We start from the raw sequence: 288,358 nt of genomic DNA on the forward strand, positions 1-288,358 counted from the left end.
CAAAATCTATCTATGATCCAAGGCTGAGCATAAATGCATTGATCTTCCCTAAATAACGTTTTAAAACACTTATTTACGTGAAGACCACCACGCCAGACGCCCCTTGAACTGCAAAGCATTATGAGACGTGATCCTGAATGCCAGACACAGAGTGGGGAGCGGAAGGTATACTCAAGAGGAGGAAGAATAAAAGGTTCCTTTGCTGAAGGTCAAGTTCCTGGGACAGCTGGCAAATCCTACGAGGGACTTCGGGCGCACAGAAAGCTCCACTTGATACGATGTTTCATGGTCTTTGAGTAGTCTCCCCCAGGCTGGAAATCACAAGCGGGTTCCAAAAGAGTTCGGTCAAACTGACGTTTTTCCGGGAAGGGCAGTTGGAGCGGGAACTGCCCAGCGGCAGCCCACGCTGCCGGGCAGCGTGGCAGGGCGGCTCAGTCCTTGGCCGGCACAAAGGCTTCGTTGGAAGGGGTAGGGAATAGCAACAGCAGTCTCCTTCCCTCCAGCCGAGGAATCGGATCACATCCAGGGCTAGTCCCTGAAAGGCTGGAAGAAGAGACCCCAGTAGCTGCGCAGCTTTAGCCACATCAACAGGTAAAGGGAACAGGCAAGGGAAAAGGAAAAAAACCGGACCAGCGGCCAGCTGCCCAGTCTGGCTTCCTCTGGCCGGAGGGAGTGGGCGGGGCCAGCAGGGTGGGGGCTGGGGGCGGGGCCAGCGGGGCCTGCGCCGCTTCCCCAGCCGCACCAGCCTTGGCCCAGAGACTACAGCCTTGTACCCATGCACCTGCCCGCTGCTGCTATAGAAAGCTGCATCTCTGCTGATCTCTTGGAGGGCAAAAGCAGCCCGGATCTAGGGGTGGGGGAAGGCCTGGCTCGCTCTCAGTCTCTCCTTCCTGCCCGGCATCTTCCCAAGTGCCCACTCCCCCAGAAGCCAGGGGGCTTTTTCTCTGTACCCACTTATCACTTGCTCTGAGGATTTTGACACTATCAGATTCCATCCGCACCCCATCCCACCTCACTTTCCATCCTCAACAGTGAACCACCCCCAGGACCTTGTACAAACTAGTCTCTCTACACCTGCAACATTGTTCCCACCCTTATTCACTTAACAAATTCCAACTTCCTTTTCAGGCTTAGTCAGGAAGCTTTCCTTCACCCCTCTGACCCTGCTGCGGGCTCCAGGGCCTGGTGCACCTCAGCCCTCATCATTCCACTTCCTAGTGGGCCGACTGCCTGTCTGGCCTTGTCTTTCTTTCCCTCCTTCCTCCCTCTCCCCCCTCCCCGCAGAAGAATGCTGTGCCGGCAGCGTCTCCAGTGTCTGGCCCCGGCAAGGTCCTCTATAACTCTTCCTGGGTGGAAGACTCCTGCAGCTGCTTCATGTCTGAGAGCAGCAGATCTCAAACTAGCGCGTGCATCTGAATCACCTGGTTGGGAGGGCGTATAAAATACAGATGGCTGGGCTCCACCCCTAGAGTTTCTGATTCAGTTTGACCTGGGTTTTCATTTCTAATGAATCCCCAGGTGCTGCTAGCCCAGAGACCAGCTTTAAGAATCAATTAGAGCGTCAGTTTCTTCACTGCTAAAACAACTGCTGTTCCTACCACACGGGGTTTTGTGAGAATCCAAAGAAACGATGCAAACGAAGAACTCAGCATTGTGCCTGCACCCAGTAGGTGCCCAATAAGTGTTTGCAGTTGCTGCTGGGAGTGGGCAGGAGACATGCCAGGCAGAGAAAACATGAGCAGGAGCAGAGAAGGGAAGGAGCCCAAGCAGCGCAGCTGGGTGGACTGAAGAGCCAAGACCGAAGTAGCAGCCAGGCAGTCCAAGCTGCGTTGTGGAAGCAGCTGGGAGCCACGTAGAGTTCTGGAGCAGGGCAGGGGCAGGTGGGAGCTGAATGTGGCAGCACTGGGCAGGAGGGCGTTGCTGGCAGTGAATGCCACATGCTGGGTTCTCCTTGGCTCTTTGGTCAGGCACTGGGTTGCCAGATTTAGCAAATAAAAATAAAATCTATCTAGTTAAATTTGAATTTCAGACACATAACAAATAATTTTAGTATAAGTGCCTTCCAAATATTGCATGGAATGGACACTAAAAAAAAAACCCTTATGTTTTTTATCAGACATTCCAATTTAACTGGGCATTCTTTATTTTTATTTGCCAAATCTGACAACTCTAGCCAGATACCAACAGCCTACCCCCCAACCCCCAAGTCTGCATGCTGGAGGAAGAAGGTCTCAGGTTCCTGGGCCTCCCTTCCCTCCTTCAATGAGGCCAGCAGGAGTGGTCGAAGCTGCAGGGCTGGGTGAGCGGGTCCCTCCCACTTCATGCCAGGTTCACCCAGCGAGAAAGCACTGGGACACAGTAGCTAATCATTGGGTCCGTGACTTAACAAAGCACAGAAGACTACCTAGGTCTGTAAGAAGGAAGTGCCGTCTGCACTCACAGGTTGATCAAGAAACCAAGAGTTGCCAGTGGCACAGGCCCATCTGGTGAGTGTACCCTGGCAGGGGAGAACATAGCCACTACCCTTAACCCCACAAAGGGGCAAACGCAAGCACCCAAGCTGCTTGCAGGCTAAAGGGCTGCATTGGAGATGGTGGTGTAAACCACAGGCTAGAACAGGGTGGGCCCTGCCTCGTGCAGCTCAGTGGGGCATTGGGGGGTTGTACTACCAGAGGCTGCCTCTCCCTGGCCCTGACCTCCATAATCCCCAAATCTCTCCTGATTCGTAGTTCCAGAAACAAGCCTGCCGGAAATTCAGTTTCTGCGACAAACTTTACATCAACATTTTTCCCTTCTAACAAAGAATAATGAAAACACCTTAAGGTGGAGTACCTTTTGTGCTCCACCTTAAAAAAATATTTGATAAATATTATGGAATGCCTAGTGTATGCCCTATGCTGTGTTTGGCATTTTATTCAGCTCAGTGTTCTCAGCCGGGGCCACACATTACAATCACCTGGAGAGGTTTTTGTCGGGTTTTTTTCAAAGATTTTATTTATTTATTTTTAGAGAGGGAAGGGAGGGAGGGAGAAAGAGAGAGAGAGAAACATCAATGTGCGGTTGCTGGGGGCTGCCGCCTGCAACCCAGGCATGTGCCCTGACTGGGAACCGAACCCGTGACGCTTTTGGTTCACAGCCCGCACCCAATCCACTGAGCTACGCCAGCCAGGGCGGTTTGTTTTGTTTTCATTCTAGTACCCCAGGTATGAGTATTTGCTACAGACACAATGATTCCAATGTGCAGCCGCAGTTAAGAGCCCCTGATTTCGTTCATTCTGTGTAATCCTCACAGTGCAATCCCTAAAGGGATGTTTTACCTCCATTTTGCAGAAGAGGAAATTGAGGCTCAAAGAGGAGTAACTGTGGCACAACCTCTGACGTCTCCTTCCTTCCTTCCCTCCCAGGCTCACTGGAGGGATTGCTGATGTTTCCAGGGTTTCACTGTTTTATGTGATAGTAATAGACAATGCTTCCACAGAAATGCTTGTGGTGTGGCACCGCCCTCTGGCCACCCTGAGAAAGCTCTGCTCCCAACGGGACTCTTCTGAGAGACCAATCGGACATGCCTTGGGTTCAGGACTGACACCAAATGACTTTTGCTAACACAAAGACAACTGAGGTTCCAGCCAGGTCCTGTCTTCCTGGGTCACAGAACAATGGCGGCCACTTCTCCCTCCCGGCTGCCCACTACTTTCTAAGTCTGGCTCTTTGCCATTGCGCCCCAACCGTCCAAGCCTTTCCCCAGTGCAGACCACTTTACAGCAAATTCCCTCACCTCCTGAGCCTTCTTGGAGCATCTTCTTTGCAGAGGCCACATCCCCACACGCTGTCAGGAGTCTTTGATACAGGAAAGGCCGCGAATCACAGATCCAAAGGGAAAACAGTGTTCCCTGGCCAGAGCCTCGCCTGTGGCTCGACGACTGATCTTTTCAGAAGTGCGCTCACCTGTATTACCAGTACCCTTCCCGTGGCGCTAGCGGGCCTGGAGAGGATACTCAGCTGGGCGAGAAGGCTAGTCACCTCCTGCCCTCTGCTGGCTCATGCCGGTATTGAGCCTGCTGACACTCCACCAGTGCGTCGAATAGGGAGCGAACATTTATTGAGCCCCGGCTGTATGTCAGGCAATGCATAGGGCGTTGGAGTGTTAAGAATAAACGCAACCTGCTCTCATGGAGTTCAAATTCAAATGAAGAGGCAATGATCATATAGTCATTCAAACAAATATGAAATTATAACTGTGGGCTATGTGAGCATATGATAGATACGAGGGTCCTGTCCAGTTTGGGGAGTGGGGTAGTACAGAGGGGTCGGGTAAAGCTGCTCCAAAAAGGGGACGTTTGAGCACCAGGTGCCTCACAAAGCCATTTCATGTAATGTCCAAAACCCTGCAAGGTGGCTATTCCCTTTGATAAAGCAGAAAACGGGCCCAGATTGGGGAAAATTTATCCAAAGTCACACGGCGAGCTGCAAGCAAAGTCAGGAGGACCTAGATCCACCGGATTCGAAGGGCCCCGCTTTCCCGGCGGCCCGGGCAGTGCAGCAGGTGCGGGATACCCGCACGCAGCTCCTAACCGCTGTGTGGTGCAGGGCGGGGCAGGGGTGGAATCGACGTGGGGCGGAGCCTGAAGTCTGACCCCGCCCAAACTCTATAGGTGAAAGGGCGGCCTTGGGCGTGGAGACTGGGCGGGGGCGGGGTCTTTTCGGGGTGGGGGTGGAGCCGTCCCTTGACTCGTGGAAAAGGCGGAGCCGGGATCTCACCCTGTCCAAAAGGAGCCGGAAGCGCTCAGTGAGTGTGCGGCCAACGGCGCTTGCTTGGCTGACCCTGTGCACTCAGGTAGAGGCGGCGGCTCCGGGTCCCGGAGGTCCAGTGGGCAGCTTCAAGGTAGGGCCCAACCCGGGCCTGCGAAGAGGTACCCCTCTCCCCGTCCCGCTTTGCCCCGCCCACCCGTCTTGCCTTTCGACCCTCATTCCTTCCTGTTCTTGGGCCTGTGTCCATCTCCAGCCATCAAAAGGGAACTCTCAGAGGTTGTGGAACTCACTTCGCCATTGTTCCCGGCCCAGCGGCTGCGGGGGGAGCCCTGGACACCCAGAATGTGGAATTAGGAGTTAAGGAGATGCAAAAACCTTTCAGGAGAAGCTGGCCAGCATTATCCCAGGCTGTCTGTCCTTGGGGAGGACACCCACCGTCTCTGATCCTGAGTGTTCCCAGTTGCAAAACAGGGTCTGACTCTTGCTGTGTCTGTCCTGAGACTGGCATGGTCGGATGGGGCAGCTGTGAAGGCCTCTGGGAAGCTGGGGTTGGTTTTCTCTCTTCCAGAGTTGTAGGAATTCTTATCCTCCTGCTCCCTCTGATCCTAGGTGGAGAGCCCTGCCCCCACTGCTCCCTAAATCTAGGAGCCCAGAAAAGCTGTAAGCTCCTACCCAGGGAAGCTTGCTCTGGCTTTCCTGAGTGGAGTCATGCGCTGGCTTGGGAGGCTGGTGGATGTTCCCAGAGTGGGCTCTGAAGTTTGGGCACCCTGTGAGGCCTGCCCGGAGCCCACCTGCTCACTTTGCAAACAGTGGGGCCGCCATCATGCAGGGCCTTGAGTGCTGAGTTAAGTTTAAACTCTTAACTGTGGGTGGGACAGTGCATTGGAGTCTGACCTGCAGCGTTGTCAGGACCAGCCTGGGTGAGTGGGGCTGTCACAATGCCAACAAAGATGCTGCTGTTGATAGGTGACATGTATGGGCATTTGCCGCATGCTGGTGTTTTATGTGAATTATGTCATTAATTACTCATGCATCCCTTATATTATCCCCATTTCAGAGGCTGAAAATGAGGCTCAGAGAGGTGAAGAGACTTGCCCAAAGTGACAGCTAGTACATGTCAGGGAGGGATCAGAATCCAGTCTGGTGCCTAACCCACATTTAGACCATCCAGGAACTAGGCATCCAGTAATAAAGCCTTGACCTAGGACCACAGGAGGAGAAAGGAGGCACCGGATGAACAGGAGATTGGGGAATAAGATTCAGGGGGTTTGGGTGGGGTGCCCATAGGGTCTGACTGAGGTGTTTTTTTTGGGGGGGGTGAAGTGTTTGATCTTAGAGGTGTTAGCAGGGGGTACAGGGTGGCATAGGGGAGCCATGCAGAGCTCCCCTCCATCTGGAGAAGACCAAGGAGGCAGAGCGGGGTCCTGGGGAGAGGAGATGCCTCCAGGGATGGGTGCCAGCAGAGGAGGGCAGTCCAGGGCCCGGCTCGCAGGAGTCCCTCCAAATGCTGAGCCGGCAGATGTGGGGGCCTCCACTCGTGGGGTGGGGGAACAGGGTGAGGAGTGGATTCGAGGCTGAGAAGGGTTTGAAAAACTGAAGCTTTGTTTCACAGAAGGGGAAACTGAGGCCAATGAGGTCCTTGCCGGAGGCCACCCCACGGGTAGGTCAGCGTAGGACCCAGGGCCTCCAGGGGTGACACCTCTGCCATAAGCTCTGTTACCTCCGTGGCTCTCAACCAAGGCCAATTTTGACAGTGTTTGGGGACAATTTGATTGTCACAATTGGAGGGAGGGTACCACTAGTACCCAGGAGGTCGAGCCCAGGGATGCTGCTGAACATCCTGCATTCCCCCCACAACAAAGAACTGTCTAGCCCCAAACGCCAATGATGCCCAAGCTGAGAAAGACTGTACTAGGTCGAGCTGAGCGTGACACGCCTCCCCCCCTCCCCGCCTCCCCCAGCTCTTGTGCCCTCAGCAGGGCTGATAGCTCAGGCTCGGGCCTCCAGCTGGGCAGACCTTTGCCCCCACCTCTGGCCTGCCCCTCCCAGGGTTGCTCCTTTATTCCTGGAAGCTTCTAGAGTCCTCTGCTTTTCCCGGGCACAATGGCCTAGAGTCCTACCTACCACATATCTGCCCTTATCAGTCCGTCTGTCTATCTCCCTGGACTTACATTCGCAGTTTGGTGTTAGGTAGGAAGAAACCAAAGTGGAAACTTTCACATAGCACAGAGTAGGTACCTTGCAGGTAAAATATCTATTAAAGTAGAGTGATGTGTTCAGGGTCCAAAGAGCTTCATCTTATTCCAGTGTTCACTTTAGCAGTTGAAACTGTCCCTTACCGTTGTTGAAGCTCCACACTGCTAACTAGCTCCCAGGTGCTGCTGGTGCTGCTGGGCGGGGACTGCGCATAGAGGGCAAGATGCTGCAGGGCTGTGTGAAGGGGGCCGTGGGCCAGGCTGCCCTCTCTGCAGCCAACTGTGTTGTCGCTGGGGACTGTGGCGTGGAAGGAACCGTGGTACCGAGTCAGGAAACCAGGGTATGAGTCATCACTCCCTCCCCCCATCGACGGCTTCTTAGCTTAATAGAGTTTGGAGAAGTCACTTAACTTCTTTGAGGGGTGGTCTTGCGCAGCAGGTGGTCTTCTAGGGATTCTGATTCAGGGGCCAAGAGGGGGAAGTGCCCTGGGGAAGTGGGTGGCCCGTGTCCTGGCACCCAGAGGGGCTGTGGGCCATGGGCCTGGCCAGCGGGGAGGACAATGAGCTGAAGCTGGCAGGCGGGCACCGTGCCAGCGTGGAGGTGGCTCCTCCCATTCGGGCTCTGGCTTTTCTCTGCGGCTGCTGCGGCCTCCTGCTTCTGGCTCACCCAGCTGTGCCTGGCGTAGGAAAGCTGGAGGGACCAGTCTGGCTGGGAGGAGGAGGAGCCGCTTAGGACACCTCAGGCCAGCCCAAGGCCTGAATGTGGGTCTGATGACGGGGGGTCGGGGCTGAGAACCATGGCCTAGAGACCCTGGGGTCAGCTGTGGGCCGTGGATGGACTTCCTACCCTCCAAGGGAAACTGGGAAGGACTTTGGAGTTTGGAGCCTTAAACTGGGAGCTCCCTCTACCCACAGCTGTAAGAGATGCCCTGCCTCGAGCCTCTGACTGCAGGAGGAAAGCTAAGCAAAGCCTTGGGTACCTGGGGTCCTCCCATCCCTAGTTCCTCACAAATCAGTGATAATGGACCAGCAAGGCCCCTTCCAACTCCTAAGGCCAAGAGGCAGCAAGACGGCTGAACCCATTTCTCAGATGGACAAATCGAGACTCCTGCCTCCCCATTTCCTCGGAAGATACCAGTCTTTAGGACTGTTGCCTGTTCCCCAGAAGGGGCCAGGGCCTGATATATCACGAGGCTGCCTGCCCCGACCCCAGGGAGGGGTGCCCACCTCCTCCTGCTCCCACAGCTGGGCCTTCCTAGTGGCTCACACCAGGGTTCTGGGCCCTGGACTCAAATCCCGGCTCCCTTCCTTCCTGATGGGAGATCCTGGGCCAGTCGCTCCGCCACTCCTGTTTGTCAACAGAAGTAATGACACCTGCTCGGCCAGCCTCGTAGGTTGTTGTGAAGAGAAAATACGCCGTCATTGAGTGCCGCGGCCCTTATTACTCACAGCATTTAGAGGCTCAGGGAACCTCAGCCTGCCTTACCCTGTGCCCTCATTTGACAGATGTGGGCACCTGGAGCAGGCAGGCAGCTGTCCAGGCGTCCCCCTGCCGGTCAGCGGGTGAGCCAGAGCTAGGACCCACGTCTGCAGGCGCCTCCCGTCCCGACTGCTGCCTGTCTTCGAAGGTGTTCCAAGGGCAACACATCGTAAGTCTGGGAGCCCCGGGGTCAGGCTGCAAAGCCTCTTTCCGGAGGGAGGAGTCCCGGGCCTTGGCTCCAGCACCGCCTGCCTCCCCTTGCCAGCCCCAGCCATGAACTACGTGGGTCAGCTCGCGGGGACCGTGTTTGGGACGGTGAAGGAGCTGTACCAGGGCCTGAACCCAGCCACGCTGAGTGGCTGCATCGACGTGCTGGTGGTGAAGCAGGTGGACGGCTCCTTCCGGTGTTCGCCCTTCCACGTGCGTTTCGGCAAGCTGGGTGTCCTGCGGTCACGGGAGAAGGTGGTGAGTGCTGGCGGCCGGCCGAGGGGCCACTGCTGGGTGGGCTTTGGAAGCCTGGGCGGCCACCACAGTCCCCGGAGAAAGCCCAGGTCTTCCGTAGGTGAGGATATGTCCTCTGGACAGGCCTCCCTTCTTTTGTATTTTCTTGAATGGCTTGGGGTTGGTTTGGGGTTTGGGACCGAGAGGGTCCCCATTTTCCCCCCGGAAGCAGTGTAGTGGAGTCACACCTGGCTGCAGCTTACCGAGAGCCTACCCGTGCGGCCTTGGTAAGATGCTTCACCTGTGCACCTGGACACGCTTTCATCTGCCTGGTGGTTGAATAGGAGCCGATGACACCATCCCCGGGCCAGGCCTGTGGGTGACACTCAGGGGTCAGTTCCACCCCCAGGAAAACTGCGCTGTGGTCCCTGAGCTCAGGTGAATAGGACAGTTTTCGGTTAGCACTGAGGTCTGGTGTGTGACGAGGTTTGACACACTGAGGTGGCCGTGAACTTCCAGAATCCAAACAGGGCAGCGTAACCGTGTGGGAGGCAGCACAGCTGAGCGATTAAGGCCTTGGGTTGTGAGCTGAGACTCCGGGTTTATAGCCTCATTTGGCTACTTCCCGGAGAGTTACTTAACTCCTCCAAGCCTCAGTGTCCTCGCCTGTACAGTGGGGCTAACAGCAGGAGCTCCTACAAGGGGAGGGTGTGAAGATTAAACAATTCAGTCCAGATGAAAGGCGATTCTAAGTGCCAAGGAGATGGTAACTCCTACCACTGTCAGTGCACTCACCAAGTGTTTCTGCCCTGTCCTGGGCTGGGGACTCAACAGTGACAAGAGGAATCACATCCTGGTTCTTACGGGGAAAGAGGGGAGCACAGAAACCAAGACACAAACAAGCCCACCGCGACCACGATCGTGCAGTGAAGCCCGGGGGATGGGGACATGCGGAAGGCGGTCCCAGCACATGCGGGGCTGGGGGGCAGCAGGGGGACCGTGTGCCCCAGTGGCCTGGAGTGTGGCAGTGAGAGTAGGTAGTGGGGGTCACGCACCCCTTGCACCATTGCGCCTCATTGCAGGTAGACATCGAGATCAATGGGGAGCCCGTGGACTTGCACATGAAGCTGGGGGATAGCGGGGAGGCCTTCTTTGTCCAGGAGCTGGAGAGTGATGAGGTAAGTGCCTGCCCCTGCCCCTTCACTAGTGCCCCCTCCGGGCAGGGCCTTGGGCTCTGTCACTGTCCCCACCCCTGGGAGCACCCGGTCAGCATCAGTGAGGGTCTGATGCGGGGGGATGGGTTGATGCTGGCATTCATGATATGCTATTGGAACCTGAATAGAATTTGGCGGGGTGGGGTAGGGGGCATTGGAAGGGGCAAGGGCTTTTTTCCCAGGGAGAAAGTTGGGGAAAGTGTCTCAGAAGAGGGCACTTGAGCTGGTCCCCTGAGGGGTGAGACGGAGGCCTTCCTCAGCAGCTTGGAGGGGAGGAGGTGCGCAGCGGCCTGGGGCTGGAAAACATAAGAAGGCTCGTTCTGGATCCGAGGCCAGCTCCGTGCAGCTGGAACGTGGAAGTGTGCGGGTGGGGGGTGAAGAGAGGGGTGTTTGCAGGAGGGAGGCAGGCCCCACACAAGCAGCAGAGGTATTTAAATAGCTGACTGAGCGCCTACTGTATACCAGACAGTGCGGTGGACTCGGGTGAGGGGTGACACCTGCCTTCAAAGACGGTTCCCAGTCTCGTCTGCGAGGCAGACACATAAACAGCAGTGGGTGATGAAACTCTTTGATCACTGCAGCGGAGGGGGTTGGATGGGTGCTGAGGATAGTCAGGGTAAACTTCCTGGAGGAGGTGACGCCTGAGTTTTAAAAGGGAAGTAGGTGTCGACTGAGGCGGGTGTGGGCAGAGATGAGAGGCTGATGGCCAGATTTCTGCCCGGTGTGGTTCATGCAGTTCCTGGGGCTGAGGCTCCTGAGGGAGCTCGGAGGCCAGCAGCAGGCGCCTCTGTCCGGCCCCCAGGCCTGGTTTCCCGACCCCAGTGGGCCCAGAGACTCCGGCAGGGCTCAGGCTGTCAGGCGAGGGGAGCGGCCCTCCTAAGCTGCAGCCCCTCCCCTGGTTTTCTCCACAGGAACAGGTGCCTCCCCGCCTGTGCACATCGCCCATACCCTGGGGGGGCCTGTCTGGCTTCCCCTCGGACTCCCAGCTGGGTACGGCCAGCGAGCCCGAGCCCATCGTCTTGCCCGTGGCCTCCACGGGGAGGAAGAAGAAGCTTCGGAGGAGGAAAGCGAGGCGGAAGGAGGACACGGTGGCAGACGATTCTAGTTCTGAGGACCTGGAGGCAGGCGCTGAGAGTGAGCCGTCCCTGCTGGAAAAGCCGAGGCTGGAGCCCCCAGGGTGTGTGGGGACCAGGTGGGGGCTAAGGGTGGGAGCATGAGGATGCCAACGGGGTTCAACCCCTGTTTGCTCTACTGGTGCTGTGTGACCCTGGGCAAGGGGCTTGACCTCTCTGGGCTTTTGTTGCTTCACGTCCCCAAGCCCCTGATGTCCAGGCCCCCACGCCCTGTCTAGGGGGCCCTGTGCTAGCAGTGAACATTTATTTCAATGTGGTCCCTCAGCAGTATCCAGTCAGAGGGGGAGTCCTCGTCACAGCCCACAGACATCCACCCCTACTCCGATGGCGAGTGGCCCTCCCAGGCCAGGTGAGAGTCCCAGTGGGCTGCCGGCGGGGCCGAGGTCTCAGAGTGGTTTCCATTTACAGTTTTCTACTAAATAATGACTTAGAACACATTTAATGTTTTTTACCAGCCACTTGTATATCTCCTTTGTAAGGTGTTGAAGTCGTTTGCCCATTAAAAAAACATGGAGGTAAAATGCACATGACATAAAATTTACCATTTTAACCGTAGTGAAAGTGCACCATTCAGTGTGTTGCACACATTCCCAGCGCTGTGCCACCATCCAGCACAGCCCCTGTCTAGTTCCAGAACTGCTCCGTCCCCCAGATGGACACCTCACACCCATTCGGCATCACCAACCTGCCCCTCCCCCCTTATAACTGGACTGCCTTCTTAGTGTGGATTTGTAGACATCCTTTGTATGTTTATGCATTCTGGACCCAACACAGGCATAAATACGTGTTGCGAACATTTTTTTTCCCGGGCTGGGGTGGGCAGCAGGCTGGCATGGGGGCGTCTGAGTTCTTGTTCCCTGCAGCCTTTCGTCGGGTGGGCTGACGTCCCCCAAGAGCGACTCGGAGCTGGAGGTGAAGACCCCCGAGCCCAGCTCCCTGAGAGCTGAGTCCCACATGCAGTGGTCCTGGGGGAGGCTGCCCAAGGTGAGTCCCTCCGCGTCAACCCCCGTCCCTGCCTTTCGGGGGCTCCATGGCCCCTCTGTGGGGAAGGACTGGAGTGACTGAGACTTGGGCCCCTTCCCCAGGTCCTTGTGGGGTGTGGGGGGCAGGCCCTGCATCGGCCTGGCCCCCAGCCTTCCACATTTGTCTGACTACAGGTGGCCAAAGCCGAGTGGCCCGTGTCCTCGATGGCCCCTGAAGGCAGCACCCGGGCCGCTTCACCTCCTCCGGGAGAGCCCAGCACCCCCGACCTTCGGCCTGACACAGAGGTGCCCGCTCTGGCAGGCCCCCCTCTCCTGGCCCCCGAGGGAGAAAAAACCAACACGCAGAGGTCCAGGGATGCAAGCCTCTCTCCTGCCTCAAAATCATGGAGCTGGGCCGGTCTGGAGGGCCTGGCTCCCACCGGCCAGCCAGAGGGGGTCTCGAGCAGAAAAGGTGAGTGATGGCTGGATGCCCCCCAGTGCCTCCCCGGGCTTGCGCCACCTCCTGGGTGGCCTCTGGGACATCAGGCATGTTTTGAGCACCTACTGTGTGCCAGGCACTGTTTTGGCAGCAGACCTCACAGGGCTCACAATCCAGTGGGGCAGACACATGGCGCACGCATAGCCAGGAAGCGGGCACAGGGGTGACAGGGGACAGAACACTGGGTGGGGTGGGAGCTGTTTGCACCGTGTGTAAGACAGGGAAGGTAAGGCCTCTGTGAGTGGGTGATATGCGAGCTGAGACATGAACAATGCCGACCTGCCAGGTGAGGCTCCGGGAAGGAGAATTCTAGACAGAGGGATGACCCGTGTCGGGGTCATGAGGAAGAAGAGAGACTTCTCGTCTGGGAACTGATGCAGCTGGTGTGTCTGGAGCGGGGCAGGCGAGAGGGCAGGAGAGGGAAGTGGGGACATCAGTTCCCGGTTCCCTGGCTGGGTTTTCTCCTGAGCACCTGGGAGGGCCCTGGGCCTGTGCCTCGCCGCCCGAATCGGTAGCCACTAGCGGCTCATGGCTGTTGGAAGTTAAAATTAAGTCGCCTCTAAAACCCCATTTCTCCATCACACCACATCTGAAGTGCGTCCACGCTGGATGTGCAGCCCGAGGGCGTGTCCATCGCTGCAGAGAGTCTACGGGACGGCAGTGTGTTAGGGCGCTCACAGGCAAGGGGTCACCTACTGCCCACGCTACTGAGCGCATGTCAGGTCTACAGGCGCGCCCCCCTCTGTCCTCAGGCTCCACGAAGAGAAGCCAGCACCTGGGCCCCAGTGACATCTACCTGGATGACTTATCCTCCCTGGACTCTGAGAACGCAGCCCTTTACTTCCCCCAGAGGTGCCTGCATTCTGGGTGCCAGCTGTCTCGGGGTGGGGCCCATCGGGCCAGGGGTTGGCTATCGGGGGCCTGGGGTGGGAGGCAGGCCCCTCCTGCCAGCCTCCTTGTATTCATGTCATTGTTGGTCCTTCCCCACTCCCCCCCCTGCCCTCCAGTGACAGTGGGCTGGGAGCCAGGAGGTGGAGTGAACCCGGTAGCCAGAAGATACTGGGGGACCCCAGCCCTGAACAGGAGCCAGAACCCACCCCGGACACGATGAACGCGATAGCACTGTCCCTCTGCGGTGGACTGGCCGACAGCCGGGACATTTCCCTCGGTATGTCTGACCGTGAACCCCTCCAAGGACTGGCACTGAGCCTGGGGCTGGGCAGCCAGCAGAGGCATGAGGCTGGCCAGGCGCCCCTGCCTGTGGAGCCCACGTGCAGCCAGCAAGGGTGGGCATTCCCAAGGCCCCGTGAATCCAAGGCTTGATGTTCAGCTGTGACTTATCCTGTGGATCCACGACGGCCAGTGCCCGGGGTGGGAGCAGCAGGTGCAAAACCACAGGAAGGGAGGGGCCCCGTGGGAGGCCTGAGTGGGAGGGGTGTGGAGGGACCAGGAGAGGCGGGGCAGCGTGCCACAAGTGGTAAGGTGTCAGCCTACCCCCTCACGCTCTGCCCTGTGCCCAGAGAAGTTCAACAAGCACATAGTCTCCTACCAGGACCTCGCCCACAACCCTGGCCTCCTGGAGGACCCTAACCTGGTGGTGAAAGTCAATGAGAAGTAAGTACCGGGGCCGGGCTGCTGGCCACCACAGTGGGTCGCCCTGCCCCCTCCGTGGCACTGCAGCTCCTGCGGCCCCAACGCCGCGTTCTGTCCCTCCAGGCACTACAACTGGGCTGTGGCTGCCCCCATGGTCCTCTCCCTGCAAGCCTTCCAGAAGAACTTGCCCAAGGTAATGGTTTGAGCCCACGGGGCCCCCAGCGGAAAGTGGCTACAGTCCGGGGGTAGGAGGCCCTTAGCCAGGAAGTGACAGGCCTGGGGCTGACTGGCTGCAAGACTCACTCTGGGGGAGGAGTCCGCCGTCCCCCTGAGCCTCCTCCTTGCTGTGTGGACAAAGCCACACCCTCCCCTGGTTTCCTGGCTTCGTCGAATCCCACTGGATCGGGACTTTACTCCAAAGGAGCTCAGGACAAACCAGAGGGGGATACACATTCACCAGGGACATGCCTTCAACAGCAGGCTGCAATCTGGGAGATGAGGCTTTGGGAGGTGGGGGTCCCACTCCACCTTACCCTGCGAACCTCTCCAGGCTGGGCTTCGGGCGCTGTCTTGCTTTGTCAGCACACATGTGTTGCATACCTACTGTGTGCCAGGGACAGTCGTGCCCTCAAAGAAAGCCAGTTCATCAAAGACTCAGCCAGGTGAATGTGAAATTCACCGCGAGCACTGGGAAGGAGAGGTCTGGGGTGCTTTGAGAGCCTGCGACAGGGAGGTTCACTGAGCAAGTGCCTGCTGGGCAGAGATCGGAAGGGTGAGGAAGCCTTAAACAATCGGGAGGCAGGAACAGCCTGTATAGGCGCTCAGAGGTGGGAAGGAACCCAGCCTCTTCGGTCCCTCCCAGAACCTCCACCCGGTGCTGACCTGCCCCTGCCCCTTCTGCCCTTCCGGAAGCCATCCAGGGCCCTGCCCTGGTCTGCTATTCTCCACTTGATTAGAGTTGCCCAAAGGACATCACTTAACCAGATGCAGGCCGCTGCTGCCTCCCTTCGGTGATGCCCAGCTCCATCCTCTGGCAGGCTCTGGGTCTGAGCTAGGACCACGGCCTGTGGGAAGGCAGGGGGTCACTCCCCTGCCTGACTGTCCTCACCTGGACAGACCCACTGCCAAGGCCCCTGGGAGACACTTCCAGCCTGTTCCCAGCTCATGCGGGTGCCCTGGCCGACCCACCCCAAGCCTATGTCCTCCTAACTTGGGGGCACCGTTCTGTGTTTGTAGGAAGCACAAATCTAGTCAGAATTTTTCACCAGGTCATGCAGCCCCCACCAGGCGGTAATGGTAACACACAGAGGGAGTCGTTCATGGGAATCCCGGACCTCAGGAATTGCCTGTGTTGGTCCTGGAGATTGAGGGGAGTACTGGCTGCCACTTGGTGGCATCATGCAGGGAGTACCAGATCTTGAGAAACTCCCAAAGCATAGACTTACCAGATTGGGAGGCCAGGCCAAGGTTGGGCTAGAGGTCGGAGTCAGGGCTGGGATGGAGCTGGGCTGGGCAGGAGTGAGCCTTGGCGTCCCGTGTGAGTTGTGGGAACCCCGGGAAGGAGGTGGGTGTGCTTCCTCAGCCTCCAGAGGTCGGCAGCACCTTGCTGGTGGTCAGCCCCAGACTCTGGGCTCACGGCAGCCCCGAGGGCAATCGGAGGTGAATGCCATGGCCTTTCTCTGCCCCCAGAGCACTGTGGACAAGCTGGAGAAGGAGAAGATGCCCAGGAAGGGTGGGCGGTGGTGGTTTTCCTGGCGACGCAGGGACTTCCCGGCCGAGGAGGTGGGTGGTTATGGTCACAGGGTGGGGCCGGCCCAGGCAGGGGCTGGCTGTTCACTAGATGAATGTTCGCCCCACAGCAAAGTGCCCAGAGGGAGAAGACCACGGCCAGGGAGCCGAGGGGGTGAGTTGATCTCTCGGCTGGGAGCCTCGGAGGCCTGCTCTAGGAGGGTAGGGCGGAGCCAGCACCCTGCTCCCCCAGTCACTTCTACACCCATTCTTTTTCCTGAAAAGTGCCCCCATTTCACAGAAGGGGAAACTGAGACTTGGAGATATACCAAAGGTCCCACAGCTGAGAAATGGCAGAGCTGGGAGGGGCGCCCAGACAAGGGGCCACCGCACGAAAGGCCACAGGGCCTCCCCTCTCCGCCTGGGGCCTGCTGACCCTGCTTCCCTTTTACTTATGAACTGACCCGGAATGCCCAAGGTTGGAGGCGAGAGGGCAGGGGTGATCAAGGATGAGTCAACTGAAGCCAAGGCAGGCGAGGTTGGGAATCATCCTCCAATACATTTCTAGGTTTTCTGGTAGACATCGCCAAGTCAGGCGCAGGCATCCTGGCCATGGGGAGGTGCCAAGGGCTGAGAGCCCGGGCCCTCGGCTCCGGCTCCGCCATCGCCTTTCTGGGTGCAGACCGCCAGCCCGCATCCTTCCCTGCTACTACCTGGGGGGTGGTCCCTGGAGGGAGGGGTTTCTGATCCCCCCGGGTGGTCTCTGGAGGGGCAGGGACCAGCCCAGGCTCCCTGTGGCCTGGGGCGAGGGGTGTCTGCCAAAGTGCGGGGCCTTGGGCTGGGGGAGGGCTCCTGAGAGCTGGGCTGCCCGCAGGGAGAAGACGGATGTCCTGAGCAGTGAGGATGACGCCCCAGACAGCCCCGTGATCCTCGAGGCTCCCTCCCTGCCACCCTTGCCTCCGGCCTACCCTCCCGCCTACAAGAAGTCCCTCCGCCTCTCCTCCGACCAGATCGTAAGTGCGTGTGCTGATGTGTTGGCGTGCAGACGAGGGTGGGGGGTGCGCGGTGATAACACCGTCCCAGAGCCCTACAGGGCCCGGCGGAGGAACGGCCCCACAGAGCCACGCATTCACCAAAGCCCAGGATCCATCCCCTCCGGCCACCTCCGTAACAGCTCCTGCTTGAATACCTCCGGGGCCAGGGGGCTCACTTCTTTACACGCCAGTCCATTTGTCTCTGTCCAGTGCTCTCACTGGAAAAGCCCTCTCTCTGCCTGAAATACTGACCTGCAGTGGGTCGGCCGGCCCGGGGCCTGCCCTGGGAAGCCACACGAAAGGAACCAGCATGGATGATGGGCCTTCAGACTGGCCCCAAGTCATGTCTTTGCCCTTAGTAACTGGTGGCCCTGTCAGAGGAATGCTCTCTCCCTGAGTGTGACCCCCTGAGTGTGGTCAGGGAGATGCCCGGGGGGACCCGGCCAGCCTGGTGCCGAGCAGCTGCCACCTGTGTGGTACGCTGGGGCTCACCCCCGCCGTGGCCGAGCGCTGCCCTGGCCCGTCTCTGTGGACCAAGGACGGGGCCAGGGTCTGCAGGACGTCACAGGTACCGCAGCCCCTGTGATGGCCCCCACAAGGCTCCTGCCATGTGGTGGGGTACCTCCCTGCCTAGGGTAATGCCATCCTCGGGGCTGATGTGAGAAACGTCAGCAGGAGCCCCAGGCCAGGCCTTGTCCTCCCCCCCCCTCCCCTCGGCATGGTGCGGGCCCCGCAGCACCCCTCCCTTCCTCCTCGTGGACACCCTCTGCCCACGTGGGCGTGTCTGTGTCTGGCTCTCTCTGATGGGCTCTGTCGGGTCCTCTGATTTGGGAGGGAGAGGAGGGCGAGAGGCCCAGCTGGGGGCTGAAGGCCACGGTGGGGGGTGGCAGGGCCAGACAGAGCCCGGCTGCGGCGGGTCACAGCTCCCCGTCTCTGCCCCGCCCCAGCGGCAGCTGAACCTGCAAGAAGGCGCCAACGAGGTGGTCTTCAGCGTGACAACCCAGTACCAGGGCACCTGCCGCTGCAGGGCCACCATCTACCTGTGGAGGTGGGATGACAAGGTGGTCATCTCGGACATCGACGGCACCATCACCAAGTGAGGCCTGGTTGGTGGGGGAGGGGAGACCTGGAAACTTGCCTCTCTCTGTGCTGGGGGACAGGGGACAGGGGAGACACCCTCCCAGTGCACCTTGCTGGGGCTGGGAGCGGGGCCCCATGTGTGGAATGTGAGGGCCACGTGTGGCCACCTTGGAGTGACCTCTCCCCTGGGATCCAGGTCCGATGCTCTGGGCCACATCCTGCCCCAGCTGGGGAAAGACTGGACACACCAAGGCATCACGAGCCTCTACCACAGAATCCACCTGTGAGTGCCAGGGCTGGGGCTGGGCAGGGCCCTGGGGCTGGGGGAGCGGGGGCGGTGCCAGGACACCTGAGGTCGACATAGCCTTGGCCCTGGGAAGCCAGGCTTGGGGACCAGTGGGGCCCACAAGGGAAGCAACCAGGCCATGTCCAGGAGAGGAGACCCACTTACTGGGGCTCTGCCTGTGGTCTGGGGTCAGAGTCTAACTGCTGACCTTCAGGCGACAGAGGAAGTCTGCAGACTTGCTCAGACCCTCATCTACCTCGGTCCATCTTGGCCTTGGCAGTCTGTCCATGCCCCTCCTACTGAGGCTGCCTCTCTCCAGCCCGGCCCAGAAGTTCTCCCTATGTCCCCTCCCTGCAAAGGCTTCTGGGTTTGGAGGCCAGAGCCCCAGGCTTGGGCCGAGCTGGCTGAAACCAAGGAGACAGAATGGCTCATGGCTGGTCCCTCATGGCTCTGTGCCACCTGTCCCCCACCCCCAGAAACGGATACAAGTTCCTGTACTGCTCAGCGAGGGCCATTGGCATGGCAGACCTCACCAAGGGGTACCTGCAGTGGGTGAGCGAGCGGGGCTGTGGCCTCCCCAAGGGCCCCATCCTGCTGTCTCCCAGCAGCCTCTTCTCCGCCCTGCACAGGTAACCCCCCTACACGCTACGAGCCCACACTCCTGGGGGGAGTGCGGGCCCAGTGCCCGCCCGGCACGAGGCCCGAGTCCCCTGGCCCTGCCATCCTGCTGGCCTCCCCCCCTCGGCGGCCCTCCCTGACCGTGGCCCCGGCTCCCCAGGGAGGTGATCGAGAAGAAGCCAGAGGTGTTCAAGATCGCCTGCCTGAGCGACATCCAGCAGCTGTTCCTGCCCCAGGGACAGCCCTTCTATGCCGCCTTCGGGAACAGGCCCAACGTGAGTGTCTCCCCCCTGAGGGCCGAGGCACCTCTCCCTGCCGTCCAGCCCACCAGCCTCCCTGTCTCCCACAGGACGTCACTGCCTACCGGCACGTGGGCCTCCCAGAATCTCGGATCTTCACAGTCAACCCCCGGGGAGAGCTCATCCGGGAGCCCATGAAGAACCACAAATCCACGTGAGGCCACACCCTGCCACGGCCCCCCCACGCCCCAGCCCCCCTTGGGCCCCCATTCCACGGCCCCACCGGGGACTGCTCCTCGCCCACGGCTACCAGCACCGTGCAGTCTCTGCCGATGTGACCGAGGCCGTGGCCCGGTGGCAGCTCAGGCTCTCAGTACTGGCCCTGCCCTGCCCACAGGTACGAGCGGCTCGGCGAGGTGGTCGAGCTCCTCTTCCCGCCCGTGGCCCGTGGCCCCAGCACAGATCTGGCCAACCCTGAGTACAGCAACTTCTGCTACTGGCGGGAGCCACTGACCGCTGTGGACCTTGACGCCCTGGCCTGAACCTGCCCTGGCTGCCCCCTCCTCCCTGGCCCGGCCCAGAACTAGGTGTCCCAGGGCACAGGGGGTCAGCAGCTGGGTGCTACGGGACCAGCCCAACAGGGAGGAGGGGGGCTGAGGGCCAGCTGGCAGCCTCTCTCCTCCTGCCCTGTCGCCTCTGCCAGACGAGCTGCAGGGACTGGGGCAGCTGCTCCAGGCCTTAGTGTGGCCCTGGCCTGTGGCCATTAAATGATTGTCACCTGGGCCCTCAGTGTTCTCCGTGCCTTGACGCCTTGACGTCTCTGTCCCTATCACTGTGGGACTCACCTCAACTCCTGACAAGGCAGAGAGAAGAGGGAGGCCCCGCTGGGGCTTGCGAGCCGCAGGCTTGGGAAAGGCTGGTGGCAGCAGTGAGGGGTGAGCAGATAGCATCTGGGAAGAACACGGTGCTCCCCCCGCCCCCTTTGGGGAGCCTGGACCGTCCATGCCCTCTGTGGCCAGACCCTTACGTAGCCCTGGCGCCTTCCCACAGCTCTTGAGCCAGACGCCTCAGCACATCCCCTGAGGATGCAGCCCCAAACCCTGCCAGACAGGTGGGGGTTGGCCTGCCGCCCTCCCCTAGCCTTTTCTGGTCCGTTCAGTGTCCACATAGCTGCTGAGCTGGCTCCTGCCCGAGGGGCTGCGGGAAGCAGGGCTGACACCCCATGGCAGCCTCTCCTCCCCGAACAGCACCACCGTAGAGAGCAGATACCCTTTGGGGAAGAAAGTACTTTTGGAGAGGCTAAAAGCTTTAATTCAGGCCTGCCCTCCTCCAACAGCACCACAGTGGAGGGCAGAATTCCAGATGTCGAGAATCAAGAAGGGAGGGCTACAGGGACCTGCAAGACAGCAGGGCAGGGCCCGTGCTGCTGTGGGGAAACTGAGGCTGGGAGGCTCAGCAGAGACGGGCATCAGGGTCTCTGGGACTGTGCAGGCCAGACGGACGCTTGCATCTGCAGACTGTCCCTTGGCAGTGTCCTACCTGCATTTCTCATGACTCCGCGGTCACCCGGTTTACAAGGATGTCTGAAACTGGGCCTGGAGCCCTCTCCTTCTAGCCATGGCCTCCGGCTCAGGGCCCGGCCTCATTCGGACCATGAGGCCTAAAGATCTCCCCGACACGGGGAGGAGAGGACTATGTGGGGACCTGAGTGCCCGGACAACATCTTTGGGGAAGAGAAGGAAAAGCATACATTGCCGGCGGGGCAGGGGTGGGGGGTTCTCCAAACAGATTGCCTGGACCCAGTGCCCTCCCCTGGGAACCTACAGCTGCCTAAGCCCTCACCTTGGGAGAGGACCGAAAGGAATAAAGAGAACTCTTGGCTGACCTGTGTTTCTGCGCCATCCTGAGGGCCTTTGGGGTGGTGGGAACCTCTGGTCCTTGGTTCAGAAACAGCATCGGTGCAGCTGCCATGTGTGAGGACAGTGCCAGTGGCGGCACCCTCCTGCAGACACTGAGCCCAGGAGGCTGGGGAGAAAAGCTGAGGGGACAAAGGACCAGAAGCCTCCATGGGGCCTGCCTATGGCCTGTGGGCAGAGGGAGCCGTGGACAGGCCACCGCCTGAGCACGGACCTGCAGTCTGCACAGGTGCCGACTCGTGTGTCCGCAGAAGAGCAATTGGTAAACTGGATTGTGAGGTCTCTTGGGTCCACCCTGGCCTTCAGGCACGTCATACCCGCCCTGACCGCTATCCTGAACTGTCCAGCTGGTGCAGCACTGAGCATATGGGTATTAATGTCAGACAGTCACGTGGAGCTGGACCGAGGCGGTGCCTTCAGTGGCCTCCAAAGTGGCATCTGTGCTGGCCAGAGGCTGGGAGGCGTGGTCTGGGCTCTGGGGTGATGTCCCCAGGATTGGTGGGATCTGGGGGTCGGGTCCTGTCCAGCCCACCTAGTTGGCCTGCCTGGGCCGCCGCGCCTGCTCGGCCAGCTGGGCCCGGCAGTCTAGCAGGTCATCCCGGAGACGGGCGATGTCCTGTGCGTGCTGGGCCAGCGTGCGGTTCAGCTGGTCCACGTGGCCCCATAGGCCTTCCCTGGGCCTGAGTGACTCCGTGGGCAAGCTGTCCAGGTCTGCAGCCATCAGGCCCAGCTTCCCACACACACCCTCCACTTGTGCCACCCTCTGGTCGAAGTGGCCCACCGCATGCTGGAGTTTCTGGGCCGTGTCCTGGCAGCGGCTCAGCCCACCAGCCACATCGGCCACCCCGGCCTTGAGTTGCTCCAGCTCCCCCCGCAGGCTCAGGACCTGCCGGTGGCCAGCACGAAGCCGTGAGCCTTGACTGCTGACCTGCTCCTGGATGGCGTGGACCTCAGCCTCCACCTTGCGTTCCCGCTCATCCAGGGACGTGTTGGTGGCCAAGAAGGCATCCGAGTACTGGCTGACAGAGTCGCTGAGGCCTGTGAGTGATTTGCTCACAGAGTTCAGGTTGACCTTGAGCAGGGTGATCTCGCCCTGGAGTGAGCTGCCTGTTGCTTCTGCCATCTGCCCCTGGACCTCTGCCACGGTGCCATTGAGCTGCTGGAGCAAGGCCGTGTGGCTGGCCACCTGGTGCAGAAGGGCCTCAGTCTGGCTCTGCCAGGCCCTCACCTCTGCCACGAGGTTCTTCAGGACGGCCGAGGTGGTGCTGGGGGTGCACGAGGTCTCCAGCGAGACCAGCCGTTGCTCCAGCACGGCCAGCTCCGTCTGCACCAGGGGCCGTGCTGACCTGCCTGGTGGGGCGCTGTCGTGGCTTAGCTCCCCAGCCAGCGTCAGCAGGCGCTCCTCCAGGCTCTGCACGCGCTCCTCCAGTGTGGTCCTGAAGCCGCCCGCACCCCATCCTCCCTCCTTCATACCCAGACAGCAGCCCCTCCCTCCATTCTCCGTCCCATTGAGGGTCTCCAGCCCCTCGAGAAATCCATCCACACCCCCCTGCAGCATGGCAGCAGAGAGCCGAGTGAGCTCATCCCTGGTGGTGGGTCCACGGCCCCTTTGGGCCTCAGTGACGGCCTGCAGGCTCCTCTCGAGGCCGTCTACGCGGGCACTGATCAACGCTAGCTGGCTGCAGCAGCTGCCCCTGCCAGCCACACTCAGGCCCTGCAGCTGGGTCCCCAGCTGTGAGAGCTCCCGGCGCAGGGCCAGCTCCCGGCCATCCAGGCTCTGGTGCAGCCTCCGGCTGGCCGCCTGGCCTTCCTCACACTGCTGCCGCACCTCCTGTACCCGCAGGTCGCATGCATCCTGGACGCCCTGCAGCTTCTGCTCGAAGCCATCCAGCAGGCTCCCCCACAGTCGGTGCAGCCTCTGGTCCACATAGTCATCCAGCAAGGCCAGAGAGGTCAGCGGAGATGGGGGAGCCTCCCGCAGCCGCTGCAGGTGGGCCTCGTGGCCGAGGGCCATGCCGTGCACCTCGTCCAGCAGTTGCACCTTGGTCCGTAGCGTGTTGCTCACCTCTGTCACCTTGCTTAAGATCTCGTCCAGGGGAGGTGCGAACGGCCCTCCAGTTCTGTCTCCAGGGTTCACAAACCCCTCAGGGATGACTCCAAAGCCCACAGGGGTGACAGGAGCTCTGGGGCCGCCAGCCATCCTGTTGGGGTCCTCGTGGCTGGCAACCAGGCCACTGAGAGTACCATATGCTTGTGCCAGGCGCTGGACCTCAGCCTCCAGGCGTTCCAGGCGCTCACCAAACAACCCTGGGCCTTTCCTTCCTAGGAAAGAGGAGGAGAGAGCCCCAGGGCTGTCACTGGCCCGGCTCGCTCACCATGTCCTGTTATCAAGCCACTCGATTTTCTGTTCCAAGCCAGCCTTGCTGGGCATAGTTCCATCAGCTCTGGGTGGGGCCTGGGGGCTCACCCATTTGCCCAGCATGGGATGCACCCTCCCTAGCCCTGCCCAAGCTCTGCTGGCCTGGGCAGTGGTCTTCCCACCTTCCCCCCAAACCCAACCACGTTGGTGGGGTCTCCATGGACAGACTCACCGTAAGGGCTGGGGACCGCTCTGCTGGAAGGAGGGGGCCTGGGGCCTGGGCCCAGCTGCCCGGAGGGAATCTGGGGCTCTGGCTCCGGCTGGGGTGGGGCGGCCCCGTGGTCTGTGAGGTGCTCAGGACAGCCTTTTCCACTGAGCCCAGGGCAGCAGCGCCAGGAGAGCTCCGTCACCATCTTGTAGCCGACCTTATATTTGGGTCTGAGCAGCGTGCGGTACCTGGGCCAGGGGTGGGGAGAGGGCAGAGCTCTGTATCCGAGGGCTGAGGCGCTGCCTGCTGGCAGGTGAGCGTGCCCCCTGGCTGGTGTTCAGGGCCACGCTCAGACATGTAGATATGGTCTAGGTGTCTTCCCACCTCTACAACACCCCCAAGAGTCTCCTTTTTCTGTGCTTAAGGTGACAGGGCCACGGGGTGGAAGCAGGCCTAGCCACGGCTCAGAGAAGGGTCAGGGCAGAAGGCAAACAGGAATTTAGCCCAAAGGCCCGCAGGACCACCTAGACCCCCTTGAGCTCATACTGCCACCAGAAACCTCACTCTGGCTTTGGTGGTACCTTGAAGAATTCTGACAAAGCCCTAGCCCCTTCCCTGTGGGTGGGTGAGGGGTACTGCCCCATAGCTGGGGCAAGCAGCCCCTCTCATTGCCTGGGAGGGGGCACTCTGGGCTCCCACCAGCTTCCCTTAGTCCTTCTCACTGCTCCCTAGACTACTCTGGAAACAGCTCTGATCACAGAGGCTGGTGAGAGGGCACCTTGGACTTTGAGCACCGAGGTGAAGGGCCAAGGGGGGAAGGCAGAGCAGGGGCCACTCCCTCACCTGTTCGGCATGTACCCGTGCACCTACTGAAGGCGGGCCTGGGCATGTGCCCAGGGGTCCCGTGCAAACAGGTTTGTTTTCAGACCTGCGTCGGAACCTCTCCAGGCACAGAGCTGTGCCTCCCGCCTGTGTGCAACACCACGCGTCCTCTCTCGGCCCCGTCTGTCCAGCTGGAGCCCACTGGCCGGCTCCCACCCCTCACCCTGACCTGCCTCCTCCATGGTCACCACAGCCCTGCTTGAGTCTGCTCAGGGTCCCTTTGGCATCAGCCACTGCCAGTGTGGCCCTCTGCTCTCCCCCGTCCCCCACACCCCTTGCCACGGCTTCTTCCTTGCCTGGTGCTGCCTCTCCCCTAGAAACCCTCCCCTGGTCCCCCTGCAGGCGGGGCTCTGACCCCAGCCTGCCCCCGACTCCTCCCTGGGTCCCTCCTTTCCCTCCCGAGTGGGGGCTGGAGTCCCCTCCCTTAGAGTCCAAGGAGTTACAGCCCTTGGAGAGCTGGCTGCTGCTCTCCGCTGAGGGCAGGCTTGGGGGGTGTGCCCAGGGATCCTGAGTGGGTGGGATGGGGGTGCACTCACGTGACTGTCCCGGGGCACTTGGGCCCCCATCCACACTGCCGGTACTCAGCCTTTATGTAGCTCTCTGCTCCCTCCTGTAGGACACAGGTCACATTCCTGTGCACCACGTAGGCGCAGAGGGCCCTGCAGGGAAGAATGGCATCCTTGGAGTATCTGGCCTGGGCTCCATAATGGGAGCCCACTGGAGCTCCCATATGCACGCCCCCACCCCCTCTCCATCTGCAGGCCTCAGCAGGAGAGGTGACGGCCCACCTTTCCTCTATACTTCTCCTCCGGCCTGGGAGCCAGCGCCTCTGCCTGGGGTCCAGCCCTGCCACTGGTCTCTCTGATCCTGGCCTCCTCCGGTTGTCACTGGGCTGAGCCCATACTGAACCAGGAGCCTGGTGCAGCTGCCCTTCCTTGGTTTGCCCTCTGCCCTCCCTGCGTGGAGGAGAAGCTCACCCTGGATTCCCCACCAACAGCCTTGCCGCATTCCTCATCATTTCTCGACTCCGTCGTCGGCTCTCAACTCATCTCAGCATTCTGAGGTCTCGATTTAGCGCCTCAGAGCCTTTGAGACCACACTTCTGTCTTCTCCCCTGAATGACTCCTGGGGAATTGAACCCTACCTTGTAGCTTTCTGACCCCTGCCTCTGTCCCTGCTTCCTCATTCTCAGATCACTTCTTCCACTGCCTCCTCCAGGAAGCCTGCTCAGCCATACCCAGGCCCACTAAGTGTCAGCTATGGGCTGGACACACTTCCTATAGAACCTCTCAAACGCAGCCAGGGTTCAAACTCAGCTAACACCCCAGGCAGAGCCGCTGTCTCACCTGGTGGAGGCCAGCTGGCAAGCCATTGCCTACTAAGGACCAGAAGCTGGGGCAGGCCACAGGGGTTGGGGTGGCGGTTGCCTGGCATAAACCAGGCACCAGTGGACTGCTGTTGGGCTCTGGAGCCACAACATGAACCCAGGACCCAGGACTCCCAGCAGCTCTGTGACTCAGCCGCGTTGGGGCTATCAAGGAGTTGCTCAGGGCAGGCTCACCAAGGAAGAGGGCGGGCCCCTGGGCGCAGGGCTCCATCTCCTATCTGGTGGGGCAGCGGAGCGATGGGAGGCCCGGGCACCGTGTGTGGGAGAGCCCCGCGTGCTCGTGTGCGGACCGCCCTCCCTCCTCCCTCCACCTGGTCTGCTGCGCCCGGGGTTTGCACACAGCGCAGCTGGAAAATGTTACTTCGCTGGAAAGGTTTCCGCGGGCACTGCCAGGATCCCCGCCGCCGCGCCAGGCCCCCTCAGCTTATTTTTCTTCGCCAGTCCCGCAGCCTCCCGAGGCGTGGGGCGCCCGGCCGGCAGACGCTTGGCCCCCGGGAGCCGCCCCTTCCGCGCCCAGGCCTCGGTGGCCAGCACCCTGCCTCCCCCGCGCGCAGTCGAGGCAGGTGGGAGCCGCGGCGCGGGGCCCATCCCTCTCACTTCCCGCCCACCGCGCGGCCCGCGCTTACTTGTGCGGCCCCGGGCGCAGTCGCGGGCGCCATCCCGTCGTGTACAGGCTGTAGCGGGATGCACCAGGCGGCGCGGGCCGCGCGAGGAGCGGGGTGCCCTTGGCCTGCGCCCCCGAGAGCAGCGCCGCGACGGCGCACAGCCAGACCGGCAGGCGGCGGCGGCCCATCGCCGCCCCCGGGTCCCCACCTGGCCCCGCGCGGGGCCCCCGCCGGTGTCCGCCCGCCGCAGCGCCCCGCCGCTCGCTGCCGGGGTCCCACCGCCGCTTGCGGCTCCCGGAGCTTGCTGGCCCCGCCGCCTGGCGCTTCGCAGAGGCTGTGTCCCGCGGAGTGGCCGGCGCTGCTCGCGGCTAGGGCCGCGGAGGGGAGGCGGGAGGCGGGCTTTGCGCGGATTAGCATAAACTTGGGGCCGCGTCGCTCTCCTCCGCCGGCCCCCTCTCTGCCGCCAGCCCCCCGCCCCGGCTCCGAGCTGACGCGCGAGGGGCCGCCCGAAAGCAAGAGGTTAAGAAGGGAGCAGCCCCTGGGTGGTGGGGGCGCTGGCCGTCGCGCCCTGGGAGACTCCCCAAACACACCCATCCACGGCCGGGCCAGCATCCAGCGTGCACCGCCGAGCCGCCCAGTCAAACCCCTGGGGCCAGCCTGCGCGCGGGGCTCTACAGGAACCGCCCACCCACCGTCTTGACACACTGGTCTTAAAAGGCGATGTGCGCCTGGGGACCGAGGTCCGGGGCTCCGAAGCTAAGAGGACGGTATTTTGAGGCGCGCCAGCAACACCTCGGCAGCCACCTACTTGTAATAGGGCTCAGACCGTCCCCGTTGGCTCACTTTGCCTCCATGTGCCTGACATTGTCCGAAGGTGCCCAGGAGATCTGGTAACTCAATTACCCCCTCCCTGGGCATCTTAATTCCTCCTCGCCAAGCCTCTGCAACCCGTCCCGTGGCTAGGCTGTCCCTCTGGTTTCCTGGGGCGGGGTGGGCGGGGTCCCGTGTTATCTCTGTCTCTTAGGGACGGGCTGCCCTGAACCCCAAACGCCTCTCACCTTGCCAGCGCAGCCAAGGACGCTCTGCTGCTTTCTGTGCAGCTAAGCTCTTAGCTAGCTGGACCACAGCACCGGCTCGTTATTGCGTCTGGCCAAAGAAACGCTTTTAGGTGTTACTCACAAAGAGCTGCTGTTAAGCCAGGCTTCCTCCGTATTTCCCTTGTGAAACTGCCTCTGGGAACCCAGGAGGCAGCCTTTGCAGTCGCCCTTACACAACATCATCTTGTTGTCCTTCTGACCTGCAAAGGGCGGTCTGAATCCTGATTCAGGGTCCAACAGAATGGCACTTCTTCCTGGCTTTGTCTCATCCTCCCAGGTGCCCACGGCCTTCTGTGTCTTCACCCAAGCAGCTGGTAGGTGTGCAGAAGGCAAGGGACTCTGAAGCACACCTAGGGAGACCTGGCACCACGCAGACTTCCAGATGCAAATCCGCACCCTCTGGGTAAAGCGATGCTATCAAAGGTGCCAGAATGGGGCAGTTCTGAAGCCCACATCCACGCCTCTGTCCTCTCCCGGCCTCAGTGGCTTGTGGGTCCACCTCCTGGGCTTGGGAATTGGGACACGGAGGCTGAGGGGATCCAGCTTCAAGGGGTGCTGCGTCAACTTCCTAGGGCCGCCACAACAAATGACCACAAACTCCGTGGCTTAAACTAACACAAGTCTATTCTCCCCCACTCCTGGAGACTAGAAACCTGACATCAAGGTGTGCACAGGGCCTGACTCCTTGCAGAGACTCTAGCGAAGCGTCCTGCTTTTCCTTGTCCAGTGTCTGGGGGCTCCTGGCCGTCACTGGCATTCTCTGGCCTGTAGCTGCAACACGCCAGTGTCCACATCTGTCTTCACATGTGCTCCTCCCCGCGTCTCCATGTGGCCTTCTCCACCTGGCCTTTTCTCTGTCTCCCCTCTCTCTCTCTCTCTCTTTTTTTGTAAAGATTTTATTTATTTATTTTTAGAGAGGGAAGGGAGGGAGAAAGAGAGAGAGAGGAACATCAATGTGCGGTTGCTGGGGGCCGTGGCCTGCAACCCAGGCATGTGCCTTGACTGGGAATCGAACCTGCGATGCTTTGGTTCGCAGCCCGCGCTCAGTCCACTGAGCTATGCCAGCCAGGGCTGTCTCCTCTCTTCTCATAAGGACACCAGTCATTGAATTTAGGGCCCAGGCTAATGCAGTATGACCTCGTCTGAAGTAACCACACTGTAAAGATGCTGTTTCCACGTCAGGTCACACTGTAAGGGTCCAGGTAGACGTACATTTTGGGGAACAGACACTATTAGACCCACTGCAGGGGGCCCAGAGGGGTGGTGAGAGGACACATCCCAGCACGCCGCAGCCACAGTGCTGGCGGGCGGGTCCGGGAGCCGAGGGAGAGAACTGCCCGGAGACTGGGGCGGAGTCAAGAGGCTCTGGCACCCAGGGGGGCGCAGGGAGTGGCCATCTCCTGACGCCCCTGCCCACTCCCAATAACCCGTTGCACTTGGACTGGCTCAAACGGGCTTCCGACCCCGGCAGCCGAGTGGTGCCCATCTAGGACAGCCTTCCATCCTCTGCCACACGTCCGCCGAGTGTGCTGGCATGATCTCCAGCCTTTAACGGGGCCTGTCACAAGTCATTTTGCTGAGGGCAGGGAAAAGAGTGTCCCAGACACGCTCTTGATCCGGTCACCGCTGGATTTCCACTTCTTGGAGAGGGAGAGGCCCCTGAGAGGGCGATGAGCAGAGCCCTGCCCCTCGGCCTGGGCTGGGTTCTGACTGCCCCGCCCGCTCTGGGAGAAGCCCCCTCCCCGTCCCAGAAACCAGGATCCTTTTCCGGGGGGTCCCGCCCCTTCCTCTCACTCCTTTCCCCAGCCGGATGCGGGGCCCACGACTCACAGGGAGGAGGCTAGACCCTGTCTGAACATGGAAAAGGCCACGTAGCAAGGGGCAGGGAGGACAGTCGGACCCACTTCCCCCTCTCCCAGGTGGCTGACATCAAACACCATGTTCCCTCTTTAATTAGGACGGTTTCAGGAGCCAGCACCAGGCCCCTTCCTGGTGGGGGTGGAGGACGTCGTGGGGGAGATGCTCAGGGTCTTGGCTGGATGGAGCCAGAGGCTGGGGTCTCCCCCGCAGACCATGAAAGCACTTTGCATCTGCCAGACAGAAAACCTATGCAGGCCAGAGGCAGGAGAGGACAGCAGCCAATCATGTCCCCCCTCCCTACACACACACACTCAGACCAGACTTTCCACACCTGGGTGGGGGCTGGCTGAGGGGCCACACACAGCCTGGTCCTGAGGACATGCACGGCCACATCCAGCACACTCGGTCCACCCCACTCCAACCCCTATGCACATACGCAGAGGCATGCTTTCCCAACCCCCATGGGCCCCTGGTGACAGATGTGCCACCTCTCTCTCCAAGAAGAACAGAGGATGCTGTCAGGATGACAAGATGACCCTGGACAGGGAGTGTAGCGGCTTGCATTCAGGGCCCTCAGTAAGTGGCATGGTGGGGGGCCTGAGTAGGAGCCTCTGCCAGACCCTGCACGGCCCCTCCCTCGCCCAGGGGCTGCTGGGGGCAGAGAGGCAGGCTGGCTTGCCGGTGCCCCGCTCGGCTGGCAGAGCCCCTGCAGGCCTCCTCGGATTTCTCAGACTCCCAGGCTCCTGTCCCCGCCCCAGGCTCCTTCCACCTCACCCAGGATGTTCCCTGCTTTTTGTGGAGGCCAGCCACATAAGACCAGTGAGAGCCTCACGGAGTTTTACGGAATGTCGTTCCCCTAAAAGAGACAGAAGTAGACAGCGCTGACCCTGCTGGCTTTCTGGCACAAGTCTCTCCCACCACAGATGAGCCCCCCGCCCTGGATGGGGGGGACTCCCCCAGAGCCAGCTGGCGGTGGCACCCGCCCCAGGATACGGGCCCCAGGCCCCACCAGCCCTTTGTCCCTGCCCACCACCCCCACCCTATTTCCTTTCTTCTGAGCCTGCGCAGTCCCCCTCCCTGCACACGGGGCCACCATGGAAAGTTCTGTGCAACGAGGCTCTTTGCCCGGCTCACTCTCTCCTCAACATAAACATCAGCGCGCTCAAAGCCCAGCCGGCATTTTGATTACACCCCCACTGTTCAAAAAACGTTGCTGTCAAATCCACATGAGCTTCTGGGAGCAGGGGTGGGGAGTGATCCCTTCCAACGGGGCAGAAGCATGGCTTCTCCAGGTGCCTGGGGTGTGTAGATGTGCAGCCCCAAGGTGAGCGCCTGGGAGACAGTCCAGGAATCACGGACCCCGGCCTCCATAAAACCAAGATGGACTGCCATTGAGAGTTGCTTAGAAGGCACTTAAAAGTTGTGCAGTGCTGATGGGCCCTCCATGTGGACACATGCAAACCAGATGCCACCATTATGCAAATGGTATGCAAAACATATGCATGGGCCTCCCAACTTTTGCAAATGCCAGATGTGGCCCTTGGGGACCCTGAGTTTAGCTGAGCTCTGTGTGGGGCACAGAGATGACCTTGAACTCTCCAGTCTCTTAGGATGGGCAAGAAGGGCTTTGCCCTGGGGCCACTCACACACTGGGGAAAGGAACAGGACAGGGAGTTCATTGGACGTGGGTTTGAATCCCCTTCTCTTCCACCTGCATGACCTTCATGCAGTCAGGTCCCTGCTCTGAGCCTCTGTCTTCCTGTCTGTAGAGTGGCTGCCGTGAGGACTGAATGAGAACTCAGGCTTATGCTCCCATCTGCCTGGCTGGGCGCAAAAGGGACTCTCAGTGAGCAGGCGGGGCTCGGAAGTGCTTCTCCGAGGGGTGGACGTCTGGACTTCTTTCTGCTCACTGAAGTGCTGACTGCCGTGTGCAGGACCTTCTGCAGGGGCAGCCGCCCAGCTGCGGGCTTGGGGAAGGCCGGTGCTGACGAACCGAGTATCCATGTGCACCTCATTCACTCAGAAATCTCAACAGGGGTGCGGCGGATGCTGGGGCCCTGCCAGACCCCTGAAACCAGACAGTACGCCCGCCACCCCCCACTGTGGGGTGACGGCCGCAGATGCTCAGGGCTGCCCTTCCTGCGAGCTGCCCTTGGATGGTGACAGCTACCTCCCCAGGAAGCTCTAAACCCTCCCACCTCACAGCCGGCGACTGGCTGATACGAGAGACCAAAGGCTGGCCTCCTCGCTTCGGGGGGTGTGTTTGAGGCTCCTCTGCATCAGGCCACGTCTAGACTCCAAGGGAAAGCAGAGAGGGACAATGCATGTGACACTCACTAAGGTTGAGGAGGTGTGGGTTCACAGAGGACGAGGTGTCCGGGGTTGGGCCGGAGATGTCCCCTGGAGCTCCCCTGTGGGAAGCAAACATCCCTGGGGGTGGGCACAGCACGTGCAAAGCCAGGAGGCAGGAGACAGCCCAGTGCACGTGGGGAACCCTGCAGAGTCCTGGGGGGTCGGGCCCCATGACTCGGGGCCTTGGATACCCCAGTGAGGAGTCCCACTGCACAGCAGAGGAACGATACATCCAGAACCATCTTGAAAAATGTCCCCTGGCTGTCGCTGCACAGAGTAGTGGGGGAAGGTGCCAGGGAGGCAGCAGCTGCTGACAGGGATAGTGTGGGGCGGGGGTGGAGGGGACCCAGGGGTAGATCCCAGAGGCTTTTAGGACAGAGAGCCGACAGGCCTTGCTGGCTGACTTGGGAACTATGAGTGCGGGCAGGATTCTGGGAGGTGCCTGGCGGAAGGGAGACAAAACATCAGGACAGGGCGACCATGTGTGGGGAGAGAGGAGGGTTCATTGAGCCACGTGGGGCAGGCCTGTGTTCCCCGTGCCAGCCGCAGGGCAGCCACAGCCAGGCTGGGGAGGCTGTCGCAAGCAAGTCGGGGGCCTCTGGGAAGGCGGCTGCTGACAGGAGTGGGTGGCACAGCTGGCCCGATTCCAGGGGGAAGGGGAGCTGCTCCACGCTGGAGGGGAGGGGCGTAAGGCCCTGGGAAGGGCTCACGCCTGCCCTCCTCTAACTCTTCTATTCATGGGCAGTGGAGTAAAAACCACACAGGATTACCACTGGTGACAGAGGAGGCAGGCATGCGGTGAGTGGGGGCAGAGAAGCCAAGCCAGGCAGGGGAAAGGGCTACCCTCCACTGGGGTGGGGGTGGGGCAGGTGGTTGCTATGGAAACCCATGCTTGGATAGGCAGGACCTGACCTCCGCCCAGACACTGCCCTCATCTCAGACCTGCTCTGCCTCAGTTCCTTAATTCCCCAGGACAGTTGCTGGGCACCTGCTCGGTGCTAGGAGCACAGACTAGGGACAGGCAGAGGTGGCTGCAAGCTGGGAGATGGCCCAGGAGGGGTCAGGAGACTCCCTGCGGGGGGCTGCTCCAGTGACAGTGAGGTGGCTGAGGAGAGGGTGTAGCCGGATCAGGGAGGGACAAGTGCAGGCCGAGGCCTCGGGAGGTGGTACACAGAGGCACTTGGTCTTCTGCCCTGAGAATCCACTCACTTGCCACTTCCTATGTCACTGTCACGGTCTTTCCACACGGAGCCCTCCTCCTGACTGACAGTCCTTGCTTGAAGCATGGCCCACCCATTGCCTGCATTTGCTGCGTGGGCAAACTGTGGGTTTGGACGGGTTACTCTGTGGCCAAGAGGACGGTGCACTGCGGAGGCTGGTGCTGGGATCTAGGCATGAGATGCTGAACATGAGACAGGGAAGGCGTTAGGGGGCAGGGCTGCCAGGCTTCCACGAGCTGGCTGGAGAGATGGGTCAGGGCCAAGGTCAGGGTCGTGGGTCCCACACCCTGGCAGAGCCCCAGGCCTCCGTCTCCCCCGCCCATCTCACGCCGAGGGCTAGATGATATATTTGGCATCTCTTCCAAGGGCTCCCTGCCAGGACCCAACCACTCTGACCCCCCAGAGCAGCCCACCCACTTGCTCTCACCACACACCATCTGCCCAAGGGGGCCTTCTCCAGGTTGAGTCTCTGCAGCCAGCAACTCCCCGATTCCCGGCTGTACTGGCATTGGCGGGGTGGGGGGTGGGGGGCCCAGCTCCTTTGGGAAAGGACAGGCAGGAGGCTCCCACGGTAGGATTGCATCCCTCCCCGCTCCCCCGCCCCGGGGCTTGCTGCGCAGGGATTGGGGCATCCTCCCCCCACCCCCAGGGTGTCTCATCCCTACCCCACCGCTGACTGCATCTGCAATCTCAGCTCCTCCTTCCCTCACACCCCTGCCCCGCCCCCTCGTGAGGGCCGACTGTCCCCTCAGCCACCCACAGCAGAGTTCCTGGGTGTGTGATGGGAGGGGGGCAGGGAAAGGGCAGCTGAGCTGGTTGTGAGGCCGTGCTGGTGCCCAAGGGTGCAGGCCAGACTGCTGCCATGCGGTGCGGGTGGGAGGAGGGTAGGAAGCATCTGACAGCTCAGGAGAACCGGGAAGCCTTGGTCACTTTTGAGGGGGTCCAGGATGACTCCAGGTCTCTGGCTTGGGGGTCATTTTCTCTGACAAGGAAAGAGGGCAGGCACGCATACACACGTGTGCCAGGAGGCCATGCTAAACTGGAGGTGCCCACAGGTACCCTGGAGGAGGCGGGTGGCCAGGACATGGAGGGAGTTGAGGGGTCCCGTTTATCCACTGCTCCTTCCCCAGCTCGGAGGGCTGGGGGTGTGCCCGGTGTGGCCCTCCAGTGTGAGGCCGGTAGGCCCACCCCGCACTCACCAGCCCACTGGTAGCCAGAGTTCCCGTCGAGGCCATAGGGAAGTGGCCAACCCGTGCTCCTGGGGACCCCGCTCCTCTGAGACAGCTGGCCAAGGCCACCTGTTCAGAGGGCAGGAGGGCTCTACCTGGGCGGCTGCCTGAGGCGCTGGGACCCCCGGCTGGCCTGAGGTGGTCCTTCCCTTGTTCTCCTGGCTGGGCACCTCCCAGGCAGCTGCTCCTTTCACCTTTGGGTCCCCAAGGTGTCCCATCCTGTCCCCTATCTCCCCAGGCTCTCCAGGCTTCCTGCCCAGGCACCCTCCTCTCTCTGCCCCCAAACCTCACCCTCCCCCTTTCCCCATCACCAGGAAGGAGCACGATCAACCATGGTGTCCGGAGCCCAAACCGTCAGCAGCAGCAACATTAGTGGTTTCCCCGCCTGGAGGGCTCTGAGGCTGGACACCCAAGGGCCGGCCACGTGGCATTCGCAGCAGGAGGAGGGATGTGTCCACTCCGCCCTGGAGAGGGTCACCCACCTCGGGATGCGCTGATGGCTCCTCGTGCAGAAGGAAATAAAGACCAGAAAAAGAGTTAGCGGAACAAAAATAAGTGGGTTTAAAACCTGCCGCATCTGGTGGATCTGCGATTGGAGAGAGGCTGACTCACTGGCAGAAGTTAGGACCGTGGGAATGAAGGGACCTCCCCAGGGGCCTGGGTGGTGTGAAAGGAAAGTGGGGGGGGGTGTTCCAAGTGGCAAGGAAGGAGAGCCAGTGGAGGAGGCGTGGTCAGAGGAGCAGAGGAGACCAGTGGGGGGTCGGGGCGGAGGGGGGGGGCGGTGATGAGAGGGGGAGGCAGAGAAGACTCTCGGAGAAGCGAAAGGTGAGGGGGAGGATGTGGGTTTCCCCACCCAGGGAGAAAGCCGTGGGGACCTCTGCCTGGACCCAGTTAGGCCAAAACAGGGTGAAGGATGGTGAAGGGGGTGAGGAGTGGAGACAGAGGCTGTGGCAGAGGGGAGCGGTGGGGGGCAGGGGGAACAAAGCCAGACGAGTGGATGATGCCCACAGGAAGCTGGGGTTCTGAGAGGGAGGAGCCAATCATGTTCCTGGGCAGAGGGGAAGGAGCAGAGAGGGACGGGTTGGAGGCATGGAGAGAGGGAGGCTGCGGACGTGTGACTTGCTCTGTCGCCACACGACCACCCTCCCCACCCGCCCCCCACCCAGGGGACTACACTCAGGCCCACGGGAGGAGGAAGGGAGGATGGGGAGAGCCAGGAGAGCCTGGGGAACAGAGCACCCGTGGGTGGAGGGCAGAGGGGGGGGCAGGAGGAAGGGAGGACTTCTGACTAATGGCCAGGGCTTCTCGGGCTACACGGCAGGAGAGGTTTCCCCCGAGCTCTGGGGCCAAGTGCAGGTCTGAGGAAAGCTGTAGGGAGCCGGCCTCCGAGAGACTAGGTCACAGGGCGTGTGGTGGCTGGGAGTGTGGTGGCTGCCAGGCCCCAGGGACTTCCCACTGACTGGAGCCCTCACTGGACAGCTCGAGGGTGGGGGCCCAGAGGCCTCTGGGGCTTCTCCAGGGCTGTACGTGAGGGTCTGGGGGGAGCAGGAGGACCCAACTCAGGTTCCCGGAGGAAGACAGATTCAGGGCCTGCAGAACCACAACAGTGCCTTAAAATGTCCCGAAACCAGGTATGTGAATGACTCCACAGGGCCCCCCGTTGGTCGTGTGGCGATAGAGCAAGTCACACGTCCGCAGTGAGAAAGGGAAGAAAACTCGAAGGAAACCACGAATGTTTGGGACCGGTCCGACTCAGTCCCAGCGCCCTTTCTCGCCGGCCGCTGTCACCAGCCTGCCCACCTGCGGACACTCCCTACGGGAGTTTCCCATGTCCTGAACAAAGCTGGCTGCGGTTTCTCAGTGATGGTTATTATTTAAGCACACTCTATTGCCATGTTTTTTTCCCACCGAGAATCTAGAGGCTTCCCAGGGAATTAAGTGATGGGGCAGAGTTTTCCACAATCGTTAACATCTGGCACCAAAATGGAGTGACTGATACGGTTCCAAGTCAGGTGAAGCGGAGAGAAGGTGGGCTGGTCAGCACGGCCCATCAGGAAGCACAGAGGTCTGCGCAGACTGTGGGGTTTTAAACGGTCTTGGTGATCGGTCCGCCCTGGCTGGTGTGGCTCAGTGGGCTGAGTGCCAGCCCGAGAAGCAAAGGGTCGCCGGTTGGATTCCCAGTCACGAGCACATGCCTGGGTTGTGGGGCGGGATCCCAGCTGGGGTTGTGAGAGAGGCACCTGATCCGTGGATCTCCTGCACACCAATGTTTCTCCCTCTCTCTCCCCCTCTCTCTAAAGGTGAATAAATAAAATCTAAAAGCAAAAGGTCTTGGTAATCAGAAAGAGTTAGCATTTTGTGACTTTTTCCCAGTCGCCTGCCATAAAAACGTCACCCACAGGGAAGCTGGCAGGCTCGCCAGGGAAACAGCCTAGCTTGGGAATCCACTTAGGAAAGCGTGGTTTCGGAGTTGCTGGGGAGCGGAGTGGGAACTCGAGGAGAAGGGCTCTTTCGGTCAGTGCGGACGAGGGCCGATGTCTACAAAAGTGCGTCAATTCTCAATCAATCGCCGGGCAAAAACAAAACATGGAAATGCTGCAGCATTTTGAAACGGTCAATGTTTTCTCCAGCCTTAAAAAAAAAAAAAAAAAAAAAAAACGAGGCAGGAATCCTGGCCTTGGCTCCACGGAGATTCCTTGCGCTGCTCCCTCTCTTGTAGTGCGGACTGAGAAGTTTCCACAATACAAGGTTTTTAAACTAGAAAAAGAGGGAAAGGATGGAACAACTGACGAGAGCCGCTGGTCACCCCTCCTTTTCCCTTCTCCTTCTGGAAGCTCCCCTCCCTGTGGCCTTCCACTCCTGCCGACCTGCCCCTTCCTGGGTTTCATCTCGGGAAAACTTCCTGTCGCTTGTCGGCAAGGTCCCCGTCAGTCAGTCCCTCCCGTGCAGGGGCTGCCTCCCCTCCTTCCTTCTCCCCCACCCAACAGGCATAGTTAAAATGCTTTTGCTGGCTCCCCTTCCCCTCCTCAACGCCTGTCTTCTGCCAAGATCATTTAGCACTTCTAGTTGTAGGCTAACGAGAGGTCTGACTGCAGACCCTCAGTTTTAAGACAATTATTTAGTGTGCATGTTACAAATTCCACCTCATCTATAATTAGGCATTTGGAACTAACTATCTATGAATGGTGGGCTCTCCGCTCTCCAGGGATGGCTTCCTCTTTTCTTCGTCTCCCTTGCCTCTACTCTGATTAATTTACTGCCTGGTTCGGTTCCGTTCTCAGGTGTTCCCTTGTGCAGGGGGATTCACCGGACCCTTGTATTTTTTCCTCTCCTGGGTAGGTGAGTAACACCTTGGCTGGCACGGATGCTTTGCTCTCGGCTGGCAAATGAGATGTGCAGTTCTCTCTCTCTCTGTCTCTCTCCATGTAACTTGCTCATTTGGGAAGCTTGTAAGAATTTTCCTTTTAATCATGGAATTCAGGAGTCTTCCCAGGCTTTGTCTGGATGTTTGTTTTTTTTCCATCATTCCTGCCTAGAAGTCAACGAACCCTTTCAAACCCGAGTCTCTCTTCAAACCACGGGGATTTTTATTTCTCGTTTTCTTGTTTTCAAGTTATTGCTTCTCCTGCATGTGTTGCTTTTTTTCCTTCTAGGTTTATTATTCACATATTATGTCTCCTGGGTCTCTCCCCTCCTAGGCTGTCCTTTTCTCCACACGGTTTCTGTATTCTGCTATTTTTGCTTAGGGTTCTGCATTATCTCTTCTACTTGATTTTCCAGTTTTCCACCCTCTCCTCCAAGTTATTTTAAATTTAAAATCACATTTCCTAGTTCAGGAAAGTATTTTCTGTTTGCATCGGATTTTTTAAAAGCGCTCTTTCACCCTGGCGGGGTGACTCAGTTGGTTGGAACATTGTCCCGTACACCAAAAGGCTGCAGTTTGATCCCGGTCAGGGCAGGTATCTAGGTTTGGGGTTCGATCCCCGGTCAGGGAACATATGGGAGGCAACCAGTGGATGTTTCTCTCTCACATCAGTGTTTCTCTCTCTCTCCCCCTTCCTCTCTCTCCAAAATCAATAAATACATCCTCGGGTGAGGGTAAAAGATAGAAGTGCTCTCTCTTGTTGTTCTGTTTTCTTTTCCCTGTGGTTGTGCGCGCTGTGGTTTGTCGCCCGCAGTTCAGAGTGAACTTCCATCTCTCTCTCCTGACTGCTGAGTTCCCTCAGGTGCTTACTGTTTTTGCTTTGTCTTTTTTTTTTTTTTTTTTTAGAATTCAATGCAAATCTTATTATTAGGTTCCAATTTTTCCAGCTTTATTGAGGTATAATTAACAGATAACATTATATCTATTTAAGATGTACATGCCCTGGCTGGTGTGGCTCAGTGGATTGAGTACCAGCCTGTGAACCAAAGGGTCGCTGGTTTGATTCCCAGTCAGGGCACATGCCTGGGTTGCTGGCCGAGTCCCCAGTAGGGGGTGCATGAGAGAGGCAACCACACATTGATGTTTCTCTCCCTCCCTTTCTCCCTCCCTTCCTTTCTCTCTAAAAACAAATAAAATAAAATCTCAAAAAGGAAAGGTGTACAACATGATGTTTACACTGATGGATTGTGAAGTGATTACCAAAATCACTAATTAACACATCCATCACCTCACAGTTAACTTTTTTGTGTGACAACAAGAAAAACTCACGTAACAAATTTCAAGTATATAACACGTATTGCTGACTGTAGCCACCTTGCTGTCCATGAGATCTCTAGGACTTACCCTCTGCTACCGAAACGCTGTGCCCTTAGATCAACAGCTGCCCCCATTCCCCCCTCCCCAGCCCTTGGCCACCACTGTTCTATTCTCTGCTTCTATGAGTTCAACTATTTTAGATCCCACATATGAGTGAGAGCATACAGTGTCTGCCTTTCTGTGTTCTGGCTTATTTCTCTTCACATACTGTTTTCTGGGTCCAGTCACATTGTTGCAAATAGCAAGATTTCCTTCTTTTTAAAGGCTGGGTGATATTCCATCGTGGGTACCTATATACCACATTTTCTTCGATCGCGCATCTGAAATCATTCCAAGTATCTTTCCTGGCCACAGTGAAGCGACGCTGGAAGTGAGTAACAGTTACGGAGGCAGGCAAACGCACAGAGACGGGGAGCATAAACAGCACAGGTCTTGAACAACTCCTGGGTCGGGCAGCACATCAAAAGGAAAATGCAACGCATCTCGCGACAGACAAAAATGAGAATGCAACCTGTCAGCACTGATGGGATGAAGCGAGAGCGGCGCTGAGAGGGAAGCTGATCCTTTCGTCTCCTCGTGGCTCTTATCCCCAAGGCTCAGGTCCAGCTGGCAGGCCGGCTTGTGCCTTGCGGTGCCCCAGGAGGGAGCGCTCTGGGTCTCCATCTTCCAGGGACAGGAGTGGGTTCTGGGGGTTCTCCCAGGAGCACCGCAGGCTGCTAGCCCAGCTCTCTGATAAATTCCCGCACCAAGCTCTCTCTGGAAACTGAGCATCTGATTGCCACCCAAAGCCCTCTCTGCTGCTGGTCCCCACCGTCTGGCCGGGAGGGAGCCAGTCCTCTCCGGTGAGAGGCCCTGCCCATGCGGCCAGGCCTGCTGCTGGCGGACCCTGGAGCTCTGCCGCAGTAGCTCGCCTAGTGCTGGGGAGCAGGGCAGCCCTGCCCCGGAGGTTCAGTTAAGGAGAGGCCCTTGGGTTTCACAGATGTTGAAGAGGTGAATGGGGTCACTCATCTCCTGTGGGGTTATAAAAACATACCAGCAAAACAAACAAAAACAAAACCCCCCAGCAAAGTGCAATTGAATACAACCGAGGGAAGTGTGAGGAGCCTGCATATCTTTTGGTCCTGATCATGAAGTTCCGTGAGGGAAGGCAAGACCTCCGAGGCTCCCAGGTCTGTTCTCAACACAATGCGACGCGCCCACTAAGAGGGAGTCCCAAGCCTTCGGAAGTGGGGCGCGGGTGACGTGTGTCGGAGGCAAGGTGACCTCCCGAGAACACCTGCAGCGGTGGGGAAGTGGTCGGGGGCAGCTGGGCCTCTGGCGACGGCAGGGAAGCATGCTTCTCATCCTGCTGGTGATCGGTGGTCCGCCTGATCGCCCTGTTTCCAAATGTGAACTTATCTTTTGTTTTAAATTTCTTTACCACATGGTAAGTGTCATGGGAATTTTTTCTAAAGAGCTTCAAAGTGAAACTATAGACATTTTCTTTGTCTTTAAAAGCCAACGAGGATCGTCATCTGAGAGAAATTATGAACATTGCAAAGCCACTTGGGACGGAGTGGGTGAATTATGCCAGAAAACAATTCCTCAGGACTTCAAAGTTGAAAAATATTTCTCTCCAAAGAAAAGAACTTCTGAAATAAAATAAATGATGGCAATTTGGATTAGGCATTTCTTCTGTGCCGTCAGAAGAAAAGTACTGAGTGACTGGTCTGGAGGGTGGGTTCCTAGGTGATCCGACTCAAATGGACACTTTCCTAGAAACAGTCACGACAAAGTGAAACAGATGTCTCCGTTGCCCGTGCAGATGGAATGAGATAATAAATGGATCTGGTCAGACCAGCAACCTTTGATCCCACAGTGCAGGGCGAGTGCTATGACACGCCAGCAGCCCTCTATGACAGTGTAAAGGGCCACGGCGGCCCGTTGACCTGGCGCGGTCCTCGCCACCCTGCTCCTCTGGCTCAGCTGTGACAGATGGCAGGGCAGAAGGCTCTTTTCCTACCCTTTGTGGTCTGCACATCCATTTTTGCTGCCCTCTCAGGCGGGAGGTTCTGACTCTGAGGGCTGCTGAGCAGGACAAATTGCAACAGTGGACCCTTCTCGCGCCCTTCCTTTTCCAGCCACGGGAGCGCCCTGACCTCATCAGTCCCTTCAGTCTTCAAGTAACCCTTGGGGAAGGGAGTATTGCCTCATTTCTCTGGTGAGAAGAATGAGGCTCAGAGAGGTTAAGTGACTTGCCGAAGGTCACACAGCAAGTAAGCCTCAAGCCCAGAGCCCCAGACACCAAAGCTGGTAAAATCACTGTGTTACTTGTGAGCAACAGACAAAGAGCTGGGGCCCCTGTGACACCGTGGAGTCTCCAGCCTCAGGGGAGATAAACCAGTGCTACCACTTACATCTCCTCTCTAAGAGCTTTTCCTTTCGGGGGGTATCATGTGTTTCATGTTCATTTCTGGATGATGAGACAGTCGTGTAGAGTTCTGATGTGTGGAACGTCTTCTCTGTTGCTGGGACGCCGCAGAAGACATACATTAGAGTGAAATATTATGTAAAAAATTCCTCCGCCACTAAAAAGTAAATTGCCCTGGCTAAACAAACGGTGGAATCTGTATCTAATAGAATAGCACTCAGCGCTGGAAAGGGGCACAGTGCTGATTCACACAGAAGCCATCGAGACGAACCCCGGAAACTTTGTGTAACAGAGTAACAAAACAGACACAAAACCAGCGCACAGTTTTGGGAAATGCACACCTAGTGTGTTAGTTTGCTCGCGCTGGCTGACACAGACTGGGGAGCGGGGGCAGGCGTGGGGTGTAAGCAACAGAAATTAGTTTTCCCACAGTTCTGGAGACGGGCAGATCGGTGGCCACGGCACGGGCAGGGCTGGTTTCTTCTGGGGCCTCTCTCTCGGCTTGTAGGCGGCTGTCTTCTCCGTGTTTTCACATGGTCTTTCCCCTGGGTGCCCACATGTCTGCGTCCTAATCCAGGGCTGTCAAACTCATTTTCCCCGGGGGCCACAACAGCCTCGAGGTTGCCTTCAAAGGCCCAAAATAATTTTAGGACTGTATGAATATAACTACTCCTTAGCTGTTAAGGAGTTGAAATTACATTCAGCCCTTGGAAGGTAACCTCAAAGCTGATGTGGCCCCCGGGGAAAATGAGTTTGACACCTGTGTCCTAATGCCTTTTTATAAGGACGCCAGCTCTGCTAGATTGGGGCCCATCCATAGGACCTTATTTCACCTTAATGACCTCTTTAAAGGTCCTGTCTCCAAACACAGTCACATTCTGAGGTCCTGGGGCTAGGACTTCACCATGGAGCTTTGGGAGCACACAGTTCAGCCCATAAGGCCCAGTCCACGGTGAGCACACCCCGAAGAGTGGGCGTCTCTGGGAGCACTGGGGAGCAGAGGCTGATGGGCAAGGACCACGGTGCATGCTCGGGATGATGGAAAATTGTCTATGGCGATGTCCTTTGGGTTACACTGGCATCTGTGCTGGTCAAACTTATGGCAGTAGCACACTTGAGACCTGTGCGTTTATTTCACTGGATGTCAGTTTGTCCTCCAAGAACACCAGAAATGAATAGTGAACTCCAGTTAATGTGTGGCGTGCACAGTGTTTAGGGGTCAAGTGCAGTGATGTCTGAAAATGGCCTTGGGACTGCTCGGGGCGGGGGTGGGGGGTGACCAGATGGACAGACACAGCAGCAGGCTGACAGCCACGGGATCTAGGGAGTGAGTTTATGTGGGTGTTCATTGTACAGGTCTTTCAACTTTTCGTTTGTTCGAAATTTTTCATCATAGAATGTTAGCGGGAAAAGACTTAAAAAACTGAAATTTCCACTTAAGAATGTCAGCCAGACATTTCTCACCGAGCCTCTTCACTGTCCGCTCCAGGCCCGGTCACGGAGGGAACGGCCACAGCTCACGCCAAGTCATCTGTGCGTCGGCGCCCCCCAGTGTGGAGCCCCAGGGCGCCTGTGTCCGGGGAGGAAGGCTAGGAGGGCGATTCAGGGAGAGGGCAGAGGGCTCCAGGGAGTTCTAGGGTCGAGCCAAGGTGTGCAGGCTCAGTCGGAATATGACTTGGTGCAGACCTGTTTACACGCTGCGGTTTAGAATCCCGGGCAGTCCGAAAGCCAGAATGACTCCATTTAAGCTCAGAGAGGGGCTGGGGGAGCACGTGAAAGACATAGTGCTGGCAGCGCGTAGTAGGCACACTAGTGCTGAATTTAGTGGGGTTGGAAGGGGCCTTCCCAGGACGGAATCCTCAGGGGACAGCGAAGCTGTCTGTCCAGCGGTGGGGGGGAGCCCGTCTCTGCCCCTGCCCGGGCTGCCTCTGGCCTGGCCCGAGCTACCTTGAGAAACGGGTCCAGGAGAGACTGCCTGGTCTCTGGGTTCCTGGAGAGCCAGGGTGAGGGTGCCTTGCCACATTTTTAGGAGAGAGCACATCCAAAACCATTTCTTTTTCTAAAAACTCCACGCTAACGGGTTCCAGATGTCCGTTTGTTATATAATGGGGTTTGTTTTAATAGCGTCAACTTCCAGATGTGCAGCCTGGAATCAAGAAGCCCATTGGCCCCCTGGGGACACCGCGAGCCAAGCTGAGAGCGGCCCGGGGGAGGGGGCAGACGCACGCGCAGACCCAGGCCTGGGAGAGGAGCCGGCGGGGTCTCCCTGCTGCCCCCGGGCTGCTCACCTGCCCAGTGGCCGTCCTCTGCCTGGGGGAGGGAGGGGGGCTGTCCTGGCTCCTGTCGGTCATTCCCGGCTCTGAGCAGGGCCTCCCATGGGACAATCACAGAAAGATAGCCTGAGGGGCGTGTGCTTGGGCATCCGGTTGCTTTGGTGCTGCTGGGGGACCTCGGTTAGGTCTCCCGGCCTTGCTGCCCCTCGCTGTCCTTGGACGTGGAGTGGATCAGCACCATTCTTCCCTAAGGGTCACTGTGAAGAGTGAAGTGAGGGTCACAGAGGAGGTATTGGGACACCTCGGGCCTTTCCCCTTGGTCAGCGGTAGGACTGGGCCCTTGTAACCCATCACACCCCCACTGTCCCCACCAGGCCAGGGAGTCCCTGAGTGGCAGAGGTGACATTTTGCCTGAAACACAGGAAAGGTGCCCGTGGTGGCGTGCTCAGCCCCTGGGTGACCCCCAGCCGGTCGGAGTCCCGCTCTCTGCCACCTTGCTCAGTGAGCCCGCTCCCTCTCCTACCTGCCGGCCCTCAGGGGCGGGGGACAGTGACCAGGGCTCCCCATCCTCTTCCTCAGCTGGCTACAGCTGCAACCTCCAATGGATTCAGATGATGGACCCCCAGGGAGGACGTTCAGGGTCCCGAATGCGAAAGACCACGGAGCCTAGATGTAATCCCAGGGGACAGACACACCCTTGTCCACAGCAGGAACGCTCACTAGGGTAAGGAAGATAACGTCCCCAAATGAATGCATAGAAACAATGCAGTTCCAACACACTCCCAGTCAAAGGGGGTGGGGGCACAATATAAAGGTGGCATGATAAGTAAGTAAGAGTAGTCAGTGTGAAGGACTGAATCCCTGCCCCCAAACTCCTATGCTAAAATTCTGCCGCCCAGCGTGATGGTATCAGGAGGCGAGGCCCTGGGGAGGCAATTAGAGCAGACTCAGGAATGGGACTGCCGCCCTCATGGCAGAGGCCCCGGAGAGCTCTCTGGCCCCCTTCTGCCACATGAGGACACAGCGAGAGGCTGGCTGGCAGCCACCTGGAAGAGAGCCCTCGACAGAGCCTGTGCCACCACCCTGATCTCGGATTTCCAGCCTCCAGAACTGCGGGGAACGAATTTCTGTTGTTTAGATCACCCGGTCTATGGTGCTTTGTTACAGCAATGCAAAGGGACCACGACGGTCATGATATCTCCGAGGATGAAGAACAATAAGGGAGGGCTTACCCTCCCGGCTGTTCAAACACATGGGAAAACTCTAATAGTTTAAACAGTATGGTACTAGCACTAGACTAGCAGAGAAATAAGAGACACATAAAAATCAAGGTCCAAAGCCCTGGCTGGCGTAGCTCAGTGGATTGAGCACGGGCTGGGAACCAAAGTGTCCCAGGTTTGATTCCCAGCCAGGGTACATTCCTGGGTTGCAGGCCATAAACTCCAGCAACCGCACATTGATGTTTCTCTCTCTCTCTATCTCCCTCCCTTCCCTCTAAAAATAAATAAATAAAATCTTAAAAAAAAAAAATAAAGGTCCAAAAATAGGCTCATCTACACATAAGAATTCGGAATGTGGTACAGAAATTCATTTCAAACTAAAGCAAATAGCAATGTCAGCTGGTTAGCTTTGGGGCAAAGGACTAGGTTGGGGAGGGTAGTGGGGGAGATGGTTCATTTTTCATTTTGTATCTTTCAGAATGTTTGACTTTTCCAACCTCATATAGTTTACCCTTTTTAGAATTTTTATTTTTTAAAAAATAGATTTTATTGATTTCTAGAGGGAGGGGAAGGGAGGGAGACAGACAGGGAGAAAGAGAGGGAGAGAAACATCAATGTGTGGGGTGCCTCTCACGCGCCCCCACCTGGGGACCTGGCCCACAACCCAGGCAAGTGCTCTGACTAGGAATTAGACCTGTGACCCTTTGGTTTGCAGGCCAGTACTCAATCCACTGAGCCACACCAGCCAGGTTTACTCTTTTTTTTTTTTTAACATTAACATAGTTTTATGGCAATATATTACCTAGAGATTTTGACTGCCTTTGGGTTTTCCCCTTTGTACTTCTCTGTACTTAAGAGAAACCTAATAGGTGTTATAACACTAATAATAAAGGCTGCATAGCAACCTGGTAACGGCTGTCATCTCGGGGAGGTGGGCTCCGGGGAGGGTTTTCACCTTCTACACGTGTATTTCCACGGCATTTGGACCACTTCTCATTCTCTCTGCCTCTGCCTCTCTCCCCTTCTGATTCCAAGTATGACTTTCAAAAGCAAAAAGAGGAGGAATGAATTTTGAACAAAATCAACAAACGAGTGCAGAAATGATGGATTACTCACCAAAATGGGCTGGACAACTGGCCAAAAATTTGGAGAAAATAAACTTAGATTTCTACCTTTCACCCAAATGACCTCTGACGGCTTAAAGATTGCAGTGTCAGAAGCAAAACCATGAAAGAATCCTGAAATGTATACAATTTCGGGACAGGCAGCAATCTTCTAAGAAGACCTCAGATGAACAGATCAATGGACTTGATAACAAAAGTACATAAGGCTCCCCCTTCCCACCAAAACAAAATAAAGGTCAGACTGAAAAAAAAAAAGGACAGATAAGAGACCTGTGTAAAAAAGAATCAAGAACTGCAATATACAAAGAGCTTTTCCAAAAATTCCTGCTCCTGATTTCTTCTCTAAGCTGAGGACAGAGGAGAACTGGAGCCCAGTGAGCCCTGTGTTTCCCAGTGCAGCAGCGGGGATTGGGGGCAGGGCCGGCCAGAGGGCTTGGAGTGGGAGCGGAGAGTCCAGTGGGGCAGCTCCAAGGGCCAGGCTGGGTGCCCTACACACGGCAGGGGTTCCCCAGTCTCCCTGGCATCCCCGGTCCTATGCGGTGCCAGCTTCTGCAGCCCAGCCCGACACAGGCCTGGCCGGGCACATCTGACATTTTCCCACTCCTTCACACACACCAGGCACTTCCCATTTCCCCGACTTCTGCAAACGCCGCTCTCTCTGCCTGGCTCACTCTCTCGTCTTCACCGGAAAAAGATCCAACTGCTCCTTGAAGGCTTTGCTCAAATGTCCCCTGTTCTGCAACACCCCGCTGTGACCCCCCCAGCCATCTCCCCAGGAAGCCCCCACAGCGCCTGCCCATCATTTGTACTATCACCCAGTTGTACTCTTTGCTTACCTGGTTCCCAGCTAGTCAGGGTCCTCTCTAGACAGGGTCTTGCGTGGGCTCCCCTCCCCCACTCAGGTCTGGCATGGGGCAAGAATTTGTTCAATTCTTCTTGAACAAATGAATTGTGCTGTGGGTGACAGAGCAGGGCACGTGAAATGACACGTGGCTGTTTAAGCTTCAGGGTCAATCAAGTTATTTCTGAAAGCTGTACAATTTCACTAACTATTGGACACAGGTTGTTTGGCTATTGCATCATTCTGAGCAATACATTAAAAGAGAGGTGCCAAGTTACAGCCAGAACAAAAGACAGGAACACGGCAAGGGGCTGTGGTGTGTGAATGCACTTGAACTGTGGATAGCTATGGCCAAGCCTGACACTCATGGGCCCCGTGCCAGCACATGCCTGCCCTTGAGAGACCCATCCTCTCCAGGGGCAGAAAGGGCTATGATAGTGATGTTCCCAAGTTTTGTGGTGACACGAAGAAAGAAGTGATGTGCCTGCAGGATGATGAGCTCTTGGGGCAGATGTGGGGGGATGTGTGACGTGCAAGACCCCCAGCCTCGGAGCCAGGACATGAGCCCACAGGGTGGGGGCTTTGTCTCGTCCTTCATCCCTCAGTGTGCAGCCTCTGGAAAAGCATCCAGTGCATAGTAGGCCTTCAGTACGTATGTGTTCCCTGAGCGACTGCAACCAGTCTGAGCGCAGTGTGTGGAGACGGAGCTGAAGTCGCCTCTGCAGGGTCTCTCTGCACTGAACACTCTTGCGGTAGAACACAGAGAGCACAGCTCAGGCCGGGCCTGGGGCAGGGCGCAGGGGGTGGGGTGCGGGGGCGGCGGGCAGGTGTCACCAGCCGGTGACGAGGAGGTTCAGAGGGCACCGGGCACCTGTGGGGCTGAGGCCAAGACCACGAGGTGCGGGGAAAGGGCAAATGGGAGGAGGGAGCTCCAGACGTGGCAGCCCCTAGACGTGGCCTGGGTGTGGCTCTCTTCCCCAGACAGCAGGATGGTGCCCTGTGGGCCAGGCCCGGTGACATGTGCACAGAGAGGTAGGTGGCCACGGTGTACTGTGCTCAGTAGGGAGGGTGTGTCTCTGGCCTTTGAGCTCTGTGTCCCGAGCTCGAAGGTAAGGCTCCGAAAGGTCAGGTCTGTTCTGAGTCACCCTGCTAGTGACTGACAGGCAGGACTCCATCTCTCATCTCTGACTCTGGAGCCTGATCTTTTGTCACTCTGCTAAAAAAAAAAAAAGCGAGGCCGCTGGCATGAGGCAGGCGTGGAGCCTGAGGCGAGAGCCGGGCCTCAGTCTGGGTCAGTGCAGCACCGGGGCCGGGGGTCAGTCTGAGGACAGGGCCAGACCTCGGCCAGGGGGCCGAGAGGCCGGGGCCCGGAGCAGCTGGCTTCCTGGGCTCTCTGCAGCCGGCCAGGAGACAGTGTCCCGGGGGTGGCGACAGGGTCTGCCAGAGCCCCCGGCTCCCTCACCCCCCATCCCTGGCCTCGCTTGACCCTCCTCCCCGGGGTGAGGAACTGGCCTGGCCCTTGTCCTGGAGGAGGCTGCAGCTGCCCCCGCAGCCCTGGTCCCAGCAGACAAAGGCACTTTCTTTCCCAGCACAAGGTCCCGATTGCATGTTGCCCTGGATCCAGAGGCTCCTATGAAGGAAGTGGTTCCCTCCCAGGCTGTGTGCGTGTGCGCCCATGTGTGTGCGTGTGCGCGCATGCACCCTGGGTCCCAAGGAGCTGGGCCCAAAGAGCTGGGTCATCAGGGCAGTCAAGCCCTCTACCTTCCTCCTGGTTCTGGCCCAGCATTTCCGAGTCTGCACCCTTTGTATGTGTATGTCTTTGGGTGTGTATGCATGCACACACGTGTCAGTGGACTTGTATGTATGAGCATGTTTGAGCATGTCCCTGCAGCTGTGTGTGTGACTGCCTAGGTATATGTATAAACCTGTGCCTATCTCTGTGTACACCAGCACATACCTACACATTTGCACGCCTGTGTATCTGTGTAGCTGCCTCTACCTAAGTGCTTTTGGGTGTGTGTGTATGTTTCCTGTGTGTTCACACGAGACACTAGGTACCGGCCCCCACCTCTGTGGCCTCTGGCCATTCCTTCTCCCACTTCACCACCCCCGGCTGCTGCTGGGCAGTGTGTGAGGCCTCCTGAGGTTGTCCCTTTCTTCTCGAACCCCACCCCCACCTCTGCATGAGTCTGGGAACAACCTGGCCCCTGTCAGCCCGGGCAGGAACACAGGTTTGCACAGCTTGGCTCAGCCCGTACACTTTTCAAAAGTTCCCTGGCTCTCAGCCGAGCTCTTTGCAAAAAGGCTTGTGGGGGATAGCCTAACGGGAAGGTGGGGACCCTGTTGAGGGGGTTCAGGACCCCCGTTCCAAGCCCCAAGATGAAGTGGGAGCATCAGTCAGCAGAGCCTCCCTGGGGAAGGGCTCTGCACCCTCAGGCTGAGCTCAGTCTGGGACCCCCCCACCTCCAAGGAGGGGACACAGCATCTCAGGGTCTCATGCCCAGGGTGGCAGCGCTGGGAGGGACTGAGCACAAAGGAAGTGAGGCCCAGAGGTGCTTCAGGTCATTCAGGGAGCCCCTCCAGGGCACCCTGCTGTTCCTGGCCCTAGCGACCTGTTGGTGGGTCGCCCTGGGTATGCCCGCTCACAGGGTGGTGGGTGCTGCCCTCATGCACAGCCTCACATGAGGCTCCTGGCCCGCTCAGAGCCCAGACTCCAGACCCCAGAGCAGAAAGTCAGCGCTGGAGCGGCACTAATGTCACGGGTGGGCCTTGTCCAGCACCCACCCGCCTTGGGATTGCAGGGCCCTCCGGCTGGTTTCTCCCAGTCCCCGCTCCCCAAAGCACAGGGGTGGGGGCTTTCCACACTGCTCTCTCCTCACTGATGTCCAGGGCTCCACCCCTAGCGGCACAGGGGTCGCGAAGGTGTCCTAGGGTGTTCCAAGGAGGGCTGTCCCACGGGGTAAGAAGATCTGACCCTGAGTGAAGCCCAGGGCCCAGGTGGCAGCCACTCACACTGGCCTGCCCACAGGACCAGGGAGCTGCTCTGGAGGAGGTGCCGCAGCCGCGTGAGGCGGGCGGCCCGTGGCCCTGGGGGTGCCGGAGCCGGGCAGGATGTGCTCCCGGGGGGGCTGGCCCCTTGCAACCCCACCAGTCCCCACCAGCGCCCCCTCTCCTCTCCCCTCCAGGAGCCCTTTTCTAGGTCGGGGAGGGATGGTACCGGAAGCTTTGCTCTCACCTGCCACGTGTGTCCAGGCCACAGGCTTCTTTTGAAACTCCAAAGCCAGGCAGAAAATCTTGTTTTTTTCCCCAGTGTTCGCTGTCCCTGAGAAATGAGCACAGCCTGGCTGACGGCACAGTGGGAAAGGGAGAGAGGCACCAAAGGGCACAAGGAACAACTGAAAACCACAACACACGGGCCCAGGGTTTCCCGCATGCTGCACCCATACAGTGGACTCCCCAGAGAGAACGCCCCTTTGAGGGGATGTTTAATCGCTTCGAGCTCCTGCCCCTTACAGAGGCTGGATGGCTGGGCTGGTGTGGTCTGGCTGTGGAACACGGCCCCTGCCCCTTGGGCCTGTTTTGGGTGCTGGGTTGTGTGCTGAGGGTGCAGGGGCCTCCACATCCGGCCCAGGGGGTGCCTCTCCATCCCCTCCCTGCACGGGATGCTCATTACCTCTAACTGATCTGGGGAGAGGGGGAAGTGGCTGCAGGAGCTTAGCCGGTGAGAGCACCCCCTCCTCTGGCCCATCATCCCGCCAGCGCCCTCTCTCAGATGCACCCTACGCTAGGGGTATCCAAATTGAGGGCCCGGTTCCTTATACTGCTTCCGGTTGGGGGAATGCCACAGGGGACTGGGGAGGACAGCAGGAGGGTCTTCCAACTGCAAGCCCCAGGGGCTGGGCTTGGGGGCTCTCCTCAGGCCCCAGTAGCTCGCCCGACAGGCCTGCACGCTCCCTAGGCCCCTCCAAAGGCATTTCCCCGGGCCTTGGCAGCCCCTCTGCCTCTTTGCTGGCCTGGAAAGTTTGGGATCTGTGGATGGAAAAGCCTGGATCAGAGCTGGAGTGGGGATGGGGGTGAAAGGCGGGTGGGTGGGAGCGGAGCCTTGTGTTTTCCTGGTCTGGCCTCCTCTTGCTCTGAGCCAGGAAAGAGGCTAAATATACCTCAGCGGCCCCGAGCCACTGACCGCCCTGCTCAGCCGGGACCCCTCTCAGACCCCGCTCTCCTCCCCCCACTCACTCCTGCAGAGGGGCTGACGGTGCGATCACTCGCACCTTGGAAGTCCCCAGGGATCCTCAGGGAACCCAGACGTGCTGGAGACAGAGAAGGGGAGGCCCAAGTGCCCTTCCGAGGGGTGCAACAAGGGGTTGCACCGCTTGGACCACTGGGTCAAGGGGTCTAATGATTAGGCCAAGGTGATTTTGCAAAGCGGCTTCAGTCCCACCTCCCGCCTGGTATTGGCAAGTGCCCAGCTTCGTGCCCCGAGTGGGACTGCAACCCGTCTCTGGACACCCCCTTCCCGGGGTGCAGGGCTCACCCCTGTGGGGGCCGCCGGCTGCCGGCGCTGCACTGACCTGAATGCCTGAACCTCCCCTAGTGTTCTGCTTCCTAGAGCCAGCTGGGCATCCCGGGGTGGGGGGTGGACAGGACTCTGTGTTCTCCTGCGTCACCGGCTGGTTGCGGCAAGAGCCTGCCACAGCTCAGGGCTCTGCAGTCACTCAGGTAGCAGCTGTGTGCTCTGTGCGCCAGCTCCCACCTGCAGACATGTGTCCGCTTGGAGGACTTCTGGAGAATTCGAACGGATTGCATACATTAAAAAATCAGGAGACTTTACACAAACACCTGAATTTCCGTCCTGTGTTGGAAAAAACATCAGGGCGTCAGGCAACACGAGGCCACGTTCCTGCACGGCCCTGGTTGGCTGTAGCTGGTGGCGCCCGACCCTTTCAGTGAGGGCAAGAGGTTTCCAGTTTCCATCGTCCCCACCTCTTCTTGTGCCTTAAATCCGGCCCGTGTCACTCTTCTATGCCACCTGCCTCACCTGGCAGGTGTGCGAGTTTACAAACATTGCTCTACCCAGAGAACAGGGGCCACGGGCCACTGAGGTGGGCCCAGGTGGGCGCAGACCCATTTCTTATTCCCTGGGGGGTACGGCCATGCAGGCAGGGACAAAGCCCCACAGCTCTCCACTTTGTCCGCCACCACAAAGAACACCTAGGGCCGCTCTCTCCGACATCCACAGTTGCTGCAAAGGGGGATGGAGGTAAGTCTGGCTTGACTTGTTCTTGGTAAACCCTTGGCACAATCTTTTAAAGGTCATTCCTACCACTGCATCCTCTAGGGCCGACGTCAAAGTTACTGGGCTGTAGTTACCTGAATCGCCCATCTTCCCTTCCTGAAAATGGCAGGACTTCCTCCCGCCTGTCTCCTGCCCCTTGGCCGGCACCCACGGCTGCTCGGAGAGCCACATCGGTTCCGTCACAGTAGCCGTCGCTCCCTTTGTGAAACCCGCACTGGCTGCAGGAGACTCGAATGTGGAATAGCAGCCCCGCAATGTCCGGTGTTGAGCAGAGTCAGGAGAGGGTTATGTCCAGCTGATTCTGTGGTCCTGTGGGTTGGTCATGCCCCCCTACTGGACTCTGAGGTCCCGATAGCAGGGGGGTGTCTGACCTCCTCCTACCTCCTCAAGCACAGCCCAGCTTGGAGCACAGCAGGACGGGGTGTCCAAGGGCTCAGTGCCTCAGGGAGGCCGTGGGTTGGGGCCTGATGGTGTTGGCTGCTGCCCATGGTTACGGGAGGGAGACGGGATGCGATGGGAACTCACTTCTCCCTGCACAGACTTGGTCCCAGCTGCTCTTTCCCGTCTTCCTTTGAACTCAGCCTCCAGGATGTGGCCGTTGGCCCGCCTGGGCCGGGCACCCGTCTGGGGCTCCAGTCGCTGCTCCCTTGCGCTCAGCTTCCCCACATCTGGCCTTCCTGCTGCTGGAGCTCCAGGTGGGACAGCAACCCACATGTGCTCACCTTCTGGGCCCGTGCCCTGCAAGGCCCCCCTCTGCTCGTCTGCTGGTAGCCAGCCCGCGGTCCCTGCCTGGTCGGGACTGTTTCTCCGGCCCCTTCCCAGGGCATGGGCGGTTTTGCCTGCCGGTCCCTAAACCCGTGTCCTGCCCCTCCCCTGTCTGGGTCCCCCAGACTCTCCTTCTGCCCCTTCTGGGTCTTCTTCCTAAAAACTGTCCCCTCGCATCAGCAGCTTCACATCTGCCCTCTGGCTCCCCTTCTCCACCCCAAACAGGATGCAGTGTGAGGAGGAGAGGGCAGGGCAGGACTCCAACTTTTCCTCTGAAGCGAAAGGACGCCCGTGGGCCTGGAGGCAGACCCTCGAGGGGACGCCTGAAACGCAGGGCATTTTGACGTTTGTTTCTTCTTAACAGTAGATGTCACTCTTATATCCCAGTATATGATTCCTATTTCTACAAAAGCATGTTTAACATAAAAAATATCTTAAATCCCTTAGTTTCTGCACTGCATCTGTGAATAAAACTGACGCTGGGAAGCAGGGTCGGCGGGTGTTTTCTGCGAAGGGCCGGACAGTGACGGACTGTTCCTGGCCCGGCAGGCAGGCCACGTGGCTGTGTGACAGTCACGCAGCCCTGCTGTCCTGGTGTGGAAGCGGCCACACGCAACACACGCAGGAATGTGGGTGGCTGGGCTCCAGCAAAGCTTTGTTCGTGAAAGCTCTGAGATCTGAATTTGGTGTGATACTCATGTGTCATGGAATCTTCTTCTTTTGACTTTCCCGTTATTTGAAGATGTGAAGTCCATTCCTGGCTTGCAGGCGGCGCCAAGGCAGGCGGCAGCGGCGGGCCGTGCTTGGCCCGCGCCACTCTGGGAAGACAGTGCTGGGCCTGAGCTTTGGGGATCAGACCCACCTGTACATTTTTGTTCTCCTGACAAACTGCCACTGAAGGCAGGTGACAACCTACTGGAGCCTCGCCTCACCGTGGGGACACGTTGTGGGATGCGCTCGTGCCTGTCGAGGCCGGGCACGGGGACCTGGGGCCCTGGGGCTGGGCCACGGGGTGTGGAGGAAGGTCTGGGTCAGGGCCTGCTGCTGCCTGCTTCCTGGCAGCCCCTGAAGCACCCAGCACAGTAGGTGGGTGATCCACGAACACTCTAGGGGCGAGAGGTGAGCCGTTTTCACACCAAAAGGCTGGACCAAAGCCCTTCCCACTGGGATTCCTGGCCCTGCTTCCGGGTCACGGCTCAAACTTCCAGTGGAAATGAGGCTCGGGCCTTTAGAGATGCCCCGTTGTCAGGGAGACTCACTTCACAGCATCTGCAATTTGCCTCTTTTCAGAAAGACCTGCAGGATTTCTCCCCCTCTCCCTTCCCCTGGGCCCTTCCAGCCGGGCAGTTTCCCCCACTCCCTAAACCTTCCTTTCTACCTTCTAAGACTGGATGCTGCTTCTCGCATGGACCCTTGGACCTGGGCTGTTGAGTCCAGACACACCATGTCCCGAGGCTTGTGTGGCAGGATGGGAAGGAACATCTCTCCTGGGCACCTGCTGCTCTGGCCGCAGGGCTGGCTGTCGTAGCCCAGGGGCAGCCAGCCCCAGGCCTGACTGGACGTCCCGTCCTGACCGCCCTGCTGGTCAGCTTACGGCTCTGAAAACAGTCTTTCCGGGCCCCCAAACCCCACTCCACCATTTAGCAGCTAGGAGATTGGGGAAGTTGTTCAGCCCCCTTGTGCCTTGGTCCTGTCACCTGTAAGGTGGCGATAACCTCATGCGGTTATGGTGGGGACCAAGGACATGGCCACGGGGCCCTCAGAACAAGTCCATCCAAGGAAGTGTCTAGTAAATGTGTCACTCCACAGAGTAAGGCCACCAGAGAAAACGTCTGAATACGTACATTTAAATTCCAGACAAGTAAGATTATGTACCAAATATTGCATGGGTATACTTACACCAAGGAAGTTTATGTGAAATTCAGACCTAACTAGGTGTCATTCCCTTGACCCCCCACATCTGGCACCTGCACACCAGGGAGGGCCTCCCCCCTCCCAGCCCCACTAGTCTCCTCACCCCTTAGTTCCCTCCAGGCCAGCGGGCTCATATGGGAAGGGCTGTGGGGAGAGCCAGGCCAGAAAGCCTGCGTCTTGCACTGTTTTGACGCCCCACACCCACTCTGTACTTACCTTGGGGCGGGAGCAAGAGCTTCCTTATCCTTTCTTGCTAGAACCTTGGCTCGATTACCTTATCTTTCCAGGAGACTGGTAATCCTCACCTCCCCAGCTACTCAGGAGTACAGACAAACCACCTGTCAAGCGCCACTTTAAGCACCTGACACTGATCGCTTCGATAGACCCCACAACGCCCTGTAGGTCCAGGTTAGAATGACCCCTGTCCTACAGATGTGGAAGGCAGTGCTCCCCCCACCCCCGACCCAGGGTTCCACCGCCCCTTCCCCTCCTCCTGGGTCTATCGCCCCCTCCTCTTCTGGGCCCGGGGTTAGGGCCGAGCCAGAGCGCAGACCCACTGTGGTCACCACCACCCTCGGGTCTTCAGCTCCAAACCGATCTCATGGAACACCCCCTTGTGGGAGCCTGTACCGACTCTACCCCTTTCCCTTCTCTCCTGTCTCGTCCCACAGGTGCTCTGGCGAGTCTGAAGACGAGGCCTGGGGGCAACACGAGCCACCTGTCCTGCGGACCTGCCCTCTTGCTCCTGGACCTCAGACACTGCATCCTGAGAAGCCAAGGTGCTGGCCGCAGGGCTGGGTGAAGTCCTCCCTGGCTGGCCAAAGAAAGAGATCCTTCTGGGATTTGCAGACCAAATGAACAGTCATTTTTGCAAGAAACCATTTTGAGAAATCTGGTGTGAATGAATGAAATATACACTTTTCCAAAGGGTGTGACCTGACCGTTTCCAGCGCCAATGTTTCCGAGTGTGATTCGGTCAGAGCTGGTTTCTGAGGTTGAGGGGACCCAGCTGGCTATCACAAAGGCTCAAGTGTTCCAACCTCGGGCGGGTGGGACAGAGGGGCCCACCCCAGCTCTGTTCTCCGTGATTGATGAGAGCGCTCTGCGGCCTTCTGTTGGCTTTCATTAGGCAGACTGCATGCCAGTGTCTCTACCCGGCAACCAAAACACCGAGAGGACAAAGGTCACTTAGGGAGCACACACACAAACACTGGAACACTGACCCAAGGTACTGGGCTACCTGGACGCCTCCGCCCTTGTCCAAGGAGGCAGCATTTATCGGAGCAGGCTTGGAGGTCACGAATGAAACCGAGACTCTCCTACCTATTCTGTATAAATCACTCCTCTACCCAGGACAGCTTTCCAAGTCTCGACTAAAGGTCTACAAAGCCTATACTACATCCTTACTTTGAAAATGGTGGCAGGACACTCAGGCTTATAAAACCATGTCCCACCCACCTCCTATGCTATTCATGTACCACCTGTTGGTACTTAGTAGGACCCAGCAAAGGGAGGGGGAGGGTCCTCTCTTGCTCTCAAGTCTCACGGAGACTTCAGCACTTTCTTGCCCGCCTTGTTGACAACTTCTGACATAGCCTTTCCGGGGCTGGAGAGCGATGCTTCCCAAAACTAAGGCTGTAAAGTTCTCAGCAAGCCTCAGCTACTGCTGCATCCCTGTGTTCCCTGGACCTGGTCCAGTCCGCAGAGGTCTACATGTGCCCTGAATCCCAGCTGTGTGGCCGGACTGGAGGTGGGACTTCTGGAACGGGCTGGGGGAAGTAGGGTCGCCCTGGCATTCGGGTGGAATCTGGGGAGCTGTGCCATGCCCCTTTGAACCATGTGCTCTGGGAGGCCAGGGACAGATCAAGTCAACCCTGCTGAATGAACACCGGCAAGCCCCCTACGGGGCGCACCTAGGAAAGACTGAGTTCTTGTGTGCAAGTGATTCATTCAGAAAGGGCCCAGGCAGCAAGAGACACCCCAGTGCCACTGAAGTCCTCACATACAAATTTGACTTTTCGACTTTTTTCTTTTAAATCCAGGATCAAGACCACAGACAATTTATTATGTAAGACACAGGGTGAAGAACGACCACGGGAAGTTATGGCTGTGTGTGACATGGGGTTTGATGAAAAGGCTCAAGTTGGCTGAAGAGAGTTTAAATTTGGCTTTTGCTCTTGAAAACGTCAAAATAATCATAAGAAGCACTTATGCCTTACAGAGAAAGTAATCCACAAAGTGTCATTTTCATTTTGCAAACAGGGACACAATAGCAGTCAAATATAAGCCTAAACACCCAGAGAGTTAACATACAGGTTCGGTAAGCTGTAACAAGGGGTAGAGCATGCTGGTGGGTTTGTGAGTCAAATCCATACTGAACCCTGTGACCTGCTGGAGGTTCTAAGTGGAACCTGGGGAGAGCAGCTTCTCCGTACAAAACGACGAGGACGACGACGACAGTGAACACCCAGGCTCCGCCGGGCGCCTATAATACTCATTCGCAGTAAGGCTTTCAAGATACAGGAATTTTTATAGCATTTGTATTTTAAGAATTTAGGGCAAATACATTTTTTTTCTACTTGATAAAAAGAAAATTAGTACTTAAAAGGTTCAAAAATATATCGATTGAGTGATTTTTTTACATAAATAAATTATATTGATTTTTAAGGATTTAACAGCTGAAAAAACCCTTTCTGCTTCCACTGGAGGCAAAACTGAACAAAATGTTAGTTAAATAGAGAGAGCAGCATTTCCAAGAAATCTGTTGTCAGCACTATAGACCATCTATGCTATAAAGATGTCATTAAATAGGATTTGTTCAATTACTGGATTCTTTCTTCTTATATGATCAGTTATAGACCTTCTGATTTATAGCTCTGATTCACAAAACTGGGACTCCACTTTTTGAAAATACACGATTGATTTTTCTGGTCACGATTTAACAGACTTCTTTGAGATGCTCATTTTAACATTTACATAATTTATAATCCCAAATGTATAAAAGACAATGACAAAACCATCATAAATAAATAATGCAAACTGAAATAGTTATGTCAAACTTTTGGACCTTCTGATAAATTAGCAAAAATGGTAACAGAAAAAAGTAAAAAATACAGTAAATTGTGACAACAAAAATGTGAAACTGGTACTAGCAACACTTCCGACATTCCCAGCGGTCCTGCACGGCCCGGCGCCCCCAGAGCACTGGACCACGAGCTCACGTCAAGTCTCAGAGTGCAGACGGCCGACAGGGAGTGAGGTGTCGGGGGTGGGGGGTGGGAACACGAGTGGAGTGGGGAGGCCAAAGGAAATGGGCCTACGTGCTGCTCAGGCAGGAAAAAGGAAAATGAAGTCAATTTGCAACAGTCTTGACTAACCTGATGATTTGGAATCTGGGTCCAACTGCAATACAGAAAACCGAATAGAGAGAAGATGGAGGAAAAAAACTTTTCACAGTCATGTAAAAGGTGGTACACCCGTGTTGTGACAACCTCAGATAACTTTGACAACAGGACCTAGGCAAGTGTCAAGTGCCGAGTGAGTGTTTCCTCGCAGGCTCCTGATCCCTGGTGAGCGAGCGCACGGAGGACAGGCCCGCCGGCCCGGCAGCGCCTGGAGCAGCTCTGCAGGGCGAGGGGGCGGCGTGTGGCTCCACGAGGGCGAGCCCCTCACCCACCCCCATCACCGGCGACCACTTGGGGTATGTAAAGCTTCCTCATACTGAGAATCATCCTTTAGCTCGGGAGAGAACGTACATCTATAAAGTAATGCCTTAGTCAGTGTTTCTTCTTGCTGCAGGTGTCTGGAAAACCCAAAGGGGGAAGTTAATTTACTACCAGTAAGGTTTCTGTTTCATAAGGAAATGAATATATGCATTTTCAGCCATTAGTTATATACTTCTGTCTATACTAGTCATTTAGTAATCATAAAATAGGGAAATATTTTAACTAAAAAATGTGCACCGGCACTTCCTTTTCCTGTGCTTTTTGGTTCCCCATGACATTCCTCTCACCCGGTCCGGCTCACAGGAGGAAAGAGCTGCTGCCCCGTCCCTCAGGCTCAGCCTCAGCCCTGCAACGGGAGCCCGGGGACAGCTTCCGCCGCCGAGTTCCTCCGCAGGCCGGCGGGAGACTGGGAGGAGGGGGCAGGGCGTGCCACCAGGTACTGCGTTCACTACGGCTGCTGGAATGGACAACGGGACCACAGAGTGCGGATTCTGCGCCTCCTAGACTAGGTCAACGATACTTAGCTAACGGAGTGGCAAGACCCTGCAACTACGAACATCTGTTACCGTAGTTCTCGGACAGGAAATCAGGTAGGTAAATATTACTTATGGAAACACAGGTTCTTATGAAGGTGGAGGGAGGGGAGTAACAAACCTTTATGGGATAAGAAACTTACGAGTCACATCGTCTCTGAAATGAAAGCACAGTTCTAATGGGTGTCACCGGTGGAGTCTTTGAGGCCCCCGTCCCCAGGCGGCGCCGCGTGCTCGCTCTCGGGGGGCACAGGCGCCCCGGGCTCGGGGAAGTTCTGATCGCTGCCCGGCCCCCTGTCCGACCCGGGAGCAGACTCGGGGTTGGGGTTCGGGTGGTCCCCTTTTGTTTTCTTCTTCTTCCTCTTCTGGCTCTCCAGCCCCGCCATTTCCGAGTGTCTGCCCTGCTGCATGGTGGGCAGAGCCATGCCCATGCCGGGGGAGAGGAACATGGACGGGTAAAGGAGTCCAGGGGACACTCCTGGGATGAGAAAGGGGTTAAAAGCCACAGGACTACTCGTAGTTATTGCGGGTTCGGACTGATCAGAATACGGACTAGGACCAGGCCTGTCTTCGGCTAAAGCGTCCGTTTTTACATCATGGCTACTCGGCTTGTCTTCTACAGTCTGTTCGGTCACTGGTGTGCCACTTTTCGTTGTGCTTGACAGAGGCGCTGGAGCAGAAGTGCAGGCAGTTGCCATGGGGGCGTTGAGGAGTCCCCCGACCCCAAACATCTGGGGCACGGCAGCCATTCCTGGCAGCATCATGGGCAGCATGCTCAAGGTGCTTTTGACCTCTTCGCCTGTGGGCATCGTGGCGAAGCCAGCCGGGAACCCCAGCAGCCCTGTGAGCGGGATGCCCGGCACATTCCTCATGTTCTGAAGCCCCACCAGGTCCATCCCAGCGATCAGTCCGTTCATGAACAGCGGCCCCATTCCGGAGGGAGAGTCCGCCACCATGGCGGGAGCTTTCAGGAGCTCGCTCCGAGGTCGCCTCCCCCTCCTGCGGGGGCCTGCATCCCGCAGGACAGGCTCAGCCAGGGTGTGATTGAACTTGTTTTCTGGGAGAAAGCCCTGGAAAAGGACAAGGAAACACAAGATGCTGAAGGTCACTGGATGATGGGAGGTCACCTGGGGCTCTGCCCAGGCGGTCCTGCCCAACTCCTCAAAGGGTCCCCCAGTGGCACCGCCTCCTGCGCACCTACTGCCGGGGCTTCCTCCCTCAGAGACCGACGGCCTGTCACCGTCAAGCGGCGCCTCCCACCTGCGCACTGTGCAAAAGCAGTGTCTACCCTGTGGCGAAGCCAGCAGAGTGCTGGGAGCTAGAGACCAGTACTAAAAAGATGCCCAGGTCTTAGTCAAGACTTTCATAAATTTATTGAGGTACAGCTGACATAACATTGCATTAGTTTGGTGGTACCACGTAAAAAACCACACGGAACACTTCAGGAATTTGTGTGTTGTTCTTGCGCAGGGGCCATGCTCATCTCCTCAGAATCATCCCAATTTTAGTGTATGTGCTGCTGAAGTGAACACGGTCAAGACTCTTGCGGTCGAGACCCCTTGTCCCGACTGCTACATCTGTCTTCCTCACGACACAGGAAGGTTTTCAGCCACAGCCACAGAGCAGGGTGGGTAAGAGGGTTTTGGAGCACACTGACCCGACGTCCCACCCTAGCGCTGCAGGCCCCTCGCCGTGGGACCCGGGCCGAGTCAGTTCCAGTCAGAATTCTGGTGAGACAGGACCAGGACGCCCGTCTTGCAGGGTTCCTGGGGGTGAAGTGCTTAATACCTTGCCCAACCCACGGGAGCAGCCCCGCTAAAGGGGCCCTACTGGCTGCGTGTGTGCCCCACGCCCCTCCGGATCAGCAGCTCCTGGAGGGCAGCCACTCTCATACGCCCACGCGTCTGTTGAGAAAATAAAAGCATTCTTGATGATCACTGATGAACTGTGTCAAAATGCAGCGATGCTCTGGTCTCGCTGAAGGGAGACGACCTACCTTCCTGGACAGAGGTTTGCTCTCCTGTTTCCTTACCGGTGGAGAGCGCCAGGCTTAAGCACTCTGCCCTCAAGGGCTGAGCTGTGACTGTGACTGTGCCTGGGACTCACAGCCATACCTGCACACAGGATACCTGGCACGCACGTCGGAACACCTCACCGTGACACACCTGGGTGATTTAGCCAAGGAGAGGCATGGAGGAGGACCCGCTGCCCTAACGCACCGGTGAACGGCAGGCAGATGGGGAAGAAAGCGCCTGCTTGAGAAGGGGTGCGGTCACGTGCCCCTGCCCGTGACTGCAGCTCAGGAGCTCTGCAGGAAAGAGGGTGCAAGGACCCGTCCTACTCTCCCAGTTCACGGTCTGCTTGCAGAGACCTAAACCAACCACTGCCACTGCAATGCAATTAACTCTGAATGTGTTTCAAACATAGCCAGATCAATCTCCAGCAAAGGGAGAGAAATGTTTTCCCCGCACAGAAAGAGAGACATTTCTTTCAGGACTCAGTATCTGAAATGCCCATACCCCCCTCGGGATACCCCCCACACTCCTCACTGCCATCTTTACATTCACCAAGGTGACGCACGCGCACTGTTTTAAAGGCCAACTGTGCTTCTGTGGTCAAACGGTCTCAGCCTTCTGTGTTCAGAGGAGTGTAAAGGAAACGCCCTTCCCCTGGGAGTCCATGGGGAGCCGACCTCTTTCTGAGCCGCCCTGGCTTTCCTCCCCGTGGTTCCTGTCACAAAGCTGGTGTCCTTCCACAGCCTCCTCTCTGATCTCAGCAAGGGTAAGGCTGAAACGTTCAGCGTGCCCTCCAGAGATCTGTGACCCCGGCTTCACCCCGAGGACAACAGGTCACAGTTAGGGCTGAAGTGTGGAGACGGGGCAGGACGTGGGAGGGCTCAACAGCGAGGCTTCTGGGCTTGGCCCCGGGGAGGCCGGAGGAGCCCATGCTTCTCTGCGGCCGCCTGTGCTGCCTTTACTGGATCCTCAGGTGTGTGGGTGTAAACACCTCCCCTTCCTCCAAGTCTGCAGTGAGTCTGCAGTGAGTGCGGAGCAGAGAGCTGGCGAGAAGCAGCTGGGCCCACCAGCCCACAGCTGGACTTCCTTATCTCTGAGGCTCAAAGGCAGAGACCCAGCCGCACTCCTCGGTGGAGCCTACCTGGAGCAAGAAAGGAGGCACAGGTCCCACCGAGAGACACCAGACAGGCCAAAAAAACCTGTTGTGGCCAGGAGTCCTGGGGAGTGTGGGGAAAGAAGTCAGGGAAGCTAAGGCCATCGAAGGGCTGAGACTGGTGACCGGGCCTGAGAGCAGTTGAGAAATCTCTACCTCCCTGAGGACATCTGCTCTGAACTTTGACCCAGCTGCTCTGGCATTTCCCTCTGGCTCACTGCCTCTCTTCTCCCTTAAGTGTTAAGACAAACTCTCAGAAAAGCCAACAGACTTTGTGTAAGGGGCAGTCGTAGAGACAGGGCCAGTGAGCGACACTGGTTCAGGCTCTCAGTGAGCTGTGGGTACACACGTGTGCGGCGGCAGTGAGCTGTGGGCACACACGTGTGCGGTGGCAGTGAGCTGTGGGTACACACGTGTGCGGCGGCAGTGAGCTGTGGGTACACACGTGTGCGGCGGCAGTGAGCTGTGGGTACACACGTGTGCGGCGGCAGTGAGCTGTGGGCACACACGTGTGCGGCGGCTCCAAACCGAGAAGCAGCGGAGACGCACCGACTCCCACGCAGTGAGGACTGTCAGCAGCAAGGGACACTGGCCATCAGGGTGCCCGTGCAGGGCGTGACGGTGCGACGGAGGAGCAGTAAGAGCGCCGACAGCCCCGTCCACGAGCACTCACTGGAGGCAGGTGCTATGCTAAGGGCTCCGCCTGCCCGAGTGCAGTCAGTCATCACACCGACCCTCGGGCGTCAGCGCTGCCATCACAGCCAGGCCACAGCGGGTCTGCAAACTCACGACACGTGAGAGACGTGCACGTGAAGGTTCCCCGTCCCCCGACACAATGTTGGTTTCGGAGCCCTACATCTGTTTCCCTACGGATACTGAAGAAGAACCAGGTCCCATAAGCCACAGGCAAAAAGCATTGTAACAGTCAATTCTGTCTGACTGAGGAGAAAACTCGCCTTACAGGCCTTGGTTTGGAACAGCAGGAGAGGGAGAAACCTCTCATCCTGTCACATTTGTCCCTCTTCTTCCCTACACACTGAGGGGGCAGGGATGTGGCCCAGGGGGCACGGCTGGCCAGCCCTGGGACCCAGCCCAGGGCTCTCTGCTCCAACCACACCACACCTGTATCTTGTCTCCAAAGGGGGCAGCCTGAGACCTGCCAGGCTGCTCTGTCCTGGGGCATACCGGGCAGCTGCTCACTCTGGTTCTGGGACGATCGCTCGGGGGACACCACCTGTCTGGCTCCCGCTTCTAAACAAAGCTCGTAGGACTCGCTGGATCGGGGTTAGGCTGCAAGCATGATTTCTTACCAGTCTATCTTGAGCCCATTAAGGAAAATCGCCTCATTCTGGGCAACACCGTAGTCTCAGGTCCTTTTTGAGGATAGCCCAGGGCCCTGGCTGGGGCAACCACGGCCCACCCACGGCAAGAGCCAGGGAAAGGTGCTGGGGTGTGTCTCTTTCCTTCATACCCACAAGTGTTCCCTCGTAACTCTCTGGAGGGAAGCCTTTCCGTGGGGAAGAAAACAAACCCAGCCCTCAATAAATAATGCCTCCATCTTATTTTCAAACAGCCTGCTATAAACCAGACGCACTTTAACACACTTGGCTTTGAGCTCATCTGGGCTTACGTGGGACCGGACAGTCCCCTCACGACAGCCTGCATCCTGGGGCCCTGTGGTCTCTCTGGCCCTGCCCACTAAGTTCATGCCCCACTCCTTAGGCATCGAGATGTCCAAAAATGTCCCTTCCCTGCTCTTGTAACAAACCATTGACGCCGAGAGAATGCTGGGCCCTTTCAGAACTGGGAACTTGCCAAGAAGACCCGGCCTGGCCTGGCCACCTTCTCCCCTTCAGACTGGAGAGCGGCAGCAGACAGGCCCCGGGCGTGAGGAGAGCAGTTCTTCACCTACAGCAAAGCAAGAGGCCTGCTGGCAGAGGAAGTCGGCTCTCACCACTTCCTGTGGGAGGGAGAGTCACCCCCGCCACCCAGCTGCTGCCCACCCTCGTCAGATGCCCCTCCCAGCAGCTCTGCGACCACACACAGCGGCCGAGCCGGGCTTTGGCAGCGTTCCCTCCTGGTAATTACACCCTGGGAGCAAACCTGCTTCCTCTTCCAGGGGAGGCCTGGGGAGAGGGCGAGAGGAGCAAGGAGCAAGGAGAAGGAGGCAGACGTGAAGCAGCACTGGAGGCGAAGCTGCTCTGCAGACCACCGCACGGGTGCCCCAACCCAGGAGGAACATCTTTCTTCGTTAGTAGCTGGTAGCATTTATTCCTAGGCCTGCGTGTGCCACCGCTAAACTGAACTGCTGGGTAGAGGAGGAGAAGGTGGAACCAAAACTTCCCTACTCCTCCCAGGAAGGTTAGTAGGTTCAGCTAACAAACATCCACCGGGGAAAAGAGACCTAACAAACAAATGCAGTACGTGGACCCCAATTTTAAAACTCCTGCAAACAGCACAACATAAAACGAAACAAAAAGGAGCTCTAAAAAACATTTTTGGGACAGCTGGAAAAATCTGAATCTGGACTAGATATCAGATATTGATGTTCACATGTGTGATAATGGACATAGTTACATAGGCAACTGTTCTTAGGGGGCGACATGTCATGTTAAATGGCTCGGCAAGGAACGAACAGAAAACCCACACACGCAGATGTGTGTGATGTGGAACAAATGTACCTTGCAAATAAAATACATGAAGCATGTGTGTGTGCACACGTACATCTAACGAGCGGCCACTGTGCACGGGGCCTTCCGAGGGCTGAGCCCCCAGCCTCACGGCAGCACATGCGACGCCAGTCTGCGGCGGAGCCACAGCACACGAAACAGAAGGGGCTGGAGGAGGAGGAAGTCCTTGTGGAATCTGAGCCTGTTTCTAGAAGGGCGGTGTCTCTATGGGAGAGCGAGTGCAGCAAACCCCAGAGGGCTCCTGTCCCGGAACCAGGCAGAGTGCTGCTGTCAGGGCCCGGCGGCTGTGGCCCGCGGGGAGGCCGCGCAGCCCCGAGGACCAGGCGGACGAAGGCTTCCTGCTCCTGCCTTACTGCAGGGAAAGGGCCTCCGGAGCAGGGACCGTGTTTATTTAACAAAGGAGCGAAAGTGCATCTCTGGTAAGAGGCTGGCTTACAGGAACAGCTTAGAAATGGGTTTTCTGGCAAGGGGTCCGTGTCTGCAGGGAGCTATGAACATTAATTTCCAGAGAACATGAGGGAAATTGTCAGACATGTAGAAAGACATGAGAGGGCCAAGGGGGAAACCACATGGTTTTTCTGACAAGTCTCTTAACCAAGAGCTCCGAGCTACAGCAAAGCAAGAACTGGAGGTCTCCACAGGACCACACTGTGCCGAGAGCAGAACAGGGTGGGGATGGAGGAGGGGGGCAGCGTGAGGGCTGGAGAAAGGCAGACAGGATAAGAATTGAAGCAGAATCAGCTCGCACAACACAAGCATGTCTAAGAAAAGGGGTGGGAGGGACATTTTCTGGGGAGAAAGCAAGAGAGCTGGAAAAAGGGCTGCTTGACCAACGTGACGAACTCTCTATCAAGCAGGCCCCGGGGACCGGGCCAGGCCTCCAGCGCAGAGGGGCTGCAGGGGGAGATGCGTGGGAGCGGTGATGTACGCAAGAGCTGCTAGAAAGGAAGCGTGCAGGTGACAAATCAGTAACAAGCTCCTCGAGAACATTAAGTCACAGCGTCTTTCTGCACAAGGAGGAGGAAATGACTAGGGTGGGTGGTCTTTTGGAGCTAAAAAAGGAAATCACATGCAGGCAATTTCACTCAGACAGGAATTTGGACCCCAGGAGGGCTGCATGCAGCTGGCAGAGCCCTGCAGAGGCGACGCTCGGGAAGGCCTGTGAGCGCAGGGGACACCAAGGAAGAGCAGAGTCCTGTGAGGGCCTTTAGGAGCTCCCCATTTGGGTGGAATGCACTTCACAAGGTTACAAACACATTTATGTATAATTTGCCCAAGTTCAATGCATTTTCAGGTTGAAATGATATTGCCGCCCTCTAGAGGTTATAAGTGTTCTACTCTAAATTTGCACTCATCTGTAAACTATAATTAACTTATATTTGTTATACTAGAAGTATTTTGCAGATGTCTTTGAAGTCTCTTCCAGGCTCATGATTCCATAACAGGAAAAGGGCCATGCTTACAGTCAGCTGTTTCTCATTGCCAGGGAGGACAGACCAGGAGGAACGAACTGTCTTAAATGGTAGCCAGAAAGGCTTAGATTAGCAAATGAAAATTTCCAATAATGAAGTTTGTTAAACACTGGAAAGAGGCTCCAGTGATGACTTAGGGTGTCCTTTCCCGGAACTCCACACATAACAACACCGAGCTTTGGTAATGGTTTAAGAACAAAAGCAAACCCAAAGTTCTGCGGTTGAAGACAAATGACCCCAGCACCACCTGTCACTACCTACAAACTTCCTGTGCTGACCCCACGTCCTCTGGGTCATGCCTGGGACACGTCTGCGACACCCACTTCCCGGGGGAGCTTTCTCTCTGCGTCCACGAGGCTGGGTTCTACAGGGACGTGTCCCTCTTCCTTACCCGCAGTCCTGGCTCCCTGGGGACAGCAGGAACCCTCTCTTCTCCGCTCAGAGAGCTGACATCTAATTTTCCAGGTTCCTTACAGCGTGGCCTCCTCTGCTTTGGTTTGTCTGAAAAATTCTAGGAGACAAATGGAAATCAACATTACAAAACGTTGTCACGGATTCTTTTGATGAGGGTGGTGCCTGTCACCTGGTTTTGCTATTTTCTCATGAATGGTCCTCTACCAAGAACCCAGCCGGGCTGTGCTGAAGGAAACAGCCACCTGGCTCTCACCTAGGCTCCTCCTGAAGCAGCAGCAAGCTGGCAAACAGGTGAGCTGCCTGGCCCCGCGGACTAGAACGCCTGGGCTGCCCAGGCAGCTTCTCAGGCGCTGCTTAATCCCTAACCCTTTCCTCCTCATCCCTTTCTCAGATTCTGTCCACTGCTACCCACCCGCAGGCTCTGTCTGTCCTTGGAAGGTGTGCCTCTGTGAATGCACTCCCTGCCTTTTCTTTGAGGCTCTACCTCTGTTTCTTATTAGCTGGATGCACCCAAAGCAAAGATGGTGGTGGTTAGATGAGCACACAAGGAAAGAAAAACCAAGAAAAGGCATCTGTCCTCAGTAACCCTCCCCTACAGAATTCTAATCCGGAGGACTGAGGGCAAAGGCAGTAAGAGGACTTAAAGTCAAGTCCCCAGGCAGTAACTGTATAACTAAGAATAGACACACCTCCCACAAAGTGGAAATGTATTAACTTGAAAGGAATAGACAGGAACATTTTCATGAACTGGCAATGTTTATGCAACTTAAAGACTCCTCTGTGAGCCTATGCTAATGTGCGGTCATTCCAGTGGGGAAGGGGGCTAAGCTCAGACTGACTGTCCTCATAAGACTGTGCATGCCTCTATCTTGGCACAGTATTCTGACATGGGTTACAATTTTTTTTTGACTTTAAAAGGATGTTCTCAGTTGACAGAGATTTCTCCCAAACTTCCTGGTCTCCCTTAGCAAACTCCTTATCAAAACAGCACCAAGACAGTAGGAAATAAACAGCACCTCAGGCAGTAGTAACACACACTCACCACTCCAAAGCCAGGGATGTCTAAGGAGTAGTCGGCCTGCTGCCTCAGCCAGTCGAGCAGGCTCTTGCTGGGAATGGCCTTCTCTGCCTGGCTGCCGGCTGGGGGAGCTGGCTCAGGGGGCGACGTGGCAGGCACTGGCCCCTCAGGGTGCGGGGTGCTCAGAGGGGCCTGCCCCGGCTCTTCACGGACTTCCTGGATGGAGGGAACACAAGTATGTGCAGTTAATCGTGGCAGAGTAAAAACTAGCATCTAACAGGAAAACGCGTAAGGTGTTCTTTGAATCTTTCAATCCATTTCCACCTGAATATTACTCTGCTGGGTGCTTGAGTAAGAACCCTAAACACTACTGACCCGCACAGAAGCTCTCGCGTACGTGGGGTGTTCTCTCCACTTGAATACGCCTCTCCCTGTCTTGCCTACCTGGTTAACTTTAATTCCATCCTATCTCCTCAGGATCAGTGTGACCTCCCCGGTCACGGTCATGGTCACTGGCAGTCCCAGACACCACGTCCTGTACCCCTTCAGCACTCTTCACAGGTTTTTCATGTAACAGAAAATGCCCACTGCAATTTACTTACCTATTTCTCCCTCTGTCATTCAAATGCCTGTCTTACTCATCTCTGTATTCCCAATGCCTATAACTGGGTCTGCTGATAACGTACAATGTCAATGCTAAATACATGTTTGCTTAATGAATTTTAAAAATATTCTGAAGTCAAGGAAAAAATATTATCAGTCATTCCATTGGAATTCTACTATCACTACAGAGAAACTATGACTTTGCACATCTTAAAAAAAAAGACAACCATCTTAAAAGTTTGTAGGATTGGTCAGGGAAAGAACCTGCCACTTCCCCTTACTAAACTATACAGAAAGTCTAAGAGAAAGACATACCCCAAACACTACAGCTAGGTAACAAATCTCTTGCACTCTCAAGAACGAGGTCTTTGTTTGGTTCCCTGACCTGCACGCAGTAGCTGAACAATCTCAGGCAGCTTCCTCCTCTATAAAAGGGGAGTGCCACCACCTCCACCGGGCTGCTGTGAGGATCGCATAGGATGGTAACTCAGGACAACCACGTGAAACTGTGAACACAGTGCCCGGCACTCCGTAAGCTCTCAACAAATACTGGTTATTATCGTTCCTCTTAAAATAAGAAAACATGAAATGTGATTCCTGTTTTGGAGCTCAAAAAGCAATAAATGGGAAAAACCAAACTAGCAAGAGAAGTCGGTGGTCTTCGTCACACTAAACAAAGTCTAAGGGGACTGCCCTTGGCTGTCATACTTTTCTGTCGTCTGCAACGGTCCCCTGTGAGTTTAGAATCTCTTGTGTCATCTTGGTGAACTCCCACAGCGACCCTCTGCTGCAGGTGCTGCGGCCCTCCCCTTACAGAAGAGCAACGTGGGCCTGGCCGACGAGCCCAGTGTCGCCCGGTGAGTCAAGGAGTAGAGCCAGGATCAGCACGCAGCAGGTCCTGACCCCCGATCCTTCCCCCAGTCCCAGCTCCCGCTGACCTAGAGCCACCCTGCCATGAACGCAACCTGGCTGTCTGGCTTTGCTCCACCGGTGGCTCTTCCGAACCACTGGACGATTTGGATGGTTTCTATTTGCAATGGCAAGACCTCCTGGCTCATTTCTACAGGTCGTCTGCAAGTTAAGGGCCCTATTTCTAGAAAAGACTGAGGGTAACTTAGAATGACGACATAATGGAAATAGGTAGGACAACTGAAACAAGGGAGAAGAGCTATAAGCCTAAAATTCTGTGTTTGGGGAAGAAGGGTTTATTGCTCAGTGTAGAAAGGTCCATGTTTTCATTTAATGGCCTCGTATACCCACCAAGATTCCTGCCTGAAGGGTCTGCTCCTTTAGAAAGATGAGGTCCATCCCGCCTTCAACATGTTTCCGTCTCCCTCTCCGTCTCCTCGTGGCAGCATCGTCTCTTCTGAGGCTTCCGTTGACGATCTGCCCAGTCACTGGATGGATCAGGCCGGCTTGCAGAATTCCAGACAAGTCCATGCCGAGGGCTCCTTGAAGTGAACTGAGAGCTCCCATCTTAGGCGTGCTGGCACTCACTGGAAAGGGGGATGTGGCTCCCGGGGACCCCTCGGTCGTGCAGGAGAGGTCTATTGCTGACTCCCCGTGCCAGCCGTTCAGGACGATGGAGGGGTGCCCATGGGGGGCAGAGAACTGGTCCAGGTTCCGAGCCTTCGCGTCCCTCTCTAGCTCAAACTCGTAAGGACGCCTGTGCTTTTGCTCGTCCTTTGTGAATGCTGGAGCCAGGAAGCTGTCCTGCGAACACACACATGTGGAAAGAGAGGTGTGAACGCCACTCCATGGTGAACGCCAGCTGCGTCTCCAGGCCCGATTTCCATGGGCCCAGTATTATATGTAATCATCTTCTTGGAAGTTCTTCTAACTCGAACTTCTCAAACTTAAGCACCAAATCACCCGGACAGATTGTTAAAATGCAGATTCCCCTTCAGTGGGCCTAAGATTCTGCATTTCTACAAGGTTTACAGATGCCGCTAAAGCTGCTTGTCCATGAGCGACAGTTGCGAGACTCTAATTTAGGGAATCTCAACTTTGGTTGTAAATCAAAATCAATTGGGAAGTTAAAAACCCAACAAATTCCAATATTCAGTCCACACCGCAGACCAATTAAATCAGAATCGGCAGCTTTTCAGAGTCCCCAGTGGATTCCACCACACAGTCAAGAGCGAGGGCCAGCACGATTGTTAGTACAGCTCAAACTCAACTTGACTTTTATGTTCGAGTTTATGAAACTCAAATAAAACTCATTCCGGCTTTGATTTCCCTAATTCCTATCAGGCGCCATCATTCGCTCAGTCCTCCAGGTGCTGAACACATGACTCCATCCACGCCGCCCTCTCCTTATATGCCTGCCAGTTCCCCCCGTCTGTGTCCACGCTGCCGCCGGCCTGGTCTAGAACTTCATCTCTTCTTCGGACACCCATGTGCCCCACATGCCCCCTGCCCGGGCTTCCGAGGCACTCCTCTTTCCTGACCCTCACTGCCCATGAACCTGTGCACCGCTGCTTTCATCACACATGCTCTAAGTCTTGTAATAGCTCTTTGCTGCCTATGGGACAAAATCCAAATTCCTCAACCTACACTAACGGCTCTACCAGAAAACAAAACAACAAACAATGCCCCCGCCCACCCATTCAGTAAATATTTGTTGAATGAATGACTCAGCCAAGAAGTGCAGCATCCCTGTTCTCTGCTTCACGGTCAAGACCAATCTCATGGCCTCACCTTCTGGATCTGGGCCACCAGTGCCGCGCTGCCGCTGAAGCCGTGCTCTGCTGCTTCTGGCTCAGAGAGGCTGCTTCGAGATCCAGCGCTGCCGGCTAACACGGGGGCAGGCAGTGTGCCCGAGGGCTCGTACTGCTGGCTGGAGGGCCACTTCCCGTTTAACACTACGTGGCAGATGTTATCTAGGCGGTTGATTATCACTCGATCCTATTTTTTAAAAAAAGGACAAAATCTCTGAGGCATAGGTACCAACTTACCCAATTTCACAAAGTCTGTTGAGATCGAGTTTTCTAACCAGAATGAGCTAATGAGAAAAAAGTATTCACTTTGTAAGCCTTAAAATAAATTTCACGGTCTGGACTATAAAAATTAAAGCCACAGTGCTGTAAATATAAAGACAACTTGACACTCTTGTCTCATGGTCTAATTCATCAAGTGCATATACTTTTAATGTTCAAACATTACAATACTAATGCCTTTTAAAGATATTAAACATTTCTCTGAATCTGCTACTCAGAAATACTCTGAGAGGTAAAAATAAAGGGTTTGAAGGTGAGAAGTTCTGGGTGAAAAAGGCAAGCGCTGGAACATACCTTTGGCCACTCAGAGAAGGAATAGAGGGTTTTCTCCTGCAGCAGCTGCGCGATGGTGGGAGCCCGAGCTTCCTGAAGGTCGTCCCCCGTGTCTCCTGTGAGGCCTGACGTCGAGCTCTTGCTCTCCTCTTCAGAGAATTTCCCTGGATAATCTGGGCAGAAAGGTTTTAAAAAAGTAATTAGCTACCTGGGAGATAAGAGTGATCTGAAAGATCAGGACATCTGATCTGTCTTTTTAAAATCCCCATTCTGGCCCTGGCTGGTGTGGCTCGGTGGATTGAGCGCAGGCCTGCAAACCAAAGGGTCGCTGGTGCAATCACCAGTCTGGGCACATGCCTGCCTGGGTTCGTGGGCCAGGTCCTCAGTGGGGACCACGCGAGAGGCAGCCACATATTGATGTTTCTCTCCCTTTCTTTTTTCTTCTCTTCCTCTCTCTCTCAATAAAAAAATAAAAGTCTTAAAAAAACCCCACAAAAACAAATTCCCATTCTATGCTAATTGATTTTATTTTTTGATTTAATCTTTATTGTATTTTTTCCATTACTATTTAGTCCCCTTATACCTCCTCCCTCCTACCAGCAATCACCACACTGTTGTCCATGTCTATGAGTCCTTTTCTTGTTTTTGCTTAATCCCTCCTTGAATATTAACTGCCATACCTTCTATCTCCAGAAAAAACAAGTAAATTAAGCCATAAAGGTAGATGCTGCCCTAGGACTACCTATACAGTCATCTGATAAGAGTTTGTATCCATACCTGAACAAAAACAAGAAAATAAAAGAGAAAGGATGTTTTTCTGTGTATCCAAGAGTGCGAGAAGATGAACCACAAAGAGGCTTTCACATTTGGTGAAGTGGATAAGGGGAAACTAAAGGTTATACTACTTTTGATGCATTTGAAAGGACGGACTATATAAGTGAAAAGGATAAAAGGTCATGGAACAACAAAGGTGAAACAGATGTGATTCATGTAAAAAATGATGCAAAGAAACCTAGAACGTCTATTTCACTGACAGGAAGAAGTGGAACTGCAACTCGTCCACTCAAGCTTCAGCGGACGTTCAGAGACCCACTGACCAGTGACAACAGGAGCGAGTGAGGGTAGCGAGATGCCCAGGGCAGGAAAAGCTGTGAAGCTCTTGGTGAAATGACAAGGAATGTCTATCTCCTCTTATAAGTGGAGATTTCACTTTTTAAAAAATGTTATTTTTCAATTATGGTTTACATTCAGTATTACTGTGTATTAGCTTCAGGTGGACAGCATAGTGGTGAGGCAGTCACTTGCTTTATGAGTGGTTCCCCAGATGTTCCAAGTACCCGCCTGGCACCACGCCGATTTCACTTTTGACTGGACCAGTGTCTTGGGGAGCTGCAGAGACCCCTAACCATGAACAGGCCCTTGCTAGGCCAGTGGATCGAAGGAACCACAAGAGAGATGTGGCCCTGGCCTGCAAGGATCTTACAGCTCCCCGGGGAAAGAAAGGAAAACGGCAAATACAAAAAAAGTAGCAATACTAAATGAGTAACAATTACGGACCGTGCTGACTGCTGTAAAGGGGAAAGAACAAGATGCCAGGACAGCAGCAAGAGGGAAAGCCCTGCTGGGGGAGGGAAGGCTGGGAGCCAGGGCTTCTCGAAGACAGAACCCCCAGGAGGATGAGGCGGCAATGGGAAGGGCACGCTGGACCTGCTGGGAACTAAAAGGCATCCAGGGAAAAGGTACAAAGATGAGGCCCAAGGGGCAGAACCCAATAGATCATGCTGAGTCCTGTATGCCATGAAAGAGAATGGGGCTTTTATTCTAGATTCCATGAGGAGCATCGCTGAATGGTTTTAAGCAAAGGAGCTGGATTTTTAAATTTTCAGAAAAAGAAAAATGAAGTGAGAGACAACCCTGGAAGAGAAGCCAAGAGATGCGGGGCCGGCTCCAGCAGCCATGCCAATCACTGCTCCTTCGGCTGTGACTCCCAGTCTCAGAAACAGGGCTGACCTTCCCTGCCTCACCTACTCCACTCCGTGGAGCACAGGTGTGGACAATCCCTGCCGAGGGCTGCGGAAGCACTTTCTAAAGCCCTGGTGCAAGGGACTCCCCCTCACGAATATGCTCAAGCTCACCAGAGTTTACCAAGTTCACTGCCACCTTCTACCTCAGCTTAGCAAGGCTGACGCTGCCACCAAAGAACATCAGTGCATGACAGCTCTCCTCTAAACCAGACTCTTCCAAACCCTGTCCTCGTTTGACTGTCTGGGTTTCCAAGCACTGATTACTTCTTGATCTTCTCCATTCCAGGATTCAAAAAGCGAAGTGGGTTATTTTTTTTAAAGATTTTATTTATTTTTAGAGAGGAGGCAGGGAAGGAGAAAGAGAGGGAGAGAAACATCAATGTGTGGTAGCCTTTCATGCACCCCTCACTGGGGACCCGGCCCAGAACCCAAGCATGTGCCCTCACTGGGAATTGAACTGGCGACCCCCTGGTTCGCAGTCCTCACTCATCCCACTGAACTACACCAGCCAGGGCTCAAATAGCAAAGTGAGTTTTATAATTCTTCACAGGGCAGCCATCCTTCGTGGCCTAGGGTGAGGAGGATGGGCAGGGTCACAGACTGGCTCCTCCTGAGTCAGCTGGGGCAAACGCTGTTTTCGGTTCAGCTCCTCTGGCCTCAACCTCACTGGTGCGTTGAATATAATTTGGGTTCAGCAGACTGCCCACAGTAATCACTCATCACAGTGATTAAAACCAAAGGTTGGGTAGATTCTTAAAGTTTTAAAATTTCTTCTAACTTGAACCCTTATGTCAGATTTCCCTATTTTAAAAAATCACATCGCCCTGGCTGGCGTAGCTCAGTGGATGGAGCGCGGGCTGGGAACCAAAGTGTCCCAGGTTCGATTCCCAGCCAGGGTACATGCCTGGGTTGCAGGCCATGACCCCCAGCAACCGCACATTGATGTTTCTCTATCTCTCTCACTTCCCTCTCTAAAAATAAATAAATAAAATCTTTAAAAAAAATCACATCTATTTGTATATTTGCTGAGGTACTTATAATTTCCTTTTAATTTCTGCTGACTTACTAAAGGACTCTAAATCAAATGCACCAACATTCAGTCGCAGGGTTTTGACAATGACATGAATAATGGTCCTATCTTTCCTCATCTCAGTAAAGATCACACTTATTTGTCTTTTCTGTGGAGTTCCCGAGGTTCCCCGGCTGTCCTGCTTACAGTCCGAAGCACCGCATGTGGAGGCGTTTCTAGCCTCTGTCGTGCAAAACGCACACGCCTGCCCCAGTCACACGGCTGGTGCGGCAATGGCGGTCTACAACCCCCTCACTTTCCTGGAACGACCAGAGTGAAGCTACTCGGTCTCATTTTCAGACCAAGGCCTGGGACCTTCCATTTTAAACACACGGTGAGTGTAAGGAGGTCTGTCTCAGAAGCCGTACAACTCTCAGCACTGCCCCTCGTCTCCCCTCCCTGCATGTGAGAGCTGGTTTATCCAAAACATACAACGCCCCCATACTGTACCTTGACCATGGCAGTTTCCATCTCTATCATAATCATCTTTACTCTCAAAATCCATGTCTTCTGACTTGAGCTCGCTTCCTTCAGGAGGCTGTGTAAGGAAACCCTTCTTCCCTTCTGCGCTTTCTCTCCAAGGGTCCTTTAAAAGTTCATGCTTCACTCGAAACGGCTCTGATGGAAGAGCAGTGAGCTCCCGCTCCACCGTGATGTTATTGGTTTTGTTTCTGTACAGATCTGGGTTATAACCCTTAGGCTTCTCCACTTCAAATTCATCGCTCTCAAGGCCACGGGTCCACCTCTCCAAGTGTTTACAGTGACACTGGCAGGCTGCCCGAGGAAAAGGCCCCTGCAGCCGGGCATCCTGGCTCGCGGCCTCCAGGCCGCCTCTCTTGGCTTCGTCTGCGTGGAAGCCTCGGCTCCTCTCACTTGGCATGTGAGCGGTGGGCTGGGCCAGAGGCAAAACCCCCGGCCTTCCCCTCACGCCTGCTGCCACGTCCAAGCTTTCCTCTTCGTTTTCCTCCTCTTCCTCCTCCTCATCGCTGTGGTTCCGACTCAGAATCAAATTACTTTCTAAACTTTTGTTTTCTAATAAGTCAATTAATTGCTGCTCTGATGACAGGTTTCTTTTGGAGTCATAGACACTAAGGTTGCACATATCAACAAACCCACTTTCATTCCCTTGATCCAAGGAAGGGGAGGCCAAGCACTTGGCTTCTAACTGCCCGATGCTTTCAGGCCTCTGCCCTGCCTCCCTGCAGCAGAGGTCCTCCTCTCCTGCAAGAGACATCAACAGGTGATTTCCATTCTTAATGTTCATCTGAGCTACTCCCGCTTCCAGACTATCCATGAGGGAGGAGCCTGAAGCTCCTTCTGCCTCATGGCCGCCAGGCGGGCAGTTCGCCTCTTTGCTGGCTGCGATGGCAATGGCATCCGTTCTGGATTCCGCGTTGGCACCTGGGCTCTCCTGCAGAGAGCCTGGCTCTCGGCCGAGCACCTTCTTACCGTACATTATGCTCTCCAAGGACTCAGGCAGCAGGCTTTCATCGTGGCCGATGGAGATGACATCCTGAACTTTGGAAATAAAGTTCTCACAAGTCATGTCAGGTAAGCTGCCCCCAGGTGGACCGAGGGGATCCTCTCTGCCTTCGATTTTTCCAAGATTCTCAGGTTCATTTTCAAGGGACTCTGAAGTCCTGCTCATTTGTGGATATGTAAGGGATTCATACAGTTTGGAGTTGGTCTGGTAAAGGCAACAGAGACTTTCCGGAGACTGGGCGCCAGGCCGTTTGTGCTGGGCATAGTTTCTGTAGGCGTCCAGGAAGGACAGCTGGGGGTCGGTCATGATGTAATAGTCGGTGCGGTTCAGCCCATGCCTGGCAGTGCCGATGAGCAGGTCCCGATCATGCTTCCCGCACTCCCACCACACTGGGAGGTAGAGGCTGGGCCTGCACAGCTGGAGGCGCTCGTGCAGCTGCGGGCACGTCAGCACCTGCTCTCGGACCTTCCGCAGCAGTTCGATGCGGTACAGGGTTTTTGCGGCCCGTTCCTCAGTGATGGGCTCAACATAGATGGCGGGATCTGGGGGACCTGGAAAGGCAAACAGAGAGCCCATCACCTCAGGCAGCCCTCGGGCACTGGCTGCTCCCAGGTCCTTGCTCTTTGGTCTAACAGCTTAGCCCCCCGACTCCGCAGCACGGCAGTGCCAGGCGTGCATGCCCCTGCTGAGATGAAAAGCTGAGAGAATGGAAAGTCGTTGTGAAACAAGGACAGACCCGGTGAGGGTCAAAGAACAGCACGAGAACCGCAGTTGCGGGAGTAAGATGAGCTCCCCGTCGGCAAGCACGCACTATGTGCCCTCCGCACTAGGTACTTGACACACGGTCTTTCGTTCTCACAAAAATTCTGTGATATAGCAACACTGTCCTGTTACGAGGATAAGGGAAGACGCCAGATAAGCTAGCCTGCTCAAGGTGGCAGAAGCAGGATTCAAATCCAGGTCTTGTCAGTGGGACTCCAAGGTCCAGACCTTCCCAATCTATCCAGAGCTCTGGCTTTAATGAAAACACACTGACCGTGCCACACGGGGGCAAAAGTTGGGGCATCTGTGTGTGCTGCCAACAGCCTGGCACCCAAGCTGGGTGGGCTCAATGTGTGGTTTAGCTTTCCTACAGCAGAGCCACATGGCCCAGGGCAAGTTCATCTGCAAGCAGGGGGCTGCGGCAGAGAGTTCCAACCAGGACGAAATCTCAGAGAAGGCCCCCATCGGACCAGGGGATGTCTCAATGACAGCCGCCCTGTTTCTCTGGTTACAAGTCAACACGTGAGCAAACAGTTATTTAGATTCAATCTACGGAAGGTGCAGAGTTCACAGACGCGTAAGTCTCCATGAGATTTAAAAAAATAAAACAACAAAATGATACTTTGGAAGAGGTAATTCATAGTAGTCCCAATATTTCTGTGAGGTTTTACTCTGAATTCCAATTTCTGTTGGAGTTACATCATTTTGGGAGAGGGCTTTTATTTTATGAAGGTGGACTCAATTTGGAGTTCATACATTTGTGAAAGCTCACTTGCCTTCACCTGAAATTTTCAGCTAGACTCCACTTTTATAATTATACCAAAAATAATTCTAAACCTTGAAAATGAGCGTGTTCTCTCCTGACCTCGTCTGGGATACCAGGACAGAGAGTTGCCTCACCGCCATCCTTCCACGCGGGCAGACGACAGACGTGCCGGCACATGGCCACGAAGCTGTAGAAGTAGTGCTCCAGGCTCTTGTCAGACTTCTTGTCCAGGCGGGAGAGGAGGCGGAACTGTGTCCAGTCAAACGTCTTCTTCTCTTGATCGAAAACGACGCCGAAGGAAGACACCGTTCTGTAGAAGTCTGCCTGCTCCCTCCTTGTCCACCTGAGAGTTAATCAGAAAGGGAAGGGGAGCTGTTTTTCCTTCTTTTTAAAAAACCAACAGTGACCTTATTCAATACCTCCTGCAGTGCCTGCGAAGAAAGCAGGTAGGACTAGCATGTCTGTTTTATCGTTTATTTTTATTTAAGTTAAATTGGGACGAGAGGCTTACACTGAAAACAGCCTGTCATCCGACCAGCATTTCGAACCTTTCGGCTCTCTTCTGGTGTTTACCTCGCAGTTTCTCAACCATGTCTGCACATCTGTGACCTCCTGATTCATCAACCTGAGAAAGTTTCTAATTTGTTTCCTCTTGTGGGAGATATTTTTATAATACCATTTATGGCTAAACATTTTACATTATTTTTCCTCCCCTGTATGACATCCTAGAATTACAGAATCCTGGAGGAACCTTCCAGACTACTAAATTCACCTCCTTCATTTTACAGACGAGGCAACTGGGCCAGAGAAGAGAAGCGCCTCCCTCAGCCACACGCCCCCATGGACCCCTCCTGCATATCGGCTTTCTTCTTGCTCCCGTGGGCAGGTTGTCCACATCCATTATTTTCTCTAGAACACAAAGGTTCTCTCATTTTTATGTCCTGTAGGACTGAGACAACGACTTAAGGGAGTTGAATGATCACACTCCACCAGTCTTCATGGGGGTTTGGGCAGCACACGCTTCACCCCGGAGGGAGTGAGCTAATAAGCAGTGTGACAAGGAGGTCGGAGGAAGAGTGAGAAGCAGGCAGGATGGGGCTCTGGCTCTTCTCTTTGGAGCTGTGAAAGAGGGAAGAAATATTTCCTGAGTCACCAAATTTCAGAAAGCTGGAAGGCATGCAAAGAAGTGAGTGATGTGCCATGTGATGCTGTTTTAATTCACTGGATGCTACGCCAGAGGAATGGAGAGATAGAGAGACTCGGAACTGCAGCATCGTTAATTTTCCTGGAGGCGTCAACCCTAGCCTGTGCTGGCCTTCTGGGCCATTTTTAGCTTAATTCTCACACTGGCAAGTGATTCCTGGCAATTTATATCTTCCTTCTAGGCTGGCATTTTATGGTATTGATTGTTCTCAGAGGCTTGACAAGGACTGGTGGCTGTAAGAAGACAGCTTCAACGCACACGCCTCACCCTGCTGCTGAAAGGGCAGGGCCTGATGACGCCTTCTGTCACTTTTCCCCAGCATGGGGCTCTTAAACTCCACCCTGAGAGATGTGGTCCAACTCAGGGAAGGGGGTCAGGCTGGAAAATCATAAAAGCCTGGGCACTGTGAACAGAGGGGCCCTAGATCTCATCGGACACCCCAGTAGTTAGAGGAAACCATAACATTCGGAGGCCAGCTCTAGTTAATCCTGGAGTACACGTGTCCTCCAGCTACCGGCTTTCCTGTTTGTCCCCTTCACCCAGTGGGCAGCTTAGCACGCCGTCTCGGCCACTGGCTTTACCTCTTTTGGGCTTCCTTGTTGATGAGGTCCATTTCTGAGGTTCTCCTGAACATCTCTTCCTGGACCCAGTATCCTTGGTTCCCGGGGCCCAGCATTTCAGGCCGGCAGAGCTCCTTGCGGTTGCAGCGCTGGTAAATAGTGACCAGCCGCCTGAGCCGAGCTGTGAGCGCGGACGACACGGGCCAGGGCGATTTGTCTGGGTCGGAGCCATCCTGGGCTTCAAACATCAGTGAGGACATTAGTATTTACAAACAGAGGCAAAATAGAGGTGACTCAAGGACTGGATCAGCTCAGGAGCTAGGCACAGCTAGTGAGGCTGCTGCTTCGCTTCAGAAACTACTTGGCTGCGGCTGGCTATGGCCTCAAACACAAACCGTCTGTCCGCAGAACTGCTGTGAGGACCCTGCTCTAGGCCGGGCACAAGCAGACCCTCTGTGGCCTTCTCCACGGAGAACCATGGGCTTTTGTGTAGCCAGGCCTTTCAATTGCCAAAGACTCAATTAAACGTGGAATCAGAAAACCAAACTGAAAAGCCAAACCAAACCAAATTCCCCTATCTTTTCTCCCTCACCAAAAATTAAATAATAATAATAAAAATCAATGAAACTATGATTCCTTTATTTCTCTCAGACTCCATCCTGACTTCGGATACTACCATGGATTTCACTTTTGAATTGCAACGCCAAGAGGAGAAGAGATGGCTTGCCAGAGCCACGTTACGGCTCCACGTGTGACTCCAGGAGAGCTCGAGGAAGGTCAGCTTGGCTTTTTTAAAGAGCCTCCTTAAAAAACAACATCTGATTATGTATGAATTCCACAGCTATGAACCAGGACCTTACTCTTCTTTGCCTTGAGAAGGACACAGTCTCACCTGCCTGGCTGTCATCCTTCTTTTCACCGAAAACGCCATCACCGCCGTCGCTGGAACTCTCCTAGGGATAAAGGAGGCCACGCCATCAGCAAAACTGCAGCTCAAGAAGAAACGACCTCAGACAGTCCTATATGGAAGGAGCTAACACACACAAAAGATATCTCCTGTCCGCGAACATCTCAAAGACCAAAATGGTCCCTGAGAAATAAAGGTCGCTTAGGCACAGTTTTAAAAGAGTCAGAAAGCAGTTTGTTTAAAATAAGCATGGTTTCCTGGACTGTGTGGAATGATCCTGCCTGTAGAGAACTACAGCTTAAGGAATAATGAACTTGGATGTTCTCCCTGGCAATTACACTTTACATGCGCTACTTTAGCTGTGAATTTATACATTTGCTTCACCATCATCACTCGCAGTTTAAAGTCATTTCACAAGGCCGTGCCTGCATCTTTGCTGGGGAAGAGTACCGCGCTCCCGTTCATTACGGTCAGCTTACTTCACAGCAACAGACGCCTCTTCCCTAAAACACAACTGCTCTGGGCACGGGACCCGGTGGTGCAAAATCCCGGGAATTTAAGATTAAAATTACAATCCAAGGCTCCACATGAATCCGAAGTAATACCACAGGCATGGCTTATCCAGCTTGGAGCATTTGTCAAACTGGCTCTACTCTAACGGGTTCCTTCATGACCCCCTTCTGGGTCTCAGGAATGGCACTTTAAAAGAAGAATGTGTGACAGGCTGCGTGTGGCCCCCAGCCCAGGACAGTCCCTCTGGTCCCTCACAGAAAAGTCTGCGGCCTCCTGGACGAGCACACAGCATAGGGACCGGTCCCCCAAGGATGGTAGGAATGGATGGACACCTACAACAGGCAATAGTTAAACTTCAAACCACTCTCTTGGGACCCTGATACCGTGGAAGGACCTGCAGGAGGAAACTCTGAAAAGGCAAAGAAGAGCGAGGCCCGTTTTCTGAATGTGTTTCTTTCTCACTAGAATAGCTGACATTACTGAGAACTACGTGTTACTTAAGCACCACGCAAAACCCTGTACGTGACATCTTACTTATTTCTCATGACTGCTTCACGAGGTGGACACTACCAGTACCCACATTTTACAGCCCACAAGCCGTAGAAAGGTTCTGTAGCTTGCCCAAGGTCAAACTGCTAGTAAGTGGCAGAGCTGGGTTGCAAACACAGCAGTCGGATGAGAGAGCCCACACTTTCAACCACCAGCTATGAAAAAAGGAGTGACAGGACAGCGTGGCTGAACGCCTGTTCTGGAGAGAGAAACATACTTAGAATCAGAGAATGCCAGTTTAACCTCTCTGCCTTGGCCCAGCTGTTTCCTACCATCTAACTTCTGCGAGGAGTGGGAGTCGCGGGATGGTCCGCTGCACCATTCGGAAGGCACACTTAAATATGCCATCTCACCCCTCCCACTGTTTACAGGCGGCTAAAAAATGAGCAAAACGTAACCGACCACCGCCATGCCTTATATCTTTTCCGGCCACAGAACATTTTTCAGTATCCCTATGATGTCTATAGAGATCCTCTGGATGCCGAAATTTGTAATTACAGACCCTTTCAGACTGAAGGTGTCCTACCGCCTGTAAAGTGTGGGAGTCAGGCACCAGAGCTGTCACGCCCCTTGTGATGATACCTGGGACGCTGCCGTGCGCATCACCATGCCCCTAGCCCGCAGGGCTGGCTCCCAGCTTGTCGAGAGGCACCCAGCTTTCTCTGTGGTCCATCCAACGGTTCCTATCGGTGCCCAGTGAGGAAACATCAGGTGCCCTTTTCCGAACCCTGCCCTCTCTGGGAGGCACTTCTTCTCTCTCGGAATGACAGAATGGAGAAGCACTAGCTGGTTTACCAGGAGCCCAAGTAGAAAAGATGTCAAACCTTAGTGAATGACCACTTCATGGGGGTGAGCAGGGGCAGGCCGGGGCCACAGCAGCACCCTGAAGGCCGGGGTGGGAGGATGCTTGAGCTGCATCAGCTCAACCCTCGGTGGTCTCTCAAGTTCTGTCTGCATGAAGCCGTCAGGAAGAAACGTCACCTTCGAAGAGGTGTGAACCAGCCATTTCAGAGGGAAGGGTCCCAGGGAGTGTGACGACAAGATCATCACAACACAGGAAACGGACCACAACAGGCACTTTCTTGAGCACATGCGTGCTTTGGAGTCCCCTGGCCTGGGACAAGATGTTTCAGTCTCTCTCAAGCTCCTTTCCTTATTTGTAAAGTGGAGATAATAATACTTCATTGGGTGACTGGGGGTGCAAATGAGTCAATCACGTCAAGTGTTTAATCTGCCGGCACAAAGCAAACATCCAACCAGTGGGAGCTGGGGCTGAGGGAATACTAACGAGCAGCCCCGACTCCTAGGCAATCATACAGTATTTCCATCTTTCAGCTGCGGGGTTGGCTAAAAGTTCATTTTTTTTCTTTTCTGTAAGATGGCTCTTAGTAACACTTAGTGGTCTTTAACTTCACTTGAAACAATCTTGTTAGATTGTGTTGTGACAGCTGCCATATTAGCAAACATTTAAAAAAACTTATCAAAATTGGTAAATTTCTGTTTAGTTATTATAATATTGAAGATGGAAGAAAATATGTAACATTTTCAGCATATTATGCTTTATTATTTCATGAAAGGTAAAAACGCAACTGAAATGCAAAATACGATTTGTGCAGTGTGTGGAGAAGGTGCTGTGAAAGATGGAACACGCCAAAAGTGGCTGTTTAAAGCTATTTAAACCCTGGCTGTGTGGCTCAGTTGGTTGGAGAATCATCCTGTACACCAAAAGGTTGCAGGTTTGACTCCCAGTCAGGGCACATACCTAGGTTGTAGGTTTGATCCCCAGTGGGGGTGCATACGGGAGGCAACCGACTGGCTGGCTGTCTGTCTCTCAAATCAATAAAAACATATCCTTGGGTGAGGATTAAAAACAAAACAAAACAAAAAAAAACTATTTGAGCTTCCTCTTTTCTGGTATAGGAATCAGAATAATGCCTAACTGATGGGGAAACATGCTTTGTAAGCTTGTAAGTACTCCACATTAAAAAACCACTGTTTGAGTTCACAGAACCCTCAAACTCTTGACTCTAAGAGTGATTTCTCAGGGCCTAACCGAAATTTCTTCACAATGGGATCAGACCATTTCAGGCCTATTTCTCCCGAAGAGTTTTTCCCAAGCTCACCGTGCAGATGACAACCCACCCCCTGCCCCACACAGACCTGGCCTCAGAGGCACCTGGAGGAGGAACAGCTACAGAGCAAGGACAAGACACACTATCACAACAAGACTCCAGGAGTGCAAGTTGTGCCAGTACGTGCTACTTCTGTTCACAGAGATGTTAATCTCACAAGGTTTGGTAGAGAAAGACTGCATTTATAATTCTAGGCTCCAAACCATTCCAAACACAAGTAAACTTTTAGACTGCTTTGGAAGTTTCTGTAGTTCATGGACTCCAGCTGCGCCTGAAATCTGTGTGCCGAAGCTCTTTTGGAATTGAAACAGAGAGGCTGGGGAAAGGGAGGAGACTAGATCTTCTCAAATGTCCTCTTTAGCTGTAACATTCTGTGATCCTCTGCCCGCCACGTTTTAAGAAGACAACTGTCACAGTGTGCTCTGGAAGGCGCCAGAGTAGTGAGAGGTCTGGAGACGATGTGATATGAAGAAAGGCAGAGAACTAGGGATACTTTACCTGCAAAGAGATTTAAAGAGATTAAGGTTGCTACCTGGCCCCAAGAATTTAAAATACTGTCGGAGAGAAAAGAAAGAAGAGCTTTGCTCCTTGCAATAACAAAGAAAACTAGACACAATCTATGGAATCAGTTGGCAGCCAGATATCTGGGTCAACATGAGGAAGTACCACCCGACAACGAAACGGAAACGGGCTTCCCGGGAAGGCAGCGCATCCCTCCTCTTTCCCGCAGACTCCTGGAAGTGCCTGACCCCCTGACGGCAGAGTTGTGGAGGGGCCAGAACACGCAGAGGCTACTCAGACGTGTGCCAGGGCTCCTTGCAATGCTGAGATTCTTCCACTGTCAGCTGTTAATCCTCCTATGCCCAGGTCCCTGTAATTCAGACAACTTACACTAGTCATGGATGACAGGCTCTTTGGGCTTCCTCAACCCGCTTGCCGATCTGCCTGAGGACAGAAACGGGAGCAGGAAACGCCCAGCCAGCGTCGTCAGCACAGGAGGTGTGGGGTGAGAGGGCACCAGGCCTGCTTCCGATGCCGGCTGTGCTTCTGTGTAAGTGGAGCTTAATCTGTTATATACTCTGTCCACCTCAAAATCTGGGGAAGCCATTCTGCATTTAATCTGCTTTTGGTTATATTCTCTTTATAGCCCAGGTTTTAGGGGTTTGAAGAGCAAAATAATAATAATTAATAATATAATACAGGCATTAATTTTATAAATGAACCAAAACATGGTTTCAGAGGAGTTTTCCCTTACTGTAAGAAAACAAGTTACTGTATCAGCTCTGTTACACAACCCGTGCCCGGAGCTCTCCAAGGTCAAAGACCAAGTGCTTAAGCAGGTAGGCTTTACTGGGACCAGCTCTCGCCAGGGCCTGGCCTGCAGCTGGCCCGGCAGCTGCCTTTTCATAGAAGCTGCTGCTTGGGGCAAGGCACATGTATGGGCAGCTGAAATGCTTTGTACTTCCGTGATTATGAAAAGGATACTCGATTGGGAAAAAGAATGCCCGGATATTGAGGCCACATCTAGTTTGAGTCCAACATCTAGTAGCTGTGAGTGAGTATTTGGCAGTCCTTTAACTTCCGGGGCCCACTGTGCTCAGCTCTCAAAGGCGGGCAGTGACGTCTGAAGTGTTTACCTCTCACGGCTGAGATGAAAATCAAAGGGCACGAGCAGAAAAAGTGCTTTGGAAAGAGTCAGGTTCTACATGAGTACAAGGTATTACTTTCATTTCTTTGGTGCTAAAGTTGTTTTCCACGGGAAAACATATCCCAAATTCCAGACAAAAAGAAGTAACAGTGTCAGCTGGGTCCAAATGGCAGGATTCGGGATGTTAACTGCCAAGACCAGAACCCAGTTTCCTTCAGGCCTGGGGTCTGACCCTTCATGCTCATTTGCCTCAACCCACCGCTTCTCAGACCTTGGGGAAGATATGGAAACACAGCTTTGGAAATTAATTATTTCCTATTTTGGGAAAAGTGATGTGATTATTACTATTACAGGAATCAGAGCTGATGGAAGCCAAAGTAAATATCCCACGATCGCTGAACTAGAACCAAAGGAAAACAGCTGATGAGTTTCAGGCGGTGATCAGGAGGGGAGCAAAGATTATTCTGATAATGGAGTAAGCTGGGGACAGTGCAATAGTAACCTCTGGGATCCAGAATCTGCGAAATTCTAATAGACTGATTTGCTCCACTCCTCAAAGTCAGAGAATATACAGTAAATAGTGCCTGAGGCCTGGTAAGGTTTTGTCCTCTCGTGCAAAGTCCCGCAAGCTCATTTGTAAAATGCAGTGCAGACTTATGCTGCTGGGAAGATGCCCATTTCTTCATTCCTCACTCTAGGCACAACTGTGCGTCTCTGAGCACTGTAACACTATTCATAAAACAAACATCACAAGAAAACTCTGAAAGGTAAAGAGAAGGCAGAGCACCTAGCGAGCTTGGGACACGAGGAATGACACAGTGGTGAGTTCTCTGGGTCTTCTTCATTGCATCGTATATCCGAGATTTGGAGGTAAAGAAGCTGGCCACCTGGAAATGACAAATGGTGCAGACAAAAACAAAAACAAACAAACACCTTCCCAAAAAGCCTGCTCTAGCAAAGGACCAGGGAAAGGGGAAGTTAAAAACACACAGAGTGTTAGGACAAGACCCACTATACTCCAGGCCAATGACAGAGAACAAGTTGTGGCTCAGGATGCCCACACCAGCCAGGGCTGAGCGAGGAATCTGGACTTCTGCCTCCCCAGGTTGTGATAAGGAAGCCCACTCCCCTGCTGGGGTGGCGTCAAAGAGCCAACAGGGAGTGGGACTTTCATCCCCGACAGTCGTGAGATGCCCACCCCCGCTCGTGACATCAGCAAAGACTACAATACACAGAGAGCTGAACTTCCGTTTCTGCCCAGCAGTAATGAGAAACCGCCCCCCGCCGCCCCCCAGTGCCAGCAGGGGCTGACTGGGAACGTGAACTTTTCTACTCCCACCTGGTGGTAACCAGGTGGAGCGGCACACACTCACTGTTCCCCTGAAAGAGACGTCAGAGGTAGTCAGCCAAAACAGAAGTTTTAAATAAGGTTCTGAGTCTCACAATATAATAACCAAAATGTCCAGGTTTCTCTCAAAAATCACCATACCAAGAACCAGGAGGATCTCAAAGTGAATTAAAGATAATCAACAGATGCTAACACTGAAATGACAGAGATTTATATATAGTTATCTGACAGAAGAATTGAAAGCAGTCATCAATGAGTAATACTGAGCACACTCACCACTAATGAGAACAAAAGGTTCCATCAAAGAAACAAAATCCAAAGAACCAAAGGGAAGTTTTTTGTAGGAAAAATACAATAACCAAAAATACATAAATAAAAATAAAGAAGCCTCAACGGATAGGCTCAACAGCAGAATGGAGAAAGAAAAGAATCAGTACACCAGAAGACAGAAGAACAGAAAGTACCCAATGCGAACAACAGCGACACAAAGACTGAAAATAATTAAATAGACCTCAGGGGCCCACGGGACAGTAACCCGGGATCTGACACTGGTATCATCAGAGACCTAGAAGGGGAGGGAAAAGGGCTTGAAGAAACAACGGCTGAAAACTCCCCAAATTTGACAAAAGACTCATACCTACAGATTCAAGAAGGCAAGAAAAGCCACAGTAACAACATAAGTTAACAACACAGTTAAACTTCTTGAAAACTAAAGACAAAAAAAAAACAAACCAACATCTCGCAAGCATCAAGAGAGAAGACACCTTACCAATGGGGGAAAAACAACTTGAATGATGGTGGATTTCTCACCAGAAACCACGGAAGCCAGAAGGAAGTGGCACAACGTTTTTCAAGAGTAGGAAAAACACAACTGCCAACCCAGAATCCAACCCAGAATTCTGGATAATCCCAGAATATCCAGTGAAAATCCGGGGTTGGCCAAAAAGTCTGCATGGGGTTTTCCATAAAACAAAAGACATATTTTTTCATTTTCGCCAATAACTTTATTGATTTGGATATTCTGAGTATGTCGGCTATCTCCCGTGTGGGATAACATTGGTTATTCTCAATTAATGGCTCAATGTGATTGCTACCAACTTCAACTGGTCGACCTGACGGTGGAACATCATCCAGCGAGAAATCTCCAGCACGAAACCTCGAGAACCACTGATGACACGTTCCATCAGTCACAGCACCTTCTCCACACACCACACAGTCCTTTTTGTGCATTTCAGTTGCGTTTTTACCTTTCTTGAAATAATAAAGCATAATATGCTGAAAATGTTGCATATTTTCTTCCACCTTCAATATTAAAATGGCTACAGAAAAATTTACCAATTTTGATTTTTTTAAAACGCACACTGATATGGCAGCTGTCACAACACAATCTAACAAAATTGTTTCAAATGAAGTTAAAGACAACAAGGTACTACAAGAGCCATCGCACAGAAAAAAACGTATGAACTTTTTGGCCAAGCCAATATCCTTCAGGAAGGAAGGGAATATTGAGACATCTCACATAAAGAAAGACTAAGAGAACCGTCACCAGCAGAAATACCCTGAAAGAACGGCTACAGGAATTTCTCTGAACAGAACAGTTGGAACACCAAGAAGAAGAAAGAACATACCACAAAAATATGGGTAAATACAGTAGCCTTTACTTCTCCTCTCGCATTTTCTAAATTATATTTGATAGTTGTAACAAAAATTAAAACAATGTCTGATACGATCCTAAATGTATACAGGAGAAATATATAACAGTTATATTATAAATTGGGAAGGGCAAAAGACAGAAACTGTAAGTGCTACACTTCACTTGAACTGGTAAAATGAAGATACTAGTGGACTGTGGTATATTATGTATATATAATAAAATACCTAGAATAATCACTAAAAAGCTATAAAGATATAGCTAAATCAAAAAGTAGCTGTAAGAAAATATTCCAGTAACCCAGAGGAAGGCAGGAAAAAGAAAACAGAGAATTCAAAAGTAGAGAAAACAATAAAATGTCAGACTTCAGCCTATACGTATCAATTTACATTAACTGTATATGGCTCAATATACTGACCAGAAGACAGAGACTGGCAGAATGCATTAAAAAATGTGACATATTTACATGCTGTTTATAGGAAACTCACTTCAAGTATTATGATAAAAGTAGGCTGAAAGTAAAAACATAGAAAAAGATATCATATAAACATTAATCAAGGAAACCAGAAGTAGCTATAATAATATAAGATAAAGTAACCTCAGAGCATAAAAAACTATCAGAGACATTATATGATAGCAGAGTCAATCCGCCAAGAAGACATAAATCCTAGATGTGTATACACCAAACAACAGAGCTGCAAAGTATGTAAATCAAAAATCTGATAGAATTGAAAGGAGAAACAGACAAGTCCATAATTCTACTTGGAGACTTCAATACTCCGCTCTCAAGGACTGATGAAACAACCAGACAGGAAATCAGCCAGGACACAGAACTCAACAACAGTACCAACCAACAGAATTTAAAGTGACATTTGTACAACACTCCACTGAACAACAGCATGATACACATTTTTTTCGAGTGCCCATAGAACATACTAGATAGACTATCTCCTGGGCTATAAAACAAACCTTAACAAATTTAAAACAATTGAAATAATACAGAGCGTGCTTTCTGAACACAATGTAATCAACCTAGAAATCAAAACCAGAAAAATAACGGGTAAGTCTCCACTGAAAACTAAATTATACATGTCCAATAAATAATCCATGGTTCAAAAAGGAAGTCTCGACAGAAATTTGTTTGAAGCACATACATTGGAAATGGAGCTACAACGCAGCAGAACCTGTGGGGCACAACTGAAGCAGTGCTGAGAGGGAAGCGCACAGCGCTGAACATACGCGTTAAACAAGCAAGAAAGTCTCAAATCAGTGATTTAAGTGCCCACCCCAAAAATCTAGGTAAGGAGGAAAATACAGCCAAAGCAAGTAGAAGGAAGGTAGTAATACAGAGCAGAAATCAGTGCCATTAAAAACAGAAAAACAGCCCTGGCTGGTATGGCTCAGCGGACTGAGTGCTGGCCTGTGAACCAAAGGGTGCTGATTCGATTCCTAGTCGGGGCATATGCCTGGGTTGCAGGCTGGGTCCCCAGTCAGGGGTGTGAAGAGGCAACCTATTGATGTACCTCTCATATGTCTAAGTTCCTCTTCCTTTCTTTCTTCCTCCCTTCCCCTCTCTCTAAAAATTAATAAATAAAATCTTTAACAATAACAAAAACTATAGAGCAAACTAATGCAATGAAGGATTCTTTCACAAGATAAAGTAGAGAAATCTTTAGCGAGGCAAACAAAGGAAAACCGCCAATATCAGGAATGAAATAGGGAATTTCACCACAAATTCTGCAGACATCAAAAGGAAAAGAGAATATTCTGAACTGAACACACATACATTTGACAACTCAGATGAAACAGATCAATGTCTTGAAAAACATAAATTATCAAAACTTATCCAATATAAAACAGACAACTGGATTTATAATTTAAAAACTCCCCAAAAGGGCTCTCCAGGTCCAGATGTTTTCGCTGGAGAATCTTACTTAACACTTAAATAATTAACACCAATTCTAGACAATCTCCATCAGAAAACAGGAGGAAAGGGCATATCCACTTCATTTCATGAGGCTACCATGACCTCGAGCAAAATCAAAGACAGAACCAAAAGTCAACCACAGACCAATGTCCCTCATGAACAGAGATGCAAAAATCCTTAAGAATATATAGCAAATAGAATTCAACAACAAAAACCATGCACCATGACCACGTGGAGTTTATCCTAGTTTATCCAGGGATGTAAAGCTGGTTCAATACTTGAAAATCAATCAAAGTAAACTACCATATTAATAGGCTAAATAAGAAAAATCACATGACCATATTAATTGGCACAAATAGTGTATCTGACAAAATTCAACATCCATTCATGATACCAGAAAATCAGGAATACAGGAGAATATCTTCATCTTCAGTAAGGGACATCTACAAAAACCCTACAACTATCATTCTATTTAATGATGAAGAACTGAATGCCTAACTCCTAACATCAGAAACAAGGCAAGGACGTCTGCTCTCATCCCTCCCGTTCAACACGATGCTGGATGTTCCAGTCAGTGCAACAGAGCAAACAAAGGAAATACATGGCATGCAGATCAGGAAGGAAAGCACGTAACTGCCTATTTGCAGATGACATGTTTATTGACAAAGAAATCTCAAGAGACCTACAAAAATCTCCTAGAACTCATATAAATGGAAAGATATATAGTAAGCTTCAATATAGTAAAAAAAACAAAACAAAATAAAACCCACAATATAGTAAAGGTGTAAATTTTCCCCAAAGTGATGTGGGTTGAATGCAATTCCTATCAAAATTGCATCAAGAATTTCTGTAGCTATAGGTAAGGTTATTCTAAAACTTATATGGAAAGGCAAAGGAACAAGAACACTAAAATAATTTTTAAAAAGAAATGAGATGAATCAGTCTATCCAATTTATAACTTATTACATAGCTACAGTAATCAATACACATGCTGTTGATCTATAATAAATAGATCAAAGGAACAGAACAGAGAACCCAGAACAGACCCGCACAACCGTGTTCGACTGACTTTCTGACAAAGGAGCAGGTGCAGTTCACTGGAGTAAAGACGGCTTTTAGAAACAAGCAGTTCCAGACAACTGGATGTCGAAGGGTGAAGAAAATGAACCTCCATCTAGCCCTCTGCTTTCGTATGAAAATTAACTTAAAATGGATCACAGACTCAAATGCAAAGCTAAAAAATTTTTAGAAAAAAATAGAAGAAAATCTTCGGCATCTAAATCTCGGCAGAGTTCTTAGATTTGACACCAAAAACATGATCTATAAAAGGAAAAACTGAAAGCTGGATTTCATCAGAATCAAAAACTTTTGTTCTATAAAAGACAATGAACAAGATAAAAAGACAAACTACTGGATGGGAGAAAATATTTGCCAATCATATACTTCACAAAAGACTAGTATTTAAAATACATGTAGAACAATCAACAGTGAAACAAAGAAAGAAACAATGCAATTAGAAAATGGGCAAAGGACACAAAGGAGCATTGCATGCAGAGAAGTTCAGTAGATAACAAGATTAAACACCATTAGCAGCTTGCGAGAAGAAAATGAGACCTTGAGATAGCACTACATACCTATCAGAATGGCTCCATTAAAACCCGTGACAATACAAAAGCTAGTGAGAGTGAGGACACACTGCTGGTGGGAATACAAAATGGAACCGACACTCTGGAAAATGGTTTGGTAGTTTCATAAAAAACCCGAAACATGTAACTGCCACATCACCCAGCAATCACACTCCTGACACTCATCCCAGAGAAACAGAAGTGCACGTTCACATGCCATCTGTGTGGAGATGTTGACAGCGGCAGTGGCAACAGTCGGAACCCAGACACAGCGCAGTGCCCCTCAGTGGACGAGCGCTGAAACAAGCTGTGATGCCTCCACAGCACAGAACACGACTCAGCGACAAAAAGGAATTAATTTTGGTTACAGACAACCACCTGTGGGGAACTATGCTTAACAATGAAAGCCAATACCCAAAGATTACATGTTGGACGATTCCATTTATATAGTATTCCTAAAATGTCAGAATTACAGAAATGGAGAACAGGTTAGTGGCTGCCAGGGGTTCGGAAGGAGGTGAAGGCAGGAGGGAGCAGAGGTGGCGCCAGAAGGGCACCACGAGGGACCTCCGTGGCGGTGGAAGTGTCATGGCTGTCATCAATGCCAGCACCCTGGCTGTGATGGTGGGCGCTAGTTTCAACGGAAGGTTCGCAGGTGGGGAAATGGATATAAAAGGTACAGGGATCACTCTGTACTGTCTCTTACAATCACGCCTAGAATCTACAGTTGCCTCAAAGTTAAGTTTCTTTAGGATGAAAGCACAGTGCAGTCTGTATGTTGACAACGTGTATAATAAAATGTTGTGGAAAATGCAATGCGGTCGAATTGCCGAGACCACGGCTGAGATGGGGACCTGCCCCTTCGCGTCACAGACAACAGGGACGGCCCAGACAGCGCATCTGACTCACCGTCTGCTTCTGGAGGCCGTCTGCTTTGTCTTCGGTGTTGTCTTCTTTATCCACGTTGCCTCTAAGTAGAAGCAGAAGTAAATAAATAAATAAAAAGGACTCCCACACCACCTAGGAGCTCTTTGGCAACCAGGGTGCTTGTAAGAAAACCCCCTAAATTACAGAGCATAAAAAGTATTAGATCACTTTCTGCGCTCACAGGCCTCAAAATCTTATTTTTTCCAATGCCCTAACTTCTATGGGCAAGGACCTGCACTCCACTGAGACTTCAGCATCGACTCAGTCGTTGAGAAGCCAGCTAATCAGCAATGATTCTGTCACAGAGAAGCAATCACCACCCGTCAAGGGTTATCTGGGCATGCGGCTTTGAAAAAGACTCCTCTACTGAAGGCTGTGCAACCTGAGCCAGCCCTGAGGCCGCGCCAGTCCTGGGGTGCCGACCCCCAAGGCGCAGTAGGATGGATCGTCTCACAGAATCACTTACTTTCGGCAGCGGTCACTTCTTCGAAAGGGAGCACTGCCGAAACTTCCAAGAAAGGACATTTTGCCCTCTGCACCATCTCGCATTTGCCTCTAGGTCTGAAGCCTAATGTCATCTCTCTTTGTGAGGTTCTTAACTTGCTGATGTCTACCTGCTTTTCACGACTCCTAAAATTGCCTTCGAAGTATTCCTGTCTCGAATACTCTTATCTTTGCTGCTCCGATCATGGAGGCAGGAGAACCTCCTACTGTCACTGCCTGACCACAGAAAGAACAGCCATTCCATAAAAAAATGAACCTTCTGCCGCAGTCAGGTACCTCACACTCAGACATGTTTTCCCTGACCCGCAGATCTAACAACAACAACGCCGGTCACTGGGCATTTGTTAACGTCTCTCGGCTGCACCTTCATTCTCTGCCCATAGGAGACACCTCTGGGATAGAGAACGTCATCGTAGCCAAAGTGTTAAGCAGGGGCGAAGAACAGGTGGAAAACCCATTTCACTCTTTTCTCAGCCTTAGCAGGTAGTCAAGGGCCCCTGGCAACGCCACACTCACATCCCGGCCTGGCCACAGCCCCAGGCAACGAAAAGCAATATATGCCACTTTGGGGGAGAAGATCAGGTCAACAGCTTACCAAACACAAAGCAAAAGAACCAGTTTTCGGCTGTTCATTTAGCTTTCCTATGAATTTACACATTTGGAGGTTGTGCCAACAATAAATAATATTCGGGCAAAGAGGAGGCATCCATACTTTCTCGCACACAATTCAGGGATAAGGCTTAACTGCCATGGCCGTCAGGCAGTGGCTCCCAACCCCGCCTTAGCCACAGACCACGCAACCCTCAAATAGTGCTGGGGTTTCATCTGAGGAATTCCAGAGTCGGGAAGCCTGTGCTTGTGACTCTTCTTAGCTTTCTGCCAGGTCTGAGAGGTCTGAGTTCTCCTTCGAGGATCCTCTGACCAGGCAAGAGACAAGGGTGGGGAGCAGCTTGGGGAACCCATGAAGGGCAGGGGCTGGTACTTGGTTCAAAGTGCCTTAGGTCAAAGAAAAGGCCTCAGGTGTAACAGGGTGTAACCAAAGCAGCCACTTTGGAAGGCCACCCCGAGATGGCAAGGTTTAAAAGAGAAGCAAGACTGTGAGAAAGAGACTGTCAGCGCGCTAGACACATGTGGAAGGGGTCACAGAGTCGTTGGCATAACATGTTACATACCAGTGGGCCTATGCAGCTTCTCACCTCTCGGGAATGTCTGAGGTTCCATCCGCAACACCCTGTTCTGCAGACAAGGACTTCTCATCTGGCATGCCGACCTTCTCCAGGAAGCAAAGCGCTGGGTCGGCTCGCATGGCATTGTACCGCTCATACCCTGCTCAGGAGCAATGCGAAATGTCAGAAGTCAAGTCAGAACTCACAAAATCGGCCCTGGGCCCTGGATAGTCATTTTGTTTCCCTTACTAAATAAAAACAAAACAAAAATACTTATTTAGATGAACTAGATGAAGATCCTTGAGTTAAAGTAGATACTTCTGAGTAGTGCTTGACCAAAAGTGAAAGCCTGTATTACTCCTGTGTGTCTGACACACAGGCACAGATACAATTCTCACTCAGGCAAGTTGGATTTACAATTTCTTCCTCTCACCCCCCAGCTCCGGACACCCTGTTACTTCCTGCACAGGCCTTGTTTGCTTTCCGTCTAACTGTATCCTCTGTGTGGAAAAGGGAAGCGGAACACAGTGATGGATGCAAGAGATGAGATATAAAGAGGACTGTGGTTGTTAATTAGATTAAGATGGGTCTGTTGCCTCTGTATTCACCTCAGTACAAAATCCTAAATCCACTGGCCAGGGCTTTGGAATTGCCCCTCATCACATCCTCAAAGTCAAAACAGATGGAAAGTTTTCAAGAGAGACCTCAAAAGGGAGGCAAAACAATGAAAAAAAAATAACACCTTTACTTTGATAAAGCCCATGCACGATGATTTATTATTTCAATGAATCTAATGTAATCTTACACCGAGCCAGGATTTGGTCATGTAAAAGATCCAAATCTACTTGACTGCACTAGCCTGGCTGGGAATTCCTTCACGAGTATCAAAGCCCTTCGCCTGTTGCTCCTAGCAAACAGAGTCAATCTCCAGCTCCGTCGTATGCACAGAGAGACCCGTCACACGTCGTGGAAGATGCTGAATCTCACAAGAGAACCAGCTTAGGTGGGTGGAAATAACAGACTTGATTTTACTTTGTTGGATGTCACTTTTATATATTTTTTTGTTCTGTCACTGTTGACACAGCTCTATCCTTCACCATGTAGGCAGCACCTGGTACTTTTTCTCTGCAGCGTTACGGTGCTCATCTTTTAATCCCAGTGACTGTTCCATCTCGATGACAGATGCTGCCTGCATGAGACATATGACAGGAGGCTCTGGGTTGCTTTGTTCTTCTTTAGTCACTTATTCCACAGGGCGATGACGGACATATGATCACAGGCTGCCCGAAAGGCAACAATCCAGCCAGGAGAGGGTCTGATTTAGACTCTGGAGGAGATTGGGCCCATGAAGCCAACCACAGCCATCTGTCTAACAAAGTCTAGGATGATTCAATGTTACCATCCAACGAAAGGGGTGCGGTCCTATCCACGAGGGAGCTAGTATGCATGTGCGGCTCAGGACCAGTCCCCCAGCACTGGGTTTCCCCCATCTTTGCAGGGTGTCCGCTTAACTCATTACATACTGCAATGTGCGCTGAGGGCACCACAAACAGCACCTTCCTGGCATCTGCCCGTCGGCCTTGACTTTGAATATCAAGTTCACCTCAACTAGCAGTCTGGGAGAATATGAATGGAATGAGTGACGTATCATCTTAAGGTCTCACAGATGTGCTCAGGAAATCCTAGGAATTAATTTATACTCCCTCCGAACTCCCCAAAACCCCTGCTTCGTAGAACATAAGAGTTTTAAATTTGAAGTGGCCTCAGACACCATCTAGTTGACCCTTCACCATTTTTGATGAGACTAAGAGGTAAGAGGGGTAAATGGGTTAATCTCACTACCCTACACCCTAATCAGGGATATGAAACTTGCAGGTGTGGTGCCAATATTAACCCGACCTTCCTAGGACAGAAAGGGTCCTGGGTCTCCTTGGAGTCCTGCCCTCTTTTACATGTTCCGAAGCGACACTGTAAGTCACAGTTTCCTGCTGAATTGTACCTGTCGTCATTGGGTACTGACTCTCTGTGTCCCAAGTTATGCTTTTTACCTTAAACACTTATCGTATGATAGTGGCTTTGCCGTACCAGGTTTTCACTTTGTTTTGGTTGTTGGTATTTGCCTGAACTACCTGGTCCCACCTCTCTGATGTCAATCTCATTTTACCTCCCACCACATCTTCTTCAGGTCCCCACTGCTTCATCTCGCAGAAGCACGCTCTTCCAGTCTGCTTCCCTGGGCCAGTCAGGAAGGCCTTCCTTGCCCTCCTTTCCTGTAGGGGCCTGTCTCCCGTTTCAGTGTAGGTCAAACACCCAGACCCTCTGCTCTGCTGTCCTATCAGCTCCTGAGCTTTCAGCTCTCACTTTAAGTGACCTCTCCATTTGGGGATTTCCTTTATCTGTTTCAGGCTCAGCTAGGTAGTGTAACACTGTCACAATTCACCTAGGATTTCTGTACCTCTGTGGTCAAGGTGTTGGGTTGGAGAAGGGAGAGGAGGCATCTGAATTCTATCTGCCATACTGCTGGGACTACAGGTGCATCCTTTGACACCACCCTGTCTCAATCAGGGATTTGGCAACGTGCTCCAAAGCCATCACTAAAATGAAACGCAGGGACAGCAGACTTTCCAAGTGCAGATGCTCTGGAACGTGGCTGCCTCCAGCAGCCTGTCTACTTCTAGGTTCTTTCCAAAGTTAGATTAAACCAGGTTTCAATTACACTGGGGTCCCTTGTGCTTAGAAGGGAGGTCACATGCTGCTTCTTCCCACTTCAGAGTTGAGTGAGCTCTAGCCCTGTACCACCCAACAGAGGAGCCACACATGGCTATTTTAATTAAAATTACATAAAATAAAAAATACAGTTGCTCATTTCTATTAGCTGCATTTCAAGTATTCAACAGCCACTGTCTCCTCTATAGCACACTCCCAGTGTGGAAAAAGGACATTTCCGTGATCACAGGCAGTCCGGTGGCAGCGCTGTCCTAGCCCAGCCCCAGGGGTCTGACAAAGCTCTCGGCAGCACTAGGCCGGGATCCCGCAGCCAGCACTTGAAACACCAGAATCCAGGTTTTGGGGGAATTCCTTATTAAAGTATCCCTCAGTATCCAGGGAAGTTTCGTTCTAGGATACCCCCAAGGATATCAAAATCCACGGACACTCAAGTCCCTTATTGAAACTGGCATAGTATTCGCATATGATCGATATTTGCATAGACACTACAGCAGTATTAAGCGTAGTACTTGGCATATGGCAAATTCAAGTTTTGCTTTTTGGAACTTTCTGGGTTTTTAAAAAAGTATTCTTTATCTCTGTTTGGTTGAATCCGTGAATGTGAAGCCCGCAGATACGGAGGAAATGCAACTGGTCAGCCTGTAAGAGCTGAAGAACTCCACTCACAGGGCATGTGTTAGAAAGTTTACATCCAAAGGTGAGTGACAAGCGGCAGTGGAACGGCATCAAGCGTCCACTATGCACCAAGCACTGTTCTAGGCAGTTTACCTGCAGTGTCTTATTTAATCTTCCAACGACTCTTCAGGTGGGTTGTTTTGAAGGTATTCCCCTGTGCAGGTAGGTAATTTGATCAGAGATGTTCATGAGCTGCCCAAGGCCAGAGAGTTAGTAAGTGGCAGAGCTGGCAGCAAAAGCCAGGTATAACGAACCCTTCCCACTTTAAACCCCGTTACCCAGTTAAAATTTCAGTTACCTCGCCAGGCAGAGAAGGTGCGTACCAAGCACACAACAGTGACTGTCACCTGGCACTTTCATTATTCATTTAACTGTCGGCTGAAAGCAAGGGCAGGTGCTCAGAGCAGTGCCGGAAGTGACAGACAGGGGCACTTATTTCAGCTTCAAAGCTGCTCAGAAACTTCTCGATTCCCCTAGTCTCCTGCTTACCACATTAAAAAAAAGAAGGAAAAGGATACCCACACCATCTTCAAGTCTCAAATTTTATATCCAACAGGGCAAACCAGAAATATGGAGGTTACCTGGAATGATCTTAGAATTTTGTGTACATATGAAATGCTAAAACCTTACCATTTCCCTCATTTACTCCTTTCTGTGAGAAAAACGAGGTGCAAGTGAGAAAAGGAAGGGACAACTGTAATAGCATAAACAAGAAAACACCATTTAAAAAATGAAGGAAGAAAATGACAGGTGCCACCACATGCGGGGCCCCTGGCCAGAAGCTGGGGCGCCGGGAGCAAAGGAACACAGGCCTGCCCCAGGCCCGAGGGCGCACAGACCTGTGCGAGGAAGACACCGGTCTCTACGGCCACAGTCACCCTCACAAAGCTCCCCACGGACCTTAGCATTCACTGTAATTTCTTGGCTCACATTCACCTGGCTGAAATTCCAAGAGGGCAGAGGTAAGGCTCTACTTTCTAAGGGACGTGCAACAGGACTGCGGAGTTTTCAGGAAAGGGGGGACGTTCACTGAAATACACACCATGCTTGAACACGCCAATCAGAAGAGACTTATCGGCCTCAGCATCCCACCAATCCACCGGGATCTCCACGTAGTCGATGTCGGGCAGAGGCACTTCCAGCTCCCTGTGGAAGGAAGGGTGTAAACTCAGGGTTCCTTGAACACAGACAGAAAACAACATAAGAGCTACTGGTTGGACCCCGGTATTAAGCCACATGCCTAGCTACATGCTCAGACACAAAGTAACAAGGATGCAGAAGGCTGTGGGCCAAGATTTCTTAGACAGGGCTTTCTGTCGGGTTCACCCAGCGAGCTATCCCCACATGTGTACTTGACTTCTAGGCTCCACCTTAGACTGCCTGACACACCTCTTGGAGAACTTAGTCAGTATGGGGTGGGACCTTTGGACCTGCATGTACAAGGTAGTTCTGATGTGCACCTTCAGCTGAGAACCACAGCAAAATCCACCTATATATTATTTATCTGAAGGGAGAACACCCCTCGAATGATTTAATTTATCCACGATCAAGTGCGGGAAAAACAAGTGTCCAAATCACCTTGGCACAACATGTAAGGGATGTCAGGCACGATCTGAGAGCGTCGGGACACTGGGCTTGGTACACGCAGGGGCGTGAGGAGAGCCCTTCAGAAAACAGGGGCCACGGGTCTGCAGGGTCAAGCGTGATCGCACACTGCACTGCGCCTGGCCAAGGCGAGGCTAAAACTCACTCTACGGAGCAGACATGAAGGGATCAGCAGGCCTGCACCATCTGCCCCTCTCTGAATTCTGTCCATGTTCTGAGAGCTCACACAGACCCTCGGCTCACTGTCTTCATTTGTCTGGACACAGGGGAGAACATCTACCTGCCGGGCTCCTCTCTCCCACCTTCCAGCTTCCAGGATGGTCCCGCTGTAGCATTTGGAGTTTCTTGTTCCATCAGGTTCTGCTTACTGTGACCCAGGACTGACTGTCCCTTGCCAGGCCCAGCGCCCCCTATGGGGATGGTATCCCCCGGCCCCACCTCTCCAGGCAGAGGTCCCTATCTGGCTCCACGGCAGACCCACTGCACTGCTGCATGGTGCCACGGGCCGAATGACTTCCTGAAGTGAACTATTATTCATTCCTACTGACGATGTCTCTGCAATAAGACTTTAAACTGGACGAGACCAGAGAGAGCTAGGATCGAGGAAGGCAGAAGAAAGGAGGGAAGAGTGTGTGTAATGAACTCACACTCTCCACGCTCTACCTAGCTTCCGCCTCTCTACATCTATCTACATGTCTGGGGACTTGTGCCAAGTAACACGTAATACAAATGATAGGACTGAATTCTGCTGCATTTATGACTCACAAATTGAACCTTTTTACCAAAACACTCAATCTCCCTACCTCTCCTAAAAGAGACTATAGTAGCTACAGAAAGCAGAGCAGGTCCTACCAGTCACCGTGATGATGGCTCTGGATTACAAGCTGCCCCGTGGACAGGACCATCAGTGTCCAGAAACCACAGCCCCACCCAGGGAATCTCAAAGCAGAGGTCAGTCACACCACTTCCGGTGTCTGTTGGGAATGATGAGCACTGCCCAGGGCTGGGGCACACCACACGTGGGGGGCAGGTGAAGGAGGCTGCCTGGCCATCCCACCTACGGACTGGGACTATCAGACAGCTGCACCAGGTGGAAGATGGGGGTTTGGCAGCCTTATTTCCCCCAATGCTGGGAGGTTCCCACAGGATTCTATGGCTCTGGAAACACTACTTTACAAGACCAAGGTGCAAGAGGTCAAAACAGGTCAGAGGCGAGAGGATCAGCAAATAAAGGTGAAGCATCACATGCAGAAAAGTACTAAGGCCAAGAATGGGATTCCAAGCAGAACTTCTGGTGTATACGTATCAGATCAAGCAAATCAAAGTAATTAATACTCATTCTACAATACTTAGTTAAGGTAGTGAAATGACTGTTTGGAAAAAATTTTACAACAACTGCTGGGACAAAAAAATTACCTTAAAACCTCCCCAAAAGCTGTGTTTCCAGGGAAGTGTTTCCTCCCTGGTTTCCCGCAGTTGACCTGTCCTCGCTCCGCCTCGGCCTGCTCCCCCGCCTGGGTCACTATGGGCGGGGTGGGGACACGGGCCTCCGGAAGCACCGGCGTATTTGCCCATTTCCAGGAACAGGCACTCTTCATGGCAACTCTTTACCACTGAGAGCTAGGACTGACTTGTCTTACCTGGCGGGAGTTCCTTCAAACGCTTTATCAGCTGCTTCTCCCAGTATTTCTGCTTTTAGGTAGTAGAGCATCCGGACTCGCAAAAGTACCCTATGAAAGGCAAACACATTACAACGCAAACACATTAGAACACAGGAGCTGCCTGTGAACCGTCCTCCATCCCCCAGCTGCAACAGGGAAGTTCTGGGCCTTCCCATGTCATTAGTGATACGATTTCCCCATTTTACACAAGAAAATGTATCTCATCAGTCATCTGTTATCAGTGGTCCCCCACCTCTTTGGCACTAGGACCAGTTTCGTGGAAGACAATTTCTCCACGGACCAGGTAGAGGGGATGGTTTCAGGATGAGTCAAATGCACTATGTTCAAGCTCACCTCCTGCTGTGTGGCCTGCTTCCTAACAGACCCAGACTGGTACTGGTCTGTGGCCCAGAGGTTGGGGAGCCTGGTGTTAAGTCACCCTGTGAGCCCCGTGAGGCGGAGGGACCGCAGAAACACCACTCCTCCTGCTGGTCCTTAAAGAGTACTCACAGCTTCTTCGTGGCTGCAATGGTCCCTGAGGCAGAGCTGCCTTCCAAGAGGAGGGTTACCAATTTACTAGCTTACGGAATTTGAGTCATGCTGAGTGATGATGCTTTTAAACAGTTTCACTTGCACGTGGTTAGAGGAACATTTTAAAGTCCTTCTCATGGCAACAGTGTCAGAGAGTAACGCCTCTTCTCCTGAGACGCTCAGCTCACTGATTCTGCATGGGCCACACTCAGGCACCAAACACATCTGCCGCAAGGCCATCGAGGAAGTACCTGCTGGGAACTACTGTGTGCCCTGCACCGTGCCGGGTATCGTGAGGCACGCAACGGAAGCAAACGGTTTAACCCCGTCCTTGAGGAGCCCACCGCAGCCTAACTGTGAGGCGACACCAAGCAAGCAAGAATCAGAGCACGGAGACGACAGTGGGGCCGGGGAGGGAAAGGCTCGCCGACGCAAAACCAGGGCGGAAGCTAAGGCGGGCACAGAGAAGCTGACCGCGCCCCCGGGCGTGCTTCGTGTCCCAGCTGAGCTGCAGAGGTTTGGAAGATTACCTGTAACTCGCTCAAAAGCAGTCACAAAATGAAGGCTAGCTACCAAATATAAAAAATAAGCCAATTTACACATACTGATAGAGGAACTGATCTCTACATAAGTTGTTCAAAATTAGAGAGAGAAAAAAAAGGAAGGAAGGAAGGAAGGAAGGAAGGGAGGGAAGAAGGAAATGTAAAGTGTGTTATTTTCAGGAATAAACAATATGAAAAGCGTATTAAGTATTTTGGGGAAGATAAAAGAAGACTACACTCGCCTGTGCTAACCCACGCACAGAGTGTCTCTGGAAGAGTCAGGTCAACAGTGGTTGCCTTTGGAGTAGGAAAGGGGGGCCTTGGAGGTAGGAGAAAACTAACATTTAAAAATTTTTTAACACATCTGTTTATTACCTATTCAACAGATGTTAATAATAAAGGGCTGAGGTCTCTATAAAAGTGTAATTTCTGCCTTGACTGGGGTGGCTCTCAGTTAGGTGTCACCCCACAAAGCGATGGGTCGCTGGTTCAATTCCCAGTCAGGGCACAAGCCTGGTTTGCAGGCCTAGTCCTCGGTTGAGGCGAGTGTGTGAGGCAGCTGACTGATGTTTCTCTCTTCTTTCTACCTACCTTCCCTTCTCTCTAAAAATAAATAAATAAAATCTTAAAAAAGTTAAAAAGCATTAAGTTCTTAGATGCAGGCAGAAAGTGCCACTACGGGCTCAAGTTGTAGGTAGCAACACACAAAATGTGAGCTTTTAGATGGGAAAAAAATCTAGCTTTTCTGGTACGCCACTCCTTACCCTCAACTGGCAATCAACTCGAATAATTTTGAATTTTCTTCTTTTTTAAAAAACTCAGAGAATATAGGAATTTACAAACATCACTGATCTTTCCACCTGGCTGGCAGCCTTAGGGGGCACCGGAACGAGGGTGTTAGGTGGAGAGCTCCTGTCCGCTGAGGTCTGGCTCCGTCCAAGTAAGGGTTTCCTGAAGACGTACGATACGCAGACCTGTCCCTATTCGAGTAAAGAGAGGCCAAGGTGCTAATATTGGGTAGTATCTACCACACGAGAGAAGAGAATTTAAAGCCAACAGTATTCACTTCTTATGAGAAGCAATCAATTCAGCGGACAGACGGACACCTCCTCTAGGAGAGCCACCTCCTCCCAGAGCGTGATGACGACCCCAGCTGGAGCCGGTCTGGAACACCCTTACTTCAGCCAAATGAGACCCGTTAGTATTTTGGGGACACTACTGCTTTTTCTCTCATCTCTTCTTTATTTAAAAAACCAAAACCAAAAACGTGTTGATATGAAATATACTCCCCAAAAGTGCACTCTGCGTAAGCCTAAGTAAGTCTTGATGGGACTCGGACAGACCGGACGCACACGTGCATGCAGCATCCAGGTCAGGAAGCAGGACGTTGCCCCGAAGGCCCCTGGGAAGCCCTCCAGTCGCTGCCCTCGGCCCTGGACGAATCATCGCTGTCCCGACTTAGCTCAGATTTGAAGTAGCTGCTTTTTACAGTTCTGTAGATGATAAGTTCATGTCCCTAAATACCATACTATTAATAACAAACAGCGCTTTGAGTACTTACTATGTGCCAACAGGTATTAGCTCACTTAATCCCCACAATAATTCGAAGAGGTAGGAATTATTATTAATCCCATTTTCTAGGTGAAGAAAAGGCACACAGAGGTTAAAGAATTCACCTGCTGGTCAGCAATGGGGTCAGGATTTACATCCAGGCAGCCCTGACCCCAGAGCCTGTCTTAACCCCCTTCCGCTGTCAGGGTGGCAGTAAACTTGCTAATTAAGACAAATCATAATCTAGAAACTCAAGGGCCAGTTATGCTGGAGAAATTCTGCCTGTTTTCCATGCATCTCAGGATAGAATCAAGAACCAAGATCAAGGGATGGAAGTTTCAAGGAAGCAGATTTTAGATTTAATACACAGAAGGACAATTAATTAGAATCATCTGGTAATTAAGCGCGCCTTGCCGAGAAACGGCAAACTCCCATCAGTGGGACGGCTCCTCAGAGGCCGGGAGACGTCCTGCCAGGACACTGCCAACGGAACTCCCACACCGAGTCCGAGTCTCTAGGTCGTGTTGGGCCAGAACTGAAGAGGACAGTGGCCTCCGTTAGGCTCACAGTAATGCACAGCAGTCAGCAGCTTCCAACTGGAACTGGGGGAAGTGCTTTACTGCTTTCTTCTTCATCCCCAGGTCAGGCATGCGCTCTGGAAAGGTTTTGCGGGCGGTGGGTAGAAATGTTCAGAAATTCCTCGAAGGCCAAAACTGGTTCTGGTTGTCACCTGTGACCACCTCTGCAGGCACAGAGGCCAGTCCTGTGGCAGCCTCTCCAGCTCAGCCTATTTTCAGCGCTCCAGACCCACAGCTACAGCTGTGGATGGAACAGCCAAGTGTTGCTGCTGTAACTGAACAAGGCAAAGCCGGAGTCCTTCGTTTTGCTCTTCATCTTTTAGTGAACAAAACGATTCTCATTCCACACACTACGGATTCTTCCTTAGTCATGTGTCTCATTTTGACCCTTTCTCCCCAATTCTACAGTAAGCGCCCTAATCTAGGTCCCTATGATCAACACTTAAGTAATGACAGAACTCTTCTAGTTGGCCATTCAGCTCTAGGTTTACCTACTCCATCTTGCAAATTACTGCCAGGTTAATTTTTCTCCCCAAATACCATATTTGTATCAGATGTCTCACCCGTTCAAGAAATAATGGTTGCTTCATGTTTATACCAGAGTCCTCGGGCAGCCCACCACTCCAGGCCTGCCGCCAGCAAGTCCTCCTGGTCAGCCAGCCTCCTGTCTCCCAGGTGGGGACTCTGACTCAGTCATACTGACGTGACGGGGGTCCTGCACCATTCAGGCTCTACTGTCAACAGCATGTGACCTTTACGTCCGAGATCCAGGCCGACTGTGCCCAAAGAGCTTGGACTTTTGGGTACAGTAGTTTTATTACAGTATTGGGCAGGAAACCTATCTTCAAATATTTGGAAGGAAAGGAAAGGATTGGATTTCATCTGTTGTAAGAAAAAAAAAACCCACAACCCAACAACACCTATAGAACCATTAGGTTGATGTTATGGTATAGAGAAGAAGGAAAAACCAAGCAAATCTTATAAGATATTAAATTCTTTTTTAAACAAGGTTTTATTTATTTATTTTTGGAGAGGGGAAGGGAGGGAGAAAGAGAGAGAGAGAGAGAAACATCAATTAGTTGCCTCTCGTACACGCCCTGATGGGGGACCGAACCCACCACCCAGGCATGTGCCCTGACGAGGAATTGAACCAGCCACCTTTCACTTTGTGGGATGATGTTGAACCAACTGAGCCACCCTGGTCAGGGCTAAGGTACTAAACTCTTTATAATCAGGGGTATGTAAGCAGAGGCCTTCTCACTGCCTTCAGAATGCCAGGGATATACTACTTGCATGATCTAGGAAGCTGGATAAGGTTTCCAAGGGTCCTTTTAATTCTAACAGATACATGTACAGTGATGCAAACATCCATGTGCAAACTTGTCACTGTTTTTGTGGCTAAGTGCCTTAACTCCTCCTTGGCAGTAGGGACAACTGCCAGAAAGGAGTGCAGGGGACACACTCACTTGTTGCAATGTTGTTTCAGGTGTTTCTTGTAGCCATCATCATGCAAGACAACCTCAGGGTTGCAGGTGGCCAGCCAGTCTGCATTCTTTAACTCTGGAAGCAGCAGCTGGTTCTTCGTCTTCTTCCCCTTCCTCCCTCTGGGGACTGGAGCAGACAACCCTGAAACAGAAAGGCAGGTCGATGAGACAAGGCAGCTTAATTTAAACATGGGTGTTAGAATGGAGCTGCGCTGGGCTTGCAAAGAGGCAGCTAGGCTGTGTGTGGCGGCACCAACAACAGTCCCTGTCCCTCAGTGCACCAAAGAGTGCTGGTACGCAGAGATGTGCCCGGTCCCCACTTAGTAAACCCCAGGACCATAACCTCCGCCCTTTGGGAACTTACAACCTATCCAGGGATCAGGAGCAGTCGGTCTGAAACCTGAATGTGAGCTATGGCCAAGCACAGGGAAGGAAAAGCACAGCACAAGAAAGGCACAGACAGAGGTGGAGTGGAGACAGCACCATGAAACGCAAAGACACACCATGGACACACAGCTGAGCCCCCAATTCAGAGGAGGAACCCCTGTGATATGCAAGTTAGGGGCAGGGCTGGCATGTGGGCAGTGTTTTAGTCCTGAAACGGAGCATCATGGTAGCTCTGGAAGACTCTGAGAGAGGACTAAAGAATCATCATCTTTTCCCACAGGTAACGTTCTGAAACATATCCGAGAAAGAGAGACCCCTCGCAGCACAGTAACATGGACCAACACAGGAAGAGGGAGGGGAGTGCAGGAGAGTCCGTGCTTCTCAGCCCACCTCTCACCTGAGTGGTTCTGGAGGGTCTGGGCCTGCCCATCTTTGGTAGGTGTGATCAGTTCCCAGATGAAACTCTTGATCTTCTCATCCCCCTTGTAATGCTTGACACAGTACACCAGCAGGGCACGGCAAATCATCTCCATGTCCTTTTCATTCAGATGCCACTTGAATCGCCCGTGGGTCAGGATGTCCTTCCATCGGCCCCAGCTGAGAGTGGAAACACAGAGGGTGATGGAGAGAGCAAGGGCCATGCATGCCCTCGACACTGCGGAGCAAACAGGAGCCAGGAGAGCTTCTCGTCCTCTGCCGGGTGTATTAGTTACCCAGACAGCTTTGTCCTGAAAGGCCTTGGAGGACTGCATGCTGTAGCATACCAAATGTCACTGAGGTGGCCTGGACACTGGACACTGAGAGCTTTATAGGGTCACTAGGTTGTTAGGAAGAGAGGAACAAAAGTATTTGGAGTGGGGAGTAAAAATATGGAATTAAAACAGAGTCCAGCTGCAGTATTCAAAAACAATGGTGAGCTCCTAGAAGCTCAATCTCCTATTTCTACCAGAGCCAGAGAGCCTCAGCAGTAACATCTGTTGCACTGACTCCTTATATATCCTTGGGGTAAAAAAGCAGGAAATTAGTACCAGGCAGCAAATAAGTAGCACAGACAGAAAATCCCGGCACGTCTACAATGCAGCAGCGGAGCACACAATGCCGGGCGGGGGGGGGGGGGGGGGGGTGGGGGGGGGGTGCGCGCGTGCCTTGGGGCAGGGCGGGGAGGGTCTTGGGCAGAAAGCACAGTTCACTCCTGCTCTAACAGAGCCTCCACCAGCCCACAACTCCAAACAACTCACGGGCAAGGCCGATACCCACCCAAAGATGAGCAGGTTCTTCTCTACCCGGAAGCATTCAGCTCGGAGGTAGCGTCTGGTTTTGTCATTGAGGCGCCTGGACCTTGTGGGCCTTTCGTCAGAGTCGCTGTCTAACTCTGAAAATTCCATGAGCTCATCCTCCTCAAAGGAATTGTAGTGTTTGGTCTGCTTTCTCACTCGAGGCCGGTCAATCACTAAGCTTTCCTAGAAACAGAGAGACACTGGGGAGAAAGCCCTGCTTGCTTCTCTCTACCCCCGCCGCAAGGCAAAAGCACAACCTGTCGACACTACTCAGGACACGCGTGGGAAAGAATCGCACCCTGGTCTCACCCTCCAGCAGGAAAGGCTCTCCCCAGCACACCTGCTGTGTCTACAACAAGCAGAGGGGACTCTCTGGGACTTGCTGAAGTTGACGTGTTCCCCAGCCCCTAGAGCTGTCCACCACCATCTGTTGTCCCTGCAGTCATTCTAATGGGCATGGGCAGGCAAGACCCCCCAGTGGCCAGAGCAGCAGTCCGCTGTTGACAGCGAAGGCTGGAGTGGTGCCCCCCAGGTGTTCTGCCCAGCAGGCAGAGGCAGTCTGCGCTCTGGAGACAGGGCGAATCGGAGAACTCCATCTGCTCAGCAACTTTCTGAAGGTAAACACACCTTCCTCCTGCTCCACTTTCTGCCTTCCACTGGCACTACATACTAATCTTTTGTCTTTCATCGAGAACATATTCAGGAGTCTCACTCACCCTGGTGGCTCCCCTGGCCACAACCATCGCTTCTTCTCCAGTCTCCATCACCTCATGCTTCTCACCCCTTCCCCTTATACCTCTCCTCAAAGGTAGGCTGAGCTCCTGAATACTAAACTATGCAGCCCAGATAAATTTCTCTGTCGTTCCTGCTTCAATCACCTTCCTTCCCACCTTAGAATACTCCAACTGTTTCTTCCTATCTATAGGGCACAAGCCTCTTCTTCCCCCCTTTGCCACCTGTCCTGCATACAGAGTGACTTCTTGACTGTGACCTTGTGAAACACAGGTGACACAGGACTGTTGGATCTTCCTATCTGGAGAAAGCCTGTGGTGACCCTATAGAAGCATTAACGCCGGGTGCTGGCTACTGAACCGGCTGGGCACCAGCAGGACCTGCCTCTGGGGTTTGTGGGTCCGTAAGAGTTCAGTGCTCACTTGAGAAGACAAGGAAAAAGGGATGCATGCTCATCTTCAAGCGAGGCAACAGGGTCAGAAGTGGAGGGAGGGAAAGTGACAGGTGAGGGGTGCCTCACAACGGGCTAGGCAATTACATTCGCCACTGTTCCCCCAGCCCCGCAAAGAGGGCATTACCAGCGCCCTCCCTCGCCTGCTTCAGCGAGGGCAGGCACCATGCCCACAGGCACACATCCAGTCAGGGGCAGGGCCAGTATTCCAACTCTGGTTTTATTCTCTCTTATGTATAGAAATAGAAAAAGTCCAGATACTACAAGAAAGGAAGTGAAGCCAACACTCTGTCTCATCGCGCTCTTTTCCTCTTCCCGGGCTCCATGAGAGGTGGTCCCCTTCCACAGGAACAGTGAAACACAGGTAAAATGGTTGCACGCCAGGGACGGGATGCTGGCTTACGTCCAAAGGCTAAATCTGACCTGTGCGGCCAGTTCCGATTCTGACTGCCTTGGTCTGGTTTTCCAGTGCCTACTATGTCCCATTAGGTCATTTTAAGTTCTAACAGTTAACATTTATGAAGCTCTGACTATGTGCTAGGCATGTTTTAAGTGCATCACATCTAACATCTCATCTAAGAATTAAGGCTCGGGGTAAATAATGACCTGAGCTGTGTGGGAATTTATGGTTTTATATAAGACACAAGTGAAATGTTTAATGGAATAAAACATTCTTAATGCTGTACCTTTTCATTCTTTGCTTCAGTGTCCAGTTCAGCTATTTTAGCCCATTTCTGCCAGAAATTCGGGTCATCTAAGGAAATATCTGTTCTGTTTCCTGAAGCCACAAAGCTAGCCTGTGAAGAAGAGTTAAAACGTTGTGCTTGAGCAAAGTACAAATTAAGAAGATACTATGTGATTTTAAATGCAGCAGAAACTCAAACACAGTCTCCAAAATGAATGTGAGTGAAAATCTCAAAGTTGATGTTCCTCTTTTTTAAAAGTTTGGGTTAGATAATTACAAATTCATTACAGGATCATTTTTTTAAACTTAAACTTGGGAGACAGAAGACAAGCCCTGCAAGACAATGGAAATGTGTTACTTGAGGCCTAGTTCCCTGTGAAAGAATTAATTCTTAAAACTTCCCTCAGTTTAGCCGTTACCACACGTTGGCTACAGAAAGGGCACTGGGTGGGCAATATGAGGTGGACAAAGGTAAGCAGAGGCTGCAAAGCACAAAATGTGCTGCTGACAACAGCCCACATTAGTGACCAAACAGCAGATTCAATCAGACAGGTCACAGAGCTCGAGGGGCCCCGCGGTCAGGGAAACCTGAGAGCGATCTGATAAGCAGTCTGATGAGCTGATTCTAAACCCAGAGCCCTGCAAGGCACAGGAAAGAGGAGCCTAGACTGGGGGCGGGGATTCCTTTGTGAAATCTTATTTTCTCGTCAAATGAACAAAACACGTGCTGGAGTTGGAGGACTGGAGAGTTCACTGGAATACGGATCAGGGAGTGCTCTGCAAAGGAGTCCAGGTCTGGGCTTCGGAGCAGCCTTTGTGCGCAGTGAACAGTGCACACGCAAGCTCAGGTGCCTAGCCTGCCCACTGGACACCAGCTCCCCAAGGTGAGAGGCTTTCTTTCTGTAGCTTCTGACTCATTACTGACACACTCTCTAAGAACTTGCATCTTCAGTGACACAGAATAAATGTGCAGCCAGACAATCTCAATGGTTTGTATTTAGAGAATCAGAAGCCTGGATCACGAGGTCAGAGCATAAACAATTTTCTTCTCACTCCCCCCAACACAAACTCTGGAGAGAAGGTCCCATACCTTGGCAAAAGTGGACCCCTTCCCTTCAGACTGGATGGTGATAGTGTGCGTTCGCCTCTGCAGAATCTGGTCTATGTCTTCTTCACAGAACTTGGAGCCTTCATCTTCCTCATCCATCAAGGCTCCATAAGCACCTTTCCGGAGCAAGTCCTCTACCTCCATTTTTGAAAGCTGTTGTACCTGGACAGGTCACCAAAGGCTACTCAAAAAGTGGAAAATGCAGAGGAAAAAAGCAGCCTCAAATCCGGCCACTGTGACTCAGTACACAGCTCCTTGACTAACTGCACACATCAGAAGAATAAAGACACGGACAATAGCTTTAGAGAATGAAGACCCAGAAAAAGACACTTGAGAGAACTACGGAGAGGGCAGGCAGACAATCCTGGATAGGGAGCTCCGGAATAAAACCCAGCACATGGTCCAACGGCCTAACATTCTTTGGGACATTGGTTATTATCAAATGTCACAAGCCATTATAACTATGCTCCATTGAAGAGGATGCACTTAATGTTTATTTTATATTTTTGTTTGAGTCTGTATCTTTAAAAACCTCCAGATGTACCAAACAAGCTAAAGAATAATGATTTCTTCATTATTAAATAAATACATGAGTATTGGAAATGATGTCATTTCTTAACTGAAGAAAGGATGCTGTGCCAAGTGTGATCTTCCCAATTGCTTGTTGAAAACAGGAAATGGGAGTTCAAAACACCCCTTCCTGGTTCTAATTAAGAATCTGGTTCTCTTTACATCAATCACAAGAGGGAATTCCATGACTCGCAGCACTGGTGATGTGAAGTATGACACTTAGCGGCACATGCACAGCTAAGAGGACACAGACCATCTGGACTAAAGACGACTCATTTAGAAAGTTTTAATTTCCAACCTTTGATGCCCCGAGCCCAGAGATTAAGGAGATGTTCCGCTTTGTTTGCCTATACTTTAATACAATTTAAGAATCTTAACTGCAATTTATCCCCCCAGAGGGGAAAAAAGATTTTAGGAACAGCCATATTTCAAGCTGCTAAGCTATTCATCTATTTATTCACTGACCATCACACATTGAATATCTTTAATATGCCAAGGGCCATTAGGGACCTTGGGGATATAGATAAAATTCGTTCCATCACACCCCTGGAGGAGTGCAAATTCTGGAGTACGAGATAAAGCGTGGGGACAATAGACTGAATTCAGAGTTAAGAGTATTAAGATCTCCTGACTTCTAATGGGCACTGGAAAAAGCTCTGTTTACTGAAATGTTACTGCATGTTGGGCAACCCTACCACATAACTGTCCCTGTAGATTTCCTTTATTGATTTATCAAATGCAGAGAGCCGATCCTGAATTACCCTCCACTGCAGAGAATTACCTAGCAAAGTGTTGCACCCTGACTCAGTTCAGTGAAAATTAATCTCAAAACAGCTGTAGGAAGGAAGAATCTAGAGAGGCCCCAGCTGTGTGACAACTGCTGAGGGCCCCAGAGCAGGCGCCGCCATACTCACCCCGTTGGTGCCGCCCTTTCGGTTGATGTCCTGAAGAACAGCCTTGTCCAGACCCAGCTTCAGGCTGGCCTTGTCAAACATCTCTCGCTCATAGGAGTTCCGAGTAATGAGGCGATACACCTTCACGGCCTTACTCTGGCCTATCCGGTGACAACGGGCCTGAGCCTGGGAAGGAAGGAGGGTCATGTACGTCATGTCACCAGACACAATGGCAGTGGCCCGAAGACTAGGGAAATGCTTAAATTCCACGTGCTATAAGTGGTCAGATCTCACAGTTATGAGCCATGGGACGGATTTAGGAACAGAATTCACCCAAATGTCAGCTGTCCTTTCAAGGTCACTTGTTGCATCACCCACTATTTACTGAGTGACTGCCACGTGCCAGGGTAACGTGCTGAGAAGAACATGGTTCACTCCTCTCCCTGGCCTGTGACCTTTGTGGAGGCACTCAATCCCAGGTGCTGTCCTGCTCTTTTGGGAAATGCCTCAGAGTTGGGAGCACCACTTTTTAATTTTTTGTCATTTTATTATAGAAAATGCCACACACAAACTCAGAGAAAAGTATAATGACCTCTTAGGGACAATCCTGTTTCATCTTTACTGTGCCTCCACCCTCCAAGATCATTACGAAGCAAATCTGAGGCAGCATACTGTTTCTTCCTTACGCAGCTCAGTGTGCATTTCTAAAGATAAGAACTTCTACAAGACACATTACCATTGCCATACTGTAAAAAATTAGGACCCAGTCTGTTCCAATTTCCCCACTTATCTCATACATATTTTTGAAAGCTTGCTTGTTGGGACCAGGATGCAAATACGCACCATACATTGTAAGTGGCTGATACTCCCTGCCTTCGATCTCTTTTTTTCAAATGCAATTAATTTTTTGAAGACATCAGATATCTGTCTTACAGTTTCTCAAAGTCTACATTTTGCCTTCTTCATTCTGGCTATGTCATGGATTAGGTCCCTCAGTTCCTTATATCTCCACTAAACTAGAAATTTTATCTTGAGACTTCATCAGGCTGAGATCTCATTTTTGGCAAGTGTACTTTATGGGTAGTGTTACATTTCCATCAAGGGTCACATGATGTCTGATTGCCTTTATTTTGAACGGATGGTCAGCACCTAGATTAATTCATTAGGGGTTACAATTCCCCTCATCAAATTTTTTATTTACCCTGACATACAGTTCATATAGGAGAGATAAGCTAAATGTTTAATTCTTTCTATTTATTTAATCAGTTTCCAAAATAATACCCTCCAAAAGTGATCAAGGAAGATTTTTATTATTACTTTTAAAAGGAACACAATAAAGTTGCATTTAAATATATACCCAATGTTTTACTGGCACTGCTCTCACTACTTTTATTACTGTTCAAAAAGGGCCCGGGAGAACCTCTTCAAGTTGCCTCCTGAGTTCTTTTGACACAATCCAGTCAACTATGGGAAGGAGGAAGACTGGAATAAGCTCTGGCGTTAGAACAGGATGAGCTCATGGTTAGCATGCATGTGTGTATACACATGCATAGAGACAAAGGAAGAGACACAGGCATGTCTGTGTTCAAGTCTGCATGTTCCATCAAGGGCCAGTGGTCTCTAATAGCTCCTTGCTTTCTGTATGATAACATGTGTCATGCTCCTCTTGGACACTTCCTACCCAGAACTGGACTCAGCCACGTTTTTCAAGGAGTCCTAGTTCCTTTCATTGGGAATGGCAGTTAGAGACAACAATCTGGGTGCTCTAGAGGTGCTCACTGCTACAAGGTTAGTCATTGTTTCCAGGCCTTTTCAATGGGCAAAAACAGAAGTGTTTGTGTGTATACAGTATATAGAGCCACATGCATGTATAAGACAAAATGCATCAGGAGACCACACTGATATTTTAAATTCAATTTTAGAACTATGAGATTTACATTTAATTTGCCATATATCTATATCGCCTTTTAACAATGTTTAGAAGTTCAGTTCTTTGATCACAACAATGTCATCACTCATTAGGTTTACCCCACAATATAGGCAACAGTGTCAGAGAAACAGCACCATTATAATCTTCCCAAAACACAATTACCAAAAGCTATGTAAAATATTTGTTTCCTCCCATTCAGGGTTATATCCCACTGAGCATGCACACTCAAATTACAGTGTTTTAAATACACACTTGCAGGTAGGTTTCTTTTTCACAGTCAGCAATTTCAAAACTACTTTGTGTGTACACTAAAACTGAGCAAATTAGTACACATATTAACATTAATAGGAATCAGTGTTTTCATTGTTGAAAAGGAAATGATGAATATGAAACCAAGAAAAACTAGAATAACTTTGTGGTGTTAAAATGGATTTGGAGGTATCAGTATTAACTCAAGGTCAGGTGTGTGCATGTGTGTATATAAACCTGCATACAGACAGACATAGAAATAGGTGTGGATATATGTATATATCCATGCTTAAGGTTCTGTACATACACATATGTATGAAAGCATGTTGTATATGTATGTACATTCATATTCTGTGTGTATGTGTTCCAGCCATGTTCACTGAGAGGATCAAGAAGCAATGGCATACCAGTGGCTGAGGACACAACTAACGCTCAGATCTTGGTTTCTAAATACCGTTGTTCATAAAACAGAACAAAGGCATGTTAGAGAAATGGTTAACTCTGGGGCTGGGGTAGACAAAGTATAAGATGAGCCTGAAACATATTACTGTGTCAGAATACAAGGAAGTACTCAAAGAATGATGGACACGTATCACAATAATACTGAAACTCGAGGAGGCTACCCCTGGCTAAATCTAGGACTATTTCAACATCAACATAAATACACACTGCAATGGAATATAGCCCACTGAATAAAAAAGAACCCATGAGAACATGCTGACATAAATAAATTCGAGAAAAGGGAAAACTCTCCTATTTATAGTGGAATGCAACCAACAAAATGTAGGGTGACAGAAAACACCTCTTTGTAACCATCATAGCGATGACTGATTCAGGCCAGAGTAATCAATGGAAACTAAAATAATGGACGAAACTGATGAAGAGCAGGACATTCACATAGTCTCAAAGTATCTGTCCAAAATTGCTTATTAGTTTCAAAGGGGAAAAAAAGCAACTTACGTGGAAAAATCTGGCAGACACCACTTAACTAAGAGACCAAAGTCTGTGTTACTGGACAACACCAAGTTTCTCTTGCTGTGCCATACCGAGAAGGGCACGCCACTCCCCTGGTATTACTACACCCGAATCCAGTCCTGAGGGACACAAACATAAACCGAGGGACAGCCTACGAAACACAGGCCTGTATACTCTTCAAAAGCATCGAGGTCATAAAAGGAAAAGAAAAATTGAGGAACCGATTCACAATAAAGGAAACTAAAGAGACAGGAGAATTTTATGCAAAGGGTGACCCTGGATTAGATCTCAGGGGGAATAGAAAGGACAGCGAGGGAAACGACAAAACCTGAATGTAGACTATGGACTGAGGACAGTATCCTCATTTCCTGATTCTGAGAACTGAACTATGTTTATGTAAGAGAATGCCCCAGCACTTGGGACATATACACCAAAGCACTTAAGGGGCAACTTACTCTCAATGGTTCACACAGAAAACGGTGTGTGCGCGTGTGCGTGTGCACGTCTGCGTGTGCACTCACAGAGACAGAGGAGAGGGCCCCAAAGGGCCAAAGCAGGGAAGTCAATGGGGCGAGTTGTAAGCAGCTGGTGCATATGGACAAAGGGTGTACAGAAGTTGCAAACTGAAATTATATAAAAATGACAATATAAAAATTATTAAATATAAACATTTGAATGAATTTGTCTTTTGGGGTTATGCTGTTTACTTGATATACAGACAGATCAACTGTTTCATTCTGCTTTAGAATTTCAGGAATTTATTTCTCTCTACATTAATTTAACTGCAATGAAGGGGGTGGGAAAGAAAAAAACCAGACCCAGTGACTTTGGAAAACAGTCTTTTGATTAGGTACTCTAAGACTAAAGACCACAAAAAACACTAAAGTCTGATATTATAGGTTGGTAAATTTACTTTCCACAGAATGCGGGTTAGCAATTCTGAAACTAGTATTCTATTCTTATGTGTTTACTAGGATTGAACATGAGTAAACAGTTTGTTATGATAATGAGATCCAGGCTTCCCACAGCCAGGGAAAGGAGTTACACGTAAAGAGGAGGGGAAGACTAGAAAGAGTTCTGTGGTGTTGGACTGGAATCGAAAACCTCACAGTGGATGGACAGAAAAGGATTAAATACAGATGTGTGATATGAGCATGTGTGCTAGTAGTACACATACATGTAGTTCCCAGCTCTGCCTGCTCTCAGAGTCTAGAAGCAATAATACTCCAGTAGCAATGGGCATGCCTAGTAGCCAAATCTTAGTTTCTAAATGCCTTCTGCGAATAAAAGGAACCAGGGACCCTGGGAGAAACGGTCAATTCCATGGCTATGGCAGGAAAAATGGGACATGAACCTGAACACTTTGTGGTGTTAGAAAGTAAGAGAAATGCTCAAAAACCAATGGGAGCCTCTAAAACGACACAGGAGCCAATCTGAAGGACTTCCAAGTGACCAAATATAAACAGTAAATTAAATAATGAGAGGAATGAATCATAACCCACAAAATAAAATGAATATCCTTGAGTCTATACTGCTATAAATAAAGAAATGGTGGGCAAAGGTCAACTGCTCTTTATAGTAGAATCCCAATTAATAAATATAGAAGGAGTGACTGAAACAGAAAATTACCATTAGCCAAACACCATAATCATAATTATGAGGCAAAACTATTGATGGATACTAATAAAATCAATAGGCAAAAGTATGAGAAACAGGTTCTTTTGAGTCTCAAATTATCTCCGCCCAAGATATTAATTTCACAGGTAAAAATAGATACTTTACAGTGGAGAAACCCAGCAGATCCCACTCAAGCAAGTAACCAAGGTTAACATCACAAATAAGACATACTGACATCATGTACCCTCAATATATACAGAAAAGGTCATAACATCACTTCTATGATAGTCTTGCCCAAAATGCATAACTTCAAAATCCGATCAGAAGAAAACATCAAGCAAACACAATTGGAGACATTCTAGAAAACAGCTAGTCAGTATCCTTCAAAAGTGTCAAGGTCATGAAAGACAAAGAAAGACAGAAGCTGTTACAGATGGGAGCAGGTCAAGGAGCCATGACTTCTAAAGGAAATGTTAAGATCCAAAATAGAATCCCAGACCAGAAAAAGAGAACTTGTAGGAAACTGAAGGAATATGAAGAAGGTCTGTAGATAATCAATGATAATTTCCTGGTTTCAATAATTATATTATGGTTATATAAAATATTCGTATTAAGGGAAGCTGGGTGAAGAGTCCTAGAACTCTGCACTTACTCTGCAACACTGTTAAAGTTTAAAATGATTGCAGGCTTAATTTTGTTGAATAATGCTATAAAATACTTAGGATGGTTCCAAAGGCAAACAGACAAGACATATTTGGAAAACTAGCTTCTATCCCTGTTACTTCCACCCCGTTTCCTCACTCCCTTTATAGGTAACCACTTAAAAGTGAAGTTCTGATTGTTTATTTTCCCATTGGCGGGGGCAGGGGCGGGGAGGAGAAGAGACAGTCTGTTTAGATAAACGCTAGCATGCTATGCACACTTTTTCCACCTCACTTTTTCCACCCAACACTACATTCAGAAGCCTGTAGCAATATTTCCCATTCCTTTATATTATGGTTTAATCAATCAGTCTTCTATTATTGGATCACTAAGTTGTTTAGTCTTTGGCTATGACAATTAGTTGCCAGGCTTTCTTTCTGTATCTTCAGTGGTAGTAAATCTTTAGTCTTAGGGGAAGATTTGATGGATAACTCTGGTAAGTAAATAAAGGAAGGAGTCAAGCTAAGTAATATATGGTAAGGAATCCTTAAAGCAGCAACAATATGTGGTCGTAAGTGCTGCCACTGATTTTCTTTTTCTGGCTCATCTACTACTGAGAGGAAATTACAAGAGGAAGTTTAAGAAATGTTCTGAGCAAAGGTCTAATAAGGGGAGCTCTGCAGACATCGTTAATGACCTCTTTGGTATCCACATTCCCTTTCTTCCTCACTACCAGAACCCTGATTCTTGCAGAGGGCAGCAATGTGTTCAACTGAAACCACTTCCGGCCTCCCAGGGACGGCAAGGTAATACAGCTCTAGGCCGTGCGATGCAGCAGAAGTCTACTGGGGATATCTGGGAAGCTTCTGCACTCCTGAAAAATGCACTGCACCTTCCTGCCTGGGACATAAAGGGTCCGCTTTGGAACCAAGAGGATGTAAACCACATTCACTGAGGATGGTGGAGCAGACAGAAGGAACCTGGGACTCGGATGACACTATGAAGTCACCTCAACAGTCTTGGACTACACACCTCTGGACTTCCTGTTAACTGAAGAAAACAAACCTTTGTTTTGGGGGCCACTGTCACAAGCAGCTAAATGATACCAGGAGATAAACATACACTCTACCAAGGTAACTTACCTGAAAAGCACCAACATGAGACCTGTCACATTTGGAAGACTTGTTATTTTGCAGTCAAGTTTTAAAGTTAATTGTATATTCCTAAATTTTCTAATCAGAACTCACAAAAAAACATGGTCAAGAGAGAAACATTCAGAACTAGGGCAGCCACTGAGATGAAGTCCAAATAAAATCCACCAGCGAGGTGTAAACACAGAACCCCAGAGCATAAACCAGCAGGGGCAGCGGAGCTGCCCGCACACAGGGAAAATTACAGAGCTCTAGTGCGCGCCAGCACGACCTGCAGGCCCAGTTTATTCTTCAGTTTTTAATATGTTTGAGGTGAACAAAGGCCTACGAGAAACAAGTAGTGGTGTTCAGATCCCCGTGACTGCAGTGGGAAGAAAGGGGGAGTACAGCACGTGATTGCCCAAACGGCGAGAGATTTCTAATTCAGGCCTTTAATTTACTACTGTCACTTTCAAGTCCGGAGCTTGGCAAAACATTACACCGTATCTTTACAATCGTGTGAAAATAAAATGGCTGGTACAAACAACCAAGCATAACGTTGATTCCTCTCTTGACCCTTATGGTGCTTTTTCACATCACTAGCTCTGTTACATTTAAAAAGTACATTTTCTTTAATGCTTTAAAGTACTAATTGTTTCTTGATGAAAAATCTGCATAATCAGAGTTTAAAAAAAATCACTACAGTGCCATGGGAACCCAACCACTTTCAGCATGCTGGTATAATGTCCGAACCCAGCTTCTATGCACAAGCATTTCATTTCAGGCCCAGCACTTTCACATTTCTCTGGCCGATCTACAAGTCTGCCTATGCAGGTTTAAGTTTTATGCAATTGCCGCTCTCCGCCACTTCCACCCACTCATGCAGAGGAGGAAGCGGGCCCTCTGCAGCATGAGTCAGGGAGCACTGAGGAGTGGCCTTGCATTTTGCAGACCTACATTGGGAATCTGAAATTTCTACCTCCAGATTCATTCCTTGAGGAAAGGTGTCATCCCCTCTGAAAACGTAAAATGTCTTTGGGAAATGGGATATGTGCCCACCGACGTAAAACCACTATTTGAACTTTGTGATTCAACTTACATCACCCAAACCAAAGTCCTGAGCACCGCTGCTCCCCCAGGGCCTGACCTGGTGTCTAGGGCTCAATAAACGTGTCAATACGTCACTGAACAGCTGGCTGAGAACAGGAAGGAGAGAGGAGATGACACGGAAAAGGATGCTTTGGGGCAGCATAAGAAAAGGAGCAGGGAGTGAAAGAGAAAGGACGCTGAAAAGAGGGGCAGCAGAGCACTCAAAAGGACCCTGACTCAGCGTATGTGGGGCTGACGCTGCCAGGGAGTGCCTGGCCCACCTGCAGCAGGGGTGCGCTTAGGCGCATGCCCACCTTAAGCGGTCACACCTTTTATTCCCTCTGTCTGAAACACTATTCCACTGACCTTATTATTTAAGGTCCTTCCCCATCCTTTAGGTCTCTGCTCAGATGTCATTATCTTTAAGAAGGCTTTCTAGCCCTGACTGGTATAGCTAAGTTGGTTGGGCATCAGCCCACAAAGCAAAAGATTGCCAGTTCAATTCCCGGTCAGGATGCTTAGGAGAGGCAACGGATCAATATTTCTCTCTCACATTGATGTTTCTCTTCCTGTCTTTCTCCCTCCCTTCCCTTCCAAAATTCTTGAACAACAACAAAAAAGGCTTCCCAGATGATTTTCTAAATCAGGGCACCCAGAGCCCATCATGACCCTCTTCTCTGTTTTATTTCTTTGCACTAAGTATTGCTATCTGTAACTCATACACTTTTCCTTGTTTACAGATACAATGCCACACAATTTGGTTTACAATGAATGACTTCCCCCTGCCACGTTTTAGTCAATTATCACCAATTTAATAATTTAAAGGACTGGTTTTTCAACTAGTAAAGTGCTTTCTTCAAATAAAATGTTATTTGGAAACTCATTAAATGAAAAAGACAAAGCAGAATGACTCCATAGAAGGTGGTGGCCAAGGAAGCGGCCCCGGCCCTCACTGACCGAGCTCCCTCTCCCCGCCTCCCTTCCCTAGGGTACCTGCTCAGTTTGTGAACCAGCAGCCTCCAAACTACCTTCTTCAGTCCATGTCATGAAAAATGTGGTGGGGCAGCTACGGCTCTCCCGACCCTCCACTCACACTCGAGTGTCAGCAGATGTCCCAAGGTGCACTTAGCATGAAGTTCATCGTTAGTGGTAACAGATGGAAATCTATATTCTAAATGATCTTCTTGACAAGTCAGAATCTCTTTGGCTGACTTATTATCCAATCTGGTCATTGTTTTTACTTTCAGAGTAGATGAAGAACTCTAAACCAGAAATGTTAGCTCTGCCATTTTCTTGAGTGTTTATGAATGCTTTTTAAATATATTAACTTCAAACTCTGTAATAACTTCAGTCTCTGCAATTATCTTTTAAAGCCAACATTATTTAATTTGGTTAAGACTAGATAACATAATCTGCAAATCCACTTACAAGGGCATACAGAAACTCTGCAGGAAGTGCAGAGCAAAGGAACTAGTGTGAATGCCTCAGCCACCAGGGAACCTTCCCACCCGAGTTATCTGCCCGACTGTGTAGGACACGTGACCATTTCATGAACAAGCCGAACGTTGAAAATTCCAGAATCCGGGATTAGTCAGGCTTACTAACTTTATGTCTGATGATGATGATAATAATAATAAAAAAGAAGTAGCTCTATTCTATATTTGGAGGCTACTACTGTGAAATACCATTTCATTTAAAGCAAAGGAAAGAACCAATCTCTGATTAATGGGAAGGGACGACATTTACGTTTCTTCCGGTTGCCCCCCGACCGAGGCCCTAAGCCTGCCACCTGGCTGACACCAAAGCACGGCATGGCAGACACCCTCTAGTCAAGCTAGGCCCGGTCATGATGTTCTGGGATTCAGGGGCGGCTAAGGCAAACAGCAATCATCCTAATGGTTACCTGCAAGTCATTTTGTGGGTTCCAGTCTGAATCAAATATGATGCAGGTATCAGCAGCTGTGAGATTGATCCCCAGGCCTCCCGCTCGGGTGCACAGAAGAAAGACAAAGCGGTCTGAGTCTGGCTTACAGAACCGGTCGATGGCTGCCTGGCGCAGGTTTCCCCGTACTCGCCCATCAATTCGCTCATAGGTGTATCTGAGGGGACCCAAACGAACGAAAGCCCAGGTGTTAATCATGACTTCAATGGAGAACAGCAAATAACGCAGGAAGCTGCTGACTGATGGCCTTAAATCCCTCACTTCTAAATTTGGACCAAATATCAGCAGTCTAGAAGGAGTACCCAGCCTCTACACAGGCAGCAGGGCAGACACCTAAAACCGCATTGTAAAATGCACCCCCCCCAAAAACAAACAAAAATCAAACCAAAACAAAAAACCAGCCACAAACTAAGGAGGGCTAGAAGAACTGTAAACATAAAAAATATCAATCCCCACTGCCCAAGCAACTTCTCAAAGTTACTTCCTACTTTTTACTTGCATTGAATCTAATCATAAGACCAGGAAAAGCAAATAAAACCCTCAACCACCTATTTTCAGTAGTGCTCATGACAAGGAATCGAGTTCAAATCAGTCTGTAGCTGCTGTCTGGCGTGGTGAAAATGGGAAGAAGACTCTCCTGACAGGCAGGCCCTGTACATCTGGGCTGGTCATTTCTGGCTTGACAGCTCCTCAAAGCCTTAGAGGTGCACAGCAAAACCTCCAAGTTTACAGCTGAAACCAAGGTCTTCTGGGAAGTTTACTGCCCAGCAAGTGGGGATAAACCACAGAAAACATTTTGTGTTGTGTCGGGGGTAGGGAGGACTAGAGAATTTAGAAAAGAAAGTGAGGAAGTAAAGCTGAATATCCTCCAGAAGGCATATACCTGCGTGGAAAGTTAAGAAATAATGATGGAAAGCTAGTGGAGAAGAGAGGGGAAAAGGAAAGAGAGTAAGAAATGAAACTGCTATGAGATCATATTACTGTCTATCCAGTTAGAAAACACAGCCGGTATGGTACCTTTATGATGGTGATCGTGTGATTAACAGAGAGTTAAAAGCTGTAGCACCCTAGACAGCTGCTGAGTCTTATTTTTTTCTTATTTACCCCCTGACAACTAAAATTAACAAGGGAATGCATCAATCTGGGCCCAATTTGACCTCTGAGCAAGAACTGGTTGGTAAAGTAGAAGTAACAATGTCGTGAGAAAAGGACCAAGTCGCACAGCCCAGAGTTGGAAATCTGATCTCTAAAACTTCAGATAAATAACTGACAAGAGAATAAGGATAGGCCGTCTAGGGGTAGATGACTCTGCGTGGGAACAACTCCGGAAGAACAAATTTGGCAACATGACCCTGACTTCCTTGAGGAAGAGGAAAATCCACGTGAAGAAACCACCAAAGGAAATCCACGTAAAGAAACCAGACCCACTCAGGCTCATATGGGACACATGAGATAGCAAACAACCAAGTCCAAAAATACGCCTACCTTTTGTGAAGCTACAGTGAACTCACAGAGAACTGAAATACTGTAGCAACCTAGAAAGCTGCTGTCCTGGAATTACAGATGCAGACTTTCCCTTTCTTCTTCTGCTGTAACGTGACCAACTTAAGGGTAACACATGAAACTACAACAGAAAAAAAACGAAAGACTGCTGAAGACAGGATTGCCATGAAGGCAGACTAAGAAGATCTTGTGTCATGAGATAAAAGCCGAGAGTTATATTCTGAATTCTACAAAACTATGAAGTAATTCGATATAATTATCATCATTATTAATAACAGCCACAGCAACAATATTAGCCACAGCTTAAGTGTCCAGCTCTGTGCCAGGCACTGTAATCATCACATTTAACTCTCACAAGAATCCTGTGAGGCAGTTTCGCTACTATCGTCCCCACTTCATACTTGGGGAGACAGCAACACCACCACCTAAGCCCGTACAAGTGAAATAACCTGCTCAGTCACCAGCTGGTAAACAAGCTGAACTCAGATCCGTTTAACTCAAATCCGCACTCTTAATCAGTTTGCTGTGTGGCCTTCATATTGTACCCTGCATTTCAATGCGGCAGGACAGAAAGATTTTCCCAAGAACTTAAAAGAGAAAGTTAAATAAGAGACAACAGTAAACTTAGAAAACCTATACCTCTGGTAGAAGATGAAAAAAAGAAACTACAGGTATCCAAGTGATTTTGATAAGTCAATGCACCAAGGTCTGGTTTGGATGGGTTCTCACAGCAGCTGGCCATGTAAGTGATGTGGTGGAACAGCACGGAATTTGGACTCGGGAGCAGGGCTGATACAATGAAACAATTGCCGCCACCACCCCCACCATCACACATGCCAACGATTAACACCACAGGCACAGAGGACTCAGTGTTCTTTGACAAGACACCCCCAGCCCTCAGAGAGGAGTCAGATGCCCTTGGATCTGAGTGAGGCAGGGAATTAGCATAGCCTTGGGAGGAAGAAAAAAAAAAAAATCAATAGCAATGTTATAGCTCGGCCATCAACCAGGGGGGAAAAATCCATAAATTAAGATAGTGTACTGCCAGCTATGACATAATAATGGTTTTATGAAATGAAATTATTAAAATGAAATTGTGCAGGATGACTGGAACATCAATTCTCATTTCCATCACTTGTTCAGTTTTGAGGGAGTGCTCTCGAAGAACACACAACTAAAACAAAAATCCAATTATTTGAGTTCTTTTAAAATTGTTTCTCACCCCTCTCACTCCTGAGCCAGACCCTTTGGCTAGGCCCTCACCCCTGGACGAGAGTATGGCACGGAAGTGAACGGGAGGAAAACCAAACCGACAGCTGGAGAGGCAACGGGGCTCAAGAACAAAGGGAGTCCTGAGGGCTAGTAAGTCTGAATGAAGAAATTGGACGTTATAAAATTTTCCATACCAAACACCAGTGTAGCAATTAACCCCTCTGTGCCAACTATATTTTGAACAAAAGCCCTAGGAGTTAATGAAGTTCACCAAACTGTAATTCTGAGTCACTGCCAAATATCAACAAGAAGCAGGTGGCACTCTGGAACACCTCTATGTGCTTTGTCTAGGGCAGTGGGAGGGGTGCAGTGGCATGTTCTGACTCAATAGGAAATGTTCTCACCAAGCCTAAAGGAAAATGGATGGCTTTCTCGTCTCTCAGCAATAACCAGCTGGCAAACATAAAGACCGAAAAACTCCCATTCACAATAGCCATAAACACATGAAATACTTAGGATTCAACTCAGTAAGAAGTACCAAGGACTTGGCAATATGACAACAGGGGGCCATGCTGGTTTGGTCACCATCTCCCTAATATCTACAGAGGTTCTAGTCCAAGGTAGGCGCTTTGTAAATACTCACTCAACAGTACATATAAAAGACCTGAATAAATGTTCTTCAGCTTTGCAAAGACATCAATCCTACTTTACTAAATGTATAAAAACCAATCAAAGTCCCAACGAATGGATATATGTATATATAGATAAAACACAGGTGGGCAAGTGTGTGTGTGTGTGTTTATGTGTATGTGTGTGTGTATACACACATGCATACATATACATAAACTTTTCATAGTGAGGGACCAAAGTAGTAAAAAAGAGCTTAAAAAAGAATAATTATGAAGTTCATCTGCAATAATATATGAGCAAAAGGACAGAAATATTGATCAAAAGAATAGAAAGGTTAGAAATACACCCAATATATATAATATCTCAGTATATTTTTATGGATAGTGTTTTAGATGAGTAGGGGAAAAGATGAACTATTTAATAAATAGAAAATTAGACATACTTGGAAATAAACTAAATTAGATACCCATTATATACTATTTATCAAAATTATAGGATTGTGGACCAAAATGTTACAACCCCCCCAAAACCCCAAAACAATCCAATTAAAGATTATGAATTAACATGCACATTTAATTCCTTTATCTTCCTGAATCTCTAGTAAAATGATAGTAAAAGGATTTTTTTTAGTGTGTAATAACGCCCTCCCCCAAATAAAACCACAAACAGAAGTCATAACAAAATTCTGGAGGCTGGAATATCAGCCAAATGGTGTTTAATTTAAAGAAAGCAGAGTCCCGAGTGGGCAACAACCTGATTTAATACTGCAGAATACTGCAGGATCCCCAAAGGGATCAGGTATTGGTGGCACCAGGTACTCCTGAAAACGGGGAAGCAAAGAGTCTAAAAACCAGGGGAACTGGTTGAGTATCAGCCTATAGATTACCCACCCCAGTCTCAGGGAGTTAAAACAAAAGACCTGTACCTCTCTCTACCCTAGGGGGTACCCATCGCAGTTAAAGATAGAAGTAGTAGCCTGAAAAGCGGGAAAAGACAGATACGGAGACCTTCCTACCTCTCTTCAACTTGCTTCCCCACAATCAGCTCCAGGGACAATCAAGTTCCCATCCTTTAGGCTGGAGAGAGGAAGAGAAACACCCACAAGTACTGAGACAGGAGATTCCCCAAGGACATGGCCCATCCAGAAGACTAGAGTTTACACATGAAGAGTGAGGCCCAGAGCCAGCAAGCCTAGGCCACACACGCAGAGCTTCCAATCAGCGGGATGGCGCCCACCACGAGATGGCTCAGGCCAGGCGCCCAAGGGAAGCCTCCCATCTGAAACAGAGGCTCTGCTTCCGGTATGGAGGGTCAAGGTGCTGACACACCAACCCTCGGCAAATAACACCACAAAGCCCAGACGAAATACAGAAAACAAAACAAATGAACAGAAAAATTTCTTGGAGGGCACTAGAGAGTTAAGGAAAACAGGCAGATTTTGGAGAGGAACAGAACCTTGTGATTTTGATCCAAGGAGAGGCCACAGTCATGGCGGCAGAGGTGCAGGGCAGCTGCCCATCTGATTAAAAGCTGCCGTCTTTCTAACCAGAGGCACAAGGGGAAGGGGTCTGCGGCAACCAGGACTGCCAGAGGGTGAGCAGACATCTCCACAAAAAAAAGACAGAAAGAGTGCACCCCAAACTCTGGCTGTAGACTCTACCTAAGTCTCTGGCCGACCTCTGACTCACACATGCTTAGGGCAGACTGGCCGCAGTCTGAGCTGAGACTGGAGCTGCTACCTACCAGAGATACTGACAGAATTTGCGCTTTGAGTCACGGCCCCTATAATGCCTCCCAAAAAACCCCATCGACGTTACCTACACAGCAATGTAACAGAATCCTGAGTCTCCACAACAAAATATTCACAATGTCCAGGGAAAAACCCACAATTACGTAACATGAAGAAACAGGGAAAATGTGACCCATTCTCAAGGGGGAAAAAATCAACAAATGTCAAATCCAAAATGTTTTAATTATCAGACATGAACTTCAAAACAGCTATTATAACTACGCTCAAGGAAGTAAAGGAATGAATGCAGTGAATGAAAACACAGGAAATCACAGCAGAGAAACATCAAACTAAGGAACAAATGAAAATCTCAGAGCTAAAATACAATCTCTATAAAGAGGAGTCAGAGAACTGAAAATAGAGAAATCAAGACAAGAGAAAAGAAAAAGGACTGGGGGAAAAAAAGAGGAAGATGGCCTAAGGACCTGTGGGACAGCATCACAAGGTCAAACATACAGGTAATTGGGGTCCTAAAAAGAAATAGGCTGGAGGAAAAGGAAAAAAGAAATAGAAGAAATAGTGACCCAAATCCTCCCAAATTTGATAATGTTTGTTTACATATTCAAACTCAGTGAACTCTACACAGGATGAATTCCACACATCATGGTCAAACTACTGAGAATCAAAAATCAAAACAGTATCTCACCAGAGTAAATCAACACATTATATATAAAGAAATAGCAACTTAGGACCATAGAATTTCCCATCAAAAACCATGGGGGCCAAAACATAGTAGAGTAACACTTTAAAGTGTTGACAAAAAGAAAAGAGAAAGCCAACTCATAATATAAAAGACAGAGATATGAACAAACAAAAAAGAAAATTTTGACTAGGAGAAAACTGCAAGAAGAAAAAAAACCCCACAAATCTACCATGATTAATTTCAGAAAGACAACAACAACAACAACAACAACAACAACAACACTGCATCTATGAAACACGAGTAACCATTTAAATGCCATAAGAATTGAAAATTTGAGAAGAAAATGGTCTAGGAAATTAAAAATATACAAAGAAAAACTAGGGTTAAAATTTGGGAGAATAAAAAAATCCCATCAGAAGACATAGCAAAATATAATGAGATGGAAAATAAAGAGAAAAGAGAAAATTGGGTTATCAATTCAGAAGTTCCACAAAGATAAAGCAAAACAAAAAATAATTAAAGATAAAATTCAAGAAAATTCCCCAGAGCTGAAGAAAATAGATTTCAGATGGGAAAAAACTACACAGTATCCAATTAGATCAATGCCATAAAAAACAAACAAACAAACAAACAAACAAACCCAGTTCACTTTAAACTTCACAGCACTGGGACAAAGAAGATGTATCAAAGCTTCTAAACAGGAAAAAGAAAGTCACATGTACGACTGGGAATCAGAAAAGCTTTGAACTTCTAGACAGCAAACCTGGAGACTCGACAACAATGGGCTAATCCTTCAAAATTCTGTGGGAAAATGATTTCTAACTTAGACTCTCAAACCCAGCCCATTAGTCAAGAAGGAGAGTAGGCTACAAATATCTCAAAGTCTCAAAATTCACTTATCATTCACCCCTTCTCGGAAGCTCCTAGAAGAGGTGCATGGGATCCACCAGAAAGGAGACTTGATTCAAGTGGAAAGAAAAGAAACTGGTCAGCAGTGTGATGAAGGGAGGGACATCACAGGTGACAACGGTGTGCTAGGCAGGAAGGGCAATGGGACAGAGAGGAGCACGGTAGAGGGTCCCAGCAGAGACGGCCTTGGGAGATGGAAATGATGCGCTTGAATGCAACAAGGGGAGACTTAGACAACCAGGGAAAACTCCGGACCTGAAGTATAACCACTATACAGAAAAATAAGCAACTAAATAAAAAGATAATTTTTAGTTTCAGGGAAAATAAAAGTCCTGCAATAAAGAAATAATGGGATACTACATGACTAAGCTGAAATTTAGCATTTACACAGGCCCTACTAAACACTACACATTAATCTAATCCTAAGTACTATGTGGCACAGTGGGAAGATGGAGGACCGGAGGTGGCACACGGGTGTTTACGAGGGGCACTGAAAGATAAATACTCATCTTCCACAGTGAAAATCGACACCTAAAACTGAAAAAAATAAATAAATAAATCGTAACTACCAACATTATTTAGATATAGCTGTAAGTACCAAACGAAATAGATACAGAGTTGAAACTGTTTCTGGGAGTGGGAAAACTCAGGGGCCGAGGGGAGGTAAATTAGGAAATGCAAGCTTTCATAAGTCTAATAGAATAATTTGGCTGCTTAAGTTATGCGCATGCATAACTTTAATGAAAATAAAAACCTGAAAAGTAATGATGATAATTAAGCCCAGAAGAACTATGTTATATGCTATTGGGGTGAAGAAACCATAAAAAAAACCCAACTTCACAATATTTATATGATTGCAATGTTTAGATGAGAGAAGCCTTTTTAAGCATATTAATTTAAGCACTTAAATTTATTTAAATGCTGTTTTACGACTGAGATATTTGACTACTATAAAATTTAGAACTTCTAAAAATAAAATAAACATACAAAAACCCACAACCATAAGCAAAAAGTCAAAAATAATACTGGGGAAGTATATGCACCATATTCTTAAGTAATGAAACAGTTCTTATAAATAAACAAAAAAGACAAAGAGTGACAGAAAGTGGAGAAAGAACATAGATACACAATTCACAAAAAAGGAAATATGAATAGATAATATATATGAAAAAATATTCACTCTCAATAATCTGAAATATAAACTAAAATAAGGGACCATAATTTAAATATCTTTCTACAGGGATTTTTAAAACACATACCAAATGCTTTTAAAAATGTACATTAAAATTTATCCTAAGGAAATAACTGGAAATATTCACAATGGATATAACAAGATATTTAGAGTTCCTTGAAATGCTGAAAAATTGAAAACAAATTTTAAGACGCAATGTCATGGAGTTCACCAAAACTGTGTTGTAGGAAAATAATTATAAAGAAAAATGTCATAATATATTAAATAAAAATGTGAGTTACAAAGTGGAATGTAGAATATTTAAACAAATGAACAAAACTAAATATATGTATGAACAAAGAAAAAAAGACTAAAAAGATAAACACCCAAGTCTACAGCTGGTGGTGTTGTATGTGCCCATATTTTCAAAAGAAACTGTTAACACTTAAGTAATTTGAAAACAAAATAAGCAATAAATAATAAATAAAAATATCATAAAGGGAGCTAAATAAAGACACCTGTACTTAGTCAAAGTGTGTTAATTATACTGTTAGTCATTTGGGGGGCTTCTTTAGAAAAAACAAACTGCCAATTAGGAGCTGTGTATAGTCTGAAGAGAAAGATGATGTATTTATGAGAAGCAACTGTTCCAGCCCTGGCTGGTGTAGCTCCATGGACTGGGCACCAGCTTGTGAACCAAATGGTGGCGGTTGAACTCGCAGTCAGGGCACATGCCTGGGGTGCAGGCCAGGTCCCCAGCAAGGGGCGCGCGAGAGGCAACCATACATGATGTTTTTCTCCCTCTCTTTCTCCTTCCCTTCCCCCCTCTCTAAAAATAAATAAATAAAATCTTTTTTTGAAAAAAGGCAAGTGTTCTGACAGTGGGTTCCTAATCCAAAGTGAATTATAAAATATAAAGCTACTAGTTTTGATTTATTCATTACAACCTCCTCAAAGGAAAAATAATTGTCTTAATTCTTTACCTAAAAAACCTATGGCTCAGAGAAAATTTTTTATTGTGTAATCTGATTTCAGAGAATTATTTATGTAACATTAAATGTCAGCATATCCCATAACTAAATTTGTTATTTAATACTTTCTATAGATTTACATGTTATAAGAGCAAACAGAATCTTCAAGGACTAAAATATTTAAGACAAATAAGATGGCTGTAACTTTATGAAAATAAAAATTTCCTTTAAACTTAGCAATAACTAGGCTAAAAGTTTCTACGATCTTGAAAAGTCTTTTATCATTAAGAGTTTTTAAAAATCCATTTATCATCTTCAGATCACTGCTGTATCCCAAGGGCTGGAAACGTAAGGTAGAGCACATAATGTATAATAAATGCAATACCCACACAGAACCCAAGTAACACTGTAGGCTTTTCACCTTCGTGAGTAATGGATTTAAGTTCAAGAAATTACGGAGTGTGAACAAGAAAATAAATAGCTGGTGTATCATAATACCTTGGAGGGTTTGCTGGAAAAGGACATAAAGTAATCCCAAATGATTTTTCTGTGAGTTGTCAGACCATGCTCTTTTAGTAACCTGATACATAGAGAAGCTTTCCAAGAAGTATTTGTCTCATCATCATTAAGCAAAACAAAAAAAGTAAACACATTATTTTCTTAACCTTGTCTAATGATGTTTGAATTGTTTCTTCCAACTAGGGAGAATATAAATAAGCATGTAGAATATTTATTTTAAGCAAAGCAAGGGCTCTACATTACAGGCTATGAGATTCATGCTAGAGAGTTAAACTTGGATATACTCAGTCATATATTTAATTCTGAATTTTAGTGAATCTTTAAGAAAAGATTCCTTTTCTCCCTTTTTAAGTACTTTGTTGTTGTGAAAGCATGATCTCTGAATGAGTCACGAAGGCACCAAGGAAAAGGAGGTGCCCGCAGCACCGGGTACACAGCTTTGGCATGCATGTCTCACCTTCTCTGGATGAGGTAATCTTCTAGGATATCAAGACAGCGCACCATCTGGGAGAAGATGAGTACTTTGTGGCCACCTGCAATCAGCTTAGGGAGCAGTTTATCAATCAGCACCAGCTTCCCTGCTGCCTGAATCATGGCCTGCAGCTGAAAGTCAGGGGCATCGGAGCTGTGGGTTTTCCGGAAATCTTCCAAAATTTTCTCCTCTGCCCCTGGGGGGAAAAAAGAACAAAACTATTCCTTGAACAAACTCTAAGGCTGAAAGCTGCTCTCTGCATTACAGAGAAATGAAGCGAATTCTTCGGTCCCAGACCCGCAGCGCCCCCAGCGAGGCAGCGCTGTGTGTGCGTCCCCAGTCCGTGCCCGCAGCCGACGGCTCTGCAGCGGCAACGGGCACTCTGCTCTCCTGGGAAGTCTCCCCAGGTAGAGAGCATCTGAGATACAGGGCTGACTCGTGCAAGTAAACAAACCTTCACAGAAAGTTAACAAAAAGACATATCTTTTAATGTCATAAAACTTAGCTACAAGCAAATAAAAGGCACGTATTGATTAAAATGTTACCAAAACATTTTATTGTAGGACAAAAAAGGTTTCAATATGTTATTAGCACAGGCAACTGCTCATTTATTTAGAGTTTTAATGTCATTGTGCCGTGACCATTTATCAATGAGGTGATGCACGTCCCTGTTCTGAAGTGGAACAGTGAGTCCCTGTTCTCATGGTTTGCGGGCTAAACCATGAGTGGGTCAGTGGTCAGCAGACTGATGGTAACATCCCTATCTTCTGACAGGCAGATGGGATAAAAACTCGGGGCTGTGCACATACATAGTAAGACTGCTTAGGAAGATCCATCCATCTCTTTGAACCTCAGTTTAACACCCTGTAAAAAGGTGAGAACACATACATCCTAGCATTTCATGGAAACTCGATACCTAAGACCTCTGGTTATCATGAGCGTGTGGCAGAGCCCCACCATAGGCCTGAGGGGCTCCCAGCTTCCCCTGCTCACCGTTGATCAGGTAGGGATGGTTGCAGCACTTTCTCAGCTCCATCATGGTGTTGATGAGATTGGGCATGTTGTGCTGATTTGCCCCCTTGGTCAGGAAGGAAAAGTTCTTCTCCAGGATGGCACGGTAGTACTTTTTCTGGATATTGGTGAGCTCTACTTCAATAATCGTCTCTTGTTTGGGGGCAAGGTTCTTTTCCACGTCATCTTTCAGCCGCCGAAGCATCATTGGTTTTAGGATAGACTGCAGTTTCTTCACCTGTCCAGGGAAATCCCGTTTTAATGATTACCGGGGTATTCCAACCTTCACTGCGATCTCTGGGGCACAGTACTGTGGTAACAGACTAAATAAAAGACCGTGACTGATCCCTGAACATGAGGCTGAAAGGAAAAAGGGATCTGGTTTCATTCACTTTTATTTACTCAGAAACTATGTGGCAACCTTATAAAGGAAAAATACAAAAGACAGTCCCTATTCTCTAGCACAGAGAAAACAAACCTCTCTCTCTCCCCAACATTCACAAATATGCAACAATTAACTGAGGAATATTTAAGCCATGTTAAGAGGCACAAGTGACATAAAGGGACGATTTAGATGCTACAAGAACAAAGTAAGAAGTAGAGGCCATCTGGGATGGGTGAAATGGATGAAGGTGGTCAAGAGCACAAATTTCCAGTTATAAACTAAGTGAGTCCTGAGCATGCCCAGCACGGTGACCGCAGTTAATAACACTGTACTGTGTATTTGAAAGTTGCCGAGAATAGATCTTAAAAGTTCTCATCACTAGGAAGGAATTTTGTAACTATGTGTGGTGATGGATGTTAACTAGACTTACTGTGGTGATCATTTCATAATATATACACACACTGAATCATTAAGATATACCTCTGAAACTACTAGGTCAATTATATCTCAAGGTGAAAAAGGTAGAGGTAATCTGGAAACAGTTCATTGTGCATCTTGTAAATAACGACAGCAGACACGTTTGGGGAGCAGTACACAGAAAGCTAGTGCTGTAGGAGGACTGTGACGTTCCATCATGCAGCTGTCACACCAGGGGCACTTGGAGCCTGACAGTATTCTTTGCTCTGACTTCTCTGTTCTCCCAACAGCCCAGGCCTGGACAGCAGCTCTCCACTCACGGGTCTGCGCTGGCCAGGACACTTGCTCCCTTTCCCAAGAAGACAATGACAGAGAAGGGATTCAGGGATTCACAGTCACAGCACCCAAGTTAACCCTGAGCTAAAACATTATAGCAGTAAGACTAATCCTGACGGGACAATAAAGTAAGGGCAAATGGAAGTGCAAAAGTTCAAGTTTCAAGTCATAAAGGTTTGCTCAAAAATTTTAAAAGGGGCAGATTCTGCACAATTAAGTTGTGAACTGTGCCAATGCTTCTGAAGACAGAGTGGTTTAGAAGAGTTACTTACTGGAGCAGATTTTAAACAATGATAAATGTGCTTTAATGTGGAAGCAGATGCTTTCTAGAACTTTTATTTACTGTGACTTAAAATATAGACATTTATGTCATTTTTGTGGTTTTTCTTCTAACTAACCCCAATCTTAAATCTAGCCCATTTATGAGACTTTCATTTTGCCAACCAAGGTACTTAGGAATCTCATCCCCCAAATGGATACGGAATTACTGTGTAAGAACCCAGAGAGGAAAGACACAGCAAGATCATTGTTAAGGACAGGCACAAATGCCAGTCTGCCACATGCTGGGTCCGACGTCTGCCCTTCACTCGGTTCATACCTGGGATCATTTAGGGTATACTATGTGCCAGACACTGTGCTGGTCAATACAACAAACACAACTTTGGAGAAGATGTGGCCTTTTCCTCAAGGAGGTCATAGTCTAGGAAGAAGAAAAAATGCATACCACAAAATAAGTGCAATGGGAGGAAAGGATGCGCTTCTAATGGTCCAAAAAATGGAGAGGGTTGGTGCTGGCTTTTGAAAGATCAATAGATACTGCACATGTTCAGATGTGGAATTCAGTTTGATTAGTCATTGCTCTCAAAGTCTGACTTGCCACAGAAGCAGAAACAAACAGATTGGAACCACAGAGTGTACCCTTGACATCTGTTAGTGAAATTCCCAAGCCTTCGCAGTCCCCAGATTCTCTGCCCCAACCCACTCTCACACCACTGCGAGATTAGTTAGCAGAACTAATTATATCGCTCCTGCAGTCAAAGCCTTGCACTGCTTCCCTACTACCTACTGAATTCTCCATCCTGTCTTTCCAGATCTTCCCACGCCAGAACCCTAAACTGCTCTGCCCTCATACTCCAATCTTCCATCCTGTTTCCAGCTGACTCAGATGATTCACTACTCCCAAAGAAATTCCACTTAGTAAATAATAAATTTCAGTTTTTCCTATGTAAAGTAGTTTCCTATCTCTCTTCTCTCCTACTGGAAACTTAGCTACTCTTCCAAGTTTACTTTCAAATTGTAATCTCTTCATGGAGTCTTTCCTGTTTCTCAGACAGAAGTGACCTACCTCTCCCACAAAGTCCCCAATTCTATTGTTTGTTCCTCTTGGGGCATTTAAACTTGTCTGGCTTATTTCTGTAATCCCTAGTAGAGATTTCTACCCACAGTAGATAGCTATTTGTTCATGTCAGTTGTTCTGACTCAGCTTTGAGTCCAATAAGCCAGGCTCAGGACCAGATCTTTGAAAATTGTGGAAATTTAGTTGATATGGACAAAGTTGGACTTACCAACTACTCTAGTATATGACTGCCTTCTTTTCCTCACTGCTTATGAGTATTCTGTTGTACTAAAACATAAGCCTGGGAGTTATGTTGCCAATTATGGAGGAGGAAGGATGACAAATGGGGGAAGCAGAAGAAAGCACCACAGTCCTAAAATCAGAGCTATGAGCAAAATCATCAAACTAACATATGAGATCACTGATGGCTAGAGACCTGATATGTTAACAAAAGATATTTGAGATGCTGGTTCATATCTTCTCTGGAGTAATACAAATTGCTAATAATCGGCTCACCCTCCTCAACATAAACGCACAAATACATCAACTAAAGGAAATCAGAACTTGCTAACTCCTGGACCCACAGTGGCTTGTTCTTTCCACGTGGTGACGGTAATCATCACAATGAACCCGCAATCCTTCAGGCCCCGGTTTACCTGTTCCTCTGTTTTCAGATCTCCAAACTCCTCCAAGAAAGCAGTCTCTGAAGGAAACTGTGATGGCTCCAGAAAATTGAGCAAACTGAAGAGCTCCTCCACCGAGTTCTGCAAGGGCGTCCCAGTGAGCAGCACTTTGTGTTCCTGCACAAAGGAACACCACATGATGAGCAGCGGGGGGCTCCCCACACAGTATGTGTTGGTAGGAAAATGCAGCCAGGGCATTCTATGCTCAGTGTGAGCAATTCTGTTTTGCTTTAATGAAAAGATGGAGTGTCAACATTTCATGGGAGTATAGTCAAAAGAGAGATCAACTTTCCTTTCACATTACTAATCCAGCAGCATTTTATGATAATTAAACAACCATTCATTCATTCATTCATTCAATAGTATTGAGTGCCTTTCCACCACATACTGGCCGCTGTGCCAAACAATGATGTTAAAAGGCCATCATCTCTGGTACCAGATCATTCAGGGACGTAGAAACAAACCAGAACATCTTACATTTCCAGGTCACAGATGACATGGTATTTAAGACTCCCCTAGGTCCCTTTGGAATCAATCTGTGGCGACCAGTTCATAACTGAAAAACATCTGGTTCCTACACTATCAGCTATGGAGGGCAAAAAGACAACCTAGAGTAAACAGACTATGTACAAGTAAGCTACCTGCAGAGTGGCTAAAGCAGGCTTCCTCCACAGTGAAGAGAAGCAACCTCTGTTCATATAAAGAGCTTGCAATTCTCACCAGGGCCATAAGCTTGAGACCTTCCAGAAGTTTGCAGTTCCTGTTCTTCAGTCTATGGGCTTCATCAATGATCACACAGCTCCAGTGAATCTTCTTCAGCTCCGGGCAGTCTGCCAGGATCATCTCAAATGTTGTGATGACGACATGGAACTTGAAGACTCCTGAAAGGGGGTTTCCCTGAGGATGATACAACAGCAGGCAAAGCTTTACACCACGGCTCTAGAATTCAGCTAATGGGCATCAGCTGGACCAGAGGAGACAGCACTATAAATGCTAGGACCTAGGTGAGAAGCCAATAAGCATTGCTCTTTCTCATTTGAGAAAAGAGACCATAAGAATGAACCAGCTATTTAGACGAGAGACAGATCTCATTACATCGATGAAACAGAAGCAAGAGAGCACGTGCCCTCACAAAGGTGAGACAGATGAGCAGTGCAGAAGGCACAGCAAGGGAGGTTTTCATTTATTAATTGCCAAGATAAGGAAAGCAGATGGGTGTTGATTCACACATTCCCCGTCATGAGTCTGTCTAAACCATGCACAGCTTGAAAGCCCAAGGAACCTTCTTTGCTACTTTTCAGATATAATTAGTTTCAACTTTTAAACTTGGGGTCCAGTACATGTTCAAAGTAATGATCTTGATTTGCCTGGGACCAGTGCTACCGGGCAGGGCACACGTTTGTCTTTCAGCCCGTCTCGGTGTTGCCATCACCGTTAAAGAGCAGAGCCGCATCACGTTAGACAGAGCACACTGCCAGTTCCTTCCAGGCATCTCCTGTCACAGAAGCTCCTGGCTGGCTTTCCTCTGATTAGATTCATTTAATTTTCACCTCGATTAATTATAAAACCAAATGCCCAAGACAAGCATGCAGGCAATACTCAACAAAGTTCTTATACTTAATAAAAGCTTTTTAAAAATTCTATTGTGCTTTTAACAACGGGAATCCTGTTTTCTCTTTATCCTTCCCTGTCAGATGTTACCCTCTCTCCAAATTCCCTGGCTGGATGCCCATTCTCCATACCTGACTTTTCTGCTCACTTTCTTCACTGAGCATATAACAATACAGACAAAATTTTTGTTATGTAAAAGCAACTTCATAAGCCAACCAAGAAGCCAAGTTTTCAGAGTCCTTAAAAAGAACCTCTGGAATATCTCCGAGAGTGGCAAGCATGTCCTATAAATTTGTGTTTTCTCATAGATTATACTACCAGGGAAGAACAAGAAGTCTGCCTCAGTAAAGACAGGGGTCAGTCAACAGCAACCTGAGGTACAGAGTGTCACAACTCCAGAAGACGTCGGGGTGTCGCTGGGCCTTTGTGCTTGCTTCGTGTCAGGCTCACCTGCGCGTCTCTGTACACCATTTCATACTGCTGGATCATCTGCCTGCTGATCTGGCTGCCGTGGTACACGATGGCGTTCATCTCTGTCCACGTCCGGAACTCCCGCTCCCAGTTAGTGATAGTGGAGAGAGGGGCGATGATGAGAAAAGGGCCGTGAACTCCTCTAAGGAATATTTCTGAAAGGAATGTGATGGACTGGATGGTCTTCCCTAGGCCCATCTCATCAGCCAAAATACAGTTTTTTCTGCAGAGTAAGAAGTAAATACAGGTGATTCATCATCAATGTAGAAAAGAGGCAGGGGTTGATTACAACTAAAAAGATACTTGGGAAGCACACCCTGACATGGAAGGTAGTCAGTAAAGGCATAATCAGTATTTTCCAGACATACAACTGAGGCAAATTTTTATTATTACCGTTCATGCCCTATTCTTCCAAAATGGGACTATGACAAAAGTTGTGAGAAAATACACTAAATGGGTCCATTTAAATATAATCTAAAAATACTAAACATTAAAATAATAGAGAACAAAAATATGCCTTAAACCAAAGCCAGTTTCTGTACCTAACAAACTTCATGGAAACCAAAGCAAAATAAAAAGATAAGTTACAGGATTCTCATTGTTTATCCTTTGTGTTATCAAAGGTCAAACTTAACCCACATAATAAATTCCCAATCAGAGTAAAAATATTGGTCTCTTCCAGTGATGCAGGGTCACAGACTGTCCAGAGCTGGGACATTTGAAAGGGTGTGGCCCCCACCCGGTCTCCCCCTCCACTGCACAGATGGCACCCTAAGACCTGGAAAGCCACGCTGAGTGCTGTGCTCCGAGTGGCACTGTGACAGAGTGGCAGAAACTACACTAGAACACACATCTCCAGAGTCCCCTCTTGGTGTGCCTTCCATTACAACATGCTGTCTTTAAAATCAGTACTAGGGACATTCTAGAATGTTAAGAAAATTTCAACCCATCTTTCTCGACTTTCATCTGTTTTATCAAATTCTGATAGGAACTAGAGCATAAAGAAAGAGTACAATCTGAGAATTACGGGGCAAGTCCAGAACATCTGTGACTCACACGCGAGCAGCGGAGTTGAGGCTAGAATCCAGACCTATTACCCTTTAAAGCCGGTTTTGCTAAAGACTTGGAGATAGAAAACACATTTAAAACACACTTTTGAGCATAACCTTAGGTAGAGCCTAACCTTTTGGATGCACCGACAAAGAAAAACAAAGAGCACAAAGTCGATGCTGTATAAAGACAGTTTCTTTTCGCCAGAGAAACACCCGGCATAAAAATAAAGTCCTGGTATGACCGATGCGCGAGACTCCGGCCGAAACCCCTGGCCGCGCTGCACTCTCCCCTGCTCTGCCGCTGCTACTCTGCGCTGGCCAAGGCTGCTGCCCACCTCCAGGTACAAGCGTTTGGTAAGAAATTCATCCGTGAAGAGAGGAATGGTTCTGGATCCTCACCTGTTATACCAGTTAAAAAGAAGCCAGTTCATTCCCTCCAGCTGGTACTCCCGGAGCTGATTACTGTTCTTATACTCGCGAGACTTCTCAAGTTTCTGCCAGGAGTCCGAAGCAGGCCGCTCCTAGTGGGAAAAAGCAGAGAGCACAATACGTAGAGAGTGACCTTCCATAAGTACAACAAGATTGGGGAAGGTGGTAAATCCCAAGACACTGCCCTAAAGCTGGCTTCAAACTGCAGTGACTCTTTTCTGACGAACGTGCAGCCCTCCGTTTTCTAGGCTTCACCGGATTAAACTAAGAACACCTCTCTAAAATTTGTAAGTAATTAATGAAGAAGAGAAACAGACCCTCCTAGACCTTGCATTATATTGTTTTACTGAAACTCTTAGCTGTCACTCCCACCTACATTTTAATTTCCCCTCAATCTAACATTAGTCAAGTTTCTGGTTTCTATAGACAGAATTTCTATTTATTTCTTTGTGCCTGTGGTGTCAGCTCAGGAAAGTGCAGTGGGTCAAATATTTTGATTAGTTTCTAGAGTCAGGAAATCAGACGAAAAGTCTATATAATCAAAATTGCAAATTCCTTAAATTCTCTGTAAATACAGTAACAGTCTTACTACTTTATCTTTCTGTATGAAACATCAGTTTCTACATATAACTGACAGATTACCACATGCTTAATTTCAGGGAGGACTTGAAGAGATTCGAATTCTTTAACTTTAGCAGGGTCCACGTCTTCCTCTAGCTCCCACGTGCTTTCTTCGTAAGGCAGTGAGCACCACTTCACCAGATAATGCGTCACTTCCTGGCGGGAAACAGGAGAGAAACTTATGTGCTTCCCCCTAGATTAAAGGAGTCGATCACTCTCTGGCCAACCCTTGGAAAACCACCCTACAGTACAACACACAGATGCCATTCAAACAGACACCACATGTTAACAAACAAGTAAAATACGAGGTAAGAAGGGGAGATACTTTCGGAGAGTCAACACAACGAGACACCCACCTCGCCTGTTTCTGCATCCTTGGTGTGGGCCACCTCCAAGATGCGATCAACTTCTACATAGTCTGGGTTGAACAAATCTTCATCAGGCTAATGCAAACAGAGGAGAAGAGTTTACAAGTGGCCTCGTGCCCTCAATCCCACTTCCAGTGTTTTATCTCTAAGGGACCCCCTATTCTGGGCCCAATCAGGAAACACATGAAGTGGTTCACCTGAGGACAGAAGTCACCTCACAGACATTCTTCACGGTCCCTAAACCCTGACCGCCATGGCTACATTGAAAGGAACCAGCCACACCGCAAGGGCTGCACCTCGGCCAGGGCGAGGCTTTCCTGTTGATCGCTGCAGTGCATGCAAAAGTCAGCACAAAGAGGGCGCTCTTTGCTCACTGCTCCCTGTTCCAAAAAGCACCTGTGAAAACTCAGAATTACAGTTTCTTTTTCTTCTTAATACCAACAGCAATAACAGCCAACACTGGGAGGAGGTGTGAGGGAGCTTCTGGGGCAGAGATAATGTTCTATCTCCTGGTCTGGGCAGTGGTTACACAGGTGTGTTTATTCTGCAAAAATTCACTGAGTTGTATGTGCCCTTGGATTTACCTTTATGTACTTTACACTTCAAAAAAGGGTACTTACAAAACAATAATAAACAGCACTTAGAAATACTTAATGTGTGTCTGGAGTTATGCTAAATACTTCCATTTAAGTCTCAAAACTATTTTATGCAGTAGGTGCTATAATTACAGATGAGAAAACCGACTCAGAGAGTCTAAGGAACGTAACCAAGGTCACAGAGCTGCGAGGACCAGAGTGTTTACCAGGCCTTTCTTAGCCAGAAGCCCGCCTCCTCGACTGCTGGAATGTTCTTATTGCCCTTTAAGCTGGAAGGCACGTTACCTGCTACCCAGTTTCATCTTCTACTCAATGCAGGAGTACTTTTTACAGCATTCCTGGCAAATCCATGCTCGGATTCATCTATTCCCATGTTCAAAAACAGACCTGACCCACTGCCAAGACAGTTTTACCTCTGCCTGTTCAGCAGTAGCAGCATGATCTTTATTGTTATTACTATTAAATTATAGTCTAATTTCTGTCCGGTAACTGTGACTCGCTGGTGTGAACTGCCTCCCCTACAGCAGCAGTAACCAAGTCGAGTCTCTCCTCCCTGGGTTGGCTCTTCGACAATCTCCTCCCTATCTGGGTTAGATAACCGCAGGTGTCCGACTGTTCCTCAGGTGCCACGCTTCCAGATCCCTTAAGGACACAGAGCTAACACATGTGGAACAGTGACTATGGGCCAGGCACCGTGCTAAGCACTTCTGTAAACACTGTGTCATTCAGTCCTCCGAGGTATTCTGTGAGGTTGATACTCTTAGAAATTCTGGTTTTAGTACAGATGAGGCTACTGAGTCCGCAGGAGGCTCTGCAAGGCCACCCAGCCGTGTGTGTGTGTGTGTGTGTGTGTGTAGGGGGTCTTGCTCCAGAGCCCGGGCTCCTAGCACCGAGCAGTCCTCCTTCCACCTTTGTTCTCAATCTCTCGGCTATGCCTCTCAGATTTGCAGCACCCCTCACTGAATCCTGGTGCCCAAAAATAAACATAACACTTAGGAATGAAAACAGCAAAGGCACACCACGACTGTGCCACTGGTGCAGCGTAGGATTAATGTTACTTTTTAAGCAGCTACACCCCACTCTTGACTCATAGTAAACTTGCAATTGCACTGGCAATAAATATCTTTTCTCCCCAGGACTGCTGTCCAGTTGTTCTCCCCACTCTAATTGTAGAAATCTTGAAATGCAAATGCATGACATTACATTTTATTGCCATTTTATTTCATTCATCCCGACCTGTCCAGGCAAACCTGAACTTTGATTTTGTTGTTTCTCCTGCCAGAGTTGGGTCTGCTTTCCGGAAAGAATTTGGGTTTCAGTTAGAAGGCCTCCACCCCTATGGAGCGTGGGAACTTGATGTCCCTTGAGCCGGAGTCTCCTTCGCATGGCTACCCTCTCCCCCGGCGACCTCATGAAGTGCCGGGGAATAGTGGATATGAAGATGCTCTACCCAAAACTAAGTTACTATGTATTTTATAGGAATATCAATTATCCAAATCATTAATAAAAACATTAAATAGGTCAAGACCAAAGACAGTGTTATAGGAACTACACTCCACTATCACTTCTTAATTTCGTGATGTCCCCAGTCTTCTCAAAGCCTTTCCTCCCCACAACAGTGCTATTGCATTATTTCTTTAAGTCCTAACACAATTTCTTCTCCCTATTCCCAACCAAAGAAAACTCATTCCCTTGGGAATAAATCAGAAAACAGACACACAGAGCTTGGTAGGCTATATTAAGGAACTTGGACTTTATTCCAGGGAAATGGGAAGAACTGGAGGTTCTGGAGCAGAGTAACAAACGGCATTTGGCAAACCCTCCTCACTTACCTGGGACAAGCAAAACAATTCCTGGGCACTGACCCTGTGCCCAGTGCTGGGGACAGAAACGGGAGGAAGGCAGGGGCCCTGTCCGTCTCATGGGGCACCAAGTGGAAGATACACACACGTTGTGAACAAGTCACTACACTGCAAATACGTGCTACAATAGGGGTGAGAAAAAAATGTTCCAAGAAGAGAGGGAAAGTATCCAATGGGGTTTCGAGATGGTTTTCTAATTCTCGCCGCCGCCTTCCTTTCCCCAACTGTCTGTCAGAGAAACAATGCCATGGGAAAAAATCTCTCGCAGGTTGTGGGGTAACTATGGAGAAGACGGGGCCAAACACTAAGGCTAAAGAGGAAGAACCCCACACGGGGATGAGAAGAATGCTCACTGCCGTTATCCTAACACTATTTTTGTCACTCGAGAAAAAGGAGTACGACATGAAGAATGAGCTGGTAAGTATGTGCAGCAATTTACTACTACTTGATGGCATGGGAGTGCACACCTGAAGTCTGGTACGTACGACTACATTTTAAGAATAACTTCTACTGCTTCTTTTTGTCAAAAGTGATCAAAATAATATTGAAAAATCACACGTTAAAAAATAAGAAAATAGAAAGTACCACAATCCCATCAGCCAGAGAAGAGACTTTCTGTCATTAGTAATTATTTTCCAATATCATTTTTACTAGCTGCACAGTACTCCATTCTGTGGGATAGACATAATTTAACAATTACCTATTATTTAACATTTTGTTTTCAATTTTTCATCAATATAAACAACTGTTTATCATTGTTTGATCTTTGCACAAAGACTTGATAGTTTCCTTAAAATAAATGACAGAACTGCTGGGATGGAGGATGTGCAGATTCTGGGGTGTCGGCTGGCACTCTGTTCTCCCCACAGGCCTCACGAAGCTCTGTCCCCACCCAGCGGTGTGTGAACAACCCTCCCCCACACCCTCGCCAGCACAGGGTGATGCTTACTTTATAAGAGAAAGCTGTAAGGTTCCCATTTTACTCTATGTTTCCTTGGCTACTAGAGAAACTGACTACATTTTTGTATGGTTAATTTGCCCGTTTTTTCTATTTGGGGATTTTATATTCTTCTTAATTAGAAGAGCATTTCGTATTAAACTACCAGTCATATGCATATGTATGTGCAGGTGTAAAAATATGAACAGGAAGGTTCTCATACTAGATAAAAAATTTATACTGTTACGTAGGTATATGTGCATGTATATAATTAGAAACTTTGTATGCATAATGAATATCCCTATTTTCTAATTACTATGTATGTATGTATACATACACATACACACACACAATTAGGAAATATGTACACATACATAATATTTAAGGTTTGTAGTAGTTTCTAATGTATAGATACTGTAGATTTGTTTAACATCCAAATCCACCATTCTTTCCTCTTGCTATAGGCACATTATTTATAAATTCCCATTTTATATAAATTTATTTATTTTCTGCATTTGGCTTTGCTTTTTTTATTTTTCACTTCAAACTTTAGGTCTTTTTGGAATTGCCTTTTGGGGGTGGGGGAGGATGAAAGAGTTGTGTGCGCATTCCCCCAGCCCTAGCTGTTTACTAGTATTCTGACCAAGTATTCTGCACGCTCTTATGGGCTGTCAGTCTTTGCAAGATTTGCTCCTTATACCTTAGTGGATAATTTGTTTTCTTTGGCTTAAGTCTGGACTAGTTTTTGCTACAAATCTAGTGCACACTTAGCAATTCGACTACAGCAACAGATCTGCTCAAAACTTCAATTTTAAGAAACTTACACCCACTATTTAATACTGCAAGAAAAGCGGTGCTCAAATTAGTCAGTAAACATTGCTTCACCTCAGTGAAAATGTGCTTCATCTGGGCTTGTTTATTCCTGAATCGCTTTATCTTCTGTGCAATGCGAGGGTCCTTTTCGAGCTCTTCCATTGTGGCCCATTTACAGTGTAAGTAGGAGCTGTCCAACGACACATAAATTGTGACATAAGAAGAGAACTGGCGTATCACTAAACTTTAAAGTGTTTCAATACATGATAACCATCTAACACAGAAGCAACTGAGTGATCTGCTGTGAAACTGCTGGAGATTGGGCCTTGAAGGGTTTTGCCCTTAAGGGTAGAAACAAAAGACACCACGCAACAATTCCAAGCAATGGAGCACTCTGTGGCTTCCACAGAAATTGGCTCGGAGTCCTGGCCCAGTCGCCCAGTTGGTTAGAGCATCGTCTTAATAAGCCAAGGCTGCAGATTTGACCCCCAGTCAAGGCACATACAATGATCAAGCAATGACTGTGTAATAATACACGTTAGTGAAAGTGGGCACATAGCAGAGAACTAGAGAAAAATGAGGGGAAAAAGGTATAGGCTATAAGAATAGTGGTTCTCTACCCTGGGTGCAAATGAGAATCACACAGGAAGTTTTTTAAAAAAACAATTTTGGGGACTATTCTTAGGGTCTCAGTCAACAGATCTTGAGGAGAACAAGGACTTCAGTTGTTTTAAAGTTCTTGGGTGGTTCTGTGTGAAGCCAAAGTTGAGCACCACCACCTAAGGTGGACTGAGTCAACTAAATCCATGAATCATGCCCTAGGGGCCATTCTGGGGAAATATGGATGATGCTGTGATAGGGAAACTAAGTTTTATGCATATAAAATTCAAATACAAATAATGTATTAAGTAGACGTACAAATTTCTATACTTAACGTAGAATAGCTCCAAGTCGAATGGGGGTTCTCCTGGGTGAACCTGTAACCAAGAGCAAGTTAATCAACCCACGTACAGGTGATCCCTGCAGATCATCTTTACGTGCCCAAAGAAAACAGGTAAATCAATACCTCAGCCTGGTTTTAATACAGATTTCTCAAGGATATGTTCATTTCGCCAGGTGTTTTTCTAATAGCTATTGAGCAGGTTTATCAAGGCTGAATACACAGCTAGCAATAAGGTAAGAAAAAAAGAGATCCTTCTGGTGTCCTTCCAAGGTCCAGGCTACAAAAGCATTCAGCTGATAAGCTCAAACTGCCCCAGGGCTCTGAGACCTATCAGGAGCAGAGCCTGGCACAGAAGTAAGAATATGTATTATCTCTGGAGCCCCTCGACTACCGCCCTAACACACTACGGCATTCACTCTCAAACAAAGAACGGGTACTTTCGTAAATACTGCAAGTGTGTAGTGCTCTGACTGGCGCCCACATACTCTTCCACTCAGGACCTTTCTCTAGAGGATCCCTACAACGGCCCTCATATATCTAAAGGAAAGGACCCCACAACGTTTACATCAGAAACTAAGGGATAAACATCTCCTGCTAGGATCACAGTGGAGGAAAAAAATCAGTTTGGGCCATTCTCAAACATCTGAAAATTTTATGTCCTAAAGCTCTTCTGGGGGGGGGGGGGGGTGTAAAGATAAGTATTGACTAGCCAGACAATGTTCATGCCTAGCTCTCACTCCAGCCAGGAATGACCATTCCAGGTCCTCTAACCAAATCTCTCTCCACAGAGGGTATCATCAGTGCTGGTGATGTAAAAGCCACCGACCTCCTGGACAGTCTTAGATGCCAGGATCTTCTCAATGATATTTGCGTCATCTTCTGGAGGCTCCTGGAGGTGGGAGTTAAAAAGAAAGAGAATCACTGGCACCACAGAATCCAAGAAATAATTCTGTTAAGAACCACTACAACAGATACTATCGCATCAGAAGTTCACCTTTGAATGCCAAGGCCTCCCTCCTGTCAGACCACAGAGTGATCAAAAAACAGAAAACCTTCTAACTTCTGGGCACAACCCTACTCCCCCTACTCTCCAACACACATGCACTGAGAAGGTATTCTCTTCAGATCTGCCTTTAGCAACACTAGAATTGGTCCTAGGACTTCCCTCCTCTGCCCACACACCCAGACATTGCCTCGATCTTCGGCAAGCTGTAACACAAGAGCGTCTGGGGGCTTTAGAATCCGAAGGTCCCAGTTTTAATGCCTACCGACTTTGGGCGAGTCCATTAACACCTCATGGTTTCAAAATCTATTAATATAGGAGTTAAAAATTCTTATCTCGCTGAGTTACTGAGAGGACAAAATGTCACATGAAAACATTTTTGGAGAGTAAGCACTATGCAAATGAGGGTGTAATTATTCCCTTCTAAATTGTACCATCTTTCCCCTCTGTACCTGGAAAAGACTGTTTCAACTGATGAACCTTTGACTACAAATTCCAATTGAAAACAATTAATTCCTTCCTCTCTTTCCCTATATACACATCACCATCGCTAGGCTTCTGATCTCCATGAAATATGTTTCTACAGAGTATGTGATTTTTAAAAATCTGCATTAAAGATGACAAACTTAAAGAAAGGATGCACTGAGCCGGAACACACTAGCATTTAAAATTCTTTCTAGTGTTTTAAGCAGTTTTATTCCAGTGGTTTTCTATGCACTATATGACCTTTCCAGATCTATTACTTACCATGATATGAGACTCAGAACTGTATATAAAAAGAATGCTCATCACAACAATCCTTACTCTCAAAATAACTATTTGTGTGCCTGATCAGAACTTCCCAAAAGGATGGTTTATTCTGCACATCACTGTCTTCAGTCTACCCATTCTGGGTTCAATTGTCACAAAGCCATACCACTAGAAAAAATATCATGTCTTCTACGATCTTAAATCAAGCTTTTCTCTGAAAAGTGTTAATTAAAAAAAAAAAGAGGAGGGCAGATGACAGATGGTAGAAAAGAAGTATGGAAATCAGCAGGTTCTGACAGATGCCCCCAAAGGTTACAAATATTTATTATATTCCCCTAGACACATGGCATTGTGCTAAGTACCATGCAGAAGTTAATCCAAAATAACAAGACTTTTCCCACAGCTCAACAAGATATGAGTGAACTGTGCCTACCATACATAAGGAGAAACCTTTTGTTTTTCTGTTTAAGTATTTGTTCTACTTGATTCTTTAGCACATGTTAGCAAGAGAGGAGGGAGTTGACTGTCCACTGCTTGTCTTCTTCCACTTGAGACAAACCTGCTGGATATAGCTAGATGCCTCAAAAAGGCCATGCAACAGTGGGTAACCAACAACTATTTGTTTAATGCTAAATAAAAGTGGAAGAGAGAAAGAGAAGGAAATACATATGGAAATAAAGCATCAATCTCACCAGGACCACAGACTGGAGACGATTATTATTCTTAAACCGCATCACTTAACTAAAAAGTCTCCCCTTCTCCATATACTTGGACCTATCCTATACTATCAGAATGGCTAACAGCAAAGGCCAAAGCTCAGCGCACTTTCTTGAGCAGTAAAGATCACTACCCCAAACTTGTAGCCAATCAACAGCGTTCTATGGCAAGTGGAAAGTGAGCAAAGGAACAGGCAGTGGGTTAAGAGAAACTAGACTAACCAATTTCCTTCCTTCCTACTTCCTTCCTAATTTTCTTCCATACTATTTATTGTCTTAAGTTTATGCACTAGTTTTACAGAAATAAATGAGCTATAGTCATCATCAAGGAATGGCCAGACATGCCAACATCATGCTTCACATCTAGCACAGAGAGGCCTCAAGTGTACAACTGATGGCCTCGAGTGTACAACAGATGGATTTCTACATAAACAAATACACATCTGTGTAAGTACCACCCAGATCAAGTTATAAAACACTTTTAACAGTTTGGAAGACCCTCGTGCCCTCATGAGAAGTAGCTACTATTCAGACTTCTACCACTATTGGTTAGTTTTGCCTATTATTAAACTTCATGTAAACTGAATCATATATTATGTGGTTCATTCCTTTGTGTAGTATTTTGTTGTATTAATACCCTATCACTTATTTATCCATTGTACTGTCGAGGAATATTTGGGTTGCTTCCAATGTTTATACATGTCTTTTGTTACACAAATGCACTCATTTAGCCTGGATACATACATAGAGTGAAACTGCTAGACTATGAGTTTGGTTGCATGTTTGGTGTTGATGGATCTTGTCAAAAGTTTTTCCCAAAGTGGCTGTCCCAATTATACCCACCAGCAATGCATGGGTGGTTCAGTTGACTTGATGCTGTCAGTCTTTAAAATTAATTCTAGTCACTGTGTAGTATTCTCTTCAGCTCCCATTTCCTGGATAACTGGGGATGCTGAAAACGTTTTCCTGTGCTTACAGGCCACGCAGCCATCGTCTCTGTCAAGCTCCTATTCAAGCCATTTGCCTGCTTTTAAAATCACCCTCCATTTCGATTAGCAAGAGATCTTTACATATTTCTATGTAAGAGTTCTCTGTCAGGTATATAGATTATAAACATTTTCTACCAATCTATGGGTCTTTTCAATCTGTAAATGTGTCTTTTGATGAACAAAAGCTCTACATAATCCACCTTATCAATCTTCTCTCATGTATTTTTATGTCCTGTTTAAGGAACACTTGCTGCCGCCTCGGTCCTTCGTTAAGCCACATATGTGATTCCAAACTTTCTTGTTGCCACATTGAAAAAGTAGAAATAAACTGATGAAATTGATCTTAATGTAGTTTATTTAAACCAATATACCCAAAATATTATCACTTCAATATGTAATCATATTGAATTATTAATAAAATGATTTACATTTACTTTTTTCTTATGAAGTCTTTAAAATCCAGTGTATACTCTGCACTTACAGCAAGCACACCTCAACGTGGACTGGCCGTATTTCCAGTGCATCCCAGCCACGAACGGCTGGGAGCAGCCGCACCGGGCAGCACGGATCAGTTTCATTCCGTCGGTCTATTTGTTCTATGACAACATGACCCTGACTTCATTGTTGTAGCTTTGTTACAAAGTCTGGATTATAGCAAGTCTTCCAACTCAGTTCTTTTTCAAGATTGCTTTGGATATTCTAAATCTTTTGCATTTCCATTATCAATTTCCACCCAAATACACCCTACTTAGGTTTTGACTGGGACTAAATTATAGACGTCTTAACAACTATGAATACATGTATGTCATATATTGCTCCATTTATTTATGTCCTCTCTAATTTTTCAGCAATGTTTTTCCTATAGAAAGCCTGTGTATATTTTGAGAGTTATTCCAGGATATCTAATATGCAGATGTTATTATAAATGACATTTTACAATTCTCGTTTCCTAATTTCATCTTGCTAGTTTATAAAAATAGATTTTTTGTCTTTCTAACCAACAAGTTAGCTAAATTCACATTTATTAATTCTAATGGTTTGTCCATTTTGTTGAATCTGCTACATATAATCATGTCATCTACAACTGACAGTCTTCTTCTTCCTTTCCATCTTTAAATTTTTTATTTCTTCTTTTTCCTTATTGCAGTAGCCAGAACCTCCAGAATATTTCTCAATATAGGTGATACTAGTGGAATCTTCTCCTTACTCCCGAATTCAAAGGGGAAGTATTAAATTACACCATTTAATATAACATTAGCTGTCAGTTTTTATGTAGAGGCTTTTAAGATGTTCTTTCAGTCTTTGGTTTCCTACAGTTTAAGATATACGCCTAGGTGTGGTTTTCCTTTTTTGTATTTTTCCCACTTGGGAGTGACCTGATGTCGCATCTACTGATTGGTATCTCCCATATCAAAATAAGGAGGAAACTGGGAAATTGACTTTTTCCCCCTAAACAAAAGAGAGATTGTGCATAAAAGCATGATCATATGTGTATAAACACTCAGTGTATACAGATACACACAGATATAAACTAAATCTGCTCACCAAACACACTTCCATAACAACCATCTGCTCTCAACTGCTTGGAATTTTCTCAAATTATCCTTCAAAGACGACCATTTTAATTCATTCACGTTCATGTCGGAGACTCATATAACTAAACATTTTTTCTTAGCGGGGAACAAAAGGGAGTGATATGCAGAGGCACTGACAAATCAGAATAGTTGCAGGCTCTGAACACGTAGGACATGGAGTTCCAGCTGACTCCTGACTTTGAAAATAACAAATATCGATACAACAGTCTTAACACTACAAAACAAAGGATGGAAAAGTGATAACTGAGTTTTTGTCTGAACAGTTCCTAGGACTGTTAATTTTATTTTATTAAAACTCTATCATGCCTGAGCGATAGAGAGAATAAGAAAAAAAAGATATAAGATCTACCCTCAAGTAGCTCATGGTTTAGAAGGAAACAAAAAACAAGGACAATGAGAAAGTTCATCACAGTAGAGGGCTGTGGAGCACAGGAGAGGGGCACTTATCCCCAGCTCGGGGGGAGCTTTTTGGGGGAGGTAATAACTGAGCTCAGCCTGCCGGGCACAGGAAAAGGCCACACAAAGCAGAGGGTCCTGTCTGCAAAGACATAGCGGCAAGTCACAAGAGAGCACCAGGGGCTGAACCTCATTCAAATTCAACTCCTTTTGTTCCAAAAGGTAAAATCATACACACCATGCAAATCATAGGAGGCAAAAACTGAGACAACCTTCTAAAAATCTATACACTATAAATGTACAACTGTGAAAGTTGCCTCTGTTCCAGGTACTAACACAGTGTGACAAAGAATAGCAAAGCAAGGAGTTAGCGTCAGAATAGAAACACTTCCAGTCCACGAGTCCCAGCTCCTAGTCAGGGGACTGTCCTCTGGACTCTAAAGCAGGCTGAGATAATCTGCCAGTCTTGAGCTATAATGAATCATGTGTAAAAATGTTTTTAGCAACTCACCACTAGGTAACCAATGCTGAGACTGCAATTCGGGGCTGGGACAGGGGCCAGCAGTCACAGAATTGGGCTGAGCATGCTGGTAAGACACTGCTCAGAAGTGCAAAGAGGTACCAGCGGGGCCTTCTCTTATGCCTATTTCAGACCCTTCTCTGCCCCAACCTAAAGGCAGCCAGCAAGCAGACACCCATCCTAAGGGCCTCGGGAGAAAGGTGGAAAAAAGCCTCACCTACTTCAACTGATTTTCTGTGCCACTGCACGCTTTGAGGATTGCCTGGAATCCAAGATGAGATCCAAGGCTTTCAAGCTTCACATCAGCCTGGGAAATCTTTGTTCCCACCTTGCCAGGAAGCCCAACAGATGAAAGTGAAGCTGTTTTGGTTCTGCAGCAGCTAGGGCTCCATGGAACACTGACTCCGAAACCCATTCAACCCTTACGAACTGTCTGGTCTGCCCTGCATGCTGGGCAGACCCGTGGCCCAGTTGCTTTCCTGAACATCAGCAGCACCAAAACCGCATTATCAGGCCTCTTTCCTGCTTAAATTTAGTAACAATATTTGAGGCATGATTAAAGGAAATTCAGATTCTATCTTGTATTTCACCACATATGTATATGCGCACGCGCGCGCGCACGCACACACACACACACACACGGCCTTGTCTTTGCTGTACCCTTAAGAGAATAACAAGAGCCTTAAGGTACATACAATGTCCTGAGTTGTTTCTATCAGATCAGCTAGTTCTGCCCTCCAGGTGCTAGGGGAGAAATCTTAACAACAATTGAAATATGGTTAATGACTCAGGCTAAATGGCTAGTAGAAGAAAATAAAATCCCTTATAGTTTTTAAAATACCAAGCCAACCATAAAATCTCAAAGGAAGGAAAACCCATTAGAAAGCAATATAATCCTATCAACTCACAGCAGTCTGAGAAGGCTACTCCTAACCATTTGCTGGAAAAGCACGGCAATGACAATCTATCTGTCACTTATTATTCCTATTAAGTCTTATGTGCATCATTTGGGTAACCCTTAGCACAGAGACATGAAATCAACTCCTAGTGCTAGTCACCAATCAACCGCTACTATATAACCATGACCTGGATCATTCAGTGCCTGTTTCTTTATTGCTACCAAAGGGACAACGACCCCTGCTCCTAGCTCCCTTCCATGCCAACAGAGTGAAAGGACATGTAATATTATGTAAAAATGCTTCAAGTCAGAGGCCAGGTGGTTCAAATAGATAAAGTATTATCGGCCTCAGTGAGCCGCACTGGCGCCCGGGAGAAAAGACAGGTATTTGTGCTGCTGCTGCGCATGCAGAGCCCTGGATTCTGCCAAGTCAGCGACGGTGACTCCGTAACAACAGGCGCCTGTGTCCCAGAATGTGCTGCTGGCAGCGATGCCCCTCCTACATACTCAGCCTGCCTCTCCTTTTGCTTCTCATTTCTCCTCGGGGAGCTCCTTGGCACAGACCTCCTCCTTTTCATCATTTATCGCTCTTCCTTTCCAGCATCTGGGCATGAGTTCCTAATGCTGTCCTCTCCCTCCTTGATCCTGCTGCCAGTGGAAAGTCCTGAAGTGTAAATATGGCCATCCTGCTTCTCTGCTTGAACTCATCAAGGCCTCCTACCCGTCTCTGAGCTACAGTGTAAAGGCCAAATACCTTAGCTGACATCCAAGAATCTGCATTATGTGACTTCCTACCACTCAGGGCTTATTTCCCACTGCTCCTTAAATTAGATCCCAACATCCCACCAAGTTCATCTACCTGGCATACCACAACCTGCGGGACCACTCAGGCTCTGGGGCTTTAGTTCATGTTGGAAATTACGCCTCCTAAAACCCTGACTGACCCTCCCTTTCCTGACCAGGCCGCCTCCGTGCGGCTACAGCACCTGGCACACACATCTAGCGCTGCACTCGTTGTAGCAGTAGTATAGCCATACGCGCCTTCTCCTACATACAGCTCCCGGGAGGCGGGGACCATCCCGTGATGCTCACCCTTGTGCCCAGGACCCACCCTTGCAGTGGACTCTCAGTACACATTTATAGACTCCAAGTTCCAAATGGAATCACTAGTTCATGTAATTTTATTCACTGAACGACTATTACCATGTATCAGGCTGTTCTATTCTAATGAGCACAACAAACATAGGAATAAGATGAAGTCATAAATCCAAATTACAAGTTGTTGTAAGTGCTATGAAGGAAACAAAGGAGTGAAATCGAGAATCATTAGGCTGAGGGGCAGGGTCCTCCTCTGGAAGACGGCGGACCAGTCACGGAAAATGTGAAGCACGCGGTGCAGTGCATTCCAGGAGGAAGGGACACCCCACGCAAAGGCTAGTGGATGGGAAAGAACTGCTCGTTCAGGCATTAAAAGACAGTAAGCCTTTTGGCTGAAGAGTCATGAGAGAGATGAGGAAAAATTGTTCATCTGAAAAATGTTTTTGGGGAAATAATGGTAGAGGATCCTGCTTGGCACAGTAAGAGTCTGGATTTTATTCTAAATGCAACAGGAAACCATCGGAAGGTTATAAGCAGTAGTTAAATGACCTAACTTAAGCTTTAGCAAACAGCCACAGAGTGACCCCATCACGCAGGCCTGCGCCCCACCCAGAGGCCGTACCTCCGCCTGCCAAGCCAGGGTAGAAGCAGAGAGGGCGGATGTTCGGCCAGCTCCGAGAACAGCGATGGTTTCCCCGTCGTCGTCCACCACTTTGAAATCCAGGTCCTCGTTGTATTTTCTGCGCTTCACCTGCCGTCCGGAGCGTCGTTTCTGCAGGACAAAGATGCCGTCAGAAAGAGAAGCTCTGTGAGTCAGGGGCAAAGGTCTGTACAGGAATACCCTCAACTACACTCACTAACACGGGAAGGAGACCTCTCTCACTTTACAAAAGGAATCTTCCTCAAACACAACTCTTGTAAGAACTAATTCACTCAGAATGGGACCTAGCTGAGGGAGGGGAGCCAAACTGCCAGGAACTGAGAAGGCACAGTCTGAGAACCCAGTGACAGTAACCGCTCACCTCCTTCCTAGCACTGGTTCCTATTCCAGTGAAACAGAGATGGGAGGAAAACTCCATCATCTTTGAGGTCTCTTCTAGTACAGCTGGCAGCTCTGATTTTATGACAATGGTACGAGAGTTGACTTGGGTTTTGCTTGAGTTCATGATACTTGCCACATAACTCCTAAAAAACCTAAGTAATACCAATTTAATTACAATCTCGTAATACCCCTTGAAATGCAGGGAGACATCTTAAGTGTGACAAAACAAGACTCATGAGTCACCATCTGAGGACTCATCTATAATTAAGAAGCTTATGACCTTTTACAGACAACATTCCGCAACAAAGCAGCCCAGTGGCTTTCCTCCAACAGAAAACACACGGCTCGTCTCCATGCACACATCACATCCAAGCAGCAGACACACACTGAGAGCCAGTCACCAGATGGCTCACTCTCAAACACTCACACCTTAAAAAACCAAAATCCAAAGCAAAACCCCACCTCCCTTATTTTTTAAAAGGCATCTCCTGGGCCTCTTTCAGTGTTCCTACCATTTCTTTATTATGTCACCTCTGTAACATTTAATTTCATGCGAGGGCTCAGTCCTATATAAAAACCTCCTCCCCAATGCCACATGAAGATCTTCATCCTAGAAACACTTAACCCTCCGCCAGCTGCCGTCAACCAGCAACCTGATGTGCTTCCACCTCTGCCAATCAGGACAGCTGACAGTCACAAGCCCAAATTTATGGGCAGTGAGGGGGTCTGGCTCTGACACCCCAGACACTACTACTTATTACCACTATGACATCAGGAGCTGACACCTTTCTACAATGACTGCCACCTAGACATCTCTGAGGGTCCAGGTGATACTTGAAGGTGCAGTGAATTGGTCTTATTCCAAGTGGTGCCCGTGCAGCCACACAACCCAGATAAACTGCTGCGGATATCACAGGAAAGAGTGCTTTCAAACACCAGAACTCATGTCCAAGAGAGGCTGCTTCAAGTCAGGGAGAACATTCCTACCAATGTCGTAGGCACGCTTTGGCACATTTTTAGGAATCCCATTTAGGTGGGCAACTCCTTTTGTTTGCATTTGGCCAAACTTTCCTTCCTATTTTGGCACAATAAAAACACTCCTGGCTCCTCCAGCATCTGCGATTATGAAAATGCCCTTATGCAAAGACTGGCCCAGCTCTGAGTCCTTCCCAAATACATTAACTACATGGCAAAACAGGGCCCTGAGCCTTACCTAGCTTGGCTCACAATTCCATTTCCCCCATTCATTCTCTCACTGCCCAATATGCTTCTTTCCAAGAAGGAAGCAAGCTCCACTAAAAAACTGGGACTGTTTTACACTAATAATCTTACACTAAAGTCCAAGGTGCTAGGGAAAAGGCCTGTGGTCTTTTGGTGCTCACCCACCAAAACAGTGCAAGCCCAGCCCAGATATACGCACAAGGGATGCAGGCTTGAGAGAGGGAGAGAGGACACCAGGATCAGCATCAGCAAGATCCCACCTGGCAGCCACAACCTCCACCAGGGCTCCCGGCCACAGCTGTACCTGGCTGTCTGTAGACTCAGTGGATTCCTCAGGACTCCGCAGGGATGGGTTCGGCAGGCCCTGGTCCAGCTCTAAACTCTCCACTGTGGTTTCACTTTTCCTTTTTCCTTTCTTCTTTTTCTCCACTGGGGTTGGTCCTTGCTCCTTGCTACAAGGAGAAATTCAGAATTAAGACTGTTGGGCAGTTTTTAAAACTAAGATTTCTCAAGTGATGAAAGTTATGATACCACACCCTGGAACTCCTAAACTAGGGAAGGCTTTAATGGAGAATCTACAGAAGTTTCTTCCCAGAAATATACAAAAATATAGGAAGAAATGGCTACATAAATTGATGCACAACTCATTTTTCACACCCCTACCATGACTACTATGGCTATGATTAATGTGGTAAGAAATAAAATAGTATGAACACCACCAAAATACTTTCAGTTGATGGAAATGCCTTCTCTAGGAGACATAATTCTTTGAAGATACTGAAAATCATCAAATTTGTCTCCTTTTAAGTTACATGGGAGGTGACAGCTCTCTAATCTGCCACCATCTTCTACTGAGAGCCATCTATGTATGAGAATTGAAGTGACTACTAAAAACTCAAAAATGAAGACAACACTGTCCCTGCCCTTGAGGAAGTTACAGTTATGAAAATTCCGAAGACCACGTGGAGCCCAGCCCAAAGAAGTAGGTGAAAGCTCCCCCCCCCCCCCCCCCCCCCCCCCGCCACCCTGCTGAGGCGGCCATTTTCGCATCCGGTGTTCTCAACATCTCCTCCGAAACCCTTTCCTGACCTCCCCCTCGCTGACGGAATCTCTTTCCTACACTCCCAATGCACTTCAGCTTCTCTTTAAGGTACTCAAACTCTGATTTGTCACTAAAGCTAATCGCTAAACTATTACACCAGGCTCAGAACAATATAGTGCCTGGTTCCTCTGCAGTTGCTCAATAAACATTTGCTGAATGAATGAATGACTGTTTTATATTGTACTTTTCCTACAGGACAATATATGCTTGATTAAGTTTGATATTTCTCACAGTGAACAATCTTATACCTTACACAGAGTAAGTACTCAATAAATATTTACTAAATATAGACTATAGATGGATACATTAATTGGTGGCTTAATTAACTTATCACCAGGGAGATACGGGACAACGCCTCTGAGTGCGGATATACACACAATTCTGACAGAAAGAAGACAGGAAGGGCCATCACCATCCTCAGAGCTAACACTTGCACGACAGCACAGGCAGGCACAGTTCTCTAAGTCCTTCCCATGGAGCACCTCCTTTGCTCCTCACAACAACCTTACAAGGCAGACAGTGTCAATAGGCATAGTGAGGTTCAGTTAGATTTCCAGGGTAACGTGGCTAGTGAACAGCAGAGAAAGGACTTGAACCTAGGCATGCTTTTAACCACCGTGACATTCCTGGGGAATGGAAGAGTGTTAAGGGCACATTCAGTAAAAGACAGTCTGTGGGGCTGTGTGGCAGGGAAGTGAACCGAAGCACTAAGTGACGAAGCTGGAAAGAAATCAGGCGTACGCCAGCCTAGAGTTCAGGCCCCGCTCTATGCGAGAAGGCCATGATGGCACGCCCACACAAGAAGGAAAGGAGACTAGACATAATTATGGAAACTCAAGGGTGAAAATGAATTTAAAGATCCAGCTGAAGCAGAACCAATAACTCTTGGCAAGTGACAGAATGTGGAGGATGAGGAAGGGCCAAAATTATTAATATTTTCCATCAGGTGAGTTACTGGAAGGTGTGGGGGGAAAGGAGAGAAGCCCTTGTTTAGAGAAGGGAAATCCAGCGTGATGAGCTTGTGGCAGGAATACCAGCCCGGGATGAACCGGCCTGCTTCTCTGCAACACTCTTCACCCATCACAAATCCCCAACCAGGTCAGCACAAACTCAGCCCACCCCCAAACCCCGGGCTGAAGGCTGGCTGGCCTGCCTATCAGGAAAGTTCTTTATGAAAATGATTCTGGTCCAACCGGAAGCAATGAATTCCAGGGTTCCTGCCACATTAGAGAACTTGCATTTTAATGAGAGGCTTGTACTCTCAAGCAGGGGTAAAAAGCAAAACTTCTTCCACTTACCAGTTCAGGACTGGAGACTCAAGTGAAACAGTTTTAAATGTTGCTCAATTTTCACAGGAATGTTTATCTCATGTTATATGACTCCTCATTAAGAAAACTGTATAGCAATTTATATTCTACAAGGCACTTTTGCATTCCGAGTCTCTTTTGACTGTTCAAACCACGACTCCGTGAGGGAGCCAGAGCAGATGAATCTCGTATTTCCAGAGGAAGAAACAGGTTCAAAGGCAGCAAAGGCCCCGAAGTCAGCCGCAGGGCAGAGGCCGCCCTCAGCTCTCCAGACCGATGCCCACAGCCTGCTGCTTTCCATGCCACGCCTCCTGATCCTCCTTTTTCAACCTGGCTTCCTTGTATAAATGTAAAAACTTCAAATTTCCTTTAATATTATTTGAATCTCAAAATAATGACGGAAAGAATCAGCCACAAAACATTCCAACGACCCCAAATGCACAAATTTATAGTTGTTGATGGATTTTATGGACCTCTTAACAAAAGCAGGTTTGTACTTGTGGACACAAATTTAAAGATAGCTGATTAATATGCCAAAAGTCACCATAATAATCACGCGCTCAGGGTTCCATTTAACTGTAAAATCTTAAATCCTTCCTCACAGCATTTGAAATCAATTCCATCTATCTAATAAATATAACTTCATCATATTAGAAAGCTTTGACCATGTATGTTTCATCTTCATATGCTAGACATATGTGCTTCACTGTGAAATATCATACCCAATAGTAAATAAGCTCAAGCCACCACTGAGGACTAGAACCTCCTGAAAATATGAAACTTTACTACCAGTCTTGTATATATTTACCTTCCATGTTTTCAGAAATCCATTAAATGATGGGTGTAAGAAGCAGCCATAAGAGAGGCACTGCCAAGGTCAAGTCTGAGGCATGACTAGATTCTTCTAGCCAGAGGCTGGGGGTAGGGTGGAGTAGAGGGAACACCTTCTCAAATATATGTCAGTAAAATAGAAAAATCACTGGTGAACTGCTTACTTATTTGGGAGTAAATAAGAAGATACCCCACCTGGGAAATCTCCAAAGTGATTTTCTGGAGGTTACTTTCAGCAACGAAATAAATTTTGAGTTCCAAAACTGCTTCCTGGAACTCTTCTGATAAAGACAAATGTCAGGAAGAAAAAATTCCATGTAAAGCTTATAAATGGGATTTTCAAATAAGACATCAATAAAATATCACCTGAATTCATACTCCAGGACTAGATAAAACATGTTTTTTCCCCTCTTTGAAATAAGTTTTTCAAAACTTATGCTTGAGAGTTTTATCAAATGAAGATATTTTAACCTCTAAACTGCTATACCCACAGATGGATTTGGTTCATGTTGTTCGATCCTTAAAGCTTCAGGTTTTTCAAAAACAGTGGCCAAATAATGTGTAACAAAATGATGTATGCATGTACATTTTCATCCAGCAATTCCATTTATAGAAATATACTCTAAAGACACTCCCCAAAATATTAATCCACATACACATGAGATTATTCCCTGTAGCACTATTTGGTTATTGCAAAATAATGAAAACTATCTAAATGTCCAAATGTATGTGATTGAATAAATCAGGATACATATCATGGAGTGCTAGGCAGCCATAAAAACAACGAAGAAACACTTCTATGAACCAATATAAACAGTTTCAGAGACAGTGTTAAGTAAAAAATGAAAGTGCAAAAAAGCACGTGACTCTTTGTGAAAGAATAGAGAGAAAAATAAAATATGCACATGTCTATTTGTATCATGAAAGGAAGCTCAGGAAAGATAACCAAAACACAGTGACTGCCCACAGGCACAGATGCAGAGAATGGGGTGGAAAGGACCCATACAGGGAGGGACACTTCTCTGAGGATATCTTCTTACATGAGTTTGACTTTCAGAATCACGGTAAAATTCTCCATATTAAAATTTGTTTAAAACTGAGATGAAAACTACCTGAAATAAATGAATCTAAGTGTGTTTCAAACAAATACCATAACAACATTGAATCGAGGGAAAAAATACCTAATTTATGAACACAATATTTGATCACATACTGTCAGCTTTCGGGAAAAGTGGGGAGAACAGCAAACAAACCCTGGCTTCTTTTTGGAAGACACACAGATAAAGCGATTCTGAAGTCACCTTCGATGACGTCCAGGGTTACGCAAACATGTAAATGTGCTGACACTGGGGGCTGGCTCCCCCCGAGGAAGAGGGAAGATGTACATACGAGATGGTGTAGGGCCTGGACAATGCTGTGAGGTGAGTCTAAGTTGGAGGCATCTGTGTGAACTCATGTTTTCTAATATAAGTGCATGTACTAACACGTGCATACAAATGTGCATGCGTATTATTATATTGTATGTGCACATATGTGTGCACATATGTATATGTGCATGACTGTGTATATCCCCCTTGCCGCTTTGACAACTGAAAGAACCAAAAAGCCAAGATGCCTCATTAGCACGGTGCACACCTGGCACACAGGTCTTGGTTTCTAGTATCCAAGATCCTCAGAGAAATGGCTGATTCTGAGGCGGAGGCAGGGAAGATATGAAGATGGGTCTGAAACATTTTGCTGTATCTGAAGAAAGTGCTCCAAAAAAATGAAGAAAGCATGTCAAAAAGACATAGGAGTGTGCTTGAAGTGCTCTCCTTGGTCAAAATGGGAACTATTTAAGCACTAAAATAATTGAAGACAGTAATGAATTATAAGTCGTTTTAAACAACAGGAATCCATACCAATAGCAGAGATAATGAATAAATGAGGGACAAGGGAGAGCTCTTGCTTACTGTAGAATCCAAACGGTAAGCGGAGAGGGAGTGGCGAAGCTAGGAAATCACTTCGTAACTACTGTGGAAGAGATGAACACAGTCCAGAATCACCAAGGAACACTAAAGTCAAGGAGAACAATTTGAAGAGGAGCAAGGTACTACATATCTTAAAGTTTCTCCCCACAGACTGCTTATTAGTTGCAAGTGAGCAAAAGCAGTAACTACACAATGGTTCTACAAGAAAATGACCTTACTCTTACAAAAGGCAAACTGCAGTATTTAGGGATAAAAGGGTTTGATATATGCAACCTATTATCAAATGGGTCAGGAAAAACACAATAAATATAATTTATTTTGATATATGCCTATTCCACAGCTGAAACAGATACTGTGTTTGTTCAGCACCTTTTTGCTGATAACGGGTACTAATTTCCTGGACTACAAGGGTGGGCAGGTCAGGCTGGGCCATGGTATCCTAGTCCTTTTACCACAGTGACTGGTCCACACATGGACAAATGACCCAGCCAGGCCAACTTGAGAGTCCTTTAAAAAAAAAAAAAGTTAAATTTTCAGCAGGAGTGGGTTGGAAAATAAATCTTACTCATCCTAGGTTATACAGCTGTTAAGCTGCGAGTCTATTGTTGTAGGCAGCCACAACTCAACAAGGTTGCAAAGGGCAGAACCAACACCCAGAGAGACACAGGGAAGGACGGCAGGTAAAGAACTCTGGGGGACTCCTCAACTACAACTCCTGGTTCTAATTCCAGAAGCCAGTAACCCCCCTCTTATCATTTTGTTTTAACTTAATTCAAGTTGGGTTTATGTCACTTGCAACTAAGTGAGTTCTGAATACAACAAAGGCCTAAACCCTTACCACTTAATGGCACTTGATGCTGAATCAAAGCAAAATTATTTTATAATCTTCTTTTGTAGCTTTCAGAGTTAGAACCAACTAACTTGCAGGACAGAAAAAGTGGCAGACAAGATTTTTTAGGCTCAAAGTATTTTCTTTTTGGTAACAAAATCAAATCTGACCTTGTAATAAAACAAATATACACTTTGAAGAAAAGAAAGCATGTGTTCATGACACGCAAGAAACTTCCGCCATGTGAGCTGCACCCTCCCAGCAGGACGACTATCAGGTACGAGCAACAACGATTTATTAGTCCCTCCTTCTGTCTTCCACGCTGCTTCATTAACCAAGATTCTGTGCACATTTCACTCTCTGCAGTTTTTATCGGGTAAATAAGTACTTTTTTTGACTTCCAAAGGAGAAATTACACAATGGCATTAAAGCACTAGATAGACGGACTTCCCCGAACTTTTCTCCCAGCCTACCTCCAGTTGCAGCCTCCAGGTTTCCTGGCTGGGACTGACAGACAGGAGCTGGGTGCTGGATCTGAGCACGAGCAGAACGGTCTGTGTGTGTCATAGCACTGCACCACAATAATGATTTTCTAATTACTTCCCCCCATGCAGTCCAGGTACTGAAAATATTTACTAAACAAACTGCATTATTTCAAAAAGACTCCTCTTCCCACTTTAAAATTAAATCTTATAACATGTCCATCAAAGCCTGAGCAGGGAAGAATCAGTCATTGCCACAGCGAGCTGCCATAATCCCCAAACTCAGAATGACTGAAAACAGCGCATGATGCCAACCACTGCCTGTGCAGACACGCACAGTTCTGGGGGGTCCAGCCCGAGAGGCCAGGAGCTTCCAGGCCTTGCCACAGGCTCTGATCCTCTACCCAGGAGAACAACACTGAAAACAGGGATATTGCTCCCAAGGAGTTCATTCTCACACTTAATTCAATTTTTATTTAATGTCCACATTAGTTCAGCCTATACCCTATATCCAGGAACTGAGTTGGACCACATAGATTTTAAAGATACTGGTTAAAATTAAAAAATTCAAGCCCTTCCCCCCCAAAAACAAATTATTTTGGTGCAGATATAGTCAGCTATAGATAAAATGAGAACCAAATCTCCCTGTCCTCAGTCCCTTTAAAACCATCAAAACACGCCCTGGCTGGTGTGGCTCAGTCAATTCAATGCCAGCCTGCAAACCAATTGGTTTCCAGTTCGATTCCCAGTCAGGACACATGCCTGGGTTGCAGGCCAAATCCCTCGTTAGGGGCATGCAAGAGGCAACCACACGTTGATGTTTCTTTCCCTTTCTTTCTCCCTCCCTTCTCCTCTCTCTAAAAATAAATAAAATCTTAAAAAAATAAAAATAAAAACAAGGATTATAAAGTTCATGATATTATCCTAGTAAAAAAGTTGAAGCAAAAACATTATGTACTTATAAAATGAAAAAGCAGAGTTTTAACAAATGTTATTATAAGTGATAAAAGCAAATGAGAGTAAAAATTAAAAAACAGAGGAAGGTTTCAAATGAAAACATACAGGTTATCCCTATTTGCACCAAGCCCCACTTTCCAGACAGAATCGCCTTTCACTGACTGACACCTCCCTAACTCCAAATATGTTCGTGCCTCTAGTTCTTTATTTACCCACATTAAGCAGTAGCTACTGGCATCCTCATATGAAAGTTAATGAATTTAGATCTCATTTATCTCCCCGCTCTTTCCTCTACTCAATATTTTTGTTGAATTTTTTTAGTCAAGGCAACTGTATTTTAAATTTTCATTAATTTTTCTTGTTTCTGGACTGTTCCTTTTTCATGACCCATTCCTGTTTTGCAGACAAAGTTTCATCTTGAAGCTGAGGATTCTAACTTGGTATCTTCTGTTAGAAAGTTCCACTCCTTGACTTGTTTCTTCTGAAGACAGCTGTTCTGCTCACTCCTCTTTTTCCTCTTCTCTGCTGCTTGTTCTCCTCCACAGTCTGTGATCTTTGGTGGGTGGTCCCTATTTACAGTGAATGAGGTTGGCAATGCAGGTGGCCGGTGAGGCTCTCTGCTGCCTAGTAAGTCGCTTTCTCCAACAAGCCTCACCCCTGAATGGGAGGCCTGGCCCGGGACTCTGCGCTGCTTACACAGCTGGCTGTCCCTCTGTCCTCCTTTCAGGCTAAGGGCAGGGCAAGGCAGAGATGCTAGTGTCCCCAGGCTCTCTTCCTGTGGATGTCAGCCTCCACCTGGAGCCCTCGAGAGCCTCCCCGAGAGCAAACCGCTCAGTATCCCTTGAGTAAACGCCCGGCTTCAGCCTGGGGCTGACAAGCCACACAGCCACTGTGGAGACAGGTAAAGCCGTCCCCACTTCTGGCCTGCCTCCAGCTCTCTTCCAAGGCTGCCAGGTCCACTGTGAGGAGGAGGCACTTCTGCCTCTGCCACAAACACAGCTCCTGCTCGTGCTCTGAGCTGGGGACCCCCACAGCATTCGCCCACCTGTATGATACCACTGGCCTTCCTTGTCCCAGAGGTTCACTAGTGCGGCCCCTCTTAGGAGAATGTATTCCCCTCTGTTCTTCCAGCATTTCAGTAAGACTTGGTAAAGGGAAATAAAAGTATGCTCAGTCTGTCATCTTAAAACTCAAAATGCCCCCCAGAGAACATTTATTTAAATGTATTTTGGTCTTCTGATTTGTCTTTTCTCATGTATTAATTAATTCCTTTAATACCTGGCTCAATACTCACCTCTTCCAAGGGACTCCCAGAACCTGAATCCTGTAAATCCTTTCAGCTATTCTGTATACAGTTACACTAGATTCTTTCGTTTGCTTGTATCTTTGCCTGCTTTTTTTATTTGAACACTTGCAAGGCTGTTTCTCTAACTCCTGACAGCCCCTCAAAGGCAGGGCCCACAGACCACACTTCTGTGACACCTTCCTTCCTCCACCACCCCACTTCCAATGCAAGTACCCGTAAACAAAGCAAGGCTCACAGGAGGCACTACAGATGTCCTGGATAAAGAAATCAAGCATTATTACTTAGTAACTATTCCCTTACAGCTTAGGTAAACCCCACTGTATACCAGACCCTGATTTAGAAAGCTCTGGGGGTCACAGAGCAAGCACTCCAGTGGCTCTTAGAAAACTGGAGTGGAGACTTAGTCGGAAGCCTCAGAGGTGGGCCTCGGCCATTATCATTTAGACTCCTTCCTTGTTTAACATAAAGCCCAGTGGGTTCAAAGCACAGGGTCTCCCCTCACTGTCTCTTGTCTTCTCACAAGCAAGTCTCCCAGCAGAAAGAACCTGGCCGGGGACGCTCTGGAGTCTGAGACCCCCTCAGCAGAGACCTGCGCTCTGAACGAGGAAAGCTGACTGACCTTCACACAGGGAGGCAGAGCTGAGCCGGCCGGCTTTTACTCCTCCTGCATCCCAGTTACCAGCTGACTCACAGCCCTCGGGTTCTATAATCAGAAGGTCTGGGGCTTAACTTTCTAGAAGCTACCATCAGAGAAGAAAATCAGAACAGGGAAAAACCTTTCTTTCAAGATGTTACTAAATTTACTAGGTTTGGGAGAAAAATCTGCTCTGAGTTGACAAATCAAAACACACGGGGGTAAAAGCTGAGACACAGAAATCTGTGCTTGTATTGGAAAGAACTCAGTTTTCCACCTTCTGTGCAGGAAAAGCCCAGTTCTTTCTGCTTCTCTCCTGAGTGTCTCCTGTACTACTCACACAAAACAAGAAGTGACTTCCAGCACTTCTGATCACCAAACGTATGGAGGTCCCCCCACACCAACAAGCAACTCTCGGACACCAGCACCAAACAGTTCTGACACTCTCTACCCAGAGATAGTGTCAGACTCCACAGGTTAAGGGATCAGTCCCTCAAGATGGCTTGCCCCCACCCCACTTCAAATGCCATTCACAAGGCAAGCTTGTCACCCATGCTTCTGACCAACCAGCTATAAATAAGAATTCCAATGATACCCTCCTTGGGTTCAATTACTTTGCGAGAGCAGCTCACAGAACTCAGAGAAACGTGTATCATTAAGCAGATGTGTATCAGTTTGCTGAAGGGTATGATCCAGGATACAGATGGACAGTCAGATGGAGCCTTACACAGGGGGAGGTCTAGGAGAGTCCCAAGCACAGGAGCTTCTGTCCCTGTGGAGCTGGGGTGCACCGCCCTCCTGGCATGTTAATGTGTTCACCGACCTGACAGCTCTCCCAACCCCCTACTACTGGGATGTTATGGAGGCTTCGTCACCTAGGCATGATCAATTACTAACTCTGTTTCTAGCCCTTCTCCCCTCTCTGAAGGATGGGGTCGGGGGTAGGGCTCAAACCAAGCTTCTAATCATGGCTTGGTCTTTGGTGACCAGCCCCCACCCTAGAAGCCACCCAGAGCCACCTCATTAGAACAAAAGATGCTCCTAATGCTCTTATGACTTAGGAAATTACAATGGCTTTAGGAACCTTGTATAAGGAATAGGGTCAGATCAGAGACAAGAACAAGACATGCTCCTAGTGTTCTTACCACTTAAGAATTCACAAGGATTTCAGGGGCTTTGTTGCATATATTTCTTATTGTTTCACAGGGCTAATTACACCACTCATTTCTTTTCTCTTTTTGGCTTTTCATTCCTAGCAGCTGTTAAATATGAAAACATAAATATGCTCCATCTTCCCAGTGATCTTTCATCTGTTTCTCAAAGGACAGACTGAGAACCAGCTACACTCTAAACATCTGGCAGTCTTCAAACTGCAGGTTCCTGGGCTCCACCTCAGACCTAATGGGCATGTGGTCAGGGCCTCTACTTTTTTAACAAGCTATCCAGGTGACTCCTTAGGCAGAGAAAAGTCTAAGAACCAGAGATTCTCAAGCCACTTGTCACTCAATCACAAGTCACTGCTCCATGCATCTGGTTAGACTACGTCTCCTTCAGTCTAGCAGAAGCCTCTGACTGACAGAGCGAAGTGAGGTTCCGAGTGCCGAGGAAGGCGACAAAGGACATGCAGGCACACCGGTCTAGGGGAGCTCTGGGAGGAACTGGGACTTGCACTGAGAGCTGAAGAATGGAGAGGACTTGGGGTGCTGGGAGAAGGACAAAGGGCACAATGTTGGGACAAAGACCAAGAGCAACCCGAAGGAGAAATGGCTCAAGTACCTAGCTGGCAAGGTCTGCAGTCAGAGGCAGGAAGGCAGGGAGAGGTCAGACCCCAAAAGGTTTAAACACCAGAAAGAGGGGTCCGGATTTTGTCCTGGAGGGAGCAGAAACAATCAGAAGTTTCCAGGCAGGTGTAAACTGTTAGAGGGAATCCCCATTTCCCTGTCCCCATGTTTCCATGAGAAAAACCACGTTTAGCTTCCAAGGAGGAAACAATATTGGAAACATTCGTCCTTCCCTTCCTCAAACTCCTCGCACTTCTCTGACTGGGGACTTAGCAACTGATGAGACGGAAAAAGGCATGGAACACACGCTGCCCCACCCTCTCCGCTCTGGTGGGTATACTCAGCTGAGGGAGCAGCTTACAAGAAGCCCGATTCTGGCCACAAGCCAACGGAAGTTCTTCGATACAGTGTACCAGTAACAGAGCTGATAGTCCCATCTCTGTCTTTACTGACTATTTCCCAGCTGGTGCGAATGAAGAGGGGGAAGAGGAGGGTTGAGTTATACCACCAACTACAAATGTAAGTAAGAAAACAGCAGGGCTTCAGAAAGGTTAGCCAGGTGGCAGCTGACGGGACGGACTGAAGGAGGAAAAGACTGGAAGCCCCTGAACCATGTGTGGGGCGACTACAACCACCCAAGCACACAGTAGCCATCTGTAGCCACCACTGAGCATTATCCAGGGGCTAATCCAGTCCATGCTCACGTCAAAACACATACTTGAGCCGATCTGCAAGAGAATAAATCAAAAAGCTCAAAAAACTGAGACTTAATTGCCAACATATATTTTTGTATCAATTAATGTCACCCTGTCATAACTAAAATTGTTTCTGTTGGTCAGTAGGATCATTAATTAAAGGAACCACAGCAATTTTATAAATATATGAAGGACAAGAAATAAAAGGCTTGCCAGTCCAGAACCCTATTTGGGCTACACAGGAGAATTCTATTATGTTACAAGTCACTCCTACGTAGTCCAGAAATCAAACCTCATGCAACTTGCCCACATTTCTAAAGGAATAACTGGCCCTATCTATCCATCAGCACCCTCTCAAAGGAGGTCTTCTGAATTTCCAAACCTCAACCTGTTTTCTTTCTTTTATTTGTTTATGTATTATACAGACAGGAGAAAGGAAGCAAAACATCGACGTGAGAGAGAAACATCGAGTGGTGGCCTCCTGTACACCCCCAACTGGGGACTGAACCCACAACCCAGGTGTGTGCCCTGATTGGAAAGTGAACCAGTGACCTTTCACGTTGTGTGACGATGCCCAACCAACTGAGCCACGCCAGGCAGGCCAAGAAGTTATATTTTCTAAGCGAGTAGGCCCTGAAAACACTACCAAGCACTACCAGCTCACTTCCATTTTATTCAGACTAATCAGACCAAAACCACGTTCCTGCAGTATCACTAAAACATACATTTAACACCCAACCTCGTTTTGGGAAATGCCTCCTCTTGCCCCAAAGTAGACTTTATGGCAATGTTTGCATACTCATCACCTTGTTTCACATTACACACAAAGTAAATGTGAATTCCTTTTAGAAAGAGAAGGAAATTGTAAGTACCAGTGGCTAAAGTCAGCTGAGCTATCTATGGTTTTCTACCGCCTTCTTACACACAGACCAAACCCCTTATTAGAGCTGTAAAACTCTCCTCCAATTATGCTAATCCTAAAGCATTATCCTCAAGGATTCCTCTTTGTTTTCTGTAATAAAAATAAGTCACTTTAGCCTGGCCGATGTGGCTCAGTTGACAGGAGCATCGTCCCATAAATCGAAAGGTCACAGGTTTGATTCCGGGTCATGGCACAGCCTAGGTTGTGGGTCTGGTCCTCTGGTCAGGGAGCATATAAAAGGCAACTGATAGATGTTTGTCTCCCTCTCTCTTTCCCTCCATTGCCCTCTCTCTAAAATCAATAAACCCTCACCCAAGGGTGAGGATAAAAAGAGTAAGTTGTGCCCTGGCTGGTATGGCTCAGTGGATTGAGTGCCAGCCTGAGAACCAAAAGGTCACCCGTTTGATTCCCAGTCAGGGCACATGCCTGGGTTGCAGGCTGGCTCCCCAGTTGGGGGCATGCAAGAGGCAACCAGTCGATGTATCTTTCACACACCAATGTTTCTCTTCCTCTTTTTCGCTCCCTTCCCTCTCTCTCTTGAAATAAGTAAAATCTGTACAAAATAATAATATATCACTCCACTAGCTCACACCTGATTCTCCTTCCTCACACATGACATTACCCTAAGAACCACTGCAGCTTCTCCAAAGTAATTTGAAGAGGGAAGTCACTGGCAGAGACAGAAGCTCATGCTGCCACCCTCTGCACACATCAGAGATCTGAGTATACTCACAGGGCTCACTGAGAAGCAGAGCCCACACTTTCCTCACTAGTCAGAATCCTGATTTTACCTCTTTCTCTTGATCTTCTGTAAGGTAATTGAGGTCCTACATTCCTAGGATCCCACCCAAGCGTCTGTGATAGACAAAAGATGAAATCTCTCACCAGGCAGAAGGGAGTGAATATGATAAGACAGTCTTAACTTACATTATGGAATTATCCATCTGGTCCCAAACAACTGTCCTTCTGAAGACGAACTGAACCACAGAGTAAATTCTGAGTGGCAGCAGACAGCACCTACAATGCTATCTCTACTGAAAACTTACCCCCTCCACGCCTCACCCCACTGATGGCCTCGTTACTGTATGTTCTGTTGGCGTTCACATCTCTGTACTTTGTATGGGTGCCCCTGCTCCATATTCTGCCTCTGCACTTAGATTTTAGAAACTTCAATTCCTCTTAAATATACATAAAAAGATATATATTTTTGTTTTGTATGTCCTCAAAATGTTCTGCACAAAAAATTGAGAAAGACACAGATCGTAAAACACTGCACTTATGCACAGACCACAGATGTTGAGTTCCCTGAGCAGAGTGCCTCTGGGTGCTGACAGGATCTACAGCCAGGGCCCTCAGCTATCATTCCCTCTGCACTGAATCTGCAGCCACGTCCTCTGAGCTCCCGCTGCAACCACTGTGGTCTCCTCTGGTCTCATTTACTCACCATTTCCTGAGCACCTACAGACACGTCGGGCACTGTGTTAATCACTGAACAAGAGAAAAGACTGGAGTGAACACTCATGTACTAGAGAGCTCGCAGCCTCGGGAAGCCTGGCAGTCCTTGCCTGTCTGGAATCTGCAGACACCCATGGCTCTCCCAGGCCACCTGCACCACTGAATCTAGGACTGTACACCCTCCTCTGCCACTGTACACTGCTGCTGTTCCAAAAACCACTGCCCTCCCTGAATCACACCTACGGTGTCCCTTCCCTTATACTCTGTGCGTGCCAACATACTTTAATTCTTAATTCAAAAGGAATGGCAAGAAATTGCAGGGTCAGCACTAGGTTATCTCTCTCTCATTAGGAGCTGCGAAAGTGGTTCACCTTGGCTTAAAGCAGTACAGTCGTGTCCAGGGGCTGGAGTAAGCCCAAAGGCAAACTGCTCTGTGGAGACAGAGCCAAGTGCTCGGAGCCGGGAGAAGGGGACGCACCTGGCCTTCTTGGACTTCGTCCTGGCTGTAGAGTCAGCACTGCTCCTCTTCTCTTTGGCCTCCTTGGCGCCCGAGGCCTCCCGGGGCTTCCGCACTTTCTTTGCTCCGTCCTTTTGCTTGGGCTCCTTGGGCTCCTTGGCCCTCCTGGGTTCCTTGGCCTTCCTGGGTTCCTTTGGCTCTCTAGGTTCTCGCTTCCTCTTTGGCTTGGGCTCCCTGTCCTTGCTTCCCTTGGCTGCCCGCTCTTGCTCTACTGGATCCTTTTTCTTCCGTTTCTTCTTCACTCCAGTGCCTCCTCCTCCACTGTCCTCCATCCCATTATAAGATGTCATTTTCCTAGGAAAAAGGGTCTCTGCTTCCTCTTCAGGAGCATACAGTTCCTTCTGGGGCAGACAGTGACTGGCAACATCTTCAATTCTCTCTTCCTGATCAGTGCTGTGCTCAAATGGAGAGGGGGACTTACAGTCACAGTTGACGGAGGCATCAGACATTGGGGAGTGATTCAGAACTTTTAAATGTGACAACTGTAAAAAAGAGAGAAACAATAGTATTACTCTTCTCCTGCATGCTTCATGAAAAGAGCATTATGAGGTTTGAACGCATGGATCTGTCCAACATTTTACTGAGTTCCTGCTATGTATTAGTTCCTCTTGGGCTAGACCTTGGGGATATGGTGGCAAATAGGACACCCATTTGTGGTTCCCCTTGCCCCGGTGGAGCTATACCAAGTTGTTGTTACGTTATGTAAGACATTTATATGTAAAAACCTCAAGGATTTCCCATGTTGTGTGCAGAAATCTGAAACACCTTTTAAGTTCCATGTCTAGAACAGGTAATGACAGTTTCCCACAAAATACCTTTAGATGTCACTAACAGACACAAAACCCTAGACACACTGTTCTCATCCAGAATGCACTCATCATACTAATGATCAGAAGTTCTGTTCAAATGTCTTCACAAACAAAGGTGATATTACTGGGGTGATAAGGATGGAGGGTCAAACCTGGTATGTTGCTTTATGTCCCCCAAATATTTGTTCTTACATATCATCAAGCAGCATCAAAATTCAGCTAGTTTGATTTTCAAGAAAATCTGGATCATTCAGAACTACACCTTTAATTTTTAACTAAAAATGGTGTTCTGCTATATGACCACCTAACTTACTCACCAGACTCAGCACCAAACAGCCTTCAGTCACTTAGAAAACCAGCTACTGGTATAGGAGAAAGCTTTATTGTGATGGATGCCATTAGAAAGAATGTGTCACAGGTGCTGAAGGCAACCCTAAAAGGGAAGTTTCAAAGCTGTTTTTTGAGTACCAACAGATAAAGGTGAAGTCTAACATGACACTTTTAAGGAAACATCCCCGTGGAAGTGTCAGTTACAACTCATACTCTCAGGCCTGGCATGACAGAGTACACTTGTCATTTCTTAACCAGGCTAAGGTTGGCAATGATCTGAAAATAACGGGGATGCTAGTTTCACAGAGGAGCACACTCTCCTGTAAGAACCAAAGTAAGTCACTTATTTTGGGTCAGGAACAAAGAAACTAACTTAAGGAGAGTCTGGGAGGGACAAGCAGGCTTTCCAGAGAGATGGTTACAATGATCTTTGGTGGCTCGGGAAGAGCACCCTGTGTGAGCAGCCTGCTCCCCTAGCAAGAGGCCTGGCTTGTGCAAAAGGGCGCAGGCACTTGCCCAGGCGGCGAGGTTCGCCTCCAGTGTTCTGGTTACTCAGTCTGTGCCCAGGCTTCCTGGCCCACCCCGGGAGTGATGGAGAGGACAAACTTCAGCTGCGTATTTCCCCTTCTGCTGTTTACAGTTCCCTCCCCTCATCTGATACTCCCAAACATAACACAGAGTCCCAGGAGAAAAAAGATGAAAGAAAAGAAGGATTTGGGGGGGATTCTTTAGTATAACTAAAGTCCAGCCTTATAAACAGGCCCTAAATCCAGAGGAAACTGGTCATTCTGGCAGGACTCACTACTTTACAAAAAGAGAAAAACAATTCAGTTTGGCTACTTCATTGCTGATTTCAGTTCTTGAGATGGCTTAGGAAAAGGAGGCGCTAAGTAAACTTAAAAAGAATTTAAACATCAAATACAAGAAAATGCTTAAAATGGTGAATTTTGTTGTTTTTTACGAGAAGAAAATACAAGGCAACAAGAAACCCAACAGTGCAGAAACAGGTGCCCAGCTAACGCTCGCATCCTGTGCGTGCATAACCATCCCTGATATATTACTGAATTCTGTGCCAGCGACACTTGGCCCTCAGGAAGGCAGTTTTTGCTTAGCATGCAAGAGATACAGATTTGTTTACTAAGGGAGCTTTCAAAAACAACATATTCTAAAAATGTAACTCCAGTGAGGCAGCTCTCTGTAGGTGCAAGCAGAACCCTCTCTTCAACCCACACCCCCTGTCCAGGTCTCCCTCCTGAAGCACAGGGCTCTCCTGCAGAGGCAACTGGATCTTCAATTCAAGGGAAATGGCAGTAACAATAGCAGCAGCTAACACTTCCTGGACACATCATTATGGATTATAATTCAAAGCATGTTTCATGATGTCTCTAATCTTTCAACAATCCTATAGGGTTAGTGTAAAGATGCCATTTTGTATACAGAGAAATAGAAGATTACTGATGTTAAGTGATGTGCCCAAGGCCATACACTACCAGTGAGTGAGCCTGGACCTGAATCCTCTGGCCAAAAGCTAATGCTCGTTTCAGTGAGCATTTACGTCATCCCAGGAAATCATGACGACGGCTGGACCACCAGACCAGCATGATCAGACCTGGTTAGAAACGTTATGTGCGATGGCATATACAGCTACTTTGGGGAAAGGTCAGAGAGTTCTCCGTAAAATTAAACATACAAAGCCTGCCCAGAAAGTAACCAGCCACGTGCTAAGAAAAATAGAGACATTTATTGAAGATACAAAATACAAGAAACCCTGTACACAGGACAATGATGCCTCAGTCTCCTTCAAAGTTATGACGTTCTTGGGGAAATCTGGTTCATTGGTAGTGGTTTGAATCAGGTCATTAGCAACTGCAGCGCGATGTTCCTTCTGCTCTGGTAGGAAAAGCCGTCAAATAAATTTTGCCCCAACACGTTTTATGCCAAGATCCTATATTAAAATCTCAGACACAGTAGTTTTTGGAATCGCCACATCAGCTTCTAGTTTCCATACTGTCAGTCTCCGATCTTTGCTGATTGCAGCCCATGCACGTTCAACATACTCAGGTGTCTGTTTGTCGCAGGCCTTCCAGAACGTGGATCACTTTCTACAGATTCTCAACCATCTTTGAAGCGTTTGTGCCACACTTTTATTTGCACTGCACTCATTGCATCGTCCCTGAAAGCCTTCTGCATCATCCTAGTAGTTTCTGCAGAAGAACGTTCATGCTTAATGCAAAATTTGATGCAGATTTGATGCTCTACTCACTCAGTCATTTTGCATGTGATGGCCACACAGTACACGTGCTCACTCAGTGGCATCTACAGCCCCCACTGACTAGTACAATGAAGTCATCACTGAACCAATCTCGTTTTATTAAAAATGGCGGGTCTTCTTCTGGACAGACCTCATATACCTAACTGCTGCCCCAGCAATTCCACTCCCAGGAATCAGCGACAGTGGCCTAGTCTACTCCCTCACTTTAGAGATAAGACCGTCGGTTCAGAGAGATAAAGAAGGCTGTCAAGGTTGCATTCCTAAGGAGTGCAGAGCTGGGACATCCTACAGAGAGAAGGGAAACCCAGGAAACGAAGCTCAATTAGTGATGAAAAGGGCAATTTTCCTCAAAAGGCAGGTATTAATAATAAAAAATACAAAATTATAATCTGTCAATAACCCACCAGAAATTTTTATTTTTTTATTTTTAAGGCATCTTGCTGGGAGCTTAAAAAAGCTATCTGTAGAGGATTAAAAATATAAGACAAAAAACATTTCTTCCATGTGTCTCGAAGTAAGTGGGGGAAAAGGCAAAGAGCCTAAATAAAGTCTTTGTTTCCACTTCTACCAAAAGGGACATTAAACCACCATGCTGGAAACGGTGCTTCTGATGTGGCACCTCACTGAGCTACCGTGGGTGAGAACCAGGAGGAGGAGAGCCCAGCTTCAGGTTTCTAAGGGTAATGAGTCTGCCTGTAGACCACAATCCCTATCATATACCTCATAAAAATTATCCCATTTTGTACTTCTCTCAGTAACAAGCAAGGAGTTGGGATAAATAAAAATCAGCATTTCCCTATCATAGGTGTGTTCCAATGTAACATCAGGATGGTATTTTTAGCTGTACTATATACCTGCAGTGCCACAGGTTTTCCAGGGACTATGGTTCATATTTTATTTCTCTAGCTAATTTTTTTCTGCCTAATACTAGGTCATCTTAGAGATTAAAATTTCATATGTGTGTGTATATATATCTTTGAAGCAGTTTATTTAATGTAGATAAAAGACTATAGCCAGCGATTCACTTTTAAATGTTTTAGTAAAGTCCATTTTTTCTCGAAATACTTCTTCAGGCAATACAAAGCCAATTTCTAAACTCTGTTCTTGGCACACTACTCTGTTATGCTCTTTCTGGTAAATAAGAAGTGTAGTTATTTATTACTGAGTTTTGATTAACTTATAAAATTTGTCATCTTAGTTTAATTTAGCTCGATAAAATTTTAGATAAGGAAATGATGACTTTTCAAGATAAGAATGTATTTAAATGTCATTCTCTCCAAAGAAGAAGAAAAAAGTATTAATATTTTGGGGTTACGAGGGTTTTTTAAAGAGTGGATGTTTGTTTGCTGCTATTTCTGACATCTTATAATTGTGGTACGGTAAGAGGACAAAGTTTGATGGTTAATTTTGTTATACTGAAAGATTTCCTGCCACTGACATATTGAATGCCAGGTATTTAATGAATTACCTTGCTTCATCTTTATCAATACCTTATGAGGCATGTATGACTACTCCCATTTAAGTGATAAAAAATGAAACTAAACTTGTCCAAAGTTAGAAAGCTAAGTGGTAGAGTTAGAGTTTCAATCCTGTTCTACTGGAATCAAAGCCCAAGTTCACTCCAGAGCATGGACCTCCACCCCGCCAGGCAATGAGCTCTCTACTCACACGCTCAGTCCTGCAGTTTATGGAATGCTTTAGTATGATTGTAGTTTTCTGTTTTCACGCTCTGCAACTTCTTATGGTTCAGTCATGAGTAAGTACAGCCTATCCTCAGTACTACAGAGGAGCAGGGTCAATTTCTCCTGAAAATATTGTCACTTAATTACCTTGCTCCTCTTTAGCTTTTAAATAAAAACCCTGCCCTGTTCATCAACATTATTCTGAAATCTAAAATGAAAACCCCTTTGCCCTGGCTGGTATGGCTCAGTGGATTGAGTGCCAGCCTGTGAACCAAAGGGTCTCAGGTTCAATTCCCAGTCAGGGTACATGCCTTGGTTGTGGGCTAGGTCCCCAGTAGGGGGTGCTCAAGAGGCAACCACACACTGATATTTCTCTCCCTTTCTTTCTCCCTCCCTTCCCCTCTCTAAACATAAAATCTTAAAAAGAGGGAAAGAAAACACCTTTAACTGAGGCTACTTAATAGCTGGCTGACATACCAAAGATCTTAATATGAACCGCTAAAATCTCAAAAGAAATTTGAACTTATTTTGGGATAATTTGGATAAAAAATGTTTCTATTAAAATAAAAGCTTACCTTAAAGAATGTCTTAAAAATTAAATATGCAGACTGTTTTGAGAATTTGGGGTTCTCTTCAGTAATGTGATCTTTTTAACAACAGCATAATACTCCACTAGGTGGGTATGCTGTGATTTAAATAGTCCCCTTTTTAATGGACTCTTTAATAGTCTCCTTTTATGTGATTCTTTCTCAGTCTTGCTATTCTAAACAAAGCAGCAATGAAAGCCATGTATATACAGTTCTGCATACCTGCGTAAGTACCTTATTTTGCCATGTGTAATGCACGCCCACATTTTTGGCCCAAACTCTCAGGGAAAAAAATCTTTCATTTTAACCTTTTAATTAATTAATTCATTCATTTATTTATATTTAGAAACAAAACCAATTGTCATATTCCAGGGTATTATTTTGCATACAGGTATCATTATTGCTTTCTAGAGTTATACTTTTAATACATAAGCATAAGTAAAAGAATGAAAAACATCTATAGAGATACAGAATTGGACTACCCATGTATAATGTGCATCCGTATTCTTCCCTCAAAAATGTGGGCAAAAAAGTGCATGTTATACATAGCAATATCCATAGGATGGATGGAGCTGCATTCTCTCTCGTGTTTGTTTACCAGCTGATGCCTCTTAGGGTCACAACAGGAAGAAATCGGTGTGTAGGAAGTATTTAATCACTGCTCTTCCTGTTAAGAATTGGCAGCCGATGAGTCCATTAATTTCCCAAAACAGGTTGCTCTGGATTCAAAGGACCTATCCACTGGGGACAAACCAGAATGTAGTCCTTGTAACCAAATCCCTAAGTCACCCTTTATCTAACTGGTCAGTGCTCCCTAGGAGCAGAGTGGAGAGGAAACTTGGCTGGTCCCACCCAACATATTTGCACAGGGGGCCAGTTAAGGGCAGGGATTCAGATCTCCCTGGTAACAGGGTGTCATTCCAGTCTATAAAAGGAAAACCAACCCATCAGAAATACCCTTTTTCCAAGAGACAGAGGCAGATCTCCCATCTTACGCCCTTGGCCACACTGGTTGGGGTCTCCGGGTTCCTCTGAACATGTAAGCACCTAGCGCACAGAAGAACCACCTAAGGAAAGAGATCCTGGAGGATGTGTCAACAAGCCCAATGTTTCTATCAACTCCCCTCCCTTTTGCAGAAACAGTTAATGTTCACATCCTGTCAATTAGTTCACTATTTTCTCTAAGAGGAAACTTCTACAGACCATCATAAATAAGAATTTTATAAGTGAGAATCCTTTTATTTTAACCAAACATCCAAAATGATGAAATATATAGACTACAAAGAATTGATCACTTTGCTCTTTATAAAAACATAGAAAGCTGTTCAGGGGTGGGTGGGGAGGATGTTTCTTTTCCACATAGTTAATTTCGAATAATATTCTGATCTATAGTTTTCAATACATTTATTCCTATAGGACTGACTTGAACATATGTAAAAGTCTGTATACTGAGTCATTCGGAACAGACCTCTCAGTACCACACAGAGAACGGACAGCAGAGGCAGCAGGGTAACACCAGAGGCCAAGTAAGAGAGGAGCCGAGACTGCCAGCTTTGCTCTCGTCAGGAAAGCGCCAGTGTACGCCGGATGCATTCACTTGGAAAATCTGGGAGATCACTTACCTGCTTCTCTTTCTTCTGTATTTTCATTATCATCTATTGAAGGAAGATATTTATTTCTGTAAAACATAAAAAAGGCAAAGATTCTGGTAAAATCCAAAATAAAACATTTTAAATTATCTCAGGATTAGCTGTGACACATGGAAAAAACCCCCCACAAAATAAAGGATTACTTTGACAGAACATCTGTCATCAGTAGTCTTCCAGCCCAACAACCCCAGAGCCCAAAGTATAGCCCTCATCCCACCTACCCCCATCCCCAGCCCTGATTTATTGCTGCAGATGGGGTACAGTCCAAAAGATACTGCCTCTCTAGCTGCGTTATAAAAGATGCTGGCATGTTAAATTACCAGGGAAACCAGAAGAGAAACCAAAGACAACGGCATGACTTAAGAGCAGTGGAAGAAAGGGTATAGAAATAAACTAAGCCCTCGTTTCCTTTGGAAGAAAATCAATAAATTGGTGTCAGCAATTGATAAATCAAGAAACACAAATATACACAATATAAAAGAGAGCTAAAAGTTCACATTAGTTCTTTTGAAAAAATGAGAGGAACTAGTGTGAGACAGAACAAGGCACTCGCGCATTTCATCATATGCTCACCTGTATTATTTGATGTTTAAAATCATGTGTATACATCACTTGACAAAATAAATTCCATTCCAATATTTCATGACTTTTTAAATGACTGCTTTTATGCTATCCAGGACTTAAGACCCCATGTCCGATGACAATGCCCTCGATGACAATGACCTTTTTCATCACAAATGACTTTTGGAGCACCACAGAAATGTGAGTCCAGCAAGGGCTCCACAGGTCTCAGAGGTGCGCTGAGCATCCCAGGGAACAGAAAGAACCCTCGTCTACGAAACCGGGGATCCGGGGCTGCATGAATCACTAACCGGTGGTACTGCCTCGGTCTGACGCTCTCCCCTTCTTCGTATACAAGCAAAGGAGGGATCGTAGCATCTCGGCTGCCCATTCGAGCCCAGACACAGGCACCGCCTCATACTGATGACTTACTTTGACTTGCTAGACATCCCACAGAGCTATGGATGGATCACCACACTCTCAGGACACCATCACAGAGACACACAATTATCCTCATGCTCATAATTATTTTTCGTATCCAAATGAATGTGCAATGTAGGCAACTGAGAAGAACTTTAAGATTAAAGTGAGATGGTCCTATTTTCTCCGTTCAGTGTTAAATGCAAACAAACAAACAAAAAAATGAAGGACCTGTGATTCCAATAACCCTTGGGGCCACACTCACAGTCTATCAGTTTCATGTCTGTCAATTTAGGTTTTTTTCCTCCAAGACTTAGAGGCATTTTCTGTAAAAAGGACCCTAAAATGCTGCCAGGATACTGCTACTCGCAAACAGCAAAGCAGCCAGAGAGGCACTAACGAGCTTCAAAGTGGGCATGGTCGCAGCCTAGACCAGGGAAGAGGAGGAGGGCAGAGAGGACCTGGAAAAGGAAAGTCAGGTCAGTAAGGGAGGCTTTTACGAATCCCAGTGAGGATTAGCGGTGGATGGAACAGTCATTCACCTCTAGAAAACTATAAATACCAGAGAAATGGTAAGTGCTATAACTAGGGCAGTTAAATGAATTTTACCCCCAATCTTCTCTATAGTACAGTAAGTTCTAGATAAAATATGTCAGTGTAAGTTTATTCTCCTTTATTTCTCAACTTTTAAATTGTCAGATGCCAGAAAACCACCAGTCTCAACAGTTATGAACTGTCACAAATTCTGAAATGAAAGAAGTTTGAAAAATAAATCCAGCTAATAAAAAGGGATATATATTACCAATAATCAGATATGTGTACTCAAAATTCTGCCCAACAAAATAAAATCAATCATTTAAAAAATAAAAATTCCATCAATACTAATAAAAACTTACTTTATAAAAGAAGAAATATAATGCTGTAAAGACATCAGAAACATTTTTTCAGCTTCCAATGAAGTACCACAAACCAGCACGTAAATAAGCAGGGTCACAACACTACCAGGAATATGGGGAAACCAGGTCCAATTTGTCGTTGCTAGTGGCACTTTCAATTCCTTCCAGATTTCTGAAGAGCACTTGGGCAGCATGCCCTGGACAGCAGACCGCTGCAGTCCTTTTCTCTGCCAGCTCCACAGGTCAGCAGGGAATGAACCTGGGCCTTAGAGGGAGCTCCGGGATGAGGCAGGGGGAGCGGGAAGATGCCTTACCAGCAGAGCGGGACACTGGAGATGGCCACAGAGATCACTAAGTCCACAGAGATCACAGAGGCACCGAGACCACACAGGCCCACCCCTCCTTGGACCTGTGTCATCAGAGGGCTCGAGAAGATCAGAGAAGGCAGACAGAAACAGACTGAAAAGACAGGGAAAGGGGAGGGGATAACTCAAGTATGGCTTGAATTCGATTACTCAGCAAAGAGAGAAGGCTTGCAGGGAAAGAGAGAGGTAAAAACAAATACCTTCCCCCAATTTGTTCACATGTAAGAGGCTGCCACCTGCACCTTCAGCGATATTCACGCTGCATAGATAACCCTACCCCATAATCTGAGAGAGAGAAAGAGAGAGCAAAAGAGAATTCCAAGTAAGTGAGAGTGATGCCACTATAAGAATAACTGCTCTAGTTCACTGAAAGCAATCCTTGGCAAACGTCATGCTATGACTGTGAAGTCATTTACAGCACCTGGGCGGACTGTCACGCACCAGCATGCTGCCACCCCACAGGGTAAGAGATGTCATCAACATCAGTAGGTGCTGATATGCACTTATTGACTTTTATCTTTCCAAATAGTACCTAATAATTTACAAAGTATTCTCTGTTAAATTACCTTTAGTTTTTTAATCTCTTTTATGGTACACATTTAAAAACCACCAAACTATGTAATCTTTTCGTAAGGCTAAATTCTGTACAGCAGGCATAGATGAACGATGCGCCCTAAAGCACATGCTTCTGAACAACTCCGGAGACGGTTTTACAGCCTCTGCTGCTGCATGCCATGGCTCAAAAGTTGTGATTAAACCTTTTTGGCTCAATAAAGAAAAAATTAAACAGTAATTTCAACACCCCACAACTGAATTAAAAACATAATGCAGACATATTCTGAAACCCCTAACTGTGTGGGCGAACGAAGAAATTCATCAGCAGGGGAAGATGCGCGCAGTTTCGGAACGCCATGAAGACTGGTGAGCGGGACCCCTGCACCGCCCCTCACCGCTCCGTTTCGGCACTTGCGTTCGGACACGGCGCTTAATCACCTTCACAGGAAGGCGAGCAACTAACATAAAAAGAAAACAGTATAAAATTCCCATTCCTTCCTACTCCCACCCACCTAATGATGTCTCCACTAAGAAAAATGGGTGCCACATTTCAAACTGAACACTTTGAAAGTTATTTTTATCACTATCTCCATTTCAAAAATTCTGCAGCAGCGCGTGTGCCATTCATTTCAAGTTCCTCGTTGCTGTTACGGACACTTAAAAATAATAGAACATCAGGTGCAGACTAGTCTACCATTTGTCCACAGAAACTTACATTTACTATACCTTGAGAATTCTGCCATCCTAACAATGCCCGTTCAGTCCCAGGGAGCTGTCTCACGACGTGTGTTTGTGCACACACAGAGAAGTGGGTACAACACAACAGACCACCTCCATGGTCCTGTATATTCAGAGACAGAGGACACAACTGAAGGCAGGAAGGATGGAAACCTTTGCTGTTAACAGGCCCCCATCTCTTCCACTCTGTCAGGCCTTTTGGGACAAAGAGTATGTGGCAAGCAACTATAAAAATCGGATACATCTCAAATTTTCCACAATGAACATCTATTTTTTTATAATCTAGTTATGCTCACCCTTAACCCCAAGGTTGGTTCCTAGAACTACTCTAACACCAGCAGGCACAAATAAGGCAATCCCTTATTATTACAGGGCGGGGATGTTAGAAAGGAGTAGGAAAGGGACGTGGGGAATAGTATCTCATTTGGGAAGAGTTACTCTAGAAGGTGATGAGGTCCTGAGGAATGCCAACTGTGACCAAGTCTCTACTCTTCATGCCTTCTATCCTCATCCTAAAGTATAAGCAAAATCTGAAAGGCTCAGAGCACAGACCCTGCATAAGCAACACTCTGGCCTCTGGTCCTTGTCCACGGCTCCAACGTTATTGTCCACCACTCGCCAGCCCACCATGTGGAACACCTGCAGGCCCTGAAGCCAGCTCTGCTCACTCAGGTCTTAGTTAAGCTGCGCTCCATCTGGGAAATGCTTCCACTGCCCTTCTCGCCCCTCTTTGGTCCTTCAAAGCTCAGCTCTGGTGTAATGTTCTCATTTAAACGACGGCCCTTCTGGGCTATACCTCTAATTTTCTCTCATTCAAAAAAATGATTTTATCTCTTCATGTTCTATTTTCTGGGAGACTTCCCCAACTTTATCATCTAGCCCTTCTTTATTTTTATGACTAACATTTTTAACATTCAATAATTCTTTTTGGGGGCGGTACTCTGATGTTTTATTTTTTAGTTTCCTAAGCTCATGCCAACTAACCAACAATGGAAGGTCATTCAAATGGCAAGTGGCCCCTCTTTCCTCTCTAGGACGACCCTGTGATCTAGTGGAAACACTTCTACACAACTAGAACATTCAAATTGGTGTGAGAAAAACGCATCTGTAATAATTTTAAGGATTTCCTATATTTTCAAGGCTCTGGATAAGATGTTTTCCATTAAAGGTGGCAAAGCACCAAAATACACTGAGGATTAAGATAGATAGATGGATGATAAATTCTTTTTGGCACCTGAAAGTTTCTTTTGGAATGTAGAGAATTTGTAAATTAGATCATGAAAAATTATGAAATTTTTCCACGAAAAATTATCTTTTCTGTATAGTTTAGCCTGAGCAAAATCCGCACAGGCGATCTCTGTCACTCTCTACTACAAGCCAGAGATAACACACCGTCTTCATCTCAGGACCACACGTCAAAAGCATTTACATCTGCAAGACCAAGAGGGCCAGGAGCACAGGGACCTATCTATTTTGACTACCACCATACAGCTAATTCCTAGTACGATATTTGATGAATAAATTCGGTATATTAATATTACACATACAGTTATCAATGGGGGGAGGTCACGAGAGGAGGATCACACTGGTGTAAGGGAAATATTCCAGGCCTGAACTAAAAATCTTTCTCTCCAAGAATGTAAATGCCTACACTGAAATACCTGCCAAACATTACCAGTGAGAAGGCACAGGACTGGCAACTTCCAAACTGAGGCAGCTCCGCTTTGCTGGCTGGACAGTACACTACCACCAGCAACATTAACTTAAATACTTTGCTCTTCAAAAGGTGTTTTAAACATTTAATACATTACAGTAAAAGCATTGTTACCCTGTATGTGGGTGATGCAAGCCAAAAGACAAACCAGGAGCAGTGACTTACTTCTTGTCTTTGAGAAGACACACAAGCAGTAGAATAAAAGTAACCTTCTAGTGAACACATTACTGGATCAAGAGTTTCAGAAAAGCCCCTTTTGAAAGGCTGCCTATGGGTCAACTGCATAACAAGGCTTTTACTAACTAAATGAACCTCCTCTGGTTATTTAAACTAATTACTACTGACTTCAATGTCTTGTGTCGCTACAATTCCTTACTATAATCTGGTGCACCCGAGATGGACTAAAGGTGTAAACTCAGGAAGTTCTCTATTGACTAGAAACATTTCAACAATGCTGCATTCACAGAATCAGAAATAAATGGGACCTTCGGGCTCCTGAAGCCAAACACTTTGATTTTAATAATGAACGAGACACATCTGCATAATACAAGAGAAGAAATATCAACTCTAAATCCTAGTTCATCTTTTCAATCAGAGAAAATCATTTTGACTCTTAATCTGGTGATAAAAATCAACTTGCTTGATAAGAACCACTATTAAGGGTAGTAAGTAGTAGAAGCAAGTAGCCAGGAACTACTACCAGAGCTATCAAATATATCACACTGTAAAGTAAAACCTGACTGTACTTTTAAAAAATTGTCACTAGATCCTACACACCACAACGTCAACTGACCCGGAACAGGGACGACCACATCTGTGAACACAGGACTGAAGAAACCGATCTCCTCACAGTCCAGCCCACTCAAGGACCAGAGCCCTGAAAACGCAGCTCTAACAGTGTGTGGGAAGACAAAAGGTTTACAAGTGTCACTCCATCTTCAGTCTCAACAGTAACATACCACTTTTGACTTGTTACACGTGAATGCCTTCGTGGAGGAAGAGTAACACGTGTAGACTTGGGAGTGGAGATATCTAACTTCTGAACACTCCGGTAGTATTACTTATACAATTTATTCAAAACCCCTGGATCTCAGTTTCTTCATTTGTAGGAGAGGGGCAAACACCACCTTTTGGGTGAGGATATGGAAGAGTTGTATTTTGGACAGGCTAAGTTTAAAGAAGCAATTAATACTGCAACATAGTGAAGAGAAGGAACTTAAAGTTCAGGCAATGCAGTCCTTTTATGTTAAGATAATGATGCCCTGGCTGGTGTGGTTCAGTGGATTGAGTGCCATCCTGCAAATAGAAAGGTCACTGGTTTGATTCTCAGTCAGGACACATGCCTGGGTATCGAGCCAGGTCCCAACTGGGGGTGTGTGAGAGGCAACCGACTGCATGTGTCTTTTCCTCTCTCTCTCATCCCTTCCCCCCTCTCTAAATAAAAATCTTTAAAAAAAAAAAAGAAAAAAACAACAAAACTAAGAGTCAGAGCACAAAGAATACAATTAGATTTAAAATTAGATTTCCTGGGTTCCAGTTCTGCCCTCTTAGCACTACATCAAGCTGCCTTGTAGCAAATGAAAATATGAGAGAGAGGCTAGGATCTGGAGATGCTCTATTTGAACCACTCAGGGAGTGTTCAGAGCTTAGAGAGCTACTCTGTAGATAAATTACAACAGTATAAAAATAAAAAAAAACCCTTATGGGGTTTAAAAAACAACAACAAGTAGGCTGTAGCAGAGGGAGGAGGATCTGATTCATCCATGGGGTGAACAGGAAGCAATTAAAACAGCTTCATTCATGGCAAGCCTTTTAAGCACATTTTGGACAAGATGGATGAACCCTTCAAATATTACAAACAAGAGAACAAAATATACAAATCACTCATGTAATAAACATAGATAAAACCTTTAGGGATATAATTGCAAGTAATTCTGTTTAAATTATCTGCTTTCAAGAAGTTTTCCACTTGAATTCTCAATTGTTAGAACAAAATTGTTTGGGGGCAATTGACAGTTAGGGACAAAGTCCATCTGAGAGCCATCCCAGACAGCAGGAAACAACGTAAACATTTCAACAGAATCGGAATGAGGGCATCCCTCAGCAGTCTTTACTTGGGATAAAAAAAAAAAGAAAAAAAATGCATTGTCCTCCCAACTCTGCACTCTTCATCCTACAGGAAATAGAAGAGCCAGCCCAGGTGCAAGCCACTGTACAGTCTGAAAATATCTTATCAACTCAACGTGTGGAATTCCTGGCACTAGGAAGATGGGACTGCCCCCTAGTTCTACAACTCTGTTTTGCTCAAGTAAAATAAAAAGCCAGGATTTTTCCAAAATGTTTTTTCCCTATTGTTTAAAGACAAGACGAATAATGGATTCTGAATCTGACACAAATGTCCTTCCAATCAAGTTTTAAGGCAAAATCCTGAAACCTAACTCCCACATCTTACGAATCGCTTGCTGCAAACCCAGGAGGATGCTGCACCCTGATGGATTCCCGGGTCATTTCAGCCTCCTAAGGGCCGTTCAACTCTAGCATCTCCTGTATTTTCCTTCAGGTCTAAGACATTCTGTTTAATAGAAACTGTGAAGGATTTTTTAAGCTCTGGATTTTTAAAAAACTGAAACAGTTCTTATTCCTCTCTCACTCTCAATTCCCCCTTCCCTGAAACCTAAAAGGAAGAGAATGCCTTCCTTCCTTGTGACAAATGCAGAACTTGCCTGTGGGTGAGAACATAAAGCAAGATGCTTCATGATGTGACTGAGGAGCAAAATGTTCTCCTTATGGAAGCGCACTGAATAATGAGGAATCTCCTGCCAATACAAGGCCCTGGTTCTCTGACTCTGGTTGTACTACACCAAGAGCAGAAACTGCAGGCAATAAACAGAATACTTAAGAGGCCACCATTTGCAAATTTATGCCAATTGGCTAAAATCCGTTAACACCATCTACATTATATGTGGTTCATCTAACATGTCTACTTTAAATGAACATATTAACAAACATCATATTGTTAAAACTGACTTCTAACAGCTAAATAAATACTTAACTGGAAGTAAAACTCAGCAAGGTTTCAGATTGGCATGTGGCACTATTTTAGAAAGACTGGCGTGACAGACGACACAATTCAAGCCCAGAATGAGCAAGAGAACCACAAGGAAGAGCTAGTTAGTTTACTTGGTAATTAGTATCAATTCTCAGATGAACAGACCACCATTCTGAAATATAAACTTACCTATAATCTCCAGTTTATATTACATTACATTTACACATTTACATTACCTGCTTCAGCGCTCCTTTCCAGCATCAGCACAAGCACTGAGAACCACTACCGTGATGTAATTTAAAACTGTTCTAGTTAGAGATGACAAGTTTGGAAGACAGCGAATTTCCAAACTGCTACTCTGGAATACAGAGGATGAGACTCATCCCTTCAGTCACAGGTCCCCTTTCCTTAAGATGCTACATTTGCAAGTGAAGGCCTTTGTTGGTGGCCCGGTGTAAACCCAGGCTAGTAATAACAGGAAGTAAATAAAGTCAGGAAACTCCTCAGCCTGGTTATAAAATCCAAAGACCAGTTCTTGAAGGCTCAATAGAATCCTAAAGGAGTTGGTGACAAAACTGAATGTCACAGACAAGTATAATAATGGCAGCCTTCAGTAAGAAGAATACGAAATAATAACCCTCCAGAGGGCCAACGGATGGCATCAGATTCACCTTGGGGGTCCCCAATGTGCAGGACAGGGCCTACGATATAATAAATAACCCATTTCTGTCGTGTGAGTACATGGACTGAATTTATAAATGAAAAACCCACTTGCTAGTTTCACCACTCATACTATTTTCTTCCCCTTACTCTCAAATGGCTTAAGGGTTAAAAAAAATATAAGGAAGCAACTTTTGCAAGGGACTCACTCTAGGTTCTAAGCCTTCTGTGTTAATGTTTGTGGTAACTTTTGCCCTGGCCAAAGCCACCAGCCATTCAAAGTTCAAAAGCAACCAACCTTGTATCCTGTAGATGTGGAGATGGTTAAGCTCTCCACATCTACACTTACAAATGCAGGTAATTCCAAATCTATTACTGCAATTCACCTCAATCTGATTTAACAATTGGGCTTTTGATAGCTGGCTCCACTTCTAAATTCGCCCTTAATTCTATCCACAGCGTAAAACTATTATTTTAACAACCCTTGCTTACTGGAAATGAGACTCCTATCTGGATTCCTCATCCATCTCCCAGGTCCAGGTTCAACTCCCACCATGGCGCGAATTCCTTAGATTCTGCATCCAGAGTTACCTACTCCTGAGCAATCACAGTACTGACCATGTGCTTCAACTCACAGCTTCCTCAAACCACACACTGCATCTCTCCTAGCACTACCAATTCCTGAACCAAATCTCCTGGTTCCCATCATCGCTAACCCCTTACAAGGCATTACCATTGTGAGCTCCTCTCTCTTAGCCAGGAAAAAAGAGAGATGATTAGTCAGCTGATACAAGAAGGGTAAACCATGACGAAGAGAAAAGAAAAGATAATGCTTGCAGAGGGCAGTGATATTTTATTTAGACTAAGAAAAAAGGTATCTGAAAGGCCATTAAAAATAAAAAACTTAGAAGCTGCTGTTTAAAGACTAAGGTCACCGACAAAAGGAGGTGTACTGCTCCACAGAAGGCCTCAGTAGTGACAATTTGTTCCCAAATGCAAAGATAGGTAGTCTGGCAATTAACAATTTTGCTGAATGAATACTTGTTTTCTGACATTAAACTGGACAGCTCTCAAACAGGTTTCAAAAAATAAAAAAAGGTTTAAGATATCAGGGATTATTTTGTATTCCCCTTAACACAGACAGAATCTTGTTTTTCAGTTTTACTTTTGGAATCAGGCTGTACCACATTCTAACTTTGCTGAAGTATACTATGCAGTTACAGAGAAAGTGTAGGTCTTCACAAACCGACCACATGCATGTAACCAGCACCCACACCCAGAAACAGAGCACTGTTAGCATGGTGAAAGCCCCGGTCACGCTCCTTTCCAGTCACTAACACTTTTCTCCAAAGGCAACCACTAGCCTGACTTCTAATAGTACATACCTGCTTTGCTTTTTTCTGTACCTTATAAAAATGGAATAACATATTATGTACTCTTGTTTGGCTTCTCTGCCAGTTGTCGATTTATTGCCTCAACTCCAAATTCACCCTTTAGGCGCTGGCTGGGTAATTCAGCTGTTCAGAGCATCATCCTGATATTCCAAGGCTGCGGGGTTTGATCCTTGGTCAAGGCACATACAAGAATCAACCAATCAATCTATCAGTAAGTGGGAAAACAAATCAATGTTTCTCTCTCTCCCCCTCACTCTCCCCCCTGCCCCTACCCTGTCTCTAAAAATTGATAAATAAAAAATTTTAAACCTGTCTACAAATTCACCCTTCAGTACCTGCTCTGTGGATAAAGCGCTGGGCTCTTGAAGTGTTTCTCCTTCACCAAGGGTATGATGTTAACCTTGGTCAGTAGAGGGCACTGGAGAGACACTGCAGGACGAAGGAGGCTTGTCTTTCGAAAAGGTTTGCGAGCCCAGTGCTTCGGCTTCGTTTTGCCCCTGCTCCATGGTCACCAGTGGAAGTATGGAGAGACATAGCTGGTGGTGCTCTAGTCCAGTCACAAGCCCAGGGCATTAGACTTTTTTACCATTCTCAAAGATGACCTGAAGCTATGTTGGCAAAGCTTTAATTTGCCAACATAGGTCCTCCCTATACTTGAGGATCATGAAATTATCCCACAGGGTTTTTTTTTCCTTCTCTAGGATAAATATTCCAAGATATTTAATATTATTATTTGATACTCCATATATTTTCTGCTCTCTCCTACCTGAACTTTCTATGTTCAGTATCCTCCTTAATCTGCAAAGTCAAGACCTGAACTAAGACACTCTGTCTGGTTCAAGTGGTATCAACCCTTATAAATAACCAACGGAAACCTAGTCAAATCTTATATTCAGATGCTGAAGGCACTCCTATTAAGAAGTCTGGAAAAACAAGGACTCCATCCATCAATCATTACTCTGGACATCCTAGAGAATATAGGAGGAAATTATGAGACGTATAAACTGAAAAGAAAGGTACAAAATTATTATTTATATATGATGTGACTGTTCCTCTTCTAAGCCCTTAATAAACAACTGAGAACTATAAGAATCAAGAAAGAATTCAAAGATGGTCAGTAAAAATATATATATACTGTATTTTACCATATATAATGTGCACCCTTTTGCCCAAATTTTTGAGGGAAAAATAAGGATGTGCATTATACATGGGTAGTGCTAATTCTGAATCTAAATAAATGTTTGTAATTCTTTTATTTATGCTTATGCATTAAAAGTGTGACTCTAGAAAGCAATAACGTCAACCGTATGCAAAATAATACCCTGGAACACAGTAACTGTTTTTGTTTCTAAATGTAAATAAATAAAAAGTTGAATTAAAAAATTAAAACGAGCCCTGGCTGGTAAGACTCAGTGTATTGAGTGCCGGCCTGTGAACTAAAGGGTTACCAGTTCGATTTCCAGTCAGGGCAACATGCCTGGGTTGCAGGCCAGGTCCCCAGTAGGGGGCGTGAGAGAGAGACAAGGCAACCACACACTGATGTTTTTCTCCCTCTCTTTCTCCTTCCCTTCCCCTCTCTCTAAAATCTTAAATGCAAACATTAATAACTTTGTGGAAAGAAACTTTCTAGAGAATTGTGTTAGTATGTACCCAAGTATTCATCTAGAATTTCTATTCTACCAAATTCACCCATTTTTCAAATGCTCCATCTCATTTTAGTTTATCATATATCCGGGGAGCTGGCCACCTCGGCAGCCAACAAGAGAACATACGCAGAACCAATGAAACTAAAGAACTGACTGTTTCGTCAACTAGAAAATGAGGATGTTTGACCTACGATTTTAAAAATCCTTTTCCAAGGATCCCATGCCCTACAATTCTATAATTCTATGACTCCAGTAGAAAAAAACAAACTAGGAATTCTGTAAAAACATGAATATGTCCCCTACTTTACTGAGTTCTCCATTCTCTAGGTAAATAAGAAAACTTTTTTTAATATAAAAGGGTAATAAATTCATTTTTTTCTTTAAAAAAAAAAAAACTTAACTAAAACAGAAGGGCTGTGAAGTCAGGAAGATGATTCAGAAAATCTGTTTCTGTTAGAAGGCATGAACAGCTTTCCTTTATAAAAAAAAAGTTTTAAGTACCTTAAGAAATTCTCTAAAATTGAAAAAGATTAGCCATGCAATAATGATGACCAAAATTATACAGTGTGGATATTTAAATCTGTAAATAGAATAAAATAAACGTGTTGTCTTTGAATCCACTACCTGGAGAATCAATCCCTTCAAGGACTTCCCTGTGAAATTTCACCCCCGCAGGACTAAAAGACAACTAGATAAACCCATCTCACTCAGCTCCTCACGGAGGAAGCTTCCTTTTATCCCCATCAATGATATTCAACTGTTCAAAACAAACCATCAGATTATTGCAACAATGTTCACACTCCCGAGAACCTAGTCATTTTCTAATCCACACAGCTTAACCTTTTACCAGAGCAGTACAAAACAAAACTCAAGTATGAAAACAGAAAGAAATGGAGAGATTTTTTAATGAAAGAACATGACCACTCAAATTATTCAATGTTCTCATCTGAACTGACATTTAGTGGAAGTAATAAATTCACTTGCTAAAATAAATACAGAATGATGGGAAGAGGAAGATAATTACTTAATAGTTAAAATGAGACATTATACCTCAATTTTAAAAAAATCACTCAGCAAAGAGACAGCACAGATAAATCAGACAAGATTATCTATAGTGCCTCCTGACCCCTGGTTCTGTAAGCGAAACCTACGGCTGCTATTCATCATGATTTGGAGAACTCGAAATTTTGTTTTTATGGTATTGGATACTAGCTGTATGACTTTCTGCTCCAAAAATAACCTGAAATTGTGTAGCTAAGATCTGGGTGGCTGTTTAGGAGAGCAAGCAGCTTGATGTTCCAGGCAGAAAGGGCCCACTGTCCTGTGCCTATGTGAGCGAATCTGTGATCTCTAGCTGTCTGCTAGGTTTCCTTTGTGACCTTTCAATCTACTCTATTCACATAAATCTCTCCACACAAGATGATATCAGTAGAGTCTGGGGGCTGTTTCTGCCTCTACCTAAGATCAAGTTACTCTTAATTCCAATAAGAGGTTTTAGAATAACAAGATCTCCCCTAAAGGGAAAATCCTACATACTTACTCCTCATGTGGGCATAACTATATTTGCTTATGTCTCTCTCTGTATACAGATACACAAGCAAACAAAATACATATATATGTAGATTATTTACATACAAATATAAGTAGATTAACCTCCCGGGCTAAAGAACAGTACACCTGAGATATCTTTTAGTAACAGGGAGACTACATAACCCACTCTATCCTTCTGCTAAGAGTAGAAATTTTGCAACTAAATATAGTGCCCAAATCCCAGTGCTCACCATTTATTAGCTGTGTGGTTAGGGCAAATCACTTAACCTCTCTACCTCAGTTTCCTCATACGGAGAACAGGAATGCTAATCATGTGAGGGTTAAATAAATTAGTACATGCAAATTACAAGGCACGGTGTTTGGCACATAGAAGTACAATATAAGGTTAAATACTACTCACATATATATAGCAGCCACCAACCTAGGTAGGATTACAAGAAAAATGTAATCACAGCAGTGAAAATAAATGACCTGCATGGATTCAAGCGACTTATATGAATTTTCGATCCATAATCCCCAACCAAAGTAATCTTAGAACTTTATTAACCTTAAAGCAAGCCCCAATGTAGATAAAAAAAATTTCACAAATGGGTGATAATTCCAAATCTGTTCCCATAAAACCTTCTGAAGACAATGCTTTCCAAAAAAAGTACACTTAATTTAGCTAAACAGTTTTTAAACATCCTTTTCTACATACTTCTTTTATGAGACACAATCAGAGAAAAAATACTCTGCATAAATGAATTTTCCAAACACCTCAGAGTTCACATGTAATATTTTAAAAGAATTCTTAATCAAAAATTTTCATTTCATTTTTCTACAGTCTTCTTAAAATGCAACAGTAGTGAAATAAATGATTCAGGCAACAAGTGGATGTTAAATTAATACCATTGCATGAAAGATAGACCGACCCAGAAATCCACGGGTTGTCAGGATGTCACTCCATGATTTAGTTGGTCAAATAGGGGAAAAACTACTTGACAACAGAGGGCTATGTCAAAATAAACCCACCAATCATTCTTGGTATACAAAGTGGGATAATCAAGCGTTATGGTCTTCTAATGTGAACAGGAAGTACAATATACCACCAATGAGTAGCCAAGAATATGAATGATTACAAAAATAATTAAGCCCCTAACTCCCTGTTTACAAGTAATATGGAAAGAGAGTAACGTTATACAACCCAAAGATACAACCAGCAAAATCAATAATGTGGGGGAAGGGACTCACCCAGTTTCTTCAAAAAATAAATGGTATAGCATGCCCCCGCAAAAAGGGAGGGTAAATTATTACAGATTAAAAGAGATTAAAGAGATATACCGATCAAATACATTAGGTGAACATGAGTTAAATAATTAACTACAAAAAGCTATTTTTGAAAAAATAAAGGATAGAGGCTCAGTATTAGATAATATCAAGAAATAAAGTTATAAGGAACTTATTGGGTATGACAATGTACTTGTATAAAGTCCCTATCTGCTAGATATGCACACTAAAATATTTATAGGTGAAACGATAGGTTGCCTGGGATTTTCTTTAAAATATTCTAGCTCAAAAAGAAAGTGAGAAGAGATACACTAAACAAGAATGGCATGAGGATTTGTTATTATTCTCTCTACTTTTGTGTATGTTTGAAATTTTCCATAATAAAAGAAAAAACTGAGGCTAAGGGAAAGAGGCCAGAATTCATGGCCACCATCCATTAGGCATGAAAAACTGCAGAAACTTGTATGTAAAAAACACACACACACACACAAAACAGCTGACAGCAGTGACCCCTGAAGACTGTATGTGAGATACTTCGGGCACATTTCTTTGTTCAGCAGAATTCTTCCTACAACATTCCTGTGAAGTGTGCTTTCCATCAGGCCATGTTCTATTACCAAGGTGTAAACTAGATGACTTGATACTAAACTGAACCATTCTAGTACAAGGAAAAGTTAGTCAAGGAAACTGACTACCAAATATATCTTTTAATGGGTTGTATATATTTCTAAGTCTATAGTAATTTGCCTCTATACTTTTCCACTTCTCGAATATTCGTAAATAAATATTTTTGTACAAGTTCAAGAAATAATTTTTAGCACAACAACAACAAAAAAATGTGGTTAAAAAAAAGTTTATTTAGCCCTGGCTGGTGTGGCTCAGTGGATTGAGTGCTGGCCTGTGAACCAAAGGGCTGCTGCTTCAATTCCCACTTAGGGCACACGCCTGAGTTGCAGGCCAGGTCCCCAGTAGAAGGCTCATGAGAGGCAACCACACACTGATGTTTCTCTCCCTCTTTTTCTCCCTCCCTTCTCTTCTCTCTAAAAATAACTAAATAAAATCTTTTTAAAAATAAAAATAAAAAATAGTCCTTTAAACTTCCCTTCTAATCCTCTCCATTCCCATGGCTCCTAAAATAATTCATGCTATGGTATTACCACCTTATATTTGGTATCAGAGTATTTAAAACATTAACCGGATTATACCACGGATTTATAGATCAAACATATTACCTGTTTCTATTTTATTTTATTTTATTTTATTTCCTTTTATTTACCTGCTTCTTTTCGTAACTTAAAAAAAATATGAATAATTATCCCTGTCCCACATATAAGAGCAGTATACTGCATTTACAGAAGACGGTCCTGTTCAAATGTCATAACCACTAATCTAACAAAGGGGGTCACTAACACATACATCACAGCTATGCAAGACACAATTCTCTTTAATCTGTCACTGTGTTTTGTACCCTTTCTTGTTAGGTAAGAAAAACAGTGAATCCAGAATATTGCACCCTAGAAGTCTTAACAGTATTTTCCCAACAGCTGCCTGCCAAATATTTTGAATAACTGTTACCAGACCATCATCACCTTTCCACGATTCCCTCTGGGCTTTATACATCTTTGAACATGGTTTGGTCAATATGGTGGTAAAAAAAAAGAAGCGACACTATAGAAACAAACAATTTAACAAATAATGCCTAAAGGTAAGGAGGAGTACAGAGTTAACATACAATGGGAAAAGAACTGTAAGATTGAGTGCCTTTGGTCCTATGGAAGTCCGATCTGGGAAATCTACTTCTGTACTGATCTTAGTCCCCTGGGAGTCGCACACATTGGTCCCAGGGTATGAGAGAATTTACATTATATTGTTGCTAGCAAGGCAGAAATTAATTAGCCCTGTTTCTTTTTTGCTGTTAATATTCCAAACACAGGTTCCTTCCTTAATTAATATAGAAGTAGTTATATTTATCCACAGTGAGATAGAAGGTTTTGGGATATTAAAAGTTTTCCTATGGAAAGAACTTAGCTTCTCAAAACTTTTAATTGAATTCACCTTTCTAAAATGTACCATTAATAATAAACTGAAATGCGGCAAATAACATTTATTGTACTATTTTTCTAAATCATCTAAATAATAATGTCATGTCACATGTCCCATTATTACTCCCATCATATAGATGAAGCCACCAAAGCCTAGGGATGGTAAGTAATTCGCCAAAGAAAACAGAGCTAGCAAGCGAGCAATGATGTATCACCACCATCCCTACTCAGCATTTTTTAGGGATAAACAGAAGTAAAGCTTTTAATGACTTATTCCAAAATCCGTTAAGTATCATTAAACCTCGTGAAGAAATACTTGCTGAGCATTTACTGTGTGCTCAACATTGTGCTAATAATTACTAACAGACACTAGAAAAGCAGGAAACAACTATTCCCTCTCAAAACCTTCCTGTCAAGGTAGGGAGACAAAAATACACATATTAAACTAGTAGATAAAATGTGTGTATTCCCTGTGTAAGAGTTACCTCTTCATAAATTTGTCTATAGCCAGCCCTTACTTCTCACCCCTGTACATTTTTTTAGATATGTCACAATTGACTGTGGAAAAATAAAGACAGTCTTCCAACTAACTAATGGGTGGGAGGGAAGGGGGACACAGTATGGATTTGTGGCTAAGGAATAAAAAAATCATTCAATTATCTCAATTCAATTCTAACCAGAAAAAGACCTATCTCAAATGCAATTAAAAGACCACAGAGATCCAGATATGAATAAGACACTCTACCTACTTTTTTTTTTCAAAGATTTATTTTATTTTTAGAAGAGGGAAGAAGGGAGGGAGAAAAAGAAGGAGAGAAATATCAACATGAAGTCGACAACTCTCACATACCCCCCCACTGGGAACCTGGCCCACAACCCAGGCATGTGCCCTGAATGGGAATCGAACCTGCGACCCCTTGGTTTGCAGGCTGGCACTCAATCCACTGAGCCACAGCAGCCAGTGTAACAGGGTGCAGCCAGTAGGGAGGCTCCATATAGGGATTTGGAATGGGGTCCAGAACTCAGGGTGTCCAGGAAATATTAGGATGTCCTCACCACCCCACCCCACCCCCGCCACAGGTGTGGGTTGGGGGAGGGGACAAATGGAGCAGGACCATTGAGAGCTGTTTTGCATAGCAACAGCTTTGCAGCTAACCCCTAGTATGGTCATTTAATATATCTATAACCTTTAACTGGTTACATAGATATGTTAAAAGGCTGTGGCCATGCTCTGAGCCAGGGGAGTGGAAGTAACTTCCCCACCAAGATGAAACTGGGGGGCAGGTCCCCCGAGTTACAGCACCTGCGTGGGAGCTTGGAGAAAACTGGCTCATGGCATGGGGCCATGCCTGCCCAGACTCATGATGGCAACCCATTAAAGCTGGAAGGATATGAGAGTGCTGACAAGTGTAGCCGATTTTGGGAGGAGTTGGAAATGGGGCTGCAGAGGATGACTGGCGCGGGGATTTAAACCGAGATGTGGCAGCCATTGAGGAGAAGGACCACACGGCTGGGGCAGTGTAGAGAGAACCTTGTGCCTTTGCCAGAGTGGGGACCCCCACAGCTTTAGAAGGGGGAACCACCACCCAGCTTTAGCAGAAATCCCAGAGACACAGCAGATGGTGCTGGGAACTGAGGGAGGCCTATCAGCTGAGCACGGATTACTGGGAAGAACCAGGGGCTGCGTGAGCCATGGACTTCTATTTCTTTTCCTGAGATACAATACCCCAGACTGGGCAAAGGGGGGAAGGAAGAACTGTGTGTGTTTGTGGGTGTTTTAAGGGACTTAGGGATTTTGATGAAGACATTAGGTCACTACTTTAAGTTTGTATAGCATTAAATAAACATTTCCTTTCCTTTTCACAAATCTCTGGCATTGAGAGACGTCTTTCCTCTGGCAGCAGACATGACGTACCTGGGGGATTCCTTTCAGGTAATAGTACATTGTGTTCATTCCTGCCCCCACCCCCCTGCCGTGTTCTGTAACACCTGGATTACCTACTTTTAAGAAATCATGTCTATTCAAGAAAAGACCAACCTGCTAACAAGTGCCATTTGGTGTGAAAGACAATGGAAACTAATGAAAAGTTTCAGATACAGCAGGAACAGAAATAACGGTGGAAGCAACCACAAGGGGAAATTCTAATAAGGTGACTTCTAGGGATGCTATAAGAAGACAAAATACATAAATGAAAAATTTTAGACCTGGCTGGTGTGGCTCAGTGGATTGAGTGCCAGCCTGCAAAACGAGAGGTCTCGGGGTTTGATTCCCAGTCAGGGAACATGCCTGAGTTGCGGGCCAGGTCCCCAGTTGGGAACATGCAAGAGACAACCTATTGATGTATTTCTCACACATCAATATTTTCTCTCACATCAACGTTTCTCTCTTTCTCCCCCGATTCTCCTCTTTCTAAACGTAAATAAATAAAATCTTTAAAAAAAGAAAGAAAAATTGTATAACTGAGTACAGTAAAATCATAGTGATGTAGACCCCGGCTTGTGGGGTCTGAGTCATTATGGATGAAATATGAGACAAATTCACACGGACTACCGAGTCCTGCGGAGGAAAAGGGATGGCATGGCTTTTCTCTCAAGGGGAGCAAAAGCCTTGGCCCTCACTCCAAATGAGGTTTTATTGTCTCACTGGGCACATTACAAGAAGATCCTCATTATGCACAGGCTCCCTTTAGGTGGTTACCTTATACAGAAAACAAAGGAGAGGATGCTGGTAATCACATCACAGAAGAGGGATATTTGCAAATGAAAAGGCAAAAGTACTTGGACCAGTTACACTCATCCTTGGAAGATTTAACATGGTTTTTAGGAGGTTGCTTTGCAGTAAATGTCCTCAATTCAGGGTGAGGGAGTTTTAGCAAAAAGCAAGACTCATAGTGGCCTAGGTACATTGCAGGCCTGATTACTCACGGGGAAAACCTACCCATGGGCATGAGTCCTATGCATCTCCCAGTGGGAGTTGGGCCCACGCCACGCAGAGCGGCCTCCCATGTCATAGTCCTAGTTCTATATTCTGTATGCACAGATATGATGATTTCCCTCCCCGCTAAACCCACCTCTAATGTAACAGTCGTCTCAACATCAGTATTTAATGTCTACCTCAGTCTCTACTGTTCCACAATAATGTCTAGCAGTTGACCAAAAATTATAAAACATACGAAAAAGCAAAAGGGTAGGGTAAGGGGTGACAAAACAATAGAACCAGACGGAGAGATTACCCTGATGCTGTAACAATTACTTAGGGAATTTAAAATAACAATGAGTATTATGTAAAAAAAATATTAGTAGACCATATGCATGAACAGGTGGTAAATTTCAAGAGAAAGATGGAATATACAATAGAGTCAAACAGAAATGCTATCTCTTTATTAAGGGATCAGAGATCAGAGATTTAAAAATATCCTGTGATGGGGTGGGAAGTGGGTGAAGGTGAAAGAGGGTCTAAGGGGGATAAATGGTAATGGAAAAAATAAAATAAAAAATAAATTATTAAAGAAATAAAATCAGGATGTAACCTGGGGGAAAAAAGAAGAGTCCTCTGATGGACTCACCAGAACACTCAACACAATCAAGGAAGGAATCGATGAACTGGAGGACAGTTCACTAGAAATCACCCAACGGAAACACAAAGAGAGGGGAAGGAATGGGCAGGGTGAGGGGGGCGGCAGGGACAATGGAAAGAACACTGAAGAGCTATGGGATGCGATGGAGCAGTATCGCCGACACATAACTGGAGTCCCAGGAAGGGGAGGAGGTGAGCAAGGCAGAAAAATATATGTGATGAAGAAATGGCTGAGAACTTTCCAGAACTAAAGTTTTCAAACCAAAGATCCAAAAAACTCAGAGAATGGTATGTAATAAATAGAAACAAATAAGGAAACAAATAAATACAATAAAGAATATACACCTACCTAGACACTTAATAGTTAAATAGCTAAAACTTAAAGAAAAAAATCTTAAATACAGCCAGAGGAAAAAAAGACATTATCTTCTGAGGCAAAAAAATAAATAAATAAAAATTTCAACAGAATTTATGCAGTCTAAAAGATAATGGAGTGACATCTTTTAAGTACTGAAAGGGAGAGGAGACTCCACGACCCAGAATTCTATATAGTCAGCAAAAATAAAGGCAAAGTAATGGCTTTTCAGACAAACACAAGGTGAAATAATTCAATGTCAGCACACCAGTCCTACAAAAATGGTAAAAGAAGTTCTTAAGGTAGAATGTAGATAACACAATATAAAAATGATGATCTGCACAAAGACATGAACAGCTCAAGAAAGGATAAAAATGGAAGTATGTATAAAGACCTTTTGGGCGGATGGACAGCTCCAGCTCCCGAGCTCACCGCTGCTCAGCCTGAGGGCGCAGGCTGGCGTGAAGGTGTGCGGGTGCCCTCGGTGCCTGTGCAGCAGCTCCCCACTGCAGGCTGCAGCGCTCGGCCTGCCACTGAATTCAGGTCTGCAGCGCCCACTGCAGGAACCACCACTGAGTGGCCGAGCTGTTCTTCCACAGCTTAATGGAAATAAGGTTGACAAAGAATAACGTTCCTAAAATAAAAATAATAATAATCTTTCTAAAAGATAACTATCGAAAGAAGAAGTAGTAAGTGTATTATCCAGCATATAAAATATATAAAAGTAAAATGTATTAAACGATACACAGGATGGAAGGGAAAAACTATAAATATACATACTGTGTTATTAGAATCTTATACTGTATGTGAAATGTGAAGGATACTATTATGTGAAGGTAGACTGATGTACAGTGTATAAGTACTAAAGCTACCATTATATTTTTTTAAAGAGGTATAACTAATACACCAATGGAGATAAAAAGGAATTTTTAACCCCCTCAATCTAAAAGGAGGAATAAAAAGAAGGGAAACTAAACCAAATGTACAAGTAGAAATTAACTAGCAAAATGATAGATGTAAATCCAACCATAATGATAATTACATTAATAAAAACAATCTAACCATCCCAATTAAAAGGCACATTTTATCACAAGACCCAGTTACATGTTTTCTATAAGACATCCACTTTAACCCTGACTGGCGTGGCTCAGCTGTTTGAGTGTTGTATCACAAGGTGACAGGTCACAGTTTGGTTCCCAGTCAGAGTACATGCATGGGCTGCAGACCTGCTCCTCGGTTGAGGAGGCAGCCAACTGATGTTTCTCGTCCTCTTTCTCCCTACCTTCCCCTCTCTCAATACAGACATACATACATAAATATTTTTTAAAAAATCCTTTAAAGTCATAGATTAAGAGTAAAATGATGGTCCTGGCTGGTGTAGCTCATGGATTGAGCGCCAGCCTGCGAACTGAAAGGTTACTGGTTCGATTCCCAGTCAGGGCACAAGCCTGGGTTGCAGGCCAGGTCCCCAGTTAGGGGAGTGTGAAAGGCAACCAATCAATGTATCTCTCCCACATCAATGTTTCTCTCCCTCTCTTTCTCCCTTCCCCTCTCTCTAAATATAAATGAAACCTTTTTTAAAAACAGAAAAGTGAAATGACAGAAAAGATATACCATACAAATATTAATTAAAAAAAGACAGGCTACATTAATATTAGACAAAGTAGATGTCAGAAGAAATACTAAGAAGGATAAAGAGAGCCATTCACACAATGATAAAAGGGTTAATTCACTAAGAAGATATAATAACCTTTAATATGTATACACCTGACAACAGAGCCTCAAAGCAAATGAACCAAAAACAGAAATCAAAATAAAATATATATTTACATATAATTAATATAATATATAGTGAATCAGTCGAAGACTTAACACTCCTCTTTTAGTAATCCATAAAACAGACAAAAAACCTGTAAGGATACAGAAGACATAAAAACACTGTCAAGCAACTTGCTGTAATCAACACACAACGCTTCACCCTATAATAGCAGAATACACATTGTTTTCGAGTGCATGCGGGACATTCACAGAGACAGCCTCTATTCTTGGCCATAAAACAAATCTCAGCAAGTTTAAAAGAACTGAAACTACACCAAAGTATATTCTCTGATCAGCAAGTAATTAAATTTGAAATCAGTAATAAAATATGCAGAAAATCCACAATATCTGGAAATAAAACACTTATAAAACAACCGTGGGTCAAAAAGGAAGTAACAAGAAAAATTAGAAAATATTTTTAATTGAATGGACATTAAAACACAACATATGAAAATGTATGGGATGCTGCTTCAGCGGTGCTTAGAGGAATGTTTATAGAATTAAAAGCTTATCATTAGTGCCCTGGCTGGTGTGGCTCACTGGACTGAGCTGCAAAACGAGACATCACTGATTCAAATCCCAGTCAAGGCACATGCCTGGGTTGTGGGCTAGGCCCCCAGTTGGGGGTGGGCAAGAGGCAACCAAGAGGCAATGCATCTCTCACACATCGATGTTTCTCTCCCTGTCTTTCCCCCTCCTTTTTCCTCTCTCTAAATTTAAGAATAAAAAATTAACTTCATTATTAGAAAATAAGAAAAAGTCCTCCTTATGAATTAAGCCTCCACCTTAAGACACTAAAAAGTTAGAACATATTAAACCCAAAGCAAGTAATGGAACAAAAATCAATGAAATTGAGAACAAAAAAATAATAAGACAAAAATTAATGAAACTGAAAGACAGATTTTTTAAAAGATTAATAAAGCAGATAAACCTCTGGCCAGAGTTATCAAGACAACATACAAATTACCAATATCAGGGCTCAGAAAGACATCTCTAGGAATACTACTGTACACACATTAAAAAGATAGTAATATTAACTTTATGCCTGTAATTTTGCACAACTTAGATGAATTGGGTAAATTCCTCAAAAAACACAAAGTAGCAAAGCTCACTTAAGAGAACCCAAACAGCCCTTCATTTATTAAAGATGGTGACTGCAGAGTTAAAAACCTTCCAACAAAGAAAACTCCAGGTGCAGACGAGTTTCATCAAATTATTTATGGGAAAAAAATTATACCAATTTTGCATATACTCTTCCAGAAAACTAAAGAGAAGGGAACACTTCCCATCTCATTTCATGAGGCCAGCATTAGCCCAATACCAAATCCAGGAACGGCAATACAAGAAAACCATGGTTTAAAGACAAAGATCAAAACACAAACACTGAAATCCTTAACAAAATACCCTTGAATGATGCAGGTATTAGTGGCACCAACCCCATGCAGTCAAAAACCTGCACATAACTTTTGACTGCCCGCAAACTTAACTACAGTGGGCACCCCCCACCTGCTGAGGATTGATTCTAGGAACCCTGTGAATGCCAAAATCTGCATGCTCAAGCACCTTATATAAAATGGCATAGAATAATGCATACAGTAGGCCCCCCACATCCATGGATTCCCAACTGCAGACTGAAAATACTGTTTTTGATCTGTGGTTGGTTTAATCTGTGGATGCAAAACCCACAAATACAAAGGGCCAAATGTATTTGTTGAAAAAAAAAATCTGTGTAAACGGACCTTGGCAGTTCAAGCCCATGTTGTTCAAGGGTCAACTATACTGTCACACTGAATCCAGCAACATATAAAAAGAATAATAATATATCAAGACCAAGTGGGATTTATCTTGGGTATGCAAGAGGGAGTCAACATTCAAAAACCAATGAATGCAATGCAACAGACTAAAGGAAAAAACCCACATACATCATCTCAATAGATACATCTCAATAGATACAAGTATCTGGATCCGGCTGGTGTAGCTCAGTGGATTGAGCTCAGGCTGTGAATCAAAGGGTCGCCAGTTTGATTCCTGGTCAGGGCACATGCCTGGGTTGCAGGCCAGGTCGCCAGTGGGGGCCATGTGAGAGGCAACCACATATTGATGTTTCTCTCCCTCTCTTTCTCCCTCTCTTCTCCTCTCTCTAAAAATAAATAAATAAATAAATAAAACATTTGAAAAAACATTAAAAAAAAGAAAGTATCTGAAAAATTCCAAGGTCCATTTACAATAAAAACTCTCAGAAAACTTGGAACAAAAGGAAACTTCCCCAACCTGATAAAAGGCACTGACAAAAAAATGTATATATATACAGTTTAATGGGACTATTATTTTCCCCTAAACTCAGGGATAAGGCAAGCATGTCTAATCTCATCACATTTATGCAACACCCAACTGGAGTTCTAACCAGTGTAATAAAACAAGAAAAAGAAATAGAAAGCACACACATTAAACAGGAAGAAATAAAAGTGTCTCTATTTGATATAACTATCAATGTAGAAAAATCACAAAGAATCTACAAAAGAAAGCTTCTAGAACCAGTAAATTACTTTCATAAGGTCATAGGATATAAGTCATTAGTCAATATACAAAAGTCAATTATATTTCTACATACTAGCAAGGAACAACTATAAATTACATTTTTAAAAGTACCACTTACAACAGTATCCTAAAACATGAAATACTTAAGAGATAAAGCAAAATTAAGCACAACCTTGTAAGCCTACCTAGCCTGAATCTTCAAAGTAAGCCGATTTATTTTCTTCTCAACTCACTGGAAGGCTTTGCATGAGTAAGCTTTCCTCCCTGTAGATGGTTCCTTCTCTGACATTTTCCCTCAGAAGAGACTCATCCTGAGAATTCACACTGTGAGGCTGGTATCTTGGAACTAAGAAACAGAAAAATGGAATGCAGCCCCAGAAAAGTGAAAGCTTACAAAAGCCAAGTTAACAGCTTCCCTTCTAGTTAACTGATAAAGCCAGACACTGACAACCTTTAATACTAAAATCCCTGAATGAAATACAACACTGTGTATAAGACTTGTCTTATCACTAAGCCTTCCACACATTCACAGCCTCCATTAATAAGGCTATGCACTCATGTGTTTTGAGACATGTCCCTCCTCCCAGCACACCTCCAGACACATCTAACTGGACCAGAGGTGGGCTCCTAACCCAAGGGCAGCCAATACCTGAAAAAAGGCCAACAACTAAGGACATGACATATCTGGGGTGGGGGTGGGGGGAACCCTGCTTGGCAAAGTCAATTTTCTCAGAAACCTGAAATGGAAAGATCCAAAAGAATGACATTAAGCAACCAGAGTAGAAGCTGAGTAGTCATGAGGTGGAGAAAGCCTGGAGGAGCTTCAAAGAGCCTTGGACATGGAAAAATTAAGAAAAAAAGTGATATGTAAGTATGCAGAAGCTATAAAGTAGAGAGCAATACGCAGGGTCAGGAAGCTAGTGGGTGAGAAGAGAAGGATGGGGCCGCTGCCAGTGGGCATCACATAAATGATGGCAAAGTACTGGTACAGACCATCCCGGAAAGCCTGCTGCTAAAGGCCTGGGGTTGCCCTGGGCCCAGCAGGATGCCTCTGTTAGTCAGCTATTGCCACAATACTGCTACGCAACAACAGACCACAAAATCTCCGGGCATTCAACAATAAGCATTTAATTTTCCCTCAGGCATCTGAGTTAGACTTTAAGCCACAAGTCTGCTGTGGTGGCTCTGCTCTACGGCCTCACTGAGGCCCACCCTGAAAAGGCTGCAGCCACTCAGGGTCCTTCTCAGGGTGAAGGCAAAAGCACAGGAAGACACGGCCATCAGCCCAAGCGTGCTGCAAACCTCTCCCTTCATCATGTCCACTAAAATCCTACTGGGCCAAAGCAAGTTATATGGCCAACCCCAAAATTAAGGGGTAGGGACATAATACCATCTACCATGAGATCATGGCAAGGGTATGAACGTGAAACGCTGCTACAGGAGAGTCAAGAATTGGGGCCAATCACGCAACCTACTACACCACTTTACTCTACACCACTTCTCTAAACTAACTTGGCTTAAGTTTCTGTTCCTTGCAACTCAAAGACTCTAATGAAAACACAGATTAGAAAAGTCCCTAGGAACAAAGGCACGCCACACTGGGAGCGCCCACTCTCCAACGCGATGTGACCTGTGACCCTCTCTCTCCCTTCTCCGCTCAAGAGGTAGGGCACCATCTGAATTGTTTTGTTGAAATATTTCTAATGAAATAAAAGGGGGAGTTATGAAAATCAGAAGACCTGTCTAAAAAATGTGGCAGCAGCTGCTCAAGGATCTCCCTAGACAGAAGGTGCCGATCAACACCAGACCACTCCACCAAGGCACACACAACTTCAGATCCGTCTGCTGCAGGCCCAGAGGCCGCAGGTTGCTACACCCACAGCTCTGGAGCTCTGTCAGCACATTTACAGCTAAAACACACTTTTCTAGAATAGTATTATCTACCCAGTTTGTAAAAAAGAAGAAAGTAATGAATCACAAAAAAAGTGAATAAGGTCAAATCTAAAGGTAGAGTAGAATGAAATGGTAGAAAACAAAATGAAACCACAACAGAAAAATTTAGAAAGTTAAAACATTTAATTTGCTGGAGGTCTAAGAAACACTGTTGTCCTAAACAGAGAAAACTTTGAAAATGACAGTTCTGTTTCTTTAAAAATGAAGTAAAATTCTGGGTATGCTTTTGAACTGTGACCATTTCAAACAAAGAACTTACCTCTTGTTAAAAGAATTTATAATGACTCAGTAGTATCTGTTAAAAGAACTTCATCCCTCAGTAAACAGCCGGGCAAGTCAAAGATAACACAAGTATTATTAATTTAGACAGAAATTAGAGCCACAGCACACACTACCTTTGCCTGTTGTTCAAAGACTTTTAAATGCTTACTTCTGACCCAGATCATCCTGTCAAGTTCATAGCCAATCAGCCCACAGCTAAGAAAGGAACAAGGAGGCAAGGGAGCTGCAACGGCATTTGTACAGATGCACCATGAAACCACACGGCATGCTGTGACTTTCTAAGATCCCCTGTTCACAGTAGGCTGGGTCTACTGTGAGTGGGTGGGAGCTAACGCCATCTAACTCAACTCCGCATGAGTTCTGCAAGTTAACAGCTAAGAAGCTTTCAAGTTCTAATTCTGGAAAAGGGCCTTCAAGTGACTCTAGGATATACACCATTATAATAAACACCATTACACTGGAAACCCAAGTTTTCCAGTTCCCGGTATCTATACAAGCCTTATCTGCTACCACAGAATTCCAATGCGGATTAAACAAAAGCAGTCCCTCCAAAATTCATCCTCAGGAGATTTCTGTCTCCAATGAAACAAGTTTAAGACAATCTAAAATCACTTCCTTAAAAAAGGACTCCCTTGAAAGAAGAAAAATCCCCACCTTCTACCCACGAGGTGGCCATTGTAATGGGAAAGCAAAAATAAAATCCTTCTGGAGAAAACAGTTCCCTACCCACACGGGAGGAGGAAGGTTGATGTGATCTGACTTAGAAACAACTTCTGGTATTCAAATGTTTTGATAAGCAGAATGCCAAGGCTGTTTAACTCTGCCCCAATCAAATAAAAGGGTTAAATGGCAAGAGAGGTGGATATGGTTTGTTAGGCACTAGAACAGGTTATTAAGAGTTAGGAAATTATCTTCCTTGTGATGTGTTTATGGCTTAGGTTCTTCTTATTCCTTATTTTCAATCTTTATTAATTGCTAAAACATCACACCGTCTTAACAGTGGCAGAACCATCACCCAAGGCTCAAGGGTGTGTGTGCACAGACCAGATATTGTGAACTCAGGGACAGCACTAAGAAGCAAGCCCCACCCCCCCAGGGTCACACCAGACTTTCATCTACAACACTGCCACCTGCTTGTCTTGGCCCTGTTCTGATCTCTGCTTTTTTCCGGTAGCACCCCTCAGACAGCCCGACAATGTCACAGCAGGTTTGAAACCTGGCTATTACGAACTGAACTGTGTCCCCCACCCCCAAATTCACAGGCTGAAGTGAAGCTCCAAGTCCCAGTAGTTCAGCACACAACCGTATTTGGAGACAGGGCCTTCAGAGAGGTGACTAAGTTAAAATGGGGTCTTGAGGGGTGAACCGTAATCCAGTATGGCCGGTATCCTTTTAAGAAGAGATTAGGACACAGAAAATGCCCAGTGAGAGCACGGTGAGGAGGACTGCAAGCCCAGAGAGAGGCTTCAGAAGAAACCAAACCTGTCACCTTGCTCTAAACTTCTAGCTTTCTGAATTGTGAGAAAATAAATACCTATGTAAGCCACGCAGTCCCCAGTATTTCATAATAGCAGCCTCAGCAAACCGATACAAACCAGAAACACATTTTGCTACAAAATCCCCTGATTAAAGAAGAGATGCTGCATCTAAAACTACCCTTAGGGAATTTTTGATGGCTTAATGAGACATCTGAAGTCATCTCAATTGTTGGGAAAAAAATACCACATTCATAATAAACATCTCTATAGTTTTATCGCACCTCATAAAAGTCTTCTACAACATCAACGGTAACACACCACTGGCTGCTTTTCCCTTAGCTACACAACCACCACCAAAATTCACTTCCATCCCTTGCCTTCTCCACAGTGATACATTACAACCACTCGCCCAAGGGCCTGTCTCCCATGGCTCCAGCCTAAGACCACAAACTTACACATCAACGTTTTCCTCCAAGTTTCTTCCCAAAGTGATATTTCCTTCATAAGAATGAGAGCTTCTTGGTGGCAGAAACTTACTCATCTCTGAGCCCCAGGCCCTTGCAAAGCACCTGGTGTATGGTACTTGCAGATGTGTACCGAGTAAATGAATGCCACCAATAAATTCACACTAAATTTCAATGGCATAACTCATATGGGATGATTCCGGGTCTCTTCCTAACAGTGTGCCTGGCAATCAGTGCTCCCCGGCAATTTGGATGAATCTCATAATCATAAAGTTGAGTAAGAAGTCAGACATAAAACATACGTTCTGTATGATTTCATTTAAATAAAGTTCAAGAAGAGGCAAAACTAATCTTGAAAGACAGAACTCAGAACAGTGCAGGGGAAGGTAGGGGGGGGAGTATGGGTGTTATCAGAGAAGGGGCATGAGAAAACCTTCTGGGATGTTGGAAATGTTCTCTATCTTAATCCTGAAGGTGGTGGTTACACAGGTATAAATACATATGTAAAAACTCCATCAAGCAGCATACTCAAGACTTGTACACTTTACTGAGCGTATGTTAAATTGAAAAACCCTATTTCTATGTATGGTCCTAACATACTCTCCATCCAAAAAGTCAGTGCTCAATTAATGTTGTGGTTGAATGCCTAAACAATTTTTGAATAACAATAATCAGTGTACTATTTTCATACAAGAAAAGTCTCAGCAAGCAATTGCAATCCAAGTCTTAAGCTGAAGCTAGGTTAGGGAACACCATCATTCCCTCATATAAGCAGAAAACTCACTTCTACCTCAAGCTGCAGTGTGCCTGCAGGTGCTAAATGGGGAGGAATTTTTCCCTCCTAAAACTGGCCCCAACCATAATCCCTAGGTGAGGAGCCCCACTGCTGAGGCTCAGGAACCCAATGGCATTTTAAGATACTAGGAGAAAAAAGGAAATTTCGCAACTGGAAGCTCTTTCTACTACATTAAAATCTAGAAACATTGAAAACAATATCAGAAGGAAGCCTCTGTCCATCTCTCTACCAAGTATCACTTAATTATTCTGCAACTGTCTACCTACCTGGCAAACTCCTATTCATCCTTCAAAACCAAAATCAGATGTTAACTCTTCAGGGAACTTCTAAACCTTCCCACCCTCCTCTGTGTTCCTTTGACTGTTCTACCTACTTTGTTTCACTGCAGTTCAAATACTGGTCACATCTATTTTGGCATTCTTACACTTCTAGACTGCGATCACATTTCTCCCCCCAGCACCAAGTGCACGGCAGGGTACTTTCTCCAAAGTTTGGAGGCATGCAAATGTCTGCTGAACTGACTTGAAATATGACTACCACCAAACAAGCCCTACCATTTAAATGTCCAATTACAGAGTCCTAAAATAAGTGGTATTCCCAGATAAGGCACAGTCTGTACTCAAAAGAGGGAGTGAAAAAAACTATAAATATTCTCTAGGACAATGTTATTTTTAGTATGGTAGTCACCAGGCTCTAAGAGTGAACTTCAGCGGCAACCTGGAGACTAAATGACATGAATGAAGAGTACGGGGCTGCCAGACGGCCTGTGCTCCTGGAGAGAGAGGTACGGTACAGCAGACAGGGTCCCAGAAGCAGTGGGTTCATCCACTTCAGGGCAGAGTCTCCCAGGGCCTGCACTGATATGACATGCAAGAACAAGTAACTGCGTGACCCTGAACAAGTTCCTTACCTCCCTGTGCCTCAGTTTCAGTTTTCTCATCAGTAAAATGAACAGGGAGTTGGGGGGGGAGTAATAACACAACCTACAATCTCACAGTTTTAAAGGGTTAAATGAGACTAAATATAAAATGCTTAGTACCTAGCATGTAGTAACCACTCAATAAATGTTTGCTAATTATTCTGCTGCTCTAGGTGGGATGGGGATGCCTGGGCTTTACCTGGTCCTATCACATTCCTGCCCTGCCGAGTGCTCTGAGCCTTTCTACGCTCCCACTTTCACGCAGCTAGTTCCCCTAGATACAGGCACGGCCTCCTCTCACCATGAATACACCCCAACAAAGCAAAGCTGCACCTCATTTTTAAGACCCTCTCCTCTTCCAGTTTTCCTAATGAAAACTCAAGTTTCCTATTTCACTTCCTCAGTGCTCTTTCGCCTTTGAACAGGTTAATGACAGTAAACTGATCATATACACAGATCTCTATAGTCACTCTCTCAAATATTTTTATGGATAAACCCAGTTAAGCAACAAGGATTTCCAGAATTTCTGGCTCTACTATCTAACATTAGATCAATCTTCCCTCCCCCACCCACCCCGCTTCTAATCTCTTACTTTCTTATTTCAAAAGGGAGAGGAGATGCTGGCACAACAAATCATAGAATGAGGATGTCCATTTTACCTTTCTGGAAGGCGCACCCTTCCAAAGTCACCAGAGCAGTTTTACTTATGGTTTTAAAAGGCTCACTGCAGCCCTGGCTGGTGTGGCTCAGTGGACTGAGTGCTAGACTGTGAACCAAAGGGCCACAGTTTGATTCCTAGTCAGGGCACATGCCTGGGTTGTGGGCCAGGTCCCCAAGAGGGGGGTGCATGAGAGGCAACCACACATTGATATTTCCCTCCTTTCCTCTCTCTGTAAAAATAAATAAATAAAATCTTAAAAAAAAAACAAAAAACCAAACCCTCACCACAGACCTTCACCACCATGAGCTCCCCATCCTTTACTCCGTAAAACTGCCAGTATGGTCAAGATTCAAGGGTGTTACTGGAACCAAGGCCAATGACTACATTGAGCACAGTGGTCCAAGGAGGACGCTGCCTGCCTCTTTCTTCTCATGTCTCAGGTGGACGGTGGGTAGTCTCTAGACCAGCTACGCCTGGGCAGCGCTCTTCATGCTGGCTGGCAAGCTTTCACAAGTCGGTCAGTCATGACCAGTGTTTCTTTTCAAATTAAAAAAATACATATAATAAAATGGGTAAATGTTATGATATGTATTATCTCAATAGCTTTTTTTTAAAACAGAATAAAATAAAGTACGTTACAGGTAGAAGAATGAACACGGAGGATGAAAACTCTTGCATCACATATGTGTGTACACTGCGCACAACATATCATGGTCACGACAAGATGAACACACTCTAGTTGAGCAGTCAGATGTGAGCCTTTGGTAAACCACTTGTGAGTAAGAGGGAGAGCAAGCAGACTCCGGCCTGCTTGGTCTCTAGGTTAAAACATACATTTTCAATGGGGCTATATAACCCCAAGGAGACAAAAATGGTTCTTGGGGGTTAGAAGATCTTATTTGTTTACATGTTAAGTATATATACACTCATAAACAGATATACTGCATTTGCGGTATTAAAATATCATGGGTAAAAGGGCAATAATGCAAAGATATAGTCTAAAAAGGCTCCTCAAAGGAATATATAAGAATTGGGAAAAAAAGTAGGGAGAGAAAAAAACTCCTTTCATGAAGCCTAACTTCCAAGATTCCATATTTAGCCAGAAAAGGCCTTAGCTGGCAAGGCCTCACTGCCTTGGGTTCACCTTGGCAGATGTGGGGGGGTCGTTAGGAAGGGCAGGACCTGGCAAAGGACATGAGCCTATTGCTCCCAGCCCCTGGTAGAACACCATCTCATTCACACCCCACCCAATACTCAAACCAGTGCTCAGGTCTACACTAAAAGGTAAGTTTTACACCTGGGACAGGCAGGTAAAGCTGCTGCGCATGCAGCTGGAAATGAGGGTCCAGAGCACAGAAGAGGGTGGAGATAGAAATAAAGATTTTAGACCCATCAAGATTTGAAACAACAGGAACGAAGTCGTTTGCAAAAGAAGGGATATAAAGCAAGAAGGGCAAAGGCCCAAAAGGACACAACCACTGGAATATTAAAGAGGTAGGGAGGTCCTTAACAGTTGTTTTAAAGAAGTAAAACCCATGAGCCAGCCCTAGCCATGTGGTTCAGGCATTGGGAGCATCATAGGGTACACCAGAAAGGTAAGGCCATGTGACAACTTCATACAATGTATGATCCTTGACTGAATTCTAGACCAGGGAAAATGAAAAAGCTAACTTTAAATATGGACTACATGTTTCATGTGGTTTCATATCAAGTTTCCTGAGTAATATAAACTATAGTAGAGTTATGTGTCCTTCCTCTCAGGATAAAGATGCAACAGTATTTAGTATTTAGTGTGAAGTATGACAATGTCTGAAAGGAACTCTCAAAGGATATGGCTTAGAAAAAAAAAAACTAAACAGTGTATGTATGTAGACAAAGAAAGCTATCAAGCAAGTTGGCAAAATGTTCATAATGGGTGTAATGTATTATTCTTGTAACTTTTTGCAGGTTTGGTGCTTTTTAAGACACAAAATGGCTGGGGGGGTGCATAGAAATACCTTCAAATACAAAAAGTTTTTAATTTCTCTACGTTCCAACTCGTCTTCATTAGAATAGAGACTGAAGAGTTGACACACACACAAAAAGCTTCACAACATTTTTAATACAAATTTAAAATTATTCACAAATAAACTTAGTTGGCAGAAACAAATTATTTAAAGTACACAAACAAAGTCAGTCTCTACACCACTCTAACAAATTCCTGAGTAGTACTACATAGATTAACAGGTTACGGAATCTAGGTGTTATTTTTAATGTTAACCTTCCACAAGTTATGGAAGACAAACCTTAAAAATACTTTAAGAATCTAAATACTTAATCTGGATTCTTATTTATCAACCGTGCATTAGCACTAATGGGTTTTACACAAATGCTAAGAGTAGAACTTACTTAGGGAGACAGTATTGATAAACAAAGTTCATATGCAGACTTATTGTTTTAATTATTGAATTTTAACTTCCGAAATCTTTAATCAGGATTATGAAGAAGTAAAACCAAAAAGTTTCTCCTCCACCTACATCATCCCTAAAAGAATTTCTATTTAATAACAAAAAGGAAAGAAGCAAATGAAATAAAAATGCCCTAAGTATGCAACTATGAGTACCTGAACTAAAGAAAACTGACTTTAATCAAGACAAATATTTACTGAGAACATACTACGTACAAATCCCTATGAGGAATTGTACAAAGACTAAACTTTGTGCCCCTGGGGGTCACAATTCTGTTGGAAACAACAAACATACAGAATATTAAAGAAAAATAATAATGGCTGGCTCTATCTTCCCTTGTCCCCACTCCCAACGCCTCCATTCAAAAATTTAAATCCCGGTCAGGCCACTGCAATAGCCATGGGATCCACTAACCTGTCATCGGGCCTCTCTGAACCACTGGTCCTCAGACCTGGGTGCACACTGGAATCACGTCAGGAAGTTATCAAAAAATCCAACACCTAGCTGTCTCCTACAGAGAATCTAACTTTACTGTGTGCGGCCTGGACACTGGTGTTTTTAAAATCTCTCCAGGTAATTCTAACATACAGTAAAGTTTGAGCACCACCATTGTAATCCAACCCCTGCTGGCTAAGTGCAGAATACAAGCTGCTCTCCTACATTAAAACCTCAGACGAATCCTCACTGGCAAAACAACTCTAAACTCCTTACCATGATCTTCCAGGCTTTGTAATGTCTCCCACCTAGTCCTCCAGCACCATCGCCCACCATCACTCCACAGCTCTGCACTCCACTCCTGCACACAACGAATTACCCCTTGCCTCCATCTCTTCGCAGACACTTTTCTATGTAAAAAAGACTCCAAACTCTGACACCAATCCCAGTCTCTAAATATTAAACTCCAAATCAACTTTCAGAAAAACAAGTTAAAAGCTTCTTCCTCTCCAAAGCCTTAACTAACCTCCCCCCCAACCCAGGTAGATGTTTGCTCCTTCTTGCATTCGAACAAAACTTTGGACATAGCTCTAATTTGGCATTTATCATGATGTTTGTAGTAGCAGTTTACATTTTTATCCCTTCTAATAAACTGTGAATTCCTCAAGGACAGAGACCTTGTGCATTTATCTTCAAGTTCTCAGTGCCTAGTAGTGGCTGAAACAAATGAAAGTTCAAAAATTATTTACTAAATAAATGGCCATCATATACTGTGGAGTAAACAAGTAACAACATGAGAAGAGAAAGGCACTTCAACATGAAATGCTGAAGCTATACAGGCAAGATCTGGCCCCAGCAATGTAGGGCGGAAAGAGTGTTTCTGGCAGACGTACGGGGGAGGGGGAGGCCTCATGAAGACACTGGGACTTGTTCCCAAGTCTCAAAAGAAGGAAAATATCCAGATAAGCCAAGAGCAAGGGGCAGAGAACCGTGAGCCTGGGTAACAGCTCAGAAACGGCCCCTTGCTGAAGAAAAAGCCATTTAGCTTTGCCTTGAGTTTCCTCGAAAGACACCCTAAAAAACACTTAGAAGTTAATCGTGCTTTTCTTAGTTTTATAAATCTATTTTCTGTCTCATTATCCTGCTTTATCACCACTTGTTACATTATGGTTCTACATATTCAAATACTCACTAGAACATAAGCTCCATGAGAGCAGAAACTTTGCTTTTGTTTTCTAAATTTTTCATTTATTTATTTTTAGAGAGAGGGTAAGGGAGAGAGAAAGAAGGAGAGAAACATCCATCAGTTGCCTCTTGTACACGACCCTACTGGGGACTAAACCTGAAATCCAGGCATGTGACCAGACCCTGAATCAAACTTGTGACCTTTCACTTTGCAGGACGACGCACAACCAACTGAGCCACACTGCTCAGGGCAAAACTTCATTTTGTTTACTGTGTGTGCCCAGGGTTTATATCAGTGCCTAGCACTTAGTAAATGTCCAATATATTTGCTGAATGGGTAAATGAACATCTTCATTAAAGGTTTCTGTTGTGATGCTTCCTTTCACCTAGAGATTTCCTGCCAATCTCACCCAGTCTCTACACATCCAAAAGCTGCCCATCCTTCCAAACCCTAATACATGTCCTGTCTGACTCTAAGCCTCTTCTGACTCCATCTCTCCCTTTTCTGAACTCTCTTTATCATTCTTGTCTTATGACACTTTTTACAGGCTGCACTGTAATAGCACAATTATCTGTGTACAAGTGTATCTTATCTCCCCCTTCTTACTGTAAACTCTTGGAGGGCAAGCTCCAGGTCATCCACCACCCCCCCACCACCGCCGCCCGCAGCTTCCAGGCTTACAGAGCATAGTGTGTTGTGGAGTTCTGCAGTAATCCCTGTTGAATAAAAGGAAAATTTAATTAAAGGCAGTATTAAACCTTTAATATTTTAATATTAACATCCGAAAGATTAAGATCAATAATGACCTATCTCCCTTCATCTTGGCTCTATAATACCTGATTCTTTAAAATATCCAACACCTAAGCCCTGGCCAGGTGGCTCAGAGGCTGAGGGTTCGATTCCCGGTCAGGGCACATACCTAGGTTGCAGGTTCAGTCTGGTTGGGGCATGTACAGGAGGCAACTAATTGATGTTTCTCTCTCACACAGATGTTTCTCTCTCTCCCCCTCTTCTCTAAGATCAATAAGTATATCCTCAGGTGAAGATTAAAAAAAAAATATACACACACATATCCAACACTTAAAAATAAATAAAATAAAATATCCAACACTTCAACCATGCTTGTAACGTGCCAGATATATTCCAAGGCTTTACATAAATGAGTTAATTTAATCCTCGAAACAACCATATGAGATAGGTATTACTCTTTATCTCCACTTTGCAGATGAGCAAACTGAGGCATGGAGAGGTTCACACAGCCAGTAAGTGGCCGACCTAAGATTCAAACTCAAGTGGTCTGGCTGCAGAATCCACGCATTTAACCACTAGCTGTAATAACTCTATGATTGCTGGACAGCCTCCTATTCATAAACCTAAAAGTGGCCTTCTGAGAAGTTTACTTAGAAAATATTAGAGGTGTGCAGATATTTAAAGCAAAAACCTTCCCTTATCACATGAAAGATGGAATTCCAGAGTGCAGTAAATGCAGATAATAGGTGACAGAAAAGGAATGGAGACTTTTTCAGTACCACAGTGGGAAGGACAAATGCTGGTAAGAGACGAGCACCCATGGAGCTACAACTTCAGTGGCAGCTGTAGGAAGGGATAAAACAGAGGTAAACATAAGCTTTGGCACGAAGTTACCATGGGCACAGCCCACAGTCTGTATTTAAAAGTGGGTACTGAGACAGCACAGAATAGAGGGTGGCAGCAAACTACAGTGCTTAAGAATGCAGGGCTCAAACTGCCTGGGTTATGAGTTCTGCAATGACAGACAACTTGATTCCTCTGTCTCGTTTCCTAAACTGTACACTGGGCTTAGTATCATCACTGAGCCATGAGCAGAACCAACAATAATCCATGTATATTCATCAGGATGGCTTGGCTATGCTGCAGTTAAAACTCCATTTAAAAAACTCGGCGGTTTAAAACATTGACTTACTTGCTTACACTATGTAACCACTGCAGATTTCTTTCAGGAAAACATGTAAAAGTATCTGCCTAGAAGTGTCTCACATCACTTCCATTCAAACTTCAATATCCAAAGCAAGTCATACAGCCGGCCGTGTTCAACTTCAAGACGATGGACAAACACAATCAGTCAATGCCCCCAGAATGTTGGTGAACAGCCCTAATGACCACCACACCATGAAAGAGCCTAGGACCATACCTGGCACATAGCAAGCACTCAGTGATTGATAGCTGCTGTTACTATCATCATGATTATTGAGGGGTCTCAGAAAAACCTATTCTAGTAACTCTAGGTCATAAAGCTAGAACGAAAATGTAGATGTGAAAAAATCTATCATGCATGTTATTTGCAATAAAGCAAAGGTGAATTTACAAGCATTTCACCATGATATAACACAGGGACATGCCAAAAAGTTTCCAGTAAGCAAAACATAGTAAACAGAATTACCCAAAGGGAAGGACATGCCAAATGTTTCTAGTAAACAAGAGCTACCAAAATAGTACCATTCATTCTTACTCATTAAAGACACGTAAAATTTCACTGATAATTATCTTTATTTTGGAGAACATAAGAAAAAAAAAAGTATGCACACTTCTCCAAATTCTCTTCTAATCTCGGAGCACTCCTTCCCCATCTTTTCCCCAAAAGTTCTCAAAGGAAATTCTTCCACATGGGTTCTCAGGACCCTAACCATCAGTAGGGAAAGAATCCTATTTAGTAAGTAAGAAGTGAATTCTAATCCTAACTTGGCCATAGACCAGCTCTATGGCCTCAGAACATATTCACATAACTAGGACTCTGTTCCGTCATCCATAAGATGACAAAATTGGACTAGATTGCCTCTGGAGCCCCAACTCTATTCTTCTGCAATTCTGAGATGCCAGAAAGAGGCCTTGGTTTAGAAGAACCTACTTAATAAATATGCTGAATTGTGTGAAATCTGATAATGCTTAAGTCTTGAACTAGAAATAACTGCCATGACCACAGCTATAATGGTAGCAACAAAGCTTAGCTCAAGAGCGAGCACAGAAGAAAGTCGGGGGCACCCAGGGAGAGCCTTGCTAACATGAAGTGTTGCAGTTAGAGCAGATGAGCATGAACACAGTATGACTATCATGCACAAGTAAGGAGACTGGTATTGGGGCATGGCTTCTGAAATCGGTCTTTTAGTAACATCTCTACATCTCTTACACATGCGAGTCACAGCTGTGGGAACCAGTGACGATGATGGGCACAAACCTGAAGCAAGGAACTTCCACACCTTCTAAGCTTGGGATCTGTCAACTATCAGATCTCAGTTCCAACAGATGGGGTTTTCCAAGCCCTTAAGACCCCAAAACAGTAATCCAAATATATGCCTATAAATCAGTAACTTGAAATCCTTCCAAGAAAGACAAAGAAGCCCAAAGCGAGCTACAGAACAGTGAGCCCCGCCATCAGTGCTAGCTGTGGCATTTTCAGCTAAACACAGGCCCCTGCTCACAAGCTCACACAACCTACCAAATAAGCTTTACTCCCTTTGCCTCAGCACAGCAGACACTTTTCCTGGTGGCCACTGACAATGGACACCAAAAAAAAGACCATAAAACATTAATTCATGCCATAAACAAAGCAATGGACACTGTAGCAGTAATGATTTTGTTTTCCACTCTGGCCAGGTGGCTCAGTTGGGTCATGACATAAGACAAAAGGCTGCAATGCAGGTTCAGTTCCCAGTTAGGGCACATGCCTAGGTTGTGGGTTCAATCCCCGGTATGGGAGGCAACCAATCACTGTTTCTGTCTCCCTCTCCCCACTACCTTCCTCTTTCTCTAAAATCATTACACATATCTTGGGTGAGGATTAAAATAATAATAGTAATTATTATTATTAATTTTGTTATTCCTGCAGCCCTAGCCACAATCTTTAAGACTTGTGACTCATTCTATGAATGTATAAAGCACATGGGACCCCTTACTGCCACTGCTGAAATGACTAACAATCTCCTGCTTGAAAACCTGGCAAATATACTTATGTGCAATTAGAAAGATTTATTTTATTATGCATTTTATAAAGCTAAGATTCTATCAATACATGTGGATACTTCTATAGCCATGGTCCTTCTACTTGTTAATTATAAAACAATTTCCAATTCTGCAATGGATATTGATCAGGATATTAGAATCAATGTTATCCTTGATTTAGAGTTTAAAATCCGAAGCACAAGTAGAAGGGGCTGGAGGCAGGGAAGTATACACAACACTGAGTGAGTAAAAGAAATCCTTTCTTTTATCAAATCAATTTTTAAATGTATTGGGGACAGAGAATAGGTCTCAATCTTTCAAGGAGACTTAGTGACTGTTATTAAAAACAAAGATTATCTCTATAAACTGAAAAATCATCCTCTAAGTAAACTGAAACACCGGAAATACTTCACATAGAACAGTCTCCATTAGCTGAAAGGATGAGGACCCTCAGTAACTAGCGTTTGATGCTGAGAACTGAAAGCCTCCAGCACTGCCCTGAAGCCCGCCCGCCCGTCTTCTACACGGAAGGAAGCAGCTTCAGGAGTCACGCTGAAAGGCATCACGCACATTAGTCACGGCCGTGAAACGCGGGGTCATGGGGCCTCTCACTGGAAGAGCCACCTTGTAGTTTCCAAACCTTACAAGACACAGACCTAAACTTATTTCCTAATCATACCATTTTTGTAACATCAAATTAACTTTCCAATAAAAAAACAAGCAGGTAAATATATAAACATGCAAACAATGCTGAATTTAATTAAATGATTTGTTTAGTCTCATTTTAGGCTAAAGGGTAATCATGTCCCATAACATATTTTCCTTTGGAAATGAAGAAAAAATTCTATCCCCCTCACCCCCTGAAAAAAAAGAGGTTGGGGCAGCTAAACGGTCTAAAATGTTGCTGGCAAATGGCAACGCTACTAGCCACATGTGGCTGCTTAAATGTAACTAACAGCAAATAAAATTAAAATTCTGTCCCTCACTCACACTAGCCACCTTTTAGGGGCTCAACAGCCACATGTGACTAAGAGGTCCCACACAAACGTATGACATTTTCCACCACAGCACAAAGTTCTGCTGGACAGTGCTGGTCTAGAAGAACACTTTCTCAAATTTTAATGTGCACGAGAATCATCAGGCTAGCTTGTTATAACACAGATTACTGGGTCCCCACCCAAGGGAGTTTATTTCAGTCAGTCTGGGATGGGGGCCAAAACTTTCTGTGTCTAACAAGCTCCAAGATAATACTGATGTTGCCTACCATCCTGAGTAGCGCTCTCTATGGTAAAGGACTCGTTTCTGGTTTCTCCCGTTCTATCACAGACCAATACTTTTATAAAATACCAGAAAAGTGAATTACCAGGAAAAAATTTAAACGAGAACAAAAATAAAGATAAAACAAGGGTCACTATAAACTTATATTCTTTATTAGTAAATTCAACAGACAAATCACTTTTCTAAAAAAAAGAAATCCATAAAAGCACCTAAATGCTTCCTTTCCAGTTCTGGACTTACCCTGTCACAGACAGGTCACCAACAGCCCAGAGACCTGCACAGATCCGCAGACTAACCTTGAGCAGCCCTGGAGCTGGTCATTAACGATCTTTCACATCCTCTATCATTCCCTCTGAGGACTTTTACAACTCAAGGCAAAACTGTTATTTCCATTATGCTGAATACCCTTGAGTTCCTTAAAATGACACTATACAGGGTTTGCTTAAAAAAGCAATCTGATGGTGTCGTCAGTTATAATGTGGTCCAATTCTGTCACACGGTAAACAAGCATGATAGCTTGACTTTTTCCTGCTAACCCTTGGTGGAATTTAGGCTGCTGACACTGCAAAGAGTGTTATGCCAAAATACACAATGAACATTAATAAATTCTCTGTTAAATTATGTCAAATTTATTTCAGTAAATAAAATCTAAGATCTGGACCTAGCTTACCAGACATAATCTTGTGAAAGATTTCTTAGAATACTGATGGTTTCCTTGAATCCAAAAGCTGAGGTGTTTTCCCCAATTTACATCTCAAACCAAACAGATTTTCAACTTCCCTTCTAGCCCCACAAATGGACTTCTATGAAAATCTCCAGGGTAACTTCCAGTTCAGCCACTTCCTAGAGAAACTGCTCTTAGCATTTTCTTGTCTCTCTAGAATTTGTTTTACCAATTTGCTTGCCTTTTACCTGAGTAAATTGGAAAATGTAGCTCAAATAAATTTAATATGTGATCAATATGTGATCCTTTTTCCTATAATAACACTTGGTTTAACAGAACTTGACATATGCATGTAAAATAAGATTACACATTCAACTAAACATTATTTTAAGATAAATTCCCTTAAAATGCACAACACTGACAGAAAAGTTATAGGCATCTCACACAAAGTCTGGAAAATATAACAATGGAACAATTCTTTTTAATTGTTCCTCTTATAATGTATTAAAGAAAACCCTTTTCCACCTAACATACTGAATGAAGCAGTAGCAATGAATAAGTAGCGTTCAAAGCAGGAAGTGTCAGGAGCTTTTGCCATGGCCATGCCTCCAGTCCCATCTGCAGAGGCAGATGGCTGAAACTGAGGCCCAGGACCCTCCAAGACTGTTTTGCAATTGCCCTCATGCCTCCCGCTCCAACCTTTACTCATCAGGCTGCCCAGGCAAGGGTGTGGAACAGCTTGACAAGTACACCAAGGCAAGACAATTTGGAGGAGTTGGGGGGGGGGTGGGATTCTTGCCTGTGTGCTCCCAGCAGGGCTGCAGAAGTACTTCCCAAGCCCAGGCAACACTGATCCAGACTGAGACCGCAGGACCTGCTAAAGGGCAAAACAAGGCCCCAAAAAGTCAGCCTCCAGGCAAGACTTTGCTCATACAAAACAAGTGTTTTGGAATGACCTAAATCAATGATCCTTAATATTGTTTTTGTGTGCAGGTGAAAAGAGATGGTGGGGAGAAGAGAGGAAAGTGGACTCACACATCCCGCTAAGAACCCTAAAATGCAAAGGATCTGCTCCTCATAAAGACGCGCACAAAAACAAAATGCTGCACGCTGTCCGGGGGAGTTCACACACCTGAGTCTCCCTAGGAGTCCATGAAGCACAGGACAAAAAGTTTCAACCTAAATAGGTAGGAACTAACGGTCAGTGTCACCACAGTTGTTAGACTTTCCTTTAATCTGAAGCCTAACCTTTTACATACTACCTTGGTCACATAGTATACAAGATAGTTCAAAACATACTAAAAATTTACTGATAGAATAATATATTAGATCACTGAATACTCTCTAGAAGAATCTTTTCAAGATTTTATTTTTTTAAGAGAGGGGAAGGGAGGGATAAAGAGAGGGCGAGAAATATCAATGCACAAGAGAAACATCAATTAGTTGCCTCTTGCACGCCCCCAAATGGGGACCTGGCCTGCAACCCAAGCATGTGTCCTCACTGGGAATTGAACTGGCAACCTTCCAGTTTGCAGGCTGGTGCTCAACCCACTGAGCCACACCGGCCACAAGTTGAAACATCTTTAATAATGGAGTAGAAAAATTAAAAAGCCTCCCTTTACTTACTTAAAAAATTCAAATATGTATCCATCACTCTATACTTACGTTTGATTTGTTTCCTGAAGTTATCTTAAAATTCTACTTTCCAATTTTCTTGAAATTACATCCTAGTATATTAAGCTCTTCTGAAACAGCCAGCAGATAAATGTACCACAGAAGTCTATTGAAAAATCAGGCCTTTTTCATTGCTAAAAATTTTAAGTCCTCCATCATGACTGTGAAGGAAAAAGGGTTCACCAATTTTTTAAATTCCTCAAAACAGGAGCTATTTATGCCATATACATTATCAAAGATTCTAAAAGTCTCAATAATGGCAAGTGACATAAGAAATAAATGCAAGATGATGTAAAGAATCCCTGTTACAAACTATAAAAACCAACTAATATAGGTACTATAAGCAATAATAAATATTATTCTCTGGATTTTATGCAATAATTCAGAAATGAGAACAGGGATGGATATTTTAAAATAATAATTTTACTACCTTTGGGACTTTTATGGAAGTAACAATTTCTCATGAGGATATCAATACCTCCACACAACGAACTAAATAGGTTGGTAAGAACCAAGTGCCGGCATTCTCCCTCTGCACTTCATCACCATACCAAGTTATGCCTGAATGCCTAAGTCCTAGGAGGACCATTCTGCACTGGAGAGACAAGGAAAGAAAACGGTGCCCTTGCTCTACTCCAACATGCCTCTTCAGTGATAAATTCTTAAAATGAAGGAGAAATTGACGTGTGTGTAGAAGAATATAGGCAAAATGTGTTAGTCAACCAAGCACCATGCCCCTAAAACATGACTGCATACCCAGCATTGAAAAAAAATTCTTTATAGAGAACGTTGTTCGTAAAAAGAATATTCCCTTTGCATCCTGATGATCTGGGTTCAAAGTTTGACTCTAACATTTACCAGCTTTATGGCCTTGAATAAGTTACTTCATTTCTCTGAGCTGCAGTCCAGGTTCACCGAGTGGCTCTGGAAACAGGAATAGTTTTTCATCTCCAGCTCCAGGACCTGGCTGAGTGCTGCACACACACCAGGTATTCATTCAATGCTCCGTCTTTTTACATTCCTCACAAGTATGTCACATTCTGTTGCAAAGATGTTCTTTTAGAGAACAGATATCTAAGCCCTAGCTATTATTTTATGTATTTCAAGGAGTTTGCAATATATCACAGTCCCTCCTTATCCATGGTTTTGCTTTCTGTGGTTTAAAGTTGCCTGTAGTCAATCACAGTCCAAAATATTAAATGGAAAATTCCAGAAATAAACAAATCATAAGTTTAAACTGCATACCATTCTCAGTAGGATGATAAAAATCTTCCGCTGTCCCACCTGGGATATGAATCATCCCTTTGTCTAACGTAAAAGCTCTATACACTAACCTCCTGTGCTGCCCCCCTGTTAGTCACTTAGTAGCCGTCGGAATTATCAGATCTACTGTCTCCGTATCACAGTGCTTGTGTTCAAGTAACCCTTATAGCAGCCTAACACTGTCTCAATGCCCACATCATTCAACTCACTTCATCTCGTCACACAGGCACTGTATCATCACACACCATCAAGAGTTTAAAAAAAAAAAGGCCTTGGCTGGTGTGGCTCAGTGCACTGAGTGCCAGCCTACAAATCAAGCAGTCACCAGTTCAAATTGTGCCAGTCTAGGGCACATGCCTGGGTTGTGGGCCAGGTCCCCAGTAGGGGGAGCATGAGAGGCAACCACACATTGATGTTTCTCTCTCTTCCTCTCTCCCTTCCCCTCTCTAAAGTAACTAAATAAAATCTTTTAAAAAAAAAAGAAAAGGGGTGACTACAGTACAATAAAGTATTTTGAAAGACCACACTCACATAACTTATGTTACAGTATATTACTATAATTGCTCTATTGTAGTACTGTTGTCAATCTCGTCTATGCCAATTTTATCAATTAAACTATCATAGGTATGTATGTGTAAGGAAAACCAGTACAGCTGACTCGAACAGCACGGATTTGAACGGCACTGTTCTACTCATACAGATCTTTTTCAGAAATACTGTATTGGTATTTTCTTATGATTTTAACATTTCTTCTTCTCTAGCTTATTTTATTGTAAGAATACAGTATATGATACATATAATACATAAAACATGTGTTAACAGACTATGTTATCAGTAAGTCTTCTGGTCAACAGTAGGCTATTAAGTTTAGGGGGAGTCGAAAGCGTTACCTGGATTTTCAACTGTGTAGGGGGTAAGCACCCCTAACCCCTGTGTTGCTCAAGTGTCAACTGTACACATAGGGTTTGGTGCTACTCAAGGTTCCAGGTATCCACTGGGGGTCTTGAAACGTACCCCCATGGACAGGGGGGACTGCCACAGTAACCTGCTACAGGGGAATTCAGGCATTCCCATGAAATTCACTGCAGCTCTTCAGCTAAATTAAACTAACGCTCTGTACAAGGGATGAAAGTATAAAGAGAACCACTAAATATTATTAACAATAAACTATTTGAAACCTTGCTATACCAGGGAAAAAGGGAGGAGAGAGAACAGTCTGTTCAATTGATTTAGATACTGTCACTGTTCTAGATGCTGTCACTGTCATGTACCAAAGATACTTTTGCAGATAGAATCCTTGAATCCAAAACCTGTCCAAAAGAGTACAGAACATGAGTGGTCCACACGGGACTCCACCTGGTCATAACCACACAGTCTTTCTATGGCAGCTGAAAAACACAAGCATCTTTCCCTCAGGGTTTACCACAGGGGGACAGAACCATAAACTCTGCTAGGGGGCAAAGCTCTACTTTCAAGAGGACCCAAAAGCTCCTGTGAAGCTTCTATGAATCAGAGAACTCCAGGACACAGTAGCCCAAGGGCCTGTTTTTTCTGATAGGTTTCTTGTAATAGAACAGCAACAGTCACAAATGAGATCTGGTTTCTAAAGAGATACAATTCTGCTTCAGATTTTCTTTGGTATTTAAATAGTTGTAAGAAAAGTAAATCACTAAATACAAAAAAAAAAAAACAACAAAAAAAAACCTAACTAACTGCCGAAGGATTTTCCAGGAATGCAGCAGTGTTAGTCTCGGTTTCCACATTTCACTTCCAACTGGTCTTTCAACTTCTTGTGCGGTTCCCACATACTGAAGAGTTCAGGGTACTTCCAGCTATATTAATAATAAATTATGAAAATAAACATACAGAATATTAAAAAGTTGTGGTAAAAGTGATTATATTGACAGAGTTCTCAGTGCTACAACAAAAAAAGAGGCAAATGTAAAAAGCAAAGAAATCACTGCAGTATGAAAGATGCGACTCCAGGTAGACTGTGAGTCTACCACAATGAGACACAGCTAACTTCACACGTGTTCTGGATCTACTCTGCCCGCGGCCAGACTACAGCAAGAACTGTGTCACAGCCTGGTTACTATAAGGGAGATTCCAAAGTTAGCAAAACGGGAAAAAAAATTATGCAGGATAGCTTTTAATAGTCCATTAATCAAGAAAAATGTTTAAATAATTCATCATAATTCATCTTGAAAACTGCCCTGGTACAGAAGTAAGTGCAAAACTAATAATTTCATCACTATGAATTTTCCCAGGCCTGCAGTGACAGCCATGCATGGCTTATACGAAACCACCTGTTCTGGTTGGCATAAGCCATGTTACTTGACAATTCATGCCTAATCATTTTATCATACATGGATCTCAAACTTTCTTTTTATTGTCAGAGAGCCACAAAGTTCACAAAAACTACCTCCCTGAGGTTGCCAACCTGATCTTCCCATTTGGCTTACCAACAAACTCAACGTGCCATTACATGAGTATACATCCTCAGTAAGAAAGACAACTCACAATCAGCCTTGGGACCACAGACGAGTGGTTGCTGTCCAGACTTTTCTAAGGGCCACAAGTGTATCTCCACAAGGTATGTCAAAATTTGGGGCCTACTAGGATGCTATTCCTCTATGCTATTTGAGAAACGATGAAATCTCAAGCAGTAGTGCAGACGTTCTGAAAACTGTAAAAAAAATTTAAACGTGTATTTTCCACTGATCATGGATTTGTTTACACCAGAAATGGGCAGTTTCGAGGCGGAGGAATAATGCATACAGCCTGAAAGATACCTGGAGATGCCAAGGATTCTCTAAAAACCTTGGCCAGATTACTAATGGTCCATAAACCCTAATTCGGAGCACACGGGCCTATGAATTCACAATTGAATCGTACTGCCTTATTAGATTCCACACTGTCAAAACCACAGTCCCATCAGTCATAACTGGAACTAGGAATACTTTAGGTACACAAATGTTAAGTGCCTACTTATGTATTTTTAATTGGATCAAATAAAACTGAAGCTGCAAACAAACTCAAATTTCAATTATCTCACTAGTGAGGGGATTTCCTAATAGCGTCTTTTTAAAAACCAAGTCGCTGCCAACCCTCTGAACATTTGATAGGCATGTCCCTGGAAATTTGGAAGCAAAAGACTCGTTACTTCTCAACAGAAAAGGAAATAAAGAGCCTGAAGGGAACAGATTCCTTTTTTTTTTTTAAAGCTCAAACATGCAATCTAATAATGCATATAACTTAGCTGTAGGGTTGCTGGGCACCTCCAGGGTCCCAATTTTTGGGGCCAGTGCGCCTGAGTGCGTAAGAAGGGGGCGGAGGGGTGCGCGCTCCGAGGACGCGCCGGGGCTCCCGCCCCCTCCCGGAGCAGCAGCCTGGCACCAGCCCACCCTCCTCCACCCCTGCAAACCGACGCAGGACGCCAATAGAGCAACTTCTGCGCGGGGGCGGCGGCGGAATAGCGGTCACCCCCGCCAAGGCGCGGCGCGGCCGGGCTGGGGGTTCCCTCCTCGACCCGTCCCGTGGGGTCCTCCGCACGCCCCGCCCCCGCCCGTCAGGCCTAGGGGTCGGGGGCTGCCCGGACCCCCGCCCCTCCGCGCGGTCCGCAGCGGCGCACTCCCAAGGACGGCTGCCCAGCCGGAGCGCGGCCTGAGCGCGAGCGAGGCGCGGCGGCGGCGGCGCCCGGCCCCCTCTTCTCAGGCCTCAGGCCGCAGCCTGCCCTCCGCCAGGCCGCCCGCCGCCAGCCCCGCTCGGACCCCGGCCCGGTCGGGCCTCGGTGCCACCACAGCCCCTCATCCCGACTCCATTCATAGGGGCACCCGAGCCCGGCCGGCGGGGCGGGGCCGAGGACCCGCGGACAAGGCTGGCCCCCCAAGGCCGGGGAAGAAAATAAAAAGTTAAGAGAAGAACTTACCTAAAATGGCTCCTGCAGCAGCCAAAATACAAACAGCTATTATTTGGTGAAGTTTAGCTCAGACACCCTGCAAGGACACCCTAACCCGGCTCGGGCCCGCCTTCCTTGCCAAATCATTGGGCTTCGCCAGCCCAAAACATAGAGTCATTGGTCAGTTTGGCTGCCGCTCAGGTAGAAGCCCATTTCAAGCTTGCTTGCAGGGGCGAGTGATGGGCTCGCTCCATTGTGCTCATATTTGCATGGATGTGAGCGCGGCGTCGATTGGCCGGGGCTGGGGACGCCCCGCCCCTTGCCTCGCGCCCCCCGCCTAGGAGACGCTGCTGCGCGCGGCCCCGCCCCCCGGGACTGAGCGGCGGGGCCACGGGGGAGGGGCGGGGCCGGGGTCCAGGGGGCCTAGGGGGCGGGGCGGGGCCTTGCACGCTACAGACCGCAGGCAGGGGGCGGGAACCTGGAGAGCGCGCGAGGTGGGCCGGGGTACACCCAGCAGGTGGAGGTCGCGCAGGTAGTGGGCTAGCCATCTGGGAGACCCGAGGCTAGTGTCTCCGGGGATCGGAAAGGATGTGGCTGGGGTTCCGAGAAAGATTCCGCTGGGACCGAGGTCCCGCAGACAGAATCGAGAAGAGGCGAGGATCCCTCAAAACAAGAAAAGGTGTCCAGAATCCAAACGAGGAGACAACGAGTCCTATGCTCTGTCTCCTGCCGCATGTTCTGCCGCTCCGCCTGGGTCCCTGGCACTCCTGGCATTCGACCGTCTTCTTTCTAAGGCCCTCGCACACCCCTGGAGTTTAACAGTCCCGGGGATCCTGTAGCACCTTGGATATACCTCCGTAAAACCAGGTGTCGATCTATGATGTGTATATTTTCAGGCCTCTTTCCCGCACCATCCTTGTAGCATCCTCAAGGACAGGGCCCAGCATATGGCAAAGTTTCAGCTAATTGTTTAACATTTTTTAATTCCTTAGTTAGCAGCTAATTTTTGAGTGTCCACTAAATGCCAGGCATTAATCTAAGACAGGGAATACAACAGTTAATAGAACAAAGACAACAAGGAGTAGGCGAGCTAATGGGAAAGACAATAAATAAATACAAGGGGCAGGCAGTGAAAAATGTTATAAAGAAAATAGAAGGAGGCAGGGAGGGAAGGGGAGTTTGCCCTGTGTTGCTGAATACTGGGAATCCCATGAATGCTCCTCTGCTAAGACCTAACCCCTCACCCCCTGCCTGTCCTTACCGTGGGTGTTTCCTTAGCACCCACTCAAAAATGGTTGGAGTAGAGGCTCAATTTATCTTAATTAAAGTAGCAATGATCTGAGTCCTAATGATTTCAAGAGCAGTTTGTCAAATACATTTAGGATGAACGTGATTTGCCTTTGTCGGGGGGTAGCTGTAAATGCTTTAGCAGAGCCTTACTGCACCCCCAGAGAGAGGATATTTTTAGTGTCTTTGAAACCTCAGCGTTCCTGTGGTTTTCAGCCTGTTCTCCTAACTCCCTTCTAAGGACCACTTCTCTTCTTGGCAGAGGCCAGAGATTTCACCAGTTTGAAATCACAGAGATAGCAGCCTTCTGCCACCTGCCTACCCCATCTTTGCACGTGTCTGTCTCTCACTGGACTCAAGGCTGGCCAAGAAGGCTTATGATCCTTCCTTCCTCTTCTTTCTTCCGTAAATATTTACTAAGCACCAGCTGTGTTCTAGGTATTGTTCTAGACACAAGGAATACAGCATGAAATAGGGCAGACAATATTCCAATCCTGGGGGAACTCATAAGCGAGTTGAGGACAAGATGGAGATTTACACAGGGATCCTGTGGACTTCCAGCCCTGCCAAGCTGTTGGTGAGTTGGTGAGTTGGTGAGTTGGTGAGTGAGTGTGCAGAGAGCTGCTTGCCCCTCCCTGCCTCTCAGGGACAACATACTTGCCCTCCTGAACCAGCTGCTGCAGGGGCTAAAGCAGGACCAGGCAGCTGGTAGCCACAGCCTCTCCGGTTTGACATCAGGATCAAGGGATCTAAAATTCTCAAGAGTGGTCATGTGGCTCAGGTCTGTGCACTTTCGTTTCTGGAAAGGGGCTAGGTGCAGAGTTATATCAGAGATAGTGTCCTATACTGGGAGTCCTACATGGCCCTCCCTTTGCACAATCATCTCTTGCCCACAAAAGATGAAATAAATTGGCTGGAGAGGAATGGGATACAGACATAGGGAGCACGATGTGTATGCCAAGGCATAGAGGCCAGAAACAGCATTAGGATGTGTGGCAGCTGGAGGGAGGGAGAAGGGAGACTTGTCAGTAATTAGACTTAAAATACTTCCATGGCTCCCAGGGACCTGTGGGTAGGTACTGGAGGGGAAACAGAGATAGCCAAGTGGCTTCTAGCTGTACCCATTCATGGAGATATCTTAGCCCGGGTTCACCAGAATTGTGAGAATCAGAGCCTGATTCTCTCAGGCAGGACTGAGAGGCAAAAGCACTAGGGCAGGGTGGTTACTCATCTGGCCTCCACCAAGTGTGGCTGCTTGCTTCCGCTCAAGGAATTATCCTCTGAGATGCCACATAAAGTGAGTCTCAGTATACAACCTGTGAGGGGGGAAGGGAAGGAAATTTATCCAGCCGCTCATCTCACACTGGCTAAAGATTTACTCCAGTCGTTCACGCATAGGTGCCAAGTGGGGTTCTGTGGTGTCCCAAAACTCAGGGCCATGAGGTAAAGCATTACTGGAGTGCTGCTTGTGTCAGAGCCCAAGCAGAGCTGGATGCCACAGTGACTCATGGAACAAGAGATGGTTGACAGTAAAGGCTCTGGCGGTCGGACCGGTGACACCAGGGATGTACAACTTTCTGTACCATATAGTATGTCCATGCTGACAAAAGACCCCAGGAGAGCAAATCCTTAGAGCTCTTAAGTGGGAGCCACAGAAGGGCTTCCAGCAGTTCTAGAACATTCTGATGGTAACTCCATTAAACACGTTACCTCCTGCCTGACCACATTGCCTTCTTGCCCACCCCCCGCCCCGTTCGCTTGTCTGTTTCTTCCATTAGACAGTGAGCTTCTTTCTTGTCCTTATTTATTTATCTGTGGCAGAGAAAAGGCTATTTTCATCATCAGCCCATTTCATTTTCCCCCTAGCAAAACTACGTTTCTCAGTAATCAGGTATGCCCATGTGACCGAGCTCTGAGTAATGAAATTTGGACAGAAGCGATAGGCATATCCCATTTCCGGCCATCCCCTAAGGCCTCCTGTGTGATCCTCAAACTTTCCTCCATTCTTTATCTGCTGGTCAGATGCAAAGATACCCAGTAGAGTATTTAGAGGCCCCAGAAAATGGCAGTGGAGCGAGCCTAGGTCCCTGGCAGACTGCACGGAGCAGGACCCCTGTGCTTCCCCGCAGTGGACTTTGCTGTGAGGGATAAAGTGTCAGCGCCGAGTCACTGAAATATGAAGGTTGTTTGCCACAGCTCTCAGCACACTGACTAATACAGTTCTTGTCTAACTTCATTTATTTCCGTGTCCCTCAGGGGCAGGAGGGATCACGTTTGTGTGGCTTTGTAACGCAAGTATTGGTGTGACGCCCAACACATAGTAGGCATTGTTCAAGGTATAAATGGCTGTAAATGAGCTGATAACTTGGGGCTGGTCTTAAAGGATCAGAGGGAGGATGTCAGGCAGGGGGGCAGGCAGAAAGTGGTGTATTCGGAGGGGCATGGAATGTGAAGAGCAGAGACAGTAGAGAGGACATACATAGTTCTCAGTAGTGCACACGACTGATGATGTGAGAGGGAGATGGCTGTGGTGAGGCTAGAGAAAAGACAAGGGCGAGATCACAAAAGGCCTTCCTCACTACAGGAAGGAGTTTGAACTGTATCCTACAGGACTCATTCAAGGATTTCACAGGGGCATGTGATGTCAGCTCTGTGTTTAAGAGAAATCTTTTTAGCAACCTAGAGGAAGGATGGATTAAAAAGGAGGAAGCAAAAATATGGGTTTTTAGCCCTGGCTGGTGTAGCTCAGTGGATTCGAGCACAGGCTGCGAACCAGGCATCGCAGGTTTGATTCCCAGTCAGGGCACATGCCTAGGTTGCAGGCCATGGTCCCCAGCAACCGCACATTGATGTTTCTCTCTCTCTCTCTCTCCCTTCCCTCTCTAAAAATAAATAAATAAAATCTTTTAAAAATATATAGATTTTTAAAAGCAACATTTCCCTTTGCACCAAATCATCCCATGAGATGCTCCATTCAAAAGAGGTCTGGGGGTCAAGTTGGTTAGGTAAGTTGTACATACTCTAGCCCCTTCCTATTGCTCAGTAGCATATTAAAAACTGAGAATTAATGAGATCTGTTAAAATGTAACATAATAGTTCTCAACAAAATCTATTAAATGTTAACCTGAGAGTTCTCAAAATTATTTGACCACAGAATCCCCTTTTCATTTAATACCTATTAAAACTGGTAGTTGAATTAGATTTGCCTACATAGAACAGAAAAAAAGAAAAGGACATGAGAAGATCAAAGTGCATTTTTGTCTTGCATGAAAGGAAACTGGGAAGCAGGTAGTTCAAGAGTGGTATGGCAGCTCTGTGGTACTGTGAATCCAGGCTTCAGTATTTTTGCTCTGCCATCCTTACCTTTCCTTTCTATGGTCCAGGATGGCTGCTGAAGCACCAGTCCATATGCCCTTGGAAGGAAAAATGGAAAGGCAAAATGGAAAAAGTGGAGCTGAGTCATGCCCCTTAAGCCGCCTTCGTGGAAATGGTACACAGCGCTTCTACTTATGTCTCATTGGCCAAAACTCAGTCACGTGGCCACACCAAGCTGCAATGGAGGCTGGGAAATATGCTATTTTTATTTTGATAGGCTACGTGCCAAGTTAAAAATTGAGGTTCTGTCAGTAAAGAGTTGAGAGATTCAACTAGCAGCCTGGCACAATTTCCCACAGAAATAATATTCCATAGGACATAAGTTGGGATAAAATACCTAAGTAAGGAGATTGATTTTTAAAAACATTTTACAGCTTTATTGAGGTATAAGTCATATGCCATACAATTCACCTATTGCAAATGTATAGTTTGATGATTTTTTGTGAATTTCTACAGTTTTGCAACCATCAGTCAGCTTTAGAACATTTCCATCACCCCAAAAAGTTTTCTTCACATTGGTAATCAACCCTCATTTCATTCCAGGCTCAGGCAACCACTGATCTGCTTTTTTCTCTGTGATCTTGCCTTTTCCAGAAATTTCATATATACAGTATAGTGTAACATGTAGTCACTTGTGTCTGGATTATTTCATTTCACATAACATCTTTGTGGTTCATCCATGTAGTGGAATGTATTGCCAGTTCATTCTCTTTTTTATTGCGAAACGGTCTTCCCTTGTATGGATATGCCACTTCTGTTTATCCACTCAACAACTTCTGGACCGTTGGACTGTTTCCACGTTGGGGCTGTTACGAACATTGCTGCTACAGACATTCACGTACACATCTCTGTGGGGACATACGTTTTCATTTCTCTTGGGCAAGTGCCTGAAGAGATTGATGCTTCAAATCGAACACATTCATTGAAAGGATTTTTATTGAATCTCTACGACTGACAAGGGTACTAGGAATACAACAGTGAATAAAATTCAGCACAAACTCAGCCTGAACCTAGCAGTCTTTGGAGGAGACAGGCATTAGTTAAATAATCATTCAAACCACCATAGCAAACATCACAGCAGTTAAGTGTTGTAAAGGAGGGGCGCAGGGTGCTGTGCGAGCCCGTGCTGGAAGAATCTGCCTTGGCCATGGAGGCCCGGAAAGCTGCCCACGAGCTGAGATCTGAAGTGCGATATGAGTTCATATCACCCCAGTGAATTTTGTCCTTCCGAGTAATGTCTTATGAAGCCATACACTTATTTCCCATAATGCTGCCCTCACAAACAGTTCTCAAATGGTTTATTGGTGTGCTGATCCCAGGCGTATTTGTCCTCAATCTTTTTTGTTTTAACCTCTCAGACTGTTTTGTTTTCTGATTAGACCATGACTCATATAACAAGCCACATAAGAAAATCAACTGCATCTCTTTCGAATCACATCTCACTTACTGCCAAAAATGGAATTCGTCTGCTCAATCATGGACCTTATTCCCCAGAGCTGGTGGAGAGGGGCGCATGGCAGTTTGCAAAAATAAACTTATAGATATAAAAGAAGGAGAGTGAACAATATCAGCTCTATTCTTCCTTACAGCTCAAAAATCACGTGTCTATGATTTGCCTCTGAGAAGATTCCAAACAGTGACCCATGGTGTATGGACATAACTCTCAAAGAATAAATAAACAAGTCTGTGTAGCCAGTGGCCTGCCAAAAGCACCCTTCCCCAGGAAAAAAAAAAAAAAACTGGATAAGAACAGTCAAACCCACAGTCTCTGGAACCTGAGCAATCTGGTTCAAATCCCAGCTCTACCACTAGAGACCTTAGGAAAGTCACTTAACTCACAGTTTCTTGATTCCCATAACAGTGTCATTGTACGGATTAAACGATTCACACAAACTACTTAGCACGTGGTAACTACTCAACAAATGGTTCACTATTCCAGTATTGTTACATCCTTTCCTCTGGCTCCCTTTCCAAACCATGTTCTGTTGTTGACTTGTTCTTTTTGGGCAACATATGAATTCCATTAACTAGACCAAAGTCAATCTCTGTTCTTCTTGTCTTTGGTCTGAAGACCTGTCTTTTAGAGTGCCTTCTGCTGATACACAGTCTCCAGTCCTTAGGTATTAATCTGATTGATTTAACTCTTAAAGTGCTGCAGAGCTCTCTCACCCTTGTATACAACACTACAATTTTGATTTTTACAAATCTGAGATGCTGTCAGTAACTATGATTTATGAAAAATCACACCTCAAATGTTCTTGGACAGGATTTTTTTTTTTAAATCACTGGTTATCTTGCCCTGAAACAGCTCCATAAATCCTTCGTTCTCACTCAGCAGTGTACTTTCCTGCGGCAACAGTTAGGCAATTTTATCCATAAACACTTGCATAAGCTGAGGCTTTTTACCAAGCCTCAAAATGCTATGGAATGCTTTCCCTTATGTGCAATTCTACCATCAGCGTTACTGCACAAGTTAGAGGGGCTACCACCTGCAAACTGCCAATAAAAGAAGCAATGCTGTTTTACATTCTAGGAAGAAAGCATTACGTTTTAAAAAATTAATTAACTAATTTCCATGTTTTCCCTGAGGTAAAGCATGGTAGCTGTCCTCCCAGATAGGGCTCCGTGATCTCCAGGGGCTGGGATTCAAGCCTGTACATTGTCCCTCTGGTACTGAAGAGGGCCAGCTAGGGATGGCGTGCAGTGTAAAACCTATTTGCCATTTCTCTCTCTTTTTTTTAACCCTCACCCGAGGAAGTTACAAGGGTTTGAGGAGGCCTGTGCCAGAAACTGGGGGTAGGGACCAAACATATTTCTTCTTATGTCACAGAGAGATAAACAAATAAATGGACTCATGAATAAATAAATTAATGGATGGGCACATGGGTAAGTGAATAGACAAATAGGTGGGTGGAGGAGGGTGGACAGATAAGTCGATATATAAACACATGGAGAGATAGAATGTGGACAGATATAGGTGGATAGATAAATGATCGTCTGGTGCATGGGTAGACCATACATGGATTGATATCTTTTGCTTAATGACAGAAGCACTATTTTTGATCAGAAATGTGGACTGTTGGCCAATAGGGAAGTTCCCCCATTAGAAAGGGAGCCTTCCAAACGGACTATAAAGTGAGCACAAAGCTTGATGGTGTCTCCATCTGGAATGTAATGCTCTTCTTTCAAGTAATTACCTTCAACTCATTCCCTGCATCACAGCACAAGCACTGCTTTCTCAGGGAAGCCTTACTTAAAATATGCTTATGCTATTGTGTACCTTCCCGTTGGAGCACTTGTTAAACTTTAACTTTACATTCATTTGTATGACCATGTAATGAGTATATGTCTATTCCACTGGATGGTAGCTCCACAAGGGCAGGGATCCAAGGTTTTTGCATCCCATTTTATCCCCATCCCTTAAGTCAGGTTTGGCACAAAGAAAGTGTGGGGGTTTTTAAGTGCCTTTTTGCATGGATTGGAACCTTCCTGTGGCATTCCCATTCAAGTCATCAGGAAAGCTTTTGATGGGTCACTGGGGCATTACTGATACCCTGGCGACTAAGTCTGGCTTTACTGATGGCAGACTTGGACTAGGACAGTGCTCCCCTTAAAGGGAAGAGCCATCCACTGAGTTTGAGTCTCCCACCACCCCAGAGAGGACCAGAGCCCTGGTCTCTGGGCCAGGTCAACTACCTCTTTGCCTTAACTCAGATCCTCCACACTCAGTGGTCTCGGAACCAGCAGCCTCTCTGACTCAGCGAGGCCCACTAGCCATCTCCCACCCGACCTGCATCAGTGCCAGCCCCAGCCACCTGCCTCTGCCCTGCTCCAGGCTGGCAGATCCAGAGACCACACCTCTGATGAACTGCTAGAGCAACCTCTTCTGTCAGTCTGATCATCCTTCTTTCCTCTCATCCCCAGGTAGTTTCACTGTAACCTTTGTGGCTATCTGCTAGGCTTCAGTTTGAGTTTTGTGATTGCTCCCTCCTTTCGGCGCCTGAGAGAGCTGCACCCGAAGTCCCAGCTCTGCGCCAACTAGCTGTGTGTCTTTGTCAGGTTACCTAACCTTTCTGAGCCTGTTTTCTGGTCTGTGAAGTGGATGCAATAAGTGGAAATCCCAGGGTGGTTGTGGCGATTAAGCATGATGATATAAATGAAGCATCTAGCTCTTTGATGATGACTGGTAACAGCAAGTGATGATCAATTATTAATTGCCCTTCTTTCTTTCCACGTTTCTCTCCTTTGTTTCTTCCTGAGGCACAATGCAATCTCCCCTTCTATTTGCTGCTCTTCTGTCTACAGAACACTTCCTAGCCCTCATAAAAATAGCACTACCTAAAACTAAATTGCACAGTATTTTTGCATCCTCCAAATAACTCCGTTCAGTTATAAACTGGTCGCTTTCTAGTTATTTGAGCATTACTAAACCATCTGAAACTGGTAAATAAAGTTCTACATTCACATTCAGAAAACAAAGAGCTAAATCAACGCTTTGGAAACCGGTAAGGGAAAGACATTTTGCTTGAGGCCTGAGACCTTATGTGGAATGTGTCAGCCTATTGCTGCTGCCTCGGGCTATAAGACAATGCACAAGAAACCCTTTATATTTTAAATTGGACACAGCAGTCATGAAGCTAATGGAAGAATGGAGGCCTACATTTCCTGGGAAGAGAGATTTGGCAGGAGGTCCCTGTGAGTTACCCACAGGGTACTCATGTGCATAATTTCACGCTGAAGAGCGGAAAGTTCAGAAAGAAATGCAGAAATTAGTGGGAAAGGGGTTTTCATCTTATTTTTGGAACAGTGGAATAGTGAGATAACAGTGGAGATCTGCCAGCTGTAGAGAGATGTCAAGATGGGGTCACGATCAGCTCTTACACGAGCGCAGAGGAAAGCCAGTGGCCCAGGGTTCAAATACCGGCAGCACCACATTCTGATGTCGTAACTTTGGTCAAGTTACTCCATCTCTCTGGGCTTCCTTTTCTGAGTCTGTAAATTAGAAACTAAGATTGGTTGTATTGCATAGATTGTCTATTCAGTAATCCATTAAAAGTTCTAAGAACAGTTTCAGGCTCCCAAAAATGCTTCATTAGGAGATAGGTATAGCCTATTAATTATTATTAGTTATGGGCATAGTCACCTCCACTACTCGTTATTGAGAAGGATACATGCCCAGCCGTGGAAATGTTGGGGTTTATCTCTAAGAAAATGGGATAACACTGACATTTCTCAAAAAGGTCTGGGTGAATTAACACAGCCCAGAGTCCGACTCTCAAACTTAACAGCTTCGAAAACCTGATTTTGTGAGTACTGAGAACAGATTCACCTCTAGGGCGGATTCACATTAACCAAACTCATTAGACGAATGTATAAGTCAGATCACAGTCAATTAATTTTCAGTAAGAAATAGGGCTTTTGAAAGGATTAGAACACTCAGGTCTGTGTGATCAGTGTATTTTCTCCCTGGGCTCCCACATGTGTGGGAAGCCGAGTGTTCATAGGAAGACACATAACAAGAAACTTAAAACAGTGAGGCTCAGAAGATCGAAATGTAAAGTGGTTTCAGCCCATGCTGCCCCAAGCCAGAAATTTGACATTAAGGGTAGCCTTTCCCATGCTGTATGTTAGGAAACTTCATTCCTCTTTGCCAAGCTGTAAAGAAAAACACTCTTTGGCGATTTTGACCACTTAAATGGCAAGTCTGGGTTCCCCACCAAACTCGAACAGGGGTCTCCTCCAGGGCAGAGAGCATGCGCAGTCACCTCTGCATCTCCAGGGCCCAGCACAGAGACCTACTCTAGATCTCACTTGGATTCATTTCCTTGAGTAATTTGCTTCCTTCTTCAACTTTCTATAAAGATCAGTTCCCATGTCAATCTTGCCATGAGGGTCTACTATAACTCTTGCTTTGCATCACCTGCCAGCTGGATCCCCACCGCTGATTCTGGCTGCTTGGTGGGAGAGTCTCAGAGCCTGGATTTTACTGAGAACCCTGCAACCTCTTAAACCCTACCTGAGTGGGCAGAGTTTCCACAACCCAGCCATATTCCCAGGGTAAGTTCAGGACCAGGTCCTAAGCCTCTGGCTACCACCATGTCCTATAAACATAAGGCCAGGCCTCCTCATGACCATCATACTCAAACTCTAGATCCAACCTGACACCCTACCATTCTGCCCCGCTCCTACGCCATTCTACATTCTACACCATTCTATGTCCTCCCCATTCTACACCACTTCAAGCATGTCAGAAGGCAAATCAGCTAAGCCACTCTTGGGCCGAGATCCCTGTGGCATCATCATCGTCATGAGCAAAATCAACAGAACAAGAGGAAATTAGCTCATTCCACAGAGAGGTACTTGGAGCAGCCAGACAGCCTAACGTCCCAGGCAGGCCAGGCAAAGGACCACCTACATCACAACTGTGTCCTCTTAGCTGTTACTGCTCTTCGGGCAGAAGTGTTCTCAGAGCCAATCTCACAAACCCATTCATACACAAGAAGTCTCTTGCATAGGGGAAGGACTAGGAGACCCCACCGGGCTATCTCCAGGACCCTCATTTTTGCCCACCTCCTTAAGATGAGCTGCTGGACCAGATAATAAGCGGATGTGTGTTCTGTGCTCTAGGGTAAGGATGTTTGAGGGCCATTGCCGAGTTGGTCTTTAAATACCCACTGACCCCCACTGTAGACCAGCCCCAAAGATGACTAAGTCATCATTCTCACCTCACAGGGTTCCTGGTCCAGCAGATGAGGATGTTAAAGCATTCCAGATTGGGCTCTGTAGAGACAAAGCAGTTGAAACAAAGCTCCCTTGTGTGGACTGTGGTTGAAAGGAGACAGCATTAGTCAGAGGGTTAGGACAGCAGACTTCACTTTAAGAATTACCGGTTGAGAAGTTCAAGAGGCTGGGATACAGAGGTAGTGAAGGGAGATGAAGCTGGAAAGATAGGTTACAAGAGAGGACTTCATTTTGAAGACCAGATCCCTGTGGCAGAACAGCAGAACGTTCACTGAGTTCAGGAGCACAGGAGAAGGAACACACTTAGGACGCTAGGTTTGTCCAAGGAGAGTCTGAAATGCTGGATTAGAGTGGAATCCATGAGCTCTGTGTGCTTGCCACATCTTTAGCCTCTCTGAGCAAAGTGGCTATAGATCCTACACCTTGTGCAGGACTCTCTATGTGAGTCATGATCAATAGATCTAATGACACCATCTTTGGGAAAGTTGGGATCCAAGAGAATGACTTCAACAGCAGAGCAGCTTCAAGTTTTGAGAACCACAGAGAAAAAGCAGCTAGCAGAAGAAGTGGGGCAGCAAAGTCGCCAGGCCGGAGAGACCACGAGGCAGACAGAAGGAGCCTAGCAAGGAGCTATGATCCCATGAGAGTAACTGGTTGAGAGGGGGAAGAAAAACCAGTACACCCACCAGAAGGAGAAGCCATGAGCTAGAAGAAGAGAGAGAAAGGAGGCATGAAATCATGAGCATGGTGATGTGACAAAGGCAGAGAGCAATGGTGCCCATTTCTCAGGGAACCATGGGATGCCTGGAAAAACAGCAAACATTTTCTGTCCATCCACAGGTGCTGGGCTCCAGGGAGGTGCAGCTCCTCTCTCCCCGATTCTTCCTTTAAGCAGGGGGCATGCCAACAATGGACCCAGGGCCAGGAGACTAAAGGGGCCACATGGCTAAGGGTTAATCTCCCTCTTTTACTTTGAGCTTGATTTTGAAATTCTCCCTTCCTTCCTCTCATGTGGCTAAGAAGGCAAATGGCCTGGGTCTGTTCCCATTTAGGATCTGTGTTTCCAGCCCATCAGGGAAAGACTGGGGTGGGCAGGTAAGTCGAGATCTGCTGCAGAACTCAAAATCTGCATCCTGCTCAGTTTATTTGTCCTTGGGTTCTCCACTTTGCACCATTGGAGTAGGGAGTGAGGATGGGGCCCATGATGGGAAGAGAAAAAAAAATTAAACTGTATGGGGTCTCTGGTGTCCAACAGCAGAGCCATAGCCAGTGACCCTACAGAGAAAGGGATTTCTTGGAAGAATCTTAAGTAGCTCACAGAACTGATAGGAAGGCTAGAAACCTGGCCTCAGGAAAGACAGCTAAGGTCCTACTACAGGGACAGTCTGGTTAGGTCATTTCTGCCGGTTCTGCTGCCGCTGGAAAAATACCTCTATTGTCCTGGGCTCTGGTTTCCTCCAAACAGATGCTGAGCAGCCAAAAATGGTAAATGTCCTCTGCTCAGGTCAGTCTGTTCTCCCTCCTGGCCAGGTGAAAGAATTCCTCACATTGTTCATCCAGCACAACAAAAGGCCACCACCTCAGAGAAAGAATCCCTGGCCTTGTTCTCTGTCAGAGACTTAGGGAGAAGGATTGGGTGGTGGCGGTTGTGGCAGGATGGTCTCAGGAAATCATGGGCATCCTCCAAATTCTGTTATCCCCCACGTGACTTACCTCATTACGGTTGGAGATTCTGGCCCAGACAGCACTGGCGGGTGAGTGGGAAATTGGGGGAGGGATATGCAAAGGCTTGTTGCAGGGTGTGCAATGCCTCAGTGCATTTAAATCACTGAACTTGACCCCTCATGGCTGGGAAGCTAAGCCAAGGGGATGGTGGGGTGAGGTGAGCTATAGAAGAAGGAATATTAGCTCTGGATTTTATGCTGCGGGCAGTGGGATGCCATTGATAGATTTTTCAGTTGGGAACAGACACGACAATATTTGTCCTTTAGGAAGGACAATTGGCTTCTGTAAGAATGTTAGCTCCATGAGGATGAGGACTTTGTTTTGCTTACCAGTACATGAGCAGCACCTAACACATGGTAGGAGCTGTAAACAATTATAAAATGAATGAATGAGTGAATGAATGAATGAATGACCCCTCTGTGGAAAATCATCAGGAAGTGAGTAGACAGTCTAAACGTTAAATAATAGGTGGCCTGTGATGGCTGTGGGGATGGAGAGAAGCAGCCAGGTTCATGGGATGTTTGGGTGACAGAATAAGTTAGATGCTCTGGGGTGTAGAGATGCTGGCAGGGGGAGCAAGGTGTCAAGGGCAATATCTTCGTTCCTTTCATAGACAAGTGAATGGCTGGGGGTACCATCACCTGAGAAAGGAGACACCAGGGGAGTAGGCCTGGGGTAGAGATGAACACATGCGTGTGTCGACACATTGTTTTAGGCATCTAAGGAACGTTCAGGTGGAGATTTCCACTGGGAAGCTCATTACAAGAAATGTAATGTGGAAACCCCCCCCCCCCCCCCCCCCCCCCCGATGGATTACAGGCGGAGATTTAGCTCTCCCTCTGGAGAGTGGTGCTAGTGTCTGAGCCAGCTCAGACACCGGAGCCCTGGATGCTGGGACTCCGGGAAGTCCCATGGCCTAGACTCTGGCCCCGTCTCTGTCATTAAACATGCATGTAATAAACATTAAGGGCCTACTTTGTGCCCTGTCCTGGGGTCTTCCCTTCTCTCTGCCATCCCCAGGCTCACCGTGTTGTCACAACTGCAGGAAGGTGGGCCAGCACTGCTCTTCGGGAGACTGAGTCTACACACTGCGCCGGAACCTCCGTCTCAGAGTTATGTAAGCTGCCACAGACTGCTGGAGCCTCGATTTCACCCAGCACAGGCTGATGAAATGGAGTGCTCAAATCACATAGTATTGGCATTGCTTTTGCAGTTAAAATGAAGAACTAAATTAAAGCAATGCACCCAACAAAATGTGCACGTCTACGTAGTCTAACGATTCCTTCTGTATGCAGGGGAAAAAATCCTGTGTTGTCATCGTGCTGTTTTCCAGTCATTGTGCCACTCCCGTTTCTGTGGGCTCTGCTGTGAGGCCAGCCTGCCTCGCAGCCATTGGGAGCAGGAAATGAGCGTGGAGAAGGCCGGGGAGGGTGGGGAGCAAAGGAGTGATTTGTGTTACTAAGTCACCAAATGGTGAACTGCCCTGTTCTCTGCTGCTCCAGGGCCTGAGGTATGGGGACTTTGGGATGCTGCTTCTGCCAGCGAGGCTGCTGTTGAGGGGTTACTGCATCCTTTTACCCTACAGGCTTATGAGTCAGAGAAAAGTCTTGTCAATATGAGCCGTGAAGAAAGGAACAGGTTTGTTGATTATGTCAAGAGCATAATCAAGATACAGAGCTTTTTCTAGTAGAAAAGACTTTCCTATTTCTTTATATGATCACTTGTGTTTCTGTATACATTTCAGAGTTGGGTTGTCCATTTATGCACAAAGCCAGGCTGATATTTTGATTGGGATTGCATTGAATCTGTAGACCAATTTGGAGAGAACTATCATCTTAATGATACCAAGTCTTCCTATTAAAAAAAAAAAGACTTTCTTATTTAGTGTGCTAAAAACTGCACTTAATAAGGAATTAAAAGGGCATACATTTTGCACATTGATATATACTTATTAAGTGCTATTTAAATGCTAAATTAATTTACTGCTAAAAATTAAACAATACTCTAATAAATGTAACTCAGATATGGAAGCATAGGCTGTCCGAGGTCTGTTTGCTCTCAGACCCGTTCCTGGTCCTTCCCCTGCTTTGCTGTGTGTCACAGTGGGGCTGGCCCCGCAAGCTCCTTTCCGAGGCTCGTCTGCCAGCTGGGCTGCAGCTGGTTGAGCATGGGAGGCACTGACATGAGACTGGAGAGCAGGGGAAAGGAGAACCCAGGGTGTTTCTTGCCCTCTCTGCCACAGGCAGCATTGTCAGCAGCAGCTGTCTTTTCTGCGACTCCAGCTCTCGTCAGACATGCCTGTCATGGTCCCAGCTTCCCCTAGTGACCCTAAACCCTGCACTCCGGGATGACCACCTCCTTCTTTTGTCCCTCCAGTTTAGGCGTGGTGGTGTCTTCCTGTTGTTGCTAATCTCTATGTTGCTGCTTCTCCTGTTTGGCTTATCAGTTCTTCCATCACTTACATAACCAATCCTCTGAGTTGACTTCCTTCTCCTTTAAATCCTGAGCACGGTTCTGTTTTCCTGGTTGAGTGCTGCCTGATAAATGATATGTTAATGGAGAGGAATCATGGATGGAACATTTTGTTTGTTTGTTTTTTAAATTGAGGATGGCCACTTTCTGAAAGAAGATAACAAAGAACCAGAAGCGGAAGTTTGCCTGGGAGCCATGGGCATGTGGTTGGGGGATGAGCCTGGGTTTCCCCAGCCCTGCAGTGACCGGGTTCAGGGCAAGGACATGCAGGTGACAGAGGGCAGCGGAGAGAGGGCCATCCCTGTGGAGTCAAGCAACAGATGCAGACTTGGGCTAACTTAAGGATAAAAGGGATTTAGTGGGAGACTAGGAAAAGTCACAGACTTCTGTAAAGAAAGCAGAAGAGTTAGCTTTCGGAAAGATCAGGAACAAGGGTAGCTCCAGGATCTAGGCAGCAGAAATTAGCCATCCCTTTAAAAAGCTTAGTTGGAGTTGCTTTGTCCTTGGATCCTCCCTCTGGAGATTCAAAATCCGGGGAGGAAGGGAAAGGCTCCAACTGGCTCAGCATGAGTTAAGTGCTCAGCAGGACTCCAAGGCCACATGCAATGCGGGCAAAGCTTTCCCTTAAAGAGAGAGCAGGTGGAAAGCTGTGTTACTTGCACACTGGGCCCACAGTAAAAATAAAGAGGAAGGCATAAAGAAGTGGTCCTAAAAGGGAACAGGAGAATCTTCTTCACCAGCCGAGATACTGATCAAGAACCAACATGAAGGCCAATCTGAGGATGGATGCAGCTAGAGACACTGGCTGGGGACCAGATGATCCTTATGGATTTGCTTCCTCCTTTGAACCAAAGACAGCTGCCTGCTTCCATGTCACTCAGGGCCCGGCAGGGTGATCCCCAAACCAATTGCTTCTGGGGGTGGATGGGATGCGGTGGAAGATGATTTCCAGACAGGCGACCACAGCATAGGGCAGGAATAGAGACCACTTACTTTCTTCCTAGGGTGTTTTAGAACAGCTATTGTTTGTACTTAGAGCTTAGCACAGAGTTATTTAGCATGAGGTAACATTGTCCCTGGAAGCTAAGCCCCGAATAAGCACTCAAAGCATCCTGGTTAATAGAAGAATCATCACATCTTCACTTTTTAAGGAGTTACTGGTGGGTGAAAGCAGAGGCTCATGAAAGGGATTAAAGATTTACTGGGATCAACAGGGAGGCGGGGAAGCTGGCTTGACTTGGTGTGAGCAGCGTCCACGCATGGGGTGCAGATACGTTTGGCTATGTCTCAGTAACACTGTTGAGTTTAGCAAGCAGACATCTATTGGCCTAAGGGTATGACAGGCTGCCTGGGATAAAACTCACCCTGAACAAAGAGGAAACCCAAGAACACGATGACAGAGTGGGTGAGGCCCTCATCCTGGGTTATTCTGAGTTCAGAGTGGTGGCTTCTACTAAGGCTGGTGTCCAGTGGGCACATATCTGAACTCTAAGGAGGGGCAAGGGGAGAGAGAGAGAGAGAAACACTGAACTCTGCAAAGTGAAGCCACACTGTAAATGATGCTACACCAGAGACTTTGCAAAGCCCTGTCCTCAAGCGCAGTACAGCTGTCGGTCTTCTGTTGGTTCCCACGCATGAGAGTGCATCTCAGCACCACCAGTGGCAGCGTCTGCAGTAGGAGAGCGTTGCACGGCGATATAGCTGTACTCACCGGAGGGCAGGGCGGCAGGAGCCAAAGAAGGCTACACCTGCAGGTGTTTCAGGATAACTTCCCAAGCTTGTCAGTAGATGGAAGACGCCCCAGGGCCCCTGAATGATCCGGTGTGAAAGTCTTCCCTGGAAGTGGGAATTTTGTATTTGAAGCTGGGAGACCATTCCAAGCAGAGGGAGTGGGAGGCGTGGAAACAATAATAACCTGAATCACTGCATCTTCGAGGACTGGCCCAGCTGCTATCACTTTAAAAATGTCTAGTCATCTTCAGCCTGGTACTGAATCTGCAGTGGAAATACTTTGGCTGGTATACGCATTCAAGTTAGAAAAGGCCTATTTCTTAAGGGCTGAGTCCACAGTTCCACCTGGGGTCTGGCTGGCCTCCCCCCCACTCCTTCCTCCTTCCCTCTCTCCATGCTTCTCTTCTTCCCTCTTTCTCTTTTTCTTTCCCTCTTTAATCTTTTCCAACACATTTTCAAAACCATGTAGCAGCTACTTTCACAAAGGCTGATGGCTTATCCCTTCCAGGAGGGAAAGTTCACAAATGGCAACAGTTTATGTGTGTGTGTGTGTGCGTGTGCGTGTGGTTTTTTTTTTTTTTTTTGGTTTTATTTTGTTTTGGTTATAAAGCTGTGCAGCAGGATTACAGAACCCGCAGGTTTGCTGCCTGCTCAGCGGGACGGAGAGAGGAGGGAGGGAGATGAAAAGCCAGGCCGACGCAAAGAAAGGAAACACAGGGGAAGCTCACTGAAAGGGGGAGGAGACTTTGCTGAAGCCATTGGGGTGGGAGGGGGACACTGCCCCAAGCATGTGCTGTTTCCATTGTCCAGATGGTGTCATTTGCCCTGCAAAACAAGCACCAGACAACATGCTTTGAATGCTCAGAAATAAATGTGTGAGTCAGTCATTTGGAAAATGATGCCCGTAACGTTATACTTAAATAGAAGAAATTCAGCCATGTTTGAAAACAACTGCTCTGTGTTGCTGGCCTCCAATTCATCTGAATACTCTATTTACATTGTTACCAGATATATTTGCACAACTAGAACTTTCATCTGCTTGTAATTTACTTAGGGCACATACTGTATTTACATGGTATAGACCGGAGTGGGAAAACTGGTCATACCAGTTTGGGGCTGGAGAGAGTAGCCTTTAAGGGGGAACATTCCTCTTGGTTTCACCAGACCCCGCTGTTCTTACCACAGGTGCTGACACGTAGTGAACACATTATAATAATGATAATATTAGCAAAAACTTGCATAGAATGGTTTACTATGCTCTGGGCACCATTCTAAGAGCTTACAGTAGTCAAGTGAAGTGTGTACTATTATCCCCATTTTAGATGAGGAAACTGAGGCATAGAGGGTTTCTTACCCATGGTTAGGAGTTATTATGTGCTAGGGCCAGGATGCTAAAGCCAGCATTCCAACTCAAGCAGTCTGGATGCACATTTCTGTCCTGGTTGTTAATCAGCATGGAGGCTTCTAGCTCTAGATGGAAGATTGAACAAGTGTAATTGATTACTAAACTTCTTTCCCAAAGTCCTACTAAAATAATAGTGCAATAAGGTTTTAATCTGTGAAGACAAAGGTGGAAGAGGAGACAATATCTCCAAGCAGCAATAAAATACTTAAGAAGCCAGAAGACAGGTGAGTGAATGGTGACTGACTTAGGAAACCCAGAAAGCTGACTCCTAGGCTGACTGTGGAAAAAGCCAAGAGCAGCAGCCTGTTTTCACAGCAGAAACTCCTAAAGCTCAGGGGTGGGTAGCACATTTGGATGCAGCTAAAACAGGAAGACTGGCTTAACGTTGTCATTGTAGGGGTTGGTGCCCATTTAACACCAACAGGAATCCCCAATTTGGGGTGAGGCTGAAAATAAAACTTTATTCAGTGCAAAACAACTCAGTTGTAATGGCTGTGAAAACAGCACAGTTGTGAGGCTGCCCTGCTCCATCTCTGGCTAGACAGCTCTGATCCAATCCAGTATGCTTTACAGGTTTTGGTAGTAAGGGAAAGTTTGTTCCCAGAGCCAGATGCAAGCTGAGCTGATTTACATAGACAGAAGTCCCCACCTCTTATCCCTGATTGGTCCATTCTCATGCAAATGAGGCCTCCAAGTTCTTGAACTTTGATTGGTCCAAAAGGCACTGTCCTGATTGCCCACAATGGAGCTGCTTTGATTGGTTGGTGAAGAAGCTGATGAGGATATAACTATGCTACTCCAATTGGATGGGGAAAGCCTCAGTCCTATTGGTTGAAATAGGATTCCAGGAACTCCTTTATAAGGAGGCAGATGGCATAAACAGTGCAGGTAGGCAGTTCAGTGCAGTATTCTTCTTAAAGTACAGTTTGCATGAGAGGTGTTTGTGTACAAATAGCTGCTAGGCTCTGTTGTTGTTTGTTGTTGTTGTTGTTGTTGTTGCTGTTGTTTAATTTGAGCCCAGTTAGCCACTGCTAGCCCTTTATAGTAGGTGTCTTCTTTCTCATGGTTCATAAGTCTAAGATGCAGCCCCCTCAGTTCTCCACAACACCAGCAGAAGATTGCAGGTTTATTTTCTGGAGAAGGTAAAAGAGGGCTTTCGGAATTGGGAGATGCCAGGTACAACTAATGAAAATAGGGGAATTGGGTACAAATTTGCGTACTGAAAGTTGAAACTCCCATCATTTTCTTCTCTCACCCCTGCTAGCACGCTGGTAGCCAGGATCATTCCCTCTAGGCAGGGGAGTGGGCAACACTTTACTCTGGGGAATCTAAGCAGCCAAAGAAGAAGGATCTGACAAATGGATTCTGGGGGATCACTTTAAAGTGAAATTCACAAACTACATGCCCAAGCCAATTGCAAAGAGCTTCTGATCAGTTTTTGGTGTTTTACTGTGAGGTATGATCAGGCAGTCTAAATTTCTAAACCTAGACTTCCGGTCAAGATGGAGGCATAGGTAGACATGCTTCATCTCCTCACACAACCACAGAGAGATTTACAATTATTTCTCAAAACAAATAACAACCAGAACCATCAGAAAATTGAGCTGTATGGAAGTCTGACAACCAAGGATTTAAAGAAGCCACATTCATCTAGACAGGTGCCTTTTACAGGGAGTCAAAGCAGCCCTACCTAATACACAGAAACAAACACAAGGAGGCTGCCATATTGAAGAGACACAAATATGGCCCAAATGAAAGAATAGAACAAAACCCCAGAAAAAGAATTAAATGAACTGGAGATACCAATCTACCAGATGCAGAGCTCAAAACACTGGTGATCAGGAGGCTCAAAGAAATCATTGAGTATGGCAAAAACATAAGGGAAGAAATGAAGGTTACGCTAAGTGAAATCTTAGCGTAGTGAAAAGAAAAATCTTCAGGGAACCAACCAGTAGAAAGGATGAAGCTGAGACTCAAACCAACAATTTAGAACACAAGGAAGAAAAAAACATTTAATCAGAACAGCAGGAAGAAAAAAGAATGAAAAAAAATGAGGATAGGCTTAGGAATCTCTGGGACAACTTTAAAAGTACCAAACTCTGAATCATAAGTGTGCCAAAAGGTGAAAAGGAAGAGCAAGAAATTGAAAACTTATTTTCAAAAATAATGAAAGAAAACTTCCCTAAATTGGCAAAGGAAATAGACACACAACTTCCGGAAGCACAGAGTCCCAAACAAGTTGGACCCAAAAAGGGTAACACCAAGACACATCATAATTAAAATGCCAAAGGTTAAAGATAAAGAGAGAACCCTAAAAGCAGCAAGAGAAAAAGTGAGAGTTACCTACAAAGGAGTTCCCACAAGGCTATCACCTGATTTCTCAAAAGAAACTTTGCAGGCAAGAAGGGACTGGCAAGAAGTTTTCAAAGTGATGAAAAGCAAGGACCTACAACCCAGGTTATTCTGTCCAGCAAGGCTATCATTTAGAATGGAAAGGTAGATAAAGTGGTTCCCAGACAAGGTAAAGCTAAAGGAGTTCATCATCACCAAGCCATTATTGCATGAAATGTTAAAGGGACTTACTTAAGAAAAAGGAGAGGATCAAAACAATGAACATTAAAAGGGCAACAAATTCACAACTATCAACAAATGAATCTTAAAAAAAAAACAAACTAAGCAAACAGCAAGAACAGGAATAGAATCATAGATATGGAGATCACTTGGAGGGTTATCAGCTGGGAGAGGAAAGCGGGAGAATGGGAGAAAAGGTACAGGGATTAAGAAGCATAATTGGTAGGTTTAAAATAGATAGGAGGAGGTAAAGAATAGTATAGGAAATGGAGAAGCCTAAGAACTTATGTTCAGGATCCATGCACATGAACTAAGGGAGGGGGGATTGCTAGAGGGAGGTGGGTACCTGGCAAAGTGGAGCAAAGGAGGAAAAAGTAGGACAACTGTGATGGCATAATCAATAAAATATATTTAAAAATTTTTTTCTAACCCTAAACCTAATCTAAACATCCAAACAGCCACTAAACATCCTCAAACATTTGAGGAAAGCCTCTGTTGTAAAAAATAGAGACACAAACGCACAGGTGTAATTTGAAGGAATCTGAGATGACATGGAGAGAAGATTAGATATGCACCCATGAAAATGGAACAGTGTTATAAAAATGAGATCAATCAAATCAATAAAGAAGTCTTGGAAATGAAAGCAGCTATAACAGAAAGGATGAAATTCTTTCCCTTGGACATTTAGAGGATATTGCTGTGTGGTCTTCCATCTCCTTGAAAAGTCTGACGCCAATATGATTTTTGAAACAAATGTTGACTCTCTGGAAGCTTTCAGGGTCTCTTCTTGGTCCCCAGAGATCTGATACTTCCCAAAGATGTGACTTAGGGTAGAACCACTTTCAGTATTTATTTAGGCCACTCTTTGGCATCTTTGAATCTGGAAACTCATGCCTATCTTTCCTGGGATATTCCCGGGATTTTCATTCTATTTCTATTATTTGTTTGATGACTTACTTCCCTCTGTTCTCTCCAGTCTTTACTTTTGGAATTCATATTATTCATTTATTCTATCTCATTAGTGATCAAATTCTTTCATATTTCCTCTCCTGTTGTCCATCTCTTTATAATTTTGTCCTTCACCTCACTTCCGGGCCAGCCCTGTGTAGGGAGCCCTAACACGTCCGGATTGGACAGGCCGAGGAGACCAGCCCCCCAGGGAGACTCCCACCCCCTGATGTGGCTTCTGTCCTCCTGCAGTGTTTGAGCTCTGAGTGAGGGAGGTGGTCCTGGGGACAAATCCCTGTTTGGCTCTCTTGCTGGTGTAATCCTGGGGCTCTGCTACAACTCTCTTGTCCACAGCCCCTCATCAGTTTTCCCACCCTCCAATCCCAATATTTTCCATCCTGCCTCTACAGCTGAGTCTATGGATAAAGAGTGGAGGGATTGGAGACTGTAAGATCACCTTCTGAACCCCGACATATTAATATATCCTTCTGTTGCCACTCTTACTACTGACCGCTCTCAGAAAACTGGTTTCCAGGACTGCCTGTGAGTGACCAAGGCTCCAGTATAGGCACACCAGAGCCTTCTTGGGGTAAGAGACAAGGACCAACCTGACAGTCCCTTATAGCAGTTAGGGAATCACAACTTGTCAGGAGCATGGGACAGAAAGATTTTTGTTAGGCCTCAGGTAACACACCACTGCCTAGGCCTTGCTGTGTCCTGGGATGCCAGGGGACTTGTTTCCTTAGCAACAATGATCATGTGACAGGAACACACAGAGATCCGGAGATGTTGCTTAGCAACTATGCTGCACCTGCTGGGGCTCTGGGACTGCTGCTTGGGCCAGGGAGCCTGGCTTTGAACTTGGAAACCCCATCAGGGCTGGCAAAAGGAGAGAGACTTAATTTGGGCATGTTTAGTTTGGGCCCTGGGCTTTTGCAGGGCCCAGAGTAATGGGATGTAGGAAGTAATGACAGATGTAGGAAGAACAGAGCTGGACCAGAGTTCAGAGAGGTGGGTCTTCAGCGGAGGGTCTTCAGAGGAGGGGTCCTGGCTTAGGACCCAACTCCACAGGACTTCTCAGGACTTGAATTAAGTCAGAGCATCTGGTCTCTGGGAGTCCATCCAAGGAGAATTCCTCTCTGCAAGAAAGCAGAGCTCTGTGCAGTAGGTGGGCATTGGTGGTGGCCAGGAGATTTAACAAATCAGCCTCTGGAACCTGCTGTCCATGATTTTAGGTGGCCTCCCCACCAGCTCTCTCTCTGAACCTCTGCCAGCACCCAGATGACCAGAAGGTAAGCTTGGGATCAAACTACTGGGATTTGAATTCAGCTTCGCAACCCACAGGCAAGGGACTAACATTTGTGTTTCAGTTTATCTGTTCAGTAAGAATGGTGAGAATGACCACCTCATGGATCATTATAAGGATTAAATGAGTTAACCCATGTAAAAGTGATTAGCACATTTCCTGACATATAGTAAGTGCTCAGCAAAACTATCCTCATCATAATTCCCACCCGACCTTTAACCCCAGCAACTGGCCCAGAATACAGACTCTATGGCCAGGTCTTCTCCAATCTCTCTTGATGCCCCCAGAACACATGGGAGTCGACAGTGGCAAGAATCCTTCCTAGACTTTCTGCTTTGGCAGATGCAAGGAACATGCCCGCTTCCCCTGAGAAGCTTGTCGAGGATTTGAATATCCTTGACCACTTAACTTTGTTTAGTGATCCAAGTTCTCTTCCAACCTTTGCTGCCCCCAATTTCCCAATTCTTCACTTTGTGCTGCCCGGAAAACTGAACAAGCCTCGCGTCACTTCAAGAGGCAGCGAGAGCATGCATTCAGGAGTTGAGTTCGAATCTCAGCTTCTGCCATGTCCTGATCATGAGATCTTGAATAAGTTACATTACCTCTCCGAGCCTCAATTTTCTCATCTGTAGTACAGAAAAGTGACAGTACTTAACCTCCTTGGTATGAGACGTGCCTGGCTATTGATAAATATTAGCAATGTTAACATGTGTTGATAGCCAGAGACAGGACCAAGAGGATGGCAGATTCCCACTGATTCCTCAAAGGGGGGGAAGAGGCAGTTAAAGCAGCTGGTGGTTGAAGTGTCCTGGTCGTTGCTACCCTCAAGTGGTGCTGGCAACCGGAATGACAGCGCTGCCCTCCAGGGCCCAGGACTCTGACTCTGCTGCTTTGTGGTGATGAGGGAAACCCCTCCAACCCGCCTTCTGCCTGCGTCTCCCTGCCCTCCGCTCCAGCCAGCCCGAGGCCCCTCAACTCCCCCTGCTCCCTCCAAGCCACCACAGAGACTGGTGCCCGCGCTTCTGCCTTTCTCCGCGGAGCTTGTTCCCCAGATGACCCTACAGCTGCCTCTTTCTAAAATTAGCTGGATCCTGCATTTGACTCTGATAATTAATTACCCAAATGGAGAAAATTGAATAGTCAACTGGTTCACAGGAAGATAATTAGCTTTTCTGAGCCCGTGTTATAGAGAAAATAAAGAGGAGGATTGTTTCTCAATTGCCTTCATTAAAGGGAGTCCCTCTCACCCAGGGGCCCTGCTCCAGAGCCCCTCGGGGCCCTGTAGGGTTCCTTAGTGCTCCTGGGGCTTCACCCCCAAACTGAGGCAGCTGATACAGTGTAGCCAGGGCAGGCTTTAGACGACTCTCACAGGCTGGGGCTCCAGCCCTAGCTCCACCACCTATTTATTACCTAGTGACCTTGAACATGTGATCCAACCTTTCTGAGTCTCCCTATCTGAAAGTGGAGTAATGGTGTGTCCATCACAGGGGTATTATAAGCACCGAATGATATAATGTCAATAAATGCTGGCTTCTTTGCTTATTGATGGATTTTTTTAAAAAGATTTTTTAAAGATCTTATTTATGTATTTTTAGAGAGGGAAGGGAGGGAGAAAGAGAGAGAAACATCAATGTGCAGTTGCTGGGGGCTGTGGCCTGCAACCCGGGCATGTGCCCTGACTGGGAATCGAACCTGCGATGCTTTGGTTCGCAGCCCACGCTCAATCCACTGAGCTACACCAGCCAGGGCTCTATTGATGGATTTTTCATTGATGAAGTTCTTCATGAAGTTCATTGTTCACTAATGAAGTGTTCATTGATTGGGAGCTATTTTACCATATCATCATTATTCTTGCTACCATCACAGTACCGAGTGTCGCTATCATGGAAACAGACCGATTTTGTTAGCCAGTGAAACACACGTGGGAGTCAGGGGTAGGTTAAATCAAGGTTAAATCAAGCATTACGTGGTGACTGGTGCAGAGCCTACCTAGGATGGGGAAGACACCAGAGTCTACTCCAGCCTCCTCAACTTTGTCCCTGTGCTCCTGATGCTGGCTCTGCCTTTTGGTCCTAGGCTCTCTGAGTTGCCACGTGGCCACCCCTCTCCCAGCAGCAAGCCCCCGCCAACCCTCTCCTAAAGTACAGCAACTCATCCTCACCTACACAGCAAGCCCCTGGACCCTTTATGATTTCCTTTACTCCCCCAAGCACAGACCCTGCCAGTGTTTCTCACTCGCACACTTCTAACATGCACAGATGGATACCTAGAGGTCAAGAGCAAGGGTCTTGGGGCCAAACTGCCCGAGTTTGCATTCAGCTCACACATCTGCTATATTAACTACCTGTGCTTCAGTTTCCTCACTGAAAAATGGGGTTGACGATAGTGGTACCTAATTATGGTGGCAGGAGGAGATTTGAATCTGGGTGGTGGGTGCACAATCCTATACAGATAATGTATCATAGAATTGTACACTTGAAACCCATGTAATTTTATTAACCAGGGTAAGCCCAATACCCCAATAAATTTAATAAAAATAAAGTAAAAAATAGTAGATCTACTCAGAGTTATTATGACTAAATACATGTGTTTAGAGCAGTACTTGGAACTTGCAGGTGTTTAAAAAAGGTTATTTATTTTTTATTTTTTTAAAGTCAGTTTTCTTTTAAGATTTTATTTATTTATTTTTAGAGAGGGAAGGGAGGGAGAAAGAGAGAGAGAGAGAAACATCAATGTGCAGTTGCTGGGGGCCATGGCCCGCAACCCAGGCATGTGCCCTGACAGGGAATCGAACCTGCGATGCTTTGGTTCTCAGCCCAAGCTCAATCCACTGAGCTACGCCAGCCAGGGGAAGGTTATTTATTTTTCTTAGCCAGTTCTGATACCGGATTAGGGCAAGAAGACATCTACAGAATGAGTGGAGAAAGGCAGGGCCAGAGGATTTCGCCTGCTGTGAATGCAGAGTAGAACATCTCAGAGATGATTGGACCATTTCCATTGAGAAGGTTAATTTCTGGGTATGATTTCTCACATGCTCTTGGGTAACTATGTCGTTCTGTCTCATCTCTGCTGAAACCCCCAGCTCCTCCTCCAGACTCACAGTCAGCTGATGATCTTGCTCGTCGTTTCACTGAGAAACTACAGGTCACTGGAAAACAGCTTCCACAAGCTCCCTCCCCCGAATTGACTCCCTGTTGGGACTGTGTCCGCAGAGTCCGCTCTCCTCACAGGGACTGCATAGATGCACTGCCTGTATTCTTTTCCAAGGCAGATCCCTTTTGCTTATCACTAGATTCCATGCCTTCTTGCTTACTCAAGGACATCGTTCCAGCAGCATCCCCTCTCTTCCCTGCATCATCAGTTTTCTCTCTCCACTGGAACATTCCCATCAGCATAAAAACATGCTTGTAGTTCTTCATTGTAAAAAACAAAGCAAAACCCACTTGATCTCACAGACTTCCAGCTACTGCCTTTTTGCTCGCCTTCCCTTTATAGCAACCTCATTGGAAGAAGTTGTCGTCGTCGTTGTTAACAATTGCTCCAATTATCATCCTCCCATTTTCTCTTGAATTATCTGCCTCCCATTCAGCCTCCTCTCATTGTCTCCTCTCATTTTCTCTTGAATCCACTCCAATAGCGCTTTCATATCCAGCGCTCTACCAAGACTGGATTATCATGATTGTCAATTGCCTCTGTATTGCTAAATCAAATGTCAATTCTCAGTTATCTTGCTTGACCATGAGGTAGAGAGGGATTGGGCTGTTCACCTCTTCTCCCACCGGCACACCAGCTGGCCCATATTCCCCAAACTTAGCTATAGTTAGATGTGACCACACAACTGGGTGTGGCCACTGGAATGTGAGTGGAAGGGATGTGTGCAGCTTCCAAGCCTGACTCACAGAAACGCCTTGTGCAAGATATCTGCTTCTTCAGATCCACTCTTCACCTTTTCCACCCTGCTCTGTGCCTCAGGAGCCTTAACTACCAGGAACTTTATCACTGAGACTTCTGGATTCCGGTTGCATTGAGTCCATGGGAAATCTCACCACAAGAGACTGGAGGGAGGGAGGGAGAAGAGTGAGGTCAGGGTATTTGTTCCCCTGGCTCCCTCCTGTGAGGTTGCTTTGAGTCGACTGGTTTCCCCTACCAAAGATTCACCCGGGTCAATTCCTAACCATTACTTTCTTTTGTCTCTTCAGATCCAGGGTGATAACAGCTCCTACTATCAACAATCTCAAGGTTATGTAACTCCCTCGATAGTCTACCTACCCCTGCTCACATCTTTATAGATAGTCTCTTTGTTAAACCTTTCTCAAATGGCTAGCTTGACTGTGGCCTGTATTTCTTGCCAGACTCTTTCCAATACATCTTCCATGAGCCATCCTTACACCCCACCCCCATTTACTGGGCCTGGGGGGGACGATACCCTGAGCAACGTGGGAAGCCACACATTGAAAATGACTCAGCTTCTGTCAACATGGGAGCTTGATTATCACCATGGAGCAGAGAACGGCTTCTCACCTTCATTTATTCTTTCTCTCTGCTGCTAAATATACTTCACATGAGTGAGAAATAAACTCATATTGCCTATATCACTTACATATGGGGATGTCTCTATTACAGCAGCTAGTTCTACTGGGATGATACAATCTTTCGGCAGCATTTGGCACCAGCGATGGTTCTCTGCTCCTGGAAACCCTTTCTGCGCTTAGCTTCCATGACATTGGATTCTCCTAGTTTCCCTTCTACTTCAGTGGCTGCTCTTTCTTAGTCTTTTTGTTGGTTCTTCCTCATTTCCCCATCTAGATGTTGGATTTCCCTAGACTCGGTCCTTGATCCTCTTCTTTGTTTCCACTTACTTCTTGGTGACCTCATCCAGTCTCATGGTTTTCAACACTCCCAAATTTATATCTCCAACCTAGGCTTCTCCCAAAACTCTTGGCTTGTATATTTGCCTACCTGCTTGATATCCTCCTTTAGCTAGTTGTCTAATAGCATCTCAAATACAACATGTCTAAAACTAAATTCCAGACCTCTTTAAAACTTTCTCACCTTATAGTTTCTTCCATGTCAATAAGTAGCAACTCCATGTTTCCAATTGCCCAGGCAAAAAACCTTGGAGTCATTTTTTTTTTAAATTTTCATCCTTGATCCATCTCTTTTTCTCCCACCTACATTCAGTTTCTCAGCAAATCCCATCAGCTCTATCTTCATGATATATTTAGAATCTGACCAAGTCTCATTATCCTACTGTCTTGGCCTCCAGAGATGCCAGGCTTTGAGGAGAAGGGGCAAATATATGGCAGCTAAGCTGCCCTGCCACGTTATCATCACCATTATTATCACTGAATCCTAGTGTTGAACTGGTTTGAATGTGAAGTCTTCCAAGAAGAACTTTTCCCCAAATCCCTTCCAAATCCCCCTGGTTCTCTCCTCACTTGCAGATCTATGGGGCAGACCATTTCCAGATAATTCAGTCTCCCACCTCAGCAGGCATACGGGCATCAGGACCTCCTGTAGGCAATAGCCAGCAGAAGGGTGGGATAATTCGAGCTTTTAGCACAATTTGAACTGGCTCTAGGGTGGTAGAATAAACAGGTTTGAAGAAATCTGTACCCTCATACCTCAACGGATGGTCACTAGATCCTTACTGAGTTTTGTTTCCCTAGAGTGGAAACTAACTGACTTTCTCTGTAGGAGCCCCACGAATAGGTCAATCCCCAGATGAAGATTCTACCAACCAAAGGATGGATGTTGACTCCCTTGGAAGCTCACCTGGGAAGGCTGGATCCCATAGAAACCAAGGTGATGCTTTACAACTCCCAGTTATGTACTTTAAGCAGAAGTATGGCATAATTCAATTTGTAATCTATGAAAGATTCCTCTGAAAGCCAAAACAAAAGGATTCCCTTGGAAACTGGTGCGAAGACTGAATTGATGAGGAGCCAGAATGAATGGAAAGAAACCAGGTAGTTGTTGAAGTAATCCACACGTGGGGAGAAGTGGGGAGGGCGATCCAAGAAAAGGCAATGCAAGTAAAAATGGAGAGACATGGGTGACTTCAAAAAAAATAGTACTCCATTTTCTTTAGAAAGAGTGGCCTTCCTGAAAAGCAAGTCTGATGTTATGGCTCTTTAAAGTTCTTCCACAGCTACCCACAGCCCCCAAGCTCATGCGTGGCCTTCGGAGTCCTTAGTCAATATGGCTCTCGCTCATCTCCTAGCTCTCCGTGCACCACCAGCTGCCGTCCTGAAGTGTTTTCAGTGTTCCATAAGCATTGGGGGAGCTCACACCCCCAGTGTGTGTACAGAGAGTTCCCTCGTGCCTGGCGTGCCTTACTTCCAAAACTTCTGGCCTGTGGCTTCTGCTCCCAACGTTAAAATACTATCACTAAATTCACCCATGACCTTCCTGTTGTCAAATTTAAAGTACATTTTGAGTTCTTATTTGATCTTAGTGAATTCAACATTTGGCTACTTCCTCCTTCTTGAAATAAATAAATAAATATATATATATTTTCTCTTTTATAGTATGTGTTAGGCCTTATTCTGGGTGCTAGGGCTAGACTAGAGTGTTGGGAAAATCAGACATTATTCTTGCCCTCAGGTAAGATGTGAAGGGGTTCAGTGGAGGAACACTAGCAATGGAAGAAGAGGAATTTAAAGACCAAGACACTTGGCCTATCATTATTAATCATAGTCTTGGAGGTTCTCGGGGAGCTCCCCACTTCCTCCCACTTCCCCCCACCCCAAATCCAAAATGAAATAATGAGCAGAAGCACTGCAAATAAAGAGCTAAAACCATCTTTTTTTCCTGATGGTATTATTGAACAAGAAAATGCAAGCAGTTCCAGTAAAAAAAGATTCTATGAATAAGATAATTTGATAAGGTGTCTTGTTATAAGATAAATACACAAAAAAATCCATAGTGTTTCTCTATGTTACCAATAAATACCTAGAAATGGAAATGGGAAAATAGTTATAATAGCTTCAAACACTACAGAATATTTAAGAATAAATTTAACCAGAAAGGCATAAAAAAGCAATATAAAAGCTATAAAGTTTACTGAAAGGCATAAAAGAACTGAACCAATGAAAAGTTTACCACGTTCTGGGGTGGGAAAACTTAACACAAAAATTTTAGTTTTTTCAAAATTTATGTATCAATTTATTGTAATTCTGTTTAGAATGCCATCGGGTGTTGATTGATGGGGTGAAGTGATCTTGTGTCAGAGCACTGTGAAAAGAAGACACGGGAGTCTCAGATTAGCAGGTATTGACTGAAAGTCTGGGAAAAACAACTCCAGGTAACATTTTACAGCCACTAGACGGCTAACAACATAAAAAGGAGCTATTGCTGGTGGGGATGTGGGGGAGCGTGCTCTCACACACTGCTGATGGAAATGCAAGCGCTGCAGGCTTTCTGGAGAGTAATCTGGTGACATCTATTAAGACTTAAAACACTACACCCTTCATCCAGCTAGCTTATTCCTAGGATTCTGTCCCTTAGAAACAAGAGCACCAGTAGGCAAGAGCACAGATTGATTACTTCATTGTTAATTGCAAGAGAAAAATCGGGAACAAAGCAAATGTCCAATAATGGGAGGATAGGGGAATCTATTTTGGTCCTTTTTTAAAGCCGTCGGAAAGCATGAAGCAGGAAGCTCACTCTCTCCGTAGCCTGCCGACACCTTTCCCTGCCCCCTCTCCTTCCCTGGGGGCAAGACCTTTGCCTTGCTTTCTTCTGAGCTCCAAGGGGCCTTCTTTTGCTTTTGTAACTTTTTTCCTGAAGCTTAAGTGGCCCAGCTGGCTCACTTCTACTACCTCTATAACTTTTTAAATAACCTTTCTCTTACCATTTGAAACAAAAATATCAATTGACATGAATAACATTTCACATGGTTGTATGGACTGAGGAAAACAAGATGAAAACAGTTTGTTTTCTCCCTCGCTAATAAAAACCTATGTAAAACTTATATGTGTGCATGTGTTAAATAGGTCTGAATATTCTTCCATAAACATGGAGAGAATACAAAAGGTTATTATAATAGCATTAGATTCACCTATGGATGGAGAAAATCTAAAATATCTGTGGCTTAAATAAGATAGTTCTGTTCTCCCTCCTGTTTAGGGCCAGATGTAGGCAGTCTGGAGCTGATGTGGTTTCTCTCTTTCACGAAACCAGATACTGAGTCACTGGCAACTAGGTTTCTTCCAGCTTTCCGCTCTGCCAGTACCTACACATCCTGATCCTCAGACTTCGTGTTTCACGCAGGAGGATGGGTAAACGAGCGAGAGAAGGGGAAATGATGCATGGAAGTTGTTTCTTGAAAAAGGTGTCTAGATGAAGCAACAAGACACTTTCACCAGTGGAAACAGTCTCACGAACACGTCTAGCTGCAAGAATGGAAGGGAAATGTAGTCTTCATTCTGTGAGGCCATGAGCCCGTCCAAAATTTCTTGGCTTTATGCATACCTTCTTCTGGACCACTTTAGAATCAGTCTTTCAAGTTCCAAAAATAATCCCGTAGGGATTCTGATTAGAACTGTGTTAAATTCATAAAATAATTCAGGGAAAACAAATATCTTTATACCATGAAATGTGGTGTCTCTAAGTCTTTTCTTCTTTAGAACTATTTTATAGTTATCTTCATATAAGACATATCTTTTTGGTCAGTCATACACAAGTATTTTACAGTTGTTGCAATTATGAAGGGACTCTCCTTTTTTTCATTACATTTATTAACTGCTTATTGCTGGTATGTAAGAAAGTCATAGATTGGTCTATGTATTTCTTATATCGAACCACTTCATTGACCTCTCTTATTAGTTTCCATAGTATTTTCAGTTGGTTTGCATGGATTTTCTAAGAAGAAAATAATATAATCAGGTAATAAAGGTAACTTGCTACTTCTTTTCCTACCTATCCCTTTTTTTCTTTTCTTTTCTTAATGGCATTGTTCTGAGACGTCAGAAACATTTTGATTGATAACAATCATAGCGAGCATGTAACTGAGTGGAAACACTTCCAATGTTTAAAGTTCTAACATTAAGTTTGCTGCTTGTGGCTTCTGACCTAAAAAAAAAAAAGGTGTCCTTGGCCCTTCTGTGATTTACTTACTAATGTATTTATCGTCATTGTGGTCACCACTGTCCCTGTCACGATTATCTGAAATAAATGCTCTGCTTTAATTAATGCATTTCTGGCATATATTGAGATGATTGTGTGCGTTTTCCTTCACCGTCTGATGTATACTACAGAATGATGGATTCAACACAGATTTCTTCGCGTGGAGCCAGTCATTCTTCCCGGAATAAACACTACTTGATCATGGTGCACAATTCTTTTAATATACTGCTGGGTATAACTTACTAATATTTCATTGAAGACTTTCATATCTGTCAGTGCCTAGTTAAACTTCTGTGTTATAAAATGCATTGCATTTTTGTATTATAAATTACATCTTTTCCCATGCTAGTTTAAATATCTAGTTTAAATAACACACAGGAATGATATTTTAAAATGAAATTTCCTAGAACTCATTCATAAAGCCATCTGGGGCACTGTTGCTTGGGGGCATAAATTATTTACAACCTTTCCCATTTTACCAATGAATTTTGGTATATTCTGGTATATAGATTCTGTAGAATCCATTTTAGAAACTTATATTTTCAAGGGAAACCAGTCACATCAGATAAAATCTTGAGTGTATTAACATAAACATTAGCATAGAATTTCCTTATACCTGGCACTGTGTTTTTTGCTCTCTCTCTCTCTTTCTCTTTCTTTCTTTTTTGCTTGTGCTTGATAGTAGTTTTTTCTTTTCTTCTTCTCCACCCCCTTCTTTTTAAAAGAAAAATTTCTTAGTTTTATTTATCGGGTCTATTTATTTTTTGCTTTCGAATTTATTAATGTCTACTTCTGTCTTTTTTTTTTAAAGATTTTATTTATTTATTTTTAGGGACGGAAGGGAGGGAGATAGAGAGAGAGAGAGAAACATCAATGTGTGGTTGCTGGGGGTTATGGCCTGCAACCCAGGAATGTACCCTGGCTGGGAATCGAACCTGGGACACTTTGGTTCCCAGCCCGCGCTCAATCCACTGAGCTACGCCAGCCAGGGTTTACTTCTGTCTTTAGTAATTCCCTTCTCCTATAATATCCGTGTTCTACCTTCACATTGATTGATAGGTGTGCTGTGAGAATTCTAGTCCAAATAAAATTTTTTTCACAAAGAAGTAAAAAAATCATTGCTCCATTATAACACTGAGATAAAATTGCTCGTGTTACCAATGTGTAAAATACCGAGGATCATCAAATGTGTGAGGAAAAGTCACTTGCAGACACCGCTAGTAGGAGTATTTTGGCAGGCTATTTGGTAACATGTAGGAAAGGTTAAGCGGGTGTGCATTGGAACAAACTATTCTACTTCCAGCAATGTATTCTTAGACAAACAACTAGACCAGTAAGCAAATATCTATTAAAAAGGCTATTCTTCAGAGTATTATTTCTAGTGATGAAAATTCAGAGAGTGAATAAAGGATGGCACAGCCATACAATAAAAGACAATGCAGCCATTGAAAAGGACGTGAAGGCTTTAGGTTTTGACTTGATATAAAAGAGCTGGTTAAATACAATAAGATATTTCTCTCGTTATGTAATTACATTGCATGTAACCTCGAAGGCTATTGATCAAAGCGTGGAGGTGGGTTATTTCTGCCCACCGGCTGTATGTCCTTCATACTCACCGTTTCGTGCTATTCTTTCAATAAGTAGGCCTGGTCAGGAAAAATTAAGTGTGAAAAAAATTCCCAGTTGTTGTTCCCACATTGGGGTATGTACAATAAACATGTACTTGATGCCGTGCTGGACATGAGAGGGGTTCAAGAAAAGGATAGTTAGTGCAGTTGTTTCCTTGGAGGGTGAGGAGAAGGTAATATTCGTTGCCTAGAGAGCACAGAGGGTTTGACGGAAGCCCCGCTACCCCAAGACGTAGAAGCTTTAAGAGCAAGGCAGGAGTCCCCCTGAAAACCCAGCAGAGAGGGTGGGCCTCTTGCCTTGCCCCAGCCTGTCAGATCTTTTGGGTTTCCTCCAACCCTGAGATACTGGCTCCTGTCTCCCTCTGCGGACTCAGTTTCCTATACGTACTCGACATCTCTCACAAGGGCCCTGTCCTTCAGACCACCCACCATTCCCTACACGTGCCAGACACCCTGTGTCTCCAAGCCTTTCCTCATGAGGTTCTTCTACGGAACACTCATTCCTCCCACTGCTCCCTAGAACAACGTCCCCTGGTTCTCCAGGATCCAGCTTATGGTAGATTAGATAATTATTCAACAAATATTCACTGCTTCTCATTATACCACTATGGGAGGAATGTATGTCCTTGTACCTTGACTTTGGGCTTTGCCATATGAACTACTTTGACCAATGAAACATTAATACACATGATATGAGCGGAGGCTTAAAATGTGCTTGCATGTTGGGCTCCTGCTTGCTTGTCTTGTTGTGATAACCAGATAGCCACTGGTGCAAGGAGATCCAAAGTGCATAGCATGGACTTGAACCAAATTCATGGCCTGGAGCTAAGCCCATCAAAGCCCAGATAAAACCAAGGTCAACACCCCACAAACTTCTAGTCACCTGAGTAAAAAATTTGCAAATATGTATTGTTGTTTGAGACAAAGATTGTTGCAGTGTTTGTTATGCAGCAGTAGCTGGCTGATACATAGTTAATAAAGTCTCTTGCCCTTGTTTGTTGTGTTATGGACCTCTCCTCCGGGTTCCTCTCAAATCCTGCTTCCCCTTTAATACAACTTCAGAGAAGTTTTTTATCATATTGTATTGTGATTATCTGATTAACACGCACTATGAGCTTCTAAGTACACCCCAATGTTCTAGGTGACCTTTAGTCAAATTCCTCTTCGAAGACCTGAAATCACCCCTCAAAACTCACCTAACAGCTAAATATTGTGCATAGTGAGCAAGTTATACCAACATCTGTGAGCATATATCACAAGCATAAAATATAATGCTTGGTATTTTCATGTACCTGATGGGTAACAGAGAGGAAGACAACGCCATTGGACCCTCAGATGGAGGAAAAGAATATGTACCTACACAACAGCCCATGAATTTTGTCACAGGGGTGGAAACAAAAGGGGCTAAGACACTTCCCTCCTTTGAAGAAGGTGTTTTCGTCTGTATGGGCTGACATAACAAATCACTATACACTGCGTGGCTTATAAACAACATACATTTATTTCTCATAGTTATAGAGGCTGGGAAGTCCAAGATCAAGGTGCCGGCAGATTTGGTGCCTGGTGAGGACCTGCTTCCTGGATCATAGACAACCACCTTCTCACTGTATCCTCAATGGTAGAAGGGGTGAGGGGACTCTGGGGTGTTTTATCACTCATTGTACTTGTGAGGGCTCCACCTTCATGACCTAATCACCTCCCAAAGGCCCCACCTCCAAATACTACCACACTGGGGATTAGGTTTCAGCATCTGAATTCTGGAGGAACAGAGACACTCAGTCTAAGCAGGCGTGTCCAACCTGTTGGTGTCTCTGCGCCACACTGGAAGACGCAGAGTTGTCTTGGGCCGCACATTACACACATTGTGATGTGTAATCGCAAAAGAAATTTTATAATATTTTAAGTAAGTATACGATTTTGTGTTGGGCTGCATTCATAGCCATCCGGGGCCACATGTGGCCTGTGGGCTGCAGGTTGGACACCCTGGAGGGCAAGCTGTGACTACAAATTATAGGTCAGCAAAGCTGTTTAGATATTTGAAAAAAAGGCGTCTCGATCAGCAGAGACTGAAGCCAGTGTGCGTGAGAGCTGAAAGCTGTTTCCTAGTGTCTGGGTAGGGAACACATGGCTGGTAGAATGGTCTATGATCACACTGCCTCTTGTTGTGAGAAAATTCCCATCTTGTTGATTTTTGTCAAATGCCAAAATTGACCCTAATCTGAAAGGAGTTACCTCTGATTCTAGCAAGGCTCTAAATCACCAGAGTCTAGTTCAGGGTCATTACCAGCACTTAGCACATGCTTGATGCGTGTATCGAACGAATCAACAAACAATTATTCAGAAAGGGGATTAGGCATGTTCTCCACAAAAAGACCCATCTGCAGTCACATTCCAGAACATGAGTGTCTTCAGGGGCCCTGAGAAAACATGTGTGACCCCACCTTACACAGGAGGTTGATATGAACCTAGAGAAGTCTAGTTCCATGTACAACATTGCCATGAATATAATTTTCCAAATATATCACAAGCCTTAAAAATGTCTACCCACTTTGACCTAAAAATACTACCCATAGGGAGCCCTTCTGAAGTAATTAACCAGAGAGGTAGAAAAAGCTCTAAAATCATGTTCATCACCTGGTTATTCTTAATGGCAACAAATCATGAAGTTGGTGGCACACACTGCTTTGTGACACGGCAGTTTCTGTGGGCACTGTCAAATCTGCTGTGTCATCTGTCTTCGGAGATCTAGGCCAATTCAACTCAAAGAGACCAGGCCTGGGGAAAGGGAGAGAGAGAGGGGGGGAGGGTGATGGCAGATCAAGAGAGAAAAAGGGAAAAGGAGGAGGAAAGAGGCAGGAATGGCGTCAGGGAGAGAGAGAGACAAAGAAACAGAAACAGGAACAGAGGCAAAACAAAGATACCAGTTTCTGGTGAGTAGCATGTGGTGAATAAATATTTGTGGAGTAAAGACTTGAAGGGAGGAAGAGTCGGAGGTAGGGGTGGAGCCAGAGGTGGGTCCCCGGCTCCCTGACTGCAGTGGTCCTCATTCATCCTGGGGCCCTTGCCGTGAGGACCCTGGCCCACAGGGAGGAGGCTGGCAGCGGGGTGGAGGGAAGAAAGGGTGAGGAAAGGGCAGGGCTGTCAGCACAGGCTGCTGAGAGCCTTGGGGGAGCAGGGCAAGGGGAGGATACCCTAGGGCTGTCCTGGCTCTGCCGTGGGCTGGGAGGAGTGGGGAAGGGCTGAGGACACATGCGAGCAGGGAGAAGAAAGCCGTGTCCTGAGGCCCCCATTGTGGGTTTGGATGATATAGCCTTAGCTTGTTCTTTCTGATTGTACCCCCCACCTTCCAGCAGACTCCTGTTTACTGTGCGTCAACTTATGGATTTTAACTGAGAAATGCTGTTCTGATGTTGCAGATGCCTTGGGGTGCCTTTGGGATGCTTTTAGAATTTATCCTTCAGTTATTTCTAGTTTGTCACAACTCAGATCTCAGAGGAGGTGTTTTATCCTTCGCCTCCTCCGGATGGGTCTGTGTGTGTGTCTGTGTGTGGCACATGCATGCTGGATTATCTTTTCCTTCCTCTTCTCTGGCTCAGAGCGCCTGCTTGCACTGCGTGAGCTCAGCTCCAGGATCGCCTCGACTTCCGGTCTGCACTGCAGCGTCGCATCCCAAACAGCCTTCTCACTGGATCCCTCCCGCCCCAAACATCACACCCACACAGTGTCTGTCTGCGTAGCAGTCTTTACTGAAGGCTTGGCACCATGGCGAGGTTGCAACCTGCCATGCTGCTGAGCCCCTCCTGCACCCCAAACTCCCAGCTTCCTCCTCTTCTCCCCACGCCAGGTTCCTTCAGAAGCCTATTCTCTCCCTTTGATTTGAAGAAACAACTTAAATCTCCACTCTTTCCTCATCTCAGCAGTCCACCCTTTTCACACCTGCAGCTTCTTTACAGTGCTGTATAAACAAAGGGCTATCCAGTCTCTCCATCTTCAGTAGCAAAGAACCAGCAAGGACTCTGAAATATGAGGCTGCCTTAGGTTGAATTTCCAGAAGCAGATTTGGAAAAGAAAATTCATGTAAAGAACGAATCTTTTTATTTTTAAGAAGTGTTCCCAGAAAAAAAAATGGTTGGGGGCTAGGTGGGGAAGTGGGGCCTGGAAAAAAGAGGCCAGGCAAAGACAGGGCGGCAAGCAGAGTCCCAGCGAAGGCAGCTCTGGCTCAGCCCCTCCCGGGAACTCGGCAGACACCTTACAGTTGCCCCCGACAGGGAGCGAGAGAGCTGGAGGACTGTGCCTTCACGCCTGTGAGTCGTTTGTTAAGGGTTGGCCCTAAGGGGGCATACGCTCCCAGGCTCTCTATCAAGAGATGCAGGTGCAGGCCGTTTGGAGTGAAATCACCCGGAGACTGAGCACGCACACAGACCGGTCCAGGGACCCAGGGCCTTCGGGCAGACTACCACCAGCATCTGCGGCAGGCTTTCCTCCTCCCCTCCCGGTGCTCCCTCTGCAAGGGGCAGGGAGCTGTGTGAGGACACTCTCCTCACGGAAGTGAGCGATGCCACCACCCTGGAGAAAGCAGAAGCGGCTGTCCTGGAGGACAGCTGTTGGTACCTGTGGCATACTAAGAAATACACTTGGTTTCCACGTTGGGTTCCTGGCACCAAGCCCCTAAGACCCATGTGATTTCGTGAATGATAGGACTGTCTTCTGTTATGCATTTTGTTAGTCCCTGAGTTTCTGCTAATGAGGTGACAGGGTGGTGTCCTTACACAGCCTGGTCACCCCCGAAAGACCACATGATTACAGGATTGGAATTTTCAGCCCCAACACCGATCTGAGGAAAGTGGGTGCTTGGGTGCTATAGCTGACGCCGTACAAACACTCTTGAACAAGGAGATCTGATAAACTTCGGGGTTGACGAAGGCGTCCTTGTGAAGGGGGCGGGTGGCACACCCCGGATCCACAGAGAACAGAGCTCCTGAGCTCAGGACCCTTCCTGACCTTGCACGTTGTGCCTCTTCCTGTGGCTGTCCTTCTGGATCCTTTAGAAAAATACACTATACAGTAAACTGGTATGTGTATGTAAACGTTTCCCTGAGTTCTGTGAGCTGTTCTAGCTGGTGATCGGTCCTGCTGTGTGTGGCAGGGGTGGTGGTGGTTGGGAAACTCTGACTTACAGCCTGTTGATGACAGGCACAGGTGACAACCTGCATTTAGGATTGGACCCAAAGTGGGGACAGTCTTGTGGGACTGAGCCCTTAACATGTGGGAACTGCTGCTATCTCTAGGTAGATGGTGTCAAGTTTGAGTTAAATTGTGTCGCATTAGCATACCCCAGTCAGCATCTGCTGGGAATGGCTTGGTGCTTCCCCGCTGGGAATGAATGAAGTCTTCTGGCTGTTGAAAACAGTCCAGAGCCTGCTTACTCACCAGGGCAGGAGCTTTTCTTCCAGGCCCTTCTCCCATTTCCCCACTCCTCTCAGGCATGTCTTAGCTTCTTAGAATGACTGCAGGGTGCTCACAATCCGGAGAAAGGGGTAAGTACTGTGGACGGAGGAAAAGGGTTGCTGTGATAAGTCATAAACACCTAACTGGGCAGGTCACGGTGTGTAGTCACGCCCCAGGCCTGTAGCTTCTTTAGTGAAAGATTTTAAGCCAGCCCTGTCCATTGTTCTTGTGCATCTAGGTTAACACGCCTTTGAAATGCCAGAAGCAACACCCCACAAATGCAGTAACCGCCCTTCGGAAAGCACATAATCGTGTAATCCAGTCCCTGCCTTGCTTTCTCCCCCTCCCCTCTTAGGTAATCTTTATCTCCCCTCCTTAATTTCAAATGCATAGAAGAAACTGCAAAACTGTTATTCACTGGAGCATTTTAGATCTTGCTTTCTAGCACTTGTCGTCAGCTTTGGCTTAAACAAACTCATAAAATTTATCCACAGGTTTGTCCGTTTCTTGCATCAACAATACTTACCTCTGCCCCTCAGAAATCAAACAGGGCTTGTCTCAGGCTGCCAGGGAGACGAGGCCCCAGCCCAGGTCACAGAGCCCTGGAGGCACAGGTGGTGGTGACTGCACAGTCCTCTTTCAGAACCTGCCCACCTGACTTCGATTTGCCAAATGGGAGGGGAAGTTAGCATCCTGTTTGAGCCTCCTACTCTCCTGCTGGTGGCTATCTGGCCCACAGCAAAAGCAAGGTAGCTGGTGTTATCCTGGTCCTGGTCTTTTTGGAAGGGCAGGGGTGGTGAGGGGCCTCTGACTGAGGAGGAGAAATCTGCCATTTTCCCCACACGTATATTGACGCCTGGAGTCTGAGCAGTGGCTGCTAGGGAACTCTGCCACTCTGGGCTGCTGCTCAGGAGCACCGGGTATGGCCTCCCCCGTGAGTGAAATCTTCTAAGAGGGAGAATGGGGCGGGTGAGATGCATCCAGACGTTGGACATCAGAGCCTGTAGACTTCTGTTTGCTCCAACTGAAGCAGGATAGTGAGAAGCTGGGAAAATTCCTTGGTAAGTGGAATGGGGGAAAGAGACAGATAGCTGAACAAACTGGCAGAGCAGTTTACAGCCTGATACAGAGGGTCACCAGGGTGGAAAGTCCTGGGTGCCTAGCAATGGGCAAAACTGGTACCAGACCCCTCACCCCTGGGTGGCCTTTCCTTGCCTGGCATGTCACTCCCTGCTCATGCAGTTGAGACCTTCTGACCTTTCATACCACTGGTCATGCGGCTTAGACCTCCACTCCCCGCCTTCCCTCCCTGGAGATAACATTTAGGTCTCAGTTCTATTTTATCTCCAGGCCCAGAAAAGCAGCAAAACCAGGTGGGCAACACCAGGACCAGCTTCGGTGACAAACGACCCCCTGCCCTGGTGCCAACCGCTCAGTAAAGACCATGACCCTAAAAGGCTACAGCAGGAAAAACTGATGAATATTCTGCTGAGATTCATCCCTAAGACCTTTCCTAAAACCTCCCCTAAACTCCCAGCCTTTACAACCCTCAGGACAAAGGACCCAGTGTGCTCTCCCTCCCCGGAGTGGGCCTGTGCCCTTCCCTTCCCCTCCCTCCCCCACAGGTGTGCATCTCCCAAACTCAAGGGTCCCCAAGAGACTTGCAACCAGGGGAGCAATGGGCATTGACAGCTCAGCCCTGGCTAACCCCCGACCCTGTCTCAAAGGCCCCCTTGTCCCTGACTTTCCAGTGAACCAAAGCTGCCTGGCCCAGGCTCTCTCCTGTTGCTTCTTCTGTCCTAAGCCCTTCCTTGTTTCCCTGTCCCCAGCTTTAGTAAACATACTCTCAAAATCACCTGGCCTTGTGTTGTGAAATCTTCCCTGCACAAAGTCAAAAACCCATATACTATATGCCATTCCGAAGCAGTCCCACTCCAGGCCCATTCCCTTTCTGGTAACAATGGAGCCAGATTCTCTTTCCTCAGTTCTATAGCATTTTGCTCTGCTGCTCTTTGCAAAAGCATCACTTGTCTGCACACATACCCAGAGAATTCCTACTTGCCACATAATGGAATGCCGTGCCAGGCAGTGGGCCAGCGCACAGAGGCCTCTGGAAACCAGAAGCTGCTGCAGACACCCAAGCGAGGCCCTGCCGACGTCCCGCGGTTTCCAGCGCTCCTCCCCGCAGACACTCGTCCGCGTGCTAGCATCTCTGCATTGTGGGATAATGACACTGCAAAATGTGCATTTATTTCCCCCTCCTTCCTAAAGTCTCAAAATGAGAGCAGAGAAATTACAACAACAACAACAAGAAGCAAAGACAAAATGAATTTCAGGAGAGAATACAGGAACAGATGACAGATGTCCAGGGAATTTTGGAAGCCAGAAAGTCAGGGGTGACTGATTTACCAGAGCAGAGATAGCTGAAATGCAAGCCCCAAAAGGAAGGTGGTACAATAAGAAGCAAGTGGATTCTTTACTGTAGGGACTCTAAGTGAAATATCCACTAGAGATGGGGAGGAGGGGGAGGGCTGAAAATAGGAGATACCTCTTGGCTGAGTGTTTGAGCAGCAGTGAGACACCCAGATCTCCACCCCCACCCTGCATAACCAGATGAAAACAGAGAACTGTACTGAAAAAGGACATTGAGTCAAAGTCCACTCCTTCTACTCTCAGCCCCCGCCTCCCCTCCCCCCACAACACACACACACTTACTCTCCCTTCAGAGCAGCCAGAATGATGGTAGACAAGCTCACCGCCTCTGGGAGGAAAATTCCTCTCCGGAGAAACTGACGAGGCCGAGAGGAAACACCTACTGGCTCTTTCCCTCCGCAAAAGAGCTGGGTCTCTACAGGATCACCCTGTTGTGAAGCCCACTGGCAGACTGGCCCCACTCATGCCCCCAGGGCTCAAAAGCAGCCTTTGGGTGCCTGTGCCTGTGCTGTGACATCTGAGCAGATAGCTAAGCATTCCTTGCCGTCAGAGGGGAGCTTCTAACGTGAAAGACAGAGACGTGAAGCTGCCACCTACCCACCCAACAACCCTAGGGGAAAGCAGGGAATGCAGAAAGCAAAATGAAATGGCAAGAAAATCCTCAACCTTGTTTGTACCTATGAAAACTATGAAAATAGAACAGTAAGCTAGAATAAGCAACCAGCAGATAAAAAGATTTGTAAATTCAAAACATGACAGTAGAAATAAAAAATTCAATAGATGCATTTGAGTATAATTTGAGAAATTCTCTGAGATAGTAGAAGAAAAATACAAAGGAACAGAAAGCAGGAGAAAAGAGGAAATAAAATTCAAGGCTCAGCCCAGAAGATCCAACAACTAATATCAGTTTCAGAGAGAAGAGAGACAATGAGGGAAAGAAATGATCATACTAGTAGACATGATAAAAGAAAAGGAAGTGACTTAATGCCTGTCATTGGCAGAATAAAGAAACCATGGTGTCTTCACACAACAGAATGCTATACTGCAATGAAAAGTTAATGAACTACTGCTATGTGAATGCATGACTCTTCTGGATAGTGTTAAATGAAATGCAAGCTACAGAAGAATGCCATTTCTTCATCTGATGCTATTTTTATGATGTTCAAAGCAAGCACAAGTAAACAAGGCATAGTTTAGCAACACATGCATGTGTGGAACAGTTTTTTAAAAAGCAAGCAAATTGGGAATAAAGCCAGGAGAGAGGTCATGTGGGTGGTGGAGGGGAAGAGCAGGAGGGACAGCACGGGAAGGCAGGGAGTGAAATCAGAAAGAACATATAGGGAAGGTCAAGGTATTGATAATATCCTATTTCCTAAGTTGGGTGGTGGGTTCACAGGAGTTTGGTTTACTACTATGTTTCATAACTTATACGGGGTCCGGCACAAATAATGTCCCTTTTTTATGTGTTGGTAATCTATACCAAATCCTTTATTACAAAATCATAAGCATATGATTCTGTAACATAACAACAGCACACTCAAGCACACCACTTGATATTTTAGGTGAAATGTTCAAATTGCTGTCCATCTTGTGTGAGACAGTCATGTACCCTGCCAACAGCACTCAGTGGTGTTGCTTCTGCTGGACCCTGTATTACTCTTATTCTTTTATATACGTGAGATGTTTCTCTCTCTCTCTCTCTCTCACACACACACACACACACACACACACACACAGAAATAATATAGGAAAATTTCCATGAATCGGGGATAAGCATTTCTGGATTAAAAGTCCAAAGCAATGAGGGGTTGAAAAATCTACACCAATCTTTATCCTTTGAAATTTCAGAACATGAGAAATAAAAGATAAAAAGAAGATTACACAAGCAGGAAAAAAGAAAAAATATCTCACGTGCAAAAAACTAAGGATCAGAATGGTGGTGGTATCTCACTGGCAAGAGTGGAAGTAAGAAGACCACACACCTTTAGATTCTGAAAAAAACAGGATTCCTCTCTAGAGTTCTGGACGTATCCAAGGTAGGAAATGAGAGACAGAAATGAGAGACAGATGTTTACCTTCTCGGTAAACTCAGAGAAATTAGTTCTCAAAAATGTTATCTTCCAATCACTCCTTCTCAGAATGAGAGACTGCACTCCACAGAGTGAACCAGTAAATCAAGAAAGAGAAAACCCTAAAACAAGGGCACAGATCCCAATACAGGAAAGAGATGAAAGGAATATTGCAGGTGTCAGTTAAGAGAAATAACCCGAAAATAGCAGGAAGCAGGCACAGCATAATCCAGTCTGGAGCAAGAGAACAAGAAAACTCCAGGAGGGATTTCTCCACAAAAAAACCCCCAAAATATCAGTTGCCTAAGTGAACCCAATTGACTTGTAGTTCTGTGCAAGAGTTTTGGGAAGATTTACTGATTGGCACATATAGAAAAGGATATATGACTCATTTGCATATAATATTTACTTAATCCTGACAATGTAGAATATTGACTGAACCAAAAAGTGTAAGATAGCTATATAAAGAGAATGAAGGCGGTGGAAGTGTTTGTGGGTCTGTGTGTGTGGAATGAAGAGAATTGAGCCTGTCTTCTGTAGCTGTAAGTAAATGATTCATTTCTAAAGTGAGAAGAACCAACCGAAATAGGAGGATAAAGAACAGTCCCCATCTCAGTTTGTGAGGCTATGTAAACCCGAACCCAGACTAGTGGAGGGCAGCAGAGGATAGGAACTCAGAGCCAGCTTCACTCATAAGCATGTCTATGAAGGTTTTAATTAAAGTGTTAGCAGGGGGAATGTAGCAGAACCAAGCTGCTCATATTGCAGTAGTACACATTTGGTCTGACTTAAAAAAAAGTATTAATGTAAATCACCACAATAGATTAGTGGAGAAAATCTACATGATCATCTTGAGAGGCACAGGAAAAGCATTTGATAAAAAAACTCAGTACTCATTTGTGTTACAAAAATCTTAGCTGACTAGGAGAATAAGGAAATTTCTTTAACTTGATGAAAACTCTTTACCCACCCCCAATCCTTGGCTTGTGGCCCCTCATTCTGTAATCAAAGCACAGCACTCCAATCTTTGCTTCCGTCATCACGTTGTCTCTCTGTGTTACTGTCAACATATAACCTTCACTGTCTCTGACCCTTCTGTCTCCCTCTTAAAAGGACCCTTATGATTGATTGTATTGGGCCCATCTGGATAATCCAGGAAAATCTCCCCATCTCAAAACCCTTAGCTGAGTCATATCTACAAAGTTCATTTTGTCATGTAAGTTAACATAGTCACAGGTTTTGGAGACTGGGACGTGTACATCTTTGGGGGAGGCATTGTTCAACCTGTTACCTATCACTTCCATGCCATCATTCGTAGGTTATACGGTTATTTACATAGAAAGAGCCAAGATAATTTACGAACAGATTATTAGAATTAATAAGAGAGTTTAGCAAGGTGGTTCAATTGCTTTCCTATAGCTCAGACACAGAGTTGAAAAATAAAGTTGAAAAAAGATGCCATTTGCAACATTAAGAAAGAAATCATAAAGTGCCTCACAATAAACCTAATAAAAGATACTTAAAACCTTTATATAGAAAATTACAAAGATGATAGAAAACCCTTAAAGATGACCTACATACAGAGAAAGACACATTATGGACATGGACAGAAAAACTTAATATGATAAAGGTGTCAATTCTGTGTAAGAATATATGTAGATTTTATTGCAATTCCAATAAAAATCCTGACATGTTTCTTTGGGCACTCGACAAGCTGACTGAAAAATATTCGTGAATATGTACAAGAATAAGTAAGGCAAGCCCTGGCTGGCATAGCTCAGTGGATTGAGTGTGGGCTGCGAACCAAAGTGTCGCAAGTTCGATTCACAGTCGGGGCACAAGCCTGAGTTGCAGGCCATGGCCCCCAGTAACCGCACATTGATGTTTCTCTCTCTCTCTCTTTTTCCCTCCCTTCCCTCTCTAAAAATAAATAAATAAAATCTTAAAAAAAAAGAATAAGTAAGGCATACGTGAAGAAGCAGAGGATGGTAGTTTCACCCTAGCATGCAACAAAGCCTATTACAACATACGGCAATGAAGGCAGTGTGGCACTGGAACCGGGATAGATAACTGGATCTCCAGAACAGGATACAGAGCTCAGGAACACACCTGTAGATGGACATTTGATTTATGTAAGAGGGTGGCATTGCAGGTCAGTGGAGAAAGGACAGACTTTCAAAAAGTGGCGAGTACTTTATTATTCTCTAGGAAAAAATAAAATAAAACAGAAACCTTTGTTCAGACCAAATAGAAAAATCTAAGCAGAATTCAAGAACCTAGTAAGAAAAAACAGCTTTGAGAATAAAAGGTGAGAGCATGTCTTATGATCTTTTGTTGGAGCAAAGATTTAATAAAATACAAAAAGCACAACCCATAAGGAAAAAATCTGATACAGTTAATATTATTAAAATAAAAAAATGCCTGAGTACCCACAGACATCATTAAAAAGATGAAAAGACAAACTACAGACTGGGAAGATATTCGAGATATGCAGAATTGGCAAAGGACTCAAATCCAGAATATACAAATTACTCATAAATCAATACTTACCAAAAGCTCAATGGAAAAATGAGTGAAAAAATAAAGAGGTAAATCATAGAATAAGAAGCCAGAAAGGCTAATAAACGTACAAAAAGATGCCTGACCTCATTATTAATCAGGGAAATGCAAACTAAACCATAATGAGCTACCATTTCATGCCCATCAGTTTGGGAACATTAAAGAGTTTGCAAATCTCACAATTTTTGGTCCTATGGAGAACTGGGAACTCCCCTATCCTGCTGAAGTAAGTGTAAATTGGTTCAAGGATTTCGGGGACCAAGTAGGTGATAACGCACGGTAGAGGCGCAGGAGGGTGGATATGCCCTTCAACTTCGCAACTTCACTCATGGGTATAGGAGTCACACAGAACCACAAGGGTATATACGCCCTGGGTTCTTGCAGTTGCGTGTGAGGATGCATTGTTTATTATTACAAATGATGTTGCAATAATAAAAGATGAGAAGCAATACAAAGGCCCATCAAGAGAGAATGAGTAAATAAATTGTGATATATTCATATAATGAGATACTACACACTAGACGAAATTAATGTAACCACAGCTACATATATCCTCGTGGATAGTTCTCAAAAACATCGTGTTAAAGGAAAAAAGGGCTTCAGAAAGTATTATACTATTTTTCTAAACCTTAACACACAAACAAACAATATATACTTGGTTTTGGAATATAAACATATCTAATAAAAGTATAAAAAGACATGTATGGGAATAATAAACACCAATAAAAACCAAATGTGGTTTACTTTTGGCAGGGGGAATGAAATTAGGGAGGTAATAGAGCTTCAGCTATAAGTGTAATTATTTTTTAAGATGCGTGATGGGTATTTATTATTATTTGTACCTTAGAATGAAAGATGTCACTTAGCATTATATGCTTGCTGTTCCGAAACATGGGAGGCAATGAAAGAGAAAAGGAAAAAGTGAATGGGGTGGTAAAGGAAGGTGCAGAGGACCCTTGTTTTTTTAAAAATCTTACACTTCTTGACTTGGCCAGGAAGCTCAGTTGATTAGAGCACTGTCCTCATGCCCCAAGGTTGAGGGTTCGGTCCCCAGTTAGGACACACACAAGAAATAATCAATGAGTGCATAAATAACTGGTACAAGAATGGAACAACAAATTGATGTTTCTCTCTCTCTCTTTAAAATAAATAAATAAAGATTTTTTCAAAAATATTTTATTTATTTATTTTTAGACAGAAGGGGAGGGAAGGAGAAAGAGAGGGAGAGAAACATCAATATGTGGTTGCCTCTCACGTGCCCCCAGCTGGGGACCTGGCCCACAACCCAGGCATGTGCCCTGACTGGGAATCGAACCAGCAACCCTTTGTTTTACAGGCCTGCACTCAATCCACTGAGCTACACCAGCCAGGGAAATAAATAAAGATTCTAAAGAAGCCAACCACCCCCCCAAAAACCCTTGCTCTCTGGCTGACCTTAAAATGTATACATAAATATGACTTAAATAAATCAATATTACAAAAACAAGTTTGAGCCAAGGAGTAATATGTGATATGCTTCCGGAAGATCTCCATTTTTAGATGCTTTATCTCAGTGCTACTCAAAATGTGGTCCTTAGAAAGTGTGGGCTGGTGGGCTGGTCTGCCATGAACTAAATAAAGAATTGAACCTAAGTATTTGGGAGCTTGTAGAGAAATTTTAGAGTGATTTTATGCAATATGTTGAGTTTAATAATTAAAAATATGGTCTCATATTTTACATTTTATAAATCCATTATGCCATATTTTTGCATGCCCACGTTTTTGGTCCAAACTTTCAGAAAAAAAAATCTTTCATTTAAATTGTTTTAGTTCAATTTTATTTATTTATACTTAGATACTTGTTTTTTATATTATAAAGGAACTTCAGCATTTATTTTGAACATATTATGGTACAAGAAATTTTATGTAACAAATAATTACAAAACACAAGAACAGATACAAGGAATTTCAGGCATTACCCATATATAATGCGCATCCTTATTTTTCCCTCTGAAATATGGGCAAAAAAGTGCTCATTACACGCCACAAAATGTGGTCATTTCATTTTCCCCTAGAAGTAAACTGATACTTTACAAAAGAATTGGTGCGCAGTGTGTTAAAAACGAACAAGGAAGCACATTGGTTGTGCACGAATAGGTTGAGACGCATTGCTCCACCTCGATGAGAATGGATACCGTCATGCTTCTTGTTCATTGGGGATCTTGCGCTCCACTGCTGAAATAGTAATGTCCCGTGTGGGATTCCAGGATCATTTTGTTTGGTTCCGGATATCTGCCTTGCATACAAAGATGTGGCCATTCTCTGTATGCATTTCCCGCAGAGGGACATGCCAATGTGGCTGCGATTTCCTGGTTGGTAGTAAACAGCAAGTCTTTACATTTACAATCAGGTGGCAAGGCCGATATGGAGAACTGTAATCAATTGGATTGCTTTCAAGGCAGCACTGTTTCCAGGTTGCTTCTTTTCTTTTCTTTTCTTTTTTGAAATTAGTTTTTATTGTATTTTTCCCATTACCATTTAGTCCCCTTATACCCCCGTCTCCCACTGCAGTCACCACACTGCTGTCCATGTCCAAGTGTGTCTTTTCTTAATTATACAAAAATCACATGCTATGCGAAAACACTGCAGAGAGACTTGAAGGTATTTCATTGACTTATTTTGCATGACAAGTGGACCTCATGCTATAGAGGAACGGAATATGTAAATTAACAAAACATTACCTTTGTTAAGAGAACCGAATTGCAAACCAAACCTCTTCTCTAGCGCTGGACAGCTGGAAGTTCAGACTGTGTGTGGTCTTGGCCTGGGGACTCCAAAGCTTGCCTGACGGCCTGTGGGACAGCAGGAGCCCAGTCTGCCCGAGACTGTGCCTCTGAACTCTAAAATGCCTGAACATCTCTGTTTTACCTCTCCTTTTTGCCTCAAAGAAAGACCCATTTAAAAAAATTATTATTTTAAAAAAATATTATTTTAAAAATTTTCTATAAGAGTTTATTTGAGCCTAAAAAATCTAAAAAATTAATTTGGAAGCTAGATTAGTTACTGATTTCCAAGGTCCTCTTACACCTGCCACTTTCAAGGGATTTTTTTTCGTATAATCTTTTAATCTTTTTGGAAAGCTAACAAAACATTGCCTATGCCTGGCTTTCCATCGGAAACACCCAATCTTTTCCCAGCATAATGCTTTTTAAAGGACTTTGTCATTTGCTCTCTGGGCTCATTTACCTCTTACCTTACACCAATTTAGTGTCTTTTCTATGCTTTCTTGCTACTTCTCATTTCATTGTTTATATGTCACTTAACATTTCTGGTTGAGTCTTTACAGGATTCTCTGCTTTCTTACCAAATGCCATTCGAGGATATTCTCATCACTAATATTTTGCTTTGCTCTGCAGTTCATTCTCATGCTCTTACATAGAAGGACAAACATGGGGTGTAATGCAACAAAGACATCCCTTTCAAAGCCTTGTATTCCTTCCTACAGGCCTTGGCAGCAGACTCCCTGCCTTTATTACCCTCCTGAGACTTTGATTCTGGTGGCACCAACCTGTGTAGTTACGTGATGTATTTTCCCCCTCCAGGAGCACCTAGCAAACTCAAAGCAGGTAACTTGTTTTACCTATGCTTTGGGGTTGTTACAGAAGAATGTGAGTCCGGACAGGATTCTTAGGAATCAGGCTAGATAGGGGAAGAAATAAAACTAGGAGGGGGCTGGTAGCAAGAAAGGGGAGGGGTCCCAGGACACAGAGTGGGTCTCCTCCTGGGTGAGGACAAGGTGTCGGAGTGTGAACAGTAGTTGGAAATGTCCCCAAAGATGAAGCAACTCAATAATTAATTAATGGCTTATTTAGTAAAGCTTCGAAGCAACTCGAGTGGTTCGGCTACTGCACAGACCAAGGTTGTGGAAGAGCACTGTCGAGATCGTACAAGGCCCTGTAAGTTAACTCCAGGTCGTAGAAGCTGTAAGTTTAAGTACATGCAAACTACACGGTCAGCGCTGGCCAACAGGGACAGCTCAGGGACTAAGCAGGCCAGTCCAGAAGTCGAGTCCAGACGGTGGCAGCAGCTACTGCCCACAGCTTGGAAACCCCCATCAACGCAGCGCAGGCAAAGGCCAAATCCCGGAGCTGTGTCCGAACCCGGCTCCAGTGGGCTGCAAAAACTCGCTGCCTTCCTCTGTTTCCCAGAAGTCATCTTGGAAACTACATTTCCCAGAGGATCTTGCGGCACTTATTTCCTCCAGGTTGATTAGATGGGAATGGTGCTGGGTTTACCCTACGTCCGTGGGGAATTTGACAAACTGGTGAGGATTAAAGCATCCAGCACTCTTGAGCGGGGCGGGGCGGGAAGTGAGCCGCGGTTCGGCTCCGCCTTTGCGCAGAGACCCGTGGGAACTGTAGTTACGTGGAGGTCTCCGAGTCTAGCCAGCGCTAGCGTTTCCCCCGGCTCTGGGGGTCGCGGGCGGGGCGGGGTCAGTGGGGAAGAGGAGGGCATTGGCTTCCCCTCCCCACCAGGTGGCGCTGCGCACTAGCATCTACCCATTTACCTCCAGCTTATCCCGTCGTGGACTCTCCCTTCCATCCTACAGCCCCGAGAATTCTTTAGATTTCGATTAAGCCATTTATTAGAGAGATCTACTGAGAAATGGGAAAGATATTTTAAAAGAAACGAAAGATAAGGGTCCTAAACTAGCCCCCTCCGCTGCTGCTCATCGGACGCTTTATGCGGGTACAAGGAACTGTAGCGCTGCGCCTATGAGGGGACCCGTTTTATGTCAGGACTGCCATCAGGCCGTTACTTCCGCCCGCAGGCCGCGCCAGAGGTTCTGGCGGGTGTTCTCAGCCAGGTAACTGGTGTCAAGTGAGCCGCCACGCCCCTCCGCCCCAGCCCAAGGCTTATTTCTGCCTTGGAGGGTGTTTGTTCTGCCTGGCTGCAGTGGAGTGGTTCATTTCACCGGGAGAAAAACTGAGGGTGTGGTGGATAAAGGGTTGTTGACCTGCCCTGTTTATGCAGACAGTTGTATCGTCAGAACTCTAAGATCAGACCGGATTCTGAGGTTCTCGAACCTGCCCTGTCCGCTAACACGTGTGTGTTAGTTTCCTTTTCTCAGTTTTGCTGCTACTGCTCTAGTTTAAGCCGTGGACATCCTGGCTATTCTAACAGTTGCATCCATCCAGTATTTACGGAGAGTGTGCCAAGTGACAGGGGTTGTGCTGGGTGCTGGGGACAGAGTGCTGAATGGGGTAGACACGACGCTCCCCTCCTGGAGTTTATAATGTAATATGGAAGACGGACGTTGATTACATAGTTCACATAAGAATAAAATTTCGAGCTGTAGTAAATAAAGAAACGGAGCTACTACAAGAGGGAATAATGGAGGGAGCTATAAATTAGATTGGGAAACTAAGGAAAGGAAGAAATGCTTAATCTGTAAACTGAAAGCAGAGAAAAAGGAATCTCTGTAACAGCAAAGAGGCAGAGGGAACGTCATGTGCAAAGGTCCTGCGGCTGATAAGACCCAAGTATTATGTTATGCAGAGAACTAGAGGTCCCTTGGGACTGGAGCATAGTCAGGTTGGGAGCGGGCAGAACAAGTTGAGACTGGCTTCCCTTTCTCCCGTCTCGCCTCTTCTAAACCATTCCACACTGGCAATAGAGACATCTTTTCAAAACTCAGATATGATGACTTTACTCCCTTTTGGAGGCTTTGTGTCCCCTACAAGCCAAACTCCTTGGCCCCGTGCTCAAGGACCTTCACCATTGGGTTTACCTTGGTTTCCAGCACCCCTAGACCCCCCTTTCCATGTGCGTTTACTCCTGCTTGGCTTGCCCTCTCCTATGTTCTGCCGAGCAGGCAAACTGTTATTCACCCTCCCTGTCTCGGCCTTACTATCTCCTCCTCTGTGCTCCTCCCCTAGTTACTCCCAACTTCTGGTTCCCGGATTATACAATTAATTACTGATTTGCCTACTAATCCCTCCCATGAGACAGTGAGTCCCTCCTCCTCTCAGGGCTTTGCTTTCTAGTTCACTCTGATGCAGAACATGAGGCCAGGCAGTTGGTGTTTTTATAACAAATATCCACTGAGCAAATGAGTGGAACAGCTGACCCTCTCTAACCTCCACCTTGTACCCAGTGAGAAGGTGGCCTGTGGCTTCTATCCATGGTGGCGTAGAGGTTAGCATCCAGAAAGGCAAGAAGAGATGAATAAGAAATCTGCGCTTACCATGAGCCAGGCACTGCCCTCTCCACTGTCTCACCTAATCTTCATGACAATTGTGGGCCTCAGCTTCTTTCTGCTGGCGAGAAAGCTGCTGCCCAATGCTCACCCAACTAGTAATGGGGAACTTGGGATAGGAGCCTAGATCTTTCTCACCTCAAACGTTGAGGCCCCCAACACTCCCTCTGCTCCCCTTGCCCCGATTCTGGCAACTTTTATGAGTGTATAATCCTGAAAAATTTCAGGAATTCAACTCCAGGCGCCATCTGTGTCAGGTAGGTCATTTGTACTTCTGAACATGAGAGCTGGACCAGCCATTGTGCTGGAGCTCTGCCCCTTCCAGAAACCAGTGACTCACAGCACTCTCTGCTTGTATCAGTGTTTGAAGGGCCTGGATGAACCAATAAGACTCAGAGAAGCAGAAAATCCAAGAAAGGGCCCTCTTGGCTAGTGCTGTCCAAGAGCTCTCTGAGGTGATTAAACGGTTCTAGTGTATCTGTGCTGAACTCACTATGGTAATGTCTCAAGTTCTGCTTAGACAGTAGCCCCACCCACCCCACCCCTGACTACAGGCTGTTTCCAGGACAGCTCACCGGGAGACCACAGACCCCCGGGCTAGGTCTCCAGGCCGTGCAGATGCAAGCTCCAGCTCCAGCTGTGCCCCCAAGCACATGGGGGCACAGACGGATGGAAGGCAGACGGCTGCTGGAAGTGACGGGTGCATTGCAGGCCTTGCCGGCCCAGCATCCCGCCTGGAGCCCGGCCCAGAGCAGGTGCTGGGTTAACACTGTGGATGAATGAACTTACCTTCTGTTCCCCAGGCTAGGGCTTCCTCAGCTCCTAGGATTGGCTTCTAGAACCCCTCCTTTTCATTGTGGACTAATGGCTTATGCCATCCAATGGAGATTAATGAAACCTGTGCTTCATAACCACCTCCTCATCCCGACCCTTTGGGGGTGTGCCAAGGGACAGCTGCATAACCAGTGAGTAATAACCCCTTGGAAACATGCCGGATCCAGCACTGTTATATGATAATCACATTTTTATTTTGAAACCGTGTGTGCAAAATGTAAGCCCAAAATGAGCATCTGCTACGTATGATTAGAGGCAGTGTGGTTCTGGGAAGGAGGCCTGGGCTCAGAGTCACCCCAAACCTCTGACTAACAAACAGGCTGTGTGACCTTGGATGAGGTGTTCAGTGCCTTTGGGCCCAAGGTTTCTCAGGAGTAAAAAACATTAGACTCTAAGCTTCTTCCTAAGATAATGTAAATGCTTAAAAAAAGGCTGGTCCCATCTGCAATCAGAACACATTGAGTACCTTTCAAGTGATCATTTGTTTGAATCTGGTCTATTTTTATTGTTTGTTTTTTCTAACACCTTTCACTCAGCTCTTCCACTGCTGGTGCCTTCCTCATTTGCAAGTTCTTCATGATTTTTCTGGCTGCTGCTTCAGGTTCCAATACATCATGTTGGATTCTAATGATTGATTCACCTGCGCATATGCCCTGCCTGGAGTCTCTTTAATCCTCAGCAGTCTCAGTTCCCTGACAAAGCACAGAGAGAGGTCCTGGTCTCCTTCTTCTATCCTTTCCACTCTCCACTTCTCTGCAAAAACAAATCTGAAAAATCAAGGGTTTCTGTTCCGGAAGGTACCACTCTCACCACTAGATGGCACATGTGTGCAAGTCATCAGTCTTTGGACAAAAACTTGAATTTTATTTTGTGTTTATACTTCAGTACATAAATGCTTTGAGAGGAATTATGAAAGCACAAGATACACAAATGGATAAAATTAAAAGTTGGGGGAACTGGAAAAGAGAGGGAACAAGTGGAAGAGAGAACTCCAGGATGACAGCAGCTCCAGGAGATGGATGCCGCCAGCACTGGTTGGCTCTGAGCTTCTAAACAGCCTCACTAGCCCTCGCTGGGTAGCTCGGTGGGTTACAATGTTGTCCCAATACCCCAAGCTTGTGGGTTCGATCCCTGGTCAGGGCACATGCACGAAACAACCAATGAATGCATAAATAAGTAGAACAACACATCAATGTTTCCCTTCCTCTCTAAAAATCAATACTAAAAAAAAAAAAAGGAATAAACAGCCTTAGTAAAGAAGGAAACATGAGTGGTAATAAAATTTCAGGTTGTACACGAGAAAAACGAAGTAGTTATTTAGGAGGAACACCACTTTTCCTGATCCTGAGACCAGAGAGAGGTTTTTCTTGTGGGGCTGCAGAGAGTGGATGCCGAGCAGTGAGACAAAGACCAGCGACTTCGTTGCAACTGCTTTTTGACGTCCTTCTGGGCAGGCCTATGGCACGATGCCGAAGCACGCCTGGGGAAGGGCAGCTCTGCGGGGCCCAGCACTGGGTCTCCAGGGCAGTGAGCGCACTGCCGAGTGCCTCCAAACAGTAGCTCCTGCCTGTCTGTGCGAGGTACGTGCCAAGACCCTCAGTGGGTGCCCGAAACTTCAGATGGTACCAAACCATGCACACACACACACACACACACACTATATTCTCATATATATATATACACACACTGTGTTCTTTCCTATACATACATACATACCTGTGATAATGTTTAAGTTATAAAGTAGGCAGGAGAAAAGAGTAACAACAATAATGAAGAACAATTACAACAATCTCAAAACATCTTATTGTGCTGTACGTATAGCATTCATATGCTGGACAAAGGGATGATGCATGTCCCAGGTGGGGTGGGTGGTGCAAGATTCCCTCGTGTTACTGGGAATGGTGGACAAGATAAAACTTATGGATTGCTTATTTCTGGAATTTGCCATGCGATATTGTTGGACCCCAGTTCACCATGGGCAACTGAAATTGTGGAAAGTAAAACCCAGGATAAGGGATTTTCCCTGTATTATCTCACAGAGGAGTTGGCACACCCTTCCTCATCCCCTCTGGGGTTTGGGCGGAGTTTGGGGAAAGAAAACTCTCCTTGCGGGCTGTGGTAGCCAGTCTCCAAGAGGGTCCCCATGACCCTTGCCCCCTGCTTTTCCCACCCGCGGAGACCCTCCCACACTGCACCGGGGTGTGGTCCGTATGGCCAACGGAATACAGGGGAGGTGATGGCATGCCCCTTCTGAGGTTAGGTTAGAAAGGGCATTGCAGCTGCTCTCTCATTCTGTCTGTCCCTCTCTCGGTCAGGTCATTTGCTCTGGGGAGAGCGAGCTCTCGTGTCGTGAAGAACAACGACGGAGAGACCCCTGCAGCAAAGATCTGCAGCCTCCGGGCAGCAGCTGGCATCAGCCTGCTAGTCTGCACATGGGCCAGCTCGGGAGCAGGTCCTCCGGCCCAGGCAAGCCTTCAGGTGACTGCAGCCCCCACGGACACCTCAGTGAAAACTGGTGAGAGACCCTGAGCTAGACCGTCCAGCCAAGCCCCTCCTTAGCAATGTGAGGTAAGAAATGTTTGTCTTAAGCTGCCGAGTTTGGGGGGTAACTTGTGATGCTGCCATAGATAATGAATACCGAGGCCAACGGAAATGCAAGTTACATCAAGGGTAAAATTTCTGGGGTGGATCAACCTGGTTTTGGAGACCAAGAAACATTTCAGAAGCCGTGATGGGGCTCTAAATCTGGGAGACACAGGCTGTGTCTGTGGAAAAATGGAGGCAGAGGGCCTACGTAGAACGTGTGCAGTGGGGATTTCCTTGCAGAGGGATGGTGAGGGCAGGGACCTCAACTGTCTTGTTCATGGTGGAGCCCTCAGTGCCCAGCACACGGCCTGGCACGTAGTAGGCTTACTACTTTCTTTCTCGAGTGAATGAGTGAATGGAGGGATGGATGGTGAAGTACAGCCTTGAGAGAGCCATTCAGTCATCCGGGTGACCTTGTTCGTTAAGCTCCCATCACGAACAAGTGCATGACATTGAAGTTCCACGGAACTTTTGGGTCACACCAATGACATCCACCCTTGCTGTCACTGTGCCTTCCCTCGCGGCGTCTTCTCCTTGGAACGTGTTTTCTTGTTTCCTAGAGATGTGCATGGGCTCTAACATCTACACTTCAGACTTTCTCACGGGAATAGTGTTCTCAGGTCATCACGAGAAGTAATTTCTGGGGGCTGTTTTTCACAATAGGAGAACCAGAGCTGTTCAGGACAGTGGGTTTATTTTGTGCAATTTTGTCTCAGGCCTGCCCTAATTCTTTTCTTTCCCCCCTTTCTTTCTGTCGAAAAATGACACGAAGTGGCTGAAGCTAAGTAGTACCAGTTCCATTTCCCTGTGATGATGACCAGACTCTATTTTCCCCCTGTCAGACCGACTTTGGTGCTGATTTTAACCAGATTTTACTGTAATGGAAATATTCTGGTGAAGGGGAATCAAGCAGAGTGATCTGCCTCGGACCCCGTGTCCCCGCCATCTTCTGGCACTCCTATCTCTGTGGCTGGCTCTGCACTCCCTCCTCCTCCTCCTCCTCCTCCACCACCACCCTTATTACCACACAGCTACTGTTTATTGAGTGCTTACTGCATGCCCATCTCTGAGTTAGGAAAGTGTTGCATAGATTATTAACTTTGTGCTAGGGATTGAATTGCCTATCCAACTTTGTTAGTCCATGTCATTTGAGAAGCAGATGCCAAGATGGGATCAAATGTGCAAGGATTTTCTGGAGGGAAATGCCAGTGGGAAGGGAAATAGGGAGGCAGCCAGAGAAGCAGGGAGGGAGCTAGAGGGCCCTCAGATCCCTAGTGTAAAGGGAGGGAGAGGTTGGGCACACGTGTCCCAGGTGGCCCTGCAGCTCAAGGAAGATTCAGTCCAACAAAGGTCTGGCTCTGTCAGGGAGTCTTTGAGACAAAGTTAGGCAACAAAGGAGTCCCTTGTCTCTCAGGACTGGGTCTGACTTTGCACCCTACCGCACTCGATCATTGGTGGGGTGCAGCCCATGGGAGGCGTGGCCAATGGACCTCAAAGCACACCAGCTGGGGGCCTCAGCTCCCTGCAGTAAGGAATGCTGCAGAAGCATATTTTTGTGGCTTCAATACCTATTCTCCTTTCTTGTTGAAGAACAGAAGCCTCATTTATTTGGAGTGGCTAAGCCCCGAGGCTGAACTGAAAGATTGCGGTTCCCAGCCTTCCTGGCAGCTAGGTATGGCTCTGTGACTGAGCTCTGGTTGTGCAGTATAAATGAGGACCTGGGAGGTGCCTCCCCTGCCCCCCTTCCCTGCGGCAGTCTTATAGACAAAATGACCACAGCCTCAGACAGGCAGGGAGCCAGAGTCTTAGCACTGCTGACCAGGGACCTCACACCAGCTCTCATTACCTAGTTCCATACTCCAATCTGAGACAAAAAGAAACCCTTTTGTCTAAGCCATCGCTGCTTTTGTTTTTGTTCTAAGCAGGGACATCTAACCCTAATTGGTACAGCACTGATCTTCAAGGTGACCCCACTGGGAAGGCACATTTATACCCATTTTACAGATGAGGAATGATTAAGAGCTAGAACCTACATTGGAGCCCAAGGTGGTGCCAAGGACTCTTTCAGCTGCGAATCACAGAACGGTGCCTTTCAGCCACCTCTGAAGACAACAATTGCCTGGAGGACTGGCTCCATGCACAGACTGCCAAGCCTGTCCCTGGAAACCCTCACTCCGCAGGCCCGTGTTCAGGCCCGAGACGCTGCTCTATCTCCATTGGGCAGCCCAGGCTCCCCGTGTGGATGGAGACCGAAGGCAGGCAGCTCGGACAGTCAGGAGGCACATATTTCACGTAAGAAGGCTTCTGCGAGCCTAGGAATCATTTGAGGAGTTTGGTACGAAGTACGGATTCTGGGCTCTGCTTTCACAGATTTGGAGTCAGTAGCTCTTTTGTGGAACCTGGGGATCTGCATTCTTCAAATGCTGCCCAGGTGACCCTGAGGCCCATGAGTCATAAAGTCCGGCTTGAGGGACCCTGGCTGAAGAGGAGGAGTGGTGTCAGAGGAGGGCGAGCCTGGGTTTGAATCCTGATGTTGCCACTTATTGGTTGGATGACCTGTAACAGGCTAATTAAGCTCCTTGTGTCTCATATTTCATCATTTTCAAATTGAAGAAAATAATAAGGCCCACCTTCCCGAATTGTTGTGAGGATTAAATGAGATAATTTATGCAAAGCTTTTAGCTTTGCATAAATAAGCTCCTGGTAAATGGTGGCTATTGTTATGATCATACCCCGTGCATGCATCTTGCCCACAGTGTGGGCACAGAGTTCCCTTACTGTGGATAATTCATACAAATCCCCAGGAACCATGATTCAGCAGAGGCTGGTACTGGAAGCTGGGGCTCCCCTTTCCTTTCTCCAGCTACTCCCGACCTTGAGAGTGAGCGAACTGCCTGCGCGTGCTGCATTAGAGTAACGATCTAGCACATGCTACTGTGTCCCCCCGGCTGCCACCTCCACCCCTAGCCCTCAACCAGTCTGCCCAGTAGTGACTCAGTGGCTGCATGTTCTCCCTCCTCATCCCCTTCTCAGCCCACTGAGATCTGGATTCTGCTCTCGCTGCTTTACTGAAGTGACTCAGCGAGGTCACCAGTGGCTCCCATGTTAATACATCCAAAGGATATTTCAAAATATTCTTCTCGTTGGAGGCCTCTGTAGCATTTGATGCTGCTGTCTCCTTCCTCCTTGGAACTTCCTTCGTCGGCTTCCGAGCCTCCGCCGCCCTGTCTGTCCTCACTCTGATCACGTCCTCCCGCCTCCGCGACACCTCTGCCTCTGTCCTTGTTCTACTCAGCTCTGTTCTTGGCCCTTTCAACCCTTCGTTTGCCTCTAATTCCTTTTACGTTCCTTTTCTTACTCTGACCAGAGCCCACTATCATTTAACTCTCTAAGTTCTGGGTGAATTATCGGCCTTCTTAGGATATCCTGGTCTAAGGCCCCCTGTTCCTTCTTCCCTCCTCGGATGGCTCAGGTCAGGCCCGAGCAAGGTGCTGCTCAGTCTCCTTCGCTGTCTTGCTAGGAGGCCGAGCAATTCCCATGAAAACAGAACTGGATTTCCTGCAGGTCAGACCCCAAGGTGGCTCGGAGCTGCCCTTGATTGCTCCCACTTATACAGATACTGAGGATAGAGTCGCTCTGTGGGGTGAGTGTATCCATCCATTCCCTGGGCTTAGACTCTAAGGCCTCTGGTCAGGTTGTTGCCCCACTGACACCCAGCACCTTTTTGGGGACTTGGTGCCATTCCGATGTGTCATGGACTGGTCTGACTTTGGACCTTGCCCTTCCCTTTCTGGCGTCACTTTTCTCATCAATGAAATGCAAGAGTTCTCTCCGAGGTCACCATCACGATCAGCCTTGCCGTCAATTGCACAACCCTTGGTGCCACTCCTGGGAATCTCTCCTATAGAAATGCTCTCCCAAGTACAGAAAAATGGACGCCATACCAGACTGCTCACCTGTAGGAGCCTCAGTGCGCACGAGAGGGGATTGGTTAATAGCTCATGCTGTGCGTACGCTGTTGCGGTGCTGCTGCTCAAAGGGGACAGTCTGCACTTGGTTACCAGGGTGCTAGTGATGGACGAGGAGCTGGAGTCAGCTCCTGGGCTGGCCCTGGTGCGCAGATCACTAGCTTGACGGGCATGAGGTGGCTCCGTGTGTGCAGGTGCAGAAAGAGGTCTGAGATACATATGCTTAAAAAGTATGCAGTATAACAGTATAGTGTTTTCAAAAACAGATCTATACCAAAAAGGTATATAAATGCACAGATAGGCTGGTAGATGCATAAAATATTTCTAGACCAAGTCCTAAGAAATTAGAAGTGGTCACCTCTGGGGAGCACAGCAGGAAGTCTGGGGCGAGAAACCTCTTTTTCATTGCGTCTCCACGGCAGTTGCTGGAATCTGTTCTGGTGGGTCTGTGCCCTTCTTGACAGAGTTGTTAAATATTTTAAGAATAGGTCCCGTTACACATTTTTACTGTTGAACATTTCTTTTCACTACTTGCCTGTATCACTTTCATATTTAAAAACAAACTACTTGCAGGGAGAATACTGATGTTTCTAGAGCTGCTGTTTACTGCATCACAAGCCTCACGCTTTCATTTTTCATGAACATTTCTTCCCTCTGTGCTTTCCACTGGGTCTGCGAACAAGGCCTTTCTCTCCGTCCTGCTCCTGGAGCTCTTCTGCACATACACGCACGGTAAGTCATTCTGGTTCACAGCCTAGTGAGGAAGAAGGCCGAGGGGCCAGAGGGCCAATTGCGGTTCCAATTTACAATTACACAGCGATTTTTCACGTTGCTTGCGAAAGCCTGCCTTCCTCCCTGTTTGAGTTGGAGAGTTGGAAGGATCTGATGTGATTGAAGTAATATAGCCTGTGATTATCATAAGAATTTGGCATATTAAATTGAATTGGGAAGTACCGGACAACAAATGTGAGTTATTTTCTTCTATTCACTCCCACACGACTGCATATATAGTGTTTGCTGCTGACCCGCTGCAGAAAAGTGCAATGATTTATCCTAATGCCTTGGACACAGGAACTGTTAGGGTTCTAAGTGGCCTCTTTAAACTCAAGACGCAAACGGACGGTGCCATCAGAGGCCACATGGGGTGGGGAGAGTGTCCCTGGGGTCTGCTAGTATTTGCTTCAAATGCTGTAGGTCTTCCTACTATGGTTCTTGATGAAGATGTTTTTTAAAAAATTTTTAAAAATTTTTGTGTGAAAATTGTATTTTAGCTTATTCCTCTGTAATAAAGGATGTGGCTGGCCTGGGTCCCCGGTTCCTGGGAGGTGATTTGTGAGTGCTCGGAACACTCCGAGTGCTGTGTCTCTGTTATTCCTGGCGGGCCCTGGGAGTTTATGCTAATGAGGTGACGCAGGGTGGGGACTGGCGGCTGGGAGAAAGACCAGTAGTGTGATGAGAAGGTTGGGGCTTTGAGCCACGTGATACAACTTGACCACTGGGTAACCATGGAGGGGCATGGCCAACGGCTCAACCAACCGTGCCTATGTAATGAGACCCTGATAAAAACTGTGGGCACCCAGCTTGGGTGAGCTTCTCTGGTTTAGGTAGTGCAGACTGTCACACATCAGCGTGACAAGAGGGTAACGCGTCCTGATTGGATGTGGAGCGAACAATGCGAGTTTTGCATTTGGGACCTTCCCAGACTTTGCTC

The 288,358-nt window shown here is 47.1% G+C and overlaps 3 protein-coding genes and 1 non-coding gene across 8 annotated transcripts; 1 reads left to right on the plus strand and 3 right to left on the minus strand.

The window, feature by feature from the left end:
• The first annotated feature begins 377 nt into the window (after positions 1–377).
• On the plus strand, positions 378–21,135 carry LPIN3 (lipin 3). Of its 4 annotated transcripts, none has more exons than XM_028524772.2 (21): positions 378–591; positions 8,451–8,593; positions 8,690–8,889; positions 9,948–10,043; positions 10,991–11,256; positions 11,481–11,561; positions 12,076–12,196; positions 12,370–12,646; positions 13,426–13,525; positions 13,681–13,841; positions 14,194–14,287; positions 14,390–14,459; positions 15,956–16,048; positions 16,126–16,169; positions 16,869–17,007; positions 17,976–18,124; positions 18,305–18,391; positions 18,871–19,023; positions 19,173–19,287; positions 19,362–19,465; positions 19,649–21,135. In XM_028524772.2, the coding sequence occupies exons 3-21, from the start codon at positions 8,698–8,700 to the stop codon at positions 19,791–19,793; spliced, it is 2,487 nt and encodes an 828-aa protein (XP_028380573.1). In that variant the 5' UTR covers positions 378–591; positions 8,451–8,593; positions 8,690–8,697; the 3' UTR covers positions 19,794–21,135. The 4 variants fall into 4 exon arrangements, with proteins under 4 accessions (XP_028380573.1, XP_035865730.1, XP_028380572.1 ...); XM_028524771.2 differs by having other exon boundaries at positions 432–591; positions 11,478–11,561; positions 19,649–20,034; XM_036009836.1 differs by lacking the exon at positions 378–591 and adding an exon at positions 4,742–4,910 and having other exon boundaries at positions 11,478–11,561; positions 19,649–20,034.
• EMILIN3 (elastin microfibril interfacer 3) lies at positions 20,537–28,508 on the minus strand. Of its 2 annotated transcripts, none has more exons than XM_036009838.1 (4): positions 27,667–28,508; positions 25,153–25,275; positions 23,759–23,982; positions 20,537–23,489 (listed from the first exon to the last, which is right to left on the minus strand). In XM_036009838.1, the coding sequence occupies exons 3-4, from the start codon at positions 23,937–23,939 to the stop codon at positions 21,700–21,702; spliced, it is 1,971 nt and encodes a 656-aa protein (XP_035865731.1). In that variant the 5' UTR covers positions 23,940–23,982; positions 25,153–25,275; positions 27,667–28,508; the 3' UTR covers positions 20,537–21,699. The 2 variants fall into 2 exon arrangements, with proteins under 2 accessions (XP_035865731.1, XP_028380031.1); XM_028524230.2 differs by lacking the exon at positions 27,667–28,508 and adding an exon at positions 26,630–27,555.
• Positions 28,509–56,994: 28,486 nt separating this feature from the next.
• Positions 56,995–226,316, minus strand: CHD6 (chromodomain helicase DNA binding protein 6). Its single transcript, XM_028525117.2, has 37 exons — positions 226,225–226,316; positions 177,650–177,705; positions 170,309–170,829; positions 155,864–156,011; positions 153,919–154,068; positions 146,158–146,220; positions 145,307–145,365; positions 144,461–144,578; positions 140,169–140,255; positions 139,834–139,968; positions 139,162–139,283; positions 137,690–137,933; positions 136,349–136,525; positions 135,602–135,745; positions 132,454–132,709; positions 131,446–131,656; positions 121,603–121,798; positions 112,089–112,253; positions 110,587–110,766; positions 109,498–109,608; positions 107,609–107,811; positions 106,749–106,948; positions 105,947–106,106; positions 101,258–101,347; positions 99,055–99,158; positions 94,641–94,770; positions 92,923–92,983; positions 80,606–80,666; positions 79,735–79,951; positions 78,084–78,292; positions 75,389–76,972; positions 71,867–72,018; positions 71,274–71,480; positions 69,834–70,286; positions 67,995–68,186; positions 66,930–67,049; positions 56,995–60,278 (listed from the first exon to the last, which is right to left on the minus strand). Exons 2-37 carry the CDS (start codon positions 177,680–177,682, stop codon positions 59,385–59,387), a joined length of 8,157 nt encoding a protein of 2,718 aa, XP_028380918.1. The 5' UTR covers positions 177,683–177,705; positions 226,225–226,316; the 3' UTR covers positions 56,995–59,384.
• LOC114507128 lies at positions 60,634–60,740 on the minus strand. Its single transcript, XR_003685404.1, has one exon. It is a non-coding gene; the product is annotated as a U6 spliceosomal RNA (small nuclear RNA).
• Positions 226,317–288,358: the final 62,042 nt, after the last annotated feature.

Source organism: Phyllostomus discolor, chromosome 9 (genome assembly GCF_004126475.2).
Source record: "Phyllostomus discolor isolate MPI-MPIP mPhyDis1 chromosome 9, mPhyDis1.pri.v3, whole genome shotgun sequence".
NCBI lineage: Eukaryota > Metazoa > Chordata > Mammalia > Chiroptera > Phyllostomidae > Phyllostomus > Phyllostomus discolor.

What these genes read in the sequence shown, in the direction of transcription:
- EMILIN3 (XM_028524230.2), bottom strand. Translation starts at nt 26,796, where the DNA reads ATGGGCCGCCGCCGCCTGCCGGTCTGGCTGTGCGCCGTCGCGGCGCTG. An exon ending in AAGTGCCCCGGGACAGTCAC is followed by an intron (nt 23,983 to 25,152) that starts GTGAGTGCACCC and finishes CCCCTGGCCCAG; the next exon opens with GTACCGCACGCTGCTCAGAC. An exon ending in AGCGGTCCCCAGCCCTTACG is followed by an intron (nt 23,490 to 23,758) that starts GTGAGTCTGTCC and finishes CCTCTTTCCTAG; the next exon opens with GAAGGAAAGGCCCAGGGTTG.
- LPIN3 (XM_028524771.2), top strand. Translation starts at nt 8,698, where the DNA reads ATGAACTACGTGGGTCAGCTCGCGGGGACCGTGTTTGGGACGGTGAAG. An exon ending in TGCGGTCACGGGAGAAGGTG is followed by an intron (nt 8,890 to 9,947) that starts GTGAGTGCTGGC and finishes GCCTCATTGCAG; the next exon opens with GTAGACATCGAGATCAATGG. An exon ending in GCCCTTTACTTCCCCCAGAG is followed by an intron (nt 13,526 to 13,680) that starts GTGCCTGCATTC and finishes CCTGCCCTCCAG; the next exon opens with TGACAGTGGGCTGGGAGCCA.
- CHD6 (XM_028525117.2), bottom strand. Translation starts at nt 177,682, where the DNA reads ATGATAATGAAAATACAGAAGAAAGAGAAGCAG. An exon ending in CCCTGGCTTGGCAGGCGGAG is followed by an intron (nt 146,221 to 153,918) that starts GTACGGCCTCTG and finishes TCCCACCTCCAG; the next exon opens with GAGCCTCCAGAAGATGACGC. An exon ending in TGGTGGCCCAGATCCAGAAG is followed by an intron (nt 70,287 to 71,273) that starts GTGAGGCCATGA and finishes GTGTGTTCGCAG; the next exon opens with GACAGCTTCCTGGCTCCAGC.